Raw genomic sequence first — 288,358 nt, 5'->3', positions numbered from 1 at the left:
AAATACAGGAAGGAGGTATAGAAAAAAGGAAAATTATATATGTATGAGGTTATAAATATGAGTTTCTTGGGATTCCCAAACGAAAGCATGCGCAATATTTAGCTTGATGATTAAATGGTGTAGTGTATATAATGGAGAAATGGCCTGGATTCAACCCATCAATTATCTCCTCCCCTTACCTTTTTTTCCCTCAACTTTTTGCTTTTTTTTTTTTAAAAAAAAAAATTCAAATTTATATATTTTTGCTGTAAAATATAAAATGTTTTGAAAAAATGTATCTGAAACTGAAGGTGCACGTACTACCACGAGAGATGCTGGGAAGATCAACATTCGGCTTGTCCATGTGGCTACTCAAATGGCTTCCCATGGGCATTGTGGACTCCTTGTTGCTCATTCTCTCCCGCCTCATGCTCGGCGACACCTCCCGCTTCGGCTTACACCGGCCCGCCACGGGTCCTCTCCACCTCAAGAATTTGTCTGGGAAAACTCCCGTCTTAGATGTCGGCACCCTTGCCAAGATCAAATCTGGACACATCAAGGTATGTATACATACATATATACATGTATCTCACTCCTCCTGTTTTTATGTGTACGTATAGATATATGATTATAAGTGGGTGTACTCCTCCTGTTTTTATGTGTATGTATAGATATATGATTATAAGTGGGTGTATGTGTATAGGTATGTCCAGGGATCAAGAGACTAAAACGACGTGCAGTGGAGTTTGTTAATGGCAAGATCGAGAATTTTGATGCCATCATTCTTGCAACTGGTTACAAAAGCAATGTGCCCTCTTGGTTAAAGGTACCTTTTTTTCTTTTGAATTTCTCTAATATATATATGTATGTATATGTATATGTATATGTAAAGAAAAAAAGAAAGTAATAAGGAATTAAATAAATATAATTGGTGGTAGGAAAGGGAGATGTTCTCGGAGAAAGATGGGTTGCCGAGAAAGCCATTTCCCAACGGGTGGAAAGGTGAGAACGGATTGTATGCGGTAGGGTTCACCAAACGTGGACTTCTGGGTGCTTCAATGGATGCCAAGAGAATAGCTGAAGATATTGAACGTTCTTGGAAACTTAGTATAGCCTTTGGATCTCAATCATGATTTTTTTCTTTTACCCTTTACCTAATTCATTGGAGAATTTTGATCCTACTCCTCCAATTTTTTTTTTTTTCTTTTTTATTTGTTCGATTTAACGGTAAAAAGGTATACTCCGATAAAATTTTTCCGATATTAAGTACCTGGTACATTCGGAATTTTACTTTCGGAATGTTACCAGCGAGAATCAAACCGAACCTACATAATCGAATTAGAGAGTATACTTCATTACAGACAGACTAACTCTTTTTTCTCTGTACATTTTAATTGTATATTACCAATTTTTTTTCTATTTAATTACCCTTCATTTTTGCACGCTAGACTGGAGAATTTTGTTGTGTGTACAACCTGATTATATATAATTCTGAGTGGGGGATTTTGGGAGATTAACACTAATTTTTCTCTGCTACTGCAAATTTTCTTTTAGGGTTTTCTTTCTTCCTCTTCCTTGCTTATTTTCAAGGAGACAGAAAAAAGAAATGAATATATATATGTATGTAAATGTATGACGGCTTCCTTACTATTTCTTATATCTGTTTGGTGTTTTTAGTTATTCCTTTTGGTTAATATATCAAACATAATGTGTGTGTGTATGTATAGATAGATCAATATAACCTTTTTGTGTCTCAATGCAATTTCGCTGTCAAAATGATTTCATTCCCAAATAGAAAACTTGGACCACTTGTCATAATAAATTAAATTAAAATCTGCATTTAAAATTTTGCAGAGAAAATTGTTCGTTGCCATATATTGACAATCTACATTAATTTTAATTTACTCACTTCTTCTATTTAAATTTAATTTACGGTTATTAAACTCAATAGTTTATAAATTCTGAGTTTTATTATACATTTTATGTGTTCTTATTAATAAATTATATTATTATTAGTGTGTGTATATTACCTAATTTATATATATATATATTTATAAATATACATTAATTATTAATAATTAATATCATTAATCACTATTTTTAAGTTTGTAATAATAAAAAAAAAAAAAAAAGATTTCAAAAAATCAAAGTGGGATCCCATTAATTAATTCATTTGGGATTAACATATATTATGTATGTATATGGGGGGGGGGGGGGGGGTTTACTCTTATTAATGTGTAAGTATAATCACATTTCCATTACAAGAAAAGCAAAATAAAGATCACGAGGGTTCCAATTCTGGTTGGAAAATGCATATTGCTCCATTCTAGAGTAATCATTGATTGCTCCATAGTGATTGAATCCTTGTCATGCTCTATTAAGAAAAAGTCATATATCTATATATATATATATATATATATATAAATGTACGCACAGCTATTTTAATGGCGCATGCAATTTGGACAAAGAATCCTTTCAGCAAAACCAGTTGACCTTGATCTTAATTCCCTTTTTAAGGTCTAAGCGGTGAGTGGGTAACTTGAACATGAAGTAGTCAAGCAGAAGCAAAATTCCTCACTCTCTTCTATACTCCCATTAAATATATACATATATATATATATATCCTGTCAAACCAGAAAATGATAAGAACAATTATTACATGTTTAATAAGAACATTTAAGTTGACAATCCCATAAATATATATCATAAAATTATTAAAATTTGTATGATTTCTCCATTAATTTGTACTAATTACACCAACTTATTTTTAAAAAATTGAAATTTAATTAAAAGAAATGAAAAAAGCCCAACATTATTGGATATTTTTGGAAAACTAATCATTTCAGGGTGAAGAATAATATGAATCAACCAAATTCAAATTCCAAATCAATTATCACTCAAGTGTCAACCTTATAGAAGAAACATTATACGACAAATGATTGAAGCAGGATTTTGGTCCAACTGAGATTTCAGACATGCACTACAAAATTTAGTGGCTTTTCACATGCACAATTCACATGGTATGTAGGCCTTATTATTAATTTCTCTCCCACTCTCATCTACTTTTACTAACAAACAAAATATGTATATCTCTCACCCATTTACCCTAACTAATGATTATATATTAAACAAAGGGATTATGCTAACTTACTTACAAAATAATGACTTTATAGACTTTAAAAGTTTTTTTTTTTTTTTTTAATTTATTTCTCTATTATAGTTCTTAACGAGATAAATTATCAAAATAGTTTCAAAACTTTAGTCAATCTTACACTCAAAACATAAATGTATTTCTTGATAGAAACTAGTTTTTAAATTCACTGTATTATTTCAATAACTGACATCATTCAATTGGATGAAAAAAAAAATAGAACCGACTTCGTGTTTATCTAGAAATAAGGAAAAAGGTAAATTTATGGCTTAAGGTTTGTGGCAAAGAAGAATTAATTAATCGTAATGCTATTAAGCACCAGGAATTGCTCAATTGCCGGTACCTAATTAGGTTGTACATAATGCTACTTAGTTATTTAAAAATTATATGGCTACCAAGCATTCTCTTGCTTCCTATGCACTTTACCACATGGTACTTAATACTACTTAGCTAATAGAGACCATATTGAATAGTACCTCGAGACCTCGACATCCTAGGTAGGTATTTAATGTTATTGGGTATCAGGTGCAAACATTACTTCTCAAAGAGAGATATATATGTATATATAATATGTTGTCAATACGAAACAACTCTATTATTTTCTATAAGACTCATGTTTCCAAGTTCAAACTCTCTATAATATGTATTTTAAACATTGATAATTATCTCATATCAACTTGTACAAAAATATTAATCTATTATAATAAAAGGCTATTGACTTCCTCGCTTTATACCGCACCATACTTTTTATTTTCTAGAACTCTAAACTAACTTAAGCATATAATCATCCCCTTGTAAAAAATCTCAAGAGCGACGTTCGTTTATGGTTTCAAGTATAAGTATAATACCGAGTCGACTTCTTATTGCCAAATAACTAACCACTAATTTCAACATCATTAGAATTATTAACCAAAATTTTTACTTTTTTATATTATTTTCAAAGATTCCTTAACATAATAAATAGAGACATACATATTCCTTTGTATTTATTATTTTCTACTATTATGTTAGTAACCACAAATGTCTAGAGAATTTTTATTCACCATCCTAACGTGTTTATTGAAACAAGAAAGATTTTAAAATTTTATCGTTTCTCTATTATTAGCAAGTGGAATTTGTTTTATACATAAAGTGATTGTTGTTCAAATATCTAAGGCAACCCAAGAGGGGGAGAATTAGATTTTTAAAAGTTTTAAGATTTTTAGGCAAAAATAATCACAAATCAAATACACAAGAAATAAAAACACCAAATACATTTAAAAGATAAATAGAGTAAGTAATAAAAGAGTTAAGAGATGGAAAATACATATTTATGGAGGTTTAATCACTCAACTTTCTTACATTCTCTTCACCAAGTTAATCACTTAAGCTATTCACTACTCTCAACAAACTTCTTTAATAGTTAGCTCTCTTTATGGTGTACACATGTTTTTCACAAGGATGAACCACTCAAGAGGATTTCTCATGTCTCTTTTACAAAAGCTAAGATATTTAAAGAAGAGATTTCAAGTTTTCTATCTAAAAGACCAAATATATAGGTCAAAGCTTACTTAGAATTCAAATGTTAGGTGAATAAGAAAAATGAGAACTTTTGCTTAATTTTCAAAATGATTTATCTAAAAAAAAAAGTTATTACAAGATTGTGTAGAGGAAGCTATTTAAAATGTTCAAAAAGAAAAAAAAAAGCATTAGATGCAAATAATGATCATATCTGAATACTAAAAAATACTTTAAAAAAACTTTAAGAGTTATTACAATAGGAGTGATGTAATGAATTGCATCACATCACTTCCTCACATGCATTTAAAAAACACAAACTTTTGTGTGAGAGGAAACCATGAGATGCATTCCTCATATTATATTGCTTGAATACCTCTTAGTGTGATGAGGTAATTTGACAAATTTCATCACATTATATTAACTGCATACCTCTTGGTTTGTTGAAGTTATGTGATGTGTTTTATTACATCATATTAGATGGACACTTCTTAATATTTCAAGGCTATTAGACCCTTTTTGTCATGTTACATTGCATAACCTGGCATCTATCACATGGTCCATAAAACATCTTTTCAAAATTCAATTAAAATTTTCTCCAAATTTTGAAATGTTTGAAAACTATTTTAAAGAACTTTTACATCAACCTATTAAAAAAAACATCTAAAACTTTTTCCAAAGATTTTTTTGATAAATTTAAAGGAATAAAAAATAATTCTTGAGCCAACTTTTTGTATCACATACTTAGAAGAAAAATTTACTTACAAAAATCATTCAACAAATATTAGTATAAATTAAGTATTATCATTAGTCCAAATCAACATAAATATTTCAATAGATGATATTATATATATATATATATATATGACAGACTACCATATTTTATATAATTGTGTTCTTTATGATTTATTTTTCTTCATGTTATAACACTTAATAACTTATATATATTACATAATAACTTATATATATTACATATTAATATAAATGAGACAACTGTTTATAAAACTTTATGTGGTGTCAGAGCATCTTGATCACAAAATATAAGAATCCAAATTTTTCCTCTTTATTAGTTTCTCAATCTATTTCCAGGTCATTTCTCACTGGCCATATTATCCTTCCTTTAGTGTGTCCTACATTAAAAGTTATATAGGTGAAACCCCAAACTTTACTAACTATTTAATATGAAAATAATTATTTCATGTGTTTCATATTCATTGTGTCATAGATATAGTGATGGGACTAGTTTCGATCCATTTATTACTTTCGTTGGTCTAGATATAACTAGGTTGATCTTTTAGTTTTTTCTTGGACCTGATCCCATGCATAGGTCCACATTCTTTAACCTAATGCCATTATATCTATTCAATAAGCATTGCTTGCATGAAATAAATTCTTATGACCAATTCTAGTATACATTTTATTTAATTTAAAATATTGATTTTCTAACATCGCATAAAAATATTTCTCTATTGCTTCTTATTTTGAAAAATAAGAACATTTTCTAATTATCTGGTGTGAATCAAAATGTGAGTTAACTAAAGATAGTTTACTTTTTCAATTCTTAGAAAGCTTCTTATCAATTATGAGATCATAATTTTGTTTTTTTTTTTCCGTAATAATGGCTACCATAATTATTAGTTTGAGTTGGCAACAAAAGATTAGGTTTGTTAAAACTAAAACACTCTTTAGCTTCAATAAGTTTTTTTGTTCAATTGAAGGTGTTTATCAATTAAACCATGACACTTATTATAGATACAAACTAGACTGAAGATAGATAAAATAATATCTCATTTAATAGGTCCACTTTTTCAGTTCACATTGAATTATGGACACCTTTATATTCAAACAAAAAAGAATAAGATGATGGTAGGGCTACTTGTGGTTATTACCTCATTTACCTCTTAGATCCACCCAACAAAATCACATATCCAATAATCATTTATCTCCAAGCAAAGGCATTATCACAAAGGTCATAAATGTAGCAAAAGAGGGCACTCAAACCAAAACTAGAAACAAAATTCTAGTTATTGATCTCCTAAATGTCACCAATAATCATTTTTTAAATAGGAAAATTTTCGGTTCTTCACATATTATTTATTCTCCAGCTTCTTATATATCAACTCTTTTCGAGTACAATCATACTATCTGGAACAACTTTAAGTTAATTTGTTGAAATCATAACTTAAGTTCATATCCACTTGAAAGAGCTTATGTAACTTATGACTTTCATGAACAATTTGAATTTGTGTGAATTCCCAAAATTATAATCAATTCTCATATAACATTTATTGTATTATCAATTTAAAGATGTTTTCATGAAAAGTCTCACATCTATAAAAATTTAGCTTTTAAGTTCTAATTATACATTTTGATAAACTTTAGATTATATAGGATAAAAACCGCTAATAATGCATATGCGATACACTTTCACATTCTATAAGATTATGATGCCCTAGGATTCTTCATGCTTATAAAACTATAGTAGACTAAAACAATTGTCTATAAATGCTTAAAATATTTGTTGTACATGTGAAAATAAATAAAAACTAAATGTAAGCTTTGTTGTGTTTTTGGCCTATTTTTCCAATTAAAAAAAATAAAATGTAATAAAAGTTCTTGTAGTATTTGGAATTGTTCAAATCGGTCATTGTATAATTATTCTATTGAAGTATAACTTATAAATTTAAATTTCTTAAAGTAGGCCTTTACTACTAACTATATATCGAACACTATTAAATATGTGTCTATGTGGCAAATGATATTCTATATGGTCACCAAGTTTAAAAAATTTACTAAGTTGATGAGTCCTCAATGCTAGCCAATAACTTACATGTATATAAACACATAATTTTTACATAAAATTTATTTATTTGTATTTTTATACTAGTTAAATCATACATGAAATATAAATAATAATATAATAAACTAATATATATATATATATAAATACACACATTACACTATTAAAAATACTCGACCACCATCATCTCCTCTTTTCACTTGTCCAATAGCGGCAATTGTTTGAGAAAGCCAAAGTAGAGGTGTCGAATCAAAAGATGGCGTTTAAGGAACCTGTCCACCATTCATCCTCTCTAGCTTTACATCTTATTTTCATATAACCTAGTGGTTTTGCTCCAACTTTGACAAGAATGAATCTAAATCTGCTTGATAAGCTTTGTCAAATTCGATTACCAATGAAGCATCCATGAAATTTAAGCTTCCTCGTTACTCCACTTTTCGCTACTTGACCTAGATTGGCACCTTTACCTCGATTATCTTGAATGGCCTCTACCATTAGGCAAGTTACAAAAGGAGATGATAATGATGGTTAAGTTCTTGTAATAGTGCATATATATACATATTAGTATTGTTATATTATTATTTATTTTTAATTTTTAATTTATATAAAAATATAAATAAATAAATTTTATGTGAAACTTATGTGTATATATACATGTAAAGTTGTTGGCTAGCATAGCGAATACATGTATGTCACGTCAATAATATTTTAAAATTTGATATCTACATGACACATTATCTATCACGTAAGTATTTATCTAATGATATTAGAGAAATTATTAGTAGGTAAGATTTATTTTAAGAAAATTTAAATGTATAAATTATATTTTAGTAAAAAATATTACAAAAATTAATTTAAATAATTTTAAATAGTACATAACCTCTCGGAGTCCTATATATTTAAAAAAATATTATTTAACAATACAACAAAAAGAAATTTGGCCATAAAATATAATAACCTTATAAGAAAAAAAAGATATGTAAGCTAAATTTAACTTTTAGAGTAAAATATGTGTATAAATAATATTATTAGGTAATAACTAAATTTTGTGACAGATTAACATCTCAAGTTGGAAACATGAGCTCTCGAAAAGGTATTTAGATCCAAAACTTCAAATTTTGGTGTTATATTAAATTAAATTAAATTCAATGAAATTTAAATTAATAAAAAGTAATCCAAGCATTAATAGACATAATACCAATGGAAATATATATATATATAATTTAATCACTACTTTATTTATATCTCTCTTTTCAGTTGAAATGGTGAGAATTAAAAATCTACAATAACATAATCTCTTAATGAAAACAAATATATACTACCTCTTTATATAGAACATATAATATAAAATTCGACCTCATTTTACATAAACTAAACATATGCTACCTCTTTACATATAATATAAAATTCGACCGAATTTTTATTAAAAGAAATAGAAATATTATTTAGTAAAAAAATAAATGAAATTACAAAAAGGAAAGAATAGCAAAAAAAAGAGATGAAATAAGACAGCTATGCGAATGTACTTATGTATATGGAGAGAGGGAAAGAGATGAATATATGTATATACATATGTGTATATATTAGGCAAAACAAAGAGAGAGGATGCATGGCCCATGAGATCACAAATTGTCATCTGTAATGGGTCCCTTCCAATTGCTTTTCTATCACCATAAGAGAAATCAAAGCTTTTCTCTTATGATCTTCCATATATGCTTTCTCTCCTTTATTAATGTTTCAATTATAAACAGTAAAGCAAAATTAGATCTAATTAATGATGACTACCCAACAAACCATTTGATCCAAATTACATGAATCAAATCTTGCTTTCCTTTCGTTTAATTAAAAAGATCCCATCTTTAATCTAAAGCAAATAATATCACCACCCTTTATATTTTACCCTTTAATACTCTTATGTGCTAACCAAATATTTGGTGGGGTATACATCTCTCTCTCTCTCTATATATATATATAGAGAGAGAGAGAGAGACATACAAATGATATAAACATAGATTGTCTATATACTCAAGTTAATTCATATTACTCCCTAAACTTTCACTTAATTCCCTTTTTCTTCCCTATTCAGCTTCAGCTTTTTCACCACTTGAAAATGATCGTCATAAAAAGTGTTTTGATAACTAAATTCTTTCCATGACTTTTAAATTCTAAAAGAATTATCAAATGTTTGTTAAAAGTATGAATTTTGAGTTTAAATTTTAATAGATAATCAATGAAATTAAGTATAAGTAGTATAGTTATAACTTTTTATTTTGATAAAGATATAAAGATAAAAAGATCAAAAGAATATTCGTCAAATAAGTTAAAAATTCTTCACTTGAAGCTCTAAAAAAATCAGTGGTAGGAACTTTTTATTTTGAACAGAAACTCATCAATTTTTAAAATTTTTATATTCATCCAATACTTTTTAAATATAAAACATGTTTTGACTAGCTTTAACCATTTAAAAAAAATCAATCCAAGAACCAACTAAACCTTTTCAATTTGTCATTGTATCAAAATTAATTTTAAATACATCTAATAAGTTTTGTTATTTTTTTTAAAAAAAAATTTATTAATCTCTGTAGGTTTAGATACTGTTCAAATTATTTTTTTTCTTATTATTAACATTTAATATTAGCTTCATATACTACGTATAAAATTTTAAACACATGACATCTTTTTATGGGTAACTATTTCATATTAAATACCATGTAACATATCATATACACTATTTTTACAAAATAATTAATTTATTTATTACAAAAATAATCTTTTTTTTTCTTGTTTGTTCCCTCTTCATTCTTTCTTTTTTGTTCTTGTTTCATTGTCTTCCTTGTTTCTTCTTTAGTGACAACTCTTTAAAGAATAAAAAAACACGCAATCTGCTAGAGTTTAGACCACCAAGAGTTTACCATCACTTATAATTGTTGTTGTCTATTCAACATCTCCAGTGAAGGCATCCCATTATTATTAACTCTAGCACCAAGCTCATTTTAAGTCCCATTTCAGTGCCACCAAAGCTTAAGTCTACCAGCATCCACCGGAAGACTTTGATTTAGTTTGTAAGAACTCTATGTTCTTGTCTATTTTAATACTAGTTTGCAAAGTTTTTTATAGACAACACAAGATTGTATTGACCCTCCACTCTTGTCTCTTATTTATCTCATATTTTTATAAACGTCATCGAAGAGAGATGTCTCTGAATTTTTGGTGGATTTTTTTACATGAGGAGTTATACAAGTGTCTTCAAAAGAGAGAGAGAGAGAGAGAGAGAGAGAGAGAGAGAAATGACAAAGAGATGCGAGAGTAAAGGTTGTAATGGTACTCTTACATCAACAATAATCCCTAATGAGAGCCATAGCGATTGATGGTGTGATTGTTGTTGATGAAGTTATTGGAAGAGAGATCCACAAACCAAGAGGTAGAAGGAAATACGACAATATCAATAAAAATATTATTTTTATTTTAATAAATTAATTATTATTTTATAAAAAAATAACGTATTAGGTAATATCTAATATAATATCTTACATAAATTAATGACTTATCAAAAAATACATCATGTTAAAAATCTTTATGCGTGGCACATGAAGTTAATAATATCAAATATTAATAACATGAATAAACTAATTTAAATATTACTTAAAAGTATAAGGATTAAATTAATGTAAAGTTAAAACGAAGACAAAATTTATATTTTAGAATATATATATATATGTGTGTGTGTTTCAAATGAATACTAATTATTCAAGTCTTTTAAATATTTGTGGAAGAACATGCATAAATGACCTTTTGATTGAGTGTCAACTAACCCATAGTTCTGTTTGTAGGAAATTCAGGGGAAATTATATATATATATATATATATATATATATATACACATTAAAAATTTAGATTTTAAGCAGCCACTTGCTTCTAATTTTTTTTTTTCTGAATTTATATTTATTTTGAGTAAACAAATTTTTGCTACTTCATTTTCAACTTAAGTCTAAAGTTAATTGTAAAATAAAATTTTATTTATTATTTATTTGTCAAATTTTTTAGGTATATTTTATTTTGAAGTTATATTTTCAACTAATTCTTTTTATTTTTTATTTTTACATTTTCACTATTGATTTTAAGAATTATCTTCCTCTTATATAATTTAAATCTAAGATTTTTAACAAAAATTATATTGCTTGTTTACTTTTTAGCCGTACTTATTGATGTCTTTATACTTACAATTTTTTTATTACTTTTAGACAGATTTTTAGTGTTATATATATATATTAAAACATAAGTTGAATAAATAATTTACTTATACATGTCATTGCTAAACTCACGCGACATTCTTTACAAACAAAATAGCGTATATTATATATTATATATTATAGATATAATATATATATATATATATATTATATGTAAGAAAGTAATAAAAAGCTGATATTAAGGAAGTGGTCCTGTTAAGGTGTTTATGAGCCACAGGGTGATGATAGCCACCTGCTCTTCGTACGTACACATGGTGCAAATGACAGCTAATCTGGACCATCCAATTTTTTTGATGGACTTTAAATTTTTGTGGGCCCCAACATTAATTTTCCTAACGGTTTGATTGATACATCTTTCTTCCCAACTCTTATATGATATATATTGATGATGGACAGGAGTCAACGTCAGATCGGACGCTGGGGAATTATCATACTCCTCAATCTAAACAGTCCGGATCCGTTATGATTGGAGTTTTCATAAACTAATCATATGATTATAATTGTGAATAATTATATATGTATATGCTCTAAGGAATGTCTGTCCCATACTATATATATATATATATATATATATGTATATGGGTCGAGAACAGAGATGCTGCCAATTGCCCAATTCACTTAAATTGCAAAATTTAATGATCTAACCATCTGTCTTTATATGTACAAGGCTGACTATTCATAAAAGAAGATCACCAAATTATACATATATACATATATATATATATATATATAGAAAGAGAGAAAAAAAAATTATTGTTTGGTATGATATTTTCAGAGTTAAGATGTATGTGCTTATGAATTATAAGTAATCATTAGTGGGTATGTTTTACTTGTTACTATAAAATTCTTTATATTTATTTTTAATTAACTAATTTATTAAAATAAACAAAAATTTAAATATGTTAATTACTATACAATTATCATACAGTCACTAACATAGATTCAATCTATAAAAGATTTAAAAAAAAAAAAGAAGAAATAAATTTTTAATATGTTAAATTTAAAGTTTTAAAACTTGTAAAATTCTAGATAATATGTATTAATTACTACGAGTCATATAATTGTTAGCATTGTGTGTGTGTGTATATATGTTTGCAGATTAATTTTTTTAATGTAAACAATTAATGTGGGGATATATATCTATGTATATACACTAGCTATATGTGAAATACTTTGAAAAGTTCCCATCAAACATCAAAATAATATAAGAAGATCTGGATTGACACTCAAAGATTCCTAAATGCCGTGTACTAGTACTATATTATGTAGTTTATCGCCATCATCAATCAATATAACTTCATTTAATTCATTTTATATAATTATATATATATACACACACACGCACACACACATTTAATGCGTTCCTATACAATTCTATTTTTACAGCATTTTTGAAACACCATAAACTGTGTAATTCGTCTTCTGAACCAAACTAGAAGGGGGAAGAAGAAAGCTTTATTAGGTGTTGCAAGCGCATGCACATACATACATACATCATCACGATCATATATGCATGCATCCGTGTTGCCACAACAAGTCTCATTATCTGTATAGGTGTTTTTTTTAGCATGCGTACGTAGTGTAATGAAATGGGACCGCCACTGTAGAATACAAGACGGCGACGTTTATTAGATGATAATAGTCAAACTAGGTAGTTGATCAGCTCACATGCATGGCATTATGTATGTATGTGAAAGTAAATATATATGAATCTTGTTTACTTTTATGCAGTAGCAAGTATAAAAGTGCGCTAGATTCTCATAGCTTTTATGGTAGTGCTATGAGTACGATATAGATATAGCAGTACTACTAGAGATTTCTTTTTTTTTTTTCGTCTTATGCTCGTATATTTTCTTCTCTTCATAATTGTCTCTCTCTCTCTCTCTCTCTCTCTCTAGGTATATACATATGTCTGGGTGTTTTTAGATACAGTGAGGGTGACAGCTAGCTATGATGCAGAGAAGCTTTCATATGCACATATATATATATATATATATATATATGTCGAGAGAGAGAGAGAGGAATTGTGCATGCTTGTTGGAAGGAAAGCATCAACACCCACTTGATCACCTTTTCTCTTTTCTCTTCCCTTTAAGAATCTTAATGAGTACTCTTGCATGGGTAAGGATATTCTCTTCTCCAACTTTTCCAATTTTATGCAACCATATCTTCACAACATTATATCACACACACACACACACACACATATATAAATCCTCATCAAAACCCAAAACTCTTTTAAAGAAAAAAGAAATTCTTCTGTACTTGATTTACATTTGAATTATTTTGTGATCTATAATAATCACCATGTCTTGTTTTCTTTCACAGTATCATTTTGCAAAGATTTGTATATGTGTATATAGATGTCAATAAATTATTGCTCTTTTTCTGTATATTAATTTGACTGGTTTGAACTTTCAAGGTTTCTAAAAATTCTCCGGGTGTGTTTTCTTTCATCCTCAATTTGGATAAGCTTGGCTTTTGATCTGCCGTTCTAAACAAAGAAATTAAAACTCCTTTTTGTTCATGTTTAGTGCTTTGCATTAAGATTTCTTTCTTTTTCTTCTTCTTTCTCTTCTTCTTCTTCCTCCTGCAATTCCTCATGTCTTTTTCTTCTTCTCTCTTTTTCTTTTTCCTTTTAAATTTCTTTCCCTTTTTCCTTTGGATGAAGAAATAAAATCTGACAATGACTATTCACTGCCATGAAGATAAGATACCACAAACCACTCCAGAATTTGATCAATATTTTTCTTTCACTACCTTCATCAGCTTATAATACCAAAGCAAGTAAAACAAACTACTCTCCTTCTGCCTTTTCCTTTTTCTTTTTAACCATCTTGGCAGAACCCTTTTGAAGAGGATCTCATCTCCAAATCAAAATCTTTGACCATCCACTTTGGTTTATTCCCATTATATTCCAAATCATTCTTAATTTTAATTTTTATATTAGTGATTTTCGTAGTTATTTTATTTTCTTTGAGAGGGGAGAAAGAGTAGAGATAGAAACTTGAATCTTTATTACCGAGCGATGAAAAATAATTATTCACATTAATTGCTAATTAATTAGATACCTATAGGTATATCACCAAGCTAATGGTAAAAGGTAAACTAATTAACAACTAACTAATTAAAAAACAACAAATTAATTAATTTACACCTCTAATAATCCCTCTCATAATGGAGCAAATATATTTTTTGATTGTCATCTTGAGTAGTAGAGGAAGCATATCACGAGAAGATGAAGTTTGGGTAAAGATATTCGCAAGTTGGTGTTGAGACCGAATAGAAAGAAGCTTGATGTGCCCTATGAGAATTTGATTCAAGATAAAATGATTGTCAATTTCTATGTGTTTAATGCATTCATAAAACACAAGATTAGAAGCTATGAGAATGACAGGTTGACTGTCGCAAGAGACTAGTGCAAGATGTGAAACATTAATGCTAAAATCGTGAAGCAATTATTTAATCTAAAGTAATTTATTAGCAGTTAGAGTTAAGGTACTATACTCACGTTTACGAAAGACTTAAAAATTATGGTTATTTTTTAGTTCTCCATAAGATCATAAAGTTTCCAAAAAATACATAATATTTAAAACATATTTTTTAAAGTCAAGGTAAATTGCACAATCAACATAAAAAATGTTTTCAATTGCAATGAACTTGGTAAATAAAAGAAATTGTCTTGTTAAATTGTTATTTTGGGGTAACGAAGCAATCTGTGTGCTACTTATATATGAAAAATGTGCAACTGGAACACAAATTGACTAAGTTTATATACTGCAAAAGAAATATCAATTATGAAAATGATTAGATACAAAAGTCTATCAATAAATCTCCTATAAGCTAAAATGTAGCACCCGGAAAGGAGGGAAAAAAAAAAAAAGGGCCACGTCAGCAGCCACGTCAGCAGGCCCGGTCAGTAGTCCCGGCCAACCAGGGCCTGCCACGTGGCAAGATCACGTCACTCTGAAAGGAGCCACGTTGGCGATCCGCGTGGGTGCGATCCGACGGCCCAGATCAATCGCGCGATCGGACGGCCCAGATTCAAACGCACGGACGGCCCAGATTCAATCAAAAACGAACGGCCCAGATTAAAACGAAATGAACGGCTGTGATCAAAAGGCAATGGGTTATAAATAGAACCCCCACACCAGACCACAAACCCTAGCCGCCAGCCGCTCGCCGGAGAAGACGAACCTGAGGCCGACCGCCGCCACCCGCCGCCACTCGCCGCCGCACCGGGGAAATTTCCGACCGCCGATCGAGGTAAATTTCATACCCCCGACTCGTTTTTCCCCGCTGATTCCTCTTATGGCCAAATCGAGGCCGAAATCCCGGCCAAACGGCCGGAATACGCGGCCGAAGCCCAGCGGCGCCGCCGCGCCCCCTCTCGGTTTTTGCCTCCGACGAGGCCCTTCCCGGCCTCCGTTCGATGCAATTTTTATATCATCGTGATCACCATTCTTTTCTCTACAGGTTGACCGGAGCCGAATCACCAAAACACGAACCTTGCCGGAGAGCCGCCGCACCCGAGAGCGCCGCCGCCAGTAAGCTCCGTTTTTCCGTGATTTTTTGGCCCCCCGAGGGCCCTAGGGTTGTTTTCTGACAAGGACCAATGCGAGTGTGGCCGAATTCGGCCGAAAACGGCCGAAAACAGCCAATCCGAGGCGACTCGCCGCCGCCAGCGGCGGTGCCGTCGCCGGAGCACGGCGGAGCCGCCGTGCCGGAGTTGCGATTTGGGCCGAAAGAGGCCCTGGGCCTAATTTGGATTTTTTTTTGGAACACGTGCAGGTACTCTTAGTGTGTTTCAGTTTCCCGGGAAAAATTCAGGGAAAATTAGGGACGGCCTGCAGGCGCACTGTGAATCGTATTCGGATCTCGAAAATAAGTAAGGACCCCTCACCCTATTTCCTATCACGGTATTAAAGTTCAAAATGATAAAACGGTATTTCTTGAATTAACGAATGTGTGAAATTGCTTAAGGTGGCTAATGGAGCCCGAGTCTAGTGTGACTGGTGATTTACTGTTATTTGGCATGTTTACAGCTTTAAATGCAAAATGAGGTTTGATGTGTTCATTTTACAGATTTGTGTGCATATACTACGTTTTTATTAATCGTGAGTTGAATGACTGAAAAACTGATACTGTATGTTGTCTGTTTGGTATGAATTACGATTTGCTTGTTTAAATGTGAATTGATGATGCTGATTGAGGAAAAGGAAAATGAAAGATTGTGTAGACTGATAATTGTATTATGGGGGTCAGCCTGACTAGATATCTTGGGAGATGGTGGACGGACCGGGTCCGTAGGGAACCCTACCGGGATGGTGGTCTCACATGCCGGACGGGATATGGAGATCTTATGGTTTTGGCGCCCATACCGGACGGGGTATGGGGACGGCCCGTTTCACCCTCATACCAGACGGGGTATTGAGGTTTATGGTTTTGGTGCCCATACCGGACGGGGTATGGGGACGGCCCTGAAAACTGATTATGAATGTTAAAGGTTAACGGGTAGCGGAACCCCTATGGACCCCCACGGATACTAGTAGGCTGATAAATGAGAAAAAGATATGTTGTACAATGATTGAATTACAAGAGGCGTGATAAGTGTTATGTTTTACAGCTTAGATTATTCAATGATTATGATAATGTTATTGTTTTTCTCATATTGTTTTCATAAATTCCACCAAGGTAAGTGGATGGTAAAGGTTTTCATGTTAATAAACGAGTTTGTTGTAAATTATGCTCCATTGGTCTTTTTGTGTTTTTCTACCCACCTTTATCTCCGTGACGGTGAGATATCGTGATGTTCTTACTGGGCTAGTGTAGCTCACTCCTTAATTAACCATTTCAGATCAGGAAGACATGGTTCCCGAGCCCGTTCCGCAGGAGGACGACGAAGGGGATGCCTAGAGACTCTGTAGTCATACGCATAGTTTATTTTCGAGTTTTCTTTCTTAGTTAGTTTAATCTTTTATATTTTAAGTACGTTTTTGGTTTTTCGTGTAAGGGATGTTAACTGAAATTTTAATCTCGCTTCCGCATTCGATGTATTTAAATACTCATTTCTTTTTAATATTTTCCGGGGCTGTTACATAAAATATAAAATAATAATTCATCATCATAAAGATTTAATTAAAATTTAGGACCCATAGTACTAAGTGTTGGTTTAGATGATAAAAGTCTAGTGTCTTCAAACAATTATAATGTATAGTGCCTTTGAGATAAAATATATGAACGGAGGATCAGACAATTTAATCTAAAAAATACTTTAAAATCCCTAAATTTTTTAACTTGAACTTTGTATGTAAAAATTGCTTGAGAGAATTGATAGCATCAATAGAGGAACCAACCTTCACAATGTCATGAACATAAACCAATAAAATAAAGAATGAAAAGCTGGTACCTTTGGTGAACAAGGAGTGACCTGACTTAGATTGATGAAATCTGAATTGAAGTATTACATTAGGAAAATTTGAATATTATCGCCTTGATGCCTATTTAAGCCCATAAATCAAATTATGAAACTCATAAACATGTGAACCAGGAATCATATACTCCTCCTTATTATGATAGCCAAGAGGAAATTTTATATAAACCTCTTCGTATAACATTCAAAAAGACATTATTAACATCGAGTTGGGTTAAATATCAATTTTATGTTGTTACTAAATCTAGTAATAATTTGATTATTATTAGTTCAACAACCAAAAGGAATTTTTCATTGAAGTCAACTCCTTCCTATTACATGTAACCTTTTACAACCAGATGGGCTTCATAATGCTATATGGAACCATCAAATTCGTATATGATCCTGTATACTCTTATGCATCCAACAACATACTTTTCAGGCAATAATTGAACTATAAACTATATATGATTTTGTTCCTTAGCCTTTAGTTTAGTTGTCATGACTTTTGTTTCATATTGTTGTTTGATATAATAAAAACATGATTTAGTATGAGTAGAGCCATCATAGAAACCTTGTAAGATTGAAATAATTTTTCATAAGATAGGGACCTAATTAACAGACATTCAACTATTAAAGATGAAGCAATATGCAGAGAGTTATTACAGTGAAAATCTTTTAGATATAATGGAGGTTTGTTGTTCTTAGTGATCTCCAAGGAGCAACATTGTGATGTAAAGGACAAGATTGTTGCCATTGAGGATGATCAGACATATATGAGGAAAATTTATAAGCATATGATATACTTGATTTTGGAACAACTAAAGATAATGGCAAAACAAGATTTGAGAATAATGCTAAGACTTTATAAATTAAGATTATGAAAGACAAATTGATATTCTTGTAACACAACATCCTAAAAATAAATATATGTCTAATATGCAAGTCAAATGACATGTATCTTTTAACTCCCACTAAATAACAAGAAATACAATAAGTCTAGCTCAAGAATCAAATTTACATGCGAATAGTTAGTATAGAGGCAAAAATGTAACGACTCTGAAAATCTAAAAGGAAATATATAATAATTTAAGTGTGGAAGCGTAAAGGTTAAAATTTACATCCCTTACACAATGAATTAAAAGTACTAAACAAATATTACGGAATGAATTCTCTGAAAGAAATACGAAAAATGTGAAAAGTAATAAAAAATAGAGATTATTTAGCATCTACTCGCAATCTTCCTGCGAATCGGGCTCTGGAACCAGGTCCTCTTGATCTGAAATGGTTGGATAAGGGATGAGCTATACTAGCCCAGTAAGGATATGACACTATATTACAAGCGCAGAAGTAAAGATTGGTAAAAAATCAAAACAACTAATGGAGCACTAAATTTGGTGAATTCGTTTACCAATCATAAAATCATTTACCATTCATTTACCATTGTGGAATTTTATAAAAACAACTTGTAAGAACAATAATATCATATAAACCAATATTTCATGCATAATCAACTATCATAGTACATATTATAAATCCATATCCGTTATTAATAAACAATAACTTCATGCACGATCAACAACATAGGACATATCATAAATTCATATTCTTTAGCAATAAACTAAATTATAACCGTTTCTCGTTTTCCCAGCCTACTAGTATCTATGGGGATCCATAGGGGTGTCCCCGCTACACGTGAATCCTTTCTCTTAACAATCTCAATTACAGGGCCGTCCCCATACATTAGTATCTATAGGGGTGTCTCCACTATATGTGAACCTTTTTTCTTAACAATCTCAATTATAAGGTCATCTCTATACCCCGTCCGGTATGAGTGCTAAGACATTAAACCTCAATACTCCGTCCAGTATGAGGGTGAAGCGGGTCGTCCTCATACTCCGTCCGGTATAAGCGCCAAATTATCAAATCATCATACCCCGTCTGTTATGAGACAACGTTCACATAGGGTTCCCTATAAACCCGATCCATCCACCATCTCCCAGCATATCTAGTGAGGTTGTCATCTTATCTGTTTATTTGATCACACCCATTTCCTGTTTTTTCTTAGTCTCCGTTACCAAATCAAACATAATCACATAAATAAATGAACATGCATCCAGTGATGCAATCATATCTTAAATTCCAAAATCAAACAATGGTCAAGTAAGGCAGTAATACATGCATTTAAACCATAAAATAGATAAACCAGATATCATCATACTTTTAAACTGTAAAATAAATTAACAGAAATCAACAGAGAATAATGTCCGATTTGGGCTCCATTAACAATCCCTAATTAATTATGCACATTTATTTAATTTATATAAAAGACCGTATTATTATTTACTCAAATTTTAAATATATGATAGGAAATAGGGTGAAGGGTCCTTACTTGATTTGATCCCGAAAAGCTAAATGGTTTACTGCGCCTATGGGCTATTCCTGGGTTCCCTAAATTTTTCTTCGGAAACTGAAACGCGTTTATGGTACCTACAAATATCCCAAATAAACCCAAAAATCAGTCCTAGGGCCTACTTGGCCAATTTCAGAAATCCAGCACGACAGCTCCGTTGTGCTACCGCGGTGGCGGTCCGCCTTGGGTCTGCCATTTTCAGCCATTTTCGGTTGAATTCGGTCAATTTTACATCAATTCCTGGGAGCACAAACGTTAAAAGGCCTCGGTGGACCCAAAAAATATAAAAAACCAAAACTCATCGACGGCGGAGCTCTCCGGTGTGGCGGCTCCTCTGGCTCATGTTGCAATTGGGTGTTTCGCTTCGATTAACCTGTAGAGAAAAAAACGGTGATCACAACAGTGAAAAAATTATACGAAACGGGAATCGAGAAGGACCTCATCGGAGGCAGTTTGTGAAATTCCCCACGGCAGCGCCGTCGGGCTTCAGCGATGTTTTTCGGCTAATTGACCGGTTCTTTCACTCCGATTTGGCCATCGGTGGGTTTAAAATTGGATTTCGTACAAAAAAATATTTTTACCTTTTTTAACGATCGAAAAGGGTTCCAGTGCGATGGCAGGTGGCGGCAGTCGGCTCTCCGGCAGCTGGGTTGTCTTCTCCGGCGAGGGGTTCTGACGGCTAGGGTTAGGGTTTGGGTGCAGATGGGGTTATTTATACCCATCCACTTTTGATCTAGGCTGTCAATCGCTTTTGATCTGGACTGTTTGATTGCGATTAAATAGGGGGTGAATCTGGACTATTCATCGCGATTCAATTTGGGTCATTCGTGCACGATTCAATTTGGGTCGTCTGTGCGCGTGGGAACGGACCTCAGTCGTCCCATTACGCGCACGCAGATCACCCATATGGCTCCTCCCTGCATGACCTCCCGCATCAACGCCTCTGCCACTTGGCGCATCCTGGTTGGTCGGGGTTGCTGACGGGCGTCTAACGTGGTGTAATTTTTTTAAATTGCGTTTTGACCTCCGGTTTCTAATTTTTCTTTTAAAAATACTTCCAAAACCTAAATTTTCACCCATTTTTTTTAAAATTATTTTTAATTTAATCATTTATCAATTTACCCAATTTTTTTATTAAATTAAATAAAACAAAATATAATAAAATAAATTAAATAATTAAAAATTATATTTATTAATAAAAAAATAAAATAAATAAAATTTTAGTTGAGTGTTACAATAAACAAGATATCTAAATACCCAGAGAAATAAGTAATCAAAATCCTCTTATAAGTAATTCATAAGGAGATTTTTTGTGAAGAAAACGAGAAGGCACTCTATTAATTAAAAATGCTACAGAAGCTACACACTAATTCCAAAAATGTAGAGGTATTTTCAGTTAAAAGTAGATAGTTTTAATGACATTCAATAGATGTCCATGTTTCCTCTCCACTATAAAATTCTATTATAGAGTTTCCACATAGGAAAATTGATGCAAGATCCAATTTCATTAAGAAAATCAATAAGGAAAAATTATTGTGCATTATCTGACCTCAAAGCTTTGATATGAAAATTAAATTAGTTTTTAACCATTTTGAAGAAAAGTATAATTGAAACAATATCATAAGACTTATTTTTGAGAAAATAGACCGAGATAAAATGTGTGAATCATCAACTGTAAGAAAATATTTGTATTTATTATACAATGATACAGAAAATAGTCTTCATATTTTATAATGTACAAGATCAAATTAGTTTTGAGACATATTATTGTGAGATTCAAATGGAAAACATTTTATTTGTCTAGAGGACAAATAAAAATAGAATGACTTTATTTGTGCCATGTTTGAGCAACAACTTTATTGATAAAAATAGAATCCACATATTTTAGTGTAAGTTTATTTTATTGTAAAACATAATGGTCATATCATTTATCAGTCTGACCAATCATCTTCTTATTGTAGGACTCCTAGATCATACAATGATAAGGAGAAAAAATAAATGTGAGATCTGAATAATTTGTAATAACATCCACATAAATTAAATTATCATCTGGTACATAAAGCATTTTCTTTAAAACTACGTCTGAATTTATTGTGACATCTCTATATGGATTTAATGGAAATATTTTTTTAGTAATGTAGTCATAAAATTCTAGGTAGATTTTAAAGAACTAAATATAGTTGCATCAAAATAGATATACTTTGATGCTCCTAAGTCAATTATTTAATTTATAATTAAAACAAAATTTAAATATAAATAAGCATATAAATAAATACCTGCATTGTGTGAAATACGAAGATTGTCTTGAAACTCTGAGAATTTAATGAAGTTTATCATATGACTGGACAAAAGTGTCATCAATTGTTGATACTGAGAGGAATTCTAAATAAAATTATCAACACTAGCTTGATATGATTTATCTCTAGCTTGTGTCAACCTAATTAATAGTAGTTAGATTCTTATTTCTCTGTTTATAGTTAAGAGCATAAATATAGCTTTATAATGGCATTCAACCCTATGACCATGAATACTATAATTAATGCAGAAAAGTATGTCTCTTATTGAAGTCTTATTCCTATAAGGTCTTTTAAAATTTTTACTTTTAATCATGAAAGCCACTCCTATAGATGGCTCATTTAACTTTAAAATATAACCAAAATTAATAGTATGTTATCATTCCTCTTGGAAAACTAGTGAGAAACATTTATTAATAGAAGATGATCCATAAGAAGGATTTGTTCTCATATCTAAGAGAAACTACAACTCCAGCCCATGAAGAAAGATAAAATGTATTCCCTCTTAAATAACTATTCACTTCACCAACGCCTCCACACTTGCATTTTCAACAAATATAAACAAGCCAAAAATTATTTAATTTTTACCAAATGGCTTTCAATTTATTAAAATACACACTTACATAATTTTGGTTATATACATGGTCAATAAAGTGTCTTCTAATTTGAAATATTCTTTGATCATTGCTTTGTTGGAAACAGTTATGAAAGTCAATTCAATTTTTGAATGCAAACTCATAAAAATAATACTTGTCGAAATTTCTTTTGATACTAGGTTTAAAATCCAAGAAATCACCATATTATTATTGCAAATCCATAATTAATAAGATTTTGATTAGAGTCATCAAACTTTACTATAAACTCGGCGATGAACCATAATTTCTTTTTCATTGAAAATACAATCGTCATTGCTTTATTATAGGAGTAGTTATCTCTAGTGAGTTGCTAAGACAACATCACTGGCTCGAAACTCTCTAAATGATATAAAAAGAAATGGCTAATTAGATCATTAATGGTATATTTTCATTGAAGTTGAGAAAAGAGATTTTTTATGGTGCTTGAAGAAAAAAAAAAGTTCAAGAAATAAGAATCAGAGTTTTTTAACTAGTGTTTCTTTAAGAGTTACATGGAAAGAGAGTTAATAAAAAACTATCGAAAAGAATATTGCTCGAATACCATATTACGAGTGAGGAAAATTAATTATTCTCATTATTTTTTTATAGTTAATATACATATATAATCATAATAATTTGTGAAATTAGATATTTTCACATTAAAATTTATAAGAAAGGTCGAATACTCCTAAACTATATGGCTAATACTTTCACTTATCTCTATAAGAACGCATATTTGAGTTGTGTTTTTATGTGATCATTAAAGGATCATATCATTATTATTATTATATGTGTCATTTATTAATAAAATATATAAATCTTTTCTTAAAATTAGATTTTAAGAACATGTGATTCCAATTAAATGAAATTTTTATTGAGAAGTTAATATTGGAGATCGAGTCTTATCTTTCCGTATGTAAGAAAATAATAAATTGAAAAATATTATATTATTAATTAAAAAAAAGTGTAAAATAAATGGGCCTGTACTGGATTCTGTAATCCTTTTTAAGTTTTCTCTCTTGGGATATTCAATGGGCTCGTTAATTTTGTCCTTAGGGTTATCGTCCCTGTCTGAAAATCGTGAAAACAAGCCCAGGCTTAATTCTCTTGTGCCTCTTCAGCGTCTTAACTTTACCTAATATGAGCTTCATGTAACCCATGGCTTTTAGCCCCCAGTGGCCGGGCCATCTTGGTTGAGTCACAATTCAAAAACCCTAGTTTTATCCCACTATAAAATACTAAAGAAGCCTGCTTTCGAATCTCTAGTAGGGTTTCCTCGTCGACAGCAGAAATGGTAAGTACCCATGAACTGCCGCTTCGTGCTTATGTGCTTGAATTGATGTTGATGATTGTGTTGATGGTAATGGCAGGGGAAAGGAACAGGGAGCTTTGGTAAGAGGAGAAACAAGACCCATACTCTCTGCGTTCGATGCGGTCGCCGAAGCTTTCATCTCCAGAAGAGCCGCTGTGCCGCTTGTGGCTTTCCCGCCAGTCGCACCCGTAAATGTATATAAAAGTTCTTATTTTTCTTATTTTTCATTGTATTATGTTCTCTATTTCTTTTTCTGATTTAAAATTTATGTTAGTTTCTCTCTTCATGCGATTTGGTTTCTGGGTTTGCTGTTTGGGAATCCACCGTGTCATTTTATTTGGTATAATGTAGCTCTAGTTGACTTTCTTTTCATTGGGAAAATTAGGGGGTCAGGATGGTTTGAAATCTCAATTTTCTGTGATCTGTTCTGGGTGGGATACGTTTGGGTTAGTTGTTTCCTTGATGGTTTGTTTGGATGCTTGGAAATTGTGGGTGAATCTCTTGTTGGTAACTCAGTTTGGATCTGTCTATAGTGCTCCCAATGAATGTGCTGTTGAGTTTTCTAAGTGCAGTTAAGATGGTGTCTGGGATTGCTTCTTTTTTGGTGCTCATAAGCAGTTTAGCTCAACCATATTTAATAATATAAGAAAGGGTTTTTAGTCTTTTTGATATTTCTTAAAATTAGCAGGATACATTTATTAGTTTTATAATATAACTTCTTATTCTTTACCGTCAGCACTTTGTTCATAAAGGGAACCTTTTAAAAAATTTAAGTGATGTCAGTAGTTTAAAGTACCCTACACCCTCCGAATAAGATTTTTGGAATATGCTTAATTTTGGTTTTATCAATAGATAGCTAGCATTAGTTCTTAATTCAATCTTGAGTCATATACTATAGTTTTACTCCAATGGCTATCGCATGTATGTAGCTTAAAGTACTCTACAACCTCCAAATAAGATTTTCTAGGTAACATGCTTTAATTTTGGTTTTATCAATAGATTGCTAGCATTAGTTTTTTAAAAAAAATAAAAAATGAAAGTGTTATTATTCACAATGATACTAAGGGATTACCACCCAATTACATACTATTTACATATCAATTAGATGGTGAATAACACATCCCAAGTCATCCCATTCTAATATGTCATGATCCAACAAAATGGAACCAAAAGTATGAAACCATCTATTTTTTATGTTTATAAAGTCCATTTCAATACCCTCGAATGCTCTAACATTCAACTCTTTCCACACAACCCAAAAAATGGTAAGTGGAATAAAAAATAAATATGTTTTGTTTTTACAAAATCTTGTCCAAGCCCACAATTCTTTACTTATATTACCCGCCATAACCCATCTCATCCCCAACAATCCGAACACTGACATCCATAAGTTATGAGTAACCGGGCAAAATAATAAAATGTAGTCTCATGTCTCCTCATCAGCCTTGCATAAGTAACATCGATTAACAAGAATGTTGCCTCGCCTCTTTAACATGTCAATAGTCAAAGTACTTCCTCTTGAGGCTTCCCAAGCAAAGAAAGTCATCCTAGGCTGAGCTGCAATTTTTCAGATTTGTCTAAATGGAGCTGCCATATTATTCCCATTGTCCCCTTTGGATATAAAATTGTAACAGGACTTCACCAAAAACCCATTCTTCTCATCCAACTTCCATATCCTCCTATACTTTTGATTATCCATGTTAATTTCTGCCAACTCATTGAGTAAATTGCAATATTCATCAATTTCCCAATCCTGCAAGTTCATTCTAAACTGTACACTCAACCCCCTTCCCCCACCAACATTCCCATATCCTTTATCCACTGTAATGTCCCTCTCACAATCAATATTGTAGATATTAGGGAATCTGTTTTTCATTTTAAAATCCCCCACCCATTCATCCTTCCAGAAACTCCCCCTTTCTCCATTCTCCACCTTCCATCTCATACATTACCGAAATCTACTGCCTTCCCCACTGATTTTCTTCCATAAACTCATCCCATACGGTTTGTATTTCCCTCTTCTCCCACCATCCCTCTTCAAATCCCCCCATCTCGCCTCCACCACCTTCTTTCAAAGTTTCTCATCCTCATTACAATACCTCCGTAGTCATTGCCCATGAAGTGCAACATTCAAATCCACAATGGATCTAAGTCCAAGCTTGCCCCTATCCATAGGTTTCTTCACCTCCTTCCACCTTACCAAATGATATTTTCTACAACCATCATCATAATCGCAAAGGAATCTACATTGGATCCTTTCAATCTTTGAAGCAATGCTAACCGAGATAGTTAATATAGAAAGATAGTAGATTGGGAGGTTAGACAAAGTACTCTTGATTAAGGTAAGCCTCCCCCCTTTAGACAAAAAACTCCTCTTCCAACCCGCAAGCCTCCTCTCAACCAACTCCACAATCAGGTCCCAAGTTCTAACATCTTTAAATTTCACCCTAAGAGGAATCCCAAGATATTTGATGGGCAGCAAAGTGATTTTACAGCCCAACATCCTAGCCATCTCTAACTCATCCCTCCTATCCCCCATCCTAACCATTTCCGTCTTTCTCATATTGATTCTCAACCCGGATGTCATTTGAAAACAAATTATTCATTAATAGCTAATTGATCAAATTTTGATTCTGTAAAAACAACATTTTTGTTAAGAGGATTAAAAATATAATCATGTAAGAATTAATTACGAGAACAAAAAAATAAAATGTATTGCTAAAGAAAAATAGACTCTTCTACTAATAAGACTAAGGGATGAAATTAAGTTTGCCACCACTTGTGCTGTTTTTTTAACATCATAAAACCAGTTCCTTCCAGAAGCTAAGAAGAGAAAGCATCAAATGTTAACAAGCAATGACTGAATAAATTTTGATCCCACAATATTACCCCCTATCCCCCATCCTAACCATTTCCGTCTTTCTCATATTGCTAGCATTAGTTCTTAATTCAATCTTGATTCATATACTATAGCTATACCCTGGTGGCATCGTCTATGTAGCTTAAAGTACTTTTTTTTTAAATTAATGTAGCTTAAAGTCCTTTACACCCTCCATGGCGTAGTCTATGTAGCTTAAAGTACTTTTTTTTTTAAATTAATGCAGCTTAAAGTACTTTACACCCTCCAAATAAGATTTATTAGGAAAGTTGCTTTAATTTTGGTTTTATCAATAGATGGCTAGCATTAGTTCTTAGTTCAATCTTGAATCATATACTATAGTTATACTTTGATGAATGTTGCATTGGCAGTTGAGCTTTGAATTAAGTTGCACCACTTATGTCTTTTTGAATGGTTTTTGTGTTTATTTGGAGTAGGTTGGTGTGTCCTTGTACAAATCTTGTTATGCATGGTGAAGTGTTTTTTCATTTTGGTTTCAGATAACTGGAGTGTGAAGGCTATTCGGCGAAAGACCACCGGAACTGGGCGCATGAGGTACCTCCGCCATTTGCCGCGCAGGTTCAAGAGTAACTTCAGAGAAGGTATATTACTTTACTTGCCATGGCAGATCATTGTTGCCTACTTATTTCATATTTATAATAAATTATTTTGTGTTTTGATTAGGAACTGAAGCTACTCCAAGGAACAAGGGAGCAGCTGCAGGCTCTGCATAAGATCTGGAAGATTTGAACGAGCGTCTGGTTTATATTCTCAAGCGATTTTAGATCATTTTTTAATCTCATTTTGGAGAGTTGCAGACTTATAATTGGTCAATTTTGATCTTATGGTACTTATTATTAGTTGAAAACATATGTGAATTGTAGGAGATCCTCTCCCAGAAATTTGATAGAGTTATTCTGAATGATCTGGTTACAAGGTAATATTGTGGAATCAAAAGTTATTCAGTCATTGCTTTTTAACATTTTATGCTTTCTCCTCTTAGATTCTGGAAGAATCTGGTTTTATGATGTTAAAAAACCGGCACAAGTGGTGGCAAGCTTAATTTCATCCCTTAGTCTTATTATTAGAAGAGTGTTTTTCTTTAGCAGTACATTTTGTTTTTTTGTTCTCCTAATTAATTCTTACATGACTATTTTTAATGATCTTAACAAAAATATTGTTTTTACTATTATAGCTATTCAAATAAATGATAATAAGATATATCGGATTCAGGGGATTACATTTTTTCTTGACAATACTGCTAAGAATCAACTTTTCAAAGCTCTAATTCCACAGGAGATAAACCGTTTAATACGGTTACCTCAATATCTGATAGAATTGTATTTGGAATGTCAAAAAAACTTTGCAACTTGAGAAATCCCAGCCAAACCATCAAAATTGTTCAGGATTTTTTGAGGAAAGAAAAATGAACAAGGTCGCATAAGATTTTCAATATAAATCCTACTGGATGACCAAAAATAGTAGGGAAAGTCCTCCAATAAACAAGGGATAATATCATAGATCAGTTAGAAAGCTGATGTATCTCTAACACACTAAACTAGATTGGATTTGCAGTAAATATTGTAGTAAACCACTGAACAATATTTATGAGTTGTGAATCGAATTCTTTGATACTTAAAATGACACCAAGAAAATAATTATTCTTTGGAAAAATCACATAAAAAGATTTAGAAATATTCACTGATGCTGACTCGGCAAGATCTGTCAGGGACAAAAGATCAAGTTCTGGATATGGCTCATATGTGTGGGGAAATTTAATAACATAGAAAGCAAAAAACAACTAATTGTAGCTTGAAGGAGCATTGAGGTAGAATTCAGGGCTATGATACTAGGAATATGTAAAGGAATGTGGCTTTCATCTGTATTGAAGGAGTAATAGATTGATAATTCTACTCCTATAAATTTGTTATGTGACAATCTATCTGCAATCAATATTACAGAGAATCCAATTCACCATAATCAAACTAAATATGTCGAGATAGATCGATATTTCATAAAGGAGAAAGTAGAACAAGAGATAATCAATGTGGTACACATTTTGTCCAACAACAAACAACATACACACTGACCAAGGTCTTGCCAAGAAAGAACTTTTGAGGAAAAGTTTCCTAAACCTTTTAGAAGTATATTTTCTGTTCTATTCTTGGGGAAATACTGATTATCCAACCCTATAAATAATGTAATAGTATAGAAGAAAACCATAGAATACAATTTACAGCTTTCTTCAGCAATGTACAAATCTTTATATGCTTAGTTCATGAAAGTTTCGGTGTTAGCAACAATTTTGAATTCTTGGTAACTTACTAGAGAGATGATCAACAAAATCATGCCTATCAGGGGATAGATGGCTTGGTTTTGCTTGTGCACACATTTTTCTTTACTTCCATCAATATTTAAGCCAATAGTTCCTCAATTGAGCCATGTGCAATAGTATCTCGTCACGGCCTTGATTGGTCACGCTGCTCGTCATGATCCATGGTGGTGCTGTCTGGAAAAAACCACGTATCAACTCCTGAAAATCCTTCACATTTTCCTCTGGCCTTTTCCCGCCATTCTTTTTCTTCTTCCGTTTATCACATTTGGTGAAGATGAGTGTCATCGGAATCTAACAGGAAAAAGAAAAAGAAAATAATACTTTAAGAGCAGCCTAAACATGCCACAGTCACATCTCTCTCTTATTCCTTACCCCTTTTTGTCCAAAAAATTTTATTCAAGATAAAGATGTACGCTCCATATGATTGTTACAAAGAAAACTGCTTTGAAGGATTGAAACCTGGCACAAGGTTTTAGACACATGATTTAGTATTGTTATGAAGAAACACATTTACCTGATTCTGGCCCAGCCAACTAGCATATTCAAGATCAATCTTCTTGGCAGGAATGCTAGCATCTATTAGAAGAAATACTGAAACTAATGTTGACCGCTTGAGGAAATAGTCTTTGGTAAACTTGTCCCAGTCTGTCCTAAGTTCCTGTGGAGCAGCTGCATACCTGTTCAATGTCCAAAAGATTATTATAGGCACCTTCTGGTCTGAACAAGTCGTATCAGCCCCTAAAACTCTCAAAAGATATTTCCAGTTTCAAATGAGACAGCTATATTTATATTCTACTATAGGAAGAGGGACTGGTACCATGACAGCAAAAGGATAGACAAAAACAATTACTTGGCAAGAAAATGCAGTGAACAGTTCTCCTAAGAACTTTTGTGATTCCTCTATAACCAATCTTGAATTCATCAACTTTTCTCAAAGTCTGATTAAGTTGGACAAATGTTTGGTGAGTTCAGACTTTTTAAAGACACTAGAATTTGACTGGGTTCCAAAATTCCCTTGGTAACTGACATGAATGCAAACTGAATGGTTGACAGAGAGCGAAATCAGAGATTTCAGCATGTTTATGCATTCAGGACAAAAATATATATACATAAAGCCATAGAAGCTCAACAAAAGGGTATAAATTAACAAGATAGTTCAACCAAGTTACAGAATCCAGCAAACATTTGGAAAGAAATCATGCTAGTTTTTAGCATATACATCAAAATAAATAGATGGAACACCAGAAGCACACATGAACCATAAGGTTTAAATCTTACCCATATCCAGGCAAATCCACCAAATACCAATTATTATTGACCCGAAAATGGTTGATGCACTGTGTCTTTCCTGTGAAACATAAATACGGAAATATGTGTCAGCTAAAAGTTCTTTGTTGAACTAATGCTAAAATACCAATCAAACAAACTTATACAGGAACAAGTTCATTTCATTTTTTATTTTATTTTATTTTATTTTTTACAGAAGAAGAAGAAATTTGCATTCCAAACAGCTGCCAGCCGAGAGTTGGTGTGAGCAAGTGCAATCATGAATCAATCTTCCATAGATAAGATGGTCCACACCTTCAAAAACTCTTCTTTTCCTTTCCTTCTACAACCCACTTAACTTACTAGACTAGAGACTTGGGACATTGCAAATTTCAGCACACAGAGGCACCACAAAGCTCAAATCTTTCTAACAAAAGATATTGAAAAAAAAAAACTGCTTTCCGAGCTATCATAACATTTATTGTAGAAGCTTCTGTATTTAAAACTATTAAAAACATATTTTAGCTCTGACTTCAACCAAAACATTTTGATTTCAATCGTTTGGCTAAAAAGGACTTTCCAAACTAAGAAATTGCAGAAGAAGTTACAAGCCAAACACAACCTAAATAACCCAATTAACAGATGAAGATAAACTCCCCTTCAATGTTTTTTCTTTTGCCAAAGAGCCTCAAAAGCAAACTTGACTTATTGGCAAGAGGAAAAGAAGAAACATTGTATATTACTTATCATATTTTTCCTAAAACCACAGAGTGCATAAAGAACCCAGCAAGAAGAAAAATCACTAACCGGGTTTCTTGGACGTGAGAGCGAGGCGCTTTCTCCTCACAAGCGAATTAAGAAGAGAAGATTTACCCACATTAGACCTCCCCACAAGCGCAAACTCGGGCAACCCGTCGTTAGGACAATCCTCAGTCCTGACGCTGCTCTTCACGAAATCAGCCTCCACGACCTGCGCATCCCTCGCATAATTGCTCAGAACTATGTTCGACCCTTTCAGTATTCTCGTCTTCAGATGCTGCTCGTCGAAAGAGAACACTGTCTCTGGTGGGACGAACAGCTCGTCCAGTGAAAAATCCATGGGGCTCTCATGAGGGTCGTTCTCTGGTAGATGGGAAATAGGTATTGGCTCTGTAGTGGTGATAGTTGATTTGGGTCTGAACAAGAAGGTGATGGGTTTGGGTTTTGGAAGGAGATTGAAATGGGTGGGGAGATACAGTGGTTGTTTTTTCAAGATTGACAAGTGCAATCTTGGAAGCTGAGCTAACACCATATCTCTCTTGCTGTGTATCTATAATATATTCTCTCACTAGATTTTGCGACCCGCCATGCCAAGAGCTTCAGAGATCAGTTTGAGGGAAAGATCTTTAACTTAGCAGCAACGGCGAAGGCAGAGAGGGTAAAAAGAAAATATCGTTAGCAAAACGCACCGTTTCCATAATAACACCATTTTCCAAAAATTAAGCGTCATGAGTAAGAGGTTGGAAGGTTCAGTTAAATGCAATTTTGCATACAACGCATTTAATTATAAAATTTTAGTAATAATTAAAATAGCTTATTGTAATTAATAATATTTTAATTGTATGAAAAATGTATTTCAGTAATTAATATATACTTTTTATATTGTACATTAAATTATAAGATATTCAATAATAATTATAATAAATTTTGTAACTAATAGTATTTTAATTATAAGGAATAATGTGTATTTAAATTTGGTCATTATATTTGGTCATTTACATATGTATTATATATAATATTTTTAATTATAAGATGTTTAGTAATTATAAGAATAATTTTTTATAATAATAATCTTTTAATATATATGATATAATTTTTTGTTTATTTTATTAAAAACATAGATTCAAATTTATGGTTGACTGTATATACATCGTATATCATATTTTCATTTGTTATATTGTAATTAATTTGATTTTAATTCATACCTTATAAAACAAGAACTTTATGACACATATATGTAGGTGATTTTATATTCAATAAATTAATTTTTTAAATATAGTTTACCTAAAAAATTTAAGAATAAAATAAAATATGTATTTATATATTAATTATGTATTTCGGCAAATAAAAAAACATATTAACTGCGTTGAAAAATTAGTAATTATATATTTAAACACTTATGAATTAAAAATCATCTACTATAAAATTTCAAATAAATTAAAATTCATACATAATGTTTTACATTTAAATATGATATAGTATATTAAATAAATTATATTCATAATATAAAATAATTTTTTGAGATCAAAATATAGAAATATATTGAAATACAATACAGCGCCAAGAAAGCGCCAACCCATATACAAAAAAATTTACAAGTCAAGTAACATATTTACAATTGACCCTAAATTATCATAATGAGTGATACTATGTCCTAGTATTATGGAACCATTTGTTCAAAATATTGCTAAAGTTGTCTTTTTTCTTTTAAAAAACTCTATTGTTCATTTTCTTCCAAATAATCCAGAAAATGTTAAAAGGGATGAGTTTGAATTTTTTGTTCTTTCTACTTATCATTTCTATGCAAGCAATTCGTCTTTAACAATTCCAGCCATGACCCAACAAATGCCAAGTAAACCATAGACCATAGAGAATAAGTGTTGGGGCACCAAAGCAATAGATGGTTACAGGATTCTAAATTATTCTTGCACAAGTAGCATATCTTTGTTAAGATAATGTCTCTTTTCATGAGAATATCTATGGTAAGTATACAATTTTTGGAAGCTTCCCAAGCAAAAAGAAAAAAGAGATTTTAGGAGATGCATTTGCCTTCCATACCATTTTTACTGGGTACACCTACTTGATCTTGCTATTTTGGCCAACAATGTTGTTATAGAAAGATTTGATGCTAAATAATCCACTTTTATTTAAAGTCCACATCTGCTTGTCTTCTCTATTACTAGTTCTTATAGATGTTAGCAAAGTCATCAAATTTTCGAACTCCTCAAGTTTCCAATCATTCAAATTTCTGTGCAATGCAAGATTCTAGCTCCTGCCAATGTTGTTATTAAACGTTTGCTCGATGCTCATTTCGGGCAAAACAGGATTGCAAATTAATGTTTCCACACCAAATATGTAATGTCTGAGCTGAAATTTAACTCGGAATCAATTTTCATGTTATAAAAATAATTAAAACTATTGTTTTGATTTTATTTTATTAAATTATTTGAGAAAAATAGATTTGTGACATAAATGAAAATAATTTTGGAGAAAATATGTAAAAATTTGAGTTTAGAGGATGTTTTTGAAAGAAAAATTAAAAATAGGGGGTCAAAATACAAAAATAAAAAATTCGACCACGTGGGACTGCCCAGTTATCAGTCTCAACGAACCAAAGCACGCCCATAGCAAAACATGCTGACGTTGGCGCAATGTGAGAGGCCACATGGGCAATCCGCGTGCCCAGCGATCTGACGGCTCAGATTCGATCCAGCACGCGTGAACGACTCAGATACATTCCCTCCTTAGGTGCGATCAGACGAACGAGATCAATCGCGATAAATAGTTCAGATTCGCCCACATAATCGGCCTAAACAAACAACAATCAAATGACTCTCCTCACTCCACATCGATACGAATGGACAGTCTAGATCGATGCAGGGTGACTATATAAACATCGCGTCGTAGGGAAACCCTAATCCTAGCTGCCCTGCCCTCGCCGAAGAAGAAGGACCAGTCACCGAAGAAGGAGACTGACCCCCGATCACCAGAAAAGATAAAATTCTCCCATACCTGCTTGGAATTCGATTCTGAGTCTCCCATGGCCATATTAGAGCAAAAGAAACTGCGGGTAAGCCGAAAATCGCGGACAAAGCCTGGCGGAGCCGCCGCAGGCTGAAACCTTAAAACTCCTCCAATGAGCTCCTTCCCATTTTCCGTTTTATAAAATTTTCTGACCATTATGTTCATCGTCATTTTCTTTGTAGGTTAACCGAAGAAAAAACCCTAACCACGAAGGGGAACCGGTGGAGCCGCCACACCTGGAGACTCCCCCGCTGGTAGGTTCGATTTTTTGTGATTTTCTGGTCAACCAAGGCACCCTAATATTTTTTTTGCAGGGATATGTGTAAAACCGGCCAAAATCAGCTAGGCCGAGATAAACTGTCTTTGTGAGTTGCAAAGTCGACACTGAAGCACAGGAGTGCCGCCGTGCCGGAACCTTAAAATTGACCAGAAAGGATTTTCGACACCGATTTCGAGTTTTTGAGATATTTTTAGTTGCGTGACGAGTATTTTAGATTTTTGTAGAAAAATTCAGGAAACTCAAGACCAATTAGAAGGCGTAATAGATAGCGCAACATTTCGAAATACCAATTCATGTAAGAATCCCTCACTCTATTCGATGTTATAGTAAATAGAGGCTTAATAAATCGGTGATCTTGTATTTTGTAAAAACTAAAAAAACCTTAATAATAATTATAGGTCACTAGTGGAGCTAGAAAACTGGTCAGTATACAATTACCCTAAGCTCGTCTATGTGACTATTTATTTTCCTATACTACCTAAATTGATTATTGTTCCGTTATGTAATTCAATTATCACATTTAATTATTTTCTCATTATTAATTGTCTGATTGTAATTCTTATTTAATTAACTGATTTGAAATAAATGCTCTAATTACTTTTCTTAATTGTTAAAATATAAAAATATACTGTTTGCTTAAATATCATTTGATTGATATGTGAATATAAAATGAGATGTTAGTAGGCCATTAGTAATTGCTTATTGATGGGGATCTATATATAAAAGACTTACTGGGTACCCTAAAAAAGGGTGGACAGACCCGGTACATAAGGAAAAACCTACCGTGGATAATACCTCAGCCGGAAATGGCTGAGAGATCCCATACCAGAAGGGTTGGGAGATATGGTTCACCTTTATACTAGACGGAGTATCGAGACGATGGTGTATTTGGCACCTATTTCTGGACGAGGTATGGGGACAGTCGGGTAAATTGAGAAATTCAGATATTGGGTTCACAAGTAGAGAGATATTCCTATGGACCCTTAGGAGTTCTAGTAAGCAGGTAAAAGTGGAGAATGACAGACTTTACTCACTTGTATATAAAATTATAAATGTTATATGGGTGTTTGTCTTATAGTCTTGTTTTGAAAAACTCATAATGATAAGTGTGAAAATAACATTTTGATATTAAGTGAATTTACTTATATTAAGGGGTTCATTAGTTATTTTGTGATTTTTACCAACCTTTATTTTATGTACTAGTGATTAACGTAATATTCTTATTGGGTTAGTGTAGCTCATCCTTCTATTAACCATTTTATATAAAGAGGACTAGGATCCATATCTTAATCAGTAAGAAGGTGGTAAGCAGTTTACCTCCTGAACTCCTTCAAGAACTAGTAGAGATTAACCATAGGATATTTATCTATTTGTTTTAAATCATTTATTTGCTTCTTTTTACGAGCCACTATAATAGAGACATTCTCGTAGTCCTATTGGGCATTCTAATTTATTACGTGAGAAATGTAAATCCTAATATTATTATTCGCTTCCTCATTTAAATTATAAATTCATTTTCTTTAAGGTTCAGGGCCTTTACAAAATATCTGACCAGAATTTGATTTTTTTTATCATTGCCCACCTCCCATTTAGAGTAGTGCCTAACTTCATTGCCCACTTTAGAGATACTCTTCAAAAGACTCACACCATAGTTATTATGGTTTATCAAATTCTGATTTAGGCATCCCTTCATGTTCCATTGGCAGTCAACAACTTTTTTTCACAAATTGTTTAATTTATTCCAATATCTCCACACCCATTTACCATTTAAGACTTTATTTAAAGTCTTTAAGGATCTCAAACTAATGTCACCAGAACTGATGGGAGTTTTCACCTCTTCCAAATTTACGAGATGAAATTTTTCTTATTTTCCTCATCTCCCTATAAGAATATGCATTGTGTACTTTCAAGAATTTTAGCAACCTCTATAGGGATGGTGAGGATGGAAAGATAGTAAGTTAGAAGGTTTGATAATGTGCTCTTGATCAAAGTTAATCTCCCTCCCATAGACAAATAATTTCTTTTCCAACCAGCAAGATATTTATCAAAAATATCAATTATTGGCTCCCAACTTTTTGGATCTTTATATTTCACTCCAAGAGGGAGCCCAAAGCATTTGATGGGAAGTGTTACTGATTTGCACTTTAAACCAAAGCAAGAGGATCCATAATGTTATTAATCCCAAAACCCACCATCTCAGATTTTGACATGTTGATCTTGAACCCCAAAACAACTTAAAAATAGAGAAGAATACATCTAAGATTAAGCAACATATTAACATCGGGTTGGCAGAAATTTAGGGTGTCGTCGACAAAGAATAGATGAGTGATCTCAATGTTTTCCTCACTACTCATTCTAATTCCTCTAATGAGATTCAAACTTTTTGCTTGCTCAATAAGCTTATTTAATACTTCTATAACCATAATGAAGAGTAATGGAGATAATGAATCGCCTTGACCATGACAGCAAAACTTGTTATGGAGATGCAAGTATTAATTGATTTTCACAATTTTAAACTGAAACTAAAACGATTGAGCATTTAGTCTATGAAGTCCCAACTAACATTATCAAAAGCCTTCTCTATATCCAATTTAACAATAGCCCCCTCTTTTTGTCTCTATTAAGATCGTCAACCACTTCATTTGCAATTAGAATGATATCAAAAATTTGTCTTCATTCGACGAAAGCGTGTTGACAGTCTTTATAATGACTTGTTTTCTCCGTTGAGAAATGAGCGCTACTCCAAACACATAACCTGATAAATTTACGCAACGGTGAACGAAAATTTAAGATTTGATCATCCCCTATACGGAATTACAAGTCATGAGCCTTACAAAATCTTTTACATTATATCACTACAATATAATTAAACTAACTTTACAACACGAACTCTTACTGTCACTAAAGGTTCTTCAAAGTCTTCTTTCAATCTTGAACTTACTCTTGACCTGAACTAATCTGCATTGGGGGGTGTGAATTAGGGTGAGCTTCACGGACTCAGTAAGAAAAAAGGGCAGTTCCCACAATAAAGACACGCACATACTCAATCACTAAATCTTCTAAATCAGTTTATTCAATGAACATTTAGAATTCCTTCTTTCAGTATTATAACTCATGGCATAAATAGTACCATAAATAGCATCATTCAGTATTCAGTATCACAATTTAAGTGGTAAGTAGTTCAGTAGATATTAGTTCAGTCTTTCAATATCGTAAACTTCACTCATAACTTTCTATTCCTTTATATCAATTTATGTCTTATTAAAAATAGTTTCACCATGCGATGCCATTTCTGCTGGCATCAATGAGGGCAGTAAACATCATCTCTACCATGTGAATACGTTGTAGTTTAATTCACAGTTCTTATCGTTTCACCACGTCTGGCTAAAGCCGTATCCATGGGTAAGGTTCACTACAGTCACACACACCAAAAGACTACGCATATATACAACATAAATATACTTGTATATTTTCATAAGACATATATATATTCCGAAAGCAGACACATATACATTGTTCACTCATACATACACACGTTGCATAACCTATAATTATACATTTATATATATATGCATCACACACATGTATAACTCAATAACTAACATGCATAAAATCTGCATAAATATACAAGTAACAATATGAATACATAATTGTACATCATACACAACATCATATAGATTTGCGATTAATGCAATTGTACACATGCGAATATGATGAGTTCACAAAACTCGTTGTGGAAAACATGAATAATTTATAAAGTCTTTAAATAAGTCATTTCAATAGAAAACAAGGTTTCATAAAAATATGGGAGTCTCTGAATAAGACTAACCCAATTCCTTACCTACAGTCGAATCAAAAGGTGTCAGACTCCTTATTGACTCAGGTCTATGCTCTCCTTTAAATCCAGTATTATTCAGGTAATTCTCTCGTTTACAAACAGAAAACATAGGGATTAATGACGGACACTTATAGAAATAATTAAAATACAAAAAAAGAATCGAGTTTTAATGTAGTACGATCCCAGTCACTAGAATCACCACACGCCACCATACGTGTGTCATTGGTTCACCATGCGCCACCGTCAGAATGTTACAGTCGCCACACGGACTGCTGCCAGAACTAGTACGCACAACAAGAACCACTTATGTGCCACCATGCTTCGGCCGGAACCCATCACAGAACGAATTGCACATGTAGATCCGACACGTACATGGTAAAATCCCGCAGGAAAGAGCCTGGAGTATGCGAGATTGCACGACCAACCACTGCAGATCTCTTCTTATTCGGATGCACGCCATCGCACGATTCTCTCTCTAGCTTCTGTTTGCGTAGATTTTCGGCCGCTTAAACTCCTTAACACATTGCGACGAAAGTCGCGCACCGTCACAGACTACTTCACGCAAGTCGGTGGCAATTGTGACTCCTCTTCCCTCTCTCTCTCTCTCTACAGAGATTTCTTTCTCTTTCTTCGCACCACTCTCTCTCTCCTTGGCTCGCTTTCTCTCTATTTTTATAGTCAGAGAGAGGAGAGCCCATATGGGCCTTTCTCCTCCTTCTTCAGTAGAGGCGTGATGCCTCTAGTTGCTCTTTTTTTTTCTTTTTTCGCCACCAACTCAAAATGATGTCGTTTCACCTGCTTATATTTTTCCTTCCTATACATCAAAACGACGTTGTTTTGGGATTTATCAAAATGACATCGTTTTGGCTTTTTCTACTTTTAAAAAGTAGATTAGTTGGGTTGTTTCCCTCGGACTAGGTTGTTACAGTCTCCGATGATGAAATTTAATATTTTAAAGAGTCTTCTAGTCAATACCTTAGATAATAATTTGTAAACACTGCCTACAAGACTGGTTGATCTAAAATTAGTGAAGCTGTTAGCTCATTCTTTTTTAGGAATCAAGACAAGAAAAATAGAGATGATCGATTTGACAAATGAGTCATTCTTGTGAAATCATTGAAAAATTCAAAAATGTAATTTTTTAGCACATACAAGAATTCTTGTAAGAATTTTAGATTAAAACCCTCAGGCTCTGGAGCTTTGTTACCATAACTCCCTTTTAAACAATTGTAAATTTCTTCTTTAGAGAATTCAGCTTCAAGTGTTGTTCTGTCAGCATCATTTATCTTGTTGAAATGTATGTTATCGATTTTCGACCATTTTTCAACAATTTCTTGGTATAAGGATCTGAAACGATCTTTTGCAACTTCTCTTATGACTTCGTTACCGCTGACCAATTGACCATTAACTGAAAATTTTTTCACATAGTTTACTCTTATTCTATGATTCGCCAAACAGTGAAAAAACTTTGTATTCTTGTCTTAATCTCTAATCCATTTTTTACGTGTTTTCTGTTCCATGATACAACTTTCAAATGCAGTCTATTAGCAAGTTCCTCGCTTAGACTATTTCTTTTCTTAGCATGTTCAGGAAGCATATCAAAATCGCTGGCCAAAATATCTATTTCAGCCAACTCATTCAGCATATCATTAGTTCTGTTTTCTTCCTTCAAAACTACTTTCTTGGTCCAAGATTTAATTTCCTATTTGAGTCTAATTAACTTTTTAGAGAATTTGAAACTTGCTCGGCCTCTTACATAAAACATATATTTAATATAATAAAATAATTGTTTAATTTAATTCATTATGATTTTTATGATAAAATTGAAAATATTAACTTAAATCAAATTAATTTTACCATTCTACTAATAATTTTTTTGTTAATTGGTTAATATTTTTCTTTTTTATATAAAAATTATAATACATAAAAAATTGTGATATAATTAATATATACATATTTATTATTTAATTAATAAGTTTTATAAATTTACATTTTAAAAAATCTACTGTACTTTCAGCTAATTGCTCCATCCAAAAAAACAAAGTTTCTTCTTTAGCTTGGGTGCCACGACCGGTAACTTTATCGTTGCTTCCAACTCTTTCTCAGATTCGAAGCCGATGCTCTGTGTTCGCGTGTAACTCGTGATCGGATATAGATCTCGCTTTACCTTTCAGTTGAGTCTGACTGAAGCTAGGAGAACCGTCGTTCACCTAGGATCCTGTCGACGATGGCTCCTCCGATTGCGTCTCAGCGATCTCCTTCCCCGTCGCAACCTTCCGGGTAACGACTATTGTTTCTAGCTCGGCCCTTTTTTGTTTCCATTTCACGAATTCTCTACCAGTTTATGAAATTTGTATGGTCTTAATGGTGATCGACTAAGTTAAGCTGGTACAGGCTTAGTTACGTTATGAAATACTCGAGTCTGTGGTACTCAAGTTTTGTTCGTTTTGTTGTTTTTGCTTCAAAATCTGAATGTATATTTTCATAGTTAATCTAATTCGAAGTTGATGTTAAATTTTTGGACTTACAATTTCTATTGATCCCCGCACGTTCATGGAGATTTGAGTGGAGTAGAGTAGAGAAAAACCTGAATTTATAAACTTCCGAAGTTGAATTGGATTGGAGCTAAAGAAGTAAATGTTTTTCATCGGCTAACATCCCTGGATTGTACATTTTTAATTTAGGTTACTAAGTTTCCTTCTATAGATATTACGATCAAACAAAAATGGATGTCTTGTTGATCTAATAAAAATTCTCGTAAAAGGTTTGTGCTTTTTTGCTATATTGTTATTTAAAAGGAAACAAAACTGTCACTTTCCAGGAAAGGTGAAGTGTCAGATTTGAAATTACAGCTCCGGCAGCTTGCTGGTAGCCGAGCTCCAGGTGTTGATGATTCCAAACGTGAACTCTTCAAGAAGGTGATATCATATATGACAATTGGTATTGATGTCTCATCTGTCTTCAGTGAAATGGTCATGTGTTCAGCAACCTCAGACATTGTTCTGAAGAAAATGTGTTATCTATATGTCGGAAACTATGCAAAAGGTAACCCTGATCTTGCTCTTTTGACAATCAATTTCCTTCAAAGAGACTGCAAGGATGAGGACCCCATGATCCGTGGGCTTGCACTAAGGAGCTTGTGTTCGTTACGAGTGGCAAATCTAGTAGAGTATCTGGTTGGGCCACTGGGTTCTGGGTTGAAGGATAATAATAGCTATGTGAGGATGGTGGCAGTTGTTGGAGTATTGAAGTTGTATCATATCTCTGCATCAACATGTGTTGATGCTGACTTTCCTGCAATCCTGAAGCATTTGATGCTCCATGATCCAGATACCCAGGTTAGTTCCATGATTAGTTTAATGCACTATGTATCTTAAGAACCTCTTTGAATTCTATAGAGAACCAACGATATATTTCTATGATCAAACAGTTAATAAGGTTTTCAAGCGACTATTTTTAATGCACTTCATATTTCTAGAACCTGTTTAAATCCTGTGGAGAATCAACAAAATATTTCTATGGTTAAACAGTTAATAAATTTTTCAAGCAAGTACTTTATCAGGTAGTGGCAAATTGTTTATCTGCTCTACAAGAGATATGGAGCTCAGAAGCCAGCTCATCCGAGGAAGCATCTCGGGAGAGAGAAGCCTTGATTAGCAAGCCAGTTGTATACTACTTTTTGAATCGGTACGTTCTGTAAGGGCTATGAGTTAATGGATTAGGTCTAGGGGTTGGAGGAAAGCCTTGATGACTGAAAACAAGTCTCCCTCATTGCTGTGAGAAAGCTTTTAGCCATTGATTGCTTAAACTTCAGTAGTTTCCGTGACTGTCAATAGAGGTTCATATGTGCTCTTTTCTCTATTCTTCAGTTGATTAATCTTATTTGCAGATGCTTGGTAATGAATTATTTACGTTATAGGAATTACATTGGTCGTCTGGCATTTCAATGTTTACCTACAGATAGGGTATTTCACTTTTCAATTATAACTTTCTACTAATTATATTGAGATGAAGGCTTTGTTAGGGCAATTGTTTCAATTTTTAAGCATTTGGGTGGAATAGAATACTAGGAAATTTAAGCATCAATTTCAACTGTCTCCACAGTTTGGGATGGGTGATTTTCTCTGCTTTTCTTTGGGAAAGTTCCCAACACCTTCTTTTTGGGGATGCCTTTATCTTCTTTGCAAAGGAATTGGGCTTCTATTCTGTCCTGATGTTTGTTCTTTTGTTCTTTTGTTTTCTGTGTTCTGCCTGGAGGATCCTGTCATTATCACTTGGAATGGTGTTCTTCTTTAGTAATATTTTACTCTTTTTTCAAAAAAGAGATGGAAAAGAGAGGCATGTGATGTTGGTGCAACTAAAGATTGCTCCATAAAGAATAATGTTCCTTCTATTAATAAAACAATAATTTCTGCTGCTACATAAATATTAGCTTTGAATTTTGAAACTTTTTAGTCTTTCTCCTCATGTTGCATTTTCCAGAATGAAATTTGGTACCTGCATTAATTTAACTGATAGCTACCTGAAACAACATTATTGTGCTGGAATTTTCCTGCAAAAGAAAAGTTCTTAACCTTGGGATATGTTTTATTATATGCAGGATCAAAGAATTTAGTGAATGGGCGCAATGTCTTGTTCTGGAGCTGGTTGCAAAATATGTACCTTCAGAGAGCAATGAGATATTTGATATCATGAATCTCCTGGAAGATAGACTTCAGCATGCAAATGGTGCTGTTGTGTTGGCAAGCATCAAAGTATTTCTACAGTTGACCATGTCCATGACTGATGTGCATCAGCAGGTGCCTATAATATAATTGGGAAGACAGTCTATTTGTTGTGAAATAGATATCTAATTTGCACAATGATAAATATGTTATTGTGAAAAAGGTTTGATTTGTGGCGCTTGTTGTCCATTTATGCCATGCAAATGCACTACTCGAAGACTTCATTATTTTGGCAAGTTTAATTTGATACTCTGCCCCTGTCATTTAAGCTGCAGTTAAAGCAGATTTGGAATTTTCTCGTGGCAGAAAACACGATTTCACTTGTTTCATCTTGGATTCCTAGTTATAACATAGTTAATTTGGGTAATTTTCAAAACAATTGTGCTACTGATGGCAGATTTTCTTGTTAGGTGTATGAACGTATTAAAGCCCCTCTGTTGACCCTAGTCAGTTCCGGGAGCCCAGAGCAGTCCTATGCAGTTTTGAGCCACCTCCATCTCTTGGTGATGCGTGCACCTTTCATATTTGCCTCTGACTACAAACATTTCTATTGCCAGTACAATGAAGCCTCTTATGTCAAAAAATTGAAGCTTGAGATGCTGACTGCAGTGGCAAATGAGAGCAACACTTACGAAATTGGTAAGAAAATTTAATGAGGTCTTTCAGGAGAAAAACATAACATGAGTTGCAAATGAGGAGTTTTTTCCTTTTTAATTGTATCTGATTTATGATTTCTTGACTCTTCAGTCACGGAACTCTGTGAGTATGCCGCAAATGTTGATATTCCTATCGCAAGAGAGTCAATACGGGCAGTTGGCAAAATAGCACTACAGCAGTATGATGTGAATGCAATTGTTGATAGACTTCTTCAGTTCTTGGAGATGGAAAAGGACTATGTTACTGCTGAAGCTCTGGTAATGATTATGTCTGTATTTGGCCTGCTTGATAATCTGATAGTGGAGTTATATAAGAATATTGATGACAGCATGGGGTTCTCTTTCTTTAGGTACTTGTAAAAGATCTGTTGAGAAAATATCCTCAATGGAGTCATGATTGCATAGCCGTTGTCGGGAATATCAGCAGCAAAAATGTTCAGGAGCCTAAGGCCAAGGCAGCTCTTATATGGATGTTGGGAGAATATTCCCAGGACATGCATGATGCTCCTTATGTTTTAGAGAGTTTAATTGACAATTGGGAAGTCGAGTATTCAGCTGAGGTAGTGAACAGCCTTTTTTTAGTAAAAATTTCCATTCTCTCACTCTTTGGATTAGCTACCCTTTCCACAATTTTCAGATGAACTGCGTTATGTTAACTGTCATGTGCTAATAAATTAAAGCTTGATTTCTTCATTTATGAAAATTTAGTCTCATTTTTTATTTTTTTTAAAATAAAAGAACTGTAAATTCATTGGTACTAAGAGAGTACCACAGGTTTACATCCCAATCAGTTGGTCCATTACAACACCAATATCACTGATGTCATGACCCAAAAAAATTAAATCAAAAGTATAAATCTATCCATCCCTTATGTTAGAAAAATCATTTTCGACCCCATCAAAAGCTCTAGTCTTCCTCTCTTTCCATTCAACCCAAAAAACAGGTATAGGAATAATCATTAAGTAACTTTTCTTTTTACATAGCTCTGCCCATGCGCACAGTTCATCACTCACAGATCCAGCCATGACTCATTTTATTCCCAACAGACCATAAATCATGGACCATAGTCGATACACCACCGGGCACCATAACAGCAGATGATTACATGATTCTGCTTCCATTTTACACAAGTAACAGCGGTTGACCATGCATCTGCCTCTTCTCATTAACATATTGATTGTCAAAATACTTCCTTTACAAGCTTTCCATGTAAAAAATGTCATTCTTGGGGGAGCTTTAGTCTTCCACACTTGTTTGAATGGAAAATCAAGTACAGGGACCCCCATTTCCAAAGTTAATTGTCTGTAGTATGATTTAACAGCGAAAATACCATCTTTTCCAAGTGTCCACTTTTTACAATCTGGAGTATTTCCCATATTTGCTTGAGACACTATCCGCATCAGCTGTTGATAGTCTTTAATCTCCCAATCATTTAGATTTCTGTTTAACTGTACATTCCAAACTCTATCCTCCCCAATTCCTATATAAACCTCTCTTACATACATGTTTCTATTCTGTGCAATTGCAAAGATTCTTGGATATTTGTCTTTTAGTCTACAACTTCCAACCCATTCATCATCGCAGAATCTTATTTTATCCCCAGCCCCAACACACCACTTTGTACATTTCATAAACTCCTGCCTGCCCATGACAATCTTCTTCCAGAGACATCTGCGATGAAATTTTCCAGCAACTCTCCTATTATCACCCCCACTCCATACTCCCCATCGAGCCTCCACCACCCTCCTCCATAATCTGTCCCCCTCCCTACTCGCCCTCCAAAGCCATTTTCCTTGTGATGCATTATTCATTTGCACCATAGATCTCAAACCAAGACCCCCCCACCGATAAAGGTCTTTTCACATTTTCCCATCTTACTAAGTGATACTTTCTATTGTTTTCCTTATCTCCCCGCAAAAAACGACATTGAATCATATCAAGTTTTTTGGCAATCTTGACTGGAATAGTTAAGACCAAAAGGTAATAATTGGGTTAATTAGCTAACATACTTTTGATTATTTTTTATTGTTTCATTATCTAAGTTGTGTTTTATCTCATTGGACAGGTTCGTTTGCATCTTCTCACTGCAGTTATGAAGTGCTTTTTTAAGAGGCCCCCCGAGACTCAGAAAGCCTTGGGAGTTGCTTTGTCTGCTGGGATTGCTGATTTTCACCAGGTATGATATAACTTGATCTACAATTTTCACTTCCCTGGTCAAATTTCGGCTTCAAATTTACTTAGTTGTTGAGCATTTTCTGTAAGAATCCCCAATAAAATGTTCATTTGACTGCAGGATGTTCATGATAGGGCCTTATTCTACTATAGACTTTTGCAATATAAGGTATCTGTAGCAGAACATGTTGTAAACCCTCCAAAACAAGCAGTTTCAGTGTTTGCTGATACTCAAAGCAGCGAAATCAAAGATCGTATTTTTGATGAGTTTAACAGCCTATCTGTTGTATACCAGAAAGTAAGTTAAATTCTTTTTCCTTCTGGATGGTTGCAAATTCAAACAATTCATGGCTATTGGACGAACGACACTTGACCTGTTCTTTTTTCAATTGCCGGGTTGGGAGCTTGGTTTTAAGAGGTTTAAACCAGAGATATTACTGATCAAAAAGAAAGGGAAAGAATTGATGGGAAGAATATTACTTTAGATAATTATCCTCTTTCCATATGCTGATTGTATGCTACTTGTGAACATGGAATTGATTGCTCATAAGCATTTGCTCCCCTCTATTTCACATTAACTTCTGTCTTTTGCTTCCAAATTTTATCCATTTTCAGACTCTAGTTTGAGTCAATTTATACTTTTTTCCCACCTAATCTGGTTAGCTCTCTATTCATTGCTTGTGCTTTGTAAATAAGGTATGTTAGGCTTAGCCTTGTAGTAAGATTAGGCATTTTGACCACTTGACCTACTTATCTATTTGAATATAGGACCTAAATAATATTTATAGCCTATCACATGGAGGCTTAAAATTCTTACATGCTTGAAATTTCAGCCCCCTAAGTTTCTGTGGACATGAAGTATCTCTCCGTTTCCACTCATCCGTGCAAAGAAAAATGGTTTTTTTTTTTGGATTTGTTAGTCATTCTAAAATTTTGGTTGCAGTTGGGTTGGAGGGGATGGCGCTTTTGAATATTACTTTATTTTTTCAATTAAAAGAAGTATGGATGGGAGGTGTTGCTCGTTTTATACCCTTTTCATCAACTATTAGCAACTAATCCATTTTGCTGGTTCATTCCATCAACTCCAAAAATTGGAAACTTCTAATGCTTTAAGGACTGGCTGCTTGGGGCTTACTTCACCTGCCGTCCCATGCATTAAGGCTGTCTTATGGAGTTAACTTACACTGGTTTTATAAAGTGCCTGCATGTGTATCTTTTGCATGACTAGTAGTTTTGTCTTTTTACTTTCTAAGTCCTGTTTTCTTCTAGTTGTTGATGCTGAGTGAATGCTTTTTTAGAAGGGTATAATTTTTGGCAAGTCCTCCTGTTCAATTTAACTGATACTTGAAATACTTGCAGCCATCTTATATGTTCACAGATAAGGAACATCGGGGTCCTTTTGAATTTTCAGATGAACCTGAAAATTTGTCTATTGGGGCAGAATCTGGTGGCAATGTTTTCCCAGCTCAAAGAGTTGAGGCAGATGACAAGGATCTGCTGCTAAGTACTTCGGAGAAAGAAGACAGTGGTGGTCCCAGCAACAATGGTTCTGCCTATAGTGCTCCATTAATTGATAGTTCATCTGCTGAAGTTACTGGTTCACAGGAGTTGGCAATTTCAAACCCCACTGTGCCAAGTACTGCCCCGCAGTCTAGCCTGGCTATTGATGATCTGCTTGGTCTGGGCGTACCAACTGCACCTACTCATTCATCTCCTCCATTGAAACTTAATCCCAAGGCTGTTCTGGACCCTGGCACTTTTCAGCAGAAATGGCGGCAACTATCAATATCTTTATCACAGGTTTACTTCAAAATTATTATCTCAGTTGATTGTTCTGTATTCTTTTTTATTTTTTATAGGATTCCTGAAGTTTCTGTTGTGGTCTCTACTTTAGGACCCCATTATGGTTTTTGATGAGGAATTAGAAAGTGTATTTGAATAATATGATTTTTGCAACTTCCTTTCTGCCTTATCTTGACTAAAATGGTTTGGGCTCATGCGTACCATTTTATTCTTTGATTAAACCCTATATGGGTCACGTAACAGTAGGTTACAGCCCTGTAAGGCAGAAATAACTGACAACACAAATCTTAGAAAAATTAGAAAGAAATGGTATAATCGAACATTTCAAGTTAAAAATAAAAGTGAACATAAACAGATAAAAATTTAGATAGGTAACTGAATCTCGCATCTGCTGCTCTGCCCTTACAATTGTTTAAAATCCTAACAAAAGTACTAGCTCCTCTGTTCTGATTAAAGCCCATAATATCCCTCTTTCCTGCAAAAATGCACTTGTCCTCAAGCACAAAAGATACCATCCCAAATAATCTTGCTGAGAAGATGGAGCGAAAAAGTTGTAGCTAACCTTGGGTGGTAAAAATCTCGAAATAAATTTCTTTCTGAAGTCAGGGAAACCAGGAGGCCTGCAACTATTTCCATGACAATTTTTATTTCCTTCCCCATGAGTCCATGACCAGAATAATTTCTGCAACCACCTCTCATTTTATTGCTAGAATAATTTCCTATCCTGCTTTAGACTATTGCAGAATTTCATAATCTGCATGGACACCTAAGTTTTAAGTGCAGCCAATAGTTGTTGGAAATGTTGAAGTCCCATTTGACGTCCACCTATGCAGTTGTGATGTGCATCAGTCTGATCAGTAATTCTTGGATTTTGATGCCACAAGAGTAGCATCAGCCTGATCATTTCCCAATCCAGTTTCTGGATGTCAGTCACATCTTCCCCATTAACACTATCTTCTCTTTCTCTCTAAAATATGAATGGGTGTTTAAAAAATTCTGGAAATTTCTTCCAGCTTTGTTATCAATTCTTGTTATTTTGCGTAACTTACTGCCCCTCAAGACATTCTTGTACCTGATCCTCCTGGTATGCTTTGAGAAAAGTCTTAACTTGTTGCTGGAGAGGTCCCAGATCTCTATAATAGTAGGCTATGTTACCAAATAATATGGTCCCTATTTTAGGATCTTGTTATGGATTTAGAATTAAGAAATTTGAAAGAGGATTTGTAAATTATGATTGCTACAACTTCTTTCTTTTCTGCCTTACATTAACTAAAATTATTTGTGCTCATCAAGAGAGAACAGACAATCTCTGAGTATGAAAACTACTAAGGACTTTCTAACGGGTACCATTTTATTTTTTTGATCAACACTTACATATTTTACACAACAGTAGGTTACACGACAGTGAGGCAGAGATAACTGCCAAAACAAACCCATATAACTAAATATTCCTGGAAAAATTAGAATTGAAACAAACTGACATAACAGAGGATTTAAATTTAAAAATAACGTTGATAAAATGCTAAACAAATAGCTGAGTCTTCCACCTGCTGATCTGTCCTTATAACTGTTTAACATACTAATGAAAGGTGCTAGCTGCTGTTTTTTTTTTTTTTTTTTAATTTAATTAAAGCTCTTGACAGTATCTCCTGTGGTTTCCCATTCATGATTTTGGTACTTCACCACATAAATCTTAGTAGGTCAGATATTATTGTGATTTGCAATTATTCTAATTTTCCTGTCGATATTACTTTTTAATATGCCTTTTTTTAATCCTAAAAGTTCAGTAATTCAGAGCTTAAATTAATTTTTTAAATATTAATTTCAACCTAGCTCTCTGCTTTCTTTACAAGGTTCTGGTACTTCTCTATTAGGGATAAGTGTTAGTGGGTCAGATGCTACTGTGATAACCTGCCAATACTAGTTTATGTTTTACCTTTCTTTTCAATCCTTTTTGTGAAGTGTGTCTTGTGCTAACCTAGTGCTCAGGCTTCACTCTACCCGATTCTAGTACTGATCCAGTTGGAGAGTCTTAGTAGGTTCAATGCTATTGTCATAATTCAATTTTACTGCCAGTACTTGTTTTTGCTGTACTTCTGTTTAATTCTAAAAGGTTAGTAGTTCAGAGCTTAGAATTGTTTGTTAAGTTTGAAGTGCCTTCACCTAGTTCTCAGGCTTTCAGAATACATTAGGGTATACGCGCATCTAAAACTAATACTGCAATCACTCCCTTTGCTATTCCTCATACAGACAATTATCCACTACTCGTTGCTTGGTAAGTATGTTGGCAGACAATAGGGTAGTCGGTGAAAATATTAACCTGTAAATTTTCACCTGCATGCATAAATGACATAGCTTGTGATGTGGCAATCGATGCATGACAAATTAAGTTTGAATATCAACTTTTCCTGGATAAAATAGAATTACAGGAATTTATGTTAGAGTATAGAAGAATGGACATAAGACACGAAAAAAAGGGTTAAGGTGGAGAAATATATGGAGAGAGAGATGGAACAGGTATGCAAGAAAGAATAAGACTCAAGAATAAAGAACACAATGAAGGTAAAAAGGGCTAAGAGCCTTCAAATGATCTACACTCAAATCTTGTATTCTATTGTCTAGTTTAGTGGTTTTATGCAGGTCCTAATTGTCATCTTAATTGAGATCTTAACTATAACTAATAAGAAAAATGTAAATAATCGAAAAAAAAGCTGAAGATACTACATCATAATCAAATTTAGGCTTACTAAACTAACTTGTATTTCTTAAATAGCCTAAATGATAATCAAAATAATTAAAATAATGTAATCTATCACTAAAAATAGCCCATTCTAACTTTTCTTAATTCCAATCAGTAAGTACATTTGTATCTCAAGGTTCAACATTTTAATTATTTGTCTCTCTGTATTTTTCATCAAGTATTTGTGTTTTGGGACTGTGAAGATAGTTATGTTGGAATTTTTATGTTTAGCCAAGTGAACAATTGATGATCTTTTCAATTTCATGCAGGAGCATATGATTAGCCCTAGGGGAGTTGCAGCATTGACAGCGCCTCAAGCTCTCCTCCGGCACATGGTAGGCCACTCTATCCACTGCATCGCATCTGGCGGTCAATCTCCCAACTTCAAGTTTTTCTTCTTTGCACAAAAAGCAGAAGTAGCGTCAAATTTTCTTGTGGAATGTATAATTAACACATCATCAGCCAAAGCCCAGATAAAGATTAAAGCTGATGATGAAAGCACATCACGGGCCTTCTGGGATTTGTTTCAGTCAGCCCTGTCCAAATTTGGGATGCCATGAGCATTTTAGAGAAGTTCAGTTCACATGAATACCTGGTTAATCTCAGACGAATCTCTTGAGAGATAAAAAAGAAGAAGATACATCAAAGAAGAAGAAAAAGATAAGTTAAAGCCTTTTACTGATTAGATGTAGATGGTTGTAATATTTCCTGAGTGTATTTCCCGGCGATTTTACATATTGTTTTAGAGCAACTCTCAAGAATCCCAATACTAGTTCAACTGTGTAGGTTCTTATGACTTTTTTTTTTCTTTATAGTGAGAAAGTTATGGGAATGTGTGATACCTTCAAATGGATAATTTAACTGGCATAGTTTGTGGTTTCTGTTCTGAGGCGTCAGAAGATTGTTACATTGGGACTATTTGACCATTTAAAGTATGTTGATAGCATTATACTGTGTTAATGTAAAGTGTTTGACAAGATTTACCAAAATAAGTTGAATCATACTTTTCCTTTCAGCTGGTTTATACTTTTTTCTCAGGACTTGTTTCGTGAGGATTATTTATGGTAGCTTTACCAATTTAAACCTTCATTACATAGTATCCGATCACTTGAGAACCTCAGACTCGCAAGTTCCTTAGTAAAGTTCTTTGATGTAATAGCCTTTTAACGCTGAAACTGCTTCTCGTATGGTGATTTATCCTTTTGTATTATTGTACGTGTTTTACATATAACATAATGCAAAGATCAATATCAAACGAAGCCTGACTGTTTTAATCTATAATAAGAAAATTCTCTAGAAGAAAGAAGGATGTAATTTGGATCAGAAGTTTTAAAAATATGGAATGTGTAGAAAGCTTGTGCCTAGATCATTTATAACTTGGGGTAGATTTCTTTCCTCTTTTTACTCACTGGTTCCAAACTACTGAAGGAGCCAATTTCATTTTTCAGATTTTTATCCAAAAGCATATTCCTTGTAACATGAGGAAGAATTTTGCACTAAATCTCAAATTTCCCTTCACTAATTTCCACAATCTAAAAATAAAACTGGAGAATCCATTGTATTTAATATTTATACATTTACAGTTGGTATAAATAGAGGCTAAGGAAACATAAGATACATCAAAAAGAAAATAAACAAACTCTTTGTTGAGAAGTATATCATCTCATGTCTGAAAATAAACATCACAAATATTTACTCTTGTTTTTTACTTACATGGGTTTTTCTGCTGGGAAGAGTATGCCTCAAATCAATGAGGATGTAAAAAGGAATTTACTCCTGTTGCTTGTTCAGGTTGCGAATTATGGGTTTATACCAGTCAGGCATCAACTTCTGCATGTGTTTATCTTCTGCTTATTAGACAGCTGCTTCCTGTCATGGGTGGAGCAACAGGAAGATGATCCTTGGAAGTAATGGTTGAGTTCTTCTTTTCCATTAAAAGAGCAGAAAGGGGAGGGGGAATGAGTTCATTTGCAACTACATTCTTTTCATTTTTTTTTTCTTTGAGCCTGTTGATCACTGAAAATATAACACAGATAAGTAATGTGTGTAGAGAATCCAAGTTCATGAACTTGAACTTGCTATATCTTAAGTTGATCTAGTAATGCGTAATATTCGGAATTAATTTTAAAATATTTAAAATTAATGTATAAAATATAATTTTTAAATTTATAAATTTTTATTTAATGTAAAAATTAAGAAAAATAGGTGGATGATTAAATTGAAAATAATTTTGAAAAAAATGGATAAAAATTTGGGTTCTATGAGTATTTTTGAAAGAAAAATCGAAAATTAGGGGTCAAAATATAATTTAAAAAAAAATGTGTCACGTAAAATCGCCCAGTCAGCAACCCCGACAAACCGGAGCGTGCCGCGTAGCAAGGCACGCTGACGCAGTGCCACGCGGGAGGCCACGCTGGCAATCTGCGTGCCCGCGATCGGACGGTCCGAATTTGTTCTTGCACGTATAGACGGTTCGGATCTGTTCCCTCCTTAGGCGCAATTGGACAGTTGCGATTAAACATGATAAACAGTTTAGATTCGTTTTCTATTTAAACGCAATCTATGGTCCATATCAAATGGCGATGAACAGTCAAGATTCATTTCCTATTTAAACGCGATCGGACGGTTCAGATCAAAGGCAATGGACGGGCCAGATTAAAAGGAGACAGATATAAATATCTCACTTCACACCAAACCCTAACTCTAGCCGCTAGTCCCTCCTCCCTCCCCCCCTTCACCGGAGAAGAAGAACCAATCGCCGGGAAGGGAGCCGACCGCCGCCCCCCGCCGTGACGGAGCCACCTCCGACCGCCAAAAAAGGTAAAAAATTCTCTCAGTTATTCAAAATTTGATTTTGACCACCCAATGACCAAATTGGAACAAAAGGACCGGCAGATGAGCCAGAAACCACGGGTAAAGCCCAACGGCGCCACCGCAAAAAAAATAAAAAATCGCTTTCGATGAGACCCTTTCCGATTCTCGTTTCGTACAATTTTTCTACCATTGTATTCACCATTTTGTTTCCCACATGTTGATCGAAGAAAAATGCCGACCTGCGAAGGTACAACTTTACGACCTGAAGAGAGTCACATGTTTGGCTTACCTGACTGTTCAACCTGAGTTGATATAGAGAATAAATGAAGCTCAATTCGTCGATTCTACTCTAACAGCCCTCAAGAAAAATGCAGAACATAGAGTTCATTTAGAATTTTGAGTCTCTGCTGTTGGGTTGATTAAATTTTATGATAGGGTGTGTGTTACATGTGACAGTGAGTTGAAAAGGAACATCATGATAGAGGTCCATAGCTCAAAATTTGTCATGCATCCCAGAAGTACTAAGATATATCAAAGTATGCGACCCTGATTTTGGTGGAATGAGATGAAAAAAGATGTAGCCGACTTTGTTTCCAAGTATTTGGTATGTCAGCAAATCAAGGCAGAACATCAACACCCAGTCGGGCTAATTCAGCCATTACCAATTCTGGAGTTGACCGGCTCACCAAGTCTTTCCATTTTTTAGCTATCAAGATGACTGACCCCTTGATTAAGCTAGCAAAAATATATATCCGAAAAATAGTCAGGTTACATGCAGTGTCAATGACAATAATGTCTGACAGGGACCCCAGGTTCACTTCTCGGTTCTGTTCTAGTTTTCAGCAGGCCATGGGAATGAAACTGTCTCTTAGTACTGCATTCCACCCTCAGACCGATGGATAATCAGAAAGGACGAATGCACATTGGAGGATATGTTTCGAGCTTGTGTTCTTGATTTCAGGGGCCATTGGGATGATCATTTACCCATAATAGAGTTCGCCTACAATAACAGCTACCAAATAAATATCGCTATGGCTCCGTACGAGGCGTTGTATGGCCGCCCATGCAGATCGCCGGATCTGTTGGAAAGAAGTGGGTGATAGAAGATTGTTTTGTCCAAATCTTGCAAAGGAGAGTACAGTCAAAATAATTAAGATCAGAAAAAATATCCAGATGGCTCAGAGCAGATAGAAGAATTATGCAGATACCCTAATGAGAGATTTAAAATTTGAGAAAGGTGATTGGGTGTTCCTTAAGGTCACTCCGTTCAAGTGAATCAGTAGGTTTGGCAAGAAGGGAAAGCTAAATCCTCGGTTTATTGGACCATTTGAAATCTTAAAAAGAATTGGCACCGCCGCCTATAGACTGGCACTGCCTCCAGAATTTTTCAAGGTCCATAATGTGTTTCATGTGTCCATGCTACACAAGTACAATCTAGACCCCTCTCACGTCTTGGCCCACAAGCCTTTTTCACTCCAGGAGGATCTGTCATACGATGAGGTACCAGTCGGTATTTTGGACCGAAAGAGTAGAGTACTCCGCAACTAGAAAATTTCTTTCATTAAGGTCCTATGACAGAATCGCACACAGGGAGAGGCCACATGAAAGCTATAATCAGACTTCAGAGCCTAGTATTCCCAACTGTTTGATTGAGTGAGAGAGAAACAAATTTGAGGGACCAAATTTCTTTTAAGGAGAGAGAGTTGTAATACCCGAAATTAATTTTAAAATATTTAAAATTAATATATAGAATATAATTTTTAAATTTATGAATTTTTATTTAATATAAAAATTAAGAAAAATAGGTAGAGGATGAAACTAAAATTTTTTTTTGGAAAAAGTGGTGAAAATTTAGGTTTTAGGAGTGTTTTTGAAAGAAAAATAAAAAATTGGAGGTCAAACGTAATTTAGAAAAAATGTGTCGCGTAGGATAACCCAGTCAGCAGCCTCGACGAGCTAAAGCTCGCCGCGTGCTTCGCTGATGCGGTGCCACACAGGAGGCCACGCTGGCAATCTGCGTGCCCGCAATCGGATGATCCGAATTTTTTGTGTGCATGTGGACGATCTGAATTTGTTCCTTCCTCAGGCATGATCAGACGGTCACGATTAAACGCGATAAACAATTCAGATTCGTTCCTTCTTTAAACGCAATCGTATAGTCCATATCAAATTACGATGAATGATTTAGATTTATTTTCTATTTAAACGCGATCGAACGGTCCAAATCAAACGCGATGAATGATCCAAATTAAAAGAAGATGAATATAAATACCGCACTTCACACCCTAACCCTAACTCTAACGCTAGAGAAGAAGAACTAGTCACCGGGAAGGGAGCCGACCGCCGTCTGCTGTTGCGCCGGAGCCACCTCCGACCGCCAAAAAAGGTAAAAAATTCTCTCAATCGCTCGAAATTTGATTTTGAATACCTCCATGGCCAAATCATAGAAAAAGAACAGATGGATGAGCAAAAAACTGTGGGTAAAGCCAGGCGGCGGCGCCGCGGGAAAAATAAAAAATCGCCTTTGATGAGGCCCTTCCCGATTCCCGTTTCGTGCAATTTTTTCACCATTGTATTCACCATTTTGTTTCTCACATGTTGACCGAAGAAAAACACCCAACCACGAAGGTGAGCCGGTGAACCCATCGCACCAGAAAACTCTGTTGCCGGTAAGCTTCTATTTTTTGACTTTTTTTTTGCCAACCGAGGCCCCTTAACGTGTTTTCTCGTATGGATGAGTACAAAATCGGCCAAAAACGGCTAGCCCGAGGCAAACTGCTGCCGCAGGCAATAGTGTCGTCACCGGAGTACGGCGCCACCGCCGTGCCAGAATCCGAAAATTGACCGAAAAGGATTTCTAATATCGATTTTGGATTTTTTTTTGGGTATTTCTAGGTATTTAGAGCGTGTTTTAATCTCCGAATAAAAATTTAGGGAACCCGGAGATCGCTAGTAGGCGTAGCTGAAAATTTAGTATTTCGGACATTGATTCGAGTAAGAATCCCTCACCTTATTCCTTATTATAGAATTAAAGTTTAATTATAAATAATGTGGTATTTTTCGTAATTTAGAAAATATCCATAATTAATTTAAGGTTACTAATAGAGTTGGAACTGGTTATTTATTACTGTTTGTCATATTTTAAGTAATTGTTTGATTCTACAGTTTCGAATGCATGATAATACACTGGAATTGGTAAAATGATTCGGTTGTGTTTTCTTGATGCATATATTGTTTATTTTGCGTGATTACAGTTAAATTGTGACTATGATGATTAAATATAAACGGAAAATTATTTGATTAAGTGAATTGATGAATGGTAGCCTTACTGAATATCCTAGGAGATAGTGGACGAACCGGGTGCATAGGAAACCCTACTGTGAATGTTACCTCATACCGAATGGGGCATCGAAGATTGATATTTTAGCGCTCATATCGGACGGAGTATGGGGACAGCCCGTTTCACCCTCATATTGGACGGGGTATTAAAGGATAGTATTTTGGCGCTCATACCGGACATAATATGGGTACGGCCGGTTAGTGAAAAATGTTGAATAAAGGTTTACGCGTAGTGGGGAACATCCCTATGGACCCTCATGAATAATAGTTGGCAGATAAAAGAGAAAGTTGTTGTTCCGAATGTTGAATATGAGATTATAATATTGGTTGTGTTATTACCTCTATATGTCAGTTTTGAAAATTTCGTTACGATAAGTGTTCAATAAATGATTTTATTTATGATAAATGAATTTACTCAAATTAAGAGCTCTATTAGTAGTTTTCATGATTTTTACTGACATTCATTTCTGTATCAGTGAGTAGTGTGATATTCTTACTGGGTTAGTATAGCTCATTCTTTCATTAACCATTTCAAATTAGGAGAACCAAGATTCAGATCTCGATCCATAAGAGGGTTGCAAATAGGATGTTTAATTGTTTACTTTTCCATTTATTTCTTTGATTTTTCATTGTTCTTTTAGAATGGTTATTCCCATAACCCTATTAGATGTTCTGAATTATTATATAAGGAATGTAAACTTTAATATTATTATTTTACTTTTGCATTTAAATTTATAATTTATTTCTTTTTAAATTTCGGGTCATTACATAATGAGTACTTTGAATTCCAATTATGTAAACATGAACTTCCAAATTTAATCCGTGTAACTAAAACCAATTAATTCAGGTTAATCAATTGGTTAACATAACAATATGAATTCATTGCTTCAATAATAATGCCATTTTACATATTCAAAATATTTGATACTTTATATATTTCTTAATAATTAATAATCCAACTTCTAAATTATGAGAATAAAATATTCTAGTTTATATATTTCTTAATAATTAATAATTTAACTTCTAAATTATGGGCATAAATTTCTTTGAAAGGTAATTAAGACATCAATTTAATATATTAAATAAAGAATAAAATTTAATCAAGTAAAATATAACATAATGTAAATTTTTTAAAATTATAAAACAAGATAAAAGAGGAAAGCAATTTCTCAGTATTGTCAGCCTCTCTTTTTCCCGTTCTTATCAGTAATCTCCATGTCTGTATCTGTAACTTGGTGGATGATATTCTATTTGATTCCATGATATTTGTTTCACCAAAATTCTACAACTCAAGTTGGAAACTTTTCCATCTCTCGCAATATTACCTGCGATTGATCGAAGAACAGACCAGGTAGGTACTCTTCTTTATATGTTTTCGTTTTTTTTTTCTGTAGGAACTTTCTTCATTTCAAGGTCTAGTTGGTTCGATTCTCTTACCGAGGAGTATTAATTGAGTTGCGGTTCTGGATTGAAATTTCATGAATGCAGTTTCTAGTGTGGAATTTGTGTTTACCACTGTTTTCGTGTAGTGGATTTTTGAAACGATGAAATGATTTATAACCATAAGTGTTGAGGGCGTGTTTCGTTTATTTCTGGAAGTGTTTTTCCTCATTCAGAAATGAAAACAATCTGGATGCTTCTGATACTATCAGTAATCTTATTGTTTTTGTTTGGACTTTGAACTGGATTAACCTTCCAATGAGGGCAAATACAAGTAGATGAAAGTTCGAGCATTTGCCTTTGTGTATAGCCTGTCTAGTGTTAGATCCAATTCACTTACAGGGTCACAAGCAAACCTTTGAGAAACATATGGGAGAATCTAGTAAAGTCAAGGCTCTTTCTACCACTATCGGTGAACGTGAAGAGGGAACTACTGATAAACAAGATCCATCTTCTGAGGTAATCTTTGAAATTTTAGCAATTACTTATTCAAAAAGAACAAAGTATCTTCTTATCATTTTTAGACTATGAGCATTTTTCGTCAATATATTTCGTGTTCTATGTTTCAACTCAGATGTTCTGGATTGATGGTATGCTTGCTCTTATCTTATTTTAACACTTGAAGAGCAACAAGTATATAATGCACTTGAACTAGACGTACAACGTTTCAGGTGATAAAGAGGTTTTAGCAATAAGTTTACACGTAATAAGTTCTGTGGCCAAGCTATTTCTTGCTTTGTTAGAGAGGTGAAAGTTGTTATTATTAGTAAAAACTGCTCTAAAAGTGTAAACAATGTAAAATGTTGTGTTTTAAGTAATGATGGTTTTAAGTCAGGGTTGTATTGGTGAAACTCTGATGTTTGAAGTACATTAATTTCATAGGTGGGTCCTCTAGGTGATAAGGATCAACTAAGTTCAATCACAAAGCATATACAGTCTCAAAATCAAACACCTTGCATTTTCTGTAACAAAGGTAGTTGCCGAACTGTGGGATCAAGGACAAAACTAATGAACACTATGATAGAAAGAGGAAAACCTCAGGAAGCACAGTCCATCTTTGACAGTTTGGTTGAAGGAGGTCATAGACCTTCTCTGGTTACATACACAACCCTCCTGGCTGCCTTGACCATGCAGAAGCAGTTCAAATCTATACAAACAATTATCTTACAGGTGGAACAGAACGGAATGAAGCTCGATTCAGTCTTTTTCAATGCTGCTATAAATGCATTCTCTGAATCTGGGAACATGGAAGGGGCTTTCAAGACTTTCTGGAAGATGAAGGAGAGTGGATTGAAACCCACCACTAGCACTTATAACACATTAATAAAAGGATATGGAATTATTGGTAAGCCTGAAGAATCTCTGAAACTCCTTGAACTGATGTCCCAAGAGGGAAATGTGAAACCCAATCTAAGAACATATAATGTACTTCTTAGAGCATGGTGCAACAAGAAGAATATTAAAGAGGCCTGGAACGTGGTATATAAGATGATGAGATGTGGGATTCAACCTGATGTGGTTTCATACAACACAATAGCAACAACTTATGCTCAGAATGGAGAGACAGAACAAGCTGAAGGGATGATTTTGGAGATTCAGAACAATAATGTGCAACCCAATGAACGAACCTGTGGGATTATTATTAGTGGATATTGCAAGGAAGGTAGAATAAAGAAGGCTCTAAGTTTTGTACATAAGATGAAGGAACTTGGAGTGCAGCCTAATCTTGTCATGTTTAACTCACTGATCAAAGGTTTTGTTGCCATCATGGACAGGGATGGGGTTGACGAGGTGAGCTATGATCCATTGCAATCGGGTGATCTTATCCATTTTCCCTGTAGATTTTTGTTTTCTCACATCACAACTGGTCATCGTTTTATTTGATTTCAAGCTGTTATAACTGCGTGGTAAAGTTACGAGCACATACCTTCTATTGAACTTGTAAAACTCTATTATGTAACTTATAACCTGTTTCAAAAAAAAGAAAAAAAAGTAACTGTGAAAAAATAATGAGGTTCAATTATTTTTTGCTTTGCTGATATGGTGGATTCTTTTATCAAGGCATGCTCATAAAATAGATTTACTTCTTCTGCTAAGAAGTAATAGCACGCTAGTGCAAGTATAAAACCATCATAGAATTTTACACCTTTTCTGGCACTAAAGAAAAAGATAAATATTTATAGATCCTCAATAGATTGTTTCTACCATCCTGTTGAATAGCTGCAAAATCTATGTAATATCATGACCAATAGAGCTTAGTTACTCAAAGTTACATGGCTACTTCACTAATTATTTAAAAATTTAAATTGATAGAAAAATACTCAACCTTAATATATATATATATGTATATATATATTTTAACTCGTCTTCTTACAAATAAATAGGATATTAAGATTGTTACATGACACAGACAAACGGCTCAATTGCAGGCACAAAATAGTGAGTTTGTGAGTTTTAAATCTTGGATCACCTATCTTCATACTATGTGAAATAATTTATCTAGTTGATCAATCATCGCAAAAGGAAGCTTAAAATTTATAGATGTAGTCCATTTTTGCAATTTATGTTTCTAAGAAATTATCATATGTAGGTTTTATGTTTTGTGCATATGTTTGTGTCTGTTTAGATTTGTCTAAACTATATTTATTCTCCAATGTAAGGAAATGAAAAGAATTACTTGGTTCTACTAAATAGTGGGACTTTCAAATCCAATGAATTTTAAACTATGATCATAGTTGAAAATTTATTGGCTATCACCTTATTCTGTTATTCCCTGAAAAAAAATGTTAAACTGAAGGAAGGATACTATGCAGGTTCTAACACTAATGGAGGAATATCAGGTGAGACCAGATATAATAACATTTAGCACGATCATGAATGCATGGAGCACAGCAGGATTCATGGATAAGTGCAGAGAAATCTTTGATGACATGGTGAAGGCTGGTATAAAACCTGATGCACATGCATACAGCATTTTAGCTAAAGGTTATGTGCGAGCACAAGAGCCAGAGAAAGCTGAAGAGCTCCTGGAAACCATGATTCAATCTGGATGCCGCCCAAATGTTGTGATTTTCACAACCACCATCAGTGGATGGTGCAGTGCTGGCAGAATGGACAATGCCATTAAGATTTTCAACAGGATGTGTGAATATGGAATTTCTCCTAATTTAAGAACCTTTGAGACATTGATGTCAGGATATAGTGAAGCAAAGCAGCCATGGAAAGCAGAAGAGATTCTCCAAATTATGGCAGAGTTTGATGTTCAGCCTGAGAACTCTACTGTCTTGGTCCTAGCAGAAGCTTGGCGGGCTACTGGATTGACCAAAGAGGCAAATAGAATATTAAGTAGAGCGAAAAGTAGAGAAAAACAGAGAACCTACCCAATTGAAGCAGGGGAAGAGATATCATTAGAAAAATTAGCCTATTCTAGTATACTACAGATACCGAATGCTTTTACAAATGACCAAAAAGCAACAGGTGCAGCTCAGAGAAGAGGTCGGATGGTGTCGAGATACACTGAGTTTTTGGCTGCAAAGTCCAAGTGTCTTTCGCATACATGTAAATTCGGAGCAAGGTCACTCATTATTTGGCATAAGCTATCTCAAGGGCAGTTCTGTACATATGCTCACTTTGCAGCTTCATGTACAACTGTTTTCTTAAACTGACAAGCAGAGAAATGATAAAATAGGGGAGAGCCAGAGGTGTTCAAATGTCAAATGTCCGGGGGAAATTCTGCCGTCACCTACATTTTCTCTATCATCCTTATTGTTATTTTCTTTTTGTTGCTCCTTGCCGGAAATGGAAAGTTACATATATAATGGCTTTAGTTATTATCAGTCCAACCATCGATTTATACCGTTGACATGAAAGAATGTAAATATTAAGTCTCTCTCTGTGATGTACAATGCTTTGTGGTTATCATTTTTTTTATTTATATATAATTTGTACAGGGAAACACCTTTTTTACTCCATAAATATCATGGAACAATACTAAGTTACTATAGTCGATTGAATCCAGGAGCTCAAGCTTGAACTCTCTTGGAACAGTTTTTATCCATGAAAAAAAAGTTTCAAACATAGAGGAACAACCTCCTCGAGCCATTGCATTTAATTTCAAGGATATTGAGGCAAATTCACTTGTAATAACTGTATGAATCAGAAACCTTCAAACCAAATGACACCATGGTTCCTTCAGGAAAAGATTCGGAGTCCCAAAAGTTTTCTCTGCTGGAAGTCGATCACAAGAATAAAATTTAAACTGTTGAAAAATCCAGATTTATGATAGTAGTTTTCTTCACATAGGTACTTCTCAACAATTATAACAATAGTTTTTGTTCAACAAAGCACTTGCCACCCTCTTCACTCATAATATCTCAGCTTACCAACCCAGTTAATGGTGTTCTACTCTCCTATGACAATTGTGGATTGATGGAGTTCTACTCTTCTATCACAATTTCCTATACAGGTCGTATCTATATAACAAGAGTTGTTCATGAACTTTTGTTCCTTTTCCTCTGAAAATCTGGCAATTCTTTGTCTGCATTTTCAGAAGGAAATTTGCTGAGGAGCCACACAAGAACCACGCTAACAAGAGCACCAGATAGATGTGCAATGTGATTGATGCTCTGAAGGGCAGAGCTTCCCTGTAAGGTGCTTGATAACCCCGCTGAAGCTTGTGCTGCTTCCATTACCTATTGAACCAGAGAAGAGAATTATATGATTCAACCGCACATCCCAAAAACTTGGCTGCTTCCATTCCCTATGATTTCAGCTTCTTTATCATAATTTATGAGAGAAAGGAAAGCTCTTACCCTCTCAATAACAAATTGGCCCAATATAAGAACTTCAAGGATCTTCCTCCAGTCCCAAGACATCTGCAATGACCCAAAAAAAAAAACCAGAAATTTCAGACAGATCAATTTTCCAGCCAAAAACAAAAAATAATAATTTGTCATCTTTAACTGCACATATAGCAGAGACCTTTACAAGGACGCTCATTGCAAAAAGTCCAAAAACAGCACCAGAGGCTCCAACAGAAACTGCATTTCTTGGCAAAATCAACCATGAAATAATGTTTGCTCCAACGCCAGTAAAAATATAAGAAAGCCACAACCCAAAGGCACCCCCCTCTTCTTCAACAAGCTTCCCTGTTGTACAAGGAAACTATATTTAAAATGAATGGAATTTATATGCATCCTTGTCAGCAAATGTTTTCAAAAGTCCAGCTAAAGAAAAGAATTAAATGCTCACCAAAAATATACAAGAAAAAAAGGTTGCTCGAGAGATGGTTCCTGAAAAGAATACCAGACAATTAGTACAGGGAAAAACTTTAAATATAAAGATAGATTTTGAAACTGTTAAAATATATATGTAGATTTAGCACCGGAGTCTTCAGTAGATGGTATTACATAAGTGCCCGTGAAACTTATGAAATAATATTTGACAGTTTAGGCAGCCTTAGCATTGAGATCTCACCAATTAGCATGACAGAAGGTTGCTGTCACAAACTGATACCACGCAGGCCAATTGTGATACAAGTAAAGAGATTTCACGCCCCTAACCTATAGGAAACAAAACAAAGGACTTGGAGCTTGTGTACTTACAATCCAATTAATGATCAAACCAAATTATTTGATTAAAATAGGAATTTTCCTTCTTCATTTATCAGCACCAAATCATATAAGAAATGAAAGAACAAAAAGCAGTTTGTGCACCTGAAAAAAGTGATCAGCCACATAAACTCCAAGATTGAGAAGTATAATCCAAAATATACCATTGACACGCTTCTCTCTTTTCTGTCTGTCCTCTGGCTTGCCAAGTTCCATCTGTGATATCATATCTAACATGCACATTATAAGGTTACCTTTAACATTTTCATCTGTTAGCTACAAATTTTGCTAAAATGATAAAAGCTAGCCAGGGGATAGTAGATAATAAACACCATTTTTTAATGGCAAGTTCACAATAGGGCTTTCATCCTAATATCACAAGCCATTCTCCATGAACCAAAAGTTTCATCAAGTTCATTCTGTGGATTATAGATTTCATCAACAGGATTAACATCATTACAAGAGTGTTTGACTTCGAAGCAAATGCATCCCAAACTTTTGCAGGATTCATTTGGAAATATTATAGCTTTTGGAAATATCACAAGCTACTTCAAACATTAAGATTAAATTTTAAATGAATTCTAAGTATGAATAAAAACACATGCTAGTTATATTTAACAAAAAATAACTATGATAAATAAATTTCTTTCTTGAAATACAAAGAGAACTATCAAAAGTACCATTGAGATACAAATCAACTGCCAAAAAGAAATTAAATTTCACAAACTATTTACAATATTATTTACTCCAAAAATAAAAAGGAAATTCACAAAACAAATTTCTAGCGAATTCATTTCAAAATGAAATGAATCCCGTTATTCATTTGCCCAAACATAGTCTGCATCTGGAATAACTTTATTTAATTAATTTCCATTGAATTCTATATCTTCCTCCTCAATTCTACGTGAAACCAAACAGTGGTTTAGAGTAGCCACTAAGTGCTTGTGAAAATTCAGCAAAGAACTCCCTGAATATAATCCCATTAAAATACAAGTTTATGTTCTCACCATACAAATGGACTCGAAAAGAAATAGATGAGATAGTTTACCTGAGCCGCTCATTCTGAACACTGTCCGATATCGTATGGCTGTGCCAGAGGAAAAGGAATGACAAGGAAACCTGACAGGTCCAGTTGGCAGCAGAGAAGCGGAGAGAGTGCAACTGTTGGGAGATTTTGTTAAAGAAACAAATCGAGGAAGGTGATTACAAGAAACCAAAGGCATGAAATTGCGAGATGAAAGAGTTGAGAGTCGCTGAACCTGAAATTGAAAGTGCGCCATTTTTGGAGCGAGCAGAACAGGAGAACAATCGAAGAGGAAAGAAGAAGGGACGAGTTAGCGCTTTAAAAGAAAATAATACATTTGGATATTTAATTGTTTAAAAGAAATATATTTTAAGAGATATATACCAAAAAGTACCATTAATTTTTTTAAAAGATATATATTATAATATAATTAGTACTTTTAAATTTTATTTAAAATAGTCTTCATCTTCAACTATGTTTTTAACACTATTTAATAAATATACATATGATAGATAATATTATCACATGAATATCGTACTTTAAATACTGAAAAAAGTATAGTTAGCGTAGTTGTTATATAATAAATATATTGGTTATATCTTTACTCAATATCCATATTCACTCTTTACGAACTAAATGTTATCTTATTTGAGTCATAGATTACACTCAAAAATTGTAGAATTTCATGGAGAATTATTCCTCTCGTGCATTCACCGGCCATTTTGAGTAGAAGGTTGAGTGATTTGTCGTCTTCCATTAAATGTTTCCTAGTGTTGAGCAATCAAGTCTTTTCCTTCTTCGATTTCACGGTAGTGTTGTCCTACATGACCTTCAGAAGAAGATATCATCCAATTATAAGAATATATTTTTTAAAAGATGAATAAACTATGGCTTCAAAGTTGAATACATATATATATATATGGTGGTAATAGTGTTAATAGATATACATACAAAATTTAGTATATTAGTAACGGAATAATACATCAGAAAGTCTTGTACTATTAAAAGAAAGTTCAAAACAACTCTTGTATTTTAGATTTTATATGTATAAATTTTTATCATTAACTTTTAAGTGAGTCTAACTCATAATAAATATATATAAATGTATATATAAAGGCAAGTGTACTTTCAATATTTGATGTGTGATTTGTATCTGATTAGATGTAGTAGTTGATATTTGAATAATTGAATATTTGGATTAAAAAAAAAAATTGTATTTATATATATGTATATGGTAATAATAATAATATATAAACATAATTATATGGTTGGAGGAGAGGAAGAGGAAACGGTGTCGTTTGGAGAAGAGGGAGTGAACAGTTGGGATGAGATGGGATGGATGGGCAAGATGAGAGGTAGGTGGAATATAAATAGGAAAAGAAAAAGAAAAGAATGAAGGAAAAAGAGGGAAAACAGAGAGGAGGAGACGAGGAAGAGAAGATTCGAGAGAGAGAGAGAGAGAAGCCGGAGCGGGAAGGAACAAGAAGAGAGAGCAGGAGAAGGAAGACGGTGATGGTGCGAGCTACGGAAGTGCAGAAAGAAAAGATGGAGACTGGAGGTACGGTAAAATTTAAGTTTCAAGTGTAGGATGAGGATGAAACAGGGAGTTGTGACCGTAGGTTTTGAGAAAATATATGAACCGCTTAGGAAATGGAGTAGGAAACTATGATAGATGGAATAAGAGAGTGGAAAGAGACTGTGAGTTCGTGAAAATGTGGATTGGAACTGTGAGTAGAAGGAAATGGAGGAAGTCGTAGGAGGAGAGATTGATGAGTTCGTTGAGTGAGTGAGTTACTGTTAGAGGGAGGAATACGGTGATTGAAAATGTGCAAGGGAGTTCGTAGGGAGGTGAGGTGATTTGGAGTGACTTTGGATGGACAGAACGCGCACGGATTGAAGCTGAGGTAAACGAAGGGGAGGCAATAGAGGTATGGAGAGGGGAACGATTAGAGGCAGAGTGAGTATAAGAGGGTAGTATGAGAGAAGTTGAAAGAGGAAGATAGGGAGAGGTAGTGTGCTGTGAGAGAGTGATAATGCTAGGAAGAAAATGACGGGAAGCTGAGACAAACAAGGAGAATAGAAGGAAGGGATGGAGAGTGGATTGGTTGCTAACAGGGAGTGTATGTATGTAGGGGTGGAGTGTGAGTATTTTGAAAATTAGTGAGCAGGAAATGTAGGCCTGTAGTGGTTGTGTGTGTGTGTGATTGGAATAGAGGTGTATTGGTGTAAATGTGTTGTGTGTGGGTGTGTGTTGCATGTGAATGTATGTTGGTGTAGATGTTGTATTTTAGGAATTGTATAGGTGAGCACTCGGTGTATGGGTGTAGTGGTGTACATGTGTTAAGTGTGAGTGTTTTCTGTATGGGGATGTGTGTGTAAGTTCTGTAAATATGTTAAAGAATTTGAGAGTTTCAGGACAATGTTGTTGGATTAGGAACAGTTTATGTTCGAATACCCGTCGTTGGGGTTAAGTATGCGAGTTTACTGGGCATCTTGAGTAGGAACGGAGTGAAATTGTTTTAGACGTGGTTGAGTTAGGGGACGCCGACATTGGTTGTCGTTACCTAGAAAAAGTAAGTTGATCGCCGATAGTGGTGATATTTGGGGGTCTCCGACGGGTAAGGTGTTGAATCGTCGATGTTGGTGACAGAAGAAAATAGTACCGGTGTGTGTGAGTGGCTAACTAGGGGTCGAGTGATAGAAGCGTAAATAATCGTCGCCGATACTAGTGACGGATGAGAATAACCGTGTGGATGAGTGACCTAGTCAGGGCCAAGGGGGTGATATGGGGGGACGATCACACCTAGTATGAATAACGATTAAATACTGGGGATACGTAGTAATACCGTAGAGTTAAAGAATAGTAAGAAAGTATGACTTAGTGAACAGAAAGGGAAAACATATAAAAATGGGGTTTTAATTTGGTTTGTATGTTATACTTGTGACTTAAATTTTACTGTACTGAGTTATATGTACTCATTCTTTATTATTTATAAATGAAGTAGAGATGGAGTCGGGATCGGAGTTTTCGGTTTTTGAACCTAGCATATAGAGGAAACGGAGCAGGAATTTATACTGGTAGAATTGGAAACTTAAATAGTTGGTAGTAATGTAGATTGTATGTCAACCGAGGATGTATGAATTTGTTCTCTACTGTATTGATGTATTTATGATTGAAGGTTTCTATTTGACATTGAGTAATAGGATGTAGTAGTTTTTTTTTTGTGACTGATTTGGAATGAGATTCTAATATTCGGCATATTGAACTGTTTGATACTACGCCGCTAGAAAAAAAAAACGAGGTGTTACAGTTGGTATCAGAGCAAACTAAGAATAATACTAACGGGTATCACTATTCTGCAGGTAGATCAAGGGAAATGACGAAGAAGGGACGGGGCCGACCCCATCGGGAATCTGTTCTAGGGGCGCAGGGCTCACCGGAAGTCCCACAACGAGCACTTGTATTTCACCAAGTGCCCCTCACTGCATTTCAAGGGTCGCCCCCGTACCACGCCGTGCCCCCCCCCCCAATCAAGACCCTCTGTTGTTCCATCGGCAACCCATGCGGGACAGTCCGAGGTATAGCAGGAGGACTTTAACCGGCTATGCAGAGTAGTTGAAAGCCTAGCAACTATGATCCGAGATAGAGAACTACGGTCGGAGACAGCATTTATGCCACAACAGGGGGTTCGCCAAGGCATAGTGGATACAAGCAACATTGAGAAATACCGAAGACTAAACCCTCCTGCCTTCAATGGGGGCTCTGAACCATTGGTGGCAGAAAATTGGATAAAAGAGATAGAAAAATTATTTGAAGTGATAATCGTGACTACTGAACAGAAGATGCAACTGGCTACATTCATGTTAAGATGATCAGTAGAGCGTTGGTGGAAATTGAAAAGAGGAGCTCTGATTTCCCCAATCACTTAGAAGTTGTTCCTGGAAGCTTTCAATGCGAAGTATTTGCCAGATTTTCTAAGGCAACGGAAAGAGGTGGAATTCATAGAACTTAGACAGGGAAGATTGTCTGTGGTTGAATATGCTGAAAGGTACGTAGATTTGGGTCGGTTTGTGCCCGAAGTTATGATGAATGAGGTGAAGAAGGCTATAAGGTTCGAGAAGGGATTGCGACTAGATTTGTATCACCAGGTGGCTATGCTTGCACTACCTACATATTAGATGGTATTGGAAAAGGCGCAATTAGTAGAGACATTGTATAAGGAACATTCTGAGAATAATAAAGGATCTTCCAGTTATAGACAACCACTACCCTCATCCGGCCAAACAGAGAAGAGACAGAGAATGGCACAAGATATAGCACCAATTCAGTAGATGCCTCTGAATAATACGGGTTGCTCGCGGTGTGGTAAGAACCATGGAGATCGGCCGTGTATGGGTAGTGGTCGGGGCTACTATCGGTGCGGGAGCACTCAACACTTTGTGTTTGATTACCCTCTGCCGAGAGAGCCTAGTAGACCGATGGTTCAGGGACAGGTGTTTGCCATAACAGCTCCAGAGGTAGCTGCTACTTCAAGAGTAATACAAGGTATACTTTACATTTCAGATATTCCTGCTAGAGTATTAATTGACCCTGGTGCCACACATTCATTTATATCGCCTATGTGTGCATCTAGAATAGGAGTGGAACCTCGGGTATTGGATCGGGTATTGGTAATATCCATGCAAACTAATGGCGCTTTATGTACTGATGTAATGTTTAATTCATGTAGAATAGAAATAGAGGGGAGAAGATTAAAGGTAGATTTAATTTTGCTAGACATTAAAGACTTTGATGTAATACTGGGAATGGATTGGCTTGCTGCACAGCATGCTCATATAGACTGTTTCCACAAGAGAGTGGTGTTTAGGATTCCTAACGAAGAATCTTTTACTGTATGGGAAAAATTAATTAATAAATAAGTTTTACTTTAAGATAATGTACTGGAAAGAATATATGCATGAGTTACAAACTTTACCTATGTCTTTTATAGGGAACGAGAGTAAGGGACTCATACTCCAGGAGATACTGGTGGTGAGAGATTTTTTGGATGTGTTTATAGACGATCTTCCGGAGCTGCCACCAAATAGAGATGTCGAGTTCACCATAGAGCTCCAGCCCAGCACACAGCCAATCTCCAAGGTTCCATATCGGATGGCGAGATCAGAATTACTGGAGTTAAGTAGGCAGTTGCAAGAGTTACTAGATAAGAAATTCATTCGACCGAGTGTGTCACCATGGGGGGCCCCGATATTATTTGTTAAGAAAAAGGATGGAACTATGAGAATGTGTATTAATTATAGGGATCTGAACCAAGTAACAATAAAGAATAAGTACCTGTTATCAAGGATAGACGACTTGTTTGATCAATTACAAGGGGCACAAGTATTTTTAAAAATAGATCTACGTTCAGGGTATCACCAGTTGTGGATTAGAGCGGAAGACATTGCTAAGACAGCGTTCCGGACACAATATGGACATTATGAATTTCTGGTGATGCCTTTTGGATTAACGAATGCACCTGCAGTGTTCATGGACTTGATGAACCGAGTGTTCAGACCCCTTTTGGATCGTTATGTGATTGTCTTTATAGATGATATATTGGTATACTCGAGAGATCCAGTGGAACATGCGAAACATTTGGCAACAGTGCTAGGGATACTTCGGAGAGTCAAGTTGTATGTAAAGTTCAGTAAATGTGAGTTCTGGCTGGATCAAATAGCATTCTTGGGCCATAATGTGTCGAAAGATGGGGTATCGGTGGACCCAGCGAAGGTAAAAGCAGTGGTAAAGTGGGAAAGGCCGAAAACTATAACAAAGATCAGAAGTTTTTTGGGATTGGTGGGGTATTACTGCCAGTTTGTCCATGGATTCTCGAGTATTGTGACACCTCTTACCAAGTTGACTGAAAAGAATGTGAAGTTTGAATGGGATGAGAAATGTGAGAGTAGTTTCTAAGAACTGAAACGCAGACTTACTACCACCCCGATATTGGTCATTCCATCGAGATAAGGTGATTATACAGTGTATAGCGACGCATCTCATGGCAAATTGAGTTGTGTATTAATGCAGCAAGGGAAAGTTAGAACATATGGGTCCCGAAAATTAAGGGTAAATGAAAAGAATTATCCAACTCATGATTTGGAACTGGCTGCAGTAGTTTATGCCTTAAAACTGTGGCGACACTATTTATATAGGAAAACTTTTGAAATTTATACAGATCATAAGAGTTTGCAATATTTGTTCACTCAACTGGAGTTGAATATATGACAAAGGAGATGGATGGACTTGTTGAAAGATTTCGACTGTAGAATCAGGTATCACCTCGGACGGAGAAATGTGGTGGCAGATGCCCTCAGTTGTAAGAGTATCGGGGTGCTGGCTCATTTGATGGTGTCTGAGTGGTGTTTACGGGAAGCCATGCAACAACTACATATTCAAGAAGGGGATAATGGGAATTATATAGCTAGTTTAAGGGCACAACTTATCTTGGTTCAGAAAATCAGGGAGGGATAGATGATGGACACCGAAATGCAGATGATCTGAAAGGGGTAGAATATGGGACAGTGAGAGAATTTTGTGTGAAAGGTGATGGGGTACTCAGATTTTGAGCCAGAATGTGTGTTCCCAGTGATTGTACGATACAGGAAGAAATACTTAGTGAGGCACATAACACCAAATTTTTCATACACCCGGAAAGTGCTAAGATATACAAGAACTTGCAGAAAAGTTTCTAGTGGGGGGTATAAAAAGAGATGTGGTCGAGTATCTGTCAAGGTGTTTGACATGCCAGCAAGTGAAAGCAGAACATCATAGGCCTGGGGGTTTGTTACAGCCTTTACCCATATCCGAGTGGAAGTGGGAACATATCTCCATGGATTTTGTGACTGGGTTGCCAAGGAATCACAAGAAGCATGATAGTATTTGGGTGGTAGTTGATCAGCTAACTAAATCTTCCCATTTCTTAGCAATGAAGGTGACTGATTCAGTGGAGCAGTTGGCTAGGATGTATATCAAGGAAGTGGTAAGATTACACGGCATTCCCATATTAATTGTTTCCAATCAGGATTCCCGATTCACCTCTAGGTTTTGGAGAAGTTTACAACAGGCTTTGGGTACCAAGTTAAGTTTCAGTACAGCTTTCCACCCACAAACAGATGGGCAGACAGAGAGGACGATACAGGTATTGAAGGATGTGTTGCGGGCGTGTGTCATCGACATAGGGGGAGATTGGGAGGATATACTGCCTTTAATAGAGTTTACTTATAATAATAGTTACCATACTAGCATCAGGATGAATCCTTATGAGGCTCTGTACAGTAGGCCCTGCAGGTCGCCAGTGTGTTGGGAAGAAGTTGGAGAGAGACAGTTGTTAGGACCGGAATTGGTGAAGGAAACTACAATTAAGGTGTCAGTGATACAGCAGAATTTATAAGCTGCCTAAAGTAGGAAAAAAGGATACGCAGACAATCGCATGAGGGATTTGAGTTTTGAAGTAGGGGATCATGTGTTTCTGAAAGTACCTCCAATGAAGGGTTTGTTAAGGTTTGGGAAGAAAGGGAAGTTAAGTCCACGCTTCATAGAGTCGTTTGAAATCCTTGAGAAGGTGGGTATGGTTGCGTACAGGATAGCACTTCCTCCTCGGTATAGTGGGGTTCACAATGTATTTCACATATCCATACTATGGAAATATCACCCGGATCAGAACCATATTATACGGTATGAAGGACTTGACCTATGAAGAGGAACCGATCTGGGTTCTCGAGCGACAAGAAAGGAAGTTGAGAAGTAGGATAATACCTATGCTGAAGATACAATGGAGACATCACGCGGATGAGGAAGCAACTTGGGAACGGGAGGACGAAATGCGAAGAAATTATCCAAAAATCTTTGAGGTAAGGTAACAAAATGTGAGGGACCAATTTTTTTTTTTTAGGGGGGAAGTATGTAGTAGTTGATATTTGAATAATTGAATATTTGGATTAAAAAAAATTGTATATATATATATGTATGTGGTAATAATAATAATATATCAACATAATTATATGGTTGGGGGAGAGGAAGAGGAAACGGTGTCGTTTGGAGAAGAAGGAGTGGACGGCTGTGATGAGATGGGATGGACGGGCAAGATGAGAGGTAGGTGGAATATAAATAGGAAAAGAAAAAAAAGGAAGGAAAAAGAGGGAAAAACAGAGAGGAGGAGACCGGAAAAAGAAGATTCGATAGAGAGAGAAGCCAGAGCGGGAAGGAACAAGAAGAGAGAGCAGGAGAAGGAAGACGATGATAATGCGAGCTACGGAAGTGCAGAAAGAAAAGATGGAGACTGGAGGTACGATAAAAGTTAAGTTTCAAGTGTAGGATGAGGATGAAATATGGAGTTGTGATCGTAGTTTTGAGGAAATATATGAACCGCTTAGGAAATGGAGTAAAAAACTATGATAGATGGAATAAGAGAGTGGAAAGAGACTGTGAGTTCATGGAAATGTGGATTGAAACTGTGAGTAGAGAGAAATGGAAGAAGCTGCGGGAGGAGAGATTGATGAGTTCGGTGAGTGAGTGAGTTACTGGTAGAGGGAGGAATACGGTGATTGAAAAGGTGCAAGGAAGTTTGTAGGGAGGTGAGGTGAGTTGGAGTGACTTTGGATGGACAGAACGCGCACGGATTGAAGCTGAGGTAAACGAAGGGGAGGCAAGAGAGGTATAGAGAGGGGAACGGTTAGAGACAAAGTGAGTATAGGAGGGTAGTAGGAAAGAAGCTGAAAGAGGAAGATAGCGAGATGTAGTGTGCTGTGAGAGAGTGATAATGCTAGGAAGAAAATGGCGTGAAGCCAAGACAAACGAGGAGAAGAGAAAGAAGGGATTGAGAGTGGATTGGTTGCTAACAGGGAGTGTAGGTATGTAGGGGTGGAGTGTGAGTACTCTGGAAATTAGTGAGCAAGAAATGTAGGCCTGTAGTGGTTGTGTGTGTGTGTGATTAGAATAGAGGTGTATTGGTGTAAATGTGTTGTGTGTGGGTGTGTGTTGCATGTGAATGTCTGTTGGTGTAGATGCTGTAAATTTAGGAATTGTATAGGTGAGCACTCGGTGTAGGGGTGTAGTGGTGTACATGTGCTAAGTGTGAGTGTGTGTTGTATGGGGATGTGTGTATAGGTTCTGTAAATATGTTAAAGAATTTGAGAGTTTCAGGACAATATTGTTGGATTAGGAACAGTTTATGTTCGAATACCCGTCTTAGGGGTTAAGTATGCGAGTTTACTGGACATCTTGAGTAGGAACGGGGTGAAATTGTCTTAGAGGTGGTTGAGTTAGGGGACGCCGATATTGGTTGTCATTACCTAGAAAGAGTAAGTCGATCGCCGATAGTGATGATATTTAGGGATCTCCAACGGGTAAGGTGTTGAGTCGCTGATGTTGGTGACGAAAAAAAACAATACCGGTGTGTGTGAGTGGCCAACTAGGGGTCGAATGATATAAGGGTAAATAATGGTCGCCAATACTGGTGACGGATGAGAATAACCGTGTTGATGAGTGGCCTAGTTAGGGCCGAGGGGGTGATAACGAGGGACGATCACACCTAGTATGAATAACGATTAAACACTGGGATACGTAGTAATACCGTATAGTTAAAGAGTAGTAAGAAAGTATGACTTAGGCAACGAAAAGGGAAAACATATAAAAATGGGATTTTAATTTAGTTTATATATTATACTTGTGACTTAAATTTTACTGTACTGAGTTATATGTACTTATTCTTTATTATTTACAGATGAAGTAGGGATGGAGTCGGAATCGGAGTTGCCAGTTTCCGAACCTAGCATATAGAGGAAACGGAGCAGGGATTTCTACTGGTAGAATTGGAAACTTAAATAGTTTGTAGTAATGTAGATTGTTTGTCAACCAAGGATGTATGAATTTGTGCTCTACTGTATTGATGCATTTATGGTTGAAGGTTTCTATTTGACATTGAGTAATAGGTTGTGGTAGTTTCCTTTTTGAGTGTATGATTGATTTGGAATGAGATTCTAGTATTTGACACATTGAACTGTTTGAGACTACACCACTAGAAAAAAAAAATGGGGCGTTATATTAGAATCCTTAATTTTTAGGATTTAATATAAATTCTCCTTAATTTGTTTGTAAAAAGGGCATTGGTGAGGATCATAGCACCTTTCATAGGAAATGGGTTTTGTATATGATATTCTTGAAATTATAACATTAAATGAAACTATTTTGCTTTGAAAATAGTTTATAAAAATAGGGCTATCTGAAACTCAACAAATGGTGATGATTAAATTAGGATTAAACTTTTGGAATGAAAAAGTAAACTATGAAAGTGTGGAACTAGACCTAATAAATGTGCCTTTTTTTTTCCAAACAAAAGTCCAATTTGGATAAGATTAGAGAAACTGAAACTCTTTCCAGAAAGGGAACACAATCTTAATTTAAATGGTTCAAGTATGAAATTGGATTGAATAGAAATCAAATTCTTTGGCACAAGTACAACTTCAATCTTTAACCCTTTTTAAAGATAAATGCAATACAATAATAAAATTATGTTCATAAAAAAAATGAGTGAGAATTCATCAAAGATCTAAAGTTATCTTTAACTTGAAATTTTGTTTGGCATGATATGCCCTCTAAATTGCATTTTTAGAAAATCATATATTGATTATGATATATGTAAAAGAAAATCATTTGCTGAAAAAAATCAACTTTCTTTCTTTTGAATTGTAATAATTGAATAAATTCTTCAATTCGTAAAATTAATCATTCGTAATTAATCAACCAAGTAGGATTATATTTATTTGGTTTTTTTCTCTTTTTATCTCCTTTTGATATATCTAAGACCACCTCCCAAAGGTTTCATCCGTGTAAGTATTAATTATTAAATTCTATCAATGAATTGATGTCGTAATAACACACTTGCATAACAATTAGATTATTAAAATATATAAAAATTACATTTAAATAATTAGTCTACGTAACAAAGTAATTGTTTCACATTTTCCTACTTTGTATTATTTCATCATAGAATTTCTAGTTAAATTGTCTGTACAATAATTAACGTATTTTCCTACTTTGTATTATTTCATCATAGAATTTCTAGTTAAATTGTCTGTACAATAATTAACGTATGATCATGTTTCTAATAGGATCAGTGACTACTCTCTTAATTTGAATTTTTTTAGAGGATTCAAAAGTAAAAAATATATTTTTTTTGTAAAGTTTTGCCTAATGTCACTAATGTAACAATGGACTCTTATATGAAGCTCAATAATCGCATAAGTTTCTGATGTAGAACTAGGTATTACAATCTTTATCATCTAAATCTTTGATTTTCTCATCGAGGACATACGTCATATGTAAAAACTGAGAAAGATAGAGATATATGTATATATATATATAAAGAAACAAATAAATAAATAAAATAAAAGAGAGAGGAAATAGTGAAATGGAGAGTGTAGATTAGATTAGGGGAAAAGAAAAGGATGGCTGGGATGAGCCTGAAGGTAAATATAAGTGGATTGAGAAAATAAAAAAAAGGGAGATAAAAAATAAAAAAAGAGAGGAAGAAGAGAGGAGAGCAGCCGAAGGAGATACAATGGAGAGATGAATGAGACGAAAAGGGAGAGGGAAATTGCAGGGAGAATTTGGAGGACCGGAGGAGTTGAGTGAGTTGTGGCTGAGGGAGAGGAAATGAAGGCAAGAGGTAAGGGAATTTAGGGTTTCTGACTCGGTAGGGTAAAGAAAGATCAAATATATCTGTATTTTCTCATTTTTTTGAAATTGGTTGAATGAGGTGATCGGGAGTGAGGGAGAACTGGTGCAGATGAGGTGATTAAGACGAGTGTGGATGTAGAAACCTTTATTGGGATGAGGTTTAGTGTAGATCGAGTAGAAGCCATCGGGTGAGAGTATAGGTTGGGCAAAAGTGGTAGAGTCTAGGGTCAAGTCCTAGGATCCGAGTAAAAGAGGCAGAGTGAGTGTTCTGGGGGGGGGGGGGGGGGGGAAGTCATAACGCGATTGGTGTGTGTGTGGCCATTACGGGCCACGTGTGACTGTGTGAGTGAACGGCTCAGGTTGGCGTCTGGTGTGTGCGTGTGTGGCAGACCCTGACCGAGGATTGTAAGTATTGAGTTATTGAATGTAGGTGGTGTGGTGTGTGTGTGTGGCTCCGAAAGAGTTGTAATGTGGTCGGTGTACATATGTGACCATTACAGGCCGAGTGTGACGGTGTATGTGAGCATTTCAGTGTGGCATCTGGTATGTGTGTGGGTGACAGAGACTGCCCGAGCATGGTAAGGACTGAGTAGGTGAGTTTATGTGATATGGAGTGTGTGTGAGCGTGTGTGAGTGTGTGTGGCCCTATGGCTGTGGTGGCAGGTTGGGTGTTGAATAAGTAAGGGCTGACCGAGAGTTGTGTAGGAGGAAGTTGTGCTGTAAGGTTCCTCGTGTGTAAGGGTGGCCTATACACGACATTGGTGGTTGTTGAGATGGAGGTGAAATAGGTGTGTATGGTCTGTTTAGGTCGGGCAGTTGTCGGTGTTGGTATGGGCGAGGACGTGTAGGTGGGGTCTTTACAGGTTGTTGCCTGGGGTGATTAAGGGATAATTGACTGAGTGATATGTGTGAGTGGCCTCTCCAAGCCAGAAGAGTAGAAGGGGTGGATATGTGGTCGGTAAGGACTGATTGGTTCTGATACTGAGGTTGAGTGGTGGACATAGGCGAACTGTGAATGTGTTTAGGTTTTCTTATTGTGGCTACGGGTGTGGAGTGTAGGAGTATTTCGATATTAATAAGAGTAAACAGTAGGTGTAATTGAGTGGCTATAGGTAACGAAGTTTGGGGGAAGTGGCCATCTTATGGTAGAGATGGGAGAGTAGATAAGTGGGAGTGAGGGTCTAAGTGAGGAGTGTTGGGGTGGGGAATTTCTTGGTTTCCATATTATAGTCTTAAGTTCTATATTTTCTTACTGAGCCTATTGATGCTCATTACTATTTTTTTTTCAGGTGTGTTAGGTTCGAAATCAAAATCGAAAGGCATAACGATGGAGTCCCGCACTTAAGGAAGGGACGTACGGGAGTATATGATAGTTGTTTGATGCACATGAGTGCACACCCTATATCAACCTTGAGATTAGAATTATTATAATATCGAACTATGCAAATTGACCATATACTCTCTAGAGGTTGATTGACAGGAAGTGATTGTTACTTCTGATGAAATGAAATAATATAGATTTATAGCATGATGGAAATGTTCTCCAATGGGGATAATAGGTGGTAGAAATGTCCCATCTTTAAGACGGGTTATTACATCACACAATTACAAATTACAATCTAAATGTCACAAAATTCAAGATCGTATTACCTATAGTCACTAAATTGACACGTGTTCTAATACCATTAATAAGATCTCAAGTCCTAAAAACCAGTAACCCAATAATCTTTTGAAACTAAACAACTAGCATTCAAAAGCCCAAACTCAAGTTGTTAATGATAACTTATATATTATGATAACTTAATCTCACATCGAAAATGTATGTAACTATTTAATTCTATATAAAAAGTAAAATAAAATCACATAATACTAATAACTTGATATTAAACTTTTAAAAACATGTAGTTTTAGTTATAAAAATTGTCTAATCAGTGGTACTTGAGTATGAGAGCATTATAAATTGTATGAAACTACGTGCTAATTTGGTGACTCAAGATGATATGATTTTAAATTTTATAGACCTTTATATTATAACTGGTAATTTTTTTTACGTGTGACGCATATATTTAAGTAATAAAAATTATGATACCACAGTCACCCACAAAATATTCTCCTGAAGATCAAAGGAGAACTCACCTCCTAACATTTGATTTGATATTTCATGTAATTTCATAATTTTCTATGGGTTGATCAACATAGTGCGACATGATACGGAACATGCTTTAAGATTATAAAAAATTGTCAATGATATATTTAAGTTTTTCAAAATTATTAATAAGGGAGCAAAATAGAATAAATAGAAAGTCAACAAACTAATAGCACATGAATACATGTCTATTTTATACACACAACGATGTAGATCACATTATAGTTTAAATTTACAATAAGTTTTTTTTTCCTATTTTATAAAATCTGCAGAGACAAACTGTAGTTTTTTTCTTTTATATATATATGTGTGTGCATGCATATATTATATTAAACAGCACATGTAATTATATGTAATGAAGCACGGTCACAAGACATAATTTGCTGAGACAGTAATTTCTTAATTAAAATTTAATGCATCAGGCAGTAATTGCAGTTTTGGTGGTTGATCCAAGAAGACAGAAACATGCACGTTATATAAGACATGAAATGACATGTCTTATATAGTCAACAAGAATATTCTCTGTTTTCTTAATATTATTTCTTATAATAATTATAATAATTATTTTTAAAAAAAAAAAAAAAAAAGATGTTGTCTTTGAAAATGTTTTAGGAATCAAAGACTTTGTAATGTGTTTTAGGTGGCATAATAGTGGTTTTATTTTAATTAATTACATATTTAAAAATAAATATTATAATAATAATAAAGTAATTTTTTATTTAATAATTTTACTAATTTATTGATGATGTACTCTTATTTGATCATAGTAAAATATTTTATCATCAGTTTTACATGTAAATGTAAATACACTGTCAAAACATATAAAATTCTTATGTTATTTTCTTTTTAGTTTTAATTTTTTAAGATTGTGCATAGTTTTATGATTTATTTTTTAAATATAAAATATATAATTTTTCACTAAAAATAAAATTAAAATCATATTATTTACATCAAAATTGAGGTCATATATCATAATATTATTATTTTACTTTTTAGAATTTATTATGTAAAATTGTTTAAAAATAGCCAAAGGTAAATGTCGGACACAATATTAATTAATTTGAGTGTCAATTTTTTTTTCAAAAGTAAAATTTATAAGTCACTATTTATTTATCTTTACAGATTTAGCATATGTAAAATCATATTTTATCAAAATTTACGTCCAAATTTGAAATAATATTTTTAAGAATAATTTATTATTAAAATAATAATTATATTTAATCATTTTTATTAATAATAAATTATCTGTCAAATGATTAAATCTATACGTTATTTTAAATATATATATATAATAAGTTTGGTTGTAGATCATAGTCTTAAATTAAACTACATATAAAAAGTTGGAAACTCAAATTCATTATGTTATAAAGCACGTGATGAAAATTAATAACTTTATTCTTTTTCTAATTTTATATTTATTATTAATCATTTAATACCTGGGCAAGACTCATGAGTCTCTATAAAGAAAACATCTCCTGCCCTGTACACATGCTCGGTGTCGTTACTCATGAGTCTCTCTCTCTCTCTCTCTCTCTCTCTATATATATATATATATATATGTATATATATATATGTGTCGACATATATGTGTGTGTGTGTATATTATTTATAAGTTCCTAACACAAATGATTATATTCACAAATCTTGATGTGTTATAAGATGACTGCATAGCACGGCCAAGGGTCAAAATTTTATGGCTGCAAAAAGGCTGAAAGCGACCGTACGTGTATATATATATATATATATAATGTTATTTTTTTAAAAAAAATGGTTTAAAATAAAGAAAAGGAAAAAAAAAAAAAAAAGAAAATTGAGAGAGTAGATTGAGTGAAAATGATTACGAGACATAATTAATTTTTAATTAATTAACATAAATTCATTAACAAAAAATTAAAATGTTTTAGTTATGGGATAGATAGAACTCTGTATTTTAATTTGTTTTAATCTTTATTCCAAAATAAATTTAAAAGGAAAAGCGTATGTATATATATATATATATGTATATGTATATGTATATGCCAAGATTTTATTATTACAAAGTCCATGGATGAGTGGTGGCCGTACGAGTCCCTCTCGCCTGATCTACGATTCAATTTATCATATCTACAAACTTCAATATCAAAATCTCAAGTAATTAAATTAATTAATTAATTAAAAATAATTTTTTTCTTTATAAAATTTGTTTAATTAGAAAACTAAAAGATAAATAAGTCTGTATATTTTTCACGTTTATGTTTGCTGAATTTGGTCCACAAATGACAATAAACAGCTTTGTCAAGTCGTCTAATGCCGATGATGGTAGTACTGTCGATTTCTCTTAAATCCCTTTTCATTCTAATAATAATAATAATGTGTATGAGATATAAAGGTCATGACTGGGTTTGCTGAGCATTGATACATGAACACCTGGTCATTACCCCCCCCTCCCCACAAAATTTTATCCCTTATTATATTTTTATATGTAACACCCAAATTATTATTTTTATTTTTATTTGAATATTTTTGTATATATTTAATTTATAAGATTTTATTTCAATTTAATTTAATTTAATTTAATAATAATAATAATAATAATAATGATAAAATAAGGTAAAATTATTTTTTTTTGAATTTAATTGAAATTGATTTTGAGAAAAATGGGTGAAAATTTCGATTATGTGGATGTTTTTGAAAAAAAAATCGAAAACTGCAGGTCAAAACGTAATTTGAAAAAGTTGTGCCACGTCAGCAGTCCAGTCAGCAGCCCCGGCCAACCAGGACACACCGCATGGCAAGGAACGTTGACACGGAACGGGCCATGTGGGCGATCCGCGTGCGCGCGATCGGATGGCCCAGATTCGTTCCCGCACGCACGGACGACCCAGATCAAATGTGCGCACGGACGGCCCAGATCTCACGCATACGGACGGTCCAGATTCAATCAGGCACGGACTGCCCAGATCGCATCGCAATGGACGGCCCAGATTTAATCCCAAATAAATCGCGATCGGACGGTCCAGATTAAATCTTGATGGACAGTTGAGATTAAAAGGGGAATGGTATAAATAACCTCACCCACACCCGACCACAAAACCCTAGTCGCCAGTGTCTCGCCGAAGAAAAAGAACCAGACGCCGGAGGAGCCGGCCACCGCCACCCGCCGCCGCACCGAAGAATTTTTCGACTGCTAATCGAGGTAAATTTTCTCCCCTTGGCTCGTTTTTCGATGTCGAACCTGCCTATGGTCAAACCAGAGCCAAACCACCGGCCAATTAGCCAGAAAACTCCGCCGAAGTCCAGCGGCGCCGCCACGACTTCCCTCTATTTTTGCCTCCGATGAGGCCCTTCCCGATCTCCGTTCGATGCAATTTTTATACGACTGTGATCACCGTCCTTTTCTCTACAAGTTGACCGGAGCAAAACATCAAAATGCGACTCGCGCCGGAGAAGCCGCCGCACCCGAGAGCACCGCCACCGGTAAGTCTCGATTTTTTGTGATTTTTTAGCCCACCGAGGGCCTTATAGTTGTTTTATCGCAGGGACCAATACAAGTTTGGCCGAATTCAGCCAAAAACGACCAACCTGAGACGGATCGCCGTCGCCAGAGCACGGCGAAGCCGCCGTGCCAGAATTCTTATATTGGCTGAAAGTGGCCCTAGGTCTGATTTAGGACTTTTTTTGGGACACGTGCAGGTACTAGTAGTGCATTTCAGTTTCTTGGAAAAAATTCAGAGAATTTAGGGACAGCCCGTAGGCACACCGTAGAGCCGATTTCAGACTCCAAAACAAGTAAGGATTTCTCACCCTATTTCCTATCACGGTATTAAAGCTTAATAAATAATTAAACGGTATTTTGTGACTTTATGGATATGTATAATTTATTGAGGTTGCCAATGGAGCCCGAATCTGATACATTGTTGGTCAGTTGTTATTTGATCCATTTTTCAGTATTAAATGCAGTATGATATTTGATGTATTTATTTTATGGGCTCGTATGCATGAATCATGGTTTCTTTTATTATGGTTGGTATTATGGTTATATGTTTGTGTATGATTGGATGATTGAGATCAAGGAAAATGGGAAAAAGGTTATGTGAATTGATAAATGGATAATGTGAACAATCTGACTAGATATCATGGGAGATGGTAGACGGACCGAGTCCGTAGGGAACCCTACCGAAAACGTGGTCTCGCATATCGGACGGGGTATGGAGATCTTATGTGTTTTGGCGTCCATACCGGACGGGGTATGGGACGACCCGTTTCACCCTCATACCGAACGGGGTATTGAGGTTTATGGTTTTGGCGCCCATACCGGACAGGGTATGGGGACGGTCTTGGAATCAGGTTATTAATGTTAATAGTTCACGTGTAGCGGAGACCCCCTATGGATCCCCATGGATACTAGTAGGCTGGTAAAAGAGGAAATTTATTGTCTGATTATTGAAGTGCAAAAGTATGACATGTGTTCTGTTACAAAGTCGATATGATTTTATGATGGTTATAATGTTATTGTTTTCATATGTTATTTTCATGAATCCCACCGAGGTAAGTGGACAGTAAAGATTTTTATGTTAATAAATGATTTTATTATAAATTATGCTCAATTGGTTGTTTTTGTTTTCTACCGATCTTTACTCCTGTGGCAGTGAGATAGTGTGATGTTTTTACTGGGCTAGTGTAGTTCATCCCTTACTTAACTATTTCAGATCAGGAAGACGGGGTTCCCGAGCCCGCTCCGCAGGAAGACGGCGAGTTAGACGCCTAAAGACTTTATAGTTCTATTTATAGTATTTATTTCGAGTATCTCTTTTAATTAGCTTATTCTTTCATATTTTGAGTACGTTTTTTGTTATTGTGTAAGGGATGTTAATCAAAATTTTTGTTACGCTTCCGCATTTAAGATTTTCAATACATACATCCTCATTTAAATTCTGGGGCTGTTACATTATATGTAAAATATATATAGATATATATGTATGAATTCTAGAGGTGCTCGTAATTTGGTCAAAACTAAAAAATTTAACTAAACTAATTTGTCTGATCAAGTTCTGGGTCCATGAATAGAAAAGTAGAAAACCTCTATCTAATTTTTAAACCAGACCGAACAAAATATATTAAAATGAATCGAACGAAAAAATAAAATAAAATTTGATTTGTAATTTCTTGATTAATGAATAAATATAATTTTTTAATTTTTTAATTTTTATTTAAGGTAAAAATGAAGAAAATTAAATAGAGGATAAAATTGAAAATAATTTTAGAAAAAAAAATGGTAAAATTTTGGATTTTATGAGTGTTTTTAAAAGAAAAATCAGAAACTGGAGATCAAAACGTAATTTAAAAAAATTACGGTACGTAGGACGCCCAGTCAACAGTTCCGACAAACCGAAGCGTGCTTTACGCAGTGCCATGCTGGCAATCCGCATGACGCGATCGGACGGTCCGGATTTATTCGCGCGCACGGACAGTCTGGATCTGTTCCCTCCTCATACGCGATCGGACGGTCACGATTAAATGCGATGAACAATCCAAATCTACTTTCTATTTAAACGTGATCAGACGACTCAGATCAAATCGCGATAAACAACACAGATTCACTCCATATTTAATCACGATCAGACGGTACAGATCAAATGCGATGGACGGTCCAGATTAAAAGGAGACAGAGATAAATAACCCTCATCACACTAAACTCTAACCCTAGCCGCCAAACACCCCCGCCGGAGAAGAAGAGCCAGCCGCCGAAAAGAAAGCCGCCCACCACCGCGTCGGAGCCACTTTCGACCACCAAAAGAGGTAAAATTTTCTTTATTTACTCGAAATTCAATTTTGAAGACCCTAATGGAAAAATTGAAGTAAAAAGACCGGTATATGAGCTGAAAAACACGGGCAAAGCCCAACGGAGCTATCGCAGGAAAAGGCAAAAACCATATCCGATGAGGCCCTTCCTGATTCCCGTTTCGTATAATTTTTCTACCATTGTAATCACCATTCCTTTATCTGTAGGTTGACCGAAGTAAAACACCCAACTGCGAAGGTGAGCCGGTGGAGCCACCGCACTGGAGAACCCCGTCGCTGATAAGCTTCGATTTTTTGACTTTTTTCATCCAACAAATATCTCTTAACGTGTTTTCTCGCAAGGATTGATACAAAATCAGCTGAATTCAGCCAAAAAAGTCCAAAAATATCCAACCCGAGGCAAACTGTCGCCGCGAGCAGCGATGCCGTTGCTGGAGCACGGCGGAACCCCCGTGTCGGAATTCTAAAATTGGCAAAAAAAGATTTCTAACACTAATTTTGGGTTTTTTTTAGGATATTTCTATATACTTGAAGCGTGTTTTAATTCTCGAAAAAAAATTCTGGGAACCCAGGGACCGTTAGTAGGCGCAGTCAAAAGTTAGCATTTTGGATATCAGTTTGAGTAAAAATCTCTCACCTTATTCCCTATTATAGAATTAAAGTTTAATTCTAAATAATATGGTATTTTGTGAAATTTAAAAAATATTAATAATTAATTATAAGTTACTAATAGAGCTGAAACCAGTTATTTATTATTGATTGTTATGTTTAAGCGATTGCCTGATTTTAGAGTTTTCGAATGCATGATAATACACTGAAATTGGTATGATGATGCGATTGTACTCCTTTGATGCATGTATTGCTTGTTTTATATGATTACGGTTGAATTAGAAAACTGAAAACTAAAAAAAAAAGGAAAATTATTTGATTACGTGGATGGATGAACGACAGCCTTACTGGATATTCTGGAAGATGGTGAACAGACCAAGTACATAAGGAACCCTATTGTGAATTTGTCTCATACCGGACGGGGTATCGAAGTTTGGTAATTTGGTGCTCATACCGAACGGGGTATGGGGACGACCCGTTTCACCATCATACTAGATGAGATATTAATGGATATTATCTTTTGGCACTCATACCGAATGGGGTATGGGAACGACCCGTTAATTGAAAACGTTAAAAAAAAGTTCACGTAGTGGAGACATCCCAATGAACCATCACGGATACCAGTATGCTGATAAAAGGGAAGGTTGTTATTTCGATTGGTTGTATATGAAGTTATGGTATGTGTTATGTTATTGACTCTATAGGTTGTTTTTGAAAATCTCGCTACGGTAAATATGCGATAAATGATTTTATTTATGATAAACGAATTTACTTAAATTAAGAGCTTCATTAGTTATTTTGATGATTTCTACTAATCTTAATTTCTGTGTCGGTGAGTAACGTGATGTTCTTACTAGGTTAGTGTAGCTCATTTTTTCTTGAACTATTTCATATGAAGAGGATCAGGATCCGAAGCTCGATCCGTAAGAGGGTTGCGAGTAGGATACCCAGTTGCTTATTTTTCGTTTATTTCTTTAATTTTTTGTTATTTCTTTTAAAATAGTCATTTTCGTAACCTTATTGGGTAATCTGAATTATTGTGTAATGAATGTAAATCCTAACTATTTATTTCGCTTCCGCACTAAATTTACAATTTATCGCCTTTGGAGTTTCGGGAGTCGTTACATGATTTAAAAAAAAAAGAATTTGAACAAAAATGTTTGGATTGAAATAAAAATAATATAATTTTCGAGTCCGAACTTTCTATCCTATTTAGTTAAGAATCGAGTTTAATTTCAGACCAAGGAACATTCTTAACAAACTTCATTTGACCTATACTTCTAAATGGTGTAGTGATATGTATAAATGATAATGTGACTATATTTTAATATAATAATATTTTTTATTAGTTTATTTATAAATAAAATGGTATAAAAAAAAAAGAGAGAGAGAAAGAAAAAGGCCTAATAAATTATGAAAGCATTGTAAAAAGAAGACTTCATTTTGGGTGGGTAAAACTATGAGATTAATTATGTAGATACATAGTTAAGGTTGTGTTAATAATTGAATTAGTTACAAAAATATGTTGTTATGTTTTTTTTTTTAATAAATAAGTAATTAATTCATCGGTAAAAAAATAAATAATCGGACAGGATGAAATCTTTGTCGTGGTGTTCCCAAAAAAAAAAGGAGGTTTGGAAAGTGGGATATGACAATATTACTAAAGCTTTGCACCTTTTACTTATTATATTTCCCTTTAAAGTTTAATTTTTTTAATTAAAATAATAAGAAGTCATTAATTAAATTCTGATTTTCTGTAAAGAAAAGAAAAAAACTATTAGATATTTTTAGTATAGATTCACTTTAAAGAATAAAATAGAAAATAAAATTAATTTACTTATTCAATTATATAATTTTTAAATAATCAATAAAAATAATAAAATTAATATATGCATACCCTATTTCTATATTGCGGATGTCGCAATGCACTATAACACATTACCTTATATGTTCGTGGTCTTGAAATTGCAGAGGTTGATGCATAACAAGTAAAAGACAGTTTTGATGTTAGAGGAGGAAGATCATTTAAAAAAAAAAAATTATTTAATTAAGAAAAAATTTGTTTTATTCAAACAATGATGATAATATTTTTATCGTGTATTTATTAAATATTAAATATACTTATTAGAGATGGAGTAAATATGCATATTAGCATATAAATGATTTATCATTAATTAGTATCAAAATTTTAAAGTTATTATAATTGATAAATTTAATTGAATAATTTTAGCTATATGATTGAGTAGAGATTCCATTTTCTCCATATAATTTTTAGTCAACTTACAAAAATAAAATAAGGATAACAACAACCAATAGATGCAAGGAATCTGAGCCACACTCATGTGTGTGTGTGTGTATATATATATATATATATATAATTGTCTAAATCGTCTAAATATTTTATATTATGAAAAAAGACAAATGGGCAATCGAAATTATTTAAAAAATAAATAAAAATACAACCACTTGTTTATAAAAATATAATATTTACAATAAATTTATAAACTACGGATGAACAGCACACGTCATTCACTGGCCACTCAAATTGAACACGATTCCATTATTAGAAAAATAAAAAAAGAAAGAGAACACGATTTAGGTGATGTTTGGATTGATATTTTTGACTAGATTTCAGATGATAATTTAATAAATATTTAATTCAACTTCAAAATTATAAATTTTTAATCTAATAATTAGTTAATTTAAATAATTTTTTAATCAATATATATATTTATTCATTAATTATAACGTAATAAAAAAAACTATTAAAATCCAACATCTTATGTAAATCACAAAATATTTAACTTGGTGGAGATTAGTTCTAATAATTTTAAACTAATAGCGGTATAAACTTTTTTAAAAAAGGGGTTCAAATAGCTTCTTCAAATAATCATGTATATATGTATATATATTTTTCTTGTAAATTGGAGGAACTAAAAAAAAATATGAGAGAGGCAGGTTGAGGGGTTGAGCCAATTTCATCAAAGAGAGAGAGTGTATATGTATGTATGTATGTATGTAAGCATTTTTTCATACCTCTGAGCAGGTGGGTTTCTCCTTTCAAGCTCTCAGCTTTCTGGCCTTTTCCTCTCCTTTCCCGGAAAATTTTATATTTTTCCCACTCAGCTTTTCTGGTGCGATTCTTCTCCCCGAACTGCCAATCTCAAAAAGGCTGAAACTTTCAGTTTTGTAATATTTCCAGTTTGTTTCCTTTCTTCTCCGCAACCAAACAAATTCACGTGCTCTGTTTTCGTTCTAAAATAGTTTTTGTACACTTTGTTTTATTTTATTTTTATCCTTCTATAGAATCCAGCAGGTGTTGCGATCTGCTCTGCTTCACACTTTTGGTTTATTACCTTACCCAGGTTTCAACTTTTCTTTCATCGGTGTCCATTTTTGAATTCGAATTTCAGAAAGAGATAGACAGATTCCTGGTGGAAAGTGGTGAATTCGAAATCGATGGCTGAGTTCGGGTCAAAATGGCGGGTTTTCAGATCTTTATCGATGATTACCCTCAATTTCGCGTTAGCTTTGGTCTTTGTCTCGGCTGAGAGGAGCCTAAAAAGTCAAACCTTAGGATCTGCTAGTGATATGGAAGAAACCCAATCCAACTTCCTCCTCAAAGCTATAAATTTCTTATGGCAACCTGATAAATCTGGCTATCAACATGTTTGGCCTGTAAGTTTTATTCTTCCATCCATGCTTTTGACTTGACTTAGACATGTAAATAATTGCCTTCTGAGCATGCTTTTCATTAATAGTCGTCGTAATTATACTGTTATGGATTTTGTTTTGCTTCTTCCATGTGAAGATAAATGATTATGCAGCAAAATTTCTCACAAGCTCTTACTGTGTAATTCTCAATGCAATGGGACCCATTTGTCAGTAACCAACAATAGTATTAGTTTTTTTTTTTTTTTTTTTTTTTTTTATGTGCATTCTTTTGGGATCCTGATGAATTTTTGAGTTAAGTCTAAATTTGGAGTTTCCTGCAGGATATGAAATTTGGTTGGCAAATTGTTGTGGGTTCTATTATTGGATTCTTTGGAGCAGCATTTGGTAGTGTTGGTGGTGTTGGTGGTGGTGGTATATTCGTTCCCATGCTTAGCCTCATTATTGGATTCGATCCGAAATCAGCAACAGCTATATCAAAATGTAAGAAATGGATTGATCTGTGGCTATGCTATATTAAAGGAAAAGAACAAATAGAGAATAAGAACAAAAAAAATAGATGTCATTTTTGGTAAATTTAACTGTGGGTACTTTAGCTGTCATTCTACAGTGTAAATTTCATATTCAGTTTACAAAAATGGCATTTGTTTGTTTTTGGTGCTCCAAAATTAGTTTATAATACAGATAAATGAAGATGAAGCTTTTCGAAAGAAACAAACATTAGGTCGTGCAACATAACCAGTTGTGCTGACCATTTATATTTTTTCTATTCAGGTATGATCATGGGTGCAGCTGTCTCAACTGTTTACTACAATCTTAAACTTAGGCATCCTACGATTGACATGCCCATTATTGACTATGACCTCGCCCTGCTCATCCAACCAATGCTAATGATGGGAATTAGCATAGGGGTTACTTTCAATGTCATTTTTGCAGATTGGATGGTCACAGTTTTGCTTATTATTCTCTTTTTAGGTAATGGATTCTTAAGCTGCAGACTTGCATTTCTTCATGCAAAGTGGAAGTTCCTCTTTAGTGATACCCTTTATTGATTGCGTTGGTTGGCAGGAACATCAACAAAGGCATTTTTCAAGGGTGTTGAAACATGGAAAAAGGAAACTATTCTGAAGAAGGTAACTTCTTCAACCAATATAGATATTACAGGCATTGTTTGAGAAGTATTTATGACAAAGAGTTACTTCAATATAGCTTTTTAATGTTTCCTCATGCAATATCCAAAGCTACTCTCTCTTATGGCATGTTTAGATACTTGATGTTTGGAAATATCTTCATATTTCTACGTCCAACCATACAAGTTGTGACAACTTAAAACTATGAAACTTTGTTTGGCACTTTTTGAGCCTTCGTGGTCTTCCAAGTTACTGAAGAAAATGGATGCATAGGTCACACTAAGTTCTGCAATATTTTTGTTAACGCTACTGAAAACTTTGTATCTAACTGTTGGAGTGCTGCTTGTTTTGGACTTTTAGGAGGCCGCCAAGCGTCTGGAGTCAAGTGGTAAGTTGAACTGTTGTTCTTCGTCAATATCCAAATGTCAGACTTAATCTAAATTTACTATTTTGACATCAGCTGATATGTTTCTCACATCTATCAGATGCTGATAATGGAGAGGTCGAATACAGGCCTCTTCCTAGTGGCCCAGGCAGTAACCCAGAAAAGGAGAAGAAAGCTGAAGTAAGAATTTTCTTGTCACCTATTACAAGTACCAGTTAATTCACGTTACTAACTTAGATGTTGTCGCAGGTCAGTATTCTTGAGAATGTTTGTTGGAAGGAACTTGGACTTCTTGTTTTTGTTTGGTTTGCATTTCTCGGACTGCAAGTTGCCAAGGTTTTGCTTTCTATTCTGTATAAACTGCAGAAATACATAATAGTATATAACTTCTTATTTCTCCTGATGTATTATGAGGCCCTACTAATGGAAAATTCTTACATCTGGCTACAGAACTACACATCTACTTGCTCGGTAGCATATTGGGTTCTGAACTTGATGCAGGCACGTTTTCTCACAATGCCTTGTCCATCATCAACATTTTAAACATTTTTTCCTCTAACAATGAAGGGACTATAACATGTAACTTTATGAATTATTTGCATATAAAAATTAAGGCCTGCAAGATTGAGATGTATATAATACCTGGATTATGTAAAAAAATCAGTTTTGATCTAAAATATAAAAGCTTCTTGATATTTTGGTTGATGCATGCCTTCTTGCAGATTCCAGTTTCCTTGGGGGTTTCTGGGTATGAAGCAGTTAGCTTGTACAGAGGACGGAGAGTAATTGCATCTAAAGGAGATCAAGGTACAAACTTTCAAGTGCACCAGCTTGCTCTCTATTGCTTTTTTGGAGTTCTGGCTGGAGTTGTTGGTGGTCTTCTTGGACTTGGTGGAGGCTTTATCATGGGTCCACTATTCTTAGAGTTGGGAGTTCCTCCACAGGTGAGTTTGTTTTTTTCCTTCAGATCCACGTAAACTGCAAAAGAATTAGTATCGAATGTCTGCATCTGCATAGGACAAGAGTGCTTCATGATTAAGTCCTAATGATAGGTCTGAACCTCCATACTCTTATCAAATGATCCACCAATATTTTCCCCGAGCACTGTATTCTTACTGATGATCTTATCACCATAGATGTAGTTGTAACCTTTTCTAATGATCTTTTTGTAGGTCTCAAGTGCCACTGCCACTTTTGCAATGATCTTTTCCTCATCAATGTCTGTTGTGGAATATTACCTTCTGAAACGTTTTCCAGTTCCATATGGTAAGTTTGTCACCAAACCCACCCAGTTGTCTGAAATTGCTTCCTGTTATTTGAACGATTGTTAATGAGTTCTCATTTTACTCATCTTGTTGTGCAGCTCTATACTTCATCGCTGTAGCTACTGTAGCTGCTATTGTAGGCCAGCATATTGTGAGGAAGCTGATTATTCTATGTGGAAGGGCATCTCTCATCATCTTCATTCTCGCATCTACCATATTCATTAGTGCAGTCTCGCTTGGTGAGTATTAATATTAATATTTCCCTGCACTTGGCTGAATGCCATATACTTTCTCAAGCTTAACTAAAGATTTAAGAGTCCTGAGATTGTCCGAAAATTCTTATCTACTCGTGTTCTTCGTAGGTGGTGTTGGAATATCGAACATGGTTTACAAAATTGAGAACCATGAATACATGGGATTCGAAGACCTCTGCAAGTACAAGTCATAGTTTTTTCCTTCTTTTTGCTTTTATGTTCTTCTCGTTCTTCCAAATTCGTTTCTGGTGTAATCATTCTCTAGTCTGCAAATTTGATTCATAGGTATCAATGTATTAGTGAGATCAAACATGGTTGCTAGTTGAAGTTTATCAAGAACTACCCTTATCGTGGTTTATTCTTCCATGTAGTCTATGATGGTTTTTCGGTGAGAAATTCAATGTAATTTATTTGGAAGCCATGATTATTTCACGTCACCTCTCTCTTTTCCTGTCGACCCGAGCTAAATTTAACTCTTGGTACCAGATGGGTAGGAAAATGGAGATGCAAACATAAGAGGAAAAGAATGAAATCAAAAAATGGTGAAAACTAAAATTTGATATTTATTTTATTGACAAGTATAAAGGCTATTAATTGTTATTGTCTTGGCATTTGGTAGCCATTTATGAATGTTACTCCATTGACTCTTTTCACACCAAACTTTGACTTAAAATTATTCTTGCCTGTCATTACTCAAAATTTGTCCCCCCACAAAAAAAAAAAAAAAAGAAGCTAAAATCATTTTTAGCCTTCTGGTTTTGGTTTTGTTATTCTGACTAATTTCGGCTGCTTTTACACCAATAAAAAGTATTCAACACTTTTTTGCAATATATATATATATATATATATATATATGATATTCGTTTTACCCATGTTGTAAATATATTATCTTTTTACTCACCAACTCTACGATGAATATAATTATATTAAAATATATTTGGTGAAAATTGTTAACGTGTATAATTAAGAATATGGCATTGAATTTTGTTTTTTTTAATTATTTTAAATTTTATGATTAAACATTATCATATTATATATATAGTATAAAAATTATAATAATTAAGGGTGGTAGACATTATTAAACTTCCATTAATCAATCACTACCAAACATCATTATTTAAATATATATATATATATAAGTAGTGTTATTTAATATAAAAATGTTCCTATCAAATATGATAGATACACTCAAGACAGAAATGAATATTGTATCGTCACGAATCTTCTCTCTTCTACCCCACTTTTGCATTTACTACTTACTTGTTTTTTTCTACGTATGATGTGATATCATCTATATCCACTTGTATATATTATGGAAGGCCTCTAATTTGAAAGAGTTTATTTATTTATTTTTCTAAATGTCTATTGTAAAATTCAAATTAATATATATGGTAGTAAAATTACTAAACGTGTATATAATATTTATATATACACATTAAATTAGAAAATATATGTTAATATGTAATTAAAATTGAAAGTATATCACAGATGTGTATTAATTTTAAAATGGTATATTATATAGTTTTGTTCGTCCAAATTTTGTGGGACCCGCACGTAAGTTTTTTTAAGTAGTCAAAATATTTTTTCAAAGTTAATTAATGATGCGAACTTAGAAATTATAAGTAATTTTATTTGATGTAAATTGCAATTTTACTTTTTTAACTTTTTGGTAATTTTTCAATTTAAATTTTTGCAGAATTTGATGCCTTTAACTAATGTTAATATGTGATGGATAGAAATATTTTACAGTCAGTTTGTGCAGCCGAAAGCCGCACCGAGTAAAACCTTAATTTATTGTAACATTGAAGGGGGACAAAAAGGGGAAGAGAAATACCCTAGAGGGCTCTAAATAAAGCTTTCGGTCTCTGTTCGTCTGATAACAGAATCAGGATCGAAGGAGAGCAGAATGGTTTTCTACTTCAAAGCCCGACCGGAAGCTGGGGATTATACCGTCTTCATGGGCCTTGACAAGTACGAGAACGAGGAGCTCATCAAATACGGTTTCCCTGAAGACATTTGGTAATTTTGAAGAAAACCTTCGACTTCCTCTCTCTCTCTCTCTCTCTCTCTCTTTTTTTTGGGTCGAATTAGTACTGCCTTTTCATTATATCATTCTTTAGATGCCCGATAATTTTTCAATTGCTCTATTCGTGGGAATTAGTATGATTAGGGTTTTTCAGGTGTAATCCCTGGAATTTTCGTTTTTAAGTAAGATTTTTTAATATTATGCATGATTTGTGCAAAATGGAAGAAGAAGAAGATGTCCTCTTTTTTTTAGATTAGATTGGTGGTATGATACGAGTGAATTGCATATATATTGGTTACCAAGAAACTAAGAGTTAATAGGAGAGAGTAAACTGGAGAAATCGAGAGAGAAGAACCAATTTCAGTTCATATACTAGAGGTTGCAATCTGGAAATTGAAAACAAAACAAAATGCAGCAGTTGTCTATGCCAAATTGAAATCCTTACAGTGACCTAACTAGGTTTTGGTAATAGCATCTGGTATTTAGGTAACTAGTTTTGACAGAAGAGTTCTTTAAATATCGACGGAAGATGGTGCAGTCTTCAGCCTCTTTAGTTTTAGCACGGGATTATCATTGTCATAAGGCAGGCATACCCAAGGATTTGCATCGTCTTTGAAATGTTTAGCATTTGGATAGACACTTTTACGGGACTTGGAATTTCTTTGTTATCAATTTCATTCTGGTTTGTGATTGGATCGTTCTATGAATAAATTACCACAACCACTTCCATCAATCACCTACTTTTACCTTCATTGCAACTAATGCATCTACTTTTTGACTGTCAAATCCTATTTCCTCAAATTCATATCACTGTGAATTACCACAACCACGTGCAGCAGCAATTGCACGTTGGAATCCAGTGATTCCAGCACTTCTTGCATTGTATTTACCCCATGCTATTCTTCCATAACTATATTATCATGACACTTTAATGGTTTCTGACGCACAACGCAAAGATTTAATGGTTTCTGACGCTTTTGACAATTCGGGACTGTATAATGTGTTGGTTACCCGAAACTTGAATGATTGGGGGTTGGATGAATATGGGAAGCTTCTAAATCTGATGGCTGGTATTAATATTCTGGACAGACCTGACAGTTTGATCTGGGAGGGACAAAAAAATGGCAAATTCACTACCCAGTCTTTCTACAATTTTCTTTCCAACCCCAATATCCGGTGCAGCACTGCAAATAATTCTCAGTTTCCTTTCAAATCTATTTGGAAAACCAATGCTCCTTCCAGAATTGCTTTTTTTGCTTGGGAAGCCAGTAAAGAGAAGATTTTGACTTTAGACATCTTGGTGAAAAGAGGAAAAATTATGGTTAACAAGTGTTTTCTCATAGCTGCAATTACATTCTTCTTTGTTGTCCCTTTACTTCAAAACTTTGGTCCATGGTCTTTAATTTGATTGTTATTACTTGGGTAATGGCTGGATCCGTTCACGATGAACTTTTGGCTTGGAAGGGTTTAAACTCGAGCAATCATGTCAATCACCTTATCCCCAATACTATATTTTGGACTATTTGGAAAGAAAGAAACAATAGGGCTTTTGATGATAATGAAGATACTTTTGTAAATATTAAGGAAAGATGGTTACATTGTTTTGGCTCCATCATTTTGGATAGTAACTTATTATCTTTTGATGACATTGGAGTTGTTGTCGATATTCTCTTAAATATGTAATACTTTTGTACATGGACGGTACTCCTTTGGTGCCCTTTTTTAATGCATCTACTAACTTCTATCTCAAAAAAAAAAAAAAAAAAAATACCATGAACAAAGTCAACATCGGGAGCTTCCTTGAAATCTCCTTCCAATCTTCTGTACTTGTAGCAGTTTAAAATTTTCCATTAGGAACTCTTGCGTTGTTTATGATTCTCATTATTAATCTCCAAGGTTTGATGGTTTAACTGTTCCCTTTCTTCCCTTCTTGAGGATTCCTTCAACTTGCAACCTTGCTAGTCCCAAGGTAATAGGATAGAAGCTTGGGGGATGATCTCCCATACTATCTCAGATGGGGTTGATTTCAAGGAAGAACGATAGTCCGTGTTGTAAAAATACTCCTCCCACAATAACCGTTCCATTGAACAACTTGGCTTATGATTTATGAAACATCTTAGATACATTTGAATTGTGCAGTTAACCACTTTGCTGGCCATGTGATTAAGTATGGGAAGCTGATCGAAAGCCAATTTTGTGCCGGAGAGTCAAAGAACTTCCTTCTAAAAGGCACTTGTGAAGGTTACATCATGGTCGACGATCTATTACTGCTATATATGGATGAAATGATGGCAAAATATGAGCATATTTGGAAAGGCTATTGACCACCATGAACAGAATGTTATTGTCACACGACAGTTGGGAGACATTCCAAACATCAAGGGGGATGTTGTCCCAAATTGTTTGGAATGGTAAGCGGTTGGAGGAGGCGGGTTGGTTGGAGTTATTCCACCATGTGTTGTTGGCAAGTTGGGCAAGATTAAACAAAGTTATGGACTTTTTGTTTTTCTACCTTCCAATAAAGTCACTGGCCATCCCTCTGGAAGTAATTTGGTATAGTTTCTGCCCATGGTTATGGAGCGCTGATTGAATGGTTGGGACTTCAGGAGAAATAGGTAGAAGGAACACCCTTTCCTTGTAAAGGAGAAGATTCTCTTAAAAGTCCAGAGATTGCCTAATCCTTCTTCTTGTACTTGATGGGCCAACTTTTGAGGTCTGGGATTCCATGAATTCTTCTCTAATAGCATTTTAAAAAAATTAGTTGGGGCATGGATATGGCAACGAAGGTACCCATTTCTTCAAATTGTTGAAATAAAGTGTGTGCTACAATGTTTCCCTACTCAAACTTGGAGCTGTGGGTAGGCTTGGCCATACCAGATTAGGCTTGGCCAGTTTGGATTTATGATTTGTTTTTTTTTTTGGTGTTTTTTTTTTAGTCCATACCAGGGATCGAATGAGACTGAAACTGTTGGTAGAGATGAACAATGGTTCAAAACCAGACTACACTGGCCTGGTATCACTTTTGTCTAGACCGGACTGTACCTGAATTTTTTGGTCTACTCCGGATTGAAGTGGATCGTACAAAATATTTTAATTTTCTGAAGTATATTATATACAAAATATATAAATATATATACATTAAATATACGTGTGTGTGTGTGTGTGTGTGTGTAAATAACATAAACATACAAAATATATACATATTCATATATATATGTTATTCTATATATATTAAATTCATTATTTTAAGAGAATTCATTTAATTGGTGCTGTCCTCAACAGGATTAGAACAGACTGCTCTCTTCAGCTCCTAATCTCTTGGACTGAGCACCAGATTGTATGTGGACCAATCGAGTCTGGAATGAACACCCTGGTCCAGTCTGGTTTTTCCTGTCTGGATAAGGTTTTGCTGACCCCTAAATATTGGTCCTCTAAGCTTAGGACCAAGGATAGGGCTAAACACAATTTGGTCATGTTCGATTCAGTTTTCTAGTCCAGCAATTTAACACCCCTATTTGGAACTCCATGACAAGATGGGTTAATTCTTGATCAAAGGCTCATCAATAAATGGTGTGTGCTCCCTGAATTTTCCGAAATAATTATGGGCCACTCTGTTACTCATTTTTTATATTTTTATAGTTTGAGAAGTCACCTTACCTATGATAGCATGGATGGAAATCTTGGGACCCTCTGCCCCTTCAATCACCTACAATAGATGTCTGGAAGCAGATCCTCTGCAAATTCCAACCAAAAGAATTTTTTTACATCCTAGAGTGAACAGATCATTGCAGATAGAACAAAGTCCTTTCTTATGCCTTTCCCCTATTTAATCTTTGCTTAATTTATTAATGAAGACTGGTTTGCTACCTCCATAGATGATCTTCTCACTGCTTTGCTATCCATCCACCTTCCTCTGATGGTGCTCATAGAGGTGGGCATAACTTATTACCATTGTTAGATCCACAGGATGTTGTAGCTCTACCGCCACCTCTATATAGTCTAGCAAGTGATGAGAATTTCAATCTCTTGGGCGGGTATAAGTGTGGAAGCCTGATTGGATAGTTATTCAAACCTCTATCAGGAACCTGGTGTCTAACAGCAGCTTGAAAGCAGGTACTGATGTAGTTTTTAAGGAGTTTTAGGGCTGAAGGAGGCAGATTAGGAGATTGGCAGCAGAGGTAGGAGTAGGAAGGAAGAGAGAAAAGAGAGAAAGAGTTAGGAAGGATAGAGTTTATAGTAGATTTTCATTCATTTCTTCATAATTTCAGCTCTTAAAACCTGGGTACTTATATAGCAGTATCACCCTCCTAGAATGAAAATAAAGGGAACAAAAAACCAATTACTACCAGGTGTAAATGATAGCCAGTATACGAGTGTCCTTTTGTAATGGAATCCTTGACTAATTCCTCTGCGAACAGTTAATTTTTCTAACAAAAAATAAAATAACATGACGTTTTTGCCCTATACAGCATTTTCCAGGTCCTTACATCTCACCCTTTCTGCAGAAGAACCTTGTCCTCAATCTTCTTGTGATGTTAATGCAATGGATTTAACTCCAGCAAATTTTCATCTCCTACTCATAAACAACTAATCATAAACAGGTGTTATTTCTGCAAATCCGATGAGGAGACTTGGTACCATTTGGTGCTGGGTTGCCCTGTTACAAATGCCATATGGTCTTCTGTTTTGAGGCTTATTGGGGTGGATTGGGTTTATGGTGGGTAGTGTAAGTAATGAACTTTGGGCTTGGGAGGGTTTGTGTATAAAAAAAGGGAGGCATTTATTTCTTGTACCACTTACTATTTTTTGGGTGATTTGGAAAGAAAGAAATGCTAGAGCTTTTGAGGGGGTTGAGACTAACTTTGGTAACATTAGAGATAGATGGATTCACACATTTGGATCTATTTTGCTGGGTCATGATATTAAAGATCTAGATGATACGGGTGTGATTATTGACCAATTGATAGTCTTGTAACTATTTTGAATATGGGTAGTACCCATTTGTTACCTTGTGCATAATAATACTTCACTTTTATTCCAAAAAAGAAAGCTCATAAACGACTATTCCTTGCATTTAATCTATTTGCAGCCTGTTCATCATTTCTATTCACAAAAGCAAAAAATTGCGAGTGTCGTAAAATGTCTTATGCATTCTTTGGACTAATAGGGAAGAAAATGAAAGATGGCTAAACATTTAGCTCCACTGTTGATTAAACATGTTCTCTTTGTTGAAAAAAATTTTAGAAACTCTCATCAAAATATCAGCCCCATTCCATGTCAAATGACTATCATTGTATGTCATGTAGTACCCTCTCAAGCATTCTAGTATAAAGGGATTATGTCCTCTGAATGTCATTACATCACCATTTTAAAAACCCCAGCAAGCTGACCCTCCAAATTCTAACAGAACTGTTGAGTGACGATAATGACTCCAGGAGTATGATATCATAATCAAGATAAATGCCATGATATCTACTTCCGTTTTCTGGGACAGTATCCCATCTTTGGAATTTCTTCTTTACAAATCAGGCTTGTATATGTTATTGGATTGATGGTTCCACCTCGAATTTCTTCTTTACAAATCAAGATAAATGCCATGATATCTACTTCTGTTTTCTGGGACAGTATCCCATCTTTGGAATTTCTTCTTTACAAATCAGGCTTGTATATGTTATTGGGATTGATGGTTCCACCTCGAATTAAAGTCTTCAAACCTGGTGAGTTTTCCTCTTGAGAAGACTCTGCAAACTCCTGGTAAAAACAAACAGTTTCAGCCTCCACTCTCTTTCCAGGAAGGTTTTAGGAAGAAGCAGGAGAAATATGTGTTTTCTGCTGTGCTGTCATTGTAGATCGCTTAGGTTTTGTGATCATTATCTATAGTTGAGCGTTGCTTTCAGCTAGTTTGGCATCTAGCTTTGCACTGATGGTCTGTAAATTTCCATCATGAATTCTTGAAGGCACTGGTCTAGTCTTTGGATAGATTCTTTTACATGGGTTAGTTGATGCAAATTCGTCATGTTTTCCTCTAAATCGTGCCGCTCTGATACTATTCTCAGGAACCCGTTGTCGACATCAGGTGGGAAGTAGGTATTAATGTAGTTCTTGAGGAGTTATAGGACAGCTGAGGCAGATTAGGGAGATTGACAACAGAGGTGGGAGTAGGAAGAGGGAACGAAAAGAGAAAAGAGACGAAAAGTTAAGAATGACAGAGTTTAGAGGATTTTCATTTATTTCTTCATAATTTCAGCTATTGCAACCTCAGTATTTATAGCAGTAACAGCCTCCTACTGTGAAAATAAAACAAAAGGTAACCACTTAGTACCAGGTACAAATAACAACTGGTGTATCAGTGTCCTTTTGTATTGGAAATCTTCGGCTAATTCCTCTACTGACAGCTAATTATCCTAGTTGAAAACAAAGTAGCAAATGACATCTTTACCCTCTACAAGACTTCCAAGTCATACAATGTCTTCCAGTGCTCAATCACAAATCTCTCTTATTACAACTTGTTTGGCTAGTTCCCCTGGTTTGTTTTACTGTGTATTGAGGGTCCAAAATGCAAATCACAAGTGGTTTTCAAAGTCGTGTCAAGTCCTCTTGGTTCAGTCTCATTCTAATTCTAATTTGAAAACCCAAAATTGAGCATAATCCTCTACGTGAAAAGAGGCCGGCCTACCTTGTCCTCCTCAGCATTGCAATGATGGTGAAAAAGAGGCCCACAGCATTTCAGCCACCCGAGTGGATCTACCACCTGTCGTATTGCAGAAAATCGAGCTTCAAGAATCGAGGAACCATTCCCTACTGTCTGCACCTTCTCAAATCCACGTCGGTCTCTTTCTTGACACCAACATTGCTAGTGGTTTCTGAGGCTTCTCTCCTGGTGGTGAACAACTCGCGTTTAAAAGGTTCTATCTTTACCAGAGTTCTTGTTGTCTCTCTTTTATCCTGGTTTGGTCCTCTTATATTGTTTCTGTGTGAATTCAATTTGTTGTTGGAAGGCCTTGAATTTCCCCCTCACTGCTGGTTCTGATACCAAATTGATATGGTCCTGGGTTTATGATCTGGCTTGGGGTCCAGAAACGGTGAAATTGTGAACCTTTAATCATTTTCAAGTAAATTCTATATTTTAGATTGAATAGCTGGTAAGTTTTATTGATCATAATAACATTTATAAGGGGAGCTATTTGGAATACATCCTTACTCAGGCAACTCCTATTCCTACTCTTAAATTGATAACATTAAAAACACAAAGTTTTAGTAAAGAATCCCAAGTCAAATAATCCTCCTAAAGTGAACTTTTGTAGCCATCTTATCCTTCAGCCAATTTGGAAGAAGAATCCAAATTCGGCTGGACCCTGGAGCTGCTGAGGGTGGTCTACGGATCCCCTTGCAGTTCTAAACCCTCTCAAACCTTCTGTTGTTTTTGGCTATATTAGTGGCCGGAACAAGATGTTAAAAAAAATTATATATGTTTCTACCGACCTAAAGATTCGACAGTGGGCACAGTTTCTTTGAAGTTATGCAATATCATAACTATAAGAATACTTCTGCAAAGAAGAAAATATACCAAATACGAACACAACTATAGTGTCTCGCCAACAACATTTTTGTCATAGCACTTGCATAACTGCAAGTTTATCATCTTCTATGACTGCAGCAATCTTAACATAGCTGTTCTAATTCTTGTAATACGATTGTCTTTAACAGCTCAAAGTGATACCACGTGTAAAAGACCGTTTTGGATGAGCCTTTTCTTTTCTCAATTTGAAGAAGTTTCAGGAAGGGGACATTTTAATCGGTCACTTCATAGGGTTATTTCTAGTTTTATTTCAGATATACAAATATGTGTGTGTTTGTTCTCTGATCGGGGTCATTCATTGCAGGTTCCATGTGGATAAAATGTCTTCTGCCCATGTATATCTGAGACTTCATAAGGGTCAGACTATTGATGATATAAGTGAAGGTGTGCTGGAGGATTGTGCTCAGCTCGTCAAAGCCAATTCCATCCAAGGCAAACTCTAATGGACACCTTATGCTTTATGGAAATTTACTCATCTTCAAGTTTCATAAACTTAGTATTCAACTGATCATTGATTTGGTTATGGCAATAATTATTGAAGTTTAATTCCTTACTTTGTGATCAAAGGGAGGGGGCTGGGTTGCTGCCCTTCAAGGCAAACATATTTAGGACACATAGTTGTTGGCCATCTTTACCTGAGCATGTCTTTATTTCTAAAATTTTAGCAAGTTCCTGCTGTAACATTCATTCATCAATTTTGTTCGCATGCAGGAAATAAGGTGAACAATATTGATGTTGTTTACACTCCCTGGTCCAACTTGAAGAAAACAGCTGCCATGGATGTCGGCCAAGTTGGTTTTCACAATTCAAAGATGGTGAACTTCTTTATCTTTTAGGTTACCTGCATATATCTTACATGTGCAATAATGAGTTCTGTACTGTGAACGGATATCTGACTTGTTGCTTCATTCAGGTTCGGACTGTGAGGGTGGAGAAACGGATAAATGAGGTAGTTAATAGATTGAACAGGACAAAAGTAGAAAGAAAGCCTGATCTAAAAGGTAGGATTTGAATTAAGCTTCAAAACTACTTTTTGAATAATATTTACTAAAACTACCTTTTGAATAATATTTAGTAAAACTAGATTCTAAAGATGTTTTGATTTTTTATAGAGGAAATCGGCCTCAAGTTTGGGCTCTGTATATAACTCAAAATGATTTACGAATTTATTACTGTGAATTATTTAGTTTTCAGCAATTAATTTGTATTATAGTGAATAGCAACTTGTTTATGATGCAGCGGAACGAGAAGCAGTCAACGCAGCAGAAAGAGCAGAGAGAAAACAGCACCTGAGGGAGAAAGTAAGTTTTGTATATTCTTTAAATTCCCTGAAACCTTTTTCTCCCCAGCCATTTGGAAGTAAAGCACTGTAAGTTAATTGACTGATGTCAGTAGATATCTATACTGTGATTGAACACTCTGAAGGTGTGATCTAATTGAGTTTGTTGAGATTAAAGATACGGAACCGTACTTAAAAACCAGGATTATCTTTTAGAACATTTGGTTGAAAGAACACTGTCTATTTTACATCCTGATGAAGGAATAATTATTTGTCTTGATTGGATTTCTGAAAAGAAAGGTGTGTGTGTTTTTTTTTCTTGTAGAAACGTCGGGAAGAGATGGAAAGGATGGAAAAGGAGAGACAAGCAGAGATTAGGAGCTACAAGGGCTTAATGGTTGCTGAAAAGATGACATCGAACAAAGAGATTGCATCGGCAAACAAGTCTTTGCAGGAACTGGAAGATGACTTTATGTAAGCAGCTGTCACGGTTATCAATGGATTTAATGTTGTTTAAGATGTTGCCAGCTGCCAAATTTGCTTCCCTGTAAAGAGGGATTTCCGTCAGCTTATGATTCTATATTCAAAGTCATTTTCCGTCTTGAATATGTTCCTGATCCATCGCAAGAAGGAAAATGAGCAGCGATGGAAGAGGAGAGAGGACAGTGGAGTTGAGAGGGAATGAACTTTGCAGCAAACGTATGTTCTACTTGTCTGCTAAACTTTGTGTCTATACGGCTATGTCTACGATGCAATTTTTATGGTATATTTTTTAAAGAAGGATATCTAACCACACCCATGAACGGGGGTGCCTGTATGTATCTGAAATATGGGATTGAAATATTCGTTTTTTCTGGTTCCATTCAAAATGAGGTCCGATCATGATGTGTCCATCAAAAATGGAAATATTTAGCTAAAAAGAAAATTTAATTGCGGGCAGTATTGTAACTTTGAAGTATATGTGAATATATATATATATATATATATGAATATTGATATTTAAAACGCAGTGAATGTAATGTTCTTCGGCTATAACACACGATATAATCTCAAACTGCGAAAACCATTACTAAAATATCTCTAATAAATCTCAACTTACTAACTTGTCAAACACACAGATTACTGGCAATAAAATTACTGAATAACTTTTTTAGTTACATTTCTACTGGATAACTCCGTCTAATAAATTAAAAAAGCAAAACACAACACATGACAATAACGAAAGATGAGACACACGGCATGGCATATGACAATGCACGATATAAGTGGTACTGACAATTTGCAACTACATCAAACAAGCTTTCCCCTACAACATTTAACCACAGAACTTTAGTCCTAAAGGCCAGTCTTAAAAGGTTTGGTTACATCTACTCACTGTTGGGCAATTATTACAAACATTATGACCATGTTATTATGATGGATATGTGGTCATAACCATTTGAGATGAAAGTCAAACACATGTTATATACTCTGCCTTTCTTACAATTTAAGCTTTAAGAGTATTCTATATTTTTCTTTACCTTTACCAAGTTAGTAATACATGATATCACCTAATCTATCAACCAAACTTTGATCTAGAATTTTTCTAATCAAGATTGGACTACAACCCACCTACCATCTCAATATTCAACCTAGTAAGCCCTCGAAATTCATAATTTATTTATTTATTTGTATTAAATTTCATATATTTATTACTAATAAATTAGGAGATCCTCTAATTTTGAACATTCCTAATTATTTAATTAGACTATTTATTGTTGTTTACAATGTAAATAGGTAAAACGGTTCACTAATATATATATATATATATATAAAACTATATGTAGTGCTGAAAAACACATACGTATTAATATATATTACTTAATTTTTTATATGTATTGCACTACATTAAAGTTATTATATATATTTTTATAAATTAATCTGATTATTTTTGTTGATTAATTAAGTGGGGGGAATGTGTAAGGTTTTCTCACTATGTGTAAGTTATTATCCTAACAAAAAAAAAAAAAAAAAATTGATGTCCATCCTAAATTAATTTTATAATTTTTTGTTTTGAAAAAATTAACACTTTTAGAAAAAAAAAATAGCGTTTTAGATTTATACTAAATTTAGCATAAAATTTATTAAATTAAAAAATAAATATATAATTTTAAACCATGAGAATATTAGATTTTCAGTTTTAGGAAAGTTTTCAATGAAAAACGCCCGGGCTGCCTGGCCAGCAGTGGAAATTGAATTGGTAGGAAAAGGATATAAATTTAACCCGACGGACTGAAGAAGAATTTAGGAAGCCCACCCACAGAAAAACCCTAAACTCTCTCCTTCACCTTCTCTCTTGTTTCTCTTTCTCTTTGATAACAATGGCGTCTCCTTCTTTGGACGAACAAACAGCAAAGGCCGTTCTTCGCCAGGTTTCATATTTACTCTTTTTCTTTTTGTTTTTCAAGTTCCTTTGACGTCCTAATCGCTTTCATAAAACCTGGATTGTGTTCTCGCCGTTATTTTGCAGGTTGAATTCTACTTCAGCGATAGTAATCTTCCACTAGATAGTTTCCTGAAGAAAACTATCAGTGAAAGCGAAGATGACAGTATCCTCATACGTAGCCTCTTTCTGATTGTATATATACATATTTTACGTACATTTTTTTTTTACTTCTTCAGATTTTCTGATTTTTGTCTTCTCTGTTTTAAAACGAAAGTGATCATTATGAGTTAGCTATGGAATAGAGGAGTATTATGAGTTTAGTCGATGGTTTTTTTCTTTTCCAGTGTATGGTGAGATGTTTAAAAAAAGGAATTCAATCAATCATTGCGTGTGTTTGTTGATCTTAACTACGAAATAGTGGTAAGCTTGGCATTGATATGCTCTTTCAGTAAGATGAGGGAGCATTTAAAGTTGGGGAATGTCAAGCCGGAAGAAGTACCTGAAGATACTGTGAAATCTGTGGCCGAAACTCTTAGAACCTCTTCTTCCCTAAGAATTTCTGAAGACGGTGAGTTTTTCTCGCTTAATAGAAGTAGAGGAGAATTTGAAATTTCAGAAGTGAGTCATTTTCTTGCAACATAAATCAGTTATTATAAGGTTGTTGAACACTGACGGCTGTGGTGTTTCGAATTTATTAGTGTCTTTTAGCCGCTCTTGCCTAATGTTAATGTTATTTTAAGTCGAATAAGTGAAAATTTGGGTTACAATGTTTAGTGAGTTTTATGTATTTGTTCTTCTTTCGAAAGAGAAGACTATGTTTTATATTTTTTGTTTTGGTTCGGATGTTGCAGGGAAGAAAGTTGGTAGGAGCTCGGAGTTGTTAAAGGTGGATGACTTGATAGAGCAATTGGATACAAGAACAATTGCTGCAGCACCACTTGAGTATAATATTAAGCGGGAAGATATAGAATCCTTTTTCACTCAGTATGGGAAGGTACTGGATCTTTCATATTTCAATGACTATAGTTGGGGTTATTCTTCTGCATGTTTTAGTGCAGTCAAAAAGTCAATTTTTTGTGTTCCTTTATGAGAAACAGATTTTGGTAATAGTATATGCTATTTTGCGCACTTCTTTTCTGTTTGCATGACATGATAGAATATTTTAGGATCATTGTTCTTTCTATATATATTTATGCACTTGTATTTTTCCAGGTAAACAGTGTGAGGTTGCCTCGTCATGTGGCAGACAGAAGGTTATTCTCTGGAACTGCTTTGATTGAATTCTCAACTGAGGAAGATGCTGAAAAGGTCTTGAAGCAAAACTTGGTTTATGGTGGAATTGAGCTGGAGCTAAAGTCAAAGTAAGCCATATTTGTTCGTCTGGTTTAACCAGATGGTACTACCTTCTAGATTGTACTTGTTTCCTAACGTTTGAGACCTTCATCAGTGGGGACCATAGAGTGTTTATGACATTTTTTTGGTTTGATGGAAAGACCTTGTTTTCTCCTTTCTAAAGTCAAGATTCAGAAAGAAAACCTATTGAATTGTATCTTGTTATGGAAGATACAAAAGGTTCATAATTTCCCGGATCAATTGATGGGCATTTTCTTAATCTCTCTCTGGTGTCACTTTTCTCTTTTTTCCTTTTTATGTATGTGTGCCCTTCAGACTTAAAAGTTTTTTAGCAAATATGTACTGATGGTTTTCTTCTGTTTTGACTTTTATTGGCTGTTGGTTTTGAATATTCCACCCTTATTTTGTTTGAAAAGCTGCTTTTGTTTCTTTGGTATAGATAACTTTGTTCACCGCTCAATAAAATAAAACATGGAAGGCAAGAAGATATTGTACAATGGTGTATAACTTGTTATTTCATCTGCTGTGTCATCTCTCTCTTATCTTCTTTATTGGTAAGAAGTAATACTTTGCATGTCTTCTAAGACATCACTTCTTTTTTTCCAATTCAGAAAGGATTTTGATGCAGAACGAGTAAAAGATGCAGAGAAATTTGGCAATTCTCGTTCACAAACAGGTGCTAGTAATAAGAACAGTTCTGAAGCTGAAGCAAAGTAAGAATCCAACATGATGAGTGATGTCTTAAATTTCACAGCTTCATAATGTTTTGGATCTGATTTTACTCAATATTTACAGCTATCCGAAGGGCTTAATTGTTGCATTTACATTGAAGAACTTGTCTGGTGGAGATTCTCTAGAGGAGGACCAAAATAATGATACTGTAAATGCTCAAAAAGTAGACGGGGAGATACATTCCTCAGAGAATGCTGCCGAGGAAAGTGAATTGGGGGAGCCAGGAAAGGTTAATCAAGAAAAGGCTGATGAGGAAGGTGCCTCAGAAGACAAAGCAGAAGATACCGATGATAGTGAGAAGCCCTCTGAAGTCACACATAAAAAATATGAAAATAAGGAAGAAAAATCAACAGCTGCTGCCTATAAAAATGATGAGAATGTTGTTTTGCGAGAGGATTTGAAGGAAATCTTTCAGAAATTTGGAAATGTGAAGGTACAGTGATGTTTTCTTAATGCTTTGGTGTTTTTGTCTTTCTTATATGCTTTACTCTCACATTGCTTCCGTGAACCATTCTCTCAATTTTTTGTTTTATTGAGTTCCTATATATTTTGTGGGATGGGCAGAGGTAGTGATTTGGGTAAGTCACTTTTATTACTGGGTTAACTCTTGAGTTTGCTTTTGTATATGCTTGATGCTTTTAAGGAAATAAGTTAGTTTGCCTACCTGTTGCTGTCTCCTGACTCCTTGAGATGCCTTCATTATTTCCCAAATTCATAGTCTTTTTCCCAATGTTATTCTGACATTCTCCAATGATCTTCTCTCTTGTGAAGTTCATTGATTTCAGGATCGGAGAAGAATCTGGATATGTCCGGTTTGAAGAGCCTGAGGCATCCCAAAAAGCTCGTGCAGCTGCAGTCCTAGCTAAAGAAGGTGGTCTGATAGTGAAAAATTTCATTGCTACCTTAGAACCAGTGACTGGTACACAATCTTTACTTGTTTCAAGTTCCATGCCGAAATTTCTTTAATCCACCACCTTTGTTTATCCTTCATTAGACTTAGCAGGGATAGGGAGCTGATCCTTGTTATGTAATTTGTCATCAGGTGAGGCTGAAAGGGAGTATTGGAGCTTATTCCGAGGTGGTAACCAAGATAAACACAGGGAATATAGAGGCAAGGGCTACAGAGGAAGGTCAGTTTAATGCTTGTACGTATAAAATTGTCTCTTCACTAGTGTCTAGTAACAGTTTGTTTATTACTTGCTCTTCAGGGGAGGAAAGTACAATAGAGGCGGCAAACAAGGGTGGAGTAGAGAAAACCATGGTGCAAGTGGTCGCCCAAATAAAGTTCATAAGATTGGAGCGGTGTGAGAGTAACAGAGGATTTTGATTCCAGTTTTGCACGAGAACCTCGACAAATAGTTTTTTTTACTGGGAGATGGATTGCAGTTCCTCTTCTCTCTGTTTGGGCTAGCAAGATAAGTTAAAATCGTGTTTGAAGATAAAGACAGTACCATGTTTTTTAGTCTTTCTGTAACTTACTGATTAAAAAAATAGTTTAATCTTTCTCTTAATATATTTTTGATTTAGTTATTTTTTATTATTTTTTAGATATTACGTGTTAAATTTATTAATATATATTAATTTTTGATTAATTTAAATATAAATTAAATATTATTTCTGATGTCAGGCAGATATTATTAATTCAAATAAGAATAAATAAAGCATAGACTAAATCTATATTATAGCTAATCCATAGTTATTCATATATATATATATATATTCATTTGTTATGAACATATTTCACCTACTTAAATATTTTGTTCAAATTAAATCGTACCACTTTATAATGTATGACTACATTTCATGCCTTTTATTTTATTTTTTAAAATTATTTATTTTTCTGTAACGTTATTGTGGATGTTTAAGTATAATTATTTGTAAAAAAAAATAATAATAATAAGAATGTAAACGATAATACATAAATATAAGATTATATATTTGTGAATTGAGGTTGGAATCTAATTTGGAAGAATTATGACAATTAATTAAAGTCTTCAACATCAATCTCCAATTTAAAACAAACAAATAAATATAAATAAAAAGTTACCAAAAATTGAAAGATTTATTAATCTCGCATCAATAATTATATCTTTCTCCAACGACGTACCATTAGTATCATTATATTATTATTTAATTACACAAATTTAAAATTACTTAATAATTTAGGTGTTGTTATAATGATATTTGTTAGTAAAAAAAGATAATGATCAGGTGTTGATTTTTTCTTTAGCTGGCTTGAAATGAATCACATTAAATTAACATAATCCTGACCTAATAAATTCTTTTTATTTTATAATTTTAAGTTAATTTTTATAACTAGTAATCTGGAAATAAAATTTTAAATATATTAAACTGATTATTAAAATCGTCCAAAAAAAAATTCTGAAATTGATTATAAATTGAAGAAAAAAAAAACAAAAGAAAAAAGGAAAAAGGAAAAAAAAAAATTAATTTGGCCGTTGGAACTTTTGAAAAAAGAACCCAAACAGCACTTAAAATGGACGGATCAGATTTTCACCTGTAATGATCAGAGCCGTCCGTGGGCACAGAGATGCTCGATGTTTAAGCATAGGGTTTGAAAACTTCATTTCCGCCCCTTTATGTTTGAATAGCTCTCCAGACCGTTTCGTTCTCTCTCTCTCTCTCTCTCTAAAAACGCTTTTTTTTTTTTTTCCTCTCCAAATCCACTCTCCATCTTCTCTATCTCGTCACTTGCTTCCGTCTCTGAATCTGGTAGTGCACTTGTGGATCTCTCTTCCTCTCTCTGACTTCATTTGGATCTGCAAATGCGCACCTCATCTGTATCATCGTCATCTCTACTCAGCTTCTCCGCTTTTCAATCTTTCAAGCTCAGCTCGGTGAGTGTTTTAGGGTTTCATTTTACGAATTTTGGATCTTTGCATTCGATCTTTGTATTTCTTCTAAATTCAACTCGATACTCTTGAACTTTGATGCTCCTCAACTTTGAGTTCTAGAAATTTGAATTGAAAAACGAACGTTTTGGTGCCTGAATGACTGTATTGCAAATTCGACATTTTGTTTTTTGATTTTGAACTTGGGTTTGAATTTAATAATTTATTTATAATTGGTGGGGTAATGTCTAAGTTTTGTGAATTTGAATTCAAATCCTTCTATATTCTCCCTAATTAATGATTCGGACATGTGACAAAAAGTAATTAATGTCAGTTTAGTCTTGTTTTATACTGTAATTTGTCTCCTTGAGTTTAAATTTTTTTTTTTTTCATCTCTTGTGTTTTAGCTTATAAGGAGAGTAATGTTTTCAAATTCGGTGTTTGTAGATGTTAAGGTTTATCGTTATGCCATTTTTGTTTACCGATCATTATATTTTGCTGTGTCTACATCAAATAGAAAACTCCAAGTGTTAATTGACCAAAGTAAATGATATTTTCTAACACCTTGGATCTCCTGCCGTTCCTGAATGGGAAGAACTTTTTTTATTTAACTTTTTTACTCTGTTTCATTTGGTGCTTGTTTATTTTAGCTCCTGGTGTACTCCTGCAAGAAGGGAACTTTAATATCTTGCTAGGAAGATTTATAATGATTTGGAGAACATATTGTGGAGATAACAGACGACGAGTGGGCATTGGCATATGCAGCCTATTTTGTCAGTCAAGAAACTATGCAAGGTGAAGGTACAATTTCTACTCCCGCAGAGGGGCTCACTGATGGCGTCCAGAGAATGCGACATCTTCATGGGTATGCTCTAAAAGAAAAATCCAGAATACACAGAAAATATGGTATATTATGGAGATAAAAACGATTGATTATTGTGATTATGTACATTGTTAGTATGCATTTGCTCTTTCTATATGTTTAAGCACTTACAACTAGTGTTCAATAGATAGACCGATGCAAGTAGTGATGTGCATATTTTTCACTCCTTTACCTAAATACAACTGAAGGTTTTGGTACTTAATAAATTTTCTTCATAATAGTCAAAACATAGATTTGTGTTGTTCTTATGGTTCAACAGTGTTTAAGGGGGTTAACTTAGAAGTTGAAAAGAACTATAGAGAAATAATTTTTACTACTATTTTTCTTGTGTCCATGACTGAAACTTCCCAATAGTTATAATTGACGTATCTTCAATATAATTAACCTTGACCAGAATTTGTTTCTACAATTGCATCGTAGGCTGCTAATATTGTGCTCTATCTTGTGTTCTGTCTTTCAATCAATGACATTTCTTTGTGATTGTTATCATGGATTATGTGCGCGTTTATTGAGCACATGGCCTCTACTCTATCTAGAACTGATTTTGAATAACATTTTCGACATTTTTAGGAGAACTAGTGGCCCAACAAGACGTTCTACTAAGGGACAATGGACAGCTGAGGAGGTGGATCTTCTGTTTATAATTTTTATATTTTTATTATCTCCATAGTCGTAGTTACAACATCTCAACCCAATTCTAAGGAACCTTGATGCAATAGTAGTTCGGTTAGATATTTCCTTCTGTTGTATGATAACGTTTTCTTCACATTGGTGAATATCGGCATATTCCTGCATATTCCTTTTTGCTAATTTTTGGTGGATGAACATTTACTTAGGATGAGATCTTGCGAAAGGCAGTTCAGCGTTTCAAAGGAAAGAACTGGAAAAAGATAGGTATGCTTTTAGTATAATTATCTTCTTTCTGTACCACCAAATTATGGAATAACACTAGTTTAGATCTTTGATTGTACTTATTTCTTTATCAATGTTTATGTTTCTTTAATTATGAAATTCCACATTTGTCACTCTTTCCATTTTATTTGATTTTCTTGTAAGTAAGGTCCTTAATTTAGCTTTTAAAATCTTCGTAAATAGTCATTATTGATTCTTTCGGGTAATTTGAAAAGAAAGGTAGAAAAACTTTTTAGGGAATGAAGGTTTTGCCTTGTGTACAGAGGTAGATGTGTAGTCACACATACTCTTTTAGGCAGATGGGTGAGTTGGTATAGAGCAAGAGAATTTTCTAGAGGTCACTGATTTCTTCTTCTCCACAATGAAACATTTGTATTTGGCACCCCCTCAGTGCCTTCCAAAGTTTTTTTTTTTTCTTTCCATTTTAGCTAGTGATGGTCCTATTATTAAAGTCACTGCATTCCATGAATATTTTACAGCCACTATTTTTCAAGCACAAAGTAGTACTTAAACTGGTGGCTTCATTTCTCATTATGAATTAGCATTGTAAACATATGGTCTGATTGTAATTGGACCACTTCCAGCGGAATGCTTCAAGGATCGGACTGATGTACAGTGCCTCCATAGATGGCAAAAGGTCTTGAATCCAGAACTCGTCAAAGGTCCATGGTCAAAAGAGGTGATTAATAATATTTGTTTCTTGTCTTCATGTCTATTCATTCCCTGAATTGACATAGCCAGCTTCTGAATTGGTTGTGCTATATGAATGTTATTTCCATTGTATTTAATCTAACAAGAAACTGCTATATTTCGAAATGTGAACAGGAAGATGAAATAATAATTGATTTGGTGAACAAATATGGGCCTAAAAAGTGGTCCACTATCGCTCAGCATTTACCTGGGCGTATCGGGAAGCAATGTAGGGAAAGGTGCAATAACAAAGCTGGTGGTTCTTGCTTTCTTGCATTTGTAACTGTATTTTGCATTTGAATTCACATAGATAGTTATTGATGCAGATGGCATAATCATCTAAATCCTGCTATAAATAAAGAGGCATGGACTCAGGATGAGGAGTTGACTCTGATCCGTGCTCATCAAATTTATGGAAACAGATGGGCGGAGCTAACAAAGTTTTTGCCTGGAAGGTATGCCCCATTTATTATGCGAAGAACAGATGTCAATTTTCAGAGATAATTTTTTATAAAAAATCATATCATACATATTTTATATGTCCTTTTGCTTGTTTTTTTAATAGATTATTTTCATTTATTTCCTCGTATCTGCTTTTTTTTTTCTTGTTGAAATGTTCTGTATTTGTTTATTTATATTAGTTTATATTCTTTTGAATAAAAATTTATACATTTCAATAATTAAATATACTTACACAGTAATAATAATACAATGGACTTTCCAATAAGAAAACAACATAATCAATTTCTTAACGAGGATATACATAGCATGCACGGCTTGATTCGAATCCCCAAACTCATAGAGGGGAGTGAAAGTACCAGCCATCCATCCAGCTAAAGGATGGTTGGTATATCCAGTGTAATTTTTTTCTTATTATGTTTTTTGAGGAAATGTCCAATGTGAGTTAGTGCAACTGATAGCCAATATTAAAAATTTTGAAGATAATACTTAATTTCAATGAATGATGAGATATCTCTGCTGTTGTCATCAACAGGACAGACAATGCTATAAAAAATCATTGGAACAGTTCTGTCAAAAAGAAGATGGACTCCTACTTGGCATCTGGTCTCTTAGATCAGTACCAAACCCTGCCTCTTGTTGGACACCAACATAAGCCCATGCTTTCATCTTCTTCAAGGGTGCAGAGCAGTGGAGAAGATAGTGGTCCCAAAGGTGCAGCAGACGCAGAAGATGAGTCAGAATGCAGCCAAGCTTCAACTGCAGTTGGTTGCTCTCAGTCAACTAGTGAGCTGCCTAATGCAATTGTGCTTCCAAGAGAGCAATTCCAGGTGCCAGAAATTTCCTGTGGGAAAAAGGAGCAAAGCCCTGGTGCAGCATCTTGTTCAGAACACTATTATACTTCTTTGGAAGATGTTACATTCTCTATCCCAGAAATAACATGTGACATGGTGTACTCTTCAAAATTCCCTGATCAAAATTTTTCTCATGATGTTGCAATTTCTGGAAGCCAGGATTACCAATTTAATTTACAGGACCTACCTAATATTGCTTCGCTGGAGTTGGGGCATGAACCATCAGGATTGCCAACTCATTGTATCAATGCTAATGAAAGCCAAGAAATTCGAAATGTTTCATTTCAAGAACCAGTAGGGTTAGGAGCTTCTGCTGGCTCTGAGAAACCAGCACATATGTTGATATCTGATGATGAATGTTGTAGGGTCTTGTTTTCTGAGGCAATGAATGAGGGATATTATCTTCCTGGAGCATTTACACAAGGTTCAAATATGGTTGATATGGGAGAATGCAAGAATTCACTGCTTTGTGGGTGTTCAGACATCCAGATGCCTGAAACTGTCAGAAATTCAGGTTCACCATCTTGTCCTTCAAGGTCTGATATAATGATAACCTCATGCAGTCGAAATATTACATCTGTTCCTCCCCAATTTTCAGCTCATGATGGTACAGTTATATATAGTAGAGAACCCAGTCAGTTAAATTGTCACCATTTTGAGGTTCAAGACCCAGAATTTGATACAAGTGCAAATGATGGCTTTATCTATACCAATGACTCTGCCAATTCCCCATGTGATGATGTTACTGGTAACTCATGTCTTCAAGAGCAACCATATCTTGCCAAGGATTCTTTGAAGTTAGTTCCAGTGAATACTTTTGCTTCTAGATTAGATGTGCAACATTCTCCACCTATTGAAGATAAGCTAAATGTGCAAACAGAGCAGCAGAACACAGGAGCTCTATGTTATGAGCCTCCCCGTTTTCCCAGCTTGGATGTTCCATTTTTCAGCTGTGATCTTATACAATCTAGCAGTGATATGCAGCAAGAATACAGCCCTCTTGGTATCCGCCAACTGATGATACCTTCCATAAACTGCATGACTCCATTTAGATTGTGGGATTCGCCATCTCGAGATGGTAGTCCTGATGCTGTGCTGAAAAGTGCTGCCAAAACTTTCACTGGCACACCGTCCATTTTAAAAAAGCGTAATCGTGACTTACTGTCACCATTGTCTGAACGAAGGATTGACAAAAAGCTTGAAACAGATATGAGTTCTAGTTTAAGCAAAGACTTCTCACGTTTGGATGTCATGTTTGATGCAAGTGGGAATCATCAGAAGTCATCTCTGCTGTCTCTGTCACCTAAGCAAAGAGTTAGTTCTGGACCATGTGTTAAAGGCAAGGAAAATCTTGGTCTTGTTTCTGATGGTGAGCAACAAGTAAATCAAAGAGATGACACTTTGTTATCAAACGAAAAAGTTCTGGTGGAAACTCTAGGTGATAATAATTCCCAGGATAAGATAATTCCAGTAACAGTTGGAACTGATGCTAAGGGAAAGGGTGTTGTTCATCCTGTAATCCAAACTGTGAGCTCTTTGTTTCCTTTCTTTTTTAGTTGCAAGTTTGAACAGTTAAATCACTGCTGCTGATTCTATTCCCTTTTAAGTTTTGATTTCATGCAAATAATACTAACTAGCTGTGTAGTTTCTATTTAAGTGGGATACTAAGTTTACTTTTCAATATTTTCTCCAACTGTGATCAAAATGTTATTAATTTGGTGTCGCTGATTTTACATGTTTCTAGTGTTCCTATAATTATTCAACTAGTTTCTATTTCAATTTACTTGCTGAATTTGATATCCAGATCTGAAGTTTGCATCCATTTTATTTATCACCATGTATATCCTGTGTTTTCTCTTTTGTTCTTTTGTTGCTTAATGTATACACACGTTCTATTGTTGGAATCAATGTTTTACCTGTTTTAATCTCATTCTCTCGATCTCTCTCTCAGGATCAACACCTTTCTGGAATTCTTATTGAGCATAATCTCAATGATTTGCTATTATTTTCTCCTGATCAAGTCAGTTCCAAAGCATTCAGAGAATTACTTTCCAGCACTCCAACCCCAAGAAGTCAGTGTCGCAGAAGCTTGGTTGCTGCATCAAATCAGGCTGTCCCATCAGAATCTTCATCTGGAAATCAATGCTTAGCTCTTAACTCTCCTACTCTCTTCACAAAGAACAGTGATAATCACCTGGTTGTGGATAGTTCAACTCAATTTGTTCCTTCATCAACATCCCTGGAGATTAGAGTTGATAATGTAGCGAGTGATGGTGCTATTGAAAACCTTAGCATGTAAGATTCACCTGGTTTCTCTTTCATTCTTCATAGCTCATAATTTTCAATGTCAAGGGACCTTGTTTATTCTTTCTAAATCTGAGGCCATAACTGCTTTTAATGAATTGCTTGGCTAATGGTGTTTGTTTCCAGATTTGGTGGAACTCCATTCAGAAGAAGTATCGAGTCCCCCTCTGCATGGAAATCCCCTTGGTTCCTAAATTCTTTTGTACCTGGCCCTAAGATAAATACAGAAATTACAATTGAGGTATGATCCCTTCTAATAGGCTACTGCTTCTTTTAGTAGATGAAACATTTTATAGTTTTCATTTTTAGTCACTAGTGTTTTTATGAATAAGTATATGAGACGTAAAATTAACCTTAAAATATCTTCATGTATCAACTACCCAGAATCTATTCTCAAGCCATATTCTAAATACTTGAATTTATTTTTCCCTTATATGTTTTTGTGGTTCAGGATATTGGGTTTTTTATGAGCCCAGGGGACAGAGGCTATGATGCCATAGGTTTGATGAAACAGTTGATGAAATAGGCTACTGCATCTTTTAGTACATGAAACATTTTATAGTTTTCATTCTCAGCCACTTGTGTTTTTATGAATAAATATATGAGACATAAAATTAACCGTAAAAATTTTCTTCATGTATCAACTACTCTGAATCTATTCTCGAGCCATATTCCAAATACTTGAATTTATTTTTCCCTTGTATGTTTTTGTGGTCAGGATATTGGGTTTTTTATGAGCCCAGGGGACAGAAGCTACGATGCCATAGGGTTGATGAAACAGTTGAGTGAGCACACTGCCTCTGCTTATGCTGATGCCTTAGAGGTCTTGGGAAATGAAACTCCTGAAACATTACTAAAGGAGAAATACTCCCACAATTGTAACATGGATAAAGATAACAATCATGCACCTCGTTTGGAGAACAGATCGGATTCAGCCGCTGCAAGTGCTTTGGTATGTCTTATGTGCCACTTTGTAACTGCTATACTCCTGTCCCTTTTTCTCATCACTTCTCCCTTGTATACCAATACCTCTCCCTGCCATATTAGAGGTCAGGTTCTTTTCCGCTCCGTGTCCTTAGCAAATTAACCTACCTGAGACTAACACAACTTTGGTTCCGGCCTAAACTTTGCTGGTGGCTGGTTAAGTCATGCAGTTTGTTTGATTTCTGTTTTGATTATGGTTTTGTAAATTAAGAAAGCCAGAACCAGGTTTCCTTTTGAGTTTTTTTTATCAAAGAAGTTTAGTTTTCAGTTTGATTTTCGCCACAGAAAAATTGGTTTAACATATAAACTGAACTTTTGAGGGTATATTTAGAAGTTGCTAAAACATTAGGGGTATAATCCATAAAATTTATAAACTATCTAAAAGTATAAGTAAAAATTATAAATAAATGGCTAGGTTTAGTTTTTAATATTGATTTATCTATTTTATCTTAGTCACATTTAGTTTATTTTTACTAGTTTACATTATTTTAATTAATTAAATTGGTTTTAGACTGACTAAAATAAATTCGGTTTCAATTTCCCTTTTGAATATTAATTAGATTGATTTTTAGCCTAATTCAGGTTCAATTTTCAGCTCATTTTTTCAGTTTGGTTTGTTATACATAATACCTATAATGGTTACTTGTTAGCTTCCTCTTCTAGTGCTTTTAAAACCCAAGCCTCCTCCTAACTTCTCTTCCAACAGGACGAAAATTACTTACTCTCACAGTTCTTTTATATATGATGCCTGGGTTAAGTTAAGAAATGAGATTAAAATATTTGTTTTGTGAAACCTTTTGTAGCCCGAACGTCGGACTCTCGACTTCAGCGATTGCGGAACACCTGGGAAGGGAACAGAAAGTAGAAAATCCTCAAATTCAATGAGCTTCTCAAGTCCCTCATCTTATCTGTTGAAAGGTTGCAGATAATGGTTTTCTTATGACTTGTCATATTTTGTAGTTTATAATTCTATATATATATATATATATGCTTGCTTATATCAATTTTTTGCTCCCCTAAAATGGGTTATCCATTTGTCACCGTACCTTGGATTCAATTTAATCAAACATTGTCAAGGTGTATTAAAGCTTTTCCTCCTGTGTTCATATTAAAGAAGAATGTATCATCTTGTGTTGTAAATGTTTTCCTTCTTCCAACTTCTCTCCCAATAACAGTTTTTTCTTTTTTAAATTATTTTTGGTAAAGGAACCTCTCAGAGCAGTCCGATGGCACCAAGCTGAATGATTTTCTCTCATACCAAGCCGAATGAACTAGATCTGTAGAATTCAATTGAAAGTCTACACCTATATAGGTTTGTAATAAGTTAAGAAATTTTATGAAATTGATTACAAATTTATACGTAGTCTAACAAGAAGGATTTAGAAATCTTTCTTTCGGAACTGAAATTGTACACCCAGACGGAAAAATTTAGTAGAATAAAAAAAATATTTCGGATTTTGTCAAAAGTTAGTTGTTTTTTATCCACTTAAAACTTTTATAGGACCTAAAAGTTTTATCACATTCTAGTAGAATTTTCACAATCTCCTAATTAAAATCCCTGAAGTCATTTAGAACAAACCAGGAATAAAAAAGTAATATTAGAAAATGATAACAATTGATTTTTTAGAGATTTTTAGATGCAAATTAAACAACAAATTATAATTTCTGTTAAATTTCAATATTAATTTATTAATTTCTCACAATTCTTTTTAATTTTTTAGATGTAATTTTCACCATCCGTTAATTAAATAGTGTGACTTTTCACATAAATTGTACAAAAATTCCTGATTTAATGCGAATATTGCCTTGATAAACATCTTATTAGAAAAAAAAAAGATGAAGATTGACCTTCTATAAAAATTTTAATGGACTTCATATAATATATTTTACATTTATCCAAAATTATGGAGTTTTAAATGTTAATTACAAATTCACTTAAAATTTTCAAATATTGGTTTTAATCATTTTGGATGAGATTTTTAAAGAAATAATCTTTTAGAAAAAAACATTCACTTATATCCAATATCTTATGACGTTACTACTGTAAGTATACTAGGAGTTTTATATTTATTATACTTATTTTCTTTTCTTTTTTGGCTGTTTATCCACTTCCAATATTAATGTTATATCAATTCTATCCCCATCTTTTTTTTCTTTGCGCGAAGACGATCTCTCTCTCTCTCTCTATATATATATATATATATTATATATATTTTTTTTTATCTTACTGTCTTTAATATTCTTCTCTCCTTCAACTTGAGTTTAACCCTTGGCTCATCCTCCTCGATGGCTATCGCTTAATCTTCTTCTCCTTCTTCCATGGCTGCTCGACCAAAATCACTCATTCTTCTTTCGCTTTACAATCAACCCGGTTTATAAATTGCTTCTCTTACTAAGATTCCGAGAATATTTACACCCTCTCACACGTTACCATTAAAGATTACAATGGATAGAAGGAGATTAACAATCTAAATGTCACACAACAAAAGCAACTTGCTGCCTCGGTTCTCAGTTTACTCAGACTCAACTTCTCTCTTGCTCCTTACTAAGCATGAATTGCCATTGACAAACTATTTCATAACTATAGCTAGCCTCATGTCCATCTTTTCCATCTAAAGTTCATACTTTATGGCGTCTCTAAGTCTATTAATGGATACTTTCAAAAATTAAAAGATCTTAAATTACTTACTAATCACTATCAAACATAACCATTCTGAGTTTCATTTGGTTCTAAAGATTTTGGAAGGCCATCCTCTTGATTCTATAAATTTTGGAAGACCATCCTCTTAGATAACCACAGTACAGTAATTAATCTAAATTAACAAAAGCTGCTACTATGACAACCTCGACGACGTCAAGGCTTTATATGTTTCATATAAGAAAAATGATAATAATAATCAGGTAATTTCCTTTTTATTTTGTACCCTTGATATTGCTCGAGAGCAAGTGAGGTAGTAAGGAGTAGGGAAAATGAGTAACTTCCAAAATTCTCAGGTTACAGATTCTTTCTCCAATTAGCCCCAACAGAAAGTAATACATTCCCCTTTGGGGGGACATTATTACAGAAAATTGAAAAAAAAAAAAAACATTTCCCCCAATAAAAAAGGTTAAAATGAGTAGAAAAAGAAATTTGTCTGAGAAACAATCCATAATTGTGGTAGATTTAATTTAAGCACGAGTAACAGCTGCATGTATTGCATCTGCAAGATGCGGGACTCTCTTTGAGCTGAGACCAGCCATGCTGATCCTCCTGCACAATCAGAAACAAAAAGTAGTACACTTGTTTTGCTTAAGAAACAACTACCCACACATGCATTCTTTGGCGACCCAGTATCACCATGAATTCTGTTTTCTGCTCATGAACTCATTAAATGCATGTAACCAAAAATTGTTTCCCCCACTCAAATTATATGCCAGGAAAATGCAAGAAGAAGAATCTACTTTAGACCAGGCACTTATATGCCTGGCAACACAGTAACCCAAAACCCGAGATTAGGAAGGGTTCAGAGATGAACTTCCTGGATGCTAAAGTTCATGTTAAAATGACTCAACTTCTCAAATTATACACATGGGTACAAGTGCTGCTAGAACCTTCAACACCATAAAGACCAGATGTTCACAATTATGGTTTAGCAACCAAAATTAGATGTGCAAATGATGCCAAACACATCCAATTTGTATGTGAATAGATTGTGTTTAGTTCAGAAAAAATAAATAGTGATTACCCATCAGAAGTCATGTAGATGTGGTACTCTTTAGTCATGAAGGCAACTTGCTTTGAGTTCAATCCAGTGAAAGTGAACATTCCAATCTGCTTGATAATGTGAGTCCACTCACCAGGTGTACCTGCCATTTAGCAAGATGAGATGCATTCAGTGGCAAGAATATCTCAGTATTGTTAGAGCCTTCTTTTAGAATAAAAAATATGTAATCACATAGCACCAAAGGGGTGCAACTCGTGTACAAAATATCAATTAGGTCCCCTAAATTTTAGGGATGAATAGGAATCTTCTCCGTGTATTTAAGTTACCATTGAGTCAGTGCACGCCCAAATTGTCCTTGTTGGAGATCTCTCCTCATCCTTAAGGCCTTGTCATAAAGGGATACAGAAAAGCTCAAGAGAACTAGTAAAAAGCTTACCTCTAGCACGTAGAGCATCAAAAAGTTGCTGCCGCATGCTGATAATTCGGTCTGCCATCGCCTTCAGCTCGACAGTCCATTCATTGTACATGTCCCTGTAGATCATACACCTCTTTATTTTTCTTTTTGGCACATGATCACATTTAAACTTGCAGACAGAAGTATAAAGTACAGACACGAAGCTTCTTTTCTTGGAGTCTACTTTCTAAATCCATCAAAGAGTTGAAATCACATATACCTATTTTCATTTAATCAGTTTAATGCTTCATGCCTAAAGAAGGAAATGAACAATTCTGAAAGAAGGAAGTGATGCATCTGATAATGTATCATTTCCCCCTGAAATTCCTTTTGTTAATGGCACAAGTCAGACATCCAGCATATTCAAACAATTACCTGTCCCTTAGAATTGTGGCCACAATAGATGCACCATGAATTGGTGGGTTTGAATACATGGGCCTGATTACAAGTTTTAGCTGGCTCTCAACCCTGCTTGCCACATCAGCTGTCTTGCAAACCTACAAGGAATATAATTGATATTAGAGGACAATAAAACGGGTACGACGTCCACTGTCCAGCAAACCAAGGAAATTAAAAGGATTATGGTCCATATAATTTACAACGGGATATAAGAGCTCGTATAGAGAAGTGTGAATAATTACAGCACTGTGCAAAATGTACAATGACATAGCTTTGATTGTATTCCAGAAAGACAACAGTATCAAGAACTGTGATTTTTTAAAACAATTAAGTTAAAGCATCCAGTAATAAAGTTGTTCATAGAATCTCACAATGCTTAGGGCACCAACACGTTCCCCATAAAGTCCCATGTTCTTTGCATAACTTTGGGCAGCAAAGCACTCACCACCATCGGCAACAAACATACGAACCGATTGAGCATCTGCATCTAGACTTCCACTTGCAAAACCCTATGATTACAACAAATCAATTTCATCAAGTAAGAATTTGATGTTGAAAAGAGAATTATTATCATTTCCTTTGATGAAATGTATATCCTTGAAGAAAATCCAACTACTGCCCGTATTGTTTTTCCAGTTTACTTTTTTCGGCTTAAAAGTTAATGCCCTACCTGATAAGCACTATCAAAGAAAGGTAGCAATCCCTTTGATCTCATTAACCGTCGGATCTGCTCCCATTGTTGAATGGTCGGATCAACACCAGTTGGGTTATGAGCACAAGCATGAAGAAGAACGATAGCTCCTGATGGAGCAGAACCAAGGTCTTCTAGTAGGCCTATTAACCAAAATGGAGCAAAATGTCTTGATAAATAATGAACAAAAATAAAACTATTAAGTAGCTATCCAATATTTATAACACCAAAATCACTTCTGCAGTTACGAGAAAACAATGAAAAGAAATGCATAATTTGCAAGAATATTTCACACCAGATACCCTAACAATTCACTAGCACAAAAGATTACTCCAAACCTTGGAAGTTCAGCCCGCGTGTTGCTGGATCATAGTAACGGTAAGTTTTCACAGATAAACCAGCCATAGTGAAAACTTTTGGGTGATTCCCCCATGTTGGCTGGGGAATGTAAATTGTACGCTGCATAAAGGTTGAGTACTTTAACACTCTGACTAAATAGAAACATATATGATCCAATGGAAAGAAAAAAATTAATTCTAAAAGAAAATATGCTAGTTACCTGATGATAATGTTTTGCTAAAAATTCTGCCCCAACTCTGAGTGAACCAGTACCAGATAAACACTGCACTGTAGTAACCCTGTTCTCTCTTATAGCAGGGCTATTGCATGTAAAAAATAAAAAGAGCAATTAGCAAATAATTCTTTACAAAACCATCGGAAAACAAAATCCCAAAATCCAAGGTAAACTTCACAAATTAAAGTAATTGATGTATCCTACAAAACACAAAATTTTTTTGACCATTTTACCTGTCAGCACCAAAAATGAGCTTAGCACTCAATTTATTGAATTCAGCCAATCCGACAATAGGAAGATATTCCTTGACACGAGACCTACACGCCGTGCAGAATGTAAGTCAATTCAGGGCTTCAAGAAAAAGTGATGATAATACTAACAAAACTCAAGAAAGTCTACTTGTCGTTTACAAGCTGCTGCTCAGCTCTTCTGACAACGTTCAGAACAAGAGGTTTTCCTTCCTAAGACAACACATAATCAACACTTTCCGTTAGATGAATATACGATCTCCAAGTGCAATTCACTATATTTTAATTTCCTAATACAAGAATCTACAAGAAGGAAAAGCCTAAGAAGAAAACTAGAGAGAGAGAAGGAAAGAGAAAACAGCTGCCACTATATCAATTAAAAACTTTACCTCAGTTCGATATGCACCAACTCCCAAATTTAACTTAACCGGGCTGGGATCTTTGTTATACGCGATTGTTACCTATTTGTTGAAGTGCGAAAAAGATACATCTCATCAAAAGCAAATAAGCCAGGTAAATCCCACAGAAATTAACTAAAGAGCTAACCGGACTCGCATCAAGAATTAATCTGTAAACTATCAAGTAATAAAACTCGTTGATATATGCTAAAATCGCTATTGATAATGAACTGTTATGTGAAATCAGGAACAATCGTCCCAAGAAAAAAAAAATGTATCAGAATTAACAAACATAATATGAACACGAATACTGGAATATATTTAAATAAAAATGTAAAACAAATAAAAGCTAACTTCTATACGCGTATAATTACGACAAATACACATTCAAACTAAGGTGCTTTTATGTGAACTAACAAATGCAAAAGCAACATGAAAACACGTGCAATTATGTATGGTAAATGGAGCTACAAGGAACGGACAGAGAGAGAGAGAGAGAGAGAGAGAGTGTGTGAATACCCCGAGAATAGGATCTTCAGGTGCACGAACAAGGTGAGCGAAGACAGAGTCACGATGGAAGGCCGCAGTTCGAGAAGCGGTTAGAGTGCCTTGAGAATCTATAACTGACGGTGAAGAGTCATTAGAAAGGTGCCTGGACAGAGTGCTTAGCCTCCGATCAGTCGGTGAAGAAAAAGAAGACGTGAACTCAGCGCGCATTTTAGCCGGTTATGGATGCTCTTTGTTAACGTTCGCAAATTCTTTCGGCAGAAGAAATATTCTCCATTGGGGATTTGACTGCCAGCTTTTATAGTTGGGAGGAGTAAGGGAAGAGAAGAGGAATGCCGTTTCCTTTTGGTTACGTGGTTTTTGGATCATAATACAATTTTGTCTGAAAATATATATTAGTTTAATTAACTAAAATAATTTGATTTACCTTAATTAACTGGAATTAATTAGGATAATTATAATTATAAAAATAATTATTAATGGTTAAGTAATTTATAATTTTTAAAATGTGGGGACGAGGCAAAGCGGTTGTGATTGATTGTTTTGACTTGGTAGGGCACGTAGGTCGAGGAGTTTGGTTTGTAAATATGTTGAGATGGTCGAGGAAAAGTTATCTTCACCGTCAAGAGGATAAGTATGCGAAAGAGGAGACGTGCATGCAACCTTTTTTTAAAAAAAAAAATTTCAAATAGTGTATGCAAGCTTCTTACTTTAATTTCTACTCAAATAAAATAATGGCTGTGTGTGTGTGTATATATATATATATATATTGGTAAATGGGATCTGCATAAAAGAAACACTTGTGCTTAGAGATGAATTTTGCACTTGCCTCACAAGTAAAAAAGCCAGCCAACCTGAGATGGAGAATCTCGGTAGTGTCAAGTTCTTGATGGCACAGAGAGAGAGAAACCAGATTAATCTTGTCAAGGATCATTCTAGAGATAGGCTTTGTAAGTTGTCTACATCTTCCAAACCACATAACCTATATGGAGGAATAGGATCATTATTATTATTATCAAGGGGAAACATGGGAGAGTTATGCAAAATAAAACATTAGGGGTCAGACTACAATGGAAACACAAATATCAACAATATAACAACCACATATTAGTAAATGTATTAAGCAGATTTTATCATTCTCACCCTCATCTAACCAAATACATACATATATCTATTTATATTATAACGTCAACTTTACATATAAGAAAACCAACGTGCTGCTGCTATTCATCATGTCCCAATAGCCGAAGGTTAGACGTCAATAATCAAGTTTTAGTTGCAATATACGGCTACCAGTTCGTGCAATCTTTATTCAGAACTCCAAGTATCACGATCTTCTTTTATGCAAATATACGCGTCATCTGCTGGGTTCGTTGATAAAAAAAAAAAAAAAAATTATGCCATCAGCACAAAGCACACTTGGGAATGCAGTGCCAACATAAAATCTCTTCTCGAAATCTTATAAATTAAGTTGATAAACTAGCATTGGTGAATATTACATTTGAGACCTACCTATTCCACTAATACAGTACGGCTGTAAAATGCCAAATGAATAAACAAAATTCATTCCAAGCATTGCTGTGGACAAACTAAAGAAAATAAAACATGTCAACTCCCATCCAAGCAACAAATAACAACCATTCTCACTCCAGCTTTATCCGGTCCATATCATTTATCACTCCCTCAAGCTGTGACACAACAGAAAATGAAAAAGTTAAATCACTCGTCGTGCTGCCCTACAATTTTTATCAATACTATTCGCACCTTTATCAGTCGAGATGAACATACCTTGACAATTTGCCGCAAGAAGTAATCACCATATCGTTTTACTGGTTTGGATTCCACAACATGAATCATGTCCTGTAACAATATATAGGATCACTTTCATTGTCAGACAGAAAGTCTTTCCAGGAAAATCAACTGGATTTCATATGCACCATACATATTTCCACCATATCATATTAGTTGCAGAACTTTGATTTATGTTCTGATGCCAGTTGTCCTCTAAACAGTGTTTTTTATTATATATTTGCAAGGTAAAAGACATGCCTAGTGTGTGTCCGTGTCCCTACGTGAATGTGGTGACAGTAGTTGCAACAGGAGTTTCACATTGCTGATTAGTAGCTAGCACTCAAACTGCTGGTTAATACTTTTGTTAACTACTTCCAATTATCCTGTCCAAGGTGTTGCTGGTTAACAATTTTGTTAACCGCTTCCAATTATCCTATCCAAGGTGAACAATAGCACCTTAAAAGACCACCTCAACTGAAACCATCACTGCCACCATAAGCTTCATAGGAGCTGAAGGTCACAACTAAGAACCCTTAAAACATTATCTATTCAACCGCTAGGGAAGAAAGATGGGGAGAGAGATGGAGGGAAAGAAACAAACATCATCAACGTAGAAATCCACATCTGCATTGGAGATTATCTTCCCATCAGAATCAACAGCATGGGTCTTGTGCTTGTATGTCATCAAGATAGTCCTGCAATAAGTAATGGCAAAAGCTCAGTGGACAATCACGGATAATCAAATGTAAACAAATTAAAGAAAAGAACTATGTTAAAGAACAACCTTAGAGTGGGTTCATCAACTTCCATGTAATTGGCAAGCTTTGCAAGTGATATGGTTGAATACACTTTCAGGAATGTCCGAACACCTGATAATAACTGCTGCTGCTTCACTTCATAAAGGAACAACTTCAACTGAAGTCTATAGGCATCCTGCAACAGGAATATATCAACTATACTAGTCAAAAAAGCTAGATATACCTTTTGTAAACGATGAGAAGAAAATCTTCCTAGGCAGGAATCACAAAATATACGAAGAAAAATGATTTATAAATCCCATATAAACTACAGCAGAAACTTGAAAGAAGACCAGGTAGAAACATGCTAAGAGGCTACACTACGCCATTGCATGGAGAGCTCATATACCTGGTTGTAGTTTACAAGCGGCTCCTCGAAACTCGGTGCTGATGGTGTGATGAATTTGGGACATGCATATGAGAAGAGCTCATCATAGATCGCAAATGCCTCATCATCATATCTTTGCATTCTGATCATCTTTTCACCATACTTCTCACGCAACTGAGAGTTCACAGTCTCCTCAACAAGTTTCACTTGTGGGCAGAGTGAAAGACAAATTGCCAGCAATGCATACATCTGCTCATTCTTCTTCAATATCTGCTCATATTGTGGAGATTTCTGGTGGTATTGCTTGGTCTTATAAATGTACAAGAGAATCTTATTGAATTCGCGAATTGCATCCACATACCTACTCAAAAATTTCATAAGCCATCCACCATCAGTTATTGAGCACAACCAACTCCCAAAAATGTCCTCTAATTTCATAAATATTCTTTGTCAGAAGGACAAAAAGATAAAAGTCTTTTGCATCAACTGAACACCTCAAGGTTTCTGTTTCATAGTGAAGCAAAGATGAAAGAGGAACAAACCTCAATAGTAGATCCTATGACAGATGCTAGTTTATGGACCCTACAGGCATTTAGTCTGTTTTTAGAAAGTAGCTAATAATATACTAAGTTTATGAACTGTGAGAACATGGAGCAACTAACATCAAGATATGCCCTCCAAATGGGAGCTAAAGTCTTCGTCATTTAAAAGCCACATGGTCTAAAAGATTCAAACATTACAATCCTTTTCTAAAATTAATTTAAATTCCATTTCAAGAGTTTTTCAGGATTATAACTTCTTTGAGGTTCAAGCAACAAAAGAAGTTAATGTTTTACATCTATCTTAAAGTAAACAACTCATTATATTCAATGCTGTTCAATCCTCTTTCAAAGTTCAAACCTTCTTTGACATATAAGGTCAATTTTGTTTATATCAAATTAAGCATAAAAGGCCTAAGTATATTTAGAAGGCACTAAAAAAGTAAAGACAGCACCTAAGAAAATGCAAAATATGCAAGTGTATAAACCGGATATCAATATACCTCCGCAACATTAGATTGGCAAACCCATAGTGATATATGGTTGTAATATGACTTCCAATAACACTTGTATAAACACCTTGTTGGCTAATGTCAATAGGCAGCAAGCATTTCAGACCAGTATGATGATCACCCAAAAGACAATGAACACGCAGCAAACCAACCATGCTGAAATATCCTAGCACCTTCAACACATTACTCCCACCACTATAATCATAGCCGTCAGTGGCTGTGAACTGTTCGAGGCCTTCCTTTTCCTGTTCCAGAATCTGAATTATCACTGACTTCTCCACAAGTGCTTGCAAGTAGTTGAGCACCCCATACACACTCCAAGCCTGTCATACAACAATCACCATAACTACAGGACCTATTCATGAGGGGAACATATGTAACCTTCTGTAGCTAAATAAAGACTCTACCAGGTACCAGTAGATGCAGCCATAGTAAGATCCTAGAGGTTGGTTTCCTTTTTTTTTTTTTTTGGCTTCAAGTCCATCTACGTTGACATATAGCCATAAGGCAAACCTGAATCCCCACCCTCCTCATGGTGAGGGAGGGAAGTAATATACCACTCTACTAAGAGTGGCTGGTTTTTCCCATTATCCATTTAAATGTTATTTTATGATATATTATTCAAATTTTCAATCCTCTAGTTATTTTTTCCATAATATTTCCATTGCAATAACAAATAGATTGCAACAATACTCATCCCATTTATTAATTCTCGAACTTCTTTAAATTCTGGTTTTCCTATCTGCACCTATCATATGTCATATCTGTGCAGAAATGAGATGTAATCAACACAAGCTATATATCCATCTGATATCATTTGATAGTATAAACAACATGCTGAAAGATGGGGATCCTTTGTTCAAAAATGGCATTGCTTGCAGAGTTTCTAGTTAATAGACTTCCCAGCAACAAAATAGAGAAACCAAATGCTAACATAGGGTATAGAATTAATTTGGAACTCCTAGTTATGTGAAGTTACTTGATGATATTAAATTGTTTTGTGAAAATAAGAACCAAAGTACTTCTTTCCAATCCCATCAATTCGGATATAATTTAAGATGTTTTCTTCCAGTATCACTTAGAATATAGTTCGAATTTATCATCTTTCATGATGCAATTGTCTAAGAGTACTTTAAACGATAGTAATAACCCATAATCTTTTCTCCCAAGGATAAAGATAAAATACCTGGTCATACTGCCTCAAGAGAGCAATCTCCTGCTCGGTTTTGTTCTTCATTTTGGCCCTGTATTGACAAAAGCTCTGGAACTGGTAAACAAACTCATCCACCATGTCCCACAACCATTGGTTCGGCAATTGCATATTCACCACTCCATGCAATACCACCTAAAATCCCAAAAATTTTGAACCAAAAAAAGAAAAACCCATTAACGCCCATGTCAACTGGAGAACAAAACACCTCTACTCATTCAGCTTAAGAAGAAATCCACCTGGAATAGACTGCAATAATTATCCCAAGAATCGATCCTCTGCTTCAGTGTAGGAGACAACCTAGCATAGAGATGGCGAAACCACATTTCCCGGTAGAGGAGGCAGAAGACGTGGTCATTATCGACATAATGAGCAACAGCGTCAACAGAGGGCCAAGGTGTGTCCTTAAAGAGCCTATCAGAGAGGGTCTGGAAAGAGTTCTCGTACATCTGGTGGATCTCGTAAACGTTCTTCTCCCTTATGTGTCGATACAGATGCACAACGAATGATTTCACCGAGTCGGGCACAAAGTTCGGGTCGTAACCAAGCTCCTGCCCCGGTCCCCTCCGAGACTCCTCGTAGTTTACCGGTACCTCATCGTAGTCGTAATTCCCCGCCATGGCTTTGCTCTCCTCCTCTCTCACTATCCCGATAGGCTAAGATGGTCAAAGTTTTGAGATGCAGTGTTTTGCTACTTGAATTAAAGGGACCGGAGTGATCGAGATTAGGGGGTTTGAGGGAAGGAGACGAGTTGAGGAGGGGACAGTGTAAGAGGAAGGATAGAAACTGAACTAGGGTTTGCAGAAGCAAGAAAGAAACGGTGCGAGGGCTGGGGGCTCTCTATTTGAGTTTGGGTCCTAAACGTCACAAAAGCCCAATTCAGTACTATTTTATTAAAAAATAATATTTTATTTTATTTTTTTCTATTCTCAAATAAATTTGGATGTTTTATTATTTTTGCTATTTTCATGTAAATATTTATGTCGGAATTCATTTACAATATAAATATATGAAACCATGCAATAAAAAATATAATCATGATAATGAGACATATCCTCTTAAAATATAGTTTAGATCCTCGCCAACAATGTTGACTTTGTGGACACGGTAGGAACAATACATATTTATTGAACTTGAAAAATTCAAGAACAAAAAAAATGTATTATTCAAATTCCAATAACAATTGAGACGAATAAATTTGTTAAAATAATGGATTCAATCTTTTTAAGTTACTCAGAATAAAATGTGATAGTTTTATACCATATTTTGGGTAAAAATATATTTAGAAGAATTAAGGTAGGTGTTCTTATAGAATAAAACACATAAAAATACCAATATGTACTATGCATTATATCATAGTAACTTTGCTATTTGACAAATCTTGTTATTATATTAAGCAATAAATTAACAATGTATTTACCCAGTAATGATGTCAGGCTCCCTACAGGAATACATACATATATATATATATATATATAGAGAGAGAGAGAGAGAGAGAGATTTTCTTAACTAAAATTTTTTATCATCCTCTCCGTTTAAGTTGTTTATTTTGTGAAGTACGTAATCCTGTGTTCTTTATTTTTCTACTACCCAGTGTTTATTTTACATCTGCACAACACCAAAAGAAAATGTAAACAGTGATGCAAACCGTAGCTAGCACTGAGTACATAGTCTTCTATTAAATTTCTAACTAAATGAATGTTTCAACGTTTTTATGTTAAAAAAGAGTAGTATTTTGTTTTTTAATCTCCCAAGCAAACTTGCACACTTCTCAATTACCTCTTGCACAAGGTACCTGTTGCTTGGGTTCAAGCCCTTCAGTAAGGATCAACACAAACATAATAGCAAACTGGTACAGTTAGATCCCCTCAGTTCAATCAAGGATAGTTATATCAGATTTTGCATCAATTAATTTTCACAAGGCAACAGCTCCTAGAGACACCAAATGCTTCTCTCTCTTCATTTTGTGCGTACACCACAAGTGACAATCTAGTTAATTATTCACAAGCTATCAAGACCCTGAAAGACAGACAGACACTGCAGGCAGCACAATCAACAAGCACTGTCTCTATCTCTGTCATTTAGCAGTCCTTCATGTTATATTTGAACTGCCACTATGCTGGGCTCTAGTGATCCAAAATTGAGTGCATTCACTGCCAAGATTGGAATCGTGTATATAACTATCAAAGCATATCAACCTGGGTTCTTCATGGAAGCAGTCATGTCCTCTGCCTGTTAGAAAGAGTGGGAGTTAGTTGAGGCACTTCCTGATAACTTTCAGGTTCATCCTCTTCATCTGATGACAGAAGGGATGAGCCCATCCATGCTTTAAATCCTTCGTTCACGCGCCTTTCCATATCTGGTGTGATTTCCTTAGGTAATGCCTCTAACATTTCCAAACCATAACTCCGACCCCCATGTTCTCCCTCATCAAGAATTATAGCTGCTTTTCTTCTGAGGAAAAAGGCAGTTCCCGCATATAGAATCACCAGTCCCCAAGAAGAAATCTCATAGCACCAAAACAGGGCCACAGAGCAGCTGCTCCCCAGAGTCAAAAGGCTGGAACCAAGGAACAAGGCAAGAAGACCGAAGATGACAGCAAAAACAACATTTAGAATGGATAGACAACGAACCCCACCTGCATGTTAGAACACTAAGTTAGAATATATGTGTATGTATGCGTTCTTAAATGTGTGTTTGTTTTGTGTGCTTTTTATGTGCGTGTATGTTGTGTGTATGCGCATCAGGTTGAATACTAGTTAATTGAACATGAAAATGAAAATGAATATGGGTGCTACACTTCACCCTAAGGCAAGGGTTGACTTTGCAAGTTATGTGGTTCTCTTTTATAAAGAGACCTAACTTAACTCACAAGAGAAGTGAGATGACTAAAACTAGGCCAGATTTAGCAAACAAGTTCTTAAGCCAATCGATATGGATGATCCTCGTTAGCTTAGTTTCCTTAAATAAATTACAAATTGCATTTCTGTAAATTCTGGTTTTTGTTGTAATTGTATGACTTTATGATTTATTTATTGTTCAAAAGATTCGAAGTGTAATTAGATTTTAGATTTAATAAAGTCAATGGGCCTGGATTCTGCAACAAAATAGTTTCCTTTCACTAGATTTACTATGAGAAACTCACAGCAAGAAGAGGATTAAGTAGGAGAGAAGTGTTTCCTACTGTTTGTTTGTTTATTGTATGTGGTTTGATGTGTGCTGTCTTATTTTACTGCCACTTGCCCATTGGCAGTTGGGTTTGTTTTAATGCTATTGTTCCATGACAGGTGTTATGTTTTGAATTTACCAGATCCTGCTACTCTTTAGAATCGATTCAGAGTTTGGTGAGAGTAAATTGTCTTAGTCTCTTGCAACTGTAACAATGTCGTCAATGAATAATATTTTCATAAAGTTTTATTCTTTCAACCTCTTGGAGGTCATTGGAATCTCTTTAATGAGCCAATAACAATTGATTGTAAAATAGGTAGCAAACGGAGATCAAGTTAGTCCTCTCTAGTAACTGATTTATCAGTAACAGACCCCTAACAAGATCCAAATTAGGGACCTTAACTTATAATTTCTTTCAAGACAATATAATGATAGAAGAGGATTTATAGCAGCTATACTTTTTTAAAAGAAAAATATCACTATTCACAAGCACTATGGAGGTGCAAGTTGTATACAATTTACATGTCAAGCAAAATATCTACAGTCTCCAGGATCCTCACAAGACTAAAAAGGATTACCCTCTTTTTCAAATAAAAACAGTACGTTATGATTCATTCACACGCACTAAAGAGGTGCAAACCCATGTACAAAGATATTTACATATCAATCAAAATATCTATAAGGTTTCCAAAATCCTCAAACGAATAGATACATGAACTATAATTAAAAGACATAGAGTTTGAAACCATCAATCTTTTACCCTATCAAAATCATATTCCATGCCTTCAAAAGCTATCTTGTTTCTTTCTTTTGGCACCGCCCAAAAGGTAGCAAGGGGAATGAGACTAACATACTTCTTTACTTCACTGATGCCCTTCAATACTCAAATTTCTTCCCTCACCAAACCAGTTATCACTCAATTGATATCCAAGAGTCTACAAGCAAGGATCCAAAATTTCTATACAGAAGGACATCAAAAGGACATGATTACACGACTCTACCTTTCTTTTGCATAAGTACCCATTCACTAAAATCCTCCTCCTCCTGATCAGTCTGTCAAGAGTTAGAATACAACCTCTACCAGCCTCCAAAGTAAAAGAAAAGTCATTCCAAGTGGAGCATTAACCTTCCAGATTCACCGAAAGGGAAAGTTGGTACCATGGCTTCTCCTTTAATCAAATAATTTAAAAAGATCTGACCAAAAAAGTCCCTGTAGCATTGAGTCTCCAAACTGGTTGATCTCTACTCCCATTAATTCTAACTCTAATAAGGCCCAGGAGAAGAGTCTCATATTCTCTAATTTCCCAATCATTGAGATTTCTCAAAACCTCTATATTCCATTCTCCTTCCCCTCCATTGCCACTGTAAGACTCATAAATTGAGATACTCTTGTGCCAAGTAATAGCATAGATCCATGTGAACTTTTCTCTAAGTATCCCACCCTTCAACCAGGCATCATGCATAAGTTGATCCTATCCCCAGTGTCATAATAGCAACTGATGCAATCCTAGAAGTTACTCTTGCCCATGCATATTTTTTTCTCAACCCCTTCCCATGGGGTCTAGAAACCATAGTCCCAATCTTCGTCTCAATCACCCTCTACAAGATACTACCATTTTCATTCATAAATCTCCAAAGTCATTTTCTCCAGAAGAGCAATATTAATCTCCACCAAATATCTCAGACCCAAACAACCTTGATGCACGGGCTTTTTAACCTCAACCACGACCACAAGATGATACTTTCTTCTATTTTCCATGTCTCCCCATGGGAATCTACATTGAACTATTTTCACTCTCTTGGCCACAGTCTCAAGACTATCAATAGGAACATATAATAAATGACATATTGATCATTGTGCTCTTAACAAGTGCGAGTATTCACTCTTTAGATAAAAAGTTTCTGTTCCATTTGATCAACCTCTTCTCAAACCTCTTTACCACAAGATCTCAAGCTGCTGCATCTTTATATTTATCCCCTAAAACCCCAGATGTTTGATCCATAGTTCCACACTCCTACACCCCAAAATCCTAGCCAACCTAATAGGATCCCTCCCATCAACCAATATCACCAATTCAAAGCCAAAAAACACTTGGAAACTCAGCAAAATGCATCTACAATTATGTAGGATGTCTCATCCGGTTCATAGAATACTAAAGTATCATCAATAAAGAATAAATGACTCACCTCCTCTCTATGGTCACCATCTCGCACCTTTAATCCCTTAAACATCTCAAGCTTTTTTGACCTTAACAACATTTTGTTGAGAGCTTCCATAACAACTATAAATAGTAAAAAGGGTAAGGGATTACCGTGCCTATGACCTCTGGAGACTCTAAAGAACATGATGGACCCTCACTAACCATAACCACAAAAGAAGATATAGAGATTTATTTCAAAAAAAAAAAACAAAACAAAAGAAGATATAGAGATGCATGAATTGATCCATTTGTTTCACCTAATGAGGGATCCATATATGTTTAGTAGAAGGATGAACCAAGGCAACAGCTTGTCAATTGATTGATTTTGTCTTGCCTGCAGGGTTCATACTTGTTTCTATTTGTGTGCCTATGCCTTTTTGTTGCTAATGAGGATGAACAATTCAGCAAAATCTTCTATACTGTTTCTATGTTGTCTTTTTTAACCCTTTGACAATTCAAGCTCGCTAATTTTAATTCTTCATGCTTAAGGGATTCTAAGTGTGATAACTACTTACTTCTCCACAGAAGAACCCACAAAACTCCAAATTCTTAGGAGAGGTATCAATGAAATCCTACCTTTACTGCCTATTCTTTGACCCTAATCTTCAAATAGGCAAACTATCCCTAATTTGTCCTGAATCACTAATTTTCCATATCTGGAAAAACCCAATAACCCCTTCAAAACTAAACATAGAAAAGCTTCTTTCATGAACATTTGGTCATTTCCTAACACCTCAGCAAGTCGAAAGGTGACAATTCCAGCAAGAAGCATTATCTCAGATTCAACAATGTTAACATTGACACTCTTGCAATTGAGCTTGTGGGATGTAAGACAAGACAGAGGTGATATAGTAGATCTCAGACTCACACATATAACCATCACTTTGGATTATCAATATAAACCATAACAATAGTGTTTGACAAGGTCTTGTGTAATGCTGATAGCAACTGACAGTTCAAACCCAAATATGGAAAAGGTGAAGTTTAGAATAAGAGCAAACCTCTTTTTGACGCACAGTAATTATTTTCCACCACCTTTAAACATCCATGTCTAGTAGGAGCAGTATAAGCAACAGTAATTCCTGCATTAGGAACAGAAATAATGAGGCAATCAAACAAACATAAAGAAAAAACACAGAAGACTACATACAATATGTGCTATAATAATTCCATTGAGTAGGATGCGCTTCATCAAAGACCTAATAAAAGATGAGAATCAAAGGAAGCAACATCAGTAGAAAAATTAATCTAAGAAAGAAATAAGTACTTTTAGACTCATAAACGAAAGGGTTAATTCAACATAACATATACACATGGTAGAACTGCACTTGCTTATGTACCTCTAATGCCATCAACAATTCAACATCATCCCTGACAGATCAACTTCAGAGATATACTTGCTACAAGTTCAACTACTATAAGATCTTTGGCACAACTGAGCTGAAAGCCAAGCATTTTATTGCACTATCAATTTAAAGATAATCTTGTGTTCTTGGTTTCTAGAAGTGGCATGCCTGGTGTTCTTTTTGTTAATCTTAAGCTAATAAAAATCCTAACCCTGTTACCACAATATATTCCTTCAGGACGAAAATATCACTAAGTACCACTCTAGACTTACAAATAGTAATTCTCAAACAAGATCAAGAACAATGATAAATACAGATATCCATTTCCATTTCAGCTATCTTTACAAAAAGCTTAAAGATAACAAACTTCCAGTGCATTGACTGTGAACTTCAGCTACCAGTCCCTAGGGGGAAAAAGTTCATTTGCATATTCCAAGGAGAGATCAATCAACTTTAAGCCAAATAAAACACGACATAAGATCCAAGATTCTCATTTGCCACTTGACTACTTTCTACTCAACCATACAATAAGAGATTAACTCGCTGAAGAAAAAGGTAAAGACGAAAGAATCCTCACCTGCTAAAAGATAAGGAAGTGATGCGAAGAAGATAATCATAGATGGGACAAACACAACCATCCAGTAGTAATCGACCGTTTCTTGATCCGTCAAATAAAATGCCCCCGGAAACAGATCTGAATCGCCTCCTTTAGCGTTAATCGGCAGTGGTCGCATCCTCCTATCACTGCAAAATGGCCTCTTCAAACTATCGCTAGGAAACACGATTTTCAAGCTCACAATCGTACACACAATAATCACAAGGCAAATGATAGACATAATCCCCAACACGACCGGTCTTTGCAGCTTAACCCAAGCTTTATCTTCCTCTCGCAGGCTCTCATATTCGTGCTTGGGCATAAACGCTTGCCGCAGTGCGTCACCGATTATCGCCATTGAAACCCTAGCCTTCAACAAGAATTCAAGTCCAGCGTTCTTTTTCCTACTTACTTTCGTTCTCTTTTCACTTTTCTCCGAAAAAGTAGGTAGGCCTCATCTTCTACACTGGTTTTATGGTATCGGATTCAAGAAATTGTAAAATCGAAACATTGGATTTTTTTTTCAACAAATCAGTACCTCTTCTTGATTAAAAACGACCTCTAACTTGAAACCCAATTAATTGGATAAGTCACAGATCTAAGGTTTCCAATCTGATCAATCTTCGCTTGGAAGTTGGAGAACTAAGAGAACTCGGAACTTTTGGATTTAATGACAAACGGAGGAGGAGGAGGAACAGATCTGCAATTAGGTATCAGTTTTGGGTTTAGTGCAGTGCAGACCATTTCACGTATAGACGATGAAATTTGGCGGGTTTTCCTTCCCAACTGCCATGTGAAAATAATTTATAAGCAATTAAATGAATATAATACTAAATATTTCATGCTGAACTTGTTTTCTTCCCTCTCACAACAATTTGGTAAATAAAGAATTGACTTATATTTCCTAAAAATTTTAAATTTATGGAATTTTAAGTTTTATGTGGCTTTGAATTTAATATAATTTTCAATTTAATTTTTATTGTATAATTATTTTTCTTTAATTTTAAGGTATAAATTATCCTATTATTTTATTAAAATTATACGTTTCATCTTATAATTAATTTTTCATGCTAATTAACCATAATCAATCTCAAACTATCTTTAAAAAATATTTTAAAATATTTTAATTAATTTATATCTTTAAAAAAATACTATATTAAAAAAGACTATTAATATATTTATTAAAAAAATTTACGATAATATAAGTGTAAATTACCAATAAGTGGTAATCATCGAATCATAAACAAATTCATATTGATGAAAACTATGGTAAGAGTTATCAAAAATTCATATATACCAAGTGGTCAATAGTGCATATATTTGCTTTGTCTTTTCTTTATCTCATTGAATATCTTTGTTTAAATATCATAAAAAAGCATTATCAAATGAGAATTGGGAAAAAAAGAAAGATAACAATAATAAGATTTAAAATAATATAAATTTTTTTTATAAGATTAAGCTCATAAATATACAATCAATAATGAATAAGAGACATAATATTTATACCTTATAAAGCATCATTAGATTAGGAGTATAACGTTCATGGTTTGTTTTCAGATTAATTTCGTTATTTGAATAAAACTTATATTTGAAGATCAAATTATTTATTACGAAGGATTTACAATGAGACTTCTTTACATATTTTCATTATTTATAAAACTCATTTGAATATCTAATTGTACATAATGAAAATTTTATATTTTTTTACTACATAGATGAGAAGTATAAAATAAAACTTAATAAGATAAAAAAAGAGTTTTCAATATTTAACTCAATGAATATTTGATTATCAAAAATTTTGCTCACAAGCATTCTTCCAAAATAAATACCTTTTCAAACTTTAATATACATAAGAGAAAGAAAACTTTTATGTTAAATCTTAGAAGGAGAAAAATATATTTTACTAATGATTGAATCAAAATTTAGCTGTAGAGTATCATAAAGTTTGTCCAACAAATAAATAAATGATAGTATGTAAAAACTCAACGAAATTTTTAAATAAAGTTTGTCCAACAAATAAATATATGAACAGTATCTAAAAGCTCAAAAAAAAAATTAAATATTATCTCAATAATCCATCATTTAAGAGTAGATAGTAAGATAAAGCACAAAGAGATTATGAGTTTTGAGCCCAAGAGAAAGCATAGAGTTTTTTCTTTTTGAAATTAAGAAATTTACCTCGATCGGCGGTCGGAAGTTCCTCCGGTGCGGCGGCGGGTGGCGGCGGCCGGCTTCTGGTTCGTCTTCTCCGGCGAGTGGCAGGCGGCTAGGGTTTGTGGTCTGGTGTGGGGGTTCTATTTATAACTCCTTGCCTTTTGATCTCACCCGTCCATTTTGTTTTAATCTGGACCGTCCGTTTTTGATTAAATCTGGGCCGTCCGTGCGTTTAAATCTGGGCCGTCCGATCGCACGTTTGATCTGGGCCGTCCGATCGCACCCACGCGGATCGCCAACGTGGCCCTTTTTGGAACGACGTGGTTTTGCCACGTGGCAGGTCCCAATTGGCCGGGCCTGCTGACGTGGTTTTTTTTTTTTTTTTTCCTCCTCGGTCCGGGCGCTACAATTCTCCCCCCCATAAAGAAATTTGGTCCCCAAATTTGCCTCATTACTCTTGATCAAACAGATGGGGATATTGGGCCCTAAATTCTGATTCCAGTTCCCAAGTCGCCTCCTTGGGCGTGTGGTTCTGCCACATGACTTTTACAAATGATATTTCCCGGTTGCGGAGTATTCTGCTTTCTCGGTCCGTGATACTGACCGGTACTTCTTCATAAGACAAGTCCTCTCGGAGTGGAAGCGGTTCGTGAGCCAAGACATGAGAAGGGTCCGGATTGTACTTACGTAGCATAGATACATGAAACACATTATGAACCCGGGAGAGCTCAGAAGGCAGTGCAAGTCTGTAGGCAGTGGTACCAATCTTGTCTAAGATTTCAAAGGGTCCAATATATCTGGGGTTTAATTTTCCCCTCCTGCTGAACCTGCTAATTCCCTTGAAGGGGGTGACTTTAAGAAACACCCGGTCGCCTTTCTCAAAGGCCAGGTCTCTTCTCCGGGTATCGGCATAACTCTTCTGCCTACTCTGAGCTGTCTGAATATTCTTCTTGATCTTAACTATCTTGGACGTGGTTTCTTCTACCAAATCCGGGCCAAACAATCTTCTATCGCCCATTTCCTCCCAACAGATCGGCGACCTGCACGGACGCCCGTATAGCGCCTCGTATGGGGCCATGCCGATGCTTGCTTGGTAGTTGTTGTTGTAAGCAAACTCTATCAGGGGTAGGTGGTCGTCCCAATGGCCCCCGGAGTCAAGGACACAAGCTCGGAGCATATCCTCCAGCGTACGAATTGTCCTATCTGATTGTCCATCGGTTTGGGGGTGGAAAGCAGTACTAAGAGACAGCTTTGTTCCCATAGCTTGCTGGAAACTATTCCAAAACCGAGAAGTGAATCTGGGATCCCTGTCGGATACCACTGTTACTGGAATTCCATGTAGTCTGATTACCTCCCGGATATACATTCTTGCCAACTTGTCCAAGGGATCAGTCATTCTGATGGCCAGGAAGTGGGAAGACTTAGTGAGTCGGTCAACAATTACCCATATAGCATCATGTCCCGATCGTGCCTTGGGTAGTCCCGATACGAAGTCCATGGTGATATGTTCCCACTTCCACTCTGGAATCGGTAAAGGCTGAAGTAACCCGCCCGGGCGTTGATGTTCTGCTTTGACCTGCTGACATACCAAGCATTTAGATACAAAGTCGGCTATATCTCTCTTCATCCCATTCCACCAGAACCGAGATCGCATAGTTTGGTACATTTTCGTACTTCCTGGATGCATGGCGAACCTTGAACTATGGGACTCTGTCATGATGTCTCTTCTTAACTCACTGTCGTCTGGGACACACACTCTGTCCCTGAAACGAATCAATCCGTCGGCGGAGATCTGAAATTCTGAGCTCACTCCCTGTTCTGCACTCTTCTTGCGGGTTACTAGGGCGGGGTCAACTGACTGAGCTTCCTTTATTCTTTGGATTAATTCGGGTTGGACTGCTAGGTGGCCCAAACATGTGACTCTCTTCAGGTCTCGCAGGCGAACCTGCTGTGTAGCCCCAATGGACCTACATTCTGAAACCATCAGATGGGCTAGGGTGCCTGCACTTTTCCTGCTGAGGGCATCGGCCACCACGTTGCCCTTACCTGGATGGTATAGAATGTCACAATCATAGTCCTTGAGGAGTTCCATCCACCTTCTCTGACGCATGTTGAGATCCTTCTGGGTGAAGATATGCTTCAAACTTTTATGATCGGTGTAGATCTGAAAGGTCTCTCCATACAAATAATGGCGCCAGGTTTTCAAGGCGTGTATGATGGCAGCAAGCTCTAAGTCATGGGTAGGATAGTTCTTCTCATGATTCTTTAGCTGTCTAGATCCATATGCTATAACTTTTTCATGCTGCATTAGGACACAACCCAGGCCCAGATAGGAGGCATCACTATAAACTGTGTACCTTCCTGATCCACTCGGTAGAGCCAGCACTGGTGCAGTAGTCAGTCGCTTCTTCAACTCTGAAAAACTCTTCTCGCAGTTCTCATTCCATTCAAACCTTGCATTCTTCTTTGTGAGTCGGGTTAGAGGAGCTGCTAGACTAGAGAACCCTTCGACAAACCGGCGATAATAACCTGCCATCCCTAGGAAACTGCGAATTTCCTTAACTGTTGTCAGCCTTTCCCAACCAAGTACCGCTTCAACCTTTTCGGGGTTCACCGACACCCCTTCCTTCGATATAACATGTCCTAGGAAGGCGGTTTGTTCGAGCCAAAATCCACACTTGCTCAACTTCGCATACAACTTCTCTTCTCTGAGTACCTGTAGGACTTGGGCAAGATGATGAGCATGCTCTTCCCTACTTTTTGAGTAAACTAAGATATCATCGATGAACACGATGATAAATTGGTCCAAGAATTCTCTGAAGATTCTGTTCATTAGATCCATAAAGATGGCCGGGGCGTTGGTTAGCCCAAACGGCATAACCAGGAACTCATAGTGTCCGTACCTGGTTCGGAATGTCGTCTTGGGGATGTCTTCTGCTCTCACTTTTACCTAATAGTAACCTGATCATAGATCTATTTTAGAAAAGACCTGTGCACCCTGCAACTGATCGAAAAGGTCATCAATCCGGGGAAGAGGGTATTTGTTCTTAATTGTTACCTTGTTTATCCTTCTATAATCAATGCACAGTCTCAACGTTCCATCCCATTTCTTTGTAAAAGTAACCCCGACACCCCATGGGGAAATGCTGTGTCTAATGAAGCCCCTGTTTTTGTAGCTCAGTGATTTGTTTCCTTAGCTCTTCCATCTCGATACGGCTCATTCGATAAGGAGCTACCGAGATGGGCTGGGTTCCTGGCTGTAAGTCTATGGTGAACTCGACCTCTCTGTTCCCTGGTAGACCGGGCAGTTCATCGGGAAATACGTTTGGAAAGTCTCGGACTACTGGAATCTCTTGGATACAAACTTCTTTCTTGGGTTTACCTAGTTAGGGAAAATACAATATCAAGGCACTGGGCATTAAGAAGAAAAGAATTTGTCATTGGAGAAAATCAGTACCGAATAATTTTATTAACTTGTAAATGGCTCCTCGTTGGGAGGATTAAATGCAATCTTTTTATTAAAGCAGCATATGGTGGCGTGATACGCCGCTAGCCAATCCATTCCTAGGATTACATCAAAATCTCATGTGTCTAACCCTATCAGGTCTACCCTCAATTTCCTATCTGCTATCTCCACGACACATGCCCTGTAGACAACCTCTCCTAGTAATGTCTCCCCACCAGCGGTAGATGCAAACAATAATGAATCAAGTCTATCAGGTGATACACAAATTTTGGAAGCAAGAACATGTGAAATAAAAGAATGTGATGCACCAGTATCAAACAAAATATGAGCAATGTGGCCAGAGATAATATACATACCATGTACCACGTCCGGGTCTGCGTCGGCATCCTTCTGGGTAAGGTTGTAAACTCTGCCCTGGATTGGAGGCCTCCCTTGATTCTGGTTCCTAGGGCACTCCTTCGCATAGTGCTGGGCACTGCCGCATATGCGACAGGTGTTGTTGAGGCGGTAGCAGGGTCGGTCCCCATGATCCCCGCCGCAGTACTGGCAGATCTTCCCACATGCTGCCCCCATAGCCTGAGGAGGGGCCTGAATGGCAGGCCTGGGCCTCTTACTGGGTTGGACAGGCATGGTAGGCGCTGGCCTGCGGAGCGGGGCTGAGGGTCGAGAACTTCCCGCTAGCTGAGGGCGGGTGTCGAAGCTCCTTTCTATGATCTGCGCCATTGCCAGGACTGCCGAATATGTCTCGAGCTCCATCACCAATAAGTGCTGTCTGATCGCCGGGCGGAGGCCCCACTGGAATTTCTTGGCCTTTCGGCCCTCATCCAACAATGTCTCCGGGGCATGTCGGCCCAGCTCCAGGAACTTGCGGGCATACTCCGACACTGTCATATTACCTTGGACCAATTGAGCAAATTCCATTTCCTTTAAATGTTGGATGTGTTTAGGGAGATACTCCGCATGGAAGGCCGCTAGGAACTGCTCCCAAGTAACTGGTACAGGTAGGGTGGCCCGCTTGAGCTCCCACCAGCGTACTGCTTCCCCTACCAGCATGTAGGAGGCAATGGCAGCCCTCTGGTCGGGAACAACTCCCAAGGTCTCAAAAGCTCTCTCAGTCTCTGCCAGCCAGTATTGGGCCTCTTCGAACGAGGATCCCCCTGAAAAAGTAGAAGGGTTCAGTCTCTTGTACCTCTCTATGAAGCTGGGGTCGATCAAGGAGGGAGCGGGGTCCCGAGGTAGAGGGACTGGGGTCGGCTGAGGGTGGACTGGGGGACCCTGTGGTGGCGCCTGCTGATAGGGTGGGGGCACTGGAATGTGCTGTGGCGGCACCTGTTGGTACTGTGGCTGTGGTACCGGATCGTACCGCGGCTGTGGTGCCGGGTGGTATCGTGGAGGGACAGGCTCCTGCCGGGGTGGCTCGGGATCAGCCTGCTGTAGCGGGGGCTCGACCTGCGCTAGTGGAGGAGGTCCCGGTAACTCCCTTCTCTCCTATTGTCTTCGCTGGGCAGCTGCGAGAGCCTCCACCATCTCGAATAGTCTATCTAAATCCTCCCGAATTGAATTATCTGGGACCGCTCGGTTTAGTAGGAGCATTCCTCTCCTCATTCCTGTGTACCTGCATTCACAAGGAATGATTGAGTAACAATATATCGGTGAGTATTTCTTTAAAGCACATTAGTGTAAGGGATGGGTCCGAGAAAATGCGGCTCTGATACCAACTGTAGCAGCCCCGGAAATTTAAAATGGAATTTTATATTCAAAAATATCAAATGCGGAAGCGAGGTCAAAATTTGAATAACATCCCTTACACTGAAACCGAAACGTGCTCACAAGATATAAAAGATTAAACTACCTAAAGGAGAAACTTGAAAGTAAAAACTACGAATGTGACTATGGAGTCTTTAAGCGTCCCCTTCGTCGTCCTCCTGCGGAATCGGCTCGGGAACGATGTCCTCTTGATCTGAAATGATTAAATAAGGAATGAGTTACACTAGCCCAGTAAAGACATCACGATATCTCACCATCACGGAGGTAAAGGTGGGTAGAAAACACAAAACGACCAATGGAGCATAATTTACAACAAATCCTTTTATCGATAAATAAAACCTTTACCATTTACTTACCTCGGTGAAATTCATAAAACAATGTACGAAAGCAATAACATCATTATCATCATGGAAACATATATATGAACTGTATAACATAATACCTATCACACTTTTCGTAATTCAATCGTTACACAACATATTTTCCTAATTCACCAACCCACTAGTATCCATGGGGATCCATAGGGGGTCCCGCTACCCGTAAATCTGTAATACTTGAAATCAAATTCCAGAGCCGTCCCCATACCCCGTCCGGTATGGGCGCCAAACCATAGACCTCATTACCCCGTCCGGTATGAGGGTGAAACGGGCCGTCCCCAAACCCCGTCCGGTATGGGCGCCAAAACACATAAGATCTCCATACCCCGTCCGGTATGGGAGACCACAATCCCGGTAGGGTCCCCTACGGACCCGGTCCGTCCACCATCTCTCAGGATATCTAGTCAGGCTGATCACATTATTCCATTATCCATTTACATAATTGTTCGTTCTCTTTTTCCTCAATCAGCATCATTAATCCACATACAAGCAAGCAAAACGATAACTTATGCTAAACAGACAACATACAGCATCAATATTCCGGTCATTTAATCCATAATCAATAAAACAGTAAAACATGCACACGAAACTATAAAATGAAAACATCGAACCTCATGCTACGTTTAAAACTGTAAAACAGCCCAAATAACAATTAACCGACAAACATACTAGACTCGGGCTCCATTAGCGACCCTAAGCAATTTCACACATTCGTTGATTCATGAAATATCGTTTTATCATTTATTGAACTTTAAAACCGTGATAGAAAATAAGGTGAGGGGTCCTTACTCGTTTCGGGGTCCGAACACGGCTCCACAGTGCGCTTGCAGGCTGTCCCTAATTTTTCCTGAATTTTCCTTGGGGAACTGAAACGCACTACTGGTACCTGCATGTGTTCCAAAAAAAAATCCCAAATTAGGCCCAGGGCCCCTTTCGGCCCAAATCGCAACTCCGGCACGGTGGCTCCGCCGTGCTCCGGCGACGACGCCGCCGCTGGCGGCGGCGATTCGCCTCGGGTTGGCTGTTTTCGGCCGTTTCTAGCCGAATTCGGCCACACTCGCATCGGTCCATGCGAGAAAACAATCCTAGGGCCCTCGGGGGGCCAAAAAATCACGGAAAAACGGAGCTTACCGGCGGCGGCGCTCTCGGGTGCGGCGGCTCTCCGGCGAGGTTCGTGTTTTGGTGATTCGGCTCCAGTCAACCTGTAGAGAAAAGAGTGGTGATCACTGTGATATAAAAATTGCATTAAACGGAGGCCGGGAAGGGCCTCATCGGAGGCAAAAACCGAGAAGGGCGCGGCGGCGCCGCTGGGCTTCGGCCTTGCATTCCGGCCGTTTGGCCGGGATTTTGGCTCCGATTTGGTCACAGGAGGAATCAGCGTGGAAAAACGAGTCGGGGGTACGAAATTTACCTCGATCGGCGGTCGGAAGTTCCTCCGGTGCGGCGGCGGGTGGCGGCGGCCGGCTTCTGGTTCGTCTTCTCCGGCGAGTGGCAGGCGGCTAGGGTTTGTGGTCTGGTGTGGGGTTCTATTTATAACCCCTTGCCTTTTGATCTCACCCGTCCATTTTGTTTTAATCTGGGCCGTCCGTTTTTGATTAAATCTGGGCCGTCCGTGCGTTTAAATCTGGGCCGTCCGTGCATTTAAATCTGGGCCGTCCGATCGCGCCCACGCGGATTGCCAACGTGGCCCTTTTTGGAACGACGTTGTTTTGCCACGTGGCAGGTCCCGGTTGGCCGGGACTGCTGACCGGGCCTGCTGACGTGGCTGCCGACGTGGTTTTTTTTTTTTTTTCTCCTCGGTCCGGGCGCTACAATTTTCTCCAAAATAAACTACTTATTTATGACGCATTCACCAATAACTCATGTTCAATTGAATACTCAATATATTTATTAATGTCTCAATCTCATATGTCATTTATATTTTTCATACCATTGTAACTTGTATATCAATATGTCAAACTCATATTTTACTTGTGTCCCCCTCCCAATATTAAACTTTTAAATGGTTTCAACAAACATTTATTGTATCTCTTGGACAATAAAAATGAAAAAAAATATATAGTTTTGTCTCTCAAATAATAGGTATACAAATGAATAACTCACTTTCTGATATTAAATAAAAACTAAAGGGAATAAATGAGATAAATAATTGTAGTGTGAGTTATGAGATTTCTCCAACATTTTCTAAAATTATAGACATGTGAACTATGTACATATTGCGAATAATAAAAAAATTTTTAGTAACTTTTAGTTTCTTAATATTTATAAATTATTTTTTGAGTATTGTATAGAAATTAAATATTTTTTTTTTAAATCTACATGAATTTATCTCTTAGTGGATTAAACTTACATCAAAAGTATATTTAAAAATATTCTCGTCTATATTTGGTTATATCATTTTTAACTAATTTTACATAATTTAACTATTTTAATAAATATAACTCTCTATTTATACGAGTAGTTAATTACTTTGTAGAATATAAAAAATTATAGATACGCTTCTCCTTTTTCTTTTTTATAAGAATATCTATTTAATGTATTGATGTTTAAAATATTTAGACAAAAAAGTTCAATTGAGCTCATTTGAAGTTCTTATAACATCTAATTATAATTAACTTAAAAATTTATTGTTTTCTAATGGTATAAAATTTATCAAGTAGAAAAATATTCTACCCACAAACCAAACAAATAAGTGCTACCACAACTAGACAAATTTCTACACTTGAAACATACGAAGAAGATAAAATTAGAGAGGAAAAAAAACAAATCCAAACTAAGGAGCTTGTTGAAAATGACAAAATTTTTTAAGAAATTAAAATAATAATTTACCTTTTTAAATTTCGGATTTTTGGATTTAAGTAAAATAATAATAATAATAATAATAATTTTTTTTTTCCTTAATTTCAGATATTAAAAACAGATTTCTCCTAGATAAAAACGATAAAAAGCCTTGGATGAAATAGGTCGGCCAAGCCAACGTATCAGAAGAAAGTACAGCGGCGGGTAAGAGTAGACTCCAAACCTTACACGTGGCAGAATCACGTCGGTCCTGATTTCTCTTTTCAAAGCAAAATTTAATATTAAAAAAAATGGACAGAAAAGGAAAAAACCGAACACCCAAAAATCGCTCCTCAACGGAAAAATAAAGAACTATTTGATTTGATCTGTCACAGGTGGAGAGGAAGAGAGAGTTTAGAGAAAGAGAGAGAGAGAGAGAGAGAGAGTTGAATGAAGGGAGAGAAAGGAGGAGAGTGACTTCCGGATTGAGTAGGACTGTTCGATTTATTTTGATCTAGAGAGGGAGCGAGTCGTCGAAATATTCCTTGAAATTTTTTGTGATCTGGACGGAGGACTGTGTACGGTCGACGGAATATTTTTGATCTATCGGGGAGGTTTGGTTTTTGATTAGAAAAAGATGGTGAATACTTTGGTGGAGAGAGCCACGAGCGACATGCTGATCGGGCCTGATTGGGCCATGAACATCGAGATCTGTGACATGCTTAATCACGACCCTGGGTACGCGTCGCACTGGATTCTAATTTCCACTTTATCTCCTCCTCAATTTACTTCTTCTGGTTTTTGGAATTGTATTGTACTGTACGGTATCTCTTTTGTCGAGCGTGATGTTGATTCACCCATTTTCTTCGTGTTTGGTTTCTATGAAACGGAAATGACTAAGATATGACGAAATATATTGGAATTCTTTTTGAGATTGAACATGCTAATAGCTTTGGTTTTGACGATTGAGAAAGCTCGTCTCTCGAGTTTCATATGATCGCTATACTATAATTGAAAAGAAAAAACATCTATTCGATATCTTTCCCTAGCTCTCTCTCTCTCTCTCTCTCTTTCTCTCTCTCTCTTTTAAATTTTAAATCTTATGCAACTGAATGGAGCAGTGTCTATTTGGTTGAAGAAGTTAATAAGGCACCTTAGCGAATGCTTAAGCTCGATGTTTATTGTTTAGTTATTTAGAATTATATGGATTCTCATAAACGTTTGAGCAAACTGCATTATTGATTAATTTAAGTTGTCTAATTATCCTGGATTTGAAGATTTATTCACATATTATCCAGAACGCATGGCCTTTTTATTCCATTGTGTAAAATCTGCTGCTGCTTTTTGATTATTGTCATTAGTAGTGAACCTTAGGGTATAAAGTGAACAGTATTCACATCAATTGCTTCATGTGATTGTTAGGGTTGTGGACAGTGTTCACATTGATTGTTTCATGTGATTGTTAGGGTTGTTGGAACGCAGGTTGACTTCCTAAATTAGGAATTAATTTGTTATGAATGAATCTTTATGAATAAGCATCAAAGTCAGCAGTCATAGTAATCTGGTTTCTGTACTGAATTAAAGAAAACTGAAAATGTTTGTCATGGAATGGAAGATAAGATTTTGTTTTTTTTGGTATTAGACAGTTTTTTATTTTCAATATCTATAAATGTTGAATTCAGTTTTGAACTATTGTTTTTCAGGCAAGCAAAAGATGTTGTTAAAGGCATAAAAAAGCGCATTGGTAGTAAGAATTCTAAAGTTCAACTTCTAGCACTAACAGTAAGCTCTGGAGGACCTATTTATACCTTTTTTCAGTCATCTATTTTTACGTCATGTTCATTAGTTTTTTTTTTTCACTGATTAGAAGAGGTGTATGCTCTGTGCCGCTTTGCACTGAATTGCTTTTAGGATTTTGAAAAGTTATATTGTGCATTTGAAGTTCAGGCACCCACAACATTCCAGCAGGAGCTGGAGGATGTCACACATCTTTAGATTCTTTGTTAAATTACACAAACATGTAATTTGAAGGAAAATATGCATGTAATTTGAATGGGAAACAACTGAAAAATTGAAATCTGTTTTCTTTTGAAGTTTGGTGTTAGGTTCCCTTGTTAAGAATCAGGTTATGGGGCTAGAGACCGGGTAATCTAAGAATATTAGAACTTTAGAATCTTTAGTACCTGTCTTTCCTATTGGGACAATAGATGAGAGCTCATAAGAGAGAACCTAAGATCTCAGAGTTTAGACAGAAACCTGAACTTTGATGTAAAAGTTTTACATGCTTTCATTTCCTTCTATAGAGATTTTATCATCCGTTACAAGAAGAATTTCCCACTAAGAAGAACTTCTGCAAACTTGCATAACCTAAAGGAGAACTGGAATAAACTGCTTTGAGAATTCCTAATGTAGGGAAACTGCTGAACTAGGAAAAAATAGGAAAATTAAGAAACAACCTAGAAATTTTTAAAGTGTATCTGGTCTGAATTACTCCTTGAGTTGGTTGATTTTCTTTCCCATGTGTAGACATTTATAAACCTGCCCATAAAAATGAGCCACCTTGACTGCTTCAAGCTTTGAATCCCCTTATTAACTGATGTTGATAACTTGTTTGGGCTCATAAAATCACTCCCCTTTCAAGACAGTGCTTGTTTTGAGTGCAAAAGTGGGGTAACGGGCAGCTATGAGCAACAGGCTCCCTAGAAGCATCTGCAGGTGAAAGACCTCCTCAATGGACTAGGACTTCATTTTGTTCCTTAGAGAAACTGATAATCTGCTGCTGCTGCTTATGAAGTCAGCTTGGTTAGCCCCTCCATGACAATTGAGATAAAGGTAGCAGTAGGGGGGAGCATTCGCTAATTCCTTCAAACAGGATATATGAAAAATGAGATGCAACTTACCTCCCAGAGGAAAATCAAGCTAATAAGCAACTGAGCCAATGTGTTTTACTATGGAAAGAGGCCATAAAATGTAGGACAAAAACTTGTTATTTGATTGGTCAGCCAATGATAACTGGGGATATGGTTGGAATTTTAGAACTAGATCAGCCACTGCAAAAGAACCATCCTGGTGATGAGAGTCATAGTGGGGCTCCAATAGTTCCCTGTGATTCAAGGAGATGTTTATGCAGGTAAGAGAGGAACATCTCTATCCCAAATGTGACCTCAAAAGCTTCTACTTCAGTAAGTCTAGGAGAAAAAGATAATAAAGTAGGAGTTGGTTTCCATAAACATCCTCAAATGAATTATGTTTTACTGCACAGTAGATGCCAGAACTATAAGAAAACTGACCCAAAGCTGAGCAGTCAACCCATCTTTTAGGACAATGATTGCTAAAACATTAAAGATATATTTTGATTAATGCAATTTCACAACTTATCCCATCTAATTGAGGATGATAAAGCTGAAGGATAATTGTGAGCCACTAAGATGAAATAGTTTGGTCCAAACAAAATTTGTGAAAGCAATATCTCAATCACTTGACGTTGTCTTCGGTGACCATACAACTTCAAGATGTTGCCAAAGAAGAGGTGGGCATGAAAATTAATCAACAACTAGTAAAACATGGATTTGTTGTGAGACATAGGCAAGGCATCAATAAAATCCAAGGAGATTTTAGAGCAAACCCAGTGAGGGATTAGGTAGAGGTTGGAGTGAGCGTCAAGATGTTTTAATGACGGCGATGGCAAACAGAACAAGTGCACGCGAAGGCCTTTTCGACAGATTTTATTTCCTTCCAATATAAACCTGAAGCCACTCGTTTATGGGTCTTTTCATAAGCTTCATGAGAATTATTATGAATGACAGAAAAGATAGAACTGATTAGTGGAGAAGTGGAAGACAAGTAAACACGAGTTAAAAAATAGTAAATTATCATGATATTACCAGGGATCCAAAGCTTCTTGATCTTTGAATGAGTTGCTTGGGATCTATAGAAGTAGCCACTTTATTTTGAATGGTAGAAGACATATATAAGGCATAGATATGGTAGCTAAAACCCCATCATTCCCAAAAACCAAGAGAGAGAATTGGCAAATTAATTTTCTTTTCCAGCCTGATACTCGATCTGAAAATTAAAGCAATCAACTTACTAACCATGTTGAATAGAGAATAATATAGTTTACTCCAATGGAAAATTGAGGCTATAGTGAATTGTTCAAACTAAGGATTGTTTTTTTTTTTGGCAAAGGTATAGTGAATTGTTCAAACTAAGGATTGTTTTTTTTTTTGGCAAAGGTAATGTTGCCAATGACGAATAGCTTTGATCCACCCTACTAACTCTTTTTATGTAGGTAAGTTATGATGGCAGACAACAAAGGAGTGAGCAAAGAAGGTTATAGGGTGATTATATTTGATTTTTCTAGGTGAAGAAAACTTAAATTTTTATTGATTTCACTAATTTAAAAATTAATAATTTAATGTGCTTTTAAATAGATTTACATTTAAATCAAATTTGCTCAAAATAATCTATCACTATTTAAAAGATAAACATGAACCAAATCTCGTAAAAGATAAACTTCCACTAATTACAGGATATTTAAAAAATAAATATGTACTAAATCTAATTAAAAATAAAACTTTATTTGAATTCAAACTAATAAATTAATAAATTATAATTTCTACATTAATTTTCAATATATTATTCGGCTGCAAACATAATTTGTATTCAAATCAGAAGTGTCACCCTAAAAAATAAAGACTTGGTTTAAATTTGAAAAGGTCTCACTAGCATACAAGTCATTGTTTTTTACTCTCTTATAAGAGTTTCAAAGGCCTCCAACGCTTGATTTGTCCGTGCAAAAGAATTTTTATGAAGGTATTAGTGAGGGGGGCAGCAATGGTTGCATAATTTTTGTACAAATTGGTGATAGTATATCACGAGACCTACAAATTTGTGTAGGCTGCAGCGTGTAGTAGGTACTAAGCCTCTGCAACATGGCTGTAATCTTACCGTCATTCGCTATTACCGCTTTGGCAAAAATAACATGCAATTCTTCTCATAGTTCATCAATAACCAGGATTAAATTTTTCCTTCATTGTCTTTGCATTGAGAATGATATTTGAAACGACATAGAACTGCCAACACCCATATACTTTTCTTAATAATAGAGTAGAGTAGAGAAGGGGGATTGAGATGGTTGAATTTACCTTTTCTAGCATCCTTTGGCGCTCGTTCTCATTCTCATCTTTCTGAGATGGGAATATCAACAAGGTTAGATTGCCATAGAATCAATTTCAATCTCGTGGATTTTGATGATCAAAGGTTCCTTGGGGAAGGATCTCTGTTGGTTTAGAAAATGGGGAGTTGAATTTGGCCAATGTATATTGCAATTTTAGTGTTTGGTCTATTTTTAACAAACAAACCGAATGAAAAAAAGGTTAAGAAGTAAGGATCGATGAACATTTATTAATCAAACAAGAGTTCTAGCATTTGTAGACGTCAGTGTCAATGTAGAAGATCTCAACTAATGGCGCCTAGAGTCCTTAATCATTTCATGCCTAAAATGACACCATATCTTCCCGGAGTTAATGTAAAAAAAGCTAAAGAACATATTTAGTTACCTAATTGAAGAGGTAGGCATCAACAAATACTCGGGTTACTAACAGGCTCATTGATAGCAACAATCACTTTGAGATCCAGTCAGGGAGAGGGAACAGATTGATGTAGGGAACATCAACCAAACTTTGTGTGCTGCCTGAGTCGACTGGTACTACTAACAGGAGTTTACCCTCCAAAAAACCTTGTACCTACATGGTTTGAGGAGTCGATGCCCAACTTATTGCATTGGTAAAAGTTTCAGGCTCAACCATTTCTTCATTCTGAAGTTCCTCCACAATCTCGGTATTGCATCCTCTATTCCCTCCTACCCAAAGAGGTGTTTATATTAATGGTTCCTCACATACTTCTCATAACAGTTAAAACACAAGCCTTTTATGTGCCTATCTTCCATTTCAGTCCTGGTGAGCCGCTTCAGAAAAGGTCCCATGCTGTCATTTGAACCGAAGAAGAAGTAATAGTGACAGTAGTTTTATGTGAGACAACTTGCTCTACCTGATAGTGAATGATCACAATGCTTGGCGAATTCTCTTGTATTGATGAGCCAGACTCAGTGCAGAATTAAGTGGAAAGGATGTTGGAATTTCTTTTTTTTTTTTTAATTTTTTTTTGAAATAGGGAAGGATGTTGTAATTTCACCATGACAAAATTTGCATGCTACTCACAGAAATCTGAACTTCTTGCTCCTTGGTTAGAAAACTTGATTAAGTGGGCAATTGCCTGAATCTATGCTGATATTCATCCATAGTCCTAGTCTTTTGAAGCTTGGATAACTCTGCCAACTTGTTACTTTAGATTAGACGTCTAAACCTAAGGTTGCAGTGCTTTTTTAACTTTTTTTTTTTTTTTTTAAAAATAGCAGTGCTCTTTTAACTTATCCAGGACAAGTGTGGAAGGTCTCTCTCATCTGAGAAATCATAGTTAGCACCCAATTCTAAATGGAAAAAAAGCCAGAGAAACCTTTTCTTTCTTGTGGGTATGTTGATGGCAGAAAAAAGTTATCACAGTGGTTAAGCCACCCTATGGATTCAACAGTACCATCAAAACAAAGGAAATCTAATTCTTGGGGGTATACTTGGTTCCATCACCATCATCTGTAGTAGTATGGACATTCATCTGATCTCGGTTTCCAGTGCAGCACTTCCATCTGTAGCCTCAAAGGGAATGCCAAACAAAATCTTTAGTAACTTTATCCAAGTGTGCTGCCAAAGCCTGATGAGGAGCAGCTGAAGTGGCTTGGTCTTCCTGGTACATAAGCAAGAAAGAAAAAACTGCTAGTGAAAGGAGTGAAAATCATCCACAGTCCCTTGCTCTGATGCCACTTTGTCAGCTAAGGACCAGGTTATGGGTTTAGAGACAGGGTAATTTAGGAGGGATTAGAAGGGCTCATTAGGGAGAATGATCTTCGAACTGAGAAAGAAATCTCGACTATCATGACCAAATTCTGCTTGCTTTGTTTCTCGCAGGAAATTTTCATCATTATTTACAAAAACGACTTTCCACTAAGCAGATCTTTCCCCAACTTCCATAAATTAAAGAAAAACTAAAATAAAGTTGTGAAGGCCCAAACCCCTAACAAGGATTTCGAGCGTTTAACTTGGTCATAATAATAATATAATAATACTGAAATTTTCATTGAGTAGGAAAATTGAAGGTTTGAAGATTACATTTTCTTGCATGTTTACTTAAAATGCCCAAATAGGGGTTAAAGGAATGTTCAAAACTTAAAACAAGAAAATCAGTACAAAGTAATTATTAACCTCAATTCGAATTTGGCAGAGCGGAAAGAGATAATGTCCTAGCTAGTCTCTCGCTGTTCGGGATCCGGATATTCGTCATTTTGATCTGAAATGGTTAATAAAAAAAAGGTAAACTATACTAATTCAGTAAAAATATCAACACTTTACTATTGACATGAAAATCAAAGGATTGTAGAAAATATAAAATAACCAATGAAACATACTTTTAAGAAAACCCGAATGCTAATGCATTCCTTATCTGTTTTACTAAAAACGTTGTTATTTTTTTTCCTAACTAGTAGGCTATCAAACGTCATACATTAAGATAAAATTAGAATGACAAGTTAATCATAAATAACATACATTCCAATAGGCATGTAAAGTTGAGTTCTTCACTATTTTGCTCAAAGTCGGGTTACTTACCATAACCGTCTCTACCCTACCATTTTATTTTTCCCTACTGGTATTGTTGGGGGGCCATAGGGATCCCCGCTACGCGTGGATACATGCACTTCTTTTGTAAATTAATCGGCCGTCCCCATACTTTAATCAGTAATGAGCGGTACAACTAAAGACTGTTTTCATACCTCGTCCGATATGAGCGAAATTAATAAACTCCCAATCTCGTCCGGTAAGAGAATTCCTAGCCCTATACGGTTGAAGGTAACGTCTACGGTAGGGTTCGCTTTATGTATCAGGTCCGTACACTCTTTCCCATGATATCTGGTAAACCCTTTTATTCAACAACGTTGGTGTATGCATGCGTATTTTTCATTATTATCTAGTCTCCAGTAACACACAGGATCTATACTTCAAAAATAAAAGAAAACAAAATTCATACGTTAAAATTTGTTAAGGGATAAAACCGTTAAATAAAAGTGAAATAAAATATCATAATAGAATAAAAACACCACACGTTGCGATAACATGAATAACAAAAGCAGAATGTGAAAATAAAGTGCAATAAAGTAAACTTCCACGATTCAAGGTGCGTGATTAGTATATCGGTTCTGAATTGACATAGCGAAAGAAAAATGAGAACGAATTAGGTCAGTTGAAAAGAGATAGATTCGGATAAAATAAAGTAAGAGAAAATAAAATAAAATAAAAATAGGCAATTAAAATAAAATAAAAATAGAGATAAAAATAACGAATAGACAACACAAATAAACTAGTGACGAACATAAACAAATCGATTATTGGCTCTATCGGCAATCTTTATTTAAACATCAAGGAATCGCAAAACTGTTTAGAATTTTCCGTTTATTATTGATTAAACTTTAATTTACCCATAACAGGGAAAATGTTGAAGGATTCTTACATTAGGTCGGAGGTCAGAATACCGCATTTTTCAACCATTACTCGCGGCGGTTCCTAACTTTCGGATTTCTTGAATTTTTTGGTAAAATTAGGAAACACATATCAAAACAGCATGAAAATATATAAAAAGTGATGAAAAAGAGCAGAGAAACTCACCGGAGTCAGGTTGGGGTTCCGACACTACAGCACCACCAGGCTCCGCCGTCTGGTTCTCCTTCTTCGGCGCTCTTTTCTCTCGACCAAGCCGAACTTGGCGGTCTTGTGATGACAATCAGATTAAATAATGGAGAGGAGAGTGTTTTACAAAGAAAGGAGGGAAATTTCGGCCTTACCAGTCGAGTTTCAGCTTCCTGTGCCGTGGCACAGCCGTGCTCCACCGTCTCTCTCTCTCTCGGGTTGCGGCTTTCCTTGGCTTATCCTGCATTAGAGTTAATCTAAATGACCTAGAGCGAAAAAATAGGACGAACGAAAAGAAAAATCATGCTTACCGGCTTATTTTAGGTTTTTGTCATGGTGGTGTCGTTGTCCCTCCGGCAGCTGAGCTTCCTCCGGACGCATTTTTTCTTTTTCTCTGGTTGGGGTGTCGGATAGGATTTTGGGTGTCAGTTGATCGTATGACCGTTGGATCCATCACGTGGGCGATCGGGGCCGTTCATTCGAATCCGGGCGGGATTGAGATCTGGCTGTTCATGCGAGCGGGAATAGATGTGGGCCGTTCAATCTGTTTAGCACACGGATCGCCCACCTAGCTTCCCGTGTGGAAACGCATGCTGATGTGGCTGCCACGTGGCGTGCTGTGGTTCATCATGCTGCCGAGGTGGCCCGTTTTTTCTTTTTTTGCAAGTTGACCCTTGTTTTCTAAATTTCTTTTCAAATAGATCTCCCCTATATTACAGTTGTGCTCAGATTTCTGACATTATTTTCAAAAAGGTTCAAAACAAATTCTCTTAATTATTTTTTTTGTACTTTTGTGAGAATTAATTTTATTTACTCGTTCCACAATAGAATAGGAAAAAAAAAATGAATAGAAATTTATGAAATTAAACAAACGAAAATATTTTTTATAAACTCGAAATTAAATGGGTACATCTCAAATACGGGGAGTTACAAAAGTACTTTCATAATCCTGAACATAATAGAAAATTTTCGGCAACATAAAACTAGGAAAATTTTCTTTTTGGCACGTTTAAAACATTTGTAAACCTGTCCATAACAAGTAGACTCGTTGTCTGCTTTAACTCTCTTATTAACTGCTATAGTTGACTTCCTTGGGCTCAAAATTTTTGGTGGAAAGGAGTTAGTCTTTGACTGGAGATATAATGTAGTAATGTTTCATTTTCTTTTAGCTATCTAAACTTGTTTATTTAGTCCTGGAGAAAAGTTGATGCATTTGTAATTTGGAGGAAAAAAGGGGCGATTTTGGTGGAAAGGGATTAAAATTCAGATGAACTGAAATGTACATTCGGGTTTTCCCAGAAATTAGAGAGAAATTCTCTAGAATTTTCTGTTTGTTCAATCTAATTTGTTTCTTTACTGCAAGATGTTTATGAAATTTACAAATCTAATCATATGATGACTAGGAAAGTAATAGATACTTTTATAATATTCCTAATTAGAAAAGCAAAACAAATCTTAATCCTAATAAATAATTAAAATATAACAAGTTAACAAACTCTTAAGTAAGGAGCCAATGTGGCTCTGCTAGTGTTTGTGCTGTTCATTGGTAAAAATGTTGTAAAATGACGTTTATTTATTTATTTTTTTGAGATAAAAGAGAAAGAGTATTTTTGTAAAATGACGTTTATGAAAAGCAACTTTTTTGTAAAATCAGTATTGTGTTTGGTAAAATTTGCTGTCAATTTAAAATGTGATAATATGTTTAATTAATTATGTTATAAAATTAGTAATAAATATTTCAATGATAAAAAACTAAATACAATGAAAAATAGTTAAAATTACTTAAATGATACTAAATAATTTTTTAAAAATTTGAGTAATTTAAATTATTTTTAATTAACAAATAATTTTTTAAAAATTTCAAATAATTTAAGTTATTTTTAATGGAATTATTTTATTTATTTTCTTCAGTATAAATATTTATTAATCATAATTATTTAACTTAAATTATTTTATAATAAATATAAACTTAATAATTCCTGAGTTGATTTTATATTTATATTTTAAAATTATTGGATTTTACTAAATTAGTGGAATGTAAAATTAATAAATATACTCTAAAAATATTATTCACATTTTTCAGCATAAACTATATTTCAAAAGCATCTATTGTTTTGATCTCTCCTCTTTTAAAAGCCAAAAATAAATTGTACTTTTACTTAAAAATGGTTATGCTCTTGGCTTTTGATTGAAGCTTGTACTTTCTGAAAGCAATAGCAGAAGTAGAAGCTCGAATAAACAGATACTACTCTAGAATCCAGTATATTTACACTAATTATTATATTAGCTGTGACCTTAATTTAATGTGAAATTAGTTTTTCTAATCTCTTTGCTCCAGCGTCATTCTGTGTAAGACTGTCACTAATAGAGACAATGAGATGAGCTCTTGGAAAGCCAGGTTCCTGTATCAAGTATTAGTTTCTATTTTCAGTTCTTTTAGAAATGTTCTTAAAAGAGGAATGGTGGCTGCTTTTGAGACTAGAATGGTTTTGTCAATCCATAAGTTGGGTGCGTTAGGGAGGCCTTTTACTATTCATCAAATTATTTCAGAAGCTCTTGTAGGAAAGTTCTATTGGATGCATTCAGTTACAACATGATGTCGTTTGTTGTCTTTTTTTTTTTTAGTTGAAGGGGGTAGAATAGTTGTTAGCTATTTACCTGAGTATGTTCTTTCATTTTAGGTTTTTTGAGTGAACTAAATCAGTACGGGATTATTAAGGGTGAAGCAGAGCTGTATGCATCTCACAAATTTTAGGTAGCCTTAAGCTTTTGATTATCTTAAAACAACTCCATTAATGAAAGGGGCTATTGGCGTTTCTGTTGCTTGTGATGGTAGGATTAAAATTCTGGAAGGACCAATATCTTATATGACTTAGTGTTTCTGCTTTCTTTTCCTTTTCTGGAGTTGCAGTAGAATATAAAGTCTATATCTTTTACCTTCTTTTTTTGATATGACTGTTTCTTTCTTTTATTTTATTTTTCCAGTTGATGGCTGTAGAATCTTTCTACTGTTAATTCTTTCTCTCTCTCTCATGGTGTACCTTGTCTTTGGAACATTTACTCATGTTGCTAAAAAATTTCCTGAAATTTTGTAACCATGACTACAAGGTGTGTAGCATGGATCTGATTGTGTGGAACAGGTCTTAATATCTAATAGAAGGGGTATTATGTTATCTTTTTTTTTTGTTTTTGGGAGATGATGAGTATAGTGTCAAATCATGCTAGTCTTTCACAACTGGTTTGTGCAATTGCACTACAGAATTAATAATGACTTGGACATGCTTGAAAATTTGTTGAATTGTTTCAGTTGGCTCCTATCCCCCAATATAGCTATAATTTTTACTTCTTATCTCTCCTTGGATCTTTATGTAACAAGAAAAAAAAAACATTTTTTTTTCAGAGTATTTAATCCGTTTACGTTTTGGTGTGGTTTCTATAATCTAGCTATTGGAGACAATCATAAAGAATTGTGGGGACATTGTCCATATGCATGTAGCAGAGAGGGATGTTCTTCATGAGATGGTGAAAATAGTTAAAAAGAAGGTAACACTTTTTGTTTAGTAGTATCAACATGTCCCTGTTTTGCTATCTTTTTTCCCTGAAACTTTATCATTTGTTTCCATACTGCTTAATTGTAGCCTGATCTCCATGTCAAAGAGAAGATATTAATTCTGATAGATACATGGCAAGAGGCATTTGGGGGACCAAGGGCTAGATATCCACAATATTATGCTGCATACCAGGAGTTATTGGTACGTATTTTGAGACTGCTCCCTTTTTCCCAGTTGGAGGAACATCTTAGTTTATGAGACAACATGTCTTATGGCATTTATCTTTTCTCCCAATGAGTAATCATCTCAGACTGAGTGAAAATTCCTATCTCTTTCAGCGTGCTGGAGCAGTATTCCCTCAGAGATCAGAGAGGTCTGCACCTGTATTCACTCCCCCACAAACACAGCCTTTGGCTTCTTATCCTCAAAATCTTCGCAATCCTGAAATTAGGCAAGAGGTTGCTGAGTCTTCTGCCGAGTCAGAGTTTCCATCATTGAGGTATTTCTTTTACACATGATTTGCCCTTTAGATGGAAGTAAGCTTATAGTCTGTTCACCAATGTAGCCACTTACTTTGATTGTGTTATCTTGATTGGCTTCTAGTGACTGCAGAGATAAGTTTGGATACATTAATTGCAAGAATCTGATTGCATAGAGTTCTTTCTGTTTTTGTGCAATTTTCTTTGACATTGTTTTGATTATGCATTTTGACTTTTCTTTATTTGCCTCCAGTTGGGGTCTGGTAATGAATTAGAGTAATAATATGTTACATTTTGTTAAATTGCATGATTTGCATGCAACTGATTTCTAAATGGGAAATGGAGTGATTGAAAACGTAACTTATGGGTCTGTATATAATTATTCTTGTTCTTTTCAACATGCTAGTGTATGAAAAAAGTAAATGGTTGAGGGTAGGATGTATTGTAAGTTCACAGCACGAAGAAGCAATTTGGGGTGTGCTCTTCTGATTTTCTGTTTTTTTAAATCTAGGACTTTTAAATCCAATAGACATATTTCCAATTTAATAATCTAAAAAATATTTTCTGTTAAATTTATAAAGTAAAATTTATAATCAATCGTCAAAATTTTCAAGCATCAAATTTCTAGAAATCTTAATATCAGTGGTTCCAAACTTCCATTCCCCTCTTTTAGGGTTTTCTCTTCTTCACTTTGTGGTTTGGAAAGAACAAGGAAGCCAGGCTGATTTCTGTAAGAGCTCTTTTTCTTGGGTTGTGTTTTTTGTGGTTGGAGAGAAATTTTAGGACTTTAGAGGCTTTTTTCTAGGCCTCTTCTGCTACTGTGAATTATGATGGTGTTTTTGGTGTAGCTTTAATGTAAGCAAATTACCATTATAGGGATACTTTGGTTATTTTGCAAAAAGATTGGTCAGTGGTTCTGTATTGATTTTTATTTTCTCTTTTCCTCTTTCCTCTTTCTTTTCCTTTTGTTGGGAGGATTTCTTATTCACCCTGATAAACTCCTCTTTTCTCTCTCTAATAATATTTTTTCTTTATTCCAAAAAAAGTGACTGGAAAGATTGTAAATTCAATAATTTTTAGAATTCAAGAATGTAATATCTTTAGGGACAATCAAATTTCTTAATGATAAATATTTAACCCTTCTCTTCTCCTAAATTTATGAGATATTATAATGGTTGGTCTTTTCATGAATGGTTCTGATGTAATTCCATATGAGAAGAGAAAAAGAACTTACCATGGATTAGAGAAGTAATTTATTTTAGAATAGGCATAAACTACTTGTGATCTGGTGCTGATGTTAGGTTACATATCCATGACTCAATTTTTGGCTATATCTTTCTACATAGTGATTACTGATAATTTATCCATTATTTCAACGGAATTTTATTTTCTGTAGTTTGACCGAAATTCAGAATGCAAGGGGTATTATGGATGTCCTTGCAGAAATGTTGAATGCATTAGATCCAGGCAACAAAGAGGTATATAATTTCGGATTTGAATGTGGAAAAAGTATTTCTTTATGTTAAGAATTGTTTGATATGTTTTTATTGAATATCAAAACACTATATATATAGATTTTCTAGAACAGAAAAGAAAATAGATAACTAATTACGATTAAGTACATGAGAGGTATTTTATTCTTGTACCTTTAACCTAATGTATATAAAATACACTTATTTTAACATTCTCCCTCAAGTTAGAGAATAAATACACTTATTGTCCATCTCTAGCTTGCTAATGAGAGTTTAGAATGTTGGACTGCTTAAACCTTTAGCTAATATATCTGTTAGTTGTGAACTAACAAGCATGTATGAAGTATATATTAGGTCATTGTTAAGTTTCTCTTTGATAAAATATCTACCGATCTCGATATGTTTGGTCTGGTCATGTTCTATTAGATTGTGTGTAATGCTTACGACTAGCTTGTTGTCACAATATAGATGAAGAGGTTTCCCACTTGATTATTAGATCTTTCAAAATTCTTTTTGTTTATAGTAATTCACATATCCCTTAGGCCATTATTTGGAATTCTGGTTCTGCACTTTATTTAATAATTACATTTTGTTTCTTAATCCTACAGGTAAGTAGGTTATCCCAAGAAGGAACAATAACTTGTGATAAATCTTCTGTTCACAATTGACTCCACATAATATCACCTGTCTAGGCTTCTAGAAGCAATTTATCATTCTTCTCTTGAACTATCTCTTTCCCAATTGACCTTTTTAGGTAATGCAGTATTATATAGACTACCTGTACCTACATTCTTTAAGGTTGTGTATGAAATGACTTGTAACACTTACTGTGTACGTAATGTTTGGTCTCATGTGGGACATGTATATCAATCTACCAACTGATTTTTGGTGCATCTTCTTATCTACTATGTATCTTCTAGCTGGTTTACATGTTAGTTACTAGTATCTCTCAATAAGTTATGAATATACTTTTGCTGAGAAATGAAGATCCTTGATTTTGAGTAGACAACTTCAATTACAGGGAAATACTTCAACTTATTTAATTCATTGAGTTCTAATTTTCTTGTCATACATTATTTTAGCATCAAATTTTCTTTTTCATCATTTTCTGTTACAATAATGTCATCAACAAAGGAAAGTTGTAACTCCTCTCTCTAAACACTTAAAAAACAGATTGTGGTCTCGCTGAGGCTGTATATATCTCAGGCTTATCATCACCTTTGCGAATTTGCCAAACAATGTCGTTTGCGATTGCTTGAGTTCATAGAGTCTCTTCTTAAGTTTATACATTTTGTTTAGTCCTGCTTCTTTGGTAAAACCTGGTGGAATGTTTATATAGATTTCTTCTTCCAAGTCTCTATAGAAGAAGACATTTTCACGTTGAATTGTTGTAGTTGACAATCAAAGTGGATAGCTAAGTGCAACAAGACCTGGATTGTGTTCATCTTGGCTACTAGTGGGAATGTTTCTTGGCAATCTATTCCATAAGTTCGTGTATAGTCTTTTGTTACCAGTTCTACTTTATACTTCTTGATTATCCCATTTACCTCATATTTGATTGTAAATACTCACTTGTATCTCGCACATTTTTTTTTTCCCTTTGATTAGGTCTACCACTTTCTATGTTTGGTTCTTCTCTAGTATCTGCATTTCTACATTCATAATATTTTTCTGTTTTCACAAGATAATGCCTTATATTGTTAGGAATAGATTCAGTATTCAAACTTATGAGGAAATTTTTATGGGATTGTGAAAATTTATCAAATAACACAAATTGTGAGATAGGATTAAATAAAACGTTTAGTGCATCCTTGGTATATTCCTGTTACGACAAGAAAACGAGATAAATCCTCGTTTTTTATCGACTAGGCAACTTCTATAAGGGCATCCTGTCTTTCCCATTCCTTCACAGGTTTCGAAATGGTTGTGATGAGAAGCTTAACTCAAATAAGGACATCCCATCTTTCCCATTCCTTCACAGGCTTAGGAATGGACGGGATGAGAAGAGTTAACTCAAAGAAGGGCATCCCGTCTTTCCCATTCCTTCGCAGACTTAGGAATGGACGAGATGATAAGATAGGGGGTGAAAACGATAATAAAACACGAATTTTTGTGTTTTTTTATCGAGCCCCCCATTAGATATGTGTTTTGGGTACGAGCTTCCAGTAAGCTAGCGAGTTAGCTTACTTTATGAGCTTCCAGTAAGCTAGCTACGAAATGCAATTATCTGACTGTACAGATTTTTCAAGGCTTACTTTTCTTAGACTAACTTGGGCTCGGAATTGAGGTTCTTACTCCTTGTGTACACTTGAGTGAACCTAAGGTCTAATATGGTGTCTCAGGTGGGTGAGTTTTCCGGTGGGTTCTAAGGGCTTTTCTGTGGGCTTTCTTGTGGTGATGTTGGGGTGTACGACAAAAGTAATAGAGTAAATTCAATTAAGAAATTTGTAAAATCTTCCAATATAGGATTCCCATGAAAATAATATAAGGCGAAATATAATTATTGTTCAGTATGGGGTAACATCTGTAGACACATAATTTTTGTGTGAACAGATGTTAGCATTTGTACTCTTTTTGAGAAGAGTGGTACCCCACAAATACATGTTTCAGGCTGGGAGTCAAGTTTCTGTCTCTAATGGGAATGAATATGAATGAAGACAATACACCTTAAAATCTGATGGATCAGGTAGCTTGTGACACTTTCTGAGTAAAACTTGGGGAGTGCTTCTAGAAGACTTTTGAAGTCTAGATTGCTAGAAGGTGACCAGTTAATAATGTAGGTACTTATAAGAACGACTTGACCCCAATATTGTTTTGGGATATTGTTTTGGAAGAGAAAAACTTTATTGGTGAGTAGAAGATGACTATTCTTGCATTATGCTACTCTATTTTGTTGTACAGTATGAACGTGAAATGATTCATGAATAATTCCTTCTTGATGAAAGAATGATGATATGACGTTCTCGGTACGAAATCTTTTTATGCGGGTTTCAAATTAGGTTTTTGTTATGTTGTAGAACTGCGGTATGATATGACTGACATCATATTTATCTTGGAGTAAGAAAAGTTAGGTGACTCTAAGATAATAATTAATAAATAACACTAACCACTGAGCTCCATAAGTATTAGGTGTGTGAGTCGATTCCCAAATATCACAGTGGCTTAATGGAAAAAGGGAACTAAACTTTTTTTTTTTTAGGTAAAAATGTTACACGTTTTTGTTTGATCAACTCATATATATCGCTACATATATTTCTATATTTTGAACTCTTAAATAATGAGAGAAACATAACTTTTAAGATGGAAGATGATGGATGTTCAAGTCTTTTATAGTAAGGTCAAAACTTTTGCATAGGGTCGTTAGTAACAGTAGAGAAGGATCCCCTAGATGTATCCAAGTAGTAGAGCTCGTTTTTGGTTTTGGTACATCAAATAATCTTTCTTGCGTTTTGGTCTTGAAAGTCATAATAAGACAGGACAAATGTTACTTTCTACTTCAAGTTTTGTGATAATTTATTTATCAACACAAGATTAATATACATTTTAGAAACATATAACATATTTTCTACAATCAGAGTAGAACTAAGTTTAATGTTGTCATTGCCTATAATAATATTGAGAGAACCATTTGCAATAACAATTTTCTTATTACTTGGGTATGGAACATATATATAAAAGTGTTTAAAAGTATTGTCATATGATCGATGTCTTTTGAGTCTATAATCTAATAATTTTTGAAGGTTAAAGCGTATAAAAGGAAGGGGTACCCAAGTGCTTTCTTGCACATATACTCATGGGTCTATCAAGATCCTCCAATTGACTTTGTAATTGTTCAATATCAGCTTTCAAAGCAGTGAGATTAGTAGATGTTTCTTCCTCCCATTTGTTGGCCGTATGAACCTATTTGAGAATATTCTGTGAGTAGTTTTGTATCCCCACTCCTTGTTGGAGGTATTAGGCTTTCAATGCAGTTTCTAACATTTTTCTTTAGTGTATATATACTTCTTGCAAAAGGTGCACTAAAGTGTCCTTATTATCCATTACAGGAGATGAATTCTCGATGTGACCCAGTTTCTTTGTTTGTTGGCCAGGTTTAGGACCTTGTGAGATTATGGTTGAACTATCAGTGGAGCAGAGTCATAGCATGACTCTTCTTCTGCTTTTTTCTATAGTTACAATAGAAATTATCTCATTGAGTGAGGATATTTCTTCATTTTCTAAGATTTGGATTCGTATTTGATCATACAATATGCATGGTCATTTGTGCTTTGTAATAATTCCTTCTCAAGTTAAAAGTTCTTGAGAAACAGTCCCAACTATGACCCATGGAATGCCAAGAAAGTTATAAATCATATTCCAAAGCTTGACCGCGTTCCAAAGAAGAAGATGATTAGTAGTTTTAGTGTTCAGCATGCACAAAGGACATCTGTTAGCCAAATTCAGTCCTCTCCTCATGAGATTGTCAAACGTAAGAATTTTTCCCTTTACAGCTTCCCAAGCGAAAAAAGAAATTCTAGGTGGCAAATTTATCCCTCTATCTATTATTTGGCTGATTTGGAATGAAAGGAACAAAAGAGTTTTTAAAGATAGATATACTGATTTTTGATACTACCAAGGATAGATGACTGTTTTTTGGGTTCTACTATTCTTGGCTACAATTTAGATAGTTTAAAGGATTTGGGATCTATTGTTGATATTATTACGAATCTGTAAATTCTTTTCTATCTTTGTACATGGGTTGCACCCCCTTGGCGCGCTACTTTTAATATATTTTCTCCTATTTTTATCTCAAAAAAATACAATATGCATGGTTTTTTTTTTTAAAATTTCTTAAGATAGACTTTATCTCTACTGCAATCCATGGTAAGCTGTAGCATTGGCCTAGTTCCTGCCACCAGTTTCTTCACATGTTAGAATATTCAATGACTGACCTGTTCACTTGATTGGTGAACCACGACTTTACAATTAGGTCATAAATTTGTGATGCATCCTTAACTCTAGAGTAGGTTTCGTTGATTGCATCCCACACTTCTTTTGCTGTGGACAGGAACATCATGGTCTTGCTGATTTCTGAACCTATGGAGTTTCAGAGTTATGCCATGATCATGAAATCTTCTTCGTTCCAAGTATTGAAGGTGGGCTCTTCAGGTTTTGGTCCGATACCTGAAAATGGCGGAGCTCGCCTTTTTTTTTTGTGAGGATGGTCTGTGAAGTGATAAGGAGCTTGGATTGACTGTGAAGTGATAAGGAGTTTGGATTGACTGAAATTTGCCTGTGGAATTTCCCATGTGAGACTGTATTCCAGTGATTTGAGATATTATCTCGGATATCCTTTAAGAGTTGTATAGCAAATAAGGCAGAATAAAAATCATCATAAGGATTTTACCAGGAAGATGTGTGGTTGTGTGCATCTGGTGGGAGGAACTGACTGTGTGTGTTTGGCTACTAGTAATGCTCCTGGCTCGCGGACTGGTTACTGGAGCTGACTAGGAAGGCCGTTGTGTCTCTTGCTGAGAAGATTGCTGTAAGGTTTCTTGGGCATACTGGAGTGGCGGGATGCAAGAAAGGGCCCACAGCCTGCGGATAGATGCGCAAGGGACAGATGCACATTGGGCAGGCATGCAAGGGATAGACGCATGTCTTTGCAGGAAAGGAGCTGCGGCTGTTTGGGCAGATGTGTGGTTTTAGCAGTTGGACAAATGCGCAAGGAAGCGGCAACTGAGTTGTGGATAGAGTCTGCAGACGCAGATGAAAGCGGAAGACTGAGGCACGTTTGAGGTGGAAGGCTGTGCAGCTGATGGCGGCGTGTAGAGGAACGGAGCAGCCGATCTGTGGATGTGGCGAGAGTTTGCATCTGGTGGTGCAACTTCGTCTAAGCAGTAAATACTTACACTGTGCAGCTGAGCAGTGGATGTGGCGAGAGTTTGCATCTGGTGGTGCAACTTCGTCTAAGCAGTAAATACTTACACTGTGCAGCTGAGCAGTGGGGTCAACGCACACAGGAGGGCCTTAACTGAAATACTGGTGTTGCTGGTGATGAAGGCCGGTCTTAGCTGTTGGTGATTGGTGGTTGGTGGCAGCCGGTGGCTAGACTATAATGGTGCAACTGAGGTGTTGGAACTGACAATAAAGGCCGGTTTTTGTGATTGATTGCCAGTCTATGGTGTCTGACTGTCTTGGTGATGGAGGGAGGCGGTAATGAAGGCTGCCTTTCTAGTTTTTTTTTTTGGGTAATGAAGGCCGAGTAGGTTTTGTTTCTTAATCTGACTTTGATACCGTGATAAAAATTGTTTAATATGTTTTTATTGAATATAACAGTTTTATATATACAGATTTTTTAGAATAAAAAAGAAACAGACAACTAATTACAATTAATTAAATGGGGAATATTTTACTTTTATAACTCTTAATATAATTTACATAAAATACACTATCTTTAATAGTATGTGTAACCCTGTTGTTCTGCACAGTGCAATGATGTGATATGGCGGATGCTCTTTGCTTCCCCAGAGAGCAAATGTTTACTCCTTTAAATCCATTTACCATCATTTTTTCGCATAATGAAATACTGAAGCTTGTTTTACACTTCTTAACTTGCAGGGGCTTAGGCAGGAGGTTATTGTTGACTTGGTGGAGCAATGCCGTACTTACAAGCAAAGAGTGGTACACCTTGTTAATTCGACTTCGTAAGGCCTCTTGGTTCATTTATACCACATTGCAATCTCTGTGTGCCTACTTTTGTTTATTCATGCTGTACTATACCTTTGTTATCTCCTGGGTTCCAGGAAATGAAGTATTGGGGTGAAGGATTATGTTGGCGATGCCTTTGGGTAACTGCTAACATGTGCATCTTTTAACCCCTGAACTTGTTGGTTCTTCAATTCTTTTTGGGCTGATTGGTGAACTTCTCGTGTTTATTTGGAATTTCCATCACTCTATCTAATAGCGTAGTATATTTTACCCTGCAACCAACAAGCCTTTTGCCTTGTTGGTACCATCATCCTGTCGTCTTTACAATACAGCTTCAATCCCTTTAATAGGCTCTAAATGCTTAATTAATTAACAAAAGGAAAGAAATAGTCAGGCCTGCATTGACTGATATAAGATGCTGTTTATTTCTTGAGCTCTGCCTTCCCAGTGAATGTCTGGGATCCACTGTTTGTTACGTGCTTGATATAGCACAGGAAGTAGGGACACTAGGGTTGAAAGAAGAAGAATTTGAGGGGAAAAAGATGGGAAAGGATGGGAACAAAGAGGTGTATAAGCTGTCTAGAAACTTAACAAAAGTTTTCTTATACGGGCACTGAATATATACACATCATAGGATAATGATCCAAATAACAAAACTGTTTAAAATTCCTAACCATACTTTACTTCCTTAATCTACTCACTGTTGGTGCACATTTAGGATAGAATAGTGAAGGACTTTATAGAGTTGAACAAGACTAAATAGTACAAAGTCATTGTGTTCGTTATCTATAGATTTAGACAATACGAATACATATTTTATTTTTGATGGTTGATAAAAGTTGATATCATTTTCAATTATAGAACTGATTTAGAATAATTTTTTTTTTTAAAAAATGAATATTGATAAGTTAAAATAAAATAAAATGTTTTCAATTATTACCATTTAAGAAATGATTTGAAATAAATTTAAAGAAAATAAGTTGATGAATTAACTATTAATAGTTATTTAAAATCAGTTATTATAATTTCTTAAAATATAAATTAATATTCAATAAACGATAAGACATCACAGAAAAATTAGTTAAAGTTAAATATTTAGAAGAAAATAATATTAAAAATTTAAGGACAGAATTTTATTTATTGACAATAGGCATTAATTATCTGATGGGCAGAAGAATTTTTTTCAACCATTATTGGAATCTTGCTTCATGGCTGAATCTGACAGAAAGAAAGAGAAAAACTTGCGTAATCCTGGTGTTTGAAAGTGGAGCAAAAAAAAGTATTTTGAAAATTTTCAAATTTTAGTGTTTTTGGTGGGGCAAATTAGTTGAATTGTTTTGAAGGAACACATTTGTTCCTTGGTTTGGTAATATTTATCTTTTTTTATAGCGCCAACACAAAGCATGTAAAGTACTATGATACATATTTAGTTTAGAATTACTTTGTAATGATAAATTATTCCAATTCAGTTTTTTTTTGTTCGCCGTCAGTACTGCATTCAATAGTTTTGTTAATTGTCGTAATTCTCTTCCAGGGATGAGTCACTTCTGTGTCAAGGTCTGGCCTTAAATGATGACTTACAGCGCTTACTCGCGAAGCACGAAACCATTGCTTCTGGAACTTCTGCTCCAACAGAAAAACCCAAGCCTGAATCTGTTGGAGCTCTCGTAGACGTTGGTGGTCCTCTTGTTGATACTGGAGATGGTAGTCAACAGCCTGATAAGAGGTAAAAAGTTCATCCTCATTGATGTCAAATACAGTGTTTGTAATAACTTCTGTTCGCATGGTTAATTATCAGATTCAACTCAATAAATCCACCTTTTAGTGCATATTTACTGTAGGTTAATACTTTCTAAGAAATCTTCAATGACATTGAGGAGCCATGGTGGAAACCTTGGTGCTTTAGGAACCTGTATAATTGCATAAAAACTAGTAGGCAAAGCAGGAGGATCAGAGCTGTGAAAAACAAATCTTCAATGTTGAAAATTCAAGTAATATTCATACTCTCAGAAAAATGAAGCATTCCTTGTCATAGGTAGGATATTGTTGCTTAGCCTCTCATGGTTTTCACTAGATAATACAGTAGGGTGTTCCTTCTTGACATTCCTCCTATTTCAACTCCTGAGTCATCACTTGGAACCTCAAATGACATTTAGAATCTAGATGCCCTAAAGAGGAGCTTTAGGCATCTTCCTGATGTAGAAAATACCTTAGTAGCTAAATGGGACTACTTAAATTCATATAACTTTAAACTATTAGTTTTGGGAGTCACGATATAACAAAAGCCCCTTATTAATCTTCTTTAAGAAGTAGCTTTGTCAAGGAAGTTGCAATTTTTTTTTGAAATATAAGGAAGTTGCAAATATCTGTTAAGACTTCTTCATTTAGGCCATAGTCTAATCAGGATCTTGCACTTACAGGTGATTCATAATGCATTCCAACTTGATTGTTGCTGACCACAATCATTGCACTCCTATTTTGTATGGTTAATTTGCACTTCATCTTTACATCTGAAAAAACAAGGGAACAGTACCTATTCACTAATCATTAGTAAGGTCCTTTAATTGTTAATCTGGACCTTTAGGACATTGAATAGTTTCTTCTAATTAAATACTCTCTTTTCACGAGTGATGCTTGAGTAGGACAATGAAGAACCACGTGAGCCTTCTAATTATAGCTAATATAATTATCTGATTGATTTTCACTAGGTGGGTTTGTAGGTAGGAGCTGAGGGGACTGAAGCACTAGTCATTCTTGGTGACATCATCATAAGGAGCTAGGGGTGAAGATATGGACATATACACTCTCTCCTCATGCTAGGTTCTTCAATAATCTCAAACATATGCACTAATTAGGTTTGATTCCCAATTTGAACTATTGGCTTTCCGTGTAGGAGCACCTTTGTTAAGAGTTTAGAGAGGTTATAATTGTGGAATACAAAAATCATTGAGTTTGGGATTTGATTCAAGGTCTCTATTCTTCATGGTGTTTCATCTTTGTTCCTCTCCTTTTCTTCTCTTTGATCTCCTTAAGTCTTTCTATCTGCTGTCTGTTTTCAGCACTTTTATTCCAATCCTATATATTCTCCATTTTTCTTTCTACCTATTTCAAATGTTGCCAGAGCAAGTTGTAGTGTATAGATTGATGTCAGGGCCTTCAATTAATCAAGCAGCTACTTTGATTATTCTGTCAGATTCCATTAGCAAAAAAAAAAAATTCTTTAAATCATATGATGTAAAGCAAAGATGTTAAGTCGATCTCTTGGTTACAATCTATCATGGGGTATCTGATTATAGGGGTGTAGCATTAGGTTTTGGTCCCCATGGATTTCTGGAGAAATTGAAGTACTTAAGTATTGGATTGATCTTCAACCTCTTCTCCAATGTCATCAAGACAATATTTGGGCTAAAGATTTTTACATGGGGTAGCTTCATCTAATATTCTTGTTGCCTGTTGCAAGTTGAGTTTCTTTTTCTTTTCCGAGAAAAAACTTGGAAATCGAGTAAAATGATTGAAGTTTTATCTAAAATTATTGGAAGACATACTGAATTATCAGCTTGAGCTTTACATTTGTTACCTCTGAATGGATGGATCTCTTCTTAACCTTGATTTAGGTTCTGAATCCATATTTTCATCAGAATGAAAGTTGCTTAAAAGTAAATTATTGATGTTGAAATTTGTAGAATTATCAAATGCAGAAATTAAAATTCTTGGTCAGATAGTTTCTGTTTATTAGATGTGTAATTATGAAGATTATTTCTGCAGATCTATCTCAAATGGTGCAGGGGTTCAGCCGTTAAATCAACCATTACTTCCGGCACCTCCTGCAACTAATAGCGCAGCTCCTCCAGCAGCAGTTAGTCCCAAAATAGACCTCCTTAGTGGTGATGACTATGCCTCTCCAAAGGCCGAGAGTTCACTTGCTCTTGTCCCTGTTGGAGAACCACAGCTCAACAGTCCTGCTCCGTCTCAGCAGAATGCTCTCGTTCTTTTTGATATGTTTTCTGAAAGTAATAATGGTCAGGATTCTGTCACTACCACGCCTGCAAATTTGCGGGCACAAAACACTCTTTTGACCCAGCAGTTCATGCATCAGCCAAATCTTCAAGCTTCAGATGCTGGATTTCATCCAAATGGAAGGGTCCCAAACACGGGATCTTCTCCGTATGAGCAGCCATTGTACACGCAAGGAGCCAGCCCTGCATGGAATGGCCAGCTGGTTCAGCAGCAGCAGCCATCTTCCCCTGTCTATGGTGCGCTTCTAATCTATGCTTCCAATCTATAACATGCCTGTTTCTGATTGCTTGCTTGTTGGAACATTTTCTGTGTCTATTCAGAAATAGGTGGATGCAAATCACAGTGCTGAATCACTTTTAGAAAATATATTTTCGTTCATTTCTTTCTAGGGTGATTGACAAAAATCTTCTTAATATATATCACACTTTGCTCCTTAAAAAAAACACCTATTTATGCCAGAAACTTAGCAGGGAAAAAAAAGGACCCAATATAACACTAGTCAGCTCATTTTCCCCTGAACCTATATCTGCCGTTTATTTAGCATTAGTCACAGTTTTAGAATTAATCACAACTTTATTCTTTGAAAATTCAAGAGTTTTATTTAAAAGTAAAAGGTAAAACTATAGGGTTGCTAGAAACCGCGTTAAATTAAAGATTAAGACTATTTAAACAATTTATATAACATTATCTTATATTCAATTTGAACAATAATATTTTCTTATATGAAGAGAAGGATGGAAATGTTATTGGATTAAGTTCAGAGAATTTATTTACTTTTTTTTTTAATTAAAACTTTGGTTTTTGAGTAATTTGCGGTTTTGGCCAAAGATTGCGGAATATGTTGATAATCTCTCATTTCATTCTCATCTGGTTTGCAGTGATTTGATGATGAGTTGATAAATGAAAAAAGGAAAAAAGGAAAAAATGGAATCTGATTCTAATATAAATTTTGATTTATATATTATAATACAAGGATAATAATTTCATGAATTTATTTTTTTATGCGTAATCTTAAATTCGTTAAAAAATTCTAATCCTACTAAATACTTTATAGTATAAATTTAAATTGGTTATTGTCATGATTATGTTCCAAGAAAATATATTTTTATATTTGTGTTTGGTTTTATAATATATGTTCAAATATAATCTTATTTATTAGTTCATCTTAGTAATTCCTTTTGCTTATTTCTCAATCGTCAAGACAATTATCAAGGTAAAGTTAGAAGAAAGTAAAAACTTCCTTATATTTAACAGTAAATAGACTAAAAAAGCTATTTTTCCTTTTAAATTTTGTGCCCAGTCTCTTGGGTAAGCTGTAAACATGTCCAGTAATATAGTCTCTACTTTCTCTTTCATGAAAAGGCATGACAAGGTAAGCTGTTCTATACTGCTTCACCATAGTTGTACTGTAAGTAAACAAATATTCTTGCTCTGATACTCAAAATTGTTTCATAAAAATGATACATAATATAGTTTGACTCTTGTTACTCCTGTTATGATCTATGGATCTTACTGTGTGGGGTGTTGAAAAGGTCCTCAAAGCGGTCTGGCATTACCCCCACCTCCCTGGGAAGCTCAACCGGCAGACTCTAGCCCAGTAGCAGGCTCCAGCCCTGTAGCAGGTTCCCATTTTTCTCCTCCAATGCAAGTTACTCAGGTGGTTGTTACACATACGCAGCCAGTGCACAGTGGTGGACATCCTCTAGGAGGATTCCAGTCAATGACAAACGATCAGGTAGTTGGGATGTATATCCAGCCAATGACAACTGGCCAATTGTCAACAATCAGTCATCAGCCTATGCAGAGGAACCCAATGATGGGTATACATACCACACAAATGCAGGGAGGGCCATATATGGGAATGCATCCGCATCAAATGCAAAATGGTCAGATGGTTCAAATGTATCCCCAACAAATGTATGGAAACGAAATGGCAGCATATGGCTATGGTCAGCAACAAGGCACTCCGTATCTTGAGCAGCAAATGTATGGGTTATCTATGAGAGATGAGGGTGGGTTGAAAAGCTCTTCTTATAATCAGGTTTCAGCTCCATCTTATGTGCAGCCTATGAAGCCTGCAAAACCAGAAGATAAACTGTTTGGAGATCTTGTTGATATGGCAAAATTCAAGCCCACCAAACAAACTCCTGGAAGAGCTGGTAGCATGTGAAATTGAAACTGCTTGTGCATTTCTTTCTTAATATTTTTGTTGGCTATTGCTTTTGAATCTATTTTGGTTTCCCTTCTCTTCAATTCCCATATATAAATATATACATATAAATTTCTTTTTTGGTCCCCGTATATGTATTTTTGCTTCTGTTTGGAATTGGAATGTAAATTCCTTGTAGAGAAAGTGAAAAATCGACACTCTCTTGATTAGATTGAATTCTTATGATACTTGGATCTTTGTTTTGTTAGTTGGATGTCTTTTCTCTTTAGGACTTTTTTCTTGGTTCCTGCCATAAAATTTGTGTTTTCTTTCCCCTTTTTCTCATGGTATTGATCTTAATCAACGGTTTTCCGTGAAGGCTGTCACCAAATTCATCTATTATTGCATTTTTTCCTCTGTGAGCAGTTTGTGATTCCTGCTTCTCTCGAGTTATTTTGTTTAGTACAAGATAGTATATATTAGTTCTATATATTAATCATGTATTAGGTTAGAGTATAATCTGAAATACAAACCGAAACACAGATAATTGTTGGTTCAAAACAAAACCCATTAATTTTCTTTTGAATTACTTGATATTATATTTGATCCCAATTCTAGTTTATTAATGCTGTTTTCTCAGCCGTAGAGTACTGAGTGCAAATGCAATATTGAACGTCTAAAAATTCCTTGGATTTATAAGATAATCTTAGAGCGTAATTTTCATTCAATGATTAAATACTTGTCAAACTTATTTCTTTCAATGAATATTTATTGAGATTCACGTATGAAACAAGTTTACATAAATGAGTTACAAAAGTATATGTAATGGAATAAATAAATTTATGAATTAATTTGTAAAAAATAAAAATATTAAATTAATTTTTATAACTGAAATAGATATAACTTTTTTTTATTGTAGATTAGATTTATGTCCTTAATTTATTCTAAATTAAATAATACTAATTAAGAGAAAATTTTATTTATAATAATTGTAGGGTATAGAGGATAATTGATGAGTTCATATTTTCTTCGCAATTTTTTATAAATTTAAGTTCATATTTATTTAATTTTTTAAAAAGAATCAAAAGTATTTGTGAAATTTATTGTTAAATCCATATTTTATTTATTTAATTTTAATTAAGATTTAAATTTATCATTTTTAATTAAGTTATACATGGAAAAAAATAATTTATAAATATACAGATATATATTTGAATTTATTATGATGAATATATATTTTTAAAAGATATAAATAACATATACAAACAGATTTTAATAATAGTATTAATAGTGTTCGTTATTTTTTCTCCCCATTTACTACGGTCGTCCTCCGTCGTCTTTCACCACCCACAGCAGCAGTTTATCTCTGATTTTTTCTCCCCGGGAACTCCTGGAGGATTGTTCACGTCTCGAAATTCCCCAATTACTCATCTGTCAAAGCTGAAGTTCCTGATTCCTACCGAGTCTCTAACTTCACTCCTCGATTTTAAGGTGGTCTTTCCGATCCACTGATTGTTGGTTGAGGTTGAAAAGCTATGTAATGGTTTCAGCACTAGTTAAGCTTGTTGAATGATTTCACGAAATTTATATATATAATTTATTTCTTTAGATGGATATGCTGGTTTTATTTATATGGTATTGTTGATCGTTATTCGCTGTTGTTGTTGGGGGAGGTGGATACTTGGTGATGCAGCAGTATCGCGGAGTTGTTGGAAGCGAATGGCTCTATTCTAGGCATCGTTTGGGGTCAGGACCCTGGGAATGACTGGTTGAAAGTGTCTGAGGCCGGTGGTGGTGCAAGTCACCTCCATTTGGTTGTCGTAGATCTTAGATGCCTGATGATTGGGTCCGGCTTTGTTATTTCCGTTTTTTTTTTCTACAATTGGGATCGACTTGGAAACTGGGGTTTTGGGATTTGGTGGAATACGAAATTTTTGGTTGGATGTAGGATTTTCAGCGGTGTCATGAGTTACATAGTTTTGGTTTGGAAAGTTTAGGCTTTCTGGGGGAGATTTTTGTTATTGGGTTCTGATACTAGTTGATGTGGTACAATAGGATTAATACACCTTTTAAGACTCGGGTGAACACTAGATAACACACATAAATGTTTTAGATTATCGCTGACAAGAAGGAATTTTAAACATCATAGTAAATAGTTGATTGTATAACATAACCTATATATTGAGAAAATTCTCAGATATCCTACTGCTGCCTGAGAAAGAAATTAGATATTTTGTTAAGTAGAATTTGTAGATAGATTGACTTGTAAGGCTGTTTCTCTTAAATCTTATGCGTAAAGTTAACTATTTATCTTTTACAATCATACAGTTGTTCGTTGCATTTCATATCTTCTCCTTGATATTGTGGGATTAAGTGACAATCAGATATGCAGGTTAGTTACTATTTTTATTTTTGTTTTTCTGTTTGAATTTTTCATGAATGTGTGCTTGGCTAAATGCTGTAAAATTTATTGGGTAGATTAGGAAATTATGAAGCTTAGACTGTGGTTTTTGTAAGACTACGAAAAAATTATTCTTCATTTTTTTGCATAAATTAAATATGATTTATTGGAAAGGGTGGCAAGTACTAGCACATTTCCATTATTTAGCATCTATTGTGCTTCACGCTGCAGCTTTGTCAATGAATGCTTTTGCTGTTGGAAATTTGTTGTTACTTGTTATCAAGTGGGTAAATAGCGTATATTCTACGATTGTGATAACCACTAGAATATACTTGAAGTTTTTAGAGAAAATAAATTTCTAATTTTTTATTCTTTGTTTTGTTTGCATTTAGAAGATATATATAGAGTCGTTATTATTATTATATTTGAACTCTAATTATATGATATAATTATATTATTAGAACTTTAAATAATATAGTATTCTATTTAATATAAAATCCTTATCAACACTCCCCCTTAAGTTGGCGCAAAAATATCACACATGCCCAACTTGCAAATCAAGTTCTAAAGAGATTTGTTGTATAGTTTTTTAGTAAAAATGTCAGCTACTTGGTCGCTAGAGGATACATGAAATAAGCATAAAGAACCATCAAGCACCTTCTCTTTTATAAAGTGTCAATTAATATCAATGTGTTTTGTCCTATCATGTTGAACTGGATTATGAAGAATGTTAATTGCTGTTTTATTGTCACAAAATATGAATAATTTCTCATTTTTAAGCAGTTTTAACTCCCTCATTAGTTTTTGCAACTATAGTATTTCACATACTACTTGGGTCATTGCTCTATATTCTGCCTTAGCACTGGAGCGAACAACCACACTTTGTTTCTTACTTTTCCAGTGACTAAGTTGCCTTCTACAAGTGTGCAGTAACTTGTAGTTGATCTTCTATCATTTAGGGAACCAACTCAATCGGCATATGTAAATGATTCTATTTTAAGGTGACCATACTTAGAAAAGAGTAGATTTTTTCCTGGTGCAGACTTTAGGTATTGTAATATGTGGAAGACAGCATGTAAATGAGTTTCACGAGGATCATACATGTACTGGCTCACAAGACTAACTGCATATGTTATATCGAGTTTGGTATATGAGGGATAAATGAGTCTTCCAACTAGTCTCTGGTATCTTCTCAAATCAACTGATGTACCACTATCTGCGTGCAATTTGTGGTTGCTCTCAATAGGTGATTCTGCCGGCTTGCAACCCATCATACCAGTCTCTTCTAGTAAGTTTAGGATATACTTTCTTTGAGAAATGAAGATCCCTTTATTGGATCTGACAATTTCAATCCCCAAGAAGTATTGTAGTGTTTCTAAATCTTTTATTTCAAACTCTTGAGTAAGAAGTTCCTTCAACCAAGTCATCTCCTTTGTATCATCTACAGTCACTACAATATCATCCACATAAACAATGAGAAGAGTGACTTTACCCTCATGATGTTTAATAGACAAGGTATGATCTGCATTACTTTGTTGATATCCAAAAGAGATCATAACTGTTCTAAACCGTTCAAACCATGCTGTTGGAGACTGCTTTAATCCATATAAAGCCTTTTTTAATTGACCAACTTTTCCTTGCATCCTCTTATTTTTAAATCCAGGTGGAATTTTCATGTACACCTCTTCCTCTAAGTCTACATGAAGGAATGTATTTTTTACATCAAATTGCTGTAAATCCCAATCAAGGTTAGTTGCGCAAGACAAAAGTATTCTAATTGTGTTCATCTTCGCAACATATGTAAATATCTCCTGATAGTCAATCCCATAAGTCTGAGTAAATCCTTTAACCACCAATCTAGCTTTGTACATTTCGATCGATCCGTCTGTTTTGTGTTTTATAGTGAACACCCATTTGCAACCAACTATCTTTTTTCGTTGTGGAGGTGAAATAAGTTTCCATGTTTCATTCTTTGTCAATGCTCTCATTCTTCAATCATGGCTTTCTTCCACTTGGGATCTTTTAGAGCTTCTCTCCAATCCTGTGGAATAGACACAAAGAAAACAGACAAAACAAAGGCTCTATAGGAGGGAGATAGAGAGTCATAGGAAACAAAGTTAGATATAGGGTTCTTAGTGCAAGTTTTCGTTCCATTTCTAATAACAATAAGTTTATCTGATAAATCACAAGAGAAAGATTACTTATCAGTATCTTTTGTAACTAAAGAAGATTCTTGACTTGGGACAAACTACATAATGATTTTTTCAGACTTCTCTCTCCTTGAATACCTTTTCAAGTCTGATTTATTTAGACGTCCAATATTATTTTCTTGATTAAGACTCTCTGTAATAGAATTCTCCCCCTGAATATTATTCTTAATCGTTACCCAATTAGGTATCACTTCTTCCTTCTCACTCTCCTCCTGAAGAGGTGTTGGGTTTGAGTTGAAGTAAGACTCATTCTCCCTAAAGGTAATATCCATAGTTACAAAGTATTTTTTAGATGGTGGATGATAACACTTATAACCTTTTTAGGTGGAAGAATATCTAACAAATACATACTTAAGAGATTTAGGTTCTAGTTTATCCACATTTCTAGCATGAATAAAACACATACATCCAAACACTTTTGGGAGAACAATGTAGGAATTTTTTTCCTTACAAAACTTACATAGAACTTTTAAAATTAAGGATTCGCAAAGACATTGTATTGATAAAATAGACAGCTGAGGGAACTACAACTCCCCAGTAACGGTAGATTCACGATGAATATTAGTGACCGAACTACCTACAGTATGTGTCTGTTTTTTCTTTCAGCAACCCCATTTTGTTCACTAGTGTAGGCACAACTTGTTTGATGAATTATTTCATTTGGCTACAAGTATGGAACCTACTATCCATATATTTTGTACTATTGTCAGTTCGCAGAATCTTAACTTTAGCACCAAACTGTGTACATATCATTTTGTGAAAAAATTGAAAACATGAAATTACATTACTTTTTGCTTTTAACAGATAAATTCATATTAATCTAGTACAACAATCAATGAAGGTAACGAACCATTTATGACCAGAAAGACAGGTGTTTTGAATAGATTCCCACACATCAGAGTAAATAGTCTTAAAAGGATTAATACTTCTATTATTACTTAAATGATAAGAGCTCATCTTATGTTTAGCAAGCTCGCATGCATCACAAAATAAGGATTTCATAAAGGTTCTTTTGAATAACTTAGGATATAGTTTTTCTAAAATAAAAAAGGAATGATGTCCCAATCGTCAGTGCCATTGTAGTATCTCCATATTGACTTCTTTATTCTCAATGATTGCTTGATTTTCAATTAAGGTCAGATGTTTATTCAAGATAGATAAGCCATCTTGCAGTCTACCAGTGCCAATCCTCTTCCCGGTTTGAAGATTTTGAAAGATGCAATGATCAGGAAAAAATTCAATTTTGCAGTTGAAATCTCTAGTTATGCCACTAATAGATAAAAGATTATCAGAAAAACTAGGCACATGTAAAACTGAATACAGTGTAATAGTAGGAGTACAATTAATGGAACCTGTTCCCGATACGGGGGTGTATGCCTCATCTGCTATATGGACATTATCCCCTTCAGTACAAGAAGAATAGGTTAAGAATTCTTTAAAAGAGCCTGTCATGTGTCTGTTAACTCCAGAGTTTATTATCCAATTATCAGGAGTGGAAATATAATGAACAATACCTGATTTTACTATATTTGATGTGCCAACAGTTGATTGAGAGTTAAGTTAACTTAGAAAGCACTTTAGATTTTGAATTTCTTCTATGGAAAAGGCTCCAATGGATGGTGAACCAAGTGTTTCCCTAGTTTCAACAAAATTTGCTTGAGATCTTGTAGTTTCACCTCTTCTTCCTCCCTGACCTCTAATTGGTCTTCCATGTAACTTCCAACAAGTTTTTCCTAGTGTGTCTTGGCTTGCCACAATAGTCACATTTTCATATATATCTGGATTGATCAAACTGAACAACTAATTCAGCTTTCTCAACTGGTGCAATGTGAAGCATGACATTTCATCTACTCCATTCTTGCTGTACATAAGTATAAGTTTGTTCTAATGAAGGAAAAAGATCTTTACCAAGCACTTGGACACGTATTTGATCATATTCGGTGTTCAAACCAGTTAAAAAATTATAAATTTATTTTTTTCTATCAATTTTTGAAATTTGACTGCATTTGCAGGGCACTCTGGTTGAAAATCTTGATAGTAATCTAACTACTGGCATAATCCATTTAGTTTAGAAAAATATTGAGAAATAATCTCTTCTTACTTTGTTTCATGAACTTTATTTCAGAGTTTATAAATCTGGGCGTCATTACCCATCTGTGAATATCTAAAAGATGTTGCATTCCATATTTTTTCGACAGTATTAAGCAACAGATATGTTCTGACAATATAGGGTTGTATGGAATTTATGAGTTATGACATTATTAATGAACTCTCAGAGTCCCATCTATTATATTCTAAACTATTAACATTTGGTTTCTTTACCTCACCAGTAATGTAACCCTGCAATTCTCTAGATTTGATGAACAATAAATAAAATCTCGACCAAACGAGATAATTAGTTCAATCAAGTTTTATGGGACTGATTTGTAATGAAAGATTATCAAAGCGAGTAACACTTATATTTTTTGTTCTGTCATTTTAGAATGCTAAAAATAAGAAGAAAAAACACTCAGTAGTGAAAAATAGACCTCCTATCTGCACCAAGGAGCCAAAAAATGGAATCAGATCTGGTTCGGCTCTAAACGGCTTGGGTTTAGTTCTAAAATGGCTCAAAGTCAGCTTAGCTTGTCTTCTCCGGACAAATCTCTGAACATGCGTAGAAAAAGGTAATGGTGTGACCTTTTTTACCTGCATCTATTGATGTACGGCTGTAAATTTTTACCAGCGTCTCCAGATGTGCGGCTTAAATTTTTACCAGCGTCTCCGGATGTGCAGCTGCACCTTTTTACTGGCACTTGAGGATGTGCGATTACAACTTTTTACCAGCGCTTATGGTTGTGCATTTGTATATTATTACTGGCGCTTTCGAAGGTGCGGCTGCACTCTTTACCGATGCCTGCGAATGTACTGCTGTAGTTTTTACCCGCGCCTGCGAATGTACAACTACAGTTTTTACCGGTACCTGCGAATGTGCGGCTGTAGCTTTTTACCGGCGCTCTGATACCATAAAGTTTTTAGAGAAAATAAATTTCTAATTTTTTATTTTTTATTTTGTTTATATTTAAAAAATATATATAGAGTAGTTATTTTTATTTTATTTAAACTCTAATTATAAGATATAATTATATTATTAGAACTCTAAATAATATAATATTTTATTTAATATAAAATCCTTATCAACAATATTTTAGTAGGAAGCATTTTCATGGATTCTGCTCTTTTTGTAGGCATCCAGAGCAAGGTTATTTAAGGAATACAAAGAGGTGCAGCGAGAGAAAGTTGTCGATCCAGATATTCAGCTTGTTTGTGATGATTCTAACATATTTAAATGGACGGCACTTATCAAGGTATTTAATTAAAATTGAGAAAAACAGTGTATAAGTTATGCTTGACTGCTTTATTTCTTTTTTCAATTTTAAACATAGGGACCATCAGAGACTCCTTATGAAGGTGGAGTCTTCCAACTTGCTTTTGCAGTCCCTGAGCAGTATCCTTTGCAACCACCTCAAGTGCGGTTCTTGACAAAAATATTTCATCCAAATGTACACTTTAAGGTATACGTCTTCCTACTTAGGATGTTTACCTTCTATTGTTGGTTCCTGGACTTCGGATATGAAATGCTTCTAAATTGATCTTTATTCAGAGAAACTTAGACTCTGTTTGAAACATGAAAATATGTATTTATTTTTCTGAACGCTGCATGTGTTCATGAATGTGTTTATTCAATTAACTGCACATATAATTTTTTTGCATAATGCTGCATAAGTGCAATTAACTTCTGATCTCCACAGGGTTTCCAGTAATTACCTTGAAACTGTACAATTTTGCTTTTTATGGTTAATCAATTTATCCAATGGGAAGAAGAAATTTAGAGCTTTTTGAACATTCTTGGTAATAGAAATTGTGTAGAGCTTGGTAGAAACATGTCAAAATTTAATCTGCTCTAGAATTTGTTGTTTCATCTATAGGTAGATGTATGGAAGGTAGTTATCTAACAAATTATCTTCTGTCTGGTAGTTATCTTACAAATTATCCTCTGGTAGTTATCTTACAAATTGTGTCGACTGGACCTTTGATTTTTTGAGAGAAAGACCAGCTTGTTGATCCATTAGAAGGCTAGAGGTGAGAACAAGGCATTTGTGTTTTGGGAGACTGGCATTCGTTAGGGTTATTGTAGTTAAAGATGTTGTTGAACTACAAGTTTGTAGTGTACAAATGACTTTGAGGAGCCTGCTGGTTGGTGAATGGACAATGATAAACTTCCACTTCAAAAATATAAAATGGATTATAATAAACTCCCAGGTGTTATAATACTTCTTTATCTATCTAAAAAATAAAAAAGTCTCACGTGTCAGATGATTATGGTAGAATGATGTTAAAAACTTCTTCTGGAATGTCAGCTAAGATGTTTATCTTGCTGTAAGGATTTGCTTAATGTTAATTTCTTTGCAGACAGGAGAGATATGCCTTGATATCTTGAAAAACGCATGGAGCCCAGCCTGGACACTTCAATCTGTTTGTAGGGCTATTATCGCTTTGATGGCTCATCCAGAACCCGATAGCCCATTAAATTGTGATTCTGGTATGTATGCAATTTTTGTTTCCAGTGCTTGCGGTTTTGATATTTTATAGTGTTTTCAAGTGGCAGTGAGAAAATGCCTAGCATAATAATCTGTAACCAAGTGTATCCCTTCTACTAGTGATATTGTATCTTTTTGGTGTTAGAAGATGTGTGGCAGAGGTCCCAAATAATGATACAGGATTACAGACAATATTGTAACTTTCTTAGACCGTGATAGTCTTTTATCCCTCGGCTCATAACCGCCATAATCTCCACACCCTAGCCCAACCCTGTTTACATCCTCGTCAAAATAGCTAGTGTTTATTGTGTTTGATCTCCCACCTAAAGGGGGCTCCTCCTTCGTGTTCTGGTCTGTACAATTTTGAACTTTTTGAAGGCCACCCGACCTGCCTTGCTGTTGGGTTGCTTCTTCCCTACCCGTTTCGCCTGTGCCACGTCCTCCTTCTTGATTTCCGCAAAATATTTTTCTCTTATTGATTCCAGTGACACCTAGGACAGCATAGTGATCGGCATCACATTGCTATCCTGCTAACCTATTCTCAATCTTCTGAACTGCGGGAACCGTCATACTGGGCTTCATTGCCACCTCCCACTTCCTCCCTGCCACTGCAAAAATTGCTGCCATCATCCTTCACTAACCTCCAGCTTCCATTCCTTCCGGGAGAAAAATCCTCCTCACCATTTTCCCTTTCTCCTCTGTGAAAACTAAGAATCTCCCTCTCCTATTTCCCCCTAATGCAACCCACAAATCATATGACAGACCCTTCTTGCTCTGGCCCCTTATCTTCTTTCCTTTGGTCCAATAAAAGTTATGCAATGGATCACACAACCACTCCACTTCGTCTTCCCAGAACAAGATTGATACTCTGGACCCCTCCCATTCTTGCTCAATCTTAAGCCTTCAGACTTCTGTCTCTTGCCAATGATGTTGCTTGATTGGATAAAACCACTTTAGTAATCATTCATTGGCGAAAGGATCTCATTTTCCTGGGAAGATTACGGCGATGAGAGTGAGATCTTTTCTGCCATGTTACCAGTTGATATTGATCATATGACCTTGATGTGACAAATCATGGAAGGAGAAATTATATGTTTAAGCAGTGGTTAAAAAACAATTCTTAGGCCTTCTAGACCCGGTGATAACTGATAAGGAGTCCAATTCCATTTGCATTGATAAAACCTCCTATCTTGAGGTCATTGTGCTTGGAAAAGAGTAGGTCTTCAAGAGTAGATTTTAGTACTTGAGAATTCAATAAACGGCAGTTCGGCATGATTCTTGGGGCTTATGCCTGTACTGGCTCACTATACTTAAAGGCTAGGCTAATATTAGGTCTAGTATGTGCTCAGTAGATTAATCTTCCAACTAGTTCTGATACCTATCAACTTCAACTTTTACCAAACCTCACCTTGCAGCTTGTGGTTGGTTTCAATGGGGGAGGCATTCAGTTTACAACCTAACAATACATTCTTGGCCACGAGATAAAGACTCCACTTTGATCTCAAATTCTCAGGCTAGAAACTCTTTTAGCTTCTCTATTTTATCTGTATCATCTTCTGCAGATACCATCTCATGGACATATACAATGGGTATAGTAAACTTACCCTTACAATGTTTACAGAATAGGGTGTGAACAGCATTTCTCTGGTGATACCATAAACTAGAAAGATGAGAGGGAGGAGATATGGTGGGAATGCATTCATCAAATCACAAAAATATTTGTTTACTTTAACTATCGAGGCTTGCCGTATTTCGATCAGAAAGGACACAACAAAATGGTCCAATAGCAACAAGCCACAATCCCAAGTCGGGTCTTTAGAAGTCTCTGTATCTATATTTCCCTCACCCTCAAGGAATTGTGGGTTCTATTTTCAGAAGCCAGTTATTTTTAAGTGCTTGCATATGCCATATTTCTTCCTAATAGACTATTCCTGCTTGTGGACAGGCAATCTTCTACGATCTGGTGATATCAGGGGATACCAGTCCATGGCAAGAATGTACACCAGACTTGCTGCCATGCCCAAGAAAGGATAAAGACTGCCAATTGTATGAAGTGATGTGTTTTAAATTTCACAGCATTGTATTATTTGTGTGCTTTACACGCTGTGATAAAACTAAACAGATTTCACTACTTCTAATAAAAGTTGTAATTGGTTGCTGCCTTTTAATGTTTAATGTGATCTTATACTTGGCTGATTTTGAAGATAAAATATCCATGGTATGCCTCACCACCTTATTAAAAGTAGAACAAGCTAACGCTTTGGTTTAAATTTATGATATTTCTTTTTTAATTTATAATCTTAATTGTTTAATATACAAATAGTTCCAAAATAAACTTAATATTTTTTCAAAAATTTTATTCTACATTTTTTTCTTATTAATTGTGGCATAACTACCTGCAATCCACTTTACATCTGAAAAAAAACAAAACAAAACTGCAATCCACTAGTTAGCATGAAAATTCTCCCCCAAGAAAATTTCTAAACACTTAACGCTGAGACTTGGCCCGAAGCTGCAGAAACAAGCCAGGCTGGTCATGGATATTTTATGGTATATCAGGTTACATGATCCGTGGCAATGTGAATTGCTCAACTTGCTTCCTTCGCCATTTCTGGACAGTAAGACTTCTTGAGTGGCCATGGTTCTCCTGCCATCACGGCCTCGATCTCCCATGTTTCCCGAGGAACATTAGTCATGTTCTTGCTTCCATTGGCGGTAACAAGCTACATTCATCAATGAAACATAAAGGAGTTATTTGTACCTCCGAAACAAATACAAAACGCATTTCAATAGTGTGGAAAAGAAACATCAACAAGCAACGTTGGTAACGGAACACTATAACCATCATGCACTTGAGACTTAAATCCTCATAATATTTAGCCTAGAGCAAACACTGTTTATGCTTATTAAGTTTCTCACACCAGCCTGAGAAGATAATTTGAAATTTGTGACATAAGTGCTCCCTCCTGTAGCCATATCTGTGCCAGGACATATCATATGATCCATAATTATATTGTTTAACCAAGCACAAGCTTGAAAGGATTTACCGACTTCAAATTTGTATACAGACAATGATGCATAACCATGTGGCTTCTTTGATGATTTGATCGGCAACATACCATGCACATACGAAAGCCAAGAAAAAGAACAAAGTTTTTAGATGTGAGATTCAGCAGGTACCACATCGCTTTCAATGCGAACTCCACCAAATTTTTTGAATCTACCAATAACTTCATGATTGAAAAACTTGGAAGTGTTTTCATTTTTCATGGCTGGAACCAATAAAGCATCAATGAAATAGCATCCTGGCTCCACTGTTATCACCTACAAAAGTGCAAGCATACTAAGTTTGCCTCGCAATGCCATCATATTAAGTACTGAAGATAAAGTAAAATAAGCAATTGGCACAAATAGTACTAAAAGAATAGTGCAATATGACTCTAAATCCAACTTCATAGAGCTCCTCAAGTGCAAAGAAGATGTACTCATTGAAATCACAGAAAAATATATATTTTTCAAAACAAACACACATTAAGATCAATGCACATATCCTGCTCACAACCCATCATTATGTTCGTTTACAAATTCAAAAGCAATTCCCAAATTCAAAAGATGCAGCATGATACATACAGCCAAGTAAGTGTTAAAATAATTTGAAAAAAAAATCATTTTCAGAATTAGAGGACAAGGTACTACTGAAGTATGTTGCACTGAAAATACCTCTCTTTTTTTTGGAAAAAGATTAAAATGAGTATAAACGAAGCACCAAGAAGGTACCAACCATATACAAAACAATTACAAATCAATCAACATATCAATTATGTCCCTAAAATTCTTATCATATATAAGAGGATTACTATATATATAGAAAACTAGGGGGGTGACGCCATAAATTCCTCACTCTACTGAAAAGGACAAGTCAAGCCCTTACAACTTCTTGTGTTCCTTTCCTTTCAATAGATCCACATCGTAGCAAGAGGGGATAATGGAGATCTTTTTTTCCCCCCTTATCATCCTGGATGCCAGGTCATGCCCATTTCTCATTTGCCAGGGAACCTGTCATAACCCAGCTCAAGCCAAGAAACTAGAGAGCCATGTACCATAGGTGGAATGGGAAAGGACACCTTAAAATAAAATGATTCAGTGTCTTAGCCGCCATCATGCATTAAAAACACCCAATGACAACAATCTTCCCCCTTTTTTGAAAATTATTAATGGTAAGAATTTGATCTCTCACTACCTCTGTCGCAGAAAATACAGCTTTAGGAGAAGCATTAAGCTTCTAGAGGAGCTTATAAGGAACATCAATGGGTAGGACACTGAGTGAGATATAATAGAAGATTTCAGTATGAAAGATCCATTGGTTTCTGGTTTCCACACCAGTTTATCATTCCCCTCAATTAAGAAATGGAGGCGGGTAAGGTGTGCGAAGAAGTCTCACATAATCATCAATCTCCTAATCTTTCAGGTGTCTCGTAAGAGCCACTGTCCATACCACGTGGCTAGAAGAGGAAGAGAAAAATCACTAACCCATTATCTTTCCTTCTAGCTAAAGAGGACATATTGGAAAACTACTGATGTAAAGCTCTTCCTTGACATCAATCAGCTTGCCAAAAACTAACCCTATGCCCATAACCAACCCCCATCTTAGTATACTCATAAAACTTATCCCAACCGGAGTTGTTCTTAAAAAACTCTAGCCTTTAGAGGCTCTAGATTGCCTCGCCATCCAACCTTATCAACAGTACCAAACTTGGTTGTTAACACATGCCACCACTAGCAACCACCCTCAATATTCATGAATTTCTAATGCCACTTCTTGAGTAAAGCTTTATTAAATCAAGGGAGGGATTAATGTCAAGGCCCTCCCTTAAGGACAGGGAGTTTAATCATATCATTAGCCACTAAGTGGAACTTCCTCTGCGCCCAAAAATCACCCGACAAAAATTAAAATTGGAGTGCTTCCAGCCTCTTTGCAATAACAAAAGGAATTGAAAACAAAGACAAGTGTATGTTGGCAGATTATAAAGGATGCATTTGATGAGGTTGAGTCTATGTCATTTAACAAGAAACTACATTCCTAACTAGTTAGACTTCTCTTGTACTAGGATGCTACATGTTTTATAAGCCTTGGCATTGTGCCATTTGATGAATTAACAAAGGAGGAACAACAATTAATTTCTTAGATTTAATATACTGCTATGCTTATGTCAGGCTCCTTAGACATGTACTCAATCAAGGAGTCTGGGAGAGAGTTGTCAGGGTTTTTGGTAGAAGGAAAGAGGAAGAAGGAGAAGAGAAAAGAGAGAGAAGAAGAGAAAAGGGAGTAGAGACAGAGAGAAAAAACTTGAAAGGTTTGATGATTCCATTTAGGGTTTTTGCATATCTTCATCATGATTATATTTCTTCATTTTCTACTGATTTCGTCACAAAACAATACAAAAGACAATAACAGAAAAGCAATAACCAAAAAGCAGAAAAAGAAATCTGCTAGAGGCAGTCCAATAACAAGGAAGCTTTTTAACTAGTCTAAGATTAAACTAATTAACCATTAATCAAAATTAATTGTGGCTGGATACTACTGGGTTGCTGGTCCTTACAATCTCTTTCCCTTCAAAATCTTCCTTGTCTCAGAGGATACATATTAGCCTCAAAATAAAGAACAAGTGAATATATGTTGAGCAATCAATACAAGAGATGTTGAGCAAACTACCACCACTCTTATCTGTCCACTTCATTATACTCCACTTAACAAGTTTGAGAAATAATACTTCATATATACATATACCCAAACATCTTTTAAAAGAGTTCCATCATTGTTATCAACTCTGGAACTTAATTGACTTTTAGAAAGGTAATCACCATCTGCAAAATAGAGTCCACATTCTAATTGCATTTCAAACAAGCTCGGTGTCGACAGTTTCATAAAATGCTTTAATGATGACATCCCTTGATTTTCTTGCTGCTGATAGATAGCTTTAGATGATACTGGAAAATATTTAAAAAACATTTGATGATCATTCTTCAAACGCGCTCTCTTCCCAGCCAGCTTTATATGCTTGGACCCTTTTTTAATTTTCATTTCCTCAAGCTTCTGAACCATCACAGGTTCTACAATCTTCACTCCTATTTCATCATCAACTATAGTAGCAAATATAGAATCCTTACCATTTCCAACTGATGGAAACTTTTCAGTAGGAATAACTCGGGGCAAAGCTCAAATAATGTACAACTCTTCCATGTTGTAGGGAGAGAAATATCACCACACAATCTTTTCCGTGCTCCATTGTCTCTGTTCACAGAGATGGAAGCATATATATAGAGCATCTCATCCCTAACCTGAGATGTATTTCGTTATTTATTGGTGAAAGGCCTAAGCAACGAGTGGATTGACTTGCTTGGGCCAAATATTGGTACATTTTTTTTTTTGAAATAAAAACATGTATATTACGTATATGACATCAATTAGGGTGTCATTTCTATACAAATGTATTTACAAATCAATTAGCGTATCAAAAAACTGCCCAAATCATCCCACCCATATACATCATGACTCAAAATTAGAGTTTCAAAAGAATGTAACTATCTATCTCTAATTCTACTAATATCCCTCATACACCTGTTGAATGTTCTATTATTTATCTTTTTCTAAATAACCCAAAAAATAGACAAATGAATTATTTTCACAATCTTAGATCTATTCCCCAACTCATCCCAAGCCCAGAATTCATTTCTAACCGAGCCTCCTATCACCCAATTGATACTCTATAATTTGTACATCATATGCCATAAACTATACGACACCGGGTACCAAAGAAGGAAATGGTTGCATGATTCTGCAGCTTCCGTATAAAGTTAGCACCTGTTGACCATAATGTGACCTCTTCTCATCAACTTGTCAATTGTAAGAATGCACTCCCGACACGCTTCCCAAGCAAAGAAAACAATTCTTGGAGGTGCGTTTGCTTTCCAAATCTCGTGGTCCGAAAAATACAATCTATTATCCTCTTTATACGTCAAATATTCATAAAAAGATTTCATAGTAAAAATGCCATATTGGATTTCCAAGTAGCCTTGTCTCTACTCGTATCCAAATGAACATCCGCAAGTACTTGAGGAAGCCTTGTATACTCTTCAATCTCTCAATCATTCAAATTTTTAACCAAATCAATATCCCACCTGCTCCTCCCATCCCTCCCCTTAAACAGCTCCTCCACCATCACATTCTTTCTTGCCACTAAATTATAAACTCTTGGAAATTGGCTCTTAAGACTACCCCTCCTTAACCACTCATCCTCCCAGAAATTAATGATATTACCCCTCCCAATCTTCCACTGAATACCCTCCATGAAATTCTCCCACCCTATATAAATACCCTTCCAGAGACACCCTATGAGGTCTAGCTAAACCCCTGCTACTCCCTCTCCCCACCATAACCCCCCACCTCGCCCCAATGATCCTACACCACAACATCCCCTCCTCCAATGGCATCTTCTACACCCACTTCCCTAATAAAGCTTTGTTCAAATCTACCAATGAATGAAGTTCCAGGCCCCCCCACCCCTTAGGCTACTTCACATCATCCCATCTAACCAAATGATATTTTCTACTTCTCTCATCATCCCCTCATAGAAAACGACACTGAATGCTCTTTAATTTCTGGACAATTTTCATAGGAATAGTCAAAGTGGACAAATATTAAACAAGGAGATTAGTGAGAGTATTTTGAATAAAAGTCAATCTCCCCCCTTTTGAAAGGAAGTTTCTCTTCCACCTCAAATAAATCAATCACCGGATCCCAAGATTTCACGTCCTTATACTTTTCTCCCAAAGGAAGACCTAAGTATTTAAAATAAACAAATTAACAATCTTGCACCCAAGAGCATTAGCTAACCGGTCACCATTACCCTTACTCACAATATCATTAGTTTAGATTTCTACAAGTTGATATTTAACCTAGAAACAACTTTAAAACATTAAGAGAATACATCTCAAATTCATGATCATCTCCTTTTCCGGTTGACAGAAAATCAATGTATCGTCTGCAAAGAACAAATGAGACACTTCTAATTGATCACCACCACTCCCAACCACAATACCCCTGATCAAGTTCACCTCCCTGATTTTTTCAACGATCTTGTCCAAGACTTCCATAACAATAATAAACAAAAATGGAAATAAAAGGTCATCTTGTCTCAAATCTCTATAGGCCTTGAAGCAAGTCGAAGTGCCACCATTGACCAAGACTGCAAAAGAAGCTGTTGTCATGCAAGCTTTCATCCACTTCCTAGCAATTCCCAACCTCCCTAACATATACTCCACAAACTCCCAACACACATGTTCGTATGCCTTTTCCATATCCAATTTACATAAAATCTCTTCCTCTACCCTACCCACAATCTCATCCACAACCTCACTAGCCACCAAAACCACATTCAAAATCTGTCTATCCTCCACAAACATATGCTAGTTCTCACCAATAACATCCCCAAGAACCCAGGTCAATCTTCTAGCAAGAACTTTGGAAATGAACTTGTTGATGCAGCCAACCAAGCTAATAGGTTTGAACTGTCTAATGTCTTTAGCATCCTCCACCTTGGCAATAAGCACAATAAATGTTGAATTGAGAGATTTCACAAATGTGTCATATTGATGTAACTCTTTAAATATATTCATCAGATCATCCTTTAATAAACATCAAGTATTGTTATAACATGGGTCAGTCTTCTTTGAAGGCGAAACCAACTCCTAAAATTGTTGTCTGCCTTGGGTCACTTTGTATTATGGTAGTGGAATATGAGTTACATACTCAATATGTCATTTTATAGGGATTGTTTGACTGCCTTACTCATGCCCAGAATTTTATGTAGACATCTTAAGATACTCACCACCATGATGTACCTTTTGAGGTGGGGGATTTATTACTTCTCAAATTACAACACCATCTCCTAAGGTAACAAATTCAATTAAAAGCTAACTCCTTGTTTTTATGGTCTTGTCCCCATTAGAAGCATATCGGATTTTTGGCATATAATTAAGCTTTCCTGAAGACTCTAAGTAACATTCTATCTTCCATGTCTCTTGTTTGAAGAAATTCTATTGGCTCAACAAATTGCTCTCTGACACCACCTCTCCTACATTATATGGTCCCTACTCTTAACTCCCCAAGCTTTTTTTTGGATTCTAGGGTTCTCCCTGGTCAGCAAGAAGTGTTAATTCATCAGGATCCTTCTTGTGCTGATACTTCTAAGGAGTTTGAAGAACAAAAAGCCCTTCGCTATTTTAATTTTGGCTCAAGAACGAGTGTATTTTAGAGGGCAGAAATGATGCTATGAACCATGTCATTTTGTCATTTGATAAAGTATATTAAAGGAAGATGAAGAATTAATATCTTAAGATTTAATCTAACGCTATGTTCGTGTGACTGATGTAGTCCATTTATTCTATGTTTAACATGTGTAAGCTGTTTTGACGTATGTTGGTCCTACTTTCTAATAGACATAATGCTAGTTATAGTAGACAGTTTGTGATATGCTTCATATTTTTTATCTCAAAAAAAATATATAAATAATAGACAGTTAGTGTTTGAAATTGTGGGTCAAATAAATACAGGTCCTAGTCTTAAGAAGATTTATGTCCCCAGATGTCTTGGAATTTGGCTATTAGTGGTAACCCCATAAACTTTAAAGGTAAAGTAGACACCTCATACAACAAAATGTCAACAAGGGAATCCATAATGAAGTCATCCCTAAGAGGGACTTGACTAGTTGATTTTAAGGTCAGAGACAACTTGGAAAGAGTAAAAAAAAATGCGCCTGACATTAACAAGGGCATTACAACTGGGCTTGCAATGTGGTAAGGTCTTATAAAAGAAAGTGGGTCACTTCCACAGCATCACCTCCTCTACCCACAACCAAAATCCCAATCAACCTTTACTCCTTAGATGTGACAAGCTTTCTATTAAAGGCGACTATGACAATGATGAAAAGGATTAGGGAGAGAGGATCCCCTTACCGAAGACTTTTAGAGGTATTTGAAAGCACAAAGGTGCAGCATTCATCATAGTTGCAAAAGAAAAAGAAATGCGTCTTCATCCATGAAGACATCTAGTGCCAAAACTAAGCCGCTTCAACATATAACATAGGGACTCCTAAGATATGTGATCGTAAGCCTTCTCTATATAAAGCTTGCAAATTAACCCCCATCCGATACCCTTCTTTTGGGAAAAGTTAACTACCCATTGGCAATTATTGCATCATCCAAGATTTTACTCCCCTCAAAAAGATATGTTGAACCTCACCCACCACATTGCAAATAACCTGCCCTAATTCTAGCCAGAACCTTAACACTGATGCATATACATTGACCACCTAACTAATAGGTCCAAAGTCCTTTATATTAGAAGTTCTTTCATCTTTTCGAATAAGCACTAGGAAAGTTGAATTACAGTTAGAGACAAAAGATCCTATCTCAAAAAATTGGAGAAGATGGCCCCAAAATTATTTTTTACCAGTTTCCAGTTCTTTTGAAAATAAGGCATAAAGAAACCATCCGACCCCATAACCCCTTTGCAATACATGATTGCTTCCACAATTTAACTCCTTAGAGAAAGGTTTAGCAAGCCATTCCTTATTCTGCTCATTAAAAATAAGTTTAGATTGAGGGACGTGGGAAGAAGGAAAGGAAAGGAAAGGAAAGGATGATCACCCTCCTGACTGAGAGATGTCGGGCAAAGGAAATAAAAGAAAAGGATGCTCAACCCTCTATTCACTTGTTTGGATCAAATATAATAATTAGTAAATGAAAAGGGAGGAATGATGAACATTTATTGCTTTCCCCCAAAACTCTTAGTTTTCTGTTCCTCCAAATTGATGGAAAAGAAGGAAAGGACTTAAAATTTTAGTAGGGTATTTTCTGTTTCATCCAAACTACCTAAATTTTAGTTTCTATTAACAAAAATTATTATTAACTTTCTTCTAATAGAAAATTATTACCATCTTTTTATAACTACTTTTTCTTCCGGTATTTAAAATAAAAAAAATAAGTTAAATCAAACAAAATATTGTAACAATATTTTCTTTTCCTTTACTTTTTCAATAATTATTCAAACAAGGGAAACACTTCTCTTCTCCTCTACTTTAGAAACCACTCTTTTCCATTACGAATTTTTAACTAAAGTAGTGTAAGGGAATGGAAAGTCAAGCCACTAAGACTAGGCAAATGATTACCTTTTGGTCTTCCATTGAGGACCATCCGAACTAAGAACAAAAGGCAGAAATTGCAAGCAAGGCATGAAGTCACTCTTCTTTTTGGAAGGAGACCGACATAAGGATCCCATAAAACAGCTCCATAAAAGCCAACAATAGGAGGAGGAAGCTTAGAACATCAGGCATGCACTAAAGGCAAAATAAGTGATGTGAGCATGGACATGGATCAAGTTGGCGGAGAAGATATCTCAATACCAAGTGGAGGAGGAAGCTTAGAACATCAGGCATGCACTAAAGGCAAAATAAGTGATGTGAGCATGGACATGGATCAAGTTGGCGGAGAAGATATCTCAATACCAAGTGGGCTCATTACAAGAGAGAGAGCTAAAAGATTACAACAAACCTTTCAACTTTTTATCCAAACGTGGATTAATAAGGAAGATGGGTTTAAACCCATTAAAGAACTTTAAGAAAAGAAGACAACATGACTATTAACCTAATGGTATAATAGTATATATTATTCACCCCAAGTGCAAGAGGGAAATAAGCAAAAAAAGGAAAAAATTCTGCAAGATATGAAGAAGGAAAATTCCCATGGAATATTATTTACTAATCATGTGGGAAATTTTCACAATTAAAGATCAGCCAAGAGGAGAAATTGTTCACAAATTGCAAATTATCTTGAAAAAGAGGAAAACTCCTTAAATGTCAAAGCGCGCAGAAAAGAAAAATATTTGAGAAAGAAAAAAATATCTTGGGAGAATCTCTTTCCCTAAATCAATCACAATTAATTAACATATTCCCTATTTAAAAAGTTTTTCTCATAAAAAAGTCATATCTATCATATTTTAGTTGTAATTTTCTTAATTTTTATTAGTTTTCCATTCTAGAATAGATTTAATTTCCTATGTAATTTTTATTATTAATTAGAAGATTATTTTTTTTCCTTATTATTCACACGGTCTACACAATAAATAAGTTTTAATTTAAAGTTGTAATTCAATTTAAAATTTTCAACTTATTAATAAACTTCATATATTCTTGTTTTAAGCTTTCAAGCTTATAAGAGCGAGTGAATAAGTTTTCAACCAACTTGTTGAGCTAGAAATTGGGATCACCTATCGAAATAAGTCTTGTGACATCTTTTCAATTCTAGTTCTCATTTTTTTCCCAGATACTTTGGTTTTCACTCCCCTATTGAGTACGGGTCAAGTAGGGAAGGTTTGTTTAGGATTTTGAGTTTCTGATTACTGATGTACATGCGGAGTTTCAGATTCTATTGTTGATCTCGAGTTCCGTATCAGTTGGTATCAGAGTTTAGACTCCAATAAATCTACTATTTTTTTATTTACTATTTTCATTTATTTTCTTACATAAAATTAGCGCTTGTTGCATAAAATACTATTTCATTTATTTTGTTTTCAAGATTTTTTTTTACGGTATTATTATAATTAAAAAAAAAGGAGTAAAAAAAAAAAAAGAGAGAAGTGTGATTCCTTGGTTCTTTTTACAACATTACATTCAATATTCTGCATTAATATCTGCGTCACAGAAATTCAAGTGAGTCATAGAGCGCATCTGTCATTAGGGTAGAATAATTAGGTATAACATTTCGGTTAATATCCATAGGGATTAATCGGATTCTTGACGCTTTAAGTCCATAATTGTCTTTTTTTACTTCCAATTTCATTCTTTCTTAAGTGTTTTAGTTCCGTTATACATCTAAGTGGTTAATTGCATCCTAACTATTTACCTATAAGTATAATAACATCATATACTCTTTTTCTATGTACTTACTTTTGAACTTTTAGAGAATAAGATCATTTTATAGGATTCTTTGCAAAGTCTTAAAAGACAACATTGTTTGTCTTAATTCAAAAGATTCAATTTCAACACTCAATTTGACAAAAAAAGACATGAGAGATCAACACGAGTGATTGAGAGGGAGTGATTTCTTTTTTCCATTAACATTTTTTTATAAATATGTCACAACTTAGTAAAACCAACCAACCTATGACATTGGAAGAATGCATGGAGGCTAAGATGGATGACATGTATAATAGACTGAGCTTAGCTATTGAAGGTATAACAATAAGAATGAATGAGAGAGATGGAGGAAGCGTAACCATCCCAGATGCCAACACCACCAGGATGATGATGAGTCAAATGGCAACAATAGTGAAGTCAATAGAAGAGAAATCCGGAGAGAACATGATAATATCATATCTATCAAGATGCAGATATCCCCGTTCAGAGGAATGAATGATACAGAGACCTATCTCGAATAGGAACGGAAGGTAGAGTTGATTTTTGACTGCCACAACTATAGTGAAACAAAGAAAGCAAAGCTAACAACAGTTGAGTTCACATATTACACACTTGTTTAGTGGGATCAAGTGATCGCCCTCTGGAGAAGAGATAGAGACCAACCTGATTTTATTATGACAGAGAATTGCGTCAGAAACTCCAAAGATTGACCCAAGGATCCCTCTCGTTGGAAGATTAGCACAAAGAGATGGAGATGACAATGATTAGAGCTAAAATTTATGAGAGCCCAGAAACCACCATGCCTAAATTTTTGAATGGTCTGAACAAGGAGATTACCAATGCTGTGGAACTGCATCACTACATAGATCTAGATGAGATGGTATATGACTATGAAGATTGAGAAACATCTAAAGTATAGAGGTTCCTCCATAAGTAATTCTCAGTCGACCCCTCAGTTTAGTTCTAGATGGGCTAAAAAAGAAGAAAGAAAGAAACTTGAAGAAAGGAAGGACAAGCTCAACTCTAGCAAATCTAAAGGTAACCCTAAACCACCTATTGCTATCAAAGACCAATTTCTATCAAGTGTTTTAGGTGCTTTGGAGTTAGACACATCGCGTCACAATGCCCCAACAAAAGTCTCATGTTACTGCGAGACGATGGCGAAATAGAGACTACTAGTGAGTACAGCAGTGATGATGATAGTAGAACGTCACTACATGATTGTGAAGACAATTTAGTAGCCCCAGTACAGGTTGAGATATTGGCTGTTCGGAGAGACTTAAATATACAATCCAAAAAGACAGACAACGATGAAAGAGAGAATATCTTTCATACCAGATGTTATGTGAATGAGAAGGTATGCAGTCTGATCATAAACGGAGACAGTTGTGCCAATGTCGTCAATACTTTGCTAGTTGATAAGTTAAGATTGTCTTATACTAAGCACCCTAACTCTTATAGAGTACATTGACTCAATGAGTGTGGAGAAGTCAGGATACACAAGCAAGTCAAGATTCCCTTCTTCATAGGCAAGTACAAAGATGAGGTATGCTGTGATGTCGTTCCCATGCACGCTAGTCATATCCTATTTGGACGACCATGATAGTATGATAAACAGGTACATCACAACGGGTTCAAGAATTAATACCATGATAGTATGATAAACACTCAGCGTAAAAGAGACCCAAAAGAACAACAAAAAAGGCCCAATGAGAGAAAGTGAGAGAGAGTGAAAAGAAAAGAATGTTTATATGTAAGGGAGAGAAAAGTGAAGAGAGCGATCTGTGAGAAACAAAGCTTAATTATACTTCGGTACAATGAAGCCTATCTAACCTTTTCTTACCTTGACACTTTCTTTGCCTAGTTTTATTTTCTCTCTTTTGCAGGAATATGAAGATGTATTCTTGGAGGAGATTTCGGATGGTCTACCACCACTACGGGGACTGAACATCAGATTGATTTTATCCCTGAAGCTTCCATTCCCAACCGTCCAGCCTATCGAAGTAATCCTAATGAGACAAAGGAACTTCAGTGGCAAATGAAGGAGTTGTTAGGTAAGGGATATGTAAGAGAAAGTTTGAGCCTTTGTGCTGTTCCAGTGTTACTTGTGCTTAAGAAAGATGGCTCTTGGAGGATGTATGTGGATTGCCGATCCGTCAACAAAATTACGGTGAAGTATAGACACCCTAACCCTAGATTAGATGATATGTTAGATGAATTAAGTGGATTTACTATTTTCACTAAGATAAATCTTGAGAGTGAATACCACCAGATTATGATAAAACCTGGAGATGAGTGAAAATTACCTTTAAAACCAAGTATGGGTTGTATGAGTAGTTAGTAATGCCATTTGGGTTATCAAATACCCCTAGCACTTTCATGAGACTTATGAACCATATTTTACGACCATTTCAAGGTAAATCTATGATAGTTTACTTTGATGACATTCTGATTTACAGCAAGTCTTTAGAGGATCACCTTCACCATATCCAATATGTCCTTGAGATCCTTAAAAAGGAACAGTTATATGCAAATGCCAAGAAATGTACCTCCTACAATAAAAAATTAATTTTTTTAGGATTTGTAATTAGTGCATAGAGCATTGAGGTAGATGAAGATAAGGTGATAGCAACAAGAAAATGGCCTACTCTGACATCAGCCAGTGAGGTAAAGAGTTTTCATGTTTAGGGAGCTTCTACCGCAGGTTTGTTAGGGATTTCAGTTTCATAGCAACACCATTAAATGAACTCATAAAGAAAAATATAAAATTTATATGAACTGAAAAATAAGAGCATGCTTTTACTTTATCAAAAAATAAATTATGTTCTGCACCTATGTTAACTTTACCTGACTTTAATAAAATTTTTGACCTTGAATGTGATGCTTCAGATATTGGTATAGGAGCAGTTCTGATGCAGGAAGAGCGTCCCGTGACTTATTTTAATGAGAAACTTAGTAGCGCATTGTTGAACTACTCAATCTACGACAAGGAGTTGTATACCTTGGTGAGAATATTAGAGGTATGACAACACTATTTATTGCCAAAGAAATTCGTGATCCACACAGATCATGAATCCCTAAAATATCTGAAAGGTCAAGGTAAACTCAACTGTCGTCACGGTAAGTGGGTCGAGTTTGTAGAATCTTTCTCCTATGTAATCAAGTATAAACAAGGTAACGATAATATTGTTACTGATACACCATCTCGTAGGTATGCTTTGATTTCTACACTTAAACATATTAAGAAGATGTATGCTAATGATAATGATTTTTTCACTGTTTATCATGCATGTAAGCAATTCTGCATTTCATAAATTTTATAGGCATGATGGTGTTCTTCTTAGAGATGGTAGGTTATGTGTGCCTAATTGTTCACTCAGGGAATTACTGGTGTGTGAGGCTCATAGTGGGGGATTGATGTGGCACTTTAGGGTAGTTAAAACTCTAGATATTTTAAATGAGCATTTTTATTAGCCTAACATGATGAAAGATGCTGAACGCATTTATAGTAAGTGCATTGCATGTAAGTAATACAAATCTAGAGTTCTACCTCATGGATTATACACACTTTTACCTGTGCCTACAACACCTTATATATATCTATAGATTTTGTATTTAGATTGCCTAAGACCAGGAGAGATAGTGATAGCATATTTGTCGTCGTGGATAGATTTAGTAAGATGTCACACTTCATTGCATGTCATAAGACAGATGATACGATAAATATTGCAAATTTAATTTTCAAGAATGTTGTGAGATTTCATGGCATTACTAAGAAAATTGTGAGTGATAGGGATGTAAAATTCCTAAGTCACTTTTGGAGAGTTCTGTGGGGTAAATTAGGAACTAAGTTGTTATTCTCTACTATATGTCACCCCAAACTGATAGTCAGACTGAGGTCATTAATAGGATCTAAGGATCCTTGTTGAGAGTTATAGTTGACCGAAACTTGAAAACATGGAAGGATTATTTGCCTATAGTAGAATTTGCGTATAATAGGAGCATTCATACATCTACAAGATTTTCACCTTTTGAGATTATTTATGGTTTTAATTATTTAATTCCGTTGGACTTCACACCTTTACCTTTGTAGGAAATTCAGGATACCGATGGTCAACGGAAAGCAAAACTTGTTAAAGTCATACATGAAAAGGTTAGGCAGCATATCCATAAAAAGAATGAATACTATGCACGACACACCAATAAAGGAAGGAAATGAGTAGTGTTCCAACTGGGCGATTGGGTATGGGTTCATATGCAAAGAAAAATATTTCTCAATCAACAAAAATCTAAATTGGACCCCCGAGAAGACGAACCTTTTCAAGTTTTAGAGTGTATAAATGACAATACCTACAAAATTGATCTCTCAGGTGAGTACAATGTGTCTACTATCTTTAATGTTTCTGACAATTTCCTTTTTGATGTAGGTCCAGAATCGATAATGAATCTTTTTAAAAAGGGAGAGGATGATGTGAGCATGAACATGGATCAAGTTGACAGAGATGATATATCAATGCCAAGTGACCCATTACAAGCGAGAGAGTTAAAAGATTTCAACAAGTCTTCTAACTTTTCATCAAAGCATAGATCAATGAGAAAGATAGGTTTGGACCCATTAAAGAAACTCCAAAAAAGAAAACAACATGGTCATTAACCCAAGAGTATAATAATATATATTATTCACTCCAAGTGCAAGAGGAAAATAAGCAAAAAAAAGGAAAAATTCTGTAAGACATGAAAAAGGAAAATTCCCGTAAAATTTTATTTCCTAATCATGCAGAAAAATTTCACTATTAAAGATCAACCAAGAGGAGAAATTGCTCATAAATTGCAAACTATCTTGAAAAAGAGGAAAACTCTTTAAATGTCAAATCTCGTGGAAAAGGAAAATATTTGAGAAAGAAAAAAATATCTTAGCATAATCTCTTCCCCTAAATCAGCCACAATTAATTAAGATATCCCCTATTTAAAAAGTTTTTCTAATAGGTGAATCATATATATTCTACTTTAATTGTAATTTTCTTAATTTTTACTAGTTTTTCATTCTAATATAGATTTAATTTCTTATGTAATTTCCACCACTAATTAGGAGATGATTTTTTTTTCTTATTATTCGCATGACCTACACTATAAATAAGCCTTCAATTTAGAGTTGTAATTCAATTTACAATTTTTAACTTATTAATAAAATTTATGTATTACTGTTTTAAGTTTTCAAGCAGTGGGTTTTCGACCGACTTATTGTACTAGGAATTAGGATCACTAATCAAAGTAAGTCTCGTGACGTCTTTTCAATTATAGTTCTTATTTCTTTCCCAAATACCTTAGTTTTCACTCCCTTGTTGAGTACGGGTCAAGTAGGGAAGGTTTGCTAAGTGTTTTGAGTTTCTGATTGCTGATGTATATGCAGGGTTTTAGATTCCATTGTTGATCCCATATTTCGCATCAATAAGCTTCTTTGTGACTCAACCAAGGGCTTTTAGAAATTGTCATTAATCATCAACCTTGAATCTTTCAAGAATGAAGATTATCTCGCAACTAGGATCAAGAACTTACCACATGTATTTGACCCCAATGCTAGCCAATTGTTGTCCTCCCATTGTACTCCTACTCCATGAACTTTCTTCTTGTCCCCAATAGAACTCATCCAAAACATTCTCCAGTCATCCATCTCAGCTCTCTCAAAAACAATGGAGGGTTGAGAACCTCGACCATTCTCTAAGTTTCTTACTAAGTCAAGAACTCCATTCTAAAAGGCAGTATCAAAAGATTTAAGGCTCAATGAGCATGAACTTCTAAGTCAGAGAAATGACTATCATGAGGGTGAAGGAAAGGTAGACTAGAAGAATCTGGTTTAGAGAAGGAAGAAAGACAATCCATAGAGAGAGAGAGAGAGAGCATTTTTTCATTACACTAAAAATACATGCAAGTCACAGTTATTTGTTTGGAAAGCATAAATACTGCATCATCTCTGGAAATCATGGATTACCATTCCCTCAAGTAGTTTTCTGGTTGTACGTAAAGATCTCAAACCAGGCTCTTTCAGTTTCTCCATTCCCTGGAAATATCACAATTTCTCAAAGTCCGTAAAACATTTAAAAATTCTAGAAGGCAATAAAACATTAAGATTCTTGATATCTATAAAATAAAAACATTATATAATGTGCCCAAGCCTATAAGCTAATCACAAGGACCTTCAAGTAGCCTCCAGGATCGTGAGTGTCAATACCCAGGAAATGCCCCAGCCCATGAGGCATGAAAACAGCACCTAATCGCTCAATCATCATATCATCAACATTGCTAGAAGGAAAAAAGTAAATAGATAAAGAACAAATAAATTTATATTACACCAAATAAAAGTCAGAAGAAAAAGACAACCCTATTCAAGTGCTATTAATGTAGCACTGTGGAATTTGGAACAATTGAAAAAGGAAATGGAAAAATCAAGTCCACAATTAGAGGATTGAGAATAACCACAATCACTGGATTGTTGTTATGCATTCAATTAAAGAGTGTAACAGAAGTGGAGAAGAATAATAGGAATATTATTACTATTATCTCACAATTAAATATTATTTCAATGATATTCCCAATTTTAGTTAAGATTTATATGCTAAATTAGTTGTGATTTCTTTCCTATTTTATTAATAATTATATAAATTAGTTTACTATTAGATTTCCTTCTTACCAATCATTGTTCTGTTAATATTAGTTTTGAGACCACTATAAATATGTAAGCTATATGAGTTGTAAAGTAAACACTGAATTTTTTATAAAATTCTATATTATTCTTCATATTTTTTAGTGGATTCCAGTAACATCCTAATGGATTTTAACTTATTCATCTAGTTTGGATGCTATTAAAACACCCTTGTAATTCTGAATGAGATCAAGCAAATATATTCTGCTTCTGTTCTGCATTAGAGTCAATCTTGTTCTTACTCAATCCGATAAATAATGTTAATGGTCATGTATTTATAGGTTGCACACATAACCTGACATGACTTTTAATGAAAACAAATAACACAATAAGATTTTTACCCAAATAAGAAATAAAATCCTAACAAAATATAATAAATAGTAAAACTATGCTAGAACATATTGGTAATCCTAGTAATCCTATACTAATAAAAAATATTCTAGATGGTGCTGCATCAATTATAAGTTACCCAACAAGGATGCATCCCTCCTTCAATGACCCGAGAATAATTTTCTCTGCCAATCTGCAATAAAAAGAAGAAAATGTGATCAAGTTGCTAAATTAAAGAAGATGTGTTAAATGTGTCCATACATTGGAAACTCCTAGCTTACATTAGTTGAAAGGTTAAATTGACCTTTAAGCATGAGAATCTCTAACACAAAGCAAAAAATAACCAACAAGCCTTACCTGTGCATATCCACCCAGCTTACTTCAGGCTTCATTGCAGATATGACAGCATTATGAGCTTCTAGTACAGCCTTAACAGGAAAACATTAGAAAGATCAACATTATATCAGGAAAGTTCTGAAAAGCACTTAACTAATTGTCTTGTTTTAGTTTAATACAAGTAATGCATACAGAGGAGAAGCACTAATTCAGTAAGTCACTTACATTATATATAAGACTTTGATCACTTGTAAACTTCCCATTCACCTGCTCAGAAATCAGATGTACGTTACAACAAAAATCAAGATTTAAGCCATCCATGAAACCACTATGCTAGGGTTAAGTGCTCTTCTCCCTATCATACATATAAAATTTCAGACAGAAATATTATCACTCAACCCCAGCCTCGCTCCTGGTGGTTAGTTATCCTGGCCTCCTCGGAGTGCTCGAACTTAATCCCTTGGCTATAAGCCAGCTTTACATCAACAAATCACCAAGGGAGCAGCAGCCTGTTCAAAAAACTTTCAGCAGATAAAAGTTCAATTCATTCTGTGACGTATTCTTTACGGTTAACGAGAAAGTTTTTTGCACCCAAAAGTTTAATGGGTGGAAACCATCTATCTGAAATCATCAAAAGCTTTTCCATTCTTCTCCTACAGGCTCCAAAAATTAAAAAATAGAAATGAACCTTCTAGCCTCCTAGAATGCATGGATGCCTAACCAAGGTGTCGAGTTGTTGCTCATATTCAGAGAATTTTCTGTTCAGAAGAAGATCTCAGTAAAAGAGCAGGGCTTTTTTTGAATTAAATTGTATGATAACATATTCAAAAGCACCAAGAGGGTGAAAAACAGTATACAAAAATATTTACGGATCAATCAGGATATCAATTAGATCCTCCAAATCCTCACTAGATAAAGTGGGTAATCCCTCAACAAATAAATCAGGATCTGGAACTATAAATCCTTAAATCTATCGAAGTTAGATTCTGTCCCTTCAAAACTCTTCTATTTCTCACTTTCCAAGTAGCCCAAAATGCAGCCAAATGAATAAACCTTAATTCCTTATCACCTTTGATGCAACTCCAAACCCATAACTCTTCCCTAACTGAACCAGCTATTCACCCAGTCCACTCCCAAGAAACCACACGCCAAAGACCAAACCTGATGAGCATACAGGCACCATAGAAGAATGCAGTCACAAGATTTTGCATTACCCTTGACAGATAACACTCGTGTTCACTAAAATTTTTCACCTCTTAATTAACTTGTCCGGAATAAGAATGTTTTCCTCACAGCTTTCCAAGTGAAGAAGGCCACCCTAGGAGTTGCTCTAACCTTCCAAATCAGGTTTGTCAAAAAGTCATCACAGTTTTTTGTCCCCCTGTTCAAATGCCAATATAGCGATTTTACTGAGAAGATATTCGACACATTTAACTTCCATATTGGTCTGTCTTTATGATCTTGGACCCTTTTACCTCTGTGAAGCACCTCAATAACCTCAAATACTCATGGATCTCCCAGTCATTTAGATTTCTGACCAGCAGAACCAACCATCCACACTCCCTCCAGAGTCTATCAAGGATTCTCTGATGGTGGCTTTCTTGAAACGAGTTAAAATGAAGATATCAAGAAATTGACGAATCAAAGCCCCTCCCTCCAGTCACTCATCTCTCCAAAAGCTCACTTTGTGACCCAACCCAACAATCTATTTAACACACTCTTGAAAGTCCCGTTTCTCCAAAAGAATTTTCTTCTAGAAACCAACCCCATGAAAACCCTTAAGGAAGTGTGTAAACCAACCCCCCCAAATCCTTGCCATATTTAGCAATTAACACTTCCTTCAAAAACTTTTTTTGAAAAATAACACTTCCTTCAAAAATTTACCTCCTCCCTCAAGAATTTCGCCACTTCCCCTTAAGCACTTTGTTAAAATCCACCAGCGATCTCAAGCTCAAATATCTCAAGCCCCACAAATATCTATATTGGATCCCCTCCAGTCTTTTGACTACATTAGAAGGGATAGCAACCTAAGACAAAATATATGGGAATGTTGGGCAATGTGCTTTTGATGAAAATCTGCTTGCTTTCTTTTGACAGTAAACTTCTTTCTCAACTAGCTAATCAAGATTCAAAATGGTATATCACTAGCTCCCACATCAGTGACCTCCTTGCCTTAGCCTCTCAGAAGGAGACCCAAATACTTAATAGGTAGATTCACTTCTCCCTACTCCATTATTCTGGCCAGCTGACTCGCTTCGCAATTTAGTCCAATTTGTACTAACTCTGATTTTGACAAGCCAATTTGAGACTCAAAACAGCTTCAAAACAAAGTGACACACACCTGATATTAGGAAGCACCCTTTAATCCTGTTCACAAAAGAGCAAAGAGTTGTCTGCAAAAAGAGATGCGTTACTTCCATCCTTTCCTCTCACTCCCAATCAGAAGGCCTCTAAACAAACTCATTTCCCTAACCCTTAAAATGAGTTACAATTACAAATAGCAATAATGATAGGAGATCCCTTGACACAACCCTCTGGAAGCTTTGGAAAAAGACAATGGGCCTCCGTTCACCGGGGCTGCAAAAGAGGAAGAAGTGATGCAAGCCTTCATCCAGTTGCCCCACTTTTTACCAAAACTCATTTTGTCCATCATGTAGAATAAGAAATTTCATGCCACATGGTTATAAACCTTTTCCATGTCCAATTCACACAGAACTGCTCTATCCCTATCCTTTAAGAGGCCATCAACCACCTCATTAGCTATGAAAAACCCTATGCTGTTTGACAATAGTGTTGTTCTTTAAAGGGACAGGGTGGTTTTTTTAACCTAGGGCATTCCTTCATTACATGGGGATCTTCTTGTAAATTTTGGTTTTGCCCTTCCACTATATAAAGGAAAACCCTAGCTTGTGCAAGTGAAGCTCCACAATAGTGAAAATTTTGCTGGTCACTCCATATATGTAGGCAAACTACCGAAGCACATTAAACTCTCTATTGTTCCTCTTTCTTGCTCAACTTTTAGTTTAATATATGTGTGCTGTGTAAGCTTTTTCGCAACACAAGGCAGCACATCGAACCCAACTGGAAGAGTAACTTCCCAGAAAAAGCAAGATCTAACATGCATAATGACTTAGGAATATTATGATAGAAGATCAATCTCTAATGTAAATGCATGTACTTACAGGGAAGGAACAAGTTATATCAGATCCATAAAAATGGTACTCAGCTCCCATATCAAGCAATGCCATATCACCATCTTCGAAAGTCTGCAAGAAAGGCATTATTTATTTCAAAAAATAAACTTCTGCAGTAAAAATATTTAACTAGGAAAGTGTTTTTCTTTTTTTCAGAGGTAACTAGGAAAACTTGAAATCAACATTTCCACTGCCAATTTATCCATTAACTCATTAGAACCCTGTCATGCAACAAAACTCCTTTTTCGGAAGGGAAAGAAGAAAAGGAAGAAACATTACATCCAGAAAAATATATTTATCCTTATATCAGGAAAGTACATTTTCCACAAGCTGATTTTTGTGATTGCAGTGGAGCTCACAACTTTCAGAACCATTATCCCATTAAAGGGAAAAAAGAACAGGTAGTTGCAACTGAAATCCAGAAAAAAATAATAATAACAATAATAATAATAATTGTTTTGATGTATGCTGATTGGACTCAGAATCCAAAATATACTGCCACAAAACCAGAACATGTTTTCTTTCTTTTTTGTATATTTGCTTCATCAAGATATAAATCTCTTGATTATTGAGTGTATTTTTGTAATCATATATGGCTACTTCCATATACAAGTAAAATGGAAGGTGGGAAGGGGGATAAAATTATGTTCTGGTAGGATGATTGGATTGGTAGAGATAGTCTTAAAGATCAATTCTCGAGGGTTTCACCATTGCTCAATCTAAAAACAAGGTGGTGGAGAATGCATGCACAGGGGGGAATGGTAATAGGGAATAGATTGTGAATATGATGAGGAATCTCAACGATTGGGAGGTTGAAGAGTATGAGGCCATGCTACAGCTCTTGTCTAATGTTCAATTGAATGATTCCAGTGATCAGATCATGTGGAAGCTGAAGAAGCATGGTGAATTTACCGTCAAGTCTTACTACAATCATCTAATCGGAAGAGAAGAGGAGAGCTTGAGGAATTTCTTGATGAGCCAGATTTGGAAGGTGATGTTTCCCCCAAGAATAGCTTCTTTTGCTAGGGAAGCAGGAAGAGAATGCATATTCATAATTGATAAATTGATGAGAAGGGGAAGAATTATGGTGAATGGATGCTATTTATGCAAGAGAGCTGTTGAATCTTGTACCATATTCTTCTCTAGTGCTTGATGGTTTACAACATCTAGACTGTGTTGTATAGTATTCTGAGTCTTCATTGGGTCATTACGGGGTCGATGAGAGATGAGCTTTGCGCATGGGAGAGGATATGTAAAAAGAAAAATTATATAAAAATTATTCCTTTAACTATCTTTTGAGTGGTTTTGAATGAGAGGAACACTAGAGCTTTCGAGGGAAGAGAGGAGGAGATATCTTAGTTAGAGATAGATAATTATACGTTTTTTATTCTTTAACTTTGGGTCATGACATGTGTAGGTTGGAGAATTTTTTAAATGTCATTGACACACTAATTGTTTTGTAAATTTCTTATACAAGGCCAGCACCCCCTTGGTGCCTTTTACTTAATATAATTTATTCTTTTTACTTCAAAAAAAAAAAAAAAAGCAGAAGTCTTGGTAGTAAACAACTTTACAGACTAATTGCAAGCTGGGAATGCAAGACATCTATGCACCTGGCTAATGTCTTTTAACAGAAGTTTTGGCAGTAAAGAACTTTATGGACTACTTTGCAAGATGGGCATGCAAGACATCTATGCATCATTTTGATGGGAAGTATTGACTACCTGCTCTTAAATGCATAATATACTAACATCAAACCAGAATATACCGCCATAAATCTAGAAAATATTTATTTGCCTTTTTGTACATTTTTTTTCATTAGATGTAAATCCCTTAATTATTTGCCTTCATTTTTGTTACCATCATATCTACTACCATGAATGGTAAGTGGCATATATGTGTGTGAAGAACCATAAGAATACAAGAACTCCACTTGGGAACCGGTTATTGATTCTATTGAGAGAAGACTTGCTGGTTAGAAACGAAAATTTTTATCCAAAGGGGGAAGGCTCACTCTCATTAAGGGTACCCTCACAAACCTCCCCATTTATTATCTTTCTACTCTTACCATCCCAGTGAAGATAGAAAGGAGAATTGAAGTCATTCAGTGTCGTTTTTTATGGGAGGATGAGGAGGATAAAAGGAAATTTCATCTTGTTAAATGGGAGGAAATCAAGAAACTGATCTTTAAGGGAGGCCTAGGAATTAAGTCTCTTGTGGAGATGAATGTAACTCTTCAAGGGAAATGGCTTTGGAGGTATTTTCAGGAAGAGGAGGGATTATGGAGAAAAATCATTGCTGCCAGATAGGGGAATTCTTCTGGCAAGCTGATCCTCGGGAGTCTGGTCAGACAACATGGCTATGGACTATGGAGAAAAATTATGATGAGTTAGACAAACTTCAAAGATTGTATCCAATGGCGTGTAGGCAATGGAAAGTATATCAAATTCTGGTCGGATGCATGGGTGGAGGGCAGCTGCCTGATGAGAAGATTTCCAAACATATATGCAATTGCCCAGGCCAAGAATATGAAGATTATGGACGCCTACAAGATCACCAACGGTAAGGTAGTTTGGACAGTCAATGTTACCAGACATTTAAACGATTGGGAGGTGAATGAATATGAATTGCTGCTACAAACTCTTGAACTCAGCAGATTAATAATAGCAGGGACAAGATTTTGTGGAAATTAAACAAGAGTCAGGTATTTTCTGTCAACTCTCATATTATGGGTATCAGCCAAGACAACGAAGGAATCTTTCCAGTTACACAGATATGGTAGAACAAAGCTCTCCCCAGAATGGCCTTCTTTGCTTGGGAAGCATGCAGAGAACATATCTTAACAACTGATAAATTGATGAAAAGCGGCTTTACAATGGCCAACAGATGCTATCTTTGCATGGGTGACACAGAAGCTTGTAATCACAGTTTGTTATAGTGCCCCGTAGCTTACAGCCTATGGTGTATGATCTATGGTTTACTGGGCATTAATTGGGTCATCACGGGGCCAGTTAGAGAGGAGGTTTGGGCTTGGGGTGAGATGTGTAATAAGAGGGATTTTTAAAGATTATTCCAATGACCGTCTTTTGGATCTTATGGAATGAGAGAAATAATAGAGCTTCTATTAGTAAAGAACTAGATATTAGCAAGCTTAAAGATAGATGGTTGCATTACTTCAGTTTTATTTTGTTGGGTCGTAACATTGTGAGGTGGGAAAATTTTGGAAATGTCATTGACATCCTAACATAATTGTAAATATTTTGTATACAAGTGATACCCCATTTGATACTTTGTTAATAATATTCTTTACACTTTTTATCTAAAAAAAATCTTCCTTTCCTCTGGTTCACTATCAGTTTCAAAAAATATCATAGTCTCCATGGGCGCAGGGTGAACTGAAAAAATCATGAAAAATGGAGGATAGAAGAGGGAATGCACTCTACCCTGTCATTTGGAGCTGCTGCATGCCCATAATGTAGAACTGAACTGTAGCATACAAAATGAACACCATTAATATGATACTTGTCATTTATTTCAAAAAACAAATAGTATGATACTTGTCATGAAGTAAAAAAAATTTTTTTTTTGGGGAAATATATGAAGTAAAATGATGCCAAATCATCTAATCTACAATATTTTTTTACTTGTTTATTTTGGAATGTGATTTTCTAGACATTTGAGTTATTTTTTATAAATAAGAGATTTGAGTTTACTTGGCTGTTTGGAATTTATGCAGACCCTAAAATGTTTCCTTATTATCTACTTTCCTGTTTTCCTCTCAAAAATAAAAATCCTTCTCAGTTGAGGTTAGAACATATATAAGAGTTTTTAATCTAATCAGGATTGGAATTTGTATTACTTCAATGAGAAAGTCACTTGATTTCTCTTCTTATTGGTTATACTTTGTTGTTTGTTCTTGACTACCTGCCAACTTGTCCTACTTCAGTCCTCAATTGCTATCTGAACTAGCTAAACTAAAGTTTTCAAAAACAAACCACCAAAAAATTCAACTCCTAAAAAAATCCTATTCTAAAAATAAAATAAATTCCAATCTCCTAAAAAGTAGTAAAAACAAGTTCCCTTATTTATCTTAGATGATTCTGCATCAGAAATTTCATATATAATGATGGTGAAATACTTATCAGTAAGTTCTTAAAGGTTTCCTTCCCCTTTTGTGATTAAAGTTGCTTGCTAAACAAGTATGCATCCAGTGTATTGCATGCACAGAATACATGAGAATGAGAAATGCCAACTGCACAGGAAGACAAAGGAGTCAAAAGTATAGATAAATCTTACCTATTTTCGCCAGTAGCACAAATACATGTGTATGAACAGTGCCTACAGCCACCATACATGTATATGTGGTGCAGAAACATGCTTTCCAACTGATACTCTTTCATGCCAACTCCAATTTTTCTCATAACCTGTGTTTGGTGGAAAAAACGAGCTAAAGTAAATGAAGAACATACATGCACACAGCAAAAAAAAACATGTATGCAGGCAAAAAAATATAACATGTAGTGCCTCTCACAAGACATGAATTAGAACCCAAGACAATTTTCTTTTACAGTAGAACCAAGACAAATTAATGATAAAGGAACTTCCAGGACTGATATACAGCAGAACATGCTAAACTTTACATTACTAAATATGAAATAAATGTATTTACTTATATGTCTATTAACAGTAGAAAATCATGAATATACTGTCCAAGGAACAAGAAATTTTGACAAACAAGTACCTGAATGTGAGCTTCGGAACTTATATCATTTGCAAATTGTATGAGAACAAGCTCTAAGTCTGACTTTATGACACGGCACTCGGTCAAAGTAGGATGCAAGATAGTCAAATCTATCTCAAACTTTTCAATGCCCTGGACAGGACAAAAGAAAAAACAAATGAAATCAACAAGAAATATTAAGTGTTCAATCTTTTACTGACATAATTCTTCTTCTTTTGAAAGTAAAAGGTAGAATAATATTTATAAGGTACCAAAATGATGCAACCTATATATAAAAATATTTACAAATCTCTCAAAATATCAATAAAATTGACCTTAATCAAAAAGCCTATGAGTCTCGAACCATAACTCCTTAACTCTATCAAAAGTAGTTTCTATGCCCTCAAAAGCCTTTCTATATTTTTCTTCCAAGTTGCCTTAAGGTAACCAAGGAGATAACACCTAAAGCATTCTTTGAACGTCTATCCCTGTGGATGCCTTCTCCAGGCCCAAAGCTCCTCTTTCATAGAACTAGCAATCACCTCAATCACCCCCATGATGCCACAGGCCATAGCCAAAGGCGGTAAGAGAAAGATCACCAAAGGAAAAGGTGATTGGCACACTGCACATCTCTCGCACAAATAGCAGTTATTTGCAACAATCTTTCCCCCTTTTAACTAGGTTTCAATGGTAAAAGGCAATCTCTTGCCACTTCCCATGCAAAAAAGCTACTCTAGGTGAGGCATTTTACCATATTTCTTTTCACATTGGTACTAGCACAGAGCTAAATGGAAGTAATAAGAAGGCCCCTTTTGAATTTAGCTTCTAGAGTGGCTCATCCAAAGCCTCAGTTGACCTCATACACTGAAAAAGAAAATGAAATAAGTTGACAACTTCATTCACCTCCCAGTCATTGAGGTTCCTGACAAGATCCACTGTCCAAACACTGTTACTAAGGGAACTGTGTCCCACCCTTCACCCCATTCATTCAATCAAAATCTTACCCTCTGGCCCAACCCAACTTTCCATCTAATGTAACCATGAAACTCCTCCCTCCTCATGCAAATTTTCTTCCAACACCCCATGCCATACGAAAGTCTAGAACTCCTAGAATACCGTTCCATAAAGTCTGCTCTAAATCTTGCATTGATCACTCTCCACTACAGGTTGTTCTGCTCCATCATGAATTTAAAAGGCCAATTACCTAGAAAGCTTTGTTAGACCACTAATATGATCCCAAGACATGTTTCTAGTTCAATTACGATTAAATTTTCAACATCGAAGTAATGAAGAAAAGAAAATTGCACTTGAGATCATAGCCATCACTCTAAGAAATTTACAAACTAGAAACATGGAGAAGAAGAAAGCATGATATGGTAGAACCTCAAACTCGGCAGGCTTTGAAAAGTTATTGCTATCAGTGTTAAGCCCATGCAAGAGAAACAACAAAGGGTTTCCCGATCCATTGTATTGATCATGCAAGACTTGGACAATCTCATCTGTATGGTAAACCATGTCGACCATGTATCTTTTCTGCAATGAAAGGATGCAAAAGATTAAAAAAAAGGCAAACATGCATTGGCACAATATATGACAAGGGTTGCAATCAAGATACCTGTAAGTAATGCAAAGACTTTATCTCCCCCAACCAAATGGCATAATCGGCTGGTAACCTAGGAGCAAATAGAATAGACTTTCCACTTGCAATGTCCTTCACGGATTAATAAGAAGACAATAAATATGTTGATGTCCAAATGTATTAGAACCTAATACTTAAATGAGCATTCTTATGCAAAAAAGAAGACTCAAACTGTTAAACCTGAACTCATTAGAGAATTAAGCTTTATTTTATTATTTATCATTTATACTTTTAACAAGCTGTCAAACCAGTGATGCTCATATATAAGTAGCATAATGAAGCTTAATACATGAAATGAACCAGCATAAATGCACAAATAAGAGATCAATCAATGAGCTTTGCATGTAAAGTCTTTGCAACAAATGGGTAATTACAGAAGATGGTGAGTATCCTAAACTTTGAAGACCAATAGCTTAAACTAATAGAAAAGGTGCTATATTTATTATCTACTTATATGCTGAACAGATTTAAGACCAGCTTTGAAGCACTGCATTCCAACCACAAAACTCTTTTAAAAGAAGGGGAAAAAAAGGGGAGAACATGCAGCATAGCCTGCCCATGCAAATCAAGTAGCCTGAGCTAATTTTATGACCATACCAGCTACATAGAAAAAATCACAGTGAAAGTTAATCCAATAGCATATTTTTGCTGGCCTGATAACAATGCATCTCATAATCGACTTAAAAGCACAGAATTATACCAATTATCAATAAAACGAAAGTTAATTCAATAATAGTTCTGCTTCTTGCTACAGAAGTAAGCAATCACATCAATTATCCAAGGCATCACTTTTTGTAGTATAAAACACATAGTTACCATCACACCGTAAGAGGAATTTTAAACAAAGTTAATATTTAAACAAACAGTAAAAAAGATAAGGACTAAAACCGTGGAGCTACATACATATATAGTTAACATCGTATGTCAAATAAATTTAAGATTTAAACAAATAGTGAAAAAAATAAAACAGTGAACTCACTATAGCTCCGTAGAAACCGGGCTCTCTCACTCCAAACAAATGAGCGAAATAACTCTCCTGCCTGTCAAATTAACAAAAAAAAATAATTAAAAACAAGCACAAGTCCAAAATAATCATAACAAAGGTCTGATGGCTCGCGTCAAAACCGTTCTGACTTAAATTCCAGATAATTATATACACCATGTGTGTATATATATGTATGCAAATGAGCGGCAGGCTACTAGTTGATTCCAGATTATTAATAAGAATGTGATCAATCCCTAAAATAAAACATCGTTAGCAAATCCGCGAATGTTACCTGAAAAGCTCGACGTGATCTGTGCAATAGCGAGTCCGCTCTTCGCCTCCCTGCGAAGTATTGATCAGGAAATTGACGTTACGAACACCAATCTTCGACACTCTATTCGTGCGTACGTATTTAAACACATGCATACACACATAGTTCTACACATAGGTAAAGTACCTGAAGGAAGACGAAGCCGTGGAGGGGGCGAGAACATACGGAGAGTTGTTGACGAATGTAGTTGAGGAGTTTATCTCGGTTCACAGCGTGGAGTTCCATGGGTACTGCCGGAGGGGAAAGGGACGATTCAGAAGAAGATGCCATGGAAATGGCTTTCCCTCGAGGCCCAGCCATCACCAACAGAAAGTATGCTGTTCGTCTCTATTGCGTCCACTCCATTCCGATACCAGTGACCGTTCGTCTAGCGAGAGAATGTTGACGAGCAATTTGACGCGTCTCTCGTTTTAAACGACGTCGTTTAATACGTTTAAATTGGTCTGGCTATTTTGGGCCTTTGGAGTAAGCTATTGAAACCCATGGCTGGGCTTGGGCTCTCTCCTAGTGAGAAATTTTAAGTTAAATGAGACCCGACTGATTTGAATGATAGTAAAGAGGTGTGAACTTGGTATAATAAACAAATTGTTTAACAAATTTTATACCTTTAAGTTTTATAAAATAAGAATAAACAATCCAAATAAAACACATTTTTTAATATTATGAAATAATTCTTTTACTGAATACTTTAATCTTAACAAAAATTAAATATATATTTCACATTAAATACATATATATAATAAGAATATTTTACATTATGATGTAAATATATATTTTATCACACAAAAAATAGTAATTAAACAAAATAAGATAAATATGATTAGTCTAATAACTTAAACAAAAATTATAGAACAAAGTGATACTTTTTGTATAATAAAACTAGAGAGTTAACTAAAAGATAAAAACAAAATAAAAGTAAGGAAAAAAAAGAACAATGATTTTGTTATAATTAAAAATAAGTTAATTTCAAATTTTCATAGGAGATAATAATATGATAAAACATGAAAATATAATTAAAAAGGATAATTTGGAAATAGATGGGATAAAAGTAATGTATAGCAAAATAAAACTATGTTTTAAAATAAAAAAAATTGCTTATAATTTTTTAAATTTTTGTGAAATTTTTTGTAAAATATGAAATACATTTGAAGTATTAATGTGCAAAACCTTAATGCCAGTTGTATATCTAAAATAACTTAAATTTGATAAACAATTTAGTTTGCTTTCCAATTTTTTCTTATTCAAAATAAACATAAAAATAAATGAAAATGTTCAGGCTAAATATAACTTTTTTTCCTTTATTTTTTTTCTATTTTCACTTACAAAGAAAAAAAAAATAGATAGATGAGATTGTGGAAAAGACAATGCTCAAGGAAAACACAAGAAGGTTATGTCTAGAGTGGTAGAGAGGATATAGAGGTAATAAGAAAAATAAGAAGAAAAAGAAAAGACCTTTAAGAAACTAGGGATAATGATCGAAAAAAGATAATGGAACTTTGAAGGGTTAAGAGATTTTGGCTGCTATAACAAATGTAACATTGAGAATAGTATGTTGATCATTCTTTTGTTATATTTCCTCATAAACTTTGAAAGATAATGAACTTAAGTATTGAATGATGATTACAGTTGATCTCAATATTTTCTAACATATTTTTGCAAACGCAATAAAAAAAAATAATTAAATGTCTTATGGTATAATTTTACTTTGGTAGTAACTAAAAACTACTTTTTATTACTCATATTTGTAATGACTCGCTTTCTCTGTTGAGAAATGAGCAATATTCTACACACATAATTTGATAAATTTATGCAGCAATAAATAAAAACTTAAGACTCAATCATCCCCTATGTAGAATTACAAGTCGTGAGACTTACAAAATTCTTTATATTGTATCGTTATAGGATAATTAAACTGATTTTATAAGACGAACTCTTACTGTTACTAAATGTTCTTCAAAGTCTTTCTTCAATCTAAAATTTGCTTTTGATCTGGACTAATCTGCATTAAGGGGAGTGAATTGAGGTGAGCTTCATGGACTCAATAAGGAAAATGAGCAGTGCCCATAACAAAGACATGCACACACTGAATCACAAAATCTCCTAAATCAATTTATTCAGTAAACATTCAGAATTCTTTATTTCAATATTATAACTCAAGACATAAACAATTTCATAAATAGCATAATTTAGTATTGATTACCACAATTTAAGTAATAAGTAGCTCAATAGATATTGATTTAATATTTCAGTATCGTAAACCTCACTTATGACTTTTTATTTCTTCCTATCAATTTATATTTTATTAAAAATAGTTTCATCGTGCGATGTCGCTTCTGTCAGCATTAACGAGAGTATAAGAATCTCCTCTACCACGTGAATACGTTGTAATTCAGTTTACAGTTCACAGTTGTAGTACACAGTATACAGTTCACAGTCCTTGTCGTTTTGCCACGTCTGGCTAAAGCTGTATCAACGGGTAAGGTTCACCACAATCACTCAGCAAAAGGCTACACACACACCTACCTCTTAGTGATATCGGTTAAACGAATTTTTTCGTCTTTTAAAGATTCTTATATTATTCTTTTACTGATCAAGTTCATCATTAGATGACCTACTCAAACATGCACTTACTTATTTATCATATATGTTATACATCAACATGCCTATACAATAAACATAATATATACACTTTATATATACAGTAATCAACTCAAATAAATATATATGTACATGCAACACATACAACATGAATATACTTATATATTTGCACAAGGTATATGTGTATTATATAAGCAAGCACATACAAGTTTTACTCATACATACATACATTATAACCAACAATTATACATATACATATATATCACACACACCTATAACTTGATAATTAGCATGCAATAAATCTGCATATATATATAAGTAACAATATGAATACAAAAATATACGTCATACACAACATTATGTATGTCTCCAATCATATACAATTGTACACACGCACATATGATAAGTTCAAAGAACTCGCTTTAGAAAACTTTAATAGTTTGTAAAGTCTGTACACAATTCATTTTAAAGGAAAACAAAGTTTTATAAAAACATATGGGTCTCTGAATGAGACTAACTCAATCCCTTATATCCAGACAAATCGAAAAGTGTCAAAATCGTTATTGGTTTGAGTTTACGATTTTCTCCAAATTCGGCATTGTTTAGGTAATTTCTTCGTTTATAATAAGAAAACACGTGTGTTAAATAACAAACACTTGCAAAAATAATTAGGATACAAAAATGGGTCAAGTTATTATCGTAAACACACGATCGTGTTCATTGGAATCGTCACGCGCCAACACACGCATGGTTCACCATGAACCACCGTGGGACCATCGTGCACCATTTTCAGAACCATCATTCGCTGTCGCGACTCAATCAGCAACCACTATAGAATGCCTCATGCATTCGGACTTGGTACAGGTACAGTGGAATGACACCAAAAAACACCATGGATCCCAGAATCACACGATTGGCCACTATGTGCAAGTCCCTTTCTCCGGGTAGATCCGCCATGGGTCTCATTCTTTCTTGCTTGCGCGCGCCACATCCCTTCATTTTTTTCTGGATTCATAGAGTCGTCGGTCACACAGATCCAGTCACATGCACCAAACCTGCCTTATCTCTCTTGCTCTCTCTCTCTCTACCTTAGTTGTTTTCTCTCTCTTCGTGATCCACTCTCTCTATCTATTCTTTTGGTTTTATCTCTCTCTCCTTTCTGATTTTCTTCTTCTTCCCTTTAATAAGTGGGAACAAGAAGGCTCTCTCACACTTCGCCTCTTCTATCTGCGACGAATTTTAAAAATGTATATGCCTCTTTTTCTTCTTATTACAGAGGCATGTTCGCCTCTGCAACTTTCTCTTTCTTTTTTTTTCTTTTCTATCACCAAAACAGTGTCATTTTAATGCTCTCAAAATGACTGTCATTTTCACCTCCTTCTCTTTTTCTTTTCTTCATATCAAAACGACGTTGTTTTTGAGATTTTTCAAAACGACATCATTTTGGCTTTTTATGCTTCTAAGAAGCAAATTGGTTGGATGTTATTTTTCTCAGGTCAGGTTGTTACAATGTTCTTACATTAATTCTTATTTCCAAATTACTTGGGCTCATTTTACGGACGAATATATTGACAAGTTCGCTTTCTTGCAAACTTTCCTCCCCTAAAATGTAAGCATGAGAGAAAAATCTTAAATAACTTATTATTTTACTATTTTCCCTTTTGTTAGCTACTATTTTAGCAATGGTTACCCTCCTTTTTAGAGTTGTTGTTTTTGTAATTTAGCTTTACATTAATCCAACTTTTATGCAAAAGTCTTAGTTAACCTCATTTTTTATCAACTTTTTTATTTATAATATAAATAGAAAATTGATAAGCAAAATTAATTAGCATGTTTCGTTGTATGGATGTCTTACTCCATGTCATCTTGTTTATTTTTCAAATATATTTTATTTATATGGACTTTTTAGGAATTTGACTTCTAACCTAATCATAAATTAGTAGCTCTACTTTCTGAATAGTTTTAGAGATTTATCGCATCACTATCATTATACTCTCCATTTTAAAGCTACATATATAATGTCTTTATTTTCGTTGAAAATGGTCAAAAGCTTTAGTAAAGTAGACAACAAATTTAATTACTCTAACATTAGAAAGCACCTTCACTAAACCAAAAGAAGAACTTGGGACTAGAAAAAGGCTTTTCATCCAGTGTTGGAATATGCACACACTTTAAAGATTACTACAAAACTAGGTAATGCATTAGAGTGCAATTACTTCATAGAAGTTTAATTTTAGCTATATTAGACTTGAAAAATTCTTTTTCTTTTTGGATTCTAGGTTGGAAGCTTTGGCCTAGAGTTATATTCTTAATTACTTTTTATATCCATTTAATGTTTTTTTATTTATTAATTAGATGACTATAAGCATGAGAAGTAAAATAGATGTATGGTTGTGGTTTAATTTTGGACATTGTGTTTGAATTGTATATGATGATTTTATCTAAATTATGTGCATTCAAACCACATAAGTATAATGAAGTTATGTCTGTTAATAAAATTTAGAAAGTGTGTTATGATTATGAATATGATAGATTACTTTATAAATTAGATGAGTATATTTGGTTAAATCATTTAAAAGAGTTGTTATGGACCCTAAGGGATTAAGAGAAGACATTATAGGGTTTTGTTTGGAGAGCCCAAGTCCCACAAAAGGTTAGGGTATTCATATGGTAATTATTAAAGGGTAAAATCCTGGTAGTTGAGTTATTATGCAGGTGCTAATGTATGTGACAAACCTCAGATATATACATATTTTATCATGGGAGTCCCAAAACAATATATCACATTTTCTTTCAATGTAATAAGGTATGGTTATTAAGGGGTTTTAGATTTACATAGTGGAAAATCTCTAGGGTCATACCGAAAGGGGGTCTCTTTCCTCTTTCTAAGTGTTGGTAGATATTGGTTGCCTGTGATATAGTAAGAGTATCTGAATACTCTCTTCTATATGACTATTTGGTCGTTATGACTGATGAAAAATGAAAAAATGTTTAATAATAAAGACTTAAAGTGCAAGAGAGATAAGTAACTTGGTTCAGGTCAGGATGTTCAAGTGGATCGAAGCCTTAACTATTGGGGTTTAGGAGTTATTTAATCAATCAATTACTCGTTTGAGGATATTAGGGGGATGGTCCAAAAAATGTTATACTGAGCCCGGTATTATCCACCAAATTTGGGATAACTAAAATTTAATATTGATTTCTTATTTATGGCAAATTATGACTGGTTAAGATTAGAGAGGTGCTATGAGATGAGGTCGAGAAGATTAAGTGCATGTTCTTTAACGTTGGCCTAAATTCTAGGATAAACCAAGAGAGGGAATGAATTATTATTAAAACTTTAAGCTTTTAAGTAGTTTTCTAACTTTTTTCTTATCATTCAAACTAAAATAGACAAGTTCACATATATAAATATGTTAACTATTTAACATATATAAAAATTTTGAATGACAGTGAAGTCTATTCTTATTATTTTAAGTTCTCAAAAACAAAATTGATGATGTAAACAAGTGAAGACAATCGAGTATCCCTATGATTAACTTCTCAAGTATGTATGTGAAATATGAGTAAAAATACAATATCAACTAATAATGGATAACAGTTAAACTAAACATAAAACAAGAGACAGTACAAATAGTTTCAGGTGTTTATATTCTGTTTTATAGCAACTTGTTTCCTTCTAATATTTTCAATTTTATTACTAATATTATGTTGGTCGATATTGCAAGCCTAATGTTCGCTAGTATTTTTATTAGATTGTGTCTTCTTACCTAATTATGTTTTTAGCTTCGTATGTTAATTCTTGTAAGCATACTTGGAGTCTTACTGGGTAGAGGTAGGATGGCAAACACCATAAGTTATGCACCTTGATGGATTCACATATCAAAATTTATCTTCTCTGTGATCAATTCCATACGTCTTATTGTTTTATTTATTCTATAAATTTTCTTTTTATTTTTTTCTTTTGAGATGATAAGACGGCAATCCTACATTGTATAAAAAAATTTTATCCTTAGGTTATAAGGAACACCAAGTTTTTTTGTATGTATCATAGTGTTGTGGAGCCTTCTATATTGACGACTTTCCTTATCTCTATTGTTTGATGTATAGGGATGTGTATCTTAGTAGTTGACATTTTTCAGTTTTCAGGGTCTTATTTTCTGTGGGTTCATCTATATACATGTTTGGAGTAATGCAACTCTATCCCGTGTTTGGGAAAGTTATTTCTTATTTTGTCCAAGAAAAAGATTTATTAAATTATTTCTCCCCCTGTTTTCTCCATTTTGCAGTCTTATAGTTTTCTGTCATTTATAGTTTTCTGTCATGTACACATCTATATAGGGAGAAAGAAGCTCGGGTGACAGAGGAAAACTCGTATATAGATACAAACGAATTACAAGTTGAATTTGCAAGTAGACCGTATGACAATTATGTCATGCAGTACTCTCAAAATGAAAATTTTGTCTTGAGTGAAAAAGTAGTAAACTAGACTAAACCAATTTGACCTTGCACTATCATTTGCGCAGTTCCTGCTGAATTCCAGGACTAACATATTGCGTTATAACTAGTTTCCCTTCATAAAAATCTTGAAGCCCCAATAAATATTTAGTACAACAGACTGTCACCTTCTATTTATAATCAATATATATATATACACACACACACACATATATATATATATATGTAATTGCTGAAATTAATGTTGTTCGAGGTGGGCTGTCTTTGTTTCTTTTAATATTTTACCGTAGGATCATAATCTTTGTCTTTTTAGGTTTCACTGCGTGATAAGCTAGGGAAGTCGTCGCTTTAATAATGCTTGCTAATTATAAGGTTTAACATCTTATACATATATCTATAGTGGTAGTTAATTATATACATATATATAGGTACATATGTATACAATTGTAGTCCTTTACATGGGTGTATCTATGTGCTTTTTAGTGATATTATCCTAGGTTTAATTCAATAATTTTATTTAGTTTCTTTTGAGATACTATTTTCTTACAGTAATATATTTTTATAATCTTACTCTTAATATATAAAATTGCAACGTATATAACTGTTCTAAAATTGCAACATATATAAAATTATATTCTGGAATCATCTTCATTCCCATTTTGAAGTGTTTTTTTGGCGTATAATTTTTAATTCCTAGCTACTTCAAAGTTGTGCTAGGAATTTAAACTCCACTATTAAAAAAACCAATTTAATAATGAATTGATTGAAATACAAAAACTAATTATATTGGAATTTCAATTAGTTAACATATTAATTAGGAACCATGTGTATATATATACATGTAGTTTTTATGATTGATCTCTTGGTAGTCTTTCTTTAATATATATATATATATATATATATGCTGTAACCAACGTATATACACATAGGAGGAGATATATGGAGCATGCAAGTTGGTGAACGTGCATGTGCTTGAATTTACGAGGCATTGTCCCAATTTTAAACTAGATTTGATTAAATCATACTGTGCAAGCTAGCTAATATTTCAAGAGTTCCAATGTAATTCGCAAGAGAAATAGTTGAGGAAATTAATTATCACTGCAAACCGTGTGCATGGTTGGCTGCGAGCTGGGTCACTGACTCGTATTACTAATATATATATAGCACTATTCAATTAAATAGAAAAAAAAATACAACAAAATGAAATCTAAACTCAAGTTGGAGAATGAATAAAAATATTTACATAGATGGATATCATGTAACATTTAATAATTCCAAAACCAATATAATATGATGCATCTATAATAATTTATTCAAATTTCATTTATGATTATTATTATTATTCAAAAACATACCCAAGAATTGGAATTAATAATATATGTGTATTTAATCGAAATGATGCAGCAAATTAAGTTACCCCTAGGGATTGGCAAGTCTATGATTGATGCATTAGTTAATTTTATTATCGAGATCTTTCTCTGTCTTTTTTCCTTGAGAAAGTTACCATTATTAATTACCAATAAACTATCTCACGAATGGAAAGAGATAAAGTAAAATTTAACTTCAAGAAGTTTTTGAGCACCACTTTCAATAGTTAAGTTGATATTACTACAACTACTACCACCTCCAAGCACAATAGCAAAGCAAATACTTCTATCATTTATACCAAAAATGGTTTAAGAATTTTACACATATTAGTAAAAGATATCATTTAGAGATTATTACTAGCGTTAACTACTTATAAAGAGAGCAATTTATATATAAATTATAAAATTATAGTACATAAACTGCCACGTTTGTATCAAATTCATTATTATACTTGTCTCCATCATAAGTAAATAAAATCTTTACTTTATATCCATCTATTCTTTTAATTTTGTCTACTGAGTAACACATAAAATAACCAATTTTGCTAATATTTAATTAAGTAAAAAAGTCAAAATACATCTATTCGTACATTTTCAAAAATTAAGTATCATTCTTGATAATCATACAATGCTTAATTATCAAACTCTACCTGTATAAATACACTTTCAACAAGAGGCAATCAATTGAATCTTTCTCTCACCCGAGCATAGAAAAATAATGTTTAATCTACTCATCTTTTGAATCAATGTTATTTGAACAGGAAAGATATTTATACTAAGTATTCAATTTAATCCCCCTTTAAGCTATTATGACTTGAATAGAAACAATATCAATATTATGTCTCTAATAAAAGTGTTTGAACGAGAAGAATGCATATAATGAAAATGCAAGGACATAATCATTATCGTGGATGGAAAAGGATATGGAATCACAGTTGTTATGAAATTCATCAAGCTATAGAGGCAGCTAAAGAACGTGCTTCCTCTAGAGGGACTCTTGGTGTAGCGTTGTTGACTCCATATGTTGTTATACTATTGCTAGTGACCGTTCACCTAAACCTGCTCATATTTGGAGAACTTATCATCCTACTCCAGATGATGATGCCCTTTGTATTGTAGGTACATTGGAGGAGGAACCAAAGATGATTTGTTTCTATTTTGGTCTTGGGTCCACAAAAGGAGCAAATAGTGAGATCGTATATGTGGGGGGCATCGTTAGTAGGGACGAAGCTAAAGGGAAGACTAGGGCTTGTTTTTTTTTTTGTTTTTCAATTATATGTATTGTGTTTTTAATTGATTTAATTAAGTTTTAATTACTTTAATTAAAACTTAATTAAATCAATTAAAAACACAATACATATAATTGAAAAACAAAAAAAAAAAAAGCCCTAGTTACTTTAATTAATTCTTCCAATGATATCACAAGTAAGGAATTACATGTGCCTCTAAAAGGTGGCCATGTAATTAACTTTTTTAATTGTTGACGGTATTAATGTGTTTATCTAAAAATTAAATCACAAGTAGTACATTGCTGAGAAAAGCAACTACATAACCTTAAAGTGAAAAAGGTCAAATTAAAAGGAATCATACTTGTAATATCCATCGAAAAGAAAACAAATGTAAATAAAATTTGGAGTTTGGGTGTAAATAAAAGAAATTTTCAAAAATTAGGGCTTTTAAGTAAATTCAGAGACAAATTAAAGTCAATAAGAAAAAATAGGGTAAAAACATAAATAATAAGAAGTGGAAGGGGGAAAAGGAAATCAGGAGAATGGATAGCCCAAATTGGACTGCTTGAGGAGATCAGATGGAGGAGATTTAAAAGAAAACAAGCACCCAGATCGAGTCATGAAGATCCAACGGTTGAGGGAACGGGTATAAAAAGGAAAGAGATTAGGGTTTTATCTTCATTTTGAATAGTAGCTAAAAAAGAGAGAGGGAAAAGAGAGAGGAGCGATCGGGAAGAGAAGAGAAAAGAGAAGGTCACGCAGGGAAGAAGAGAGGAAGAAAGAATGAGAGGGAAGGAAGATGGAGGCTAGAAAAGAAAAGAAGAGAGGGGCAGAGGCGAGAAAGTGTGGAAGCCGAACTAAAAGGAAGAAGGATGAAGAGGGAACGACCAAGATGTCGTGTGACGCCGGAGACCGAGGTAAATGAGGTAAAGGTTCGTCATTTTCTTCTTTTCCTCCCCTATTTTCCTTTCAATATATTTCTATTTTGCACTGATCAATTTTTTAGGCGTAAAAATCACCATTCAAATTGCGAGCACGCAAGGGAGCCGCGGGGCGACCGAGAGGAGACGATCGGGAGCCAACCCGAGGTAAAATTATTTTATTTTCATATTTTGGTGGTGGTTAAGCTGTTGTGGGGAAGGGCTGGTGTTGGGTTGGCCGCGCGGGCTCGGTCAGGCCACCCACCTGCACGAAAATCGAGGAGGCTTCCTCGAGAATGGGGAAAGCATACCCATTCGAAAAGTCGAAGGGTCTTCCCCTGAGCATGGAAACCTGATCCATAATTTTGGATTCTGATTTACAGTCCAGAAAACTAAAAAGTCTTCCTTGAGAAACAAAAATCGGGTTTGCCGTCCGGAAAGTTGAAGTCTTTCTTGAAAAATAGAAATTTGATTCACCAAACGGGGAGCTTAAAGATTTTTCGGGTATGGATTCTAATAGATTTGGGTATTCCGTTGGGTGGTCGTTGGAACTCGTAATTTGATTAAATTAATTTTTAGTATTTTAAAGTATTTTAATTAATTATGTTGTGTGTACAGAAAAATTTGGACATTCAAGCGGATCCGGAAAGACGCGTAAGAGAGTAAGTATTTCTAAATCTCAACCAGGTTAAATTTCGAAAAGTGCATTGATTTTGTAAAAATTATGAATTTTAAAATTTGAAGGGACATCGGCCCAATTTCGATGGAAACATAGAACCTAAATTATGATCAGTAAACCTAAGCAATTGAAACCTTATGAGGAGACGATACTAGAAAACATACCCAATAGACTAAGAGTTATTTGGACTGATGAAATTTGAAAAGAAAAATTTTCAATTGAGAAAAAATGAAAAAAGAAAAAGAAATAAAATAAAAATATAAAAATAGAAAGGAAAAGAAATATTTGAGATTAAGAAATGATCATTTGAACAAATTGAGAATTTTGGAATGAGATGGTAGGAATGAATAGGGTAGGGACCCTGAATACCTTCTCATTTAGTCTGAATCGATGAGGGAGTATGTGTATGGGGCTGAAATTCAGCGGGTATGGTGAACCTGCACATGGATAGAGTCTGAAACCTAATCTAAATGTGGATTGGCATCGTGTGAGTGTGGGTCACCTAACAAACGTATCCGCTATGGCCATTGTGTGATTTGCATGTGTGTGTTATCCATGTGATAGAGAAATTCATTTCGCCTTTCCTCGAGGATGACATAAATGACATCGCACAATGAAACCATAAAAATGATTGTTCAAGTGTATATATGATCTTTTGTGTGTGTGTGATTATATTTCAAAACTATGAACGATATTCGAGTGTATTTATGATCTTTTGTGTGTGTGATTATGTTTTGAAATGACGATATTCGAGTGTATTTGTGATCTTTTGTGTGTATGATTATGTTTTAAAATGATCTTTTGTGTGTGTGATAATTTCGCATTTCCTCGATGATGTCATAAACGACATCACGCGATGAAACTATAGAAATGATTGTTCGAGTGTCTCTGTGATCTATTGTGTGTGTGATTATGTTTCGAGATTATAAACGATATTCGAGTGTATTTGTGATCTTTTGTGTGTGTGATTATGTTTTGAAATGACAATTGATATTCGAGTGCATTTATGACTTTCGAGAGTATGAGAATATACATTTGAGGTTTGTATATGATATTCGAGAGAATTCATCATATCAATCAGTAATATGTGAAATAGTGAAAATAAGAACATGAATTTGCACTAAAATATTTTTATTGTTTTTCTTTATTATCGTGTATTTTGCATGAAATTTTATCTGGATTGAAAGAACGTAAATACTTATTAAGTTGGTGGAGCTCATTAAATTTCACCATAATATTTTTAAAGGAGAATGAAGAGTTAGCACTGTTTCCAGATGAGTAGAACCTGTAAAAAAGTTATTATTTTTGCATATACTGTATATATTTTAAAAAAAAAAATTTATTCTGTTAGACTTTAAATTCTGACCTCATGTTTTGTATATATAGTTACTGTACATATCACATGAGATGGTATGTTATATTATATTTTTTTATCTACGCATGTATATATTTTATAGGCCCATTACATGAAATAGCTTGAACAGAAATTCCAGTTCATATCGAGTATCGGGGCGTGACAGGTGGTATCAGAGCCCACATTACTAGAAACATCCTTTGTGCATAAGGTTTAGAGATTAAATATGATCTTTTGCAACTATTTGGGTGTTGAGAAGTAGGAAACATTACTTTGAAATGTTCTAATTCATTCATTTCTGAATGAAAGGTAGTGAGATGAGACGTGTACGGACTCCACCGAACAACCTCCCGATTACATGTCCTTAGAGAATGGATATCTGGCCCTCCTTCAATACTGATTCCATACAATCCAGAACTAGTCATTATGGATATAGACTGTCACATAAAGTTTCTGAGACTCCATCCTCCTACATTTGTGGGTACTAAGAATTTCATTGAAGCTTAAGGATGGTTGAAGGAAATTGAAAAAGCGTTTCGAGTTTTAGGGGTGACTTCTGAATAGAAAGTGATTTTGGCTACATACCTGCTTGTGGATGAAGCTGACGATTTGTGAGAATTCAGACAGACTACCTTATCTATTCTCATCACCTAGGAGAGATTTCTGGGAGCATTCAACGCCGAGTACTTTCCAGCATGACTCTGACACAAAAAAAAAGAGTTAGAGTTGATGCAGCTCACTCAGGAGAACTTATCAGTGGTAGAATACGCTCGAAGATTCACTATATTGACCCGTTTTGCTCCAACTATTTTGATTGATGAAGGACAGATGGCAAGAAATTTTCAGTGTGGGCTACGCCCAAAGATCTAGGATGTTCTTGTTGTTCTAGAATTGAAGATCTACGATGAGGTTTTGGCAAAAACAGAAATAGTAGAAAGTAGACTAAGGGGTTTATCCTCCAGAGTAAGTAGTTCTAGACCCTGGTACCTCCAAGAAGGCAGATTCCAAGTATAGTTCACAAGATAAGAGGCCCAAAATGGTAACAGAGGTATCTCCTAGACCACTATCAACTCCCGATAAGGCACCAACCTGTCATACTTGTGAAAATAATCATGGTAATCAATTGTGTCATCGTGTCACTCGATTCTGTTTTAAGTGTGGTAGCCAACAACATCTTATCCGTAACTACCCACTTATGAAGGAACAGCCAGAAGCTTAAAGATGGGGACGAGTATATACACTTACTGCAGCAGATGCTGAAGCAAACTTAGACGTGGTTCAAGGTATGTATCCTGTCTTAAAGAACCTAACTAAGGTATTAGTAGATCCTGCTTCTACATACTCATTCATGTCACATATTTTTGCACAATAATTGGGTATTACACTTGTTTATTTGGAGCATATCTTAATAATATTCACAACAAGCACGGAGGTATTACTTTCTAATGTTATCTATAAAAATTATAAAATAGAGATAGCTGGTAGGGAATTAAAAATAGATTTGGTACTTTTAGATGTGGGGGATTTTAATGTAATATTAAGCATAGACTGGCTAGTGGTTCATTACGTGACTTTAGACTGCCGTAACAAGAATGTTATATTTAATGCTCCTAATAAAAAAACTTTTACTTTGTAATTGAATGATGTTATTTACCACATAGTATGGTTGTTTAAGTTATATAATTTATTGAGTCTAACATATAAAGGTTGATGTGGTTGGTGATAAAGATAAGAAAATTGATTTTTATGATGTGTTGGTAGTTCGTCAGTATCCAGATGTATTCCTTGACAAGTGTCCAAGATTACCTCCGGACCGTGAAATAGAATTTTTCATTGATTTACAACCAGACGCCCAACCAATCTCCATTGCTCCTTACAGACTGGTGAGAGCTGAAATGAAAGAATTAAAGAAGTAATTAATAGAATTTTGAGAGAAATAATTCATTCGTCCTAGTGTTTCTTATTGGGGTGCTCCCGTAATATTTTCTAATAAGAAAGATGGAACCAAGCGAATGTGTATCGATTATAGAAAAGTAAATCGGATCATCATCAAGAATAAATACCATTTGTCTAGAATTGATGACCTATTTGACCAATTACAAGGGGTGCCGATCTTTTTTAAAATTGATTTACGATCTGGTTACCATCAAATAAAAACTAAACCTGAGAATATTTCAAAGACCGTCTTTAAAATCAAGTATGACCATTCCGAATTCTCGAACTTACCTTTTGGATTGACGAATGCCCTAACGGTATTTATGGACATGATGAATCGGATGTTTGAGTCTTGATTAAATCAATTTGTTATTGTCTTCATTGACGATATATTGATTTACTTCAAAAGTTGAGAAGAACATGTTGAACACTTAAGACAAGTTCTGAAAACTCTTAAAAAAGAAAAGTTGTATACAAAATAGAGTAAATATGCATTCTAGCTCGAACAGATCACTTTTTTGGTCATGTAGCTTCTAAAGATGGAGTATATGTAAATCCAACAAAAGTTAAGTCTATTATGGGATTGGAACATCCTACTATTGTAAAGGGTGTCCAAAATTTTTTGGGTATGGTTGGGTACTACCACCAATTTAAGAAAGGATTCTCTAAGATTGCAACCCCTCTTACCCGGCTTATTAAGAAGATATTAAGTTTGAATAGACCCCAGACTGTGAAAATAGCTTCAGAGAACTTAAAAACTGACTCGTGACAGCTCTAATACTAACACTACCTAATGGATCAGGGGCTTATGCAATATATACTAATGTGTTAGGCTAGGGTTTAGGGTGTGTGTTAATGCAAAATAGCAGAGTCATCGCCTACGGGTCGAGACAATTGAAGAATCATGAACAAAATTATCCGATCCATGACTTGGAATTAGCTGCAATTGTTCACGTCTTTAAGATCTGGCATCATTATTTGTATGGAGATACGTTTGAGATCTATATTGATCACAAGGATCTTAAAATCTCTTTACGCAGAGGGAACTGAACACGCGCCAACATAGATAGATGGATCTATTTAAAAACTATGATTGCAAGATATCCTACCATTCAGGGAAAGAAAATGTGGTGGCTGATATACTGAGTCGCAGTACCTCCGGTATTATTGTAAAACTAGTAGCTTCCAAATACAAGACTCTAGAGACCTTACAGGAATTACAATGGGGTATTCACAAATAGGGAATGTATATAGCCAGCTTGAGAATCGAATCAGTATTAATTCAAAAAATAAAGTTCTCAAGAAATTGACACTGCCATAAGGACCTTAAAGAAAGAAACTGAACAGGGTTTAGCATCTGACTTCAGAGTTCACGATGATGGTTTGCTTCTATTTAGAGGAAGATTCTACAATCCAGATGACGTTAACTTGAAGAGACTCATATTAGAAGAAGCACATAATTCTAGGTTTAGCATACACTCAGACATTACCTAAATGTATCGAAGTTTACGACCTCGATATTGGTGGATTGGGATGAAAAAAGATATCTCTGAATTTGTTAGTAAATGTCTCACATGTCAGGGAATTAAAATCGAACACCAAAAACAGTGGGGATTACTCTGACCTCTGCCAATTCCAAAGTGAAAGTGGGAACACATTACTATGAACTTTGTGATGGGTTTGACAAGGACTAAATTGAATCATGATACTATTTGGGTCATAGTGAACCGATTAACGAAGTCAGTCCATTTTCTACTAATAAAAGCTGCACATCCTCTAAATAAACTTGTTAGATTATATATTAAGAAAGTTCTTAGACTTTATAGAATTTTGGTATTAGTAGTTTCAGATCGAGATACTCGTTTCACCTCTAGATTTTGGACAAGCCTTCAACAGGCTTTAGGCACCACCTTATCATTCAGCACAATATTTCACCCACAAATGGATGGCCAAATGGAGAGAACTATCCAGACATTAGAATGTATGCTTAGGCTTGTGCACTAGAGATGGGAGAAAATTGGAACGACTATCTACTATTGATTGAATTTGCCTATAACAATAGCTATCAGTTCAGTATTAGTGCAGCTCCATATGAAGTACTTCATGGCAGACACTGTAGATCTTCTATATATTAAGAAGAAATTGGAGACAGAAAATTAATTGGACCAGAATTAATTGAAGAAATTATCTTTAAGATTGTCTTAATTAAAAAAAATCTTTAAACTGTCTAAAGTAGACAGAAGAATTATGCAGATAACCATAGAATGAGTTTGAAATTTGAAACAGGGGATCATGTGTTCTTGAAAGTGTCACCAATGAAGGCTCTTATGAGATTTGGAAAGAAAGGCAAATTAAGCCCTCGCTTCATTAGATCATTCAAAATACTGGAGAGAATTGGATCTACTGCTTACTGATTGGCATTTCCACCAGAGTTGTCTAACGTCCATGATGTATTTCATGTATCTATGTTATGTAAATACCAACTGATCTATTACATATAATTCAGTATGAAGAAATTCCTATTGAAGAAGATATGTTCTATCAGGAAATGCCCATAGAAATATTGGACAAACAGGAACGGGTTTTGAGGAATAAGACTATTCCAATGGTAAAGGTACTCTAGCGACATCATCCGCCAATAAAATCTATTTGGGAGACTGCAGATTTAGTACAAGCTAGATTTTCTCACCTACTGTAGACTCATCAAATTTGGAGGACCACATTTTTATAAGGAGTGGAAAATTGTAATATCCACATAAAAAAAATAAATATAAATAAAATTTAGAGTTTGGGTGTAAATGAAAGAAATTTTCAAAAATTGGGACTTTTAAATAAATTCAAGGACTTAAATGAAAGTAGGTAAGAAAAAATTGGATAAAAACAATAAATAAGGAGAAGTAAAAGGGGGCACAGGAAATCAGGAGAATGGACTGCCCAGATCAGACCGCTTGAGAAGATTGGATGAAGGAGATTTAAAAAAATGGACGGCTAAGATCGAGTCATGAAGATCCAATGATTGACGGAACGGGTATTAAAAAGGAAGAGATTATGATTTTCTCTTCATTTTGAAGAGTAGCCAAAAAAGAGAAAGGGAGATGAGAGAGGAACGATCGGGAATGAAAGGAAAAAGAAAGGGTCACGCAGGAAAGTTGAGAGGAAGAAAGAAGGAGAGGGAAGGAAGAGCAAGGCCAAACAGAGGAAAGGAAATAAGAAAAAAAGGAGGAATGAGAAGAAAAGAAAGGAGGGACTGAGCGGGAAAGAAAAGGGGAGCCAAAGAGTGACCGTTGCGAGGGAGGAAGAAAAAGAGAGAGGGGTGGAGACAGGAGAGTATGGAAGCCGAACCGAAAGGAAGAAAAAGGAAGAGGGAATGGCTGATACACCGTGTGACAGTGGAGACCAAGGCAAGCAAGGTAAAGATTCGTCCTTTTCGTCTTTTCTTCCCTTATTTTCCTTTTAATCTATTTCATTTTTGCACTAATCAATTTTTAGGCGTAAAAATCACCATTCAAATCACAAGCACGTAAGGGAGCTGCATGGTGACCGAAAGGAGGCGACTAGGAGCCAAGGCGAGGCTAAATTGCCCACGCCGAAAGGTAAAATCATTTTGTTTTCGTGTTTTAGTGGTGGTTGAGTAGCAGTGGGGCGGGGCTGGTGTGGGGTTGGCCACGCAGGCTCGACCAAGCGACCCACCTGCGGGGGAACCGAGGAGGCTTCCTCAGGAATGGGGAAAGCCAACCCATTCGAGAAGCCGAAGGGTGTTCCCCAAGCATGAGAACCCGATCCACCATTTTAGATTTCGATTTACCGTTCGCGAAGCTGAAACATCTTCCTCGAAAAATGAGGATCGGGTTTGCTGTCCGAAAGGTTGAAAAGTCATTCTCAAAATACAGAAATCTGATTCGTTGAACAGGGAGCTGAAAGATTTTTCGGGTACGGATCCTGATAGATTCAGGTATTCCGTTGGGTGGCCATTGGAATCGTAATTTGATTAATTTAATTTTTAGTATTTCAAATTAATTTAATTAATTATGTTGTGGGTACATAAAAATTTGGACATTTAGGTGGATCCAAAAAGATGGGTAAGAGAGTAAATATTTCTAAATATCAACTGTATTAAATTTTAAAAAGTGCATTCATTTTATAAAAATTATAAAATTTAAAATTTGAAGGGACATTGGTCCAATTCGATGAAAAAATAGAATCCAAATTATGATCAGTAAACCTAAGCAATTGGATCCCTATGAGGATAATAAATCAGAAAATATACCCAATAAACTAAGAGTTATTTGGACTGAGTTATTTAAACTGATGAAATATGAAATTGAAAAGAAAAATTTCTAATTAAGGAAAAATTGAAAAAGAAAAAGAAATAAAATAAGAATGCAAAAATAAAAAGGAAAAGAAATAATTGAGCTTAAGAAATGATCATTTAAACAAATTGAGAATTTTGGAATGAGATGGTATGAGTGAATAGGGTAGGGACCCTGAATACCTTCTCGTTTAGTCTGAATTGAGGAGGGGAGTGTGTGTGTGTGTAGCTGAAGTTCAACGGGTATGATGAACCTGCACATTAATAGAGTCTGAAATCTAATCCATATGTGGATAGGCATTCATGTGAGTGTAGGTCACTTAGCAAACGTACATACTGTGACCATTATATGATTTGTGTGTGTACTATCCATGCGATGTGGGGATCTATTTTGTCTTTCCTCGATGAGGACATAAATGGCATCACGTGATGAAATCATAGAAATGATTGTTCGAGTGTACTTTTGATCTTTTGTGTGTGTGATTATGTTTTAAGATTATGAACGATATTCGAACGTATCTGTGATCTTTTGTGTGTGTGATTATGTTTCAAAATAACAATTAATATTCGAATGCATTTATGACTTTCAAGAATATGAAAATATACATTTGAGATTTGTATATGATATTCGAGAGAATTCATCAAATTGATTAGAAACATGTGAAATAATGAAAATAAGATCATAAATTTGCACTGAAATATTTTTATTATTTTTGTTTCTTACCGTGTGTTTTGTATGAAATTTTATCTGGGTTGAGAGAACGAGAATACTTGTTGAGTCGGTGAAGCTTATTAAATTTTATCCTGATATTTTTCAGATGAGAATGAAGAGTCAGCACTGCTGACAGACGAATAAAACCTGTAAAATAGTTTGTATTTTTGTATATTTTGTGCATATTCGAAATGTTTTATTTAAGTCTGTCAGAATTTAAATTCTGATCTCATGTTTTATATATATAGTTACTTTACATATCATATAGGATGTTAAGTTGTATTATATTTTTTGACTCACGCATGTATATATTTTATGGACTCACTGCATAAAATACCTTGAGCATAAATTTTGCATCGTATCGAGTATCGAGACGTAACAAACTAAAATGTACCTTAAATTATTTTTACACCATTAAATATAGTAAACAGTAAGATATTGAAATATTATACCTTAATAATATATATGTGTCACGTATGTATTTATATGTCTTACTAAGCATTAATTTTTGTAAATGGGTAATGTGCAAAACATGCATGATTCAATATGCTTCCAGCAAATTTTGTGCATTTTTGCGACTTAATCTTTATTTAAAACAGTACAAATCTAATAAAAACGTATGTGGAGTTTCTTGGATCAAAATATATATATATACATATAGTGTATTATTATCGCTAACATATCTTATTATAATTAGTAAGATAATAATTTCAAAAAGTACATAAAAGTAGATGGCAATTATAATGATCAATTGTAATGGTTGTGAGAGAAAGTGAGAAAAGGACGCACATGGGTGAAGCATAAAAAAACTTTCCCTCGAAAAAGGCCTTTCTTGGCTCATATATGACCTCAATCATAAAAGTATACATATATATATATATATATGTGGGGAAACACACATATAATAAGGCGAGTTGGAAAGCATTATAAATTTCAGAATAGCTTGTAAGGCATTTATGGTGTGTGACAGCATTAAATATACAAAGTTTTAGAAAATACACAGCAATTATAATCATTGCTTCTTTTTCTACAGTTGTTGCTTTGTTCAATTTTTATGAAAATAGAGTTTAAGTTAGTAGGTTGTAAATATTTTATGTATGTATAATTTTTAATTAAATTATTATATTGTAATAAAAAAAATTAGAAAAAAATAAAACCCACATCTGACGTGCCTTTTATTTATTTTTTTATTTTTTTAAAAAATATTTACAAAGAAATAAATTGAAATTGTCAAAATAAAAATTAGATTTTATATTATTAACCAAACTAATTCTTGTTGATAATTATCAGATTGATTAATAGTCTCATTTAAAACAAAAGCAGATCTTTGATTATTATATATATATATGTATATATTGAAATCTTGTACTAAGAACTAATTAAAAAGTGAGAATAATGAAAAGTTTATACAAACATGCATGCATAAGCTCACGCATTTAAATTTAATTAAAAAATTAAACAAAAATATTTTCTCATAGTAAAAAATTTAATTAATTAACTAAGTATCATTATTTAAATTTAATTTGTTTAAAGAATATATATATATATATATATATGTCAGGAAATCTCATTGCAAAACCTTATACATGCATGTGTATATATTATAAGAGAGAGGCAGAGTTAAATCTAACCTACTCAATATTCTATACGGTTTTTTGTTGTTCGATATGATCTTAGCATGATTTGAATACAGATTTCAACGTGGCAAGTACTTATTGGTGATATATCTTCCAAGAAGATTCATGCCCTCTCATCAGCCTACAATCAATACATATATTTTTAATTATCTTACTTCATTGGATTTAGATTCTGATCAACAAGAACATACATATACATGTATAGATTAATTTATACGTGTATATATATAATGCAATATTCACTCAATATCCCATTTTACATTATAACTCAATATATATATATATATATATTCCATACCCACTACAAAGAATTAAGTCAGCATTTATACATATAAACATTTCTTTAGTTTTTATTTCATATATACTTTTCTACATGAAAATTACATTTAGAGTAATCAAGAATAAATAAAATAATTTCTCGAAAATACTGAAAGTAATATTTTATTTAAAATTTTTAAATTTAACATTATTATTTATACTAAAAATAAAAAGTAAAAAATATCAAGAGAGTCTATATATATATATATATATATAATAAGATTAATAATTTAATTAAGTAGGTAAACTGTAGTGAAAAAGCTGGACATGATTAGGTGAGAATTAGAATTTGTGTCTAAGAAGATGAGTAATATTAATTAATTGATAATTAATTAACATAAAATCACATCTTACGTTGGTAATCTCTGACTTGCAAGTTTTAATTAGTGTTGGATGTAGAAAATTAATCAACAAGTAATCCACTTGTCAGTCTCTCGTCTTGCCACTTGTCATTATCTTATTTATAAACATGGGCAATCTACTTGTTGGAATCCAGTTAAGCAAATTTTAATCGTCTTGATCAAATTTAATTACGTCCGTCTGATTTTATTTCGTATGATCTTGATACGTATGCTACCTAACATACTAACATAAACTTATTTTTTCTGCTCCTAATTTCACCTCCTCGTCATGACAACCCAGCTGGTTTCTTATTCCCACATAATTAATGTTATGAGTGACATGCTTCATTGCTAAAAGTGTTGGAATTTTTGTCTATAAACCAAATTTAGAACTTCGAGACTTAAAATTGAATTGGAAAAAAGTGTATAAAAAATTGTTTAAATAATTCGATATAGTATATGAACTCATTTTAAAGAATTTATGTTCTATCGCTTTTTATCCAATTTAATCGTAATGAATCTTTTATAAATTGTATATCTCGATCTTAAATAATAAAAATATCATATTTTAAACATAACGATTTTATAATCTATCAAAATAAAAATAAATTTAAAGGTTCGAATTTTTTGTGAATTGTCTTAAATCTATTTGTTTGTTGTCTCTTAAACATAAAAATAGATGTTGGGATTTCATTAATGGGTGTCAAAGTGTGTCTTTTGATGCGTGCAAATATGTCTTGTTATTCATTACATAATAGATTGTTCTTTTTTCTTTATTCGATCTGTTTTACATGAGTTTTCTCAATATTACAACTGATGATATCTGTTCTATATGTTTTTACGTGAATTTTATATGATAATATTTTACATAATGTTCATTAATAAAACTAATTTTATTTTTCAAAAACAAAATATATATATATATCTATCAATTCTACACAAAAATATGTTTATTCTTATTAACATTCATCCTAACATGTGCATTTACACCTAAGACACTTTTAAAGAAATTTTTTTCTATAACTATAAAGAAACATAAAGGTAAATAAGTAGAAAATGCGAAAAATATATAAAGAAATAAAAATAAGATAACATTTCATTTGAAATTCTTTATTATATTTCAAGTGAGATCATACTATACCCAAAAAAAAGCATAAATAAGCATTTGTCCCACGCCCTACATTTCTTATAATTTGCATGGTTAAACTTGACATACAACCCTTTTTTTTCTCCTTCCATGCACATAAATGTGCTAGCTTAGGATCAAACATATCTCAAATTTAAACTTTTAAAATTAAGCACTCAAATTCTCCCTCATTGACATATTTATAAACCTTTATTTTTCCCTCATCGTCTTTATTTTGTAAAACTTTATTAAAATTCACCCAAATTAATCTTAGGCTAATTGTATGCAATAAATTAAAGCTATACAATTAGGAAATATTAAACCCTAAAAAATTGTAGTCGCCCATAAGTATTCCAAAAATAAAACTTTAGGTTTTAGTATGAGCATATATGTAACTCTTCAAAATCCTACAATCAGATCTTAAAATAACATTTTTTTTTTCTTGTTGTTGCAATCAATTGTATGATTGGAAGACATTTTTTAGTCGAAAGAAAAGTCTCAGTCAGACAAATTTTTCTTATGATTTTGGTTACTTTTATTTTTAAAAATGGGCTTCCAACTCAATACTTGTATGTTAGAGTTCATTTTATTAAAGAGAAGAGGAAAAATGATATAAGAAAACTCCTTGATGGAGGAAGAGAGAAAAAAGTTCTATGTTCGTACAAACTTTAGTATGATCGGAATCCTCCTAAAAAAGACAACATCATATATAATTTCATGTGAAACTAAAATAGTATTTTTCAAATTTTGATATAAAATTAATTTTTTTATTATTTTAAGAATAATTTTCACTATTTATAATTGAAAGATGGATAAATCTAAAAAAAATTCACTAAATCTTTGAGATTATTACAAAAGATAGCTACAACCACTATTTACCTTGTCAATTATTAATGATGTGTTAAGCTATACGAGTTATTTTTTTAATACAATTTTATATACGTCATTGATCCAAGTATCACATATACGTTAATATTAATATAATAAAAATATATTTAAGACAATTTTTTAATAAATACACATAAAAATACTAACCTATACTTCAAATTTATACTCTCATTCTAGAATTACCGTTGAAACTAAAATAACTGTTCAATAAATTCTATCAAACAATTCATCATTTACTTTTGTTATAATGCACAGAAAAACTACTGTAACAATTAATTTACAAACGGGAAATAATTAATACAATAAAACATACACACACACACACATATATATATATATACACACACACACGATAATAATTATAATAGAAAGAGAGAATAATTAAATTACCAGATCCGGTGATGAAGACCATTGCTGGATACTTGTCTGCCCTATAAAAAGCCTACGCAATATAAGTCGGCTAAAGGGTAGTCATCAACCACGTTGTTAAATATGTTTTTGCATTAAGATTGCAATCTATGAGTACTGATTGCGAATCTCTTTGTGGGGAAGTTCTTCCACATGCATATATATGTGTGTGTGTATATATATATACATATATATTCATCATCTCCAACATCACGTCTATTTATATAATTCCAAAATCAATTAAGCATATTCTCCTTCATCATTTCTTTTCCTTTTCTTTTTCTTTCCGGACTAATTATGCTCTTATTTTGTATAATTTAATTGTTTGTTTAAATCCACATAAACAACACGATCTTCACAAATACATATATATATATATATATCTTTAACTTAATTTTCAGTACTACTCTAGATGACTTGCAGGCATGCTTGTACTTTAACCGTATATAAATATTTCCAATTATAAACTATACCCATGTATATATATGATCAATAATTTGTATATATGGCTTATGGGTTCAAGTCATAATTTGCATGCGTGTATATATATATATATGGTAATATATTTTGGCAATTTAAACACCAAAGCTTTTTAAGTGTGCAGAATATGGATTTGAACAATCTTCTTTTTGAAATCATGGACGGAGGACTATCAATGATTATGAGAACTCTCATTATAATTAGAATGATAATTAAATTAACTGATTAAAACCCTAATTATCGTCTTAAATTCTGTACCTGAAATTAATTTAGTTAGAGAATATGTGGGGCCATGAGATCTTATTAGAGCTTTTATTTTGTCTTAGTTTGTTAACAAATCAGAATCTTAATCTTGTATACATACATGGTATCCCTGTCAGGTCGTCTCTTAAGACTTAACTACCCTTTGAATGATTATATATGTATATGTTTTTCATGCATGGTTATGTTTTCTCACCAAAAAATTAATATAATAGTTTTTAGTTAATTATTTGGAAAAGACTTTGATTAGTCATAGGTTGAGAATTAATAATCATCTGTAGAGTTTTAAGAATTATGCTTAATCACAATTAGTAGAAGGATTAGTGTTTATATATATATATATACACACACACACACACACACACTATATATATAATATAAAAAGTTAATGATATAGTAATAAGAGAAAAACCATGTACAGTAAGCATCAAGTCATGTTTATCTAAAAATAGCTTAAATGATTCACAGCCTATGAAAGATTTGTATTTCTTTTAAAATGAATATGTAGATATATGCTAAGAAAAGTATAGTGAAAATTTTCATACCAGTTTGATTAAAAAGAACAAAAACCAGATAGCCAATTCACTATACGTATATATTTTTAAAGGAATTAACTACATATTTTGTATAATTTGATTACATATTTGAATTCGGGAAATATAAAAGATAAAATCTAAAGTAATGGGAGAATTTGTTTCTCTCAAGAATTTTTTCCCCCTGAGAATTAATATGCAGAGAAAATCCAAAAATATAAATCAACACCTAATGATATATTTTATATATATATGTGTGTGTGTGTGTGTGTGCGTATATATTGAAGAACCAATTGGAGTATGGATGTTAAAGGGATTGAGATGAAAATTAAAGCTTTGAGAAGATGACATATCAATCTAACAGTACTTGCAGAGAGAGATTAAAAAAAAAGTACATATATATCTGTAAAAGTTGAGCTTTGATTTTGCTTACACCATAGAATCAATCATTGATATTTTCCCTTGTTTTTTTTTTCTTCCTGTTGCAATGGAATCAGGCAAGTTGAGGGGTCGACTTTCTTTTAAATATTTATTTCTTTATTTTGTTTCTTTGTCAAAGCCTTCCTACCCCTCTTCTATATATATATATACATACATACCACGTCTTTTACAAAGGCGTCATTCAAAACTACACAGTTTTATTCATCTCTCTCTCTCTCTCTCTGAGATCATTAGAAGTCTCTCTAACCTTCGTTAAAGAGTTCTTTTTTTTTTTCTAAAGATTATTAATTTAGTATTTGGAAAAGGGAAGCAATGGGTTTAGAGATTAATAAGCAGGCAGGTGTTGAGCTCTCAAACATAGCAGTTTCTGATACTCATGGGGAAGATTCTCCATATTTTGCTGGCTGGAAAGCTTATGATGAAGACCCCTACCATCCATTCGATAACCCGTCAGGAGTCATCCAAATGGGCTTAGCAGAAAATCAAGTAAGTAATTTGTGTATATATATATATATACACACACACTACATCATAATCAATTTAATTGGGTGGGTTTATAATAATATATCTAATGCATTTGTTGTTGTAATTGGTTGAGCAGGTTTCCTTTGATTTGCTTGAAGAGTACTTGGAACAGCATTCAGAAGCATCCACCTGGGGAAAAGGAGCCCCCAGGTTTAGAGAAAATGCTTTGTTTCAAGATTACCATGGTCTTAAATCTTTCAGACAGGTATATACATATATATATATCTACACATACAACATATGTATGATTCTACGATGTACCCAATATTATATACAATTATATATAGCTAACTTACTAATTATAATATGCACAGGCTATGGCGAGTTTCATGGAACAAATAAGAGGAGGAAGAGCAAAATTCGACCCCGAAAGAATTGTGTTAACCGCCGGAGCCACCGCTGCTAATGAGCTCTTAACTTTCATTTTAGCAAATCCTGGAGATGCTTTGCTCGTTCCAACTCCATACTATCCTGGGTACGTAATTATATATAAATATATATTAACTCATTTATGTTATATGTATCACCATTGATGAATGTATGCATTTATACCGAGTTCGTAACTTGAATTTCTTTCCGTTTTTGCAGATTTGACAGAGATTTAAGATGGAGAACAGGAGTGAAAATCGTCCCAATCCACTGTGACAGCTCAAACAATTTCCAGATCACTCCTGAAGCTTTAGAATCAGCCTACAATGAAGCAGAATCCATGAACATGAGAGTTCGAGGAATTCTAATAACCAACCCATCAAACCCATTAGGCATCACAATCCCCCGCCATGTTCTCGAACAACTTCTCGATTTCGTCACCCTCAAAAACATCCATCTCATCTCCGACGAAATCTACTCCGGCTCCGTTTTCACCTCGCCGGACTTCACCAGCGTTGCCGAGATTCTCCATTCACGAAACAACGTCGCCGAATGCGCCGAGAGAGTCCACATTGTATACAGTCTTTCCAAAGATCTTGGCCTTCCCGGTTTCAGAGTCGGAACCATTTACTCCTACAACGATAAAGTCGTCACTACTGCAAGAAGAATGTCTAGCTTCACTTTGATTTCTTCTCAAACGCAGCATCTCTTGGCTTCCATGTTGTCGAACCAGAAATTTACAGAGAATTATATTAATACTAATCGGGACAGGTTGAGGAGAAGATACGAAATGATTGTTGAAGGGTTGAGGAGTGCTGGGATTGAGTGTTTGAAAGGGAATGCTGGGTTGTTTTGCTGGATGAATTTGAGCTCGTTTTTGGATGAACCCACGAGAGAAGCTGAGTTGAATTTGTGGGATTCAATTCTGCACCGAGTCAAACTCAATATATCTCCAGGATCTTCTTGTCACTGTTCCGAGCCGGGCTGGTTCAGAGTTTGTTTTGCTAACATGAGTGAACACACACTCCGAGTTGCATTGAAAAGAATACAGAAATTCACCCAACAACGAAGAAGAAATAATTAATTAACAAGCTTATAAGTAAATTATATACTCTGCATAATTTCCACTTTCATCATTTTGTTTTTTTGTTTTTGTTTTTGTGGGTTTTATTACTTACCCATTTTAATCCATCTCCCTCGTGAGAAAACCCAGTTTCTAGAATTGGGATATATACATGTCATGATCTGATTACATATTGTATATTCATTTTATGATACGTATTATTGTTTTCTTGCTTCTGGGGAAGCAAGTTCCTTTTGGAAATCCCAGTGTCCGGTTGTGGCATACAAAGCTTGTACTACTATTAAATAAGTTTCTTTTTTCTTTTATCATGTCTTTGACTCGTAACCCTTTTATTTATTTGTATATTCTATTCAACAAATGTGTTTGTCTTTGACATCTATATCAGCAGCTAATTTATTATACATACATAACCGACTTTTGATTAATTATCTACGTATATAACAATATATATATATATAGCATTAATTTTGGCAGTAGTGAGTCAAAACTCGCTGAGTTTGAAAATCAATTAATTATATATATGTCTGTGTATTGATTGTATAACAATATTAATGTGAACAGGAGTCCCCTAATAGTGTGTATTAGTTGGATCCTAATTAATTATCAACATTCTTTAATTTTATTTTTTTTTAAAGAACTTTTTGGTTGGGTTAGGAGATTGAGATTGAAATAAATTAAGAAAAATATTATATACACAAAGTAACAGTGCAGTACCAGCTATACATACATACATATATATATATATTTATAGCCATAGGGACCGAAGTAAATTTCATGGCTTTGTTGCAAAGTTGGACTTTTGAAAATTTTGACATTTGACCTTCCTTATTTAATTTTCTTCTTCATTTTCTAGGCCAAGTCATGATCCTGTCGTGACATGGCTATACGCGCCAATAACAGCACTGCACTGCTTTTATTAAGATGTAATATATATATATATATATATATATATATATATGTATATATGTCTGGCTCGAATATCAAAAGTTGATTATAAGATAATATAAGAACTAAACATATACATATGTACACAAAACTAAATTTGATTATATAAATATAATGAATACGTATGTGTTATATAGGCCACTAATTTCTGTAAGTTTTTAGGGGTGTGTATATATATATATATATATATATATAGCTAAATCATTAGTAGTTATAATGTCAATTGGCTACTTATAAAATGTCAACCTGATAAATACATTTAATAGATATGTGTTATGTTGTTTTCATATTTTTCTACACTTTTCTCAATTATTGTTTTTCTTGTCTCAATTCCATAAGCCCCCACTCACATGAAAACATAAAGTTATGAAGTGTTCTAATATCATAGTTAAGTTGACATGTTTAATATAATTTACTTTATAAAATTAATATATTTTTTTATTCTACTATTTGATATAAATTTTTAGTACTCTTTCGTAAATGTTCGTATTTTTATACTTTTGTCATAAACCACACTGGTTGATATTGTTATTAATATTTATCGATATTTTATTATCTCTTCTTCAACTCCTTTGAAATTAGGAGCATATTTAACAAGTTTCGAAACTTTATAAATTACACAAGAGAATCAACTTTATAAATTAAATAATTTAGATCTAGCAACGAAAATACACACAAAGATGATGATTAGTTCTTTTGCATTCACTGAGATGATGAAGAGAGTTTGAAGGTTAAGGGAAATGATTGAAGTACGGGTCTGGTCAAAAAAAGGTGTTCTTATTCATCTTCGAACAATGAAAAAGATGTGAAAAAAGTTAAACGAATGGCTCTATGGAATTATGACACTTTGAGAGATCAATTATGTGTTTAATAGAAGTGAAGGGATGTAAACATTCCACAATATTGAATGTTAGTCAACTTAGATTTGGGGAAGAGTTTTGACCTCCTACCATATACCATGACAATGGAGGTGGCAAATATATTTGGTATTAAAATGGGAGAGACAGTCTTTATAAATCTAATTTTTCTTGAATATCTTATCGATATATCTATATATCCAAATTACTTTTGGTATAAAAAATATCATAGTTATGGTTAAAAAGATAAATTATATTATTTTTAAATATAAATAATTAATTCTATTTTATTTTTAATATGAACAATTCGAATATATTATAAATGTACGTGAGCAAAGACGATAAGGAAGATAAAAAATAAATTAGTGATTATAATTATTTGAAGGCCTACGAATATAATACGGTGATAGAAATCGGATTACAGTATCTGAAATTATTATTCTTTTTTAACACTTTTATTTATTAATGTATATACACTATTAGATAGTTTGACTACCACTTTTAATAGCGGTCTGGATGGTGTATCAAATAATTTTTTTTAATTAAAGTAATTAGAATATCTTAAAAAATAAATATTTAACAATTTAAAAATAATAATAAAAAAAGGTAAGAGACGGAAAGTTGTTGGGAATCGAAAGCGTGAGGAGAGAGGTTTTTGTAAATGTTAGTTCACAATTTCTAAACACCCACGTATATAACCCCCTAAATAGTTAATGTGGGATTTAGGAGTCAAAGTCAACCACGCCACAATCACAGCCGTCCACATCGTCCCACGTGGCTCACATTAGGCACTCAGGAGTTGCCACGTAAGACCACATGATATAATAATATTGACACGTGGAAAGCTACCAACCAGTTGATTGAAAAGTCTTCAAAAAGTACACAGCTTCTTTGTTGCGAAATCTTCGCTACTTTTGGCGCGAAAGGTCCACGTTTTGATCACAATCTCATCATCACAATTCGTTGCTTAATTGATTACCCAAACAATCCCCTCTCCAATATATATATATATATATATATATATATTACACAAACAATGGCCGTCATATGGATATACCCACAAGAAATATCCAAATGATTTTTTCAATAAAAAATATACTCTGAAAATTTTAGAAAAACAAAAAGTTGTAATATGTAGATAAAGTTGATCTTATTTAATTCCCAATAATTAAAATAAAAAAACAAAATTATTTAAATGAATTTGGAGATTGAATTGGTTAAAGTATTATAAAATTATTTAAATGAATTTACATATATGTATATATATATATATATTACGCAAATTCCCAATTTTTTTAATTTTTATTTAATACAAAAAGTAAATAATATTTATGATTAAACTTTTAGCTTACCATAAATAATACTATCTTTTTAAATTTGTTAATTGAATGTGGATACTAAGTTATAATGACTGCATGTTAAAAATTTTACAAAGTTATAAAGTTCAGAATTATAGGTTATATAAATTCTTGATCATTTATTTATTCATTCATGCAGATTTTCTTCTGAAAATTAAGGTATAACATACTATAAAAATGTAATTTAAGCTTTCAAGATGTTAACTTGTATTATTGTTTTTCTTTTCAACAAATATATTAATTTGTTGTAGATAACATATATATATATATATAATTGTTTTATTCCACTTCAAGATTTGATTTTATTTAAAGGTAATAATTCTTTCATATTTTCCTTGAAAATTTTCTTACTTATTTAAAATATTTGTTCGCATAAATAATACTTATATTGTTTTTTATATAGTAGTTAAATGAAATTATTATTTGAAGTGTATTATTAATATTTTTTTATGAAGAATTACTAATTTCATTTTTAGACTATGACCAAATAAAATAATAAGTTCTATTAAATTTATTAATGTTGATTCTTAATTTCTATAACTTTTAAATTATATAGAAAATAGAATATGAAAAAATAAATAAAAATGTTGTGTGATCAAAAATTAAAAAGATGCTGCCCTACAAATCCAACCAACGTTTTTGGGCCTCAAACTCCAGCCCAAGTATCGTTGAACTGTCAAAAAATTAAAGTAACACATTCTAAAAACTCTTATCAATTTTAATAAAATTTTAAAAATTTCTCTAATTTCCTATCAATTTCAATAAACATTCAATTCTTTCATGATCTAAATATTTTGTCATCAAAAAATATTATTCTCTATAACAAAATAAGTACAAATTTACAAATAAATTTTATTTCACTTCTAAATTTCTTCACCACAAGGAACTTTCTATCAAGAGGTTAAGGGATGTCTGTTCAAAAATCCAGCTATGACCTGCAAAATCCAGCTGTATTGTTATCACAAACACACCCTAAAATCAACCTTGGCATGATCCACTTTTGACAATCCAAAATCCAGCTCCAAATTATTAACCTCTTCAGAAATTGTAAACGATGCTACTGGAAAAAACAAAAAAAAAAATCGAGTACGGGTTTGAAATGCCAAACAGTGATCCGACTAATTAACTAGCACAATTTATCAATCATGAGTATCAGTAACTCCCGATGGTCGTAACAGCCAGGTTCATCAACCTAAACACATGAGATGAGAAAATTATTGAGGCTATCAAAGTTATCCACTGATTTCTCAGCATCAAAACTGAAGAGAAAAAAAATTGCTTGTGAAGTAGCCGAGACTTGCAGATACGGCTGAAGTTTACATATTCAATCCCGTGAAGGACACTCTTCATAGACTTTGCTCAAGGATAGTAACCAGTAAAGGTAAAGCCCCTTCCCACAATCTCACCGGCACAAAACCATGCAAAGCACTCCAGCCCAAACAATGCGGCAATGCCAGCATCCTCAACCTTCAGCTCTTGCCTGTTCTTCCACAAATTCTTGACATAATCAAGTTCCTTCCAGAATGACTCGCGCCGACCAGGAATACTGTAAGCAGGGGAGTTAAGTTAATAGACTGCGTACATTTAGACTGTACAACTGATGCCTTCCAACATAAACTACTTGGTAATCTCAAATACCAAAATTAACATAAAAAAGCAAGCACCAGTATATTTTTACCAAATGTTTGTCAAAGAAAAAAGGTAAGAAAGAGAAATATTCCAACCGCGTCACTTAGTAGTAAGTCATCTTTTTAGGGAAATGACTAAACCTAGCATGTGCTCTTACTTCCAACATAAACTACTTGGTAATCTCAAACACCAAAATTAACATAAAAAGCAAGACCAGTATATTTTTACCAAATGGTTGTCAAAGAAAAAAGTTAAGAAAGAGAAACATTCCAACTGCATCACTTAGTAGTAAGTCATCTTTTTAGGGAAATGACTAAACCTAGCATGTGCTCTTACTGTATCTTTATTTTTTGGTTTTGAACGAAATAAAAAACTTTATTCCCAAGTAACATATCACTTTGGAAGTTCAGTGTCAAGAAAGTCAAGCTTCTTGTTCCTAATCCACTCTATGCGAGTGAAACATGGAAAACAACAGTACAAAAACCACACTCCGATAATAGAATCAACCATTACAGCTAATGGAGTATCAGGGGCTTCAGCCTAGATGGCACTTAGAAAAAATAATATTCATATTCAACTTGCTAACAGGACACACACACACACATATATATATATATGTATATGCTTTTCCAAGGGCTTTTGTCCAGAAAATAACTGAAGTAAAGGCAGATAAAGATATCTGGCACAGTGATTTCGATCACGCTACCAGCAAATTAGTATCAATCACGCTATTAAAAATCTTCTCCTGCCGAATTCCAAAATGAATAGCACTTAATGTGTTTAAAAAGTCTCAGATAATGCAGAAGGGGAAAAGAGACTTATCTAAACAATAAACAAGTGAAATTATTGAAAAAGAGATTCACAGAAAAATTCTTTAAACGCTCATGAAATGAATGATGACAAGAAGTTAGAATGCATTAATTAAAATTGGAGCATCAAGGGACTTGAAGGGTAACTCCCTTAGGCAAAACATGGAGGAAACATTTTTTTGTTCCTAAGTCACACAATCAGTTTCCAAGAAAACCACTCAAATGAACTCACCTCGAAGAAGATTTCTATCAAGAAATGATATTACTACAAAATCTAGAAATTGCAGGCGGGCACATGAGTAGCCAAAATAATGCTCTTGAGTTTCACAAATACAGCTTTCAGATGCTTAAAAACTTGCACAAAGAATACAAATATTACCTGCTCATTTTCTCTCATAGCATTTAGAATACATGTGTGACGTGTTTGTGTGAATATCATCCTACAGTACATTATTATCCTGCTAGTTATATACTTTAACTCCATGAAACCAGAGTTAGAAGCCAATAGCATTATCCCTCATCTCAAAATTTATAATTCAAAAAACTCGTGGATAAAACACACAAACAACTTCCAGCAAGAAGAGTTAAATATCAACTTCATCAAGTTCAAAAAAGAAACCAAAGACTACTACACTGATACAAAATTCCAGAGCACATCCAAATTCCCACCACAAGAGTGTGACGATCAAACACAGAGGAATCAAGGACACGAAGAAACAAGAAAGGAAAGAGCGATAGCCACCTTGCCAGGCGAGTGTAGAACAACTGCTTAGCCAAAAGGTTGCATTTCTCAACGGTAGGGGGCTCCTGAACATATTGCTTGTTCTGCTCCAACAACTGCTTGTAGTAGGCAGTGCCGTGCTTGGCCACAAACTTTGACGCTTGACAGGCCTTGGATTGCAATTGATGCAACTTGGACGCCATCAACCCAAACTAGTTCCTAGCACCAGAATAGAAGATTTAAAAAAAGAAAAACATTGAAAGCATTGACAACGGAATAATTCTGGCACAAGATAAAAAGGGCTAATCCTATCAGAGCTCAGAAGAGTCAAGTATGTTGACAATATTATAGCAAATTCAGACTCCTTGTATTCCCCAGGTCGGGCAACATTTTCACCAATCTAATAAAAGAATCAAGAACAGACTCTAAAATGAAGCTAAAACCCTAGTTAAAAAAAAACGCAATCCTCTTAATAGATCGAAGTGCAACGACAAGAACATCAAACGAAAATGTGAAATCCAATCCAAAAGGCTAATTCTCACAGTTATTTGCCGTAATCGCATAGATTACCGAGCTGTTAAAATGACAGATCTGATAAGTAATGGCCTTCACAATGAAGAAATTTATTAACGACGATAAATCGACAAAGAGAAGTTGAAGGAAATAGAGAGCGGATTTACCCTAAGGTGCTTTGCTGATAAAGGCAAAGAGACGACGAGAAAGGAAGGTCCTTGCTTCTGTCGCCGCTAACCTTCTGCGATCAAAGAGACGGGATGGCTGTTGGAATCAGTGGTTCAACTTTTGCCCTTACAGTCGTGGGGTTTTATTTGAGTAGAAATGGTAAATTTTCGAAAGATTATGGGCCATTTTGCAAATACACATTTCTTTTTTACTATTTGGTAAATTACAAAAGCTTCATTGTTATCTAGGCTTAATGTAGTACGGGAAAACTTGTTTTTTACTTCCCATAGAAGATTTTCTAATTTGAGACTTTGTATTTTTTTTCTATAATTTGTAACTCTCGCAATTCAAATGTTAATCAATTTTATGACTGCAAAAAATTAAAGAGAAAGACAAAACAAAACACATTTGGTATAGAGAGAATAATTAATTAATTTAATTAACAACGAGATTGTAATTTATAAAATAAATATAATGTCTTAAATTTAAAAGATTAAATTAAATTTTACGCTAAAACTTATTATTCATAATAATTATTTTTTTATAAGTCAATTTTATTATTATTATTTTTTTGAAAAAAACATTATGCATTGACACAATCATAAGTTAAAGTTCTAAAATATGATAATTAAGTAAACTTTGTATATAATACCCACGTGATGATTAGGTGTCAATTCTACATTTGTTGAACTTCATTCTACTCCCTTCCATGCGATTACTCCACTTATATATAATGATATATATATATATATATTATATATAAAGTTCAAGTACTTGGGGTGTTAAGTTCAAGTGTCTCTACTTGCATCAACTCCATGTAAAGTTTTGCATACAATTTTACTTAAGATTTATTTTTAAAGAATATTGAGAAATCGAATTTAAAGCTTCTAAACTTATTCTTAATGTTTTTTTATTTTAAAAAATATTTTTAAATATGATTCTACAACTTTTTCAAAGTTGTATGAATTTTTTTAAAAAAATTTTATACATTATGTTAGGAATCAAATTAAGTTGGACGAATTTGCAAAACAAAAATACTTTATTTTACGGAAAAAATAATAAAAATTGTGATATAGTAATATTTTCATCACATATAACATTTTTTGTGTGTAAATGAGTAAAAAATTGATGTGATCCATAATATGATGATCATTTCATCATATTGATGCACATGACACATTTTTTAAAAAAAAAATTAACTTTTTTAAAAGGATAAAGTAATATTTATGTATAAGTAACCATAAAGTTTTACTTCGACACTATAAAATGATGTAAGTAATCTTATTTATGATAAATTTAGAGAGAGAAATTTAAATCTTTTAAGTAAAAGTTTTATACTTTCTTGTAAGTCATAACTTTTGAATCTTTTTATTTTTCATCTTCAAAACTACTTTTATGAAGATATTCTTTAAGGTAAATGTAACACCCAATTTATTATTTTTATTTTTTCTTATTTATTTTAATATATATTAGAATTTTAGTTTAATTTCTTTAATATTTAATTTATAAGGTTTTAATTTAATTTAATTGAATAAAAATAAAATAATAATGATAAAATATGTAAAATTATTTTTAGGATTTAATTGAAATTGATTTTGGAAAAAAGGGGTGAAAATTTGAATTTGGGGGTGTTTTTGAAAATAAAATCAGAAATCGGGGGGTCAAAACGTAATTTAGCAAAGTTGTGCCACGTCAGCAGCCACGCAAGCAGTCCAGTTAGCAGCCCCGACCAACCAGAATACGCCGCGTGGCAAGGAGACTGACGCGGGAGGCCACGCGAGACGGAGCCACGGGGGCGATCCGCGTGCACGCAATCGAACGATCTAGATCTCACGCGTGCGGACGGCCCAGATTTATTCTCATTTTAATCGCGATCGGACGGCCCAGATTAAATCATGATGGACGACTGAGATTAAAAGGGAATGTTATAAATAACATCACCCACACCCGACCCCAAACCCTAGCCGCCAGTACCCTCGCCGGAGAAGAAGAACCAGTCGCCGGAGGAGCCGGCCGCTGCCACCCACCACCGCACTGGAGGGTTTTTCGACTGCCAAACGAGATAAATTTTCTCTCATTGTCTCGTTTTTCGAAGCTGAATCCCCCTATGGCCAAATCGGAGCCAAACCATCGGTCAATCGGCCGAAAAACACCGCCGAAGTCCATCGGCGCCGCCAGGGCTTCCTTCGGTTTTTGCCTCCGATGAGGCCCTTTCCGGTTCTCGTTTGATGCAATTTTTATACCACTGTGATCACCGTCCTTTTTTCTACAGGTTGACCGAAGTAAAATATCAAACTGCTACTCGTGCCGGGGAAGCCGCCGCACTCGAGAGCTCTGCCTCCGGTAAGTCTCAGTTATTCGTGATTTTTTTTGCTCACCGAGGGCCCTAGGATTGTTTTATCGTAGGAACCAACGCAAGTTTAGCTGAATTCGGCCAAAATCGACCAACCCGGAGTGGATCGCCGCCGCAGGCGGCGGTGCCGTCGCCGGAGCACAGCAGAGCCGCCGTGCCGAAATTCTGATATTGGCCGAAAAGGGGCCATGCGTCTGATTTGTGGTTTTTTGGGACATATGCAGGTACCGGCAGTGCGTTTTAGTTTTCCGAAGAAAATTTAGGGAATTTAGGGGCAGCCCGTAGGCGCATTGTAGAGCCGATTTCAGATCCTGAAATAAGTAAGGATCTCTCACCCTATTTCCTATCACGACATTAAAGCCTAATAAATGATAAAACAGTATTTTATGACTTAATAGATATGTATAATTGATTAAGGTTGCCAATGGAGCCCGAATCTGATATATTATCGGTCAGTTGTTGTTTGATCTATTTTATAGTTTTAAATGTAGTATGGTATCTGATGAGTTTATTTTATGGTTTTGTATCCATGAATCATGGTTTCATTTATTATGGTTTGAATTATGGTAAACCCGATGTGGTGTTGTTTGTTTCGTGTTCATTATTGGTTTACATGTTTATGTTTGATTTGATAATTGAGACTAAAAAAAATGAAAAAAAGGTTATGTGAATTGATAAATGGATAATGTGGACAGCCTGACTAGATATTCTGGGAGATGGTGGACGGACCGAGTCCGTAGGGAACCCTACCGGGAACGTGGTTTCTTATATCGGACGGGGTATGGAGACCTTATGTGTTTTGGCACTCATACCGGACGGAGTATGGGGACGGCCCGTTTCACCCTCATACCGGACGGGGTATTGAGGTTTATGGTTTTGGCGCCCATACCGGACGGGGTATGGGAACGGCCCGTTTCACCCTTATACCAGACGGGGCATTGAGTTCCATGGTTTTGGCGCCCATACCGGACGGGGTATAGGACGGCCCTAAAATCAAATTATTAATGTTAATGGTTCACATGTAGCGGGGACCCCCTATGGATCCCCATGGATACTAGTAGGCTGGTAAAAAAAAAAGAGGAAATTTATTGTCTGATTATTGAAGTGCAAAAGTATAATCATGTGTTATGTTACAAAGTGTATATAATTTTATGATAGTTATAATGTTATTGTTTTCATATGTTATTTTCATGAGTCTTACCAAGGTAAGTGGACAGTAAAGGTTTTTATTCATTAATAAATGAGTTTGTTACAAATTATGCTCCATTGGTCCTTTTTGTTTTCTACCAACCTTTACTTCTGTGGCAGTGAGATAGTGTGATGTCTTTACTGGGCTAGTGTAGCTCATTCCTTACTTAACCATTTCAGATTGCTTTAACAAGAAGGTTGTATTTAATCCTCCCAATGAGGAGCCATTTACAAATTAATAAAATCATTTAGTACTTATTCTTTGATGGTAAGTTTTCTTAATTTTTTAGTACCTTAATCTTGCTATTTTCTCTAACTAGGCAAGTTAAAGACAGAAATTTGTATCCAAGAGATTCTGGTAGTCCGATACTTTCCAGATGTGTTTCCAGACGAACTACCCAGACTGCCAGTGGACAGGGAAGTCGAGTTCATTATAGACTTACAGCCAGGCACCCAACCCATTTCTGTTGCTCTTTACCGCATGAGCCGCATTGAGATGGAAGAGCTGAGGAAACATATCACTGAATTTCAAGACAGTGGTTTTATTAGACACAATGTGTCCCCTTGGGGTGCCGGAGTCACTTTTGCAAGGAAGGGAGATGGAACGTTGAGACTGTGTATTGATTACAGAGGATTGAATAAGGTTACGATCAAGAAAAAATATCATCTTCCCAGAATTTATGACATCTTCGATCAGTTGCAGGGTGCACAGGTCTTCTCTAAAATAGACATGCGGTCAGGTTACCATCAGGTGAAGATAATAACAGAAGACATCCTCAATACAGCCTTTCGAACCAGGTACGAACACTATGAGTTCCTGGTCATGCCATTTGGGCTAACCAATACCCTGGCAATCTTTATAGATATGATGAATAGAGTCTTCAGAGAGTTCTTGGATCAGTTTGTTATCGTATTCATCGATGACATCTTAGTCTACTCAAAAAGCGGAGAAGAACATGCTCACCATCTTGCCCAAGTTTTGCAGGTCCTCATAAATAAGAAGTTATACACAAAGTTGAGTAAGTGTAGATTCTGGCTTGAGCAGACCGCATTCCTAGGACACATTATATCGAAGGAAGGAGTATCAGTGAATCCCGAAAAGGTTAAAGCGGTACTTGGCTTGGAGAAGTTGACATCAGTTAAGAAAATCCAGAGTTTCCTAAGGATGGCAGGTTATTACCGCAGGTTTGTTGAGGGATTCTCCAGCCTAGCAGCTCCTCTAACCCGACTCACAAAGAAGAATGCTAAATTTGAGTGGAATGAGGACTGCAAAAGAAGTTTTTTAGAATTAAAGAAGCGGCTGACTACTGCACCCGTACTGGCTTTACCGAGTGGATCAGGGGGATATACAGTTTATAGTGATGCCTCCTATGTAGGTCTGGGTTGTGTCCTGATGTAGCATGAAAAGGTCATAGCATATGGGTCCAGACAGTTAAAGAATCATGAGAAGAATTATCCCACCCATGACTTGGAGCTTGCCGCAATCATACACGCCTTGAAAACCTGGCGTCACTACTTATACGGAGAGACCTTTCAGATCTATACCGATCATAAGAGTTTGAAACACATATTCACTCAGAAGGATCTCAACATGCGTCAAAGAAGGTGGATGGAATTCCTTAAAAACTATGATTGTGATATCTTATACCATCGGGGTAAGGGCAACGTGGTAGTAGATGCTCTCAGCAGGAAAAGTGCAAGTATCTTAGCCCATTTGATGGTTTCAAAATACAGGCAAATTAGGGCCACATAACAGGTTCGACTTTAGGACTTGAGGAGAGTCACATGTTTGGGCCGCCTGACAATCCGGCCTGAGTTAATCCAGAGAATAAGGGAAGCTCAGTCAGTCGACCCAGCCCTGATAGCCCGCAAGAAGGATACAGAACAGGAAGTGAGCTCAGAATTTCGAATCTCTGCCGATGGATTACTCCGTTTCCAAGACAGAGTGTGTGTCTCAGATGACAGTGAGTTAAAGAGAGATATCATGACAGAGTCCCATAGCTCGAAGTTTGCCTTGCATCCAGGAAGCACCAAAATGTACCAAGGTATGCAACCCCGATTTTGGTGGAATGGGATGAAGAGAGAGATAGCCGACTTTGTATCCAAGTGCTTAGTATGTTAGCAGGTCAAGGCAGAGCATCAGTGCCCAGGTGGGCTACTTCAGCTGTTACCGATTCCGGAGTGAAAGTGGGAACACATCACCATGGACTTCGTAACGGGATTACCCAAGACACGTTCAGGACATGACACCATCTGGGTAATCATTGACCGACTTACCAAATCTTCCCACTTCTTAACCATCAGAATGACCGACCCCTTGGATAAGTTGGCAAGAATGTATATCCGAAAAATAGTCAGATTGCACGAAGTTCTAGTAACAGTAGTATCCGACAGGGACCCTAGGTTCACTTCTCAGTTTTGGAGTAGCTTTCAGCAAGCCATGGGAACAAGGTTGTCTCTCAGTACTTCCTTCCATCCTCAGACTGGTGGACAATCAGAAAGGATAATTCGTACACTTGAGGATATGCTCCGAGCATGTGTCCTTGACTCCGGGGGTCATTAGGACAACCATCTACCCTTGATAGAGTTTTCCTACAACAACAGCTACCAAGCAAGCATCGACATGGCTCCATATGAGGCGTTATATGGGCGCCCGTGCAGATCACCGATTTATTGGGAAGAAGTGGGTGATAGAAGATTGTTCGGCCCGGAGTTGGTAGAGGAGACCACGTCTAAAATAGTTAAAATCAGAAAGAACATTCAGACAGCTTAGAGTAGGCAAAAGAGTTATGCGGACACCCGAATGAGAGATCTAGTGTTTGAAAAAGGCGACCGGGTGTTCCTTAAGGTCACTCATTTCAAGGGAATTAATATGTTCGGCAGGAGGGAAAAATTGAACCCCCGATTTATTGGACCTTTTAAAATCTTAGATAGGATTGGTATTGCTGCCTGCAGGCTAGCACTGCCTCCAGAGCTTTCCAACGTCCACAATGTGTTCCACGTATCCATGCTACGTAAGTACAACCCGGACCCCTCTCATGTCTTGGCTCATGAACCGCTTTCACTCTAAGAGGACTTATCTTATGAAGAAATACCAGTCGGTATCACGGATCGAAAGAACAGGATATTCCGCAACCGGGAAATATCATTTGTAAAGGTCGTGTGGCAGAACCACACGCCCAGGGAGGCTATCTAGGAGCTAGAATCAGATTTTAGAGCCCAGTATCCCCATTTGTTCAACCAAGAGCAAGAGGCATATTTAGGGGACCAAATTTCTTTAAGGGGGAGAGAGTTGTAAAACCAAATTTATTATTTTTATTTTTTCTTATTTATTTAATATATATTAGAATTTTATTTAATTTTTTTAATATTTAATTTATAAGGTTTTAATTTAATTTAATTTAATAAAAATAAAAATAAAAATAAAAATAAAAATAAAAATAATGATAAAATAGGGTAAAATTATTTTTGGGATTTAATTGAAATTAATTTTGGGAAAAAATGGTGAAAATTTTGATTCTGTGGTATTTTTGAAAAGAAAATCGGAAACCAGGGATCAAAATACAATTTAGGAAAGTTTTGCCACATCAGCAGTCACGTAAGCAGTCCAATCAGCAGCCTTGATTAACCAGAACACGCTGCGTGGCAAGGAGATTGACGCGGGAGGCCACACGGGTCGGAACCACATGGGCGATCCGCGTGCACGCGATCGAACGGTCTAGATCTCACGTGTGTGGATGGCCCAGATCTCATGCGCACGGACGACCCAGATTGAATCACGCACGAACGGTCCAGATCGCATCGCGATGGACGGCCAAGATTTATTCCCATTTTAATCGTGATCGGACGGCCTATATTAAATCGTGATGGATGGTTGAGATTAAAAGGGGAATGTTATAAATAACCTCACCCACACCCGACCCCAAACCCTAGCCGGCAATACCCTCGCAAGAGAAGAAGAACCAGTCACCAGAGGAGCCGGCCACCGCCATCCGCCACCACACCGGAGGGTTTTTCGACTGCCAAACGAGGTAAATTTTCTCCCCTTGGCTCGTTTTTCGAAGCTGAATCCCCCTATGGCCAAATGGGAGCCAAACTACAGGTCAATCGGCCGGAAATCACTGCTGAAGTCCAGCGGCGCCGCCGCAGCTTCCTTCAGTTTTTCCTCCGATGAGGCCTTTTCTGGTTTTCGTTTGATGCAATTTTTACACCACTGTGATCACCGTCCTTTTCTCTACAGGTTGACTGGAGCAAAACATCAAACTGCGACTCACGGCGGAGAAGCCACTGCACCCGAGAGCTCCGCCTCCGGTAAGTCTCGATTTTTCATGATTTTTTTGGCCCACCGAGGGCCCTAAGGTTGTTTTATCGCAGGAACGAATGCAAGTTTGGCTGAATTTGGCAAAAAATGGCCAACCCGATGCGGATCGCAGCTGTGGGCGGCGGTGTCGTCGCCGGTGCACGGCGGAACCGCCGTGCTGAAATTCTGATATTGGCCGAAAAGGGGCTCTGGGTCTAATTTGTAGTTTTTTGGGACATGTGCAGGTACTAGTAGTGCGTTTCAGTTTTCTGAAAAAAATTCAGGGAATTTAGGGACAGCCCGTAGGCGTATTGTAGAGCCAATTTCAGACCCCGAAATAAGTAAAGATCTCTCACCTTATTTTCTATCACGACATTAAAGTCTAATAAATGATAAAACGGTATTTTATGACTTAATAGATATGTATAATTGATTAAGGTTGTCAATGGAGCCCGAATCTGATATATTGTCGGTCAGTTGTTGTTTGATCTATTTTATAGTTTTAAATGCAGTATGGTATTTGATGAGTTTATTTTATGGTTTTGTATGCATGAATCATGGTTTTATTTATTATGGTTTGAATTATGGTGAACCCGATGTAGTGTTGTTTGTTTGGTGTTCATTACTGGTTTACATGTTTATGTTTGATTTGATAATTAAGACCAAGAAAAATTGGGAAAAGGTTATATGAATTGATAAATGGATAATGTGGATAGCCTGACTAGATATCCTGGGAGATGGTGGGCAGACCGGGTCCGTAGGGAACCCTACTGGGAACTTGGTCTCTTATATCGGACGGGGTATGGAGACATTATGTATTTTGGCACCCATACCGGACGGGGTATGGGGACGGCCCGTTTCACCCTCATACCGAACGGGATATTAAGGTTTATGATTTTGGCACCCATACTGGACGGGGTATGGGGACGGCCCATTTCACCCTCATACCGGACGGGGTAATGAGGTCTATGGTTTGGCGCCCATACCGGACGGGGTATGGGGACGGCCCTGGAATATGATTTCAAGTGTTAAGGATTAACGGGTAGCGGGACCCCTATGGATCCCCATGGATACTAGTGGGCTGGTAAATTAGGAAAATATGTTGTTAACGATTGAATTACGAAAAGTGTGATAAGTATTATGTTATACAGTTCATATATATGTTTTCATGATGATGATGATGTTATTGCTTTCATATATTGTTTTATGAATTTCACCGAGGTAAGTGAATGGTAAAGGTTTTATTATCGATAAAAGGATTTGTTGTAAATTATGCTCCATTGGTCTTTTTGTGTTTTCTACCCACCTTTACCTCCGTGACGGTGAGATATCGTGATGTCTTTACTGGGCTAGTGTAGCTCATTCCTTATTTAATCATTTCATATCAAGAGGACATCGTTCCCGAGCCGCTTCCGCAGGAGGATGACGAGGGGGACGCCTAAGGACTCAATAGTCACATTCGTAGTTTTTACTTTCAAGTTTCTCATTTAGGTAGTTTAATCTTTTATATTTTGTGAACGCGTTTTTGCTTTCGGTGTAAGGGATGTTATTCAAATTTTGACTTCGCTTCCGCATTTGATATTTTTGAATATAAATTCCATTCTAAATTTCCGGGGCCGTTTCAGTTAGTATCAGAGCCGCATTTCCTCGGACCCATCCCTTACACTAATGTGCCTTAGAGAAATACTCACCGATATATTGTTACCCAATCATTCCTTGTGAATGCAGGTACACAGGAATGAGGAGAGGAAGGCCCCCACTAAACCGAGCAGCCCCAGATAATTCAATTCGGGAGGATTTAGATAGACTATTCGAGATGGTGGAGGCTCTCACAGCTGCCGAGCGAAGGCAAGAGGAGAGAAGGGAGTTACCGGGACCTCCTCCGCTAGCGCAGGTCGAGCCCCCGCTACAGCAGGACGATCCCGAGCCACCCCGGCAGGAGCCTGTTCCTCCACGATACCACCCGGCACCACAGCCGCGGTACGATCCGGTACCACAGCCACAGTACCAACAGGTGCCGCCACAGCACATTCCAGTGCCCCCACCACATCAGCAGGCGCCACCACAGGGTCCCCCAGTCCACCCTCAGCCGGCCCCAGTCCCTCTACCTCGGGACCCCGCTCCCTCCTTGATCGACCCCGGCTTCATAGAGAGGTACAGGAGACTGAACCCTTCTACTTTTTCAGGGGAATCCTCGTTCGAAGAGGCCCAATACTGGCTGGCAGAGACTGAGAGAGCTTTTGAGACCTTGGGAGTAGTTCCTGAGCAGAGGGCTGCCATTGCCTCCTACATGCTGGTAGGGGAAGCAGTACGCTGGTGGGAGCTCAAGCGGGCCACCCTGCCTGTACCAGTTATTTGGGAGCAGTTCCTAGCGGCCTTCCATGCGGAGTATCTCCCTAAACACATCCAACATTTAAAGGAAATGGAATTTGCTCAATTGGTCCAGGGTAATATGACAGTGTCGGAGTATGCCCGCAAGTTCCTGGAGCTGGGCTGACATGCCCCGGAGACATTGTTGGATGAGGGCCGAAAGGCCAGAAAATTCCAGTGGGGCCTCAGCCCGGCGATCAGACAACACTTATTGGTGATGGAGCTCGAGACATATTCGGCAGTCCTGGCAAAGGCGCAGATCATAGAAAGGAGCTTCGACACCCGCCCTCAGCTAGCGGGAAGTTCCCGACCCTCAGCCCCACTCCGCAGGCCAGCGCCTACCATGCCTGTCCAACCCAGTAAGAGGCCCAGGCCTGCCATTCAGGCCCCTCCTCAGGCTATGGGGGCAGCACGTGGGAAGATCTGCCAGTACTGCGGCAGGGATCATGGGGACCGACCCTGCTACCGCGTCAACAACACCTGTCGCTTATGCGGCAGTGCCCAGCACTATGCGAGGGAGTGCCCTAGGAACCAGAATCAAGGGAGGCCTCCAATCCAGGGCAGAGTTTACAACCTTACCTAGAAGGATGCCGACGCAGACCCGGACGTGGTACATAGTATGTATACTATCTCTGGCCACATTGCTCATATTTTGTTTGATACTGGTGCATCACATTCTTTTATTTCACATGTTCTTGCTTCCAAAATTTGTGTATCACCTGATAGACTTGATTCATTATTGTTTGTATCTACCGCTGGGGGGGGAGACATTGCTAGGAGAGGTTGTCTACAGGGCATGTGCCGTGGAGATAGCAAATAGGAAATTGAGGGTAGACCTGATAGGGTTAGACACAGGAGATTTTGATGTAATCCTAGGAATGGATTGGCTAGCGGCGTATCACGCCTCCATAGACTGCTTTAATAAAAAGATTGTATTTAATCCTCCCAACGAGGAGCCATTTACAAGTTAATAAAATTATTCGGTACTGATTTTCTCCAATGACAAATTCTTTTCTTCTTAATGCCCAGTGCCTTGATATTGTATTTTCCCTAACTAGGTAAACCCAAGAAAGAAGTTTGTATCCAAGAGATTCCAGTAGTCCGAGACTTTCCAGACGTATTTCCGGATGAACTGCCCGGTGTACCAGGGGACAGAGAGGTCGAGTTCACCATAGACTTACAGTCAGGAACCCAGCCCATCTCGCTAGCTCCTTACCGAATGAGCCGCATCGAGATGGAAGAGCTAAGGAAACAAATCACTGAGCTATAAAACAGTGGCTTCATTAGACACAGCATTTCCCCATGGGGTGCCGGGGTTACTTTTGCAAAGAAAGGGGATGGAACGTTGAGATTGTGCATTGATTATAGAAGGATAAACAAGGTAACAATTAAGAACAAGTACCCTCTTCCCCGGATTGATGACCTTTTCGATCAGTTGCAGGGTGCACAGGTCTTTTCTAAAATAGATCTACGATCAGGTTACCATCAGGTAAAAGTGAGAGCAGAAGACATCCCTAAGACGGCATTCCGAACCAGGTACGGACACTATGAGTTCCTGGTTATGCCGTTTGGGCTAACCAACGCCCCGGCCATCTTTATGGATCTAATGAACAGAATCTTCAGAGAATTCTTGGACCAATTTGTCATCATGTTCATCGATGATATCTTAGTCTACTCAAAAAGTAGGGAAGAACATGCTCATCATCTTGCCCAAGTTCTACAGGTACTCAGGGAAAAGAAGTTGTATGCGAAGTTGAGCAAGTGTGGATTTTGGCTCGAACAAACCGCCTTCCTAGGACATGTTATATCGAAGGAAGGGGTGTCGGTGAACCCCGAAAAGGTTGAAGCGGTACTTGGTTGGGAAAGGCTGACAACAGTTAAGGAAATTCGCAGTTTTCTAGGGATGACAGGTTATTACCGCCGGTTTGTCGAAGGGTTCTCTAGTCTAGCAGCTCCTCTAACCCGACTCACAAAGAAGAATGCAAGGTTTGAATGGAATGAGAACTGCGAGAGGAGTTTTTCAGAGTTGAAGAAGCGACTGACTACTGCACCAGTGCTGACTCTACCGAGTGGATCAGGAGGGTACACAGTTTATAGTGATGCCTCCTATCTAGGCCTGGGTTGTGTCCTAATGCAGCATGGAAAGGTTATACCATATGGGTCTAGACAGCTAAAGAATCATGAGAAGAACTATCCTACCCATGACTTGGAGCTTGTCGCCATCATACACGCCTTGAAAACCTGGCGCCATTATTTGTATGGAGAGACCTTTCAGATCTTCACTGATCATAAGAGTTTGAAACATATCTTCACCCAGAAGGATCTCAACATGCGTCAGAGAAGGTGGATGGAACTCCTCAAGGACTATGATTGTGACATCCTATACCATCCAGGTAAGGGCAACGTGGTGGCCGATGCCCTCAGCAGGAAAAGTGCAGGCACCCTGGCCCATCTGATGGTTTCAGAATGTAGGTCTATTGGGGCTATACAGCAGGTTCGCCTGCGAGACCTGAAGAGAGTCACATGTTTGGGCCACCTAGCAGTCCAACCCGAGTTAATCCAAAGAATAAAGGAAGCCCAGTCAGTCGACCCCGCCCTAGTAACCCGCAAGAAGAGTGCAGAACAGGGAGTGAGCTCAGAATTTCAGATCTCCGCCGACGGATTGATTCGTTTCAGGGACAGAGTGTGTGTCCCAGATGACAGTGAGTTAAGAAGAGACATCATGACAGAGTCCCATAGCTCAAGGTTCGCCATGCATCCAGGAAGTACGAAAATGTACCAAACTATGCGACCTCGGTTCTGGTGGAATGGGATGAAGAGAGATATAGCCGACTTTGTGTCTAAGTGTTTGGTATGTCAGCAGGTCAAAGCAGAACACCAACGCCCGGGCGGGTTACTTCAGCCTTTACCGATTCCAGAGTGGAAGTGGGAACATATCACCATGGACTTCGTATCGGGACTACCCAAGGCACGATCGGGACATGATGCTATATGGGTAATTGTTGACCGACTCACTAAGTCTTCCCACTTCCTGGCCATCAGAATGACTGATCCTTTGGACAAGTTGGCAAGAATGTATATCCGGGAGGTAGTCAGACTGCATGGAGTTCCAGTAACAGTGGTATCCTACAGGGATCCCAGATTCACTTCTCGGTTTTGGAATAGTTTCCAGCAAGCTATGGGAACAAAGCTGTCTCTTAGTACTACTTTCCACCCCCAAACCGATGGACAATCAGAGAGGACAATTCGTACGCTGGAGGATATGCTCCGAGCTTGTGTCCTTGACTCCGGGGGCCATTGGGACGACCACCTACCCCTGATAGAGTTTGCTTACAACAATAGTTACCAAGCAAGCATCGGCATGGCCCCATACGAGGCGCTATACGGGCGTCCGTGCAGCTCGCCGATCTGTTAGGAAGAAGTGGGCGATAGAAGATTGTTTGGCCCGAATTTGGTAGAAGAGACCACGTCCAAGATAGTTAAGATCAAGAAGAACATCCAGACAGCTTAGAGTAGACAGAAGAGTTATGCCGATACCCGAAGAAGAGACCTGGCCTTTGAGAAAGGCGACCGGGTGTTTCTTAAAGTCACCCCTTTCAAGGGAATTAGTAGGTTCGGCAGGAGGGGAAAATTAAACCCCAGATATATTGGACCCGTTGAAATCTTAGACAAGATTGGTACCACTGCCTACAGACTTGCACTGCCTCCTGAGCTCTCCCGGGTTCATAATGTGTTTCGTGTATCTATGCTACGTAAGTACAATCCGGACCCTTCTCATGTCTTGGCTCACGAACCGCTTCCACTCCGGGAGGACTTGTCTTATGAAGAAGTACCGGTCAGTATCACGGACCGAGAAAGCAGGATACTCTGCAACCGGAAAATATCATTTGTAAAAGTCATTTGGCAGAACCACACGCCCAGGGAGGCGACTTGGGAACCGGAATCAGAATTTAGGGCCCAATATCCTCATCTGTTTGATCAAAAGTAATGAGGCAAATTTGGGGACCAAATTTTTTTATGGGGGGGGAGAGTTGTAGCGCCCGAAAAGGAGGAGGCAAAAAAAAAAAAAAAAACCACGTCAGCAGCCACGTCAGCAGGCCCGGTCAGCAGTCCCGGCCAACCGGGACCTGCCACGTGGCAAAACTACGTCGTTCAAAAAAGGGCCACGTTGGCGATCGCGTGGGCGCGATCAGACGGCCCAGATCAAGCGGGCGATCGGATGGCCCAGATTTAAACGCACGGATGGCCCAGATTTAATCAAAAACGGACGGCCCAGATTAAAACCAAATGGACGGCTGAGATCAAAAGGCAAGGGGTTATAAATAGAACCCCCACACCAGACCACAAACCCTAGCCGCCTGCCGCTCGCCGGAGAAGACGAACCAGAAGCCGGCCGCCGCCACCCGCCGCCGCACCGGAGGAACTTCCGACCGCCGATCGAGGTGAATTTCGTACCCCCGACTCGTTTTTCCACGCTGATTCCTCCTGTGGCCAAATTGGAGCCAAAATCCTGGCCAAACGGCCGGAATACACGGCCGAAGCCCAGCGGCGTCGCCGCGCCCCTTCTCGGTTTTTGCCTCCGATGAGGCCCTTCCCGGCCTCCGTTTGATGCAATTTTTATATCACCGTGATCACCATTCTTTTCTCTACAGGTTGACCGGAGCCGAATCACCAAAACACGAACCTCGCCGGAGAGCCGCCGCACCCGAGAGCGCCGCCGCCAGTAAGCTCCATTTTTTCGTGATTTTTTGGCCCCCCAGGGCCCTAGGGTTGTTTTCTTGCAGGGACCGATGCGAGTGTGGCCGAATTCGGCCGAAAACGGCCGAAAACAGCCAACCCGAGGCGACTCGCCGCCGTGCCGGAGTTGCGATTTGGGCCGAAAGGGGCCCTGGGCCTAATTTGTGATTTTTTTGGAACACGTGCAGGTACCAGTAGTGCGTTTCAGTTCCCCGAGGGAAATTCAGAGAAATTTAGGGACAGCCTGCAAGCGCACTGTGAAGCCGTGTTCGGACCCCGAAACGAGTAAGGACCCCTCACCCTATTTCCTATCACGGTTTTAAAGTCCAATAAATGATAAAACGGTTTTTCATGAATCAACGAATGTGTGAAATTGCTTAAGGTCGCTAATGGAGCCCGAGTCTAGTGTGTTTGTCGGTTAACTGTTATTTGGCCTGTTTTACAATTTTAAATGCAGCATGAGGTTCGATGTTTTCATTTTATAGTTTTGTGTGCATATTTTACTGTTTTATTGATTATGGATTGAATGACCGGGATATTGATGCTATATGTTGTCTGTTTGGCATAAATTATCGTTTTGCTTGTTTGTATGTGATTGATAATGCTGACTGAGGAAAAAGGAGAATGAAAGATTATGTGAATGGAAATTGTATAATGTTTTCAGCCTGACTAGATATCCTGAGAGATGGTGGACGGACCGGGTCCGTAGGGAACCCTACCGGGATTGTGGTCTCTCATACCGGACGGAGTATGGAGATCTTATGTGTTTTGGCGCCCATACCGGACGGGGTATGGGGACGGCCCGTTTCACCCTCATACCGGACGGGGTAATGAGGTTTATTGTTTTGGCGCCCATACCGGACGGGGTATGGGGACGGCCCGTTTCACCCTCATACCGGACGGGGTAATGAGGTTTATGGTTTGGCGCCCATACCGGACGGGGTATGGGGACGGCCCTGGAATATGATTTCAAGTGTTAAGGATTAACGGGTAGCGGGACCCTTATGGATCCCCATGGATACTAGTGGGCTAGTAAATTAGGAAAATATGTTGTTAACGATTGAATTACGAAAAGTGTGATAAGTATTATGTTATACAGTTCATATATATGTTTTCATGATGATGATGATGTTATTGCTTTCATATATTGTTTTATGAATTTCACCGAGGTAAGTGAATGGTAAAGGTTTTATTATCGATAAAAGGATTTGTTGTAAATTATGCTCCATTGGTCTTTTTGTGTGTTCTACCCACCTTTACCTCCGTGACGGTGAGATATCGTGATGTCTTTACTGGGCTAGTGTAGCTCATTCCTTATTTAATCATTTCAGATCAAGAGGACATCGTTCCCGAGCCGCTTCCGCAGGAGGACGACGAAGGGGACGCCTAAGGACTCAATAGTCACATTCGTAGTTTTTACTTTCAAGTTTCTCCTTTAGGTAGTTTAATCTTTTATATTTTGTGAACGCGTTTTTGCTTTCGGTGTAAGGGATGTTATTCAAATTTTGACTTCGCTTCCGCATTTGATATTTTTGAATATAAATTCCATTCTAAATTTCCGGGGCCGTTACAGTATGTGTGTTATAAGTATTAAATATATTAAATAATAAAATAAAAAATGTATTAGTGAGTTAAAATAAATAAATAGACATTAAAGGATTTGAAAAACCTGTTTAATCAGTATCATTGATAGAGGTGTCTGTGTGTAGCCTTTTAGTGTGTGATTGTAGTGAACCCTACTCATGAATAAGATTTTAGCGAAATGTAGCAAAGCTATAAGTACTGTAAAATGTGAACTGTATATTGTGTACTGCAAACTGCAACCTGTAAAATGAATTGTAATATATTCACGTGGTAGAGGGGATTCTTATTGCTCTCGTTGATACCGACAGAAATAGCATTACAACGGTGAACCTATTTTTAATAAGATATAAATTTATAGAAATGAATAGGAAGTTATGAGTAAAATTACAATACTAAAATACTAAATTAATATCTACTGAACTACTTATACTTAAATTGTGATACTGAATATTGAATTATGTTATTTATTGAACTGTTTATACCCTGAGTTATGATACTGAAATAAGAAATCCTGAATGTTTACTGAATAAACTGATTTAGAAGACTTGGTAAATGAATAAGGCGTAGATACCACATGTTTTCTGAATTAAAGAAAAAAATATTTTTAACTTTTTTCGTCGCTAGTTTTATATTTTATATCAATTTGGACAAATTACTTTATTATTTGTTGGTAATTACATGTTTACTGAGTATATTAAGCTCAACATATTTATTATTCATCTTTTTCATATCAAGATATTCAGAGTCCCACTCCTGAACAGTAAGAGACTTGTTATGAGATCGTTTAATTTTTATTTTAATTCGAATAATACTTAGTATTAATTATTTTATTTTTAGTAAATATTTATTTTATAGTTTAAACATATCTCATGGATATTGAATATTTTTAACTAAGTATGTAAGAAATATATTTTTATTATTTTAAAATTTACTGTGCGAAATATTTTTATTAATTATCTTGTCATAACATTATGCGCATTCGTTCATAACTCTGGATGAAGGTTTAGATACGGTTACAATTCAATTTTTTATTGTTATGTGTCCATGCATGCAGTTGAGGAGTGTCAATTTACTAAATGTCTAAAGCACAAGCTAATGAGTTGCCAAAAAGAAAAAAAAAATTAATAAATAAATAACGGCTTAAAGTTAAGTTCATTTTAATTTTAATCATTTACCTTATTTAGTTGATAATCCAAATTACCCTTGATACTTATTTGAGAGTAATTTTATTTTCTCAATGCACCTTCTCCTTTTATACTATTTTAAAAAAATCAGAAAATACCTTTTTTAAGAAAATATAAATTATGGATTATAATTATTTATCAAAAATAAATTTCACTTAATTTAATATTATATTAAGTAATACCTATTTGCTGAAAAATATAAAATTATTTTATTTTAATTATAAATTCATATAAATTTAATTATTAGAATCTACTGCATGTTAATAATATATTATTTTATAAAAAACATATATCATAACGTTCGTTGTAAATGCTTAACCCAAAATTTAACACGAATATGTATTCACCGATAAGGGCAGTTTGGTCATTACAACATCGGTTCCCGTTGATTTGGTATTTGCAGGGCGGTGTGAGACACGACCATTTAGAAGGGGACCAGACAGATCACGGTGTAGGAGAGACGACGATCGGAAGTCGAGGGAGACGATAAGGGAACATCGAGAGCATGGTGCTCGGGGAAATTGTATCCTTCCGGGCAAATGTTGCTGCATCATTGGCTTTCGTCTTCCTCCTCGTTCTCGCCGAGTCCGCCATTAACGACTCTCGGGTAATTTTTCACTTCCCCAAATCGGAAAGCAGTTTGGCTTCCTCAGGAAAAAATAAAATTGAAATCTTATTGGTTGGATCTTTTGGTATACAGTTAATAGCGAGATTAATCCTTTCCTTGTTTTAACGTAAAGTTGGTTGAATTGAATCACAGGTCAAATGTAGTAGAACTTGTGTTGCAAAGAACTGTAATAGTAAGATTCTTCAACAATTTGTCAATATCAAGATATTATTTTTTTAGTTTAATCTTAATTTACGTGATTGATTACTAACTGTCTCGAATCATGATATTAGCGGTTGGCATTCGATACGGCAAGTACTGCGGAGTAGGGTGGACTGGCTGTCCCGGTGAGCTGCCCTGCGACGACGTGGATGCTTGCTGCAAGATTCACGACGAATGCGTGGATAAGAAAGGTAAAGCACTATCCATTATCCGTTGTTCTTAAACTTCCGTGATTAACTTGCATGCTTAATTAAATGGACATAGTCAGTAATTCAAGATTTACATCTTTCCCATATGCGTGCGTGTTTTTATTATTAACTGATTAAAGATAAATACCCTTAAAATGGGTTGTGTAATTGCCTGTCTTAGGTGAGCTTTCTTTTGCTCGTACTTGCAGCTGTTTGGTGCAAACTAGATACTTTTTTTTGGGTATTTTTTTAATGGTTGGAACAGCATAATTTATATGGTTCAAGAAAAATGTTAAATTATTACTTTATTTGCTTGAAAGAAAGAACAAAGTGTCCCTATACGTTATATCCTAGTAACATGAATCAAAGTTGGTTTGGTTCGTCTAATCTATTTGGTTGTGTATTTTGGATATAAACAAATGCTTCACGTGTATTGTTGCTAATGGATGGAACCTCTTCTAGACATTGTGATCATTTTGGTTGCACTTTTATTTCACTGGGAAACATGATGTTCCTTGATCTTCCTCTCCCAGAAAAAAAAAGATTGAAAAAAGAATTGGTTACTCAATATCTCAGGTAGGCATGTGATTTATAATTTGGAATTTCTTGTCATTTTTCTCTGGCAATAATTTGGTCGAAAGACATTTGAAGTCTATTTAATCAACTAGACTGGATATGTTTTGCTCTGTTGTTTAGTAGTAGTAGTTTCTTAATGAGATAGATCATTAATAATATAGCTGCATCATTTCCCATATAGTGATATTATCTAGTAATACCAAATGGTTTGTTAATCAACAAGCATAATTTGTCCATCAGTCCTAATTGGTTGCTGTTTTAATGGTCATAATTTTTACCAAGTTGGGTTACTAGTAATTATGTGTTTTTTCTTCCCTATTTTCTCTGAAGGTTTGACAAATATTAAATGTCATGAGAAGTTTAAGCGCTGCATAAAGAAAGCTCAAAAATCGGGAAAGGTTGGATTTTCTAAGGACTGCCCATATGACACAGCCGTGCCAACTATGATACAGGGTATGGATATGGCTATCATGTTGAGCCAATTTAGTGACTTAAAGACTGAACTATGACATGTGAATTTTAAATTCACTATGGAGGAATCCTACTGCAAGCATTGTTTCACCTTTGAACAATATGGTTCTGAAGAGGTATTTCAGGTGTTAAAAATATCACTCGGTAAAGCCCGAGAAACCCACCAGGTCCATCAAATGAGTTAGCAGTTTAAACTACTCGGGAACTAAAAGTTTACTCGGTAATCTTAGCTTATTCAGGTTGGAAACTTAACTAATAGGGTTTATGGACCCAGTGGATTTCCCAGCACTATCCAATATCATTACTGATTTGTTATTGGTTTACTAATTTTAAGAACATAATTGTACCTTGACTACATCGGCATTTTTATTCAAATTCCAAGAAATCAGTAGCTATCTATCTCTAATAGTTGAAATTTGCTCCCATCTTTAGTTTTATTATTATTTTTTTCCTTTTGCTTCTAACTAGAATTAGGATAAAGTTTTGGGAACTCAGATGTGTATAAACCCAGTGAAATGACAATTTAATAACTCACATCCTTTTACTTGGTAATTTCCAAGTTTACTTGGTAACTTGATAAGGTGTCAACCTTAATAATTCACACGATTGTTTACCAAATGGGTTCCTGAAGCAACACTCTCAAGAATTAGCTACAGTATGGTTTGAAGGTTGTCAAGAAGTATTACTGACGGATTTAGCTTTAATTCTTGGAGTGGCTTGTAATTAAAATTGTCTCGAGGCACTTAAATCTACAATGAAAATGATATGGATTGGAGACAGATCAACAGAGTATTGTTGGGTTATTCTCTTAGCTTGTGGGTTTTAACACAGATAAGAAGTTTCCGCAATAAAACAGTGTTCAATATCATGTTTCTGATAGCTGAGCTATCAAACTTGTTGTTTGTCGGAGTTTATTGTTTCCGGGTACTTCTGTTCTATGTCAGTAAAGACTTTGCAGACCTCGTGTAACCATTGCCAAGTTGTCCCATTAAGTAGATTTTCTCGCAAACTGTTGGTGTCTTAAATGACTGACATAATTGATTTTTTTTTTTTTTATGTTGAACAACTCTTTGCAAAATCTTCATATAACCAGATGGAGGACTTGCTTCGTCATATACTTGGATATGATTGTTATTTGTTTTTGTCTCATGTGTTATATTGTGCACAAATTTGTTCACATAGATACTGAAATTCAGAAGGACCCCATGCTGTTACTCCCTCATTCATATTCGATATCATACTGAGATCACAACCTGATAATTAATCATCAGATTATGTGCTTAATCATTTTAGATTTCTGTTTATGAGTGGTGAAGCTGAGTAAGTATAGGTTTCTTTGATGCTGAGGCCGTGGTCACATCTCTCTTTATCAGGGGAGTGTCCATGTGTTCAAGTAGCAAAATGACCTGGAGGTCAATCCTCCTTTAACTTGCCGAAAAGAAAAGGAGCGAAGTTGGTTTACATACCGAGTAACCAAGTTAGAACAACGTATTTGTAAGGATTCAGTGGCTATTCAAGACTAGAAGTGATCATTACATATCATTGTCTCCTTTTCTTTTTTGAACACGACCAATATGGTACCCATTGGTGGATTCCAATTTCTGGACATGGTTTTTGCTGTCTACGCGTGAGCAGCAGAAAGTTTGAGGGGGTTTAACGAGGATAACCCGTATGTGAAGGTGGAAATTGCGGAGTGTGGAATCAGCAAATTCCATATTAACATCTTGTTGGGCCTACCTTTATCATGCTTGCACGTCAACACAATCGGCAAGACACGTCTTATTGTTTAATGCTTCATAGCTTTCAGCCCATAATTACGTGTTGTCCAATGATGAATGGATCGACGCGGAGAAAGTTTAGGACTTGGGGGTAGCGGTTATCTGTTGTATCTTCTTACTCTTGTTTGGGAAAATGTGTGATGGGTGCCTCCATGTGAACTTTTAAATATTTGCTAGTAATTTGGTTTATTATATATAGAAATTATTTAACACTATATGTGTTGGACCATTAGAAAATTATCTAAATACATGGAGATTTTGAGTCGGTAATTCTTGATTAAGAGGATAGTTTTCTTATCGTGTAGAGAATGAAATTTGATGGAGGTCTTATATTTCTCCAGGCTCTACTGGAAAAGAAAATCTTAACACTGTTAAGTGGAGATTAAGGGAGTTCCTATTTTTATATTTTATATGATTAATTTAAATTTAATATTATCAGGATTGAGAATTGATAACTATTAGAATTATTACAAATATTAGTTATTTTGTTTTGATGACTGAAAATTAACACAAGATTTAATTCTTATTAGTTGATTCATATATTTTTATTAGCTATAAAAACCGGATTTTGCAATCGTGTGTTGCCTCTGAGAACAAATTAATGAAATTTAAAATTTCACTACCGATTTTTTGGCAGATTCATCATTCATCTTCAAATTGTTCTTTCTTTTTTCCTTTCCACAGTCTTATTCATCTTCAAATCATTCATTCTTCCTTTTTTCTTCCCAAATCAGGATTAGGATCCTAACAATTTAATACTATGGTTTTTAACTATTTTGCTACTCTAATCTTTTGCAATCCACTTAGTTCTTACTAATCTCACACTGTAGGCCCTCATTTTCTTTTTTGTTTTTACAAATTTGATTTGAATATTGTCGCAATGGTTTTTAACTATTAGAATTGCAATATGGTGTTGTAAACTTCTTCTTTAGAAAAAGATTGAATGAAAATTTTTCGACAAACCATGGAACAATGCCAACAATTTTGAGTTTATTTTGTTTTTCAGCAAGTTCGCATAGAAAATTAACAAAGAAGCATGAAGAGACAAATAACAAATTGATATACGAATGATACATAAAATTGCAGGATACTCTTAAGAAAGAAGATGACAAAAACTTTGAATCAAATTTTTGTAGGAGCTATATTTGACTTGTGAAAAGAATATAGAGGATTATTCATATCAAGTGTTTGTAAAAAAAATTCTCTTTAGTAAATGATTCAATTAATTAGCAACTAATGAGATTTAAATGAATTACAAATACTTGACCATTTTTGGAAGGGTACTTGGAATAAATTTGGTGGCTGTTTACAGATTAAAGAAATAATGAGTCAACTCAGTTATTTTCTCAAATATCAGAAAAGATAAACTATAATTTCTACCATGTCATCATCTCTAGGAAGACATTTTGTTGGCACTTTAAAGCAGTGTAGACGAGGGTTTGGTCAGCATCTTTTTTGGGATTGGTGGTTCTCTGTCATGGGAATCAGATGAGAGATAAATTAGTAATTACAAAAAAAAAAAAAAAACAATTTTATCATTGTTTGTATATAATCTGTAAAGTGTTATGCATCGGCATTTCTTTTTAATTGAGTAAATTTTTTTTTATATTTTTCCTTTTCCAACAATACTATGTGAATCATATAGTTTTTGTTTTTTTTTTTTAATGTTTAATCAATTTTAATATGATGATTGTGGAAATTGTCATATATGTATGTGTGTGTATGTATGTATATATATATATTTATCTTTGACTGTAAAAATGGGAAATGCCAAAATTTATATGATTTGACCAAATGAATACTTGAATCAAAATAAAATTATAATGGATATTTTTAAAATAACTTAAAAGGGATAGTGCATCATAAAACTTTCATACCATTTAAAAAGTTCGAATAGAATCCTATATTATTTTTAAGTTCGAATACAACATATATTTTTAAATTTAATCTAAATATATATTTATTACTACTGATATATTTAACATCGTAAAAAATTCTCACGTGATAGAAAATGTGCCTACATAAGTATTAAAATTTTAAAATATTACTAGTATGCAAACTCGCGACAGTCACACTAACAACTGCTTCTCTCTTTCTCTCTCAATTTTTTTTTTTAAATCTCCAAATAATAATAAATTAAATATAAATTTATGGAAAAACCAATAAGAAGTAAATTTAGGAGGAGATCCCTAAAACTAATATCATGCAATATTTTTCGACCTACATTTAAGTACTATTGACACATTTAAAAATAAAATGTTGCAAAAACACATAATAATAATGATAAAACAAATCCCATTAATATTATGTTAATAATTAAATATATTTTCTATCATGTATACAATTTTTCAACAATATTAAACATGTTATTAATGATAAAAATCTATTCGAATAAAATTTATAAATATATATTCTATTTGAACTAAAAAATAATAAATTAGTTAATTTAAATTTTTTAAAATATTATATTAACTTTTTTTTATACATTATTTTACGTCCAAATAATAATATATTTAAAATAATAATAAAAATATTAAATTGGAAGAGAAAAATAATTTTGTCGTCTCGTCGTGGTGAAAATGGAGTTTCCCTGTGTATAAAACTTCTCCTTTGACCCCGATCCGATTTCTAGTAATTTAAGCTGCTTAAGTTTCGTATTATTATTGGGGCCCCCAAAATTAAATAATAAATAATCGAGCTTTTTCTGGGAAAGTTCAATCCATTGATATTCTCAACTCCATTCTCCCAATTTTTCTTAGCCTGTAAGAGCCCTGGAAATCGTATCCGCAGATGTAAAATCGCTCATCGATCCCGCTACGAAATTCAATCCATAGTCCTCTTCATCTCCCGAAATTCGTCTTGTCTCTTGAGAATAAAAGAGAGCACAGGATTCTTTTTTTTTGTTTTTAAGTTTGTTGTGTCGTTTTCTATATAGCAATGCTTCATAGGAGCTTCAAGCCCGCGAAATGGTAATTTTATTTCTTTTACTTTTATATATTTTTTTCAAATCGAGGAAATACTCGAGTATTGGCAGGAAAGTGTCAATTTCATCTAAACCGATCATAATTGATTTTCTTCTTCTTGTCGTTGGGGGACGCGGGGAGTAATAAGAACGATTTGGATATTGTTTGTTACTGTTTTATTGTTGATAATTGTCAGTTGAAAATCTTGACTGATCTTCATTGTTGTGATGCAGCAAAACAGCTTTGAAGATGGCGGTGTCGCGAATAAAGCTTTTGAAGAACAGGAGGGATTCTCAGATAAAACAGTTGAAGAGGGAATTGGCGAAATTACTCGAGTCTGGGCAGGACCAGACTGCAAGAATTCGGGTACCATATAATCACTGTTCGCATAATTAGAAACTTTGGTTAATAATAATACTGCCCATATGTTGAACTAATTTATGATGCGGGTTATTAAATTTGTTATTGCGGAACCCCTTGGTTTTTTTCGCCTTTCTAGTCTGTCTCTGCTAACGGTGTGATATGATCGCTTATGCTCCCAACACCTTCTTCCTCCAAAAAAATATGGATGGTTTATTGTGGACGGTTTTGTTTGTGACCCTTTGTTGTCTTGAACTTACAGACTGTATTTCATCATGTTAATCTAAATTCAATGCCCTCCTACCTCAGGTGCATATGTTCACTAAGAAATAGAGAATTGCAGTTATCAGTGCAAACAATACAGAATTAGAGTGTTTGTTAGCCCTTCATTTGGATCTTTCATAGATTGAAGCAACGAGAAATTTTTAGCTTCTTCGATTCGTTTTCAAGTATCTATATTTGTTCACATCTCCATGCCCTTTTTCACCACCAATTAACCCCTGTCAAAACAGAATTTTTTTTTTGTTTTTTTTTTCCTCAAGTAATAACAGAAGTTCTCTTGACTTTGCAACCTAGGTGGAACATGTGGTGAGAGAGGAGAAGACAATGGCTGCCTATGATCTCATTGACATATATTGTGAACTTATCGTGGCACGCTTGCCTATTATTGAATCACAGAAGTAAGTTATACTACATTCTTCAATAACGTTCGCATGCCTTGCTTTAAGAACACAATATTCTTCGTATTCTAAAGGAAAATGTTTGTTCATGGATCTTAGATTCTTTTCCTCTCCTCTCCTCCTTCTTAATGTTTTTCTCAATATCAAGTCATTGGGGGACCACTAATAGCTTTTTGGTGCACTAGCACAAGCTTGTTACCGATAAGAGCTGAACCTCATGATATTGCGTAAAATTGTGATTTATGATCATGGACACTGGTGTTTTCCAGCTCTACGCTTACTGATCTAAAGGTTGCTGGACTTCTACAATTCATTATACATTCCTTGTGCTGGCGGGAAAACTATCAAAAAATTTTATAGATGAAAATTTGCTTATGACATTATTTGTTGTGTAATATAGCAACTTTTTGGGGGTTAGGGAAGAGAGTGTGTAATGAACCTTGCTCATGGTTCATGACTTAGTGGCTGAAGAGAAGAAGGAAAAGAGAGAGAAGGGAAGAAGGAAACTTGAATAGGAATTTAAATTTGAATTTTTTTGTACATCTTCCTCTTGGAGAGAGCCATTTATATAGGCCCGAGGAGGGAGAGAAGGTGCATCCTTGTGTTAGGCGTGTCCTATGTTACAACAGAAAGAAAAATAGAATGGAAACAAGAACTACATTTTGTTGTTGAAATACCAACAACCCCTTTCCCTTACAATTATTTCCCACTTTGCCCTTCTTCCTCTAGTACACTTTCAACGGTTTCGTCATAATACCTTCCACTTGAATGACAACTTTGTCCTTAAGGTTGAAATTTGGAAATTGTTGATGAATACATTCATAACCTTTCCAAGTCTAGGCATATGGTGAAGTTCTTCCCCAAAAAATGAAGACCTGTTCCACTTTGTGATCACCACAAAGAATGGTTTTGTGTTGCAACACTTTCTCTATTTGGACACTAACTGTGCCATCCCAATTGCTTGTTGGTAAGTCTTCCCCCTTAATTTCATTGCCAACAATGTACTTTTTTTAAAAAAAATAAAAAGCATGTTGTATATATTAACATGGTACTAAACGGAGGTACCATCCATGTACAACGAATTTACAATAGTGTTAGAGTATTCGTGACATTCATAAAATTCTCGTCACTAGTAATGTCATAACCTAAAAAAGTAGATCCAAAATAGTGAATTCACCTATTTCTTATTTTGTACACATTATTCTCGACACCATAAAAAACCGTAGAATTTCTTTCTTTCCAAAGAACCCAAAAAACAGTCAATGAAATTATATTAGCAATATTGCCTTTTACAAATGAACCATCCCAAGCCCGAATTTCCATACCCACCGACCCAGCCATCACTCATTCAATTCCCAAGAGACCATGCACCATACACGAAAGATTATAAGGCATATGACACCACAGCAACAACTGATTACACGTCTCCTCTGCCAGCAATGTACTTCTTTAACTGGGTTACATGAAAGACCGAGTGGATGCGTGAGGATAGGGATAATTTTAGCATATACACCACAGCTCCGACTTTCTAGATTATTTCAAAGGACCATAAAATTTGGATAATAGTTTGGAACTTTCACTTTCTCTTATTGACCCCCTTCTTGAATGGTTGAAATTTGAGTAACACTAGGTCATGTTCTTCAAAACTTCTTTTGTTGCGATGAATGTTGGTATACCGTTGGTATGAAGTTGAGCTTTCAACATGTGTTGCTTAATTATCTAATTAGCCTCACCCCTTTCTAGTATAAATGCTTCCTTTGATTGCTAGGGAGTTTGTGGATTAACTCTATTCAGGAAGTGTGGGGGAGCGTATCTGTATAGTGTCTGGAAGGGGATCATTTTTAGACCTGAGTTGTAGGAAGTGTTATACTATCATTCAGTAGCTACTAGCTATTGGCCCATGTTTTAAGTTTTTGATGGGTCATGCACCTGAAATACATTTATAGGCATTAATTGAGTCTCTCTGTTTGACTGTTCATCTGTGGATGGTAAACAGAACTGAAATATAAGGTAGTGTCAACGACTTTCATCAATTCTCTATAGTAAAAGCTAGCGAACACTTTATTCTTATCCGAGACCAGTTGTCGTTGAATTCAATGTAGCTAGTGGGTGGTCTCCATGTATAGCTGAGCTACACCTTAAGCTGTGAAGGGGTGGCATAGTGGTATGAAGTGACGGTACGTAGGGAAACAGTTCACTACCACCACTATGGTGTCTTTGGCTTCTGATTTCGAGAGTTGCTTGATGAGATCTAGGAACACATGAGTCAATGCTTGACATAGAATTGACAGTGGTTGCAAGAGTCTGGGAAGTGGAATTGTCTCAGCTTTACAATGTTGACAAATGGTACAATGATTGCTAATATCACAATGTTATACCACTGATTAGCCTAGTGTTTCATATCCGGCCAATAGAAATGTTGTTTTGCTCTCTTATAGGTGACTCTAATTCTCGAGTGATTTCAAACAGCTGGATTGTGACATTGATGTAGTAATCTGGTCTTCAACTTGTCATTATCTCTTGTTGTAGACTAAACGAAGGCCAGCTCTCGGGAGACACTTGAAGTTCCACAAATAGCAGTTGAATAAAGGAATCATTTGTAAAGCTGTTTAGAACTCCAGAAATCCATGTGGGAGTTGTTGCAGTGACGGTGTACAGGACCTTTGTTTCAGTATTCACTGTTCTCTTTTTGAGAGGGCATCTGAAGCAGAGTGAGTTGATCTTTGTTTGTACTAAATTGTGTAGTTAAGTCCTAACAACTTTATTATGCCTTTCTGTTGGATCGTGGAGGATACTCTTTGATTCAGAAGGTATGTCAGGCTTCTTTGATATGTTTAGATGATAAATGGAGTGTCATTTGAATAATCCGGCCACTGACTTACTACATATAACAAAACCATGAGTTCCTTTTCGTACACCAATTTTGATTGACTTCTATGAATCAATGCCTTGCTAATTAAGGCTATGGTCCTTCCTTCTTGCATAAGAGCAACTGTAATCCCTTTTTCACTGACGTCAGTGTCCATAGTAAAAGGATCTCCAAATTTTGGCAGGCTCAGCACCGGAATGGAGGTCATGGCAGACTTAAGTTGTCTGAAAGCTTGGTTAGCCTCTGAACTCCACTGAAATGCTCCTTTTTTCAGTAAGTCTGTACATCACTTTGCTATAACTCACAGTATTGAATGAATTTGTTGTAGTAACCTGTCAAGCCCAGAAACCTTTCGAGGGTCTTCAAGATTTTGGGTATCTGACCATAACTTTTATCTTCATTGGGTCTGTTTTCGCTCCTTGTTGAGAGATGATGTAACCCAAATATTTCACTTACGTTTGGAGGAAACAATATTTGGATTGCTTGGCATATAGTTTCTGGTCCCTTAACAGTTTCAATACTTCTTCCAACTGCTTGTAATGATCTTGTCTATTCTAGTTGTAAACCAAGATATCATAAAAAAAATGAAGACAAACTTACGGAGGAAAGCCTTGAACAAGACATGGTTTATGAGAGCTTGGAAAGTTGCCAGAGTATTAGCGAGACCAAAAGGCATGACTTTGAATTCACTCTGACCCTGGTGCGTTCTAAAGGCTATTTAATTAAGTCATCTCTCTTACCATATTTGGATAGCCATCTCTGATGTCTAGCTTGGAGAAGACCATAGCTCCATGAAGTTCATCTAGTAAATCGTCAATGACAGGTAGAGGGAACTAATCTTTCATTGTTTGAGAATAGAGCACCCTGTAATCCACACAGAATTTTTAGGATCCATCCTTTTTGACTAACAGAACCGAAGATGAAAGAGGATTGTGGCTGAGGCAGATGATGGAATCCTCCAACATCTTTTGAACTTGTTTTTTTATCTCAGTCTTCTGGTGAAAGTAATATCAGTACGGTCGTAAGTTCATTTCAATTCTTTTTGAGATAGAGATGCAATGTGATCAAAGGCCCTAGGCGAGGGTAAACCTCGGGCTCTTCAAAGACATCCTTGTAGTGTTTCAGCAAGGCCTCTAATGTTTCATTCTATTCTTTGTTGGCATGTCCTTTGATTCTGTCACCACGAGAAGGAAAACTCTTCCTCCTTCAATGGGTTGCTTCTGCTTCAAACATTGTTGTGCTGTTGTTCCTTTTATGTTGGATAAATTTTCATGTTTATCGCCTCCTTCGAGGATTATGAGCAGATCACCAGATGAAACTTCTTAGTGGCATGGTCGAAATCAAAGACCATGAGGCTGAATTATTTCATCCAATCGACTCCCAAGATTATGTCATATCCACCTAACTCAATTACATGAAAGTTGTAGCAGAATATATATCTTTGCATCACCCATGAAACTTTGGGACACTCAATATTACTAGAAATCTTTTAACCGTTAACCACGATTTTCGTTAATGGTTTCTCTCATATCACCTTATTCTTTATCCATTTAGTGGCATTCTTGTTGAAAAATGAGTGTAAGTTTCCGCTGTCTATCAAGACCAGAATATCATGTCCCTCCAATGTTCCTCTGATTTTTAGCATGCTCCCTGCGGGTATTCTTTCAATGGCCTGAATGCAGACTGTGCTTGTGTGGTTCTCTTCTCCGTTGGGCAGTTCATCCAACGAAATCTCAACCTTGTGTTCGTGGGAGACTAATTCTTCCATGACCATTATAGTTTTGGTTCGACATTGATGTTCAGTGAAGTAATGATTAGTGCATTTATAACAAGCAATGTTTATTCTCATAACTTCATTTTCTCTTATTGAGTTCCGAGGAAACACTCCAAATCTTTAGTACCTATGTTTCCTATCTCAATAACATATTAGGAAGTTCATCCCGTGAAGTAAGTGCTTAAGGACATATTAATGATAGTGTCCCTGGAGCAAGCCTTGCTCAAGCACTTGGTTGAGCATTCGAGGCTTAAATAGTTGTATCATATGCTAATGCTATAGCTCTGGTTTTAAGGCACTAATAAAGCTTGATGTGAAGAACCTCTCTGACAGCATTAGATGATGCTGTAGTCATCAAAGCTCTGAAGTGTTCGAATTATTCTTGATATTCTAGGATAGTCCTAGTTTGCACGAATTTTTTAAACTCTTCAATAAAGTTTTTTCTAGCTGCACCACTAAACCTGCAATAAAAGTTCTTCCACGTACACTTCCCGTTCCACGTCTTCGTTCATGGCTAGCCATCCTAAGTACCACAGATCCGCATCTTCGTTTAAAGAATAGGGAAGCTACCTCAATCTTTTGTTCGTCTGGTGTGTCATGCACTGAGAAATATTTGTCGCAGCTCCGAATCCAGACCCTTGGATTCCTTTCGTCAAACAGAGGAATTTCCACATTAGGTAATGTCATCTTTGAACTCACCATTACTTGACTTCGCACCTAATGCTCTAATTCTTTATTTTCGTGCATGGTCAGAGAGGGAAGTGTTCCCTGTTTCGTCTAACAATTGGCAATGAGTGTGCGGTCTGATTACTTGACTGGTTGGGTCTCACGCTGCCACATAGCATTTCGACAATTAGGTCAAATTGTTCTTTATTTTGGTGGTGCACTTCATAAACTTCAATTGTGAATTTTGTGAGTCGTTGATCGACCTCCTTCATGGATACCTCAGCCTGTTGCACCTTCGGTTGCTCCATCCTGATTGATTTTCCCTTGGACCTAGTTCTTGATGCTACGGAAACATAAATCTCGCCTGATTCCAAAGACTCTGATACCAACTTGGCAGGAATCTTACTCATGGTTTGTGACTTAATGGCTGAAGAGAAGAGAGAGGAGAGAGAGAGGGGGGGGGGGAGAGAGAGAGAGAGAGAGAGAGAGAGAGAGAGAAGAGTTGAAAGGAAAAGGGAAATTGAAGTGGGATTTAAATTTGAATATTTTTTTGTATATCTTCTCTTGGAGAGAAATGTTTATACAGCCCGGGGAGGGAGAGAAGGTGCCCCCTTCTGTTAGACGCGTCCTCTGTTACAACAGAAGAAAAACAGAATAGAAACAAGAACCGCATTCTGTTGTTGAAATACCGACTTCCTCTTTCCCCTACTATTATTTCCCATTTCGCTCTTCTTCCTTTGGTATACTTTCACACTGGGGGCTGCAGAGGTCAAAACACTTTTCAACTTGTTTAAACTATTGGGAGGATATTTTTGGCAATCTTGTAGCAATCCTGAGACGAATGTTTCTTGAAAAATTGTGTATACTTTTGAGAAACTTATGGGTATAACCTATTTCACATTACTTCAGGAACTGCCCTATTGATCTGAAGGAAGCAATTGCGAGTGTAATATTTGCATCCCTGAGATGTGCAGATGTACCAGAACTGACGGACGTCCGTAAGCATTTTACAGCAAAATATGGAAAAGAATTCGTTAATGCAGCTGTTGAATTACGTCCAGATTGTGGTGTAAGTCGCTTGGTAAGTCAATGTTACTCGGTGTCTTCAAGCAGATTGATATAGAAATCCACAATACAGAAATCCATTATTTTACTTTCTATTAGATACATTGTATCTTCTTTTTCAGTTGGTTGAGAAATTATCTGCCAACGCACCTGATGGTCCAACCAAAATCAAAATTTTGAGCACAATTGCTGAGGAAAACAACATCACATGGGAACCTAAATCTTTCGGAGAGAAAGATTTGCAGCCTCCTGCAGATTTGTTGGTAAAATGAAATTTAATTCGCTTTTGGATAATGAAGAATATCTAAATTGTTGATTCTGGTAGTTACTTTTTTTCTTTGGAGTCTTAATGATTTTTTAATCCTTCTCTCCTTATGTTCTTTGAGCAGAATGGACCAAATACCCTTGATAAGGCAAGTAAAATGCAAGTGGATCCTCCTAAAGTCCAAGAAGGACCTAAAATTGTCCAATCTCCTACTAATTTTCACATTTTTCATAAATCCAATCAAAAGGAGGATGTGATTGGGAATGTTCATCCGCAGGATAGGATATTTTCATCACATTCTCAGAATGTTGTTTCATCCAATATTGATGCCAATAAAGCTGGCAGTTATCATCCAAATACGACACCTGGTATTTTGATTTACTCAGATTTACTGTTATTAATACTGTTTTCCAATGGTTTACTTAAATTTGTTTTATATGGTTAATTTCCTGCTAATTGTATATATGATCTGTTCTACATGAACTGCAGTTGAAGGAAAGGAATTTAGGCATTCATATTCTGGTAGAGAACATTGGAGAATGGAATTCAAGGATGCTACTGCTGCTGCACAGGCTGCTGCAGAATCTGCAGAACGAGCAAGTATGGCTGCCAGAGCAGCTGCAGAACTCTCAAGCCAAGAGAACAGCAGGCAATACTCAACTGAATCACGGACCTCTTCTTCTCATGGTTTTAGCAATGAAGATCTACAAAGATATGCTGGCTCAAGATCGGAAGGTGAAAATATTTTCAGAAATCCAGTGCATAATTCCCTTGGAAGAAATGCTAGAATGCAGTATGATGAATTTGACAGTCCTGGTCAAGACAACAGGGCAGGTGAATCGGACAAACTTCATAGGGATGATGTCAAGAGCTATGATAAATCTAGGTGGCCAAATGATAAGTCCACCAGTGACGTGCCATTGATGGATAATCGTCAACCGACTGGTAGATATTCTCGAAAGAACTCATATGAAACAAAACAAAGTGATCATTTTAGTGAATCTGTGGGAGAGCTGCAAGTCAAGGAGGTTGATTATCAGGAAGAAGTAAGGATACAAAAGCAATCAAGCCAGGCTTCTTCCCATTCTCATTCAAGCACTTCTGCTGATGATCATTTTGCTGAAGTGGGTATAAAGAAACAGGGTATAAAGAAACAGTCTCGTGAATCTGTGGGAGAGTTTCAAGCCAAAGAGAGTGATTATCTTGAAGAAATAGAGGTCAGAAAACAATCAAGCCAAGCCTCTTTACGTTCTTGTTCGAGCACTTCCAGCAATGATCTTTTCAGTGAAATGGGTATAAAAAAACAGTCTAGTAAATATACGCGAGAGCTGCCTGCCAAGGAGACTGAATTTCTGGAAGAAATAAAGATCACAAAGCAATTAAGCCAAGCTTCTATGCATTCTCATTCAAGCAGTTTTAGTGATGATCATGGTGATGTCTCAAATTTGAAACCAAAGAAGTTAGAGGGAGGTTATGATGAGAACCTTTTCGCTGTAAATGATGAAGAGAATCATCAGAGAAGCAAAAAAGAAACAAATTCATATAGCCATGCCCCTGTTGTTTTTGATGATTATGGCTTAGATGATGATGGATGTAAATTTGATGTTGATACCCAGCAAAAGACAGAGGAATATAGTTTGGATCTATCACCAAGGAGAAAATCACCTAGCCAACAATTTGAAGATATGAATGCTCAGAACTTCGGGAAAGATCTTGACAAGTCACGAGCACGATCCAGTTCACAACTGTCTGTTTTCATGGAGCGGCCCTCTTCTGTGTTTAATGATGTTTCCGAAAATTCTGTGGTTCCTTCACGAGGAGAGGACCTGTCATCAGTGTCTTTCGACGATTCAGATGGCCTGAGTTCAGAATGTGAAGAAGAACTGGATAAATCTAAAGTTATTGGGAACATAAATCATAGTATAGCCGGAACTTCTAAGATGGGTCAAGGTGAGAGCCGAAAATATAAAGAATCATCATTTCTAGAACAAGAAACTGTTACATTTAGCAAGTTAGGACTACAGCCACGTTTAGTTGACTCAGAAACAGTGGAAGTACATGGTGATAAAACCCAAGGAATTGGATTTATTTCTGAATCTGTTAAGAGGTTTGAGGAAATGCCATCCAGTAGCCTGTCTCCTAGGTCTTCAAATTTCAAATTGGATTCAGACAACATAGGATATGATTCATGTAACAACGTGAATGAAAGGAAGAAGCTACAATCTCGACCTTTGAGGTTACTCCATGAAGCTAAGGACATAAAAGCAGATTACACGATGGAAGATTCTAGTTCCGAAAGTGGTAAGGAGCTGAATCTTGGAAGTTTGACTGGTGGCCTTCGCAATAAGGGTTATAGACATCCACCATATACTAGGAGTTCGAATGCGTCATCTAAACAGGAAGGTGAGAATTTCTATTTGAAGATGGAGCAATCATCATCTTCCCCAACTGTCAAGTCATCGATTACATCTGTTCGTCATGCTAAAGAGTCATACAAGAAAAGACTGAGTGCAGAAGCAGATGAAATATCACACATCAGAGCTCCAGGTCCAGCTTTTGCTAATAATGGCGATGGAGCAGAGGATGAAATCCCTACAAATTCTAGCGGCAGTCAGGAGCGTTACAATCAAAAAATGGGGATTGTTGAAAATAAAACATCAAGCTCGAAGGTCTCAGATCCTTTTTTTCATTCATCTGGCAGTGAATCTGAGGAGGAGTTTCCTAAAAAAGCTTCAACCATCACTGCTCGTCCGAGTACTGGATTTTCTCAAAGGACAAAGGCCTCCCCGAGAAATTTTGGGAGTTCTTCAAAGACCACTATCTCATCTAAGTCTTCTGTAACTCTAGACTACAATATTGAGAGAAATTCCCGTAGAAGAAGTTCCTACGCAACTGAAAATAGATCAGAGTCGCAGCACCAAAACAAGAGCATATACCAATCTGGTAGTTCAATGCCACCTGAATTGGCTGATCAAGCAGTTTCTACATCGATTTCAGGATCCAAGGGGTCCACACTTGCCAGAAGTTTAGACTTTTCAGCAAAGGATCAACCTTCCAAGTCTCTTCCAAAGTCAGTAACATCTAGTAAAGCTGAAAGTACTCCAACAAAAGAGGCTCCACCTACAGAGAAAGCTAGTCATGTTCACCCAAAGCTTCCTGATTATGATTCCTTAACTGCACATTTACTATCCCTCCGTTCAAATCGCCAATGAGCATAAGGTACTTCGAGCTATTAGTATTAATATTTTTTATATGATTTTAGTTTAATGTTTAGTCATTCTTTTATAAGGTGCATATTATGCAAGAGTTATATGAACGTGGCATTATTAAGGTGTGTAATATAACTTCTGGAAAACGAAGACATAGTTGATGTCCATGGATTGCCTATTTGTTCAAACATAAAATAAGGTTGATGCTAGACAACGAGCTACGAAATGAGCATACCACTATACAGCCAACTTTTTGGTATAGACATCCATGATTGTTTATTTTGAGCTTCCGTGTGATCTCTAAGTTGCTCAACGATGTTATGAAATTGGACTGCCTCAATCAGACAATTTTTAGGTTTTGTTCTTATAATTCTTGCAAAGTTAATTGTAGGTTGAGGCCTTGATGGCATCTGTGTAATAAGAAAGAAGCTTGATTGGCTGCTGAGTGAAGAAAATGTTCATTTGCCAGTGATTACCAATCTTATGATGTACTTGATGGCTATCTTTTATAGGGAGGTACGGGTTTGTCGAACAGTTCAATGCTCGAGACCATTTTCAATGATACATACAAATACCCTTATATCTTCTCTTCAGTGCATTTAATCAAACTGGCTGCTGGACATAGGTGGAAATAGCTGTGCGCGGCATAATGTAAATCCTAAAGCTATGTAGGTAAAAATGAACTTTTTGAGATAAAATTTAGATTTATTGCTATTTGGTTGTTTGTGATACAGTAAAATTTGTTTTAAAGGTGGCATTTCTTAAATGATTTTCGAGTGAAATTAAAATAATGTATTTTAAATTTTATCAATTTTAATTATTTTCTATTTTTTTATTCATTAAAATCATAATAGTTATACTTTATATCATGTTATTCATTATAAAAGTTATTTGATAGATAATATATATGTAAATAATTATACTTCATCTTATGTAATTCATTATAAAAGTTTAGGAATACTTTTTAACTTTCTGCAACCTCTACAGAACTATGAAGTTATGAATATCGTTCTAATGTCTATGGATTAAAACACGTGGATTATGGTGGATCTATTAATCTTGCATGCATCAAATGATGCATCAAGAGTTTATATACATACATGAGAGAATATTTTATATACTTTGATTAATGCAGTAAATAGTTAACCTTTAGATTAATGCGGCATAAGAAGAGAATTATTTATTTTGTTATTTTTCACAATTAATACTCCTTTTTTATATAAATTTTTTTGTTATATGATAAGTGGTATATTACATACGTTTATGTAATGGTTTGGAACTTAAAAGGAAATAAATTATAAATTTAATGTGAAAGCGAAATAATAAAATTAAGTTTAAATTCGTTACACAATAATTTATAATATCTAATAGGATTTAAAAAATGTTCCTTTTAAAAAAAATAAAAATTAAATAAATAAACGAAAAGTAAACAACTGAGTATTTTAGAACGATTTTCACTAGCTTTTGAAGAAGTTCGGGTAGTAAAGTATTTACAATCTCCTTGTTGATCGGAATTTGGATCTTGATCCTCTTGATCTGAAATAGTTAATGAAAGTGTGAGCTACATTGGCTTAATAAGAATATCACACTACTCACCGATACAGAAATTGAAGATTGGTAAAAATCATAAAAACAACCAATGGACATTTTAATTTAAGTAAATTCATTTATCATAAGTAAAATCATTTATTGCATACTTACCGTTGCAAGATTTTCAAAACCGACCTATAGAGACAATAACTCAACAATATTATAATCTCATATTCAAGTAAATAAGAATAACAACTTTTTTCTTTTTATTTGCTACTGGTATCCATGGGGGTCCATAGGGATGTCCCACTACGCATGAACCAACATCTAACATTGTTAACTAACCGACCATCTTAATATCCTGTTCGGTATAAGCGCAAAAAATACTATCCCTTAATACCCCGTCCGGTATGAGGGTGAAACAATGTCGTCCCCATATCCCGTATGGTATGAGCGTCATAAATACCAATTCTCGATACTCCGTTCGGTATGAGGCGACGTTCACGGTAAAGTTTCCTATGTACCTGGTTCGTCTATCATCTCACAGGATATCCAGTAAGGCTACCATTCATTCATTAACTAATCAATTTTCTGTTTACCTTTACTTTTTAGATTCACAATTTAACTGTAAATTAATGCAAGACAAATAATACATGCATCAAGAAAACACAACTGAATCATTTTACCAATTCTAGTATATTATCATGTATTTAAAGCTGTAAAATCAAACATTCGGTTAAACAGAAAAATAATAATAAATAACCGGTTCTGGTTTCATTAATAATCTGTAATTAATTCTCAAATCTTTCTAAATTACGTAAAATACCGTATTATTGATAATTATACTTCAATTCCATAACAGGAAATAAGGTGATGGATTCTTACTCGAATCGATGTCTGAAATATTGAACTTTCTACTACGCCTACTGGCAGTTCCCAGATTTTCTAAATTTTCTGTGGACATTAAAACACGCTTCATGTACCTAGAAATACTCTAAAAAATCCAAAATTAGTGTTAAAACTCTTTTTCGGTCAATTTCGAAATTCTGGCATGGCAGCACCATCGTGCTTCGGCAACGGCACCGCTGCCCGCAGTGGCAGTTTGCCTCAGACTGGTCGTTTTTGGCTAGTTTTAGCTGGTTTCGGTTGGTTTTATACACATCCCTACGAGAAAACA

The 288,358-nt window shown here is 35.2% G+C and overlaps 20 protein-coding genes and 1 long non-coding RNA gene across 34 annotated transcripts in view; 14 read left to right on the top strand and 7 right to left on the bottom strand.

Moving 5' to 3' along the window:
• The window catches only part of YUC6 (Flavin-binding monooxygenase family protein), a 3,358-nt gene extending 1,856 nt beyond the window's left edge, over positions 1 to 1,502 (top strand). The window contains exons 2-4 of the mRNA XM_022039232.2: positions 291 to 539; positions 683 to 805; positions 918 to 1,502. Coding sequence (XP_021894924.2) covers positions 291 to 539; positions 683 to 805; positions 918 to 1,112 — 567 coding nt within the window. The 3' untranslated portion in view covers positions 1,113 to 1,502. The remainder of the gene's footprint in view (positions 1 to 290; positions 540 to 682; positions 806 to 917) is intronic.
• A 23,063-nt stretch (positions 1,503 to 24,565) lies between these two features.
• Positions 24,566 to 28,582, top strand: LOC110812465 (large ribosomal subunit protein eL37z-like). Its single transcript, XM_022039250.2, has 4 exons — positions 24,566 to 24,704; positions 24,781 to 24,916; positions 28,101 to 28,202; positions 28,285 to 28,582. Exons 1-4 carry the CDS (start codon positions 24,702 to 24,704, stop codon positions 28,332 to 28,334), a joined length of 291 nt encoding a protein of 96 aa, XP_021894942.1. The 5' UTR covers positions 24,566 to 24,701; the 3' UTR covers positions 28,335 to 28,582.
• A 1,197-nt stretch (positions 28,583 to 29,779) lies between these two features.
• Positions 29,780 to 32,609, bottom strand: LOC110812395 (P-loop containing nucleoside triphosphate hydrolases superfamily protein). Its single transcript, XM_022039166.2, has 4 exons — positions 32,009 to 32,609; positions 31,214 to 31,283; positions 30,450 to 30,612; positions 29,780 to 30,226 (listed from the first exon to the last, which is right to left on the bottom strand). Exons 1-4 carry the CDS (start codon positions 32,490 to 32,492, stop codon positions 30,008 to 30,010), a joined length of 936 nt encoding a protein of 311 aa, XP_021894858.1. The 5' UTR covers positions 32,493 to 32,609; the 3' UTR covers positions 29,780 to 30,007.
• Positions 32,610 to 41,127: 8,518 nt separating this feature from the next.
• LOC110812404 (adaptin family protein) lies at positions 41,128 to 52,212 on the top strand. The gene is made up of 11 exons (XM_022039176.2): positions 41,128 to 41,382; positions 41,924 to 42,440; positions 42,665 to 42,789; positions 43,703 to 43,901; positions 44,237 to 44,465; positions 44,574 to 44,740; positions 44,833 to 45,042; positions 46,548 to 46,658; positions 46,776 to 46,952; positions 48,014 to 48,454; positions 51,467 to 52,212. The coding sequence occupies exons 1-11, from the start codon at positions 41,330 to 41,332 to the stop codon at positions 51,755 to 51,757; spliced, it is 2,520 nt and encodes an 839-aa protein (XP_021894868.1). The 5' UTR covers positions 41,128 to 41,329; the 3' UTR covers positions 51,758 to 52,212.
• Positions 52,213 to 58,514: 6,302 nt separating this feature from the next.
• LOC110812427 (Tetratricopeptide repeat (TPR)-like superfamily protein) lies at positions 58,515 to 62,793 on the top strand. Its single transcript, XM_088207451.1, has 4 exons — positions 58,515 to 58,701; positions 59,133 to 59,249; positions 59,673 to 60,581; positions 61,604 to 62,793. Exons 2-4 carry the CDS (start codon positions 59,160 to 59,162, stop codon positions 62,453 to 62,455), a joined length of 1,851 nt encoding a protein of 616 aa, XP_088063577.1. The 5' UTR covers positions 58,515 to 58,701; positions 59,133 to 59,159; the 3' UTR covers positions 62,456 to 62,793.
• Positions 62,794 to 63,037: 244 nt separating this feature from the next.
• LOC110812399 (Rhomboid-related intramembrane serine protease family protein) lies at positions 63,038 to 65,756 on the bottom strand. 3 transcript variants are annotated; one of them, XM_022039169.2, is made up of 8 exons: positions 65,659 to 65,752; positions 65,448 to 65,560; positions 64,505 to 64,629; positions 64,266 to 64,351; positions 64,041 to 64,081; positions 63,771 to 63,937; positions 63,602 to 63,664; positions 63,038 to 63,481 (listed from the first exon to the last, which is right to left on the bottom strand). In XM_022039169.2, the coding sequence occupies exons 2-8, from the start codon at positions 65,458 to 65,460 to the stop codon at positions 63,281 to 63,283; spliced, it is 696 nt and encodes a 231-aa protein (XP_021894861.1). In that variant the 5' UTR covers positions 65,461 to 65,560; positions 65,659 to 65,752; the 3' UTR covers positions 63,038 to 63,280. The 3 variants fall into 3 exon arrangements, with proteins under 3 accessions (XP_021894861.1, XP_021894862.1, XP_021894860.1); XM_022039170.2 differs by having other exon boundaries at positions 64,505 to 64,615; positions 65,659 to 65,675; XM_022039168.2 differs by having other exon boundaries at positions 65,448 to 65,756.
• An 11,112-nt stretch (positions 65,757 to 76,868) lies between these two features.
• Positions 76,869 to 78,670, top strand: LOC148252927 (uncharacterized). The gene is made up of 2 exons (XR_015813621.1): positions 76,869 to 77,131; positions 78,432 to 78,670. It is a non-coding gene; the product is annotated as an uncharacterized LOC148252927 (long non-coding RNA).
• A 9,906-nt stretch (positions 78,671 to 88,576) lies between these two features.
• On the top strand, positions 88,577 to 92,816 carry LOC110812426 (Sulfite exporter TauE/SafE family protein). Of its 3 annotated transcripts, none has more exons than XM_088207833.1 (13): positions 88,577 to 88,724; positions 89,092 to 89,356; positions 89,674 to 89,833; positions 90,125 to 90,325; positions 90,419 to 90,483; positions 90,841 to 90,868; positions 90,966 to 91,045; positions 91,115 to 91,201; positions 91,316 to 91,366; positions 91,588 to 91,809; positions 92,038 to 92,131; positions 92,229 to 92,369; positions 92,493 to 92,816. In XM_088207833.1, the coding sequence occupies exons 2-13, from the start codon at positions 89,138 to 89,140 to the stop codon at positions 92,576 to 92,578; spliced, it is 1,434 nt and encodes a 477-aa protein (XP_088063959.1). In that variant the 5' UTR covers positions 88,577 to 88,724; positions 89,092 to 89,137; the 3' UTR covers positions 92,579 to 92,816. The 3 variants fall into 3 exon arrangements, with proteins under 3 accessions (XP_088063959.1, XP_088063956.1, XP_088063957.1); XM_088207830.1 differs by having other exon boundaries at positions 88,587 to 88,724; positions 89,044 to 89,356; XM_088207831.1 differs by having other exon boundaries at positions 88,596 to 88,812.
• Positions 92,817 to 94,183: 1,367 nt separating this feature from the next.
• Positions 94,184 to 104,137, top strand: LOC110812406 (coiled-coil protein). 2 transcript variants are annotated; one of them, XM_022039179.2, is made up of 6 exons: positions 94,184 to 94,403; positions 102,294 to 102,421; positions 102,701 to 102,804; positions 102,903 to 102,990; positions 103,229 to 103,290; positions 103,594 to 104,137. In XM_022039179.2, exons 1-6 carry the CDS (start codon positions 94,291 to 94,293, stop codon positions 103,744 to 103,746), a joined length of 648 nt encoding a protein of 215 aa, XP_021894871.1. In that variant the 5' UTR covers positions 94,184 to 94,290; the 3' UTR covers positions 103,747 to 104,137. The 2 variants fall into 2 exon arrangements, with proteins under 2 accessions (XP_021894871.1, XP_088063472.1); XM_088207346.1 differs by lacking the exon at positions 94,184 to 94,403 and adding an exon at positions 101,199 to 101,315.
• A 1,384-nt stretch (positions 104,138 to 105,521) lies between these two features.
• Positions 105,522 to 109,308, top strand: LA1 (La protein 1). The gene is made up of 10 exons (XM_022039252.2): positions 105,522 to 105,679; positions 105,778 to 105,856; positions 106,112 to 106,261; positions 106,545 to 106,687; positions 106,906 to 107,054; positions 107,658 to 107,759; positions 107,842 to 108,211; positions 108,550 to 108,697; positions 108,821 to 108,908; positions 108,987 to 109,308. The coding sequence occupies exons 1-10, from the start codon at positions 105,629 to 105,631 to the stop codon at positions 109,084 to 109,086; spliced, it is 1,380 nt and encodes a 459-aa protein (XP_021894944.2). The 5' UTR covers positions 105,522 to 105,628; the 3' UTR covers positions 109,087 to 109,308.
• A 1,066-nt stretch (positions 109,309 to 110,374) lies between these two features.
• MYB3R-4 (myb domain protein 3r-4) lies at positions 110,375 to 118,873 on the top strand. Of its 2 annotated transcripts, XM_022039235.2 has the most exons (12): positions 110,376 to 110,636; positions 111,281 to 111,495; positions 112,084 to 112,138; positions 112,350 to 112,407; positions 113,010 to 113,104; positions 113,251 to 113,354; positions 113,442 to 113,570; positions 114,110 to 115,955; positions 116,380 to 116,723; positions 116,859 to 116,973; positions 117,451 to 117,684; positions 118,520 to 118,873. In XM_022039235.2, exons 2-12 carry the CDS (start codon positions 111,419 to 111,421, stop codon positions 118,643 to 118,645), a joined length of 3,183 nt encoding a protein of 1,060 aa, XP_021894927.1. In that variant the 5' UTR covers positions 110,376 to 110,636; positions 111,281 to 111,418; the 3' UTR covers positions 118,646 to 118,873. The 2 variants fall into 2 exon arrangements, with proteins under 2 accessions (XP_088063812.1, XP_021894927.1); XM_088207686.1 differs by lacking the exons at positions 117,451 to 117,684; positions 118,520 to 118,873 and adding an exon at positions 117,184 to 117,326 and having other exon boundaries at positions 110,375 to 110,636.
• Positions 118,874 to 120,604: 1,731 nt separating this feature from the next.
• On the bottom strand, positions 120,605 to 124,941 carry ASP3 (aspartate aminotransferase 3). The gene is made up of 12 exons (XM_088208481.1): positions 124,704 to 124,941; positions 124,176 to 124,247; positions 123,938 to 123,999; positions 123,772 to 123,855; positions 123,524 to 123,623; positions 123,303 to 123,423; positions 122,944 to 123,107; positions 122,645 to 122,782; positions 122,250 to 122,371; positions 121,857 to 121,951; positions 121,442 to 121,562; positions 120,605 to 120,966 (listed from the first exon to the last, which is right to left on the bottom strand). Exons 1-12 carry the CDS (start codon positions 124,899 to 124,901, stop codon positions 120,885 to 120,887), a joined length of 1,359 nt encoding a protein of 452 aa, XP_088064607.1. The 5' UTR covers positions 124,902 to 124,941; the 3' UTR covers positions 120,605 to 120,884.
• A 604-nt stretch (positions 124,942 to 125,545) lies between these two features.
• LOC110812424 (RNA polymerase I-associated factor PAF67) lies at positions 125,546 to 130,698 on the bottom strand. Of its 4 annotated transcripts, XR_015813683.1 has the most exons (10): positions 130,108 to 130,698; positions 129,845 to 130,003; positions 128,650 to 128,981; positions 127,629 to 127,968; positions 127,267 to 127,415; positions 127,084 to 127,177; positions 126,480 to 126,551; positions 126,204 to 126,379; positions 125,890 to 126,052; positions 125,546 to 125,673 (listed from the first exon to the last, which is right to left on the bottom strand). XR_015813683.1 is itself a non-coding variant. In XM_088208480.1 (8 exons), exons 1-8 carry the CDS (start codon positions 130,486 to 130,488, stop codon positions 126,335 to 126,337), a joined length of 1,572 nt encoding a protein of 523 aa, XP_088064606.1. In that variant the 5' UTR covers positions 130,489 to 130,698; the 3' UTR covers positions 126,118 to 126,334. The 4 variants fall into 4 exon arrangements, 1 of the variants encoding a protein (XP_088064606.1); XR_015813684.1 differs by lacking the exon at positions 125,546 to 125,673 and having other exon boundaries at positions 125,763 to 126,055; XR_015813682.1 differs by lacking the exon at positions 125,546 to 125,673 and having other exon boundaries at positions 125,763 to 126,052.
• Positions 130,699 to 131,670: 972 nt separating this feature from the next.
• LOC110812464 (uncharacterized) lies at positions 131,671 to 138,000 on the bottom strand. Its single transcript, XM_022039249.2, has 3 exons — positions 137,161 to 138,000; positions 136,239 to 136,319; positions 131,671 to 132,506 (listed from the first exon to the last, which is right to left on the bottom strand). The coding sequence occupies exons 1-3, from the start codon at positions 137,534 to 137,536 to the stop codon at positions 132,088 to 132,090; spliced, it is 876 nt and encodes a 291-aa protein (XP_021894941.1). The 5' UTR covers positions 137,537 to 138,000; the 3' UTR covers positions 131,671 to 132,087.
• Positions 138,001 to 148,053: 10,053 nt separating this feature from the next.
• On the top strand, positions 148,054 to 175,138 carry LOC110812410 (ENTH/VHS/GAT family protein). The gene is made up of 10 exons (XM_088206812.1): positions 148,054 to 148,458; positions 149,424 to 149,502; positions 159,957 to 160,055; positions 160,151 to 160,264; positions 160,402 to 160,562; positions 161,939 to 162,020; positions 168,615 to 168,700; positions 170,239 to 170,430; positions 172,470 to 172,957; positions 174,254 to 175,138. The coding sequence occupies exons 1-10, from the start codon at positions 148,358 to 148,360 to the stop codon at positions 174,889 to 174,891; spliced, it is 2,040 nt and encodes a 679-aa protein (XP_088062938.1). The 5' UTR covers positions 148,054 to 148,357; the 3' UTR covers positions 174,892 to 175,138.
• A 995-nt stretch (positions 175,139 to 176,133) lies between these two features.
• On the top strand, positions 176,134 to 186,236 carry PEX4 (peroxin4). Its single transcript, XM_088207674.1, has 6 exons — positions 176,134 to 176,361; positions 177,199 to 177,262; positions 182,709 to 182,828; positions 182,907 to 183,035; positions 183,934 to 184,063; positions 186,007 to 186,236. Exons 2-6 carry the CDS (start codon positions 177,257 to 177,259, stop codon positions 186,093 to 186,095), a joined length of 474 nt encoding a protein of 157 aa, XP_088063800.1. The 5' UTR covers positions 176,134 to 176,361; positions 177,199 to 177,256; the 3' UTR covers positions 186,096 to 186,236.
• A 148-nt stretch (positions 186,237 to 186,384) lies between these two features.
• On the bottom strand, positions 186,385 to 215,663 carry LOC110812409 (Metallopeptidase M24 family protein). The gene is made up of 16 exons (XM_022039182.2): positions 215,397 to 215,663; positions 215,232 to 215,281; positions 214,934 to 214,994; positions 213,931 to 214,026; positions 213,699 to 213,848; positions 212,337 to 212,468; positions 211,892 to 212,019; positions 211,039 to 211,081; positions 207,584 to 207,667; positions 204,627 to 204,668; positions 204,423 to 204,493; positions 204,205 to 204,258; positions 203,230 to 203,335; positions 203,025 to 203,093; positions 187,242 to 187,385; positions 186,385 to 186,784 (listed from the first exon to the last, which is right to left on the bottom strand). Exons 1-16 carry the CDS (start codon positions 215,568 to 215,570, stop codon positions 186,650 to 186,652), a joined length of 1,539 nt encoding a protein of 512 aa, XP_021894874.1. The 5' UTR covers positions 215,571 to 215,663; the 3' UTR covers positions 186,385 to 186,649.
• Positions 215,664 to 241,452: 25,789 nt separating this feature from the next.
• Positions 241,453 to 243,523, top strand: ACS7 (1-amino-cyclopropane-1-carboxylate synthase 7). Its single transcript, XM_022043027.2, has 4 exons — positions 241,453 to 241,750; positions 241,866 to 241,994; positions 242,104 to 242,264; positions 242,378 to 243,523. Exons 1-4 carry the CDS (start codon positions 241,577 to 241,579, stop codon positions 243,240 to 243,242), a joined length of 1,329 nt encoding a protein of 442 aa, XP_021898719.1. The 5' UTR covers positions 241,453 to 241,576; the 3' UTR covers positions 243,243 to 243,523.
• A 3,972-nt stretch (positions 243,524 to 247,495) lies between these two features.
• LOC110815310 (Mitochondrial ATP synthase subunit G protein) lies at positions 247,496 to 250,400 on the bottom strand. The gene is made up of 3 exons (XM_022043042.2): positions 250,242 to 250,400; positions 249,583 to 249,780; positions 247,496 to 247,948 (listed from the first exon to the last, which is right to left on the bottom strand). The coding sequence occupies exons 2-3, from the start codon at positions 249,762 to 249,764 to the stop codon at positions 247,762 to 247,764; spliced, it is 369 nt and encodes a 122-aa protein (XP_021898734.1). The 5' UTR covers positions 249,765 to 249,780; positions 250,242 to 250,400; the 3' UTR covers positions 247,496 to 247,761.
• Positions 250,401 to 268,365: 17,965 nt separating this feature from the next.
• Positions 268,366 to 270,428, top strand: LOC148252926 (putative phospholipase A2 homolog 1). The gene is made up of 4 exons (XM_088208169.1): positions 268,366 to 268,565; positions 268,719 to 268,758; positions 268,859 to 268,978; positions 269,882 to 270,428. The coding sequence occupies exons 1-4, from the start codon at positions 268,464 to 268,466 to the stop codon at positions 270,058 to 270,060; spliced, it is 441 nt and encodes a 146-aa protein (XP_088064295.1). The 5' UTR covers positions 268,366 to 268,463; the 3' UTR covers positions 270,061 to 270,428.
• A 4,067-nt stretch (positions 270,429 to 274,495) lies between these two features.
• LOC110807901 (Regulator of Vps4 activity in the MVB pathway protein) lies at positions 274,496 to 286,486 on the top strand. 5 transcript variants are annotated; one of them, XM_088208311.1, is made up of 9 exons: positions 274,496 to 274,769; positions 274,997 to 275,129; positions 275,700 to 275,803; positions 278,857 to 278,907; positions 282,022 to 282,193; positions 282,300 to 282,440; positions 282,567 to 282,810; positions 282,932 to 285,661; positions 286,164 to 286,486. In XM_088208311.1, the coding sequence occupies exons 1-8, from the start codon at positions 274,738 to 274,740 to the stop codon at positions 285,652 to 285,654; spliced, it is 3,600 nt and encodes a 1,199-aa protein (XP_088064437.1). In that variant the 5' UTR covers positions 274,496 to 274,737; the 3' UTR covers positions 285,655 to 285,661; positions 286,164 to 286,486. The 5 variants fall into 5 exon arrangements, with proteins under 5 accessions (XP_088064437.1, XP_088064438.1, XP_088064439.1 ...); XM_088208312.1 differs by having other exon boundaries at positions 286,043 to 286,486; XM_088208313.1 differs by lacking the exon at positions 278,857 to 278,907.
• Positions 286,487 to 288,358: the final 1,872 nt, after the last annotated feature.

This window comes from Carica papaya, chromosome 7 (genome assembly GCF_054855325.1).
Source record: "Carica papaya isolate Zhongbai chromosome 7, ASM5485532v1, whole genome shotgun sequence".
In the NCBI taxonomy this organism is placed as follows: domain Eukaryota; kingdom Viridiplantae; phylum Streptophyta; class Magnoliopsida; order Brassicales; family Caricaceae; genus Carica; species Carica papaya.
The sequence above is the reverse complement of the archived record's forward strand: the minus strand, read 5'-3'. Positions and strand labels throughout refer to the sequence as shown.

Coding starts and splice junctions, on each gene's coding strand:
- LOC110812465 (XM_022039250.2), top strand. Junction 24,917..28,100: donor CGCCAGTCGCACCCGTAAAT/GTATATAAAAGT, acceptor TTTTGGTTTCAG/ATAACTGGAGTGTGAAGGCT. Junction 28,203..28,284: donor CAAGAGTAACTTCAGAGAAG/GTATATTACTTT, acceptor TGTTTTGATTAG/GAACTGAAGCTACTCCAAGG.
- LOC110812395 (XM_022039166.2), bottom strand. CDS start 32,492: ATGGTGTTAGCTCAGCTTCCAAGATTGCACTTGTCAATCTTGAAAAAA. Junction 31,284..32,008: donor TCTCACGTCCAAGAAACCCG/GTTAGTGATTTT, acceptor TATGTTTCACAG/GAAAGACACAGTGCATCAAC. Junction 30,227..30,449: donor GTTGGCTGGGCCAGAATCAG/GTAAATGTGTTT, acceptor TTTTCCTGTTAG/ATTCCGATGACACTCATCTT.
- LOC110812404 (XM_022039176.2), top strand. CDS start 41,330: ATGGCTCCTCCGATTGCGTCTCAGCGATCTCCTTCCCCGTCGCAACCT. Junction 44,466..44,573: donor GAGCAACACTTACGAAATTG/GTAAGAAAATTT, acceptor TTGACTCTTCAG/TCACGGAACTCTGTGAGTAT. Junction 44,741..44,832: donor ATGTTACTGCTGAAGCTCTG/GTAATGATTATG, acceptor CTCTTTCTTTAG/GTACTTGTAAAAGATCTGTT.
- LOC110812427 (XM_088207451.1), top strand. CDS start 59,160: ATGGGAGAATCTAGTAAAGTCAAGGCTCTTTCTACCACTATCGGTGAA. Junction 59,250..59,672: donor AACAAGATCCATCTTCTGAG/GTAATCTTTGAA, acceptor TTAATTTCATAG/GTGGGTCCTCTAGGTGATAA. Junction 60,582..61,603: donor ACAGGGATGGGGTTGACGAG/GTGAGCTATGAT, acceptor GATACTATGCAG/GTTCTAACACTAATGGAGGA.
- LOC110812399 (XM_022039168.2), bottom strand. CDS start 65,679: ATGGCGCACTTTCAATTTCAGGTTCAGCGACTCTCAACTCTTTCATCT. Junction 64,352..64,504: donor TGGCTGATCACTTTTTTCAG/GTGCACAAACTG, acceptor TGTTTCCTATAG/GTTAGGGGCGTGAAATCTCT. Junction 64,082..64,265: donor ACCTTCTGTCATGCTAATTG/GTGAGATCTCAA, acceptor TATTCTTTTCAG/GAACCATCTCTCGAGCAACC.
- LOC110812426 (XM_088207833.1), top strand. CDS start 89,138: ATGGCTGAGTTCGGGTCAAAATGGCGGGTTTTCAGATCTTTATCGATG. Junction 91,367..91,587: donor GGGTTCTGAACTTGATGCAG/GCACGTTTTCTC, acceptor GCCTTCTTGCAG/ATTCCAGTTTCCTTGGGGGT. Junction 92,370..92,492: donor CATTAGTGCAGTCTCGCTTG/GTGAGTATTAAT, acceptor TGTTCTTCGTAG/GTGGTGTTGGAATATCGAAC.
- LOC110812406 (XM_022039179.2), top strand. CDS start 94,291: ATGGTTTTCTACTTCAAAGCCCGACCGGAAGCTGGGGATTATACCGTC. Junction 102,991..103,228: donor AAGAAAGCCTGATCTAAAAG/GTAGGATTTGAA, acceptor TTTATGATGCAG/CGGAACGAGAAGCAGTCAAC. Junction 103,291..103,593: donor AACAGCACCTGAGGGAGAAA/GTAAGTTTTGTA, acceptor TTTTTCTTGTAG/AAACGTCGGGAAGAGATGGA.
- LA1 (XM_022039252.2), top strand. CDS start 105,629: ATGGCGTCTCCTTCTTTGGACGAACAAACAGCAAAGGCCGTTCTTCGC. Junction 107,760..107,841: donor AGTTCTGAAGCTGAAGCAAA/GTAAGAATCCAA, acceptor CAATATTTACAG/CTATCCGAAGGGCTTAATTG. Junction 108,212..108,549: donor AGAAATTTGGAAATGTGAAG/GTACAGTGATGT, acceptor TCTCTTGTGAAG/TTCATTGATTTCAGGATCGG.
- MYB3R-4 (XM_022039235.2), top strand. CDS start 111,419: ATGCAAGGTGAAGGTACAATTTCTACTCCCGCAGAGGGGCTCACTGAT. Junction 113,571..114,109: donor ACAAAGTTTTTGCCTGGAAG/GTATGCCCCATT, acceptor TGTCATCAACAG/GACAGACAATGCTATAAAAA. Junction 117,685..118,519: donor CAGCCGCTGCAAGTGCTTTG/GTATGTCTTATG, acceptor AACCTTTTGTAG/CCCGAACGTCGGACTCTCGA.
- ASP3 (XM_088208481.1), bottom strand. CDS start 124,901: ATGCGCGCTGAGTTCACGTCTTCTTTTTCTTCACCGACTGATCGGAGG. Junction 124,248..124,703: donor CTGAAGATCCTATTCTCGGG/GTATTCACACAC, acceptor TTCAACAAATAG/GTAACAATCGCGTATAACAA. Junction 123,424..123,523: donor TAGCAAAACATTATCATCAG/GTAACTAGCATA, acceptor ACCTTTATGCAG/CGTACAATTTACATTCCCCA.
- LOC110812424 (XM_088208480.1), bottom strand. CDS start 130,488: ATGGCGGGGAATTACGACTACGATGAGGTACCGGTAAACTACGAGGAG. Junction 127,416..127,628: donor CGCTTGTAAACTACAACCAG/GTATATGAGCTC, acceptor TTCCTGTTGCAG/GATGCCTATAGACTTCAGTT. Junction 126,380..126,479: donor TCTTGCGGCAAATTGTCAAG/GTATGTTCATCT, acceptor GTTGTGTCACAG/CTTGAGGGAGTGATAAATGA.
- LOC110812464 (XM_022039249.2), bottom strand. CDS start 137,536: ATGGCGATAATCGGTGACGCACTGCGGCAAGCGTTTATGCCCAAGCAC. Junction 136,320..137,160: donor ACTTCCTTATCTTTTAGCAG/GTGAGGATTCTT, acceptor TTCCTAATGCAG/GAATTACTGTTGCTTATACT. Junction 132,507..136,238: donor TTACTGTGCGTCAAAAAGAG/GTTTGCTCTTAT, acceptor TCTAACATGCAG/GTGGGGTTCGTTGTCTATCC.
- LOC110812410 (XM_088206812.1), top strand. CDS start 148,358: ATGGTGAATACTTTGGTGGAGAGAGCCACGAGCGACATGCTGATCGGG. Junction 149,503..159,956: donor TTCAACTTCTAGCACTAACA/GTAAGCTCTGGA, acceptor TCTATAATCTAG/CTATTGGAGACAATCATAAA. Junction 170,431..172,469: donor AGTCAACAGCCTGATAAGAG/GTAAAAAGTTCA, acceptor TTATTTCTGCAG/ATCTATCTCAAATGGTGCAG.
- PEX4 (XM_088207674.1), top strand. Junction 182,829..182,906: donor AATGGACGGCACTTATCAAG/GTATTTAATTAA, acceptor TTTTAAACATAG/GGACCATCAGAGACTCCTTA. Junction 184,064..186,006: donor CCCATTAAATTGTGATTCTG/GTATGTATGCAA, acceptor GCTTGTGGACAG/GCAATCTTCTACGATCTGGT.
- LOC110812409 (XM_022039182.2), bottom strand. CDS start 215,570: ATGGCTGGGCCTCGAGGGAAAGCCATTTCCATGGCATCTTCTTCTGAA. Junction 214,027..214,933: donor CCGGTTTCTACGGAGCTATA/GTGAGTTCACTG, acceptor TAATCCGTGAAG/GACATTGCAAGTGGAAAGTC. Junction 203,336..204,204: donor GAGGGATGCATCCTTGTTGG/GTAACTTATAAT, acceptor TTTTCCTTCTAG/CAATGTTGATGATATGATGA.
- ACS7 (XM_022043027.2), top strand. CDS start 241,577: ATGGGTTTAGAGATTAATAAGCAGGCAGGTGTTGAGCTCTCAAACATA. Junction 241,751..241,865: donor TGGGCTTAGCAGAAAATCAA/GTAAGTAATTTG, acceptor TTGGTTGAGCAG/GTTTCCTTTGATTTGCTTGA. Junction 241,995..242,103: donor GTCTTAAATCTTTCAGACAG/GTATATACATAT, acceptor TAATATGCACAG/GCTATGGCGAGTTTCATGGA.
- LOC110815310 (XM_022043042.2), bottom strand. CDS start 249,764: ATGGCGTCCAAGTTGCATCAATTGCAATCCAAGGCCTGTCAAGCGTCA. Junction 247,949..249,582: donor TTCTACACTCGCCTGGCAAG/GTGGCTATCGCT, acceptor CCCTGCTTACAG/TATTCCTGGTCGGCGCGAGT.
- LOC148252926 (XM_088208169.1), top strand. CDS start 268,464: ATGGTGCTCGGGGAAATTGTATCCTTCCGGGCAAATGTTGCTGCATCA. Junction 268,759..268,858: donor TGTTGCAAAGAACTGTAATA/GTAAGATTCTTC, acceptor TCATGATATTAG/CGGTTGGCATTCGATACGGC. Junction 268,979..269,881: donor CGAATGCGTGGATAAGAAAG/GTAAAGCACTAT, acceptor TTTTCTCTGAAG/GTTTGACAAATATTAAATGT.
- LOC110807901 (XM_088208311.1), top strand. CDS start 274,738: ATGCTTCATAGGAGCTTCAAGCCCGCGAAATG. Junction 274,770..274,996: donor AGCTTCAAGCCCGCGAAATG/GTAATTTTATTT, acceptor GTTGTGATGCAG/CAAAACAGCTTTGAAGATGG. Junction 275,130..275,699: donor ACCAGACTGCAAGAATTCGG/GTACCATATAAT, acceptor TTTGCAACCTAG/GTGGAACATGTGGTGAGAGA.